At 39.2% G+C, this 288,358-nt stretch overlaps 9 protein-coding genes across 21 annotated transcripts in view; 5 read left to right on the forward strand and 4 right to left on the reverse strand.

The window, feature by feature from the left end:
• Positions 1 to 17,540: 17,540 nt before the first annotated feature.
• On the forward strand, positions 17,541 to 27,644 carry ORMDL3 (ORMDL sphingolipid biosynthesis regulator 3). Of its 3 annotated transcripts, none has more exons than XM_051994593.1 (4): positions 17,541 to 17,684; positions 24,212 to 24,409; positions 25,329 to 25,480; positions 25,903 to 27,644. In XM_051994593.1, exons 2-4 carry the CDS (start codon positions 24,236 to 24,238, stop codon positions 26,036 to 26,038), a joined length of 462 nt encoding a protein of 153 aa, XP_051850553.1. In that variant the 5' UTR covers positions 17,541 to 17,684; positions 24,212 to 24,235; the 3' UTR covers positions 26,039 to 27,644. The 3 variants fall into 3 exon arrangements, with proteins under 3 accessions (XP_051850553.1, XP_051850551.1, XP_051850552.1); XM_051994591.1 differs by having other exon boundaries at positions 17,564 to 17,679; XM_051994592.1 differs by lacking the exon at positions 17,541 to 17,684 and adding an exon at positions 18,878 to 19,066.
• Positions 27,645 to 29,959: 2,315 nt separating this feature from the next.
• GSDMB (gasdermin B) lies at positions 29,960 to 44,224 on the forward strand. Of its 2 annotated transcripts, XM_051994594.1 has the most exons (11): positions 29,962 to 30,717; positions 31,900 to 32,142; positions 34,990 to 35,167; positions 35,875 to 36,034; positions 36,208 to 36,307; positions 36,892 to 36,930; positions 39,876 to 39,899; positions 41,126 to 41,298; positions 41,403 to 41,535; positions 43,215 to 43,288; positions 43,696 to 44,224. In XM_051994594.1, exons 2-11 carry the CDS (start codon positions 31,914 to 31,916, stop codon positions 43,897 to 43,899), a joined length of 1,314 nt encoding a protein of 437 aa, XP_051850554.1. In that variant the 5' UTR covers positions 29,962 to 30,717; positions 31,900 to 31,913; the 3' UTR covers positions 43,900 to 44,224. The 2 variants fall into 2 exon arrangements, with proteins under 2 accessions (XP_051850555.1, XP_051850554.1); XM_051994595.1 differs by lacking the exon at positions 39,876 to 39,899 and having other exon boundaries at positions 29,960 to 30,717.
• A 33,524-nt stretch (positions 44,225 to 77,748) lies between these two features.
• Positions 77,749 to 97,662, reverse strand: ZPBP2 (zona pellucida binding protein 2). 4 transcript variants are annotated; one of them, XR_007952984.1, is made up of 10 exons: positions 97,296 to 97,662; positions 96,864 to 96,929; positions 95,503 to 95,628; positions 90,681 to 90,842; positions 88,199 to 88,417; positions 87,109 to 87,194; positions 83,542 to 83,719; positions 82,869 to 82,997; positions 81,575 to 81,695; positions 77,749 to 78,053 (listed from the first exon to the last, which is right to left on the reverse strand). XR_007952984.1 is itself a non-coding variant. In XM_051992147.1 (9 exons), exons 1-9 carry the CDS (start codon positions 97,540 to 97,542, stop codon positions 78,040 to 78,042), a joined length of 1,227 nt encoding a protein of 408 aa, XP_051848107.1. In that variant the 5' UTR covers positions 97,543 to 97,661; the 3' UTR covers positions 77,749 to 78,039. The 4 variants fall into 4 exon arrangements, 1 of the variants encoding a protein (XP_051848107.1); XR_007952985.1 differs by lacking the exon at positions 96,864 to 96,929; XR_007952986.1 differs by lacking the exon at positions 88,199 to 88,417.
• A 3,350-nt stretch (positions 97,663 to 101,012) lies between these two features.
• On the forward strand, positions 101,013 to 185,778 carry IKZF3 (IKAROS family zinc finger 3). Of its 3 annotated transcripts, XM_051994596.1 has the most exons (8): positions 101,013 to 102,755; positions 121,847 to 121,900; positions 127,595 to 127,711; positions 149,477 to 149,737; positions 150,668 to 150,835; positions 153,105 to 153,221; positions 166,825 to 166,941; positions 178,728 to 185,778. In XM_051994596.1, exons 1-8 carry the CDS (start codon positions 102,608 to 102,610, stop codon positions 179,429 to 179,431), a joined length of 1,686 nt encoding a protein of 561 aa, XP_051850556.1. In that variant the 5' UTR covers positions 101,013 to 102,607; the 3' UTR covers positions 179,432 to 185,778. The 3 variants fall into 3 exon arrangements, with proteins under 3 accessions (XP_051850556.1, XP_051850557.1, XP_051850558.1); XM_051994597.1 differs by lacking the exon at positions 121,847 to 121,900 and having other exon boundaries at positions 101,014 to 102,755; XM_051994598.1 differs by lacking the exons at positions 149,477 to 149,737; positions 150,668 to 150,835; positions 153,105 to 153,221 and having other exon boundaries at positions 101,046 to 102,755.
• A 6,462-nt stretch (positions 185,779 to 192,240) lies between these two features.
• On the reverse strand, positions 192,241 to 196,697 carry LOC127558828 (retinol dehydrogenase 8-like). Its single transcript, XM_051992166.1, has 6 exons — positions 196,601 to 196,697; positions 196,178 to 196,339; positions 194,382 to 194,561; positions 193,991 to 194,084; positions 193,280 to 193,463; positions 192,241 to 192,890 (listed from the first exon to the last, which is right to left on the reverse strand). Exons 1-6 carry the CDS (start codon positions 196,695 to 196,697, stop codon positions 192,651 to 192,653), a joined length of 957 nt encoding a protein of 318 aa, XP_051848126.1. The 3' UTR covers positions 192,241 to 192,650.
• An 807-nt stretch (positions 196,698 to 197,504) lies between these two features.
• On the reverse strand, positions 197,505 to 233,355 carry GRB7 (growth factor receptor bound protein 7). Of its 4 annotated transcripts, none has more exons than XM_051994600.1 (15): positions 233,032 to 233,355; positions 205,516 to 205,672; positions 205,203 to 205,353; positions 204,782 to 204,938; positions 203,234 to 203,355; positions 202,900 to 202,977; positions 202,434 to 202,571; positions 201,951 to 202,061; positions 201,506 to 201,601; positions 201,164 to 201,244; positions 200,576 to 200,692; positions 199,095 to 199,155; positions 198,870 to 198,957; positions 198,645 to 198,738; positions 197,505 to 198,254 (listed from the first exon to the last, which is right to left on the reverse strand). In XM_051994600.1, exons 2-15 carry the CDS (start codon positions 205,665 to 205,667, stop codon positions 198,108 to 198,110), a joined length of 1,593 nt encoding a protein of 530 aa, XP_051850560.1. In that variant the 5' UTR covers positions 205,668 to 205,672; positions 233,032 to 233,355; the 3' UTR covers positions 197,505 to 198,107. The 4 variants fall into 4 exon arrangements, with proteins under 4 accessions (XP_051850560.1, XP_051850559.1, XP_051850561.1 ...); XM_051994599.1 differs by lacking the exon at positions 233,032 to 233,355 and adding an exon at positions 229,709 to 229,810; XM_051994601.1 differs by lacking the exon at positions 233,032 to 233,355 and adding an exon at positions 228,886 to 229,029.
• Positions 233,356 to 235,736: 2,381 nt separating this feature from the next.
• On the forward strand, positions 235,737 to 239,786 carry MIEN1 (migration and invasion enhancer 1). The gene is made up of 4 exons (XM_051994604.1): positions 235,737 to 235,950; positions 237,575 to 237,672; positions 239,024 to 239,100; positions 239,177 to 239,786. Exons 1-4 carry the CDS (start codon positions 235,862 to 235,864, stop codon positions 239,258 to 239,260), a joined length of 348 nt encoding a protein of 115 aa, XP_051850564.1. The 5' UTR covers positions 235,737 to 235,861; the 3' UTR covers positions 239,261 to 239,786.
• Positions 239,787 to 240,588: 802 nt separating this feature from the next.
• Positions 240,589 to 275,503, reverse strand: ERBB2 (erb-b2 receptor tyrosine kinase 2). Its single transcript, XM_051994603.1, has 27 exons — positions 275,176 to 275,503; positions 269,031 to 269,182; positions 264,322 to 264,532; positions 262,948 to 263,082; positions 262,458 to 262,526; positions 262,173 to 262,288; positions 261,686 to 261,827; positions 261,348 to 261,473; positions 259,543 to 259,669; positions 259,228 to 259,301; positions 258,945 to 259,035; positions 258,453 to 258,652; positions 257,931 to 258,063; positions 257,749 to 257,839; positions 249,728 to 249,888; positions 249,365 to 249,412; positions 248,923 to 249,061; positions 248,716 to 248,838; positions 247,279 to 247,377; positions 246,708 to 246,893; positions 245,796 to 245,951; positions 245,576 to 245,651; positions 243,444 to 243,590; positions 242,718 to 242,815; positions 242,261 to 242,455; positions 241,889 to 242,135; positions 240,589 to 241,584 (listed from the first exon to the last, which is right to left on the reverse strand). Exons 1-27 carry the CDS (start codon positions 275,246 to 275,248, stop codon positions 241,232 to 241,234), a joined length of 3,768 nt encoding a protein of 1,255 aa, XP_051850563.1. The 5' UTR covers positions 275,249 to 275,503; the 3' UTR covers positions 240,589 to 241,231.
• Positions 275,504 to 287,418: 11,915 nt separating this feature from the next.
• PGAP3 (post-GPI attachment to proteins phospholipase 3) overlaps positions 287,419 to 288,358 on the forward strand; it is a 20,904-nt gene continuing 19,964 nt past the window's right edge. The window contains exon 1 of one of the 2 annotated variants that reach the window (XM_051994608.1): positions 287,419 to 288,358. This exon is cut by the window's right edge and continues 561 nt beyond it. The gene's annotated coding sequence lies outside the window, so the exon portion shown is untranslated. The other variant, XM_051994607.1, reaches the window with a different exon arrangement.

Genomic DNA, 288,358 nt, shown 5'->3' on the forward strand with positions numbered 1-288,358 from the left:
TCAACCAAATCTTCATTGTTTTTTGGTCTGTTTTTTATTTTAATTTTAATTTTTTTTCCCCAAGTCCTCATTGTTGCATGCCAGTCCCTGACTATCACACTCCCTCCACCACCTACACTATACCTTCTTCAAAGGAAGGCTCAGCAAAAGACTTAGACTCATACTACAAAAATAATTGAGGCCATCTGTTTCAAGCTTCCTCATCTCCCCACTTCTACACCTCAAATTCCCTGAAGATCAAACACTATCTTTTATTCTCTCCTCCTTTGTTCCACTTAGAGAGGAAGAAGTGGACTTTTTTTTTTTTTTTTTTTTGCCAGTGGCAACCCTCTGCTTTGTGTTCTTGATTCATTTTCTCCCACCCCAGTTTCTTCCCTTGTGACCCTCCTCTTGTGATCACCACACCCCTATTTTCCAAACCATTTGCTCCATCTCTCCTGCCTTTAAACATATTCAGTTCTACCTCATCCTTCACTTGATCCTACCATCTTTATAAACTTTATCTCTTCTCCCTTTCAGAGCCAAAATTCTAGAAAAAATTGTCCATAGTCATTTTCCCTTTCCACTCATTTTTTAATCTCTTTCAATCTTGCTTGAATCCCATCACTGGACTGAAACTACTCTCTCTAAGATCCCCAACCCTTGACTCTCTGCAACATTTGGCAATTTGACCATCATCTCCTCCTGGATACACTGCCATTTTTGAGTTTTTGATACAGAACATTTACTAGTTTTTCTCCCCATCTGAATGCTTCTTCTCAGTCTTCTTTGCTGGATCCATATCTCACTTCCTAAGATTGAATATTCCCAAGATTCTGTCCTGGGCCTTATCTTTTCTTTCTCTACTCCTTTCTCTACTTCCTACTGCTCTTACCAGTTCCCATGGATTTATCATTATGAAAATCATTTTATGAAGTACTTAGACAGTCTTCATCTCTCTCTTCAACTTCAAGCTCCTGTGAGAAACCTCTTTTTTGATGTCCCATAGACCTCTTAAACACAGTATGTCCTAACAGAACTTAGTATCTTTCTTCCTATGTCTATCCTTTCTAAATTCTCTACTTCCAAGGGCATTCCTATTCTTCTAATCATCCTAGGGTTGCAACCTTAAAGTTACTTTTGACTCTTATCATATTCAGTCAGTTTCTAAATTATATCAACTTTACCTCCACAAACTATGTCTAAAGGGCTATAAAACTGTGTACACCCTTTGAGCCAGCAGGGACATTACTGGGTCTGTATCCCAAAGAAATCATAAAGGAGTGAAAAAGGGCCCACATGTGCAAAAATGTTTGTGGTAACCCTTTTTGTGGTAACAAAGAATTGGAAAATGAGCAGATGCCCATCAATTGGGAACTGACTAAGTTGGTGTAGGGAAATAATAGAATATTAATTTTCTATAAAAAATGATGAACAAGATGATTTTAGAAAGGCCTGGAAAGATTTACATGAACTGATGCTGAGCGAAACAAGCAGAACCAGGAATACATTATACACAATAACAGCAAAAATGTGCTATGATAAACTATGAAAGATTTGGTTCTTCTCAGTGGTGCAGTGATCTAAAGCAGTCCCAGAAAATGGACAGAAAATGCCATCTGCATCCAGAAATAGAACTAAGGCGACTGAATGTAAATCAACACATGCTATATTCCTGTTTTTTTTTTAATCTCTCCCATAGTTTTTCCCTTTTGCTCTGATTTTTCTTTCCCAACATGATTCATAAAGCAATGTGTTAAAAATAAATGAATAAATAAATTTTACCTCTACATCATGTTTCAAAATCCATCCCCTTTTCTCTATTTACTATATCATCAGGTCCTCATCACTATTTACCTACACCAGTTTAATAGTCTCCTAATTGGTTTTCCTTTATAATCTCTTCTCCAATCTATGATACAACTTTTAAGTCAGCATTTATAAAACATAACTCTGACCATTTTCACTCCTGCAGAAATTTCAAATGATAATGATCTAAAAATATAAGCAGTTTTCAAAAATTAATAGAAATCTGGGTGACTATTTGAAAATATATTCCTGTATGGGATAGTTATGATCATAACCCAAATAAAAGTCAGAGATTCTCAGGGTAAAAAATAAAAAATAATTTATGATCTCACGAGAAAGCAACTTTTTTTTCTGTTATTGCATATTTAATATTTTGTCTTGTATTTTTTATGTAGTCATCTATTTCTTTTCTTTTTTTTTTACTTTTTTTTTTTTATTTTTGAATAACTTTTTACTGACAGAACCCATGCCAGGGTAATTTTTTACAATGTTATCCCTTGCACTCACTTCTGTTCCGATTTTTCCCCTCCCTTCCTCCATCCTGTCCCCCAGATGGCAAGCAGTCCTTTACATGTTAAATAGGTTACAGTATATCCTAGATACAATGTATGTGTGCAGAACTGAACAGTTTTCTTGTTGCACAGGGAGAATTGGATTCAGAAGGTATAAATAACCTGGGAAGAAAAAAAAAATGCAAGCAGTTTATATTCATTTCCCAGTGTTCTTTCTTTGGGTGTAGCTGCTTCTGTCCATCCTTGATCAATTGAAACCGAATTAGCTCTCGAGAAAGGGCAAGTCTTAACTGACAAGGTGTCTTCAGTAAAGGAATGCCAACCAAGTACAAACTGCAAAACACGATTATATAGATCCTAACTAGAAGCCCCCACCCCTCTGATCAGTAAATAATAAGCTCTTTATACATTAAGTACTTAAATGTTAATTAAGACATGTGGGGGGAGCAGCTAGGTGGCACAATGGATAGAGCACCAGCCCTGAATCAGGAGACCTGAATTCAAATGTGATCTCAGACACTTAACACTTCCTACCTGTGTGATCCTGGGGCAATTAACCCCAATTGCCTCAGAAAAAAAAAAAAAAAAAAAAAAAAAGTGAGGGGGGATAGACTAGAGGGAAATGTTTTTGTTTATCTAAGATAATCTAACACCTGCAGCTTTTAGCTATAGCTCAATTTGTTATTGCAAAGATTCAAGACACATTCTTATGAGAGGTCTTCAGTCAGTTTATCCCATTCTTTCCAAATTATCAGTAGTAAGACAAATGTACATTAAAATAACTCAGATTTCACCTCACATCTTGGAAATTGCCAATAACCAAGAAATGAGACTAGTCAATGTTAGAGGGTAGGAAGATGAACCTTACTGGTGGAGCTACAAATTGTTTCAATAGTTCTTGCTATCAACCTGGAATTATGTAAGAAAAATGACTTAAATTGTTCATATTTACCAAGCAGTCCATTGCTGAGTAGATAATGGAAATCAAAGGCAGAAGAAGAGTTCCACAATGCACTAATTAAATCTAAGCAGCACTCTATTGCCACAATAGAGGCCCCAAAACAAAATAGGTGCCTGATAATTGGAGGATGTTTGAAAAAAACAAACTATGGTATATGTATATAATATATTGTGCATGCAGTAAGAGGTGATGAAAATGAGAAGCTTAGTGAAATATGAACAATTTGAAAGATTTCATGCAGAGTGAAATTAGAAGAATCAAAAAACCTATGTAAATAATGACTTCACACTGTAAGGGAAAATGTCACTTCAAAGAAGCCAGACGCAGAGAAATTGAAAAACCAAAGATGGGTCTGGAAAACATATAACAAAACAACTTTTTCTATCTTCAATAGATAGAAGGCTAAATGCTGTATACAGATGCAGTTATTTTGTTCACTTTTTTCCCCATAATTTTTTTCATTGTTACAAGGAGAGGATTTGATTTGGATGGGATAGAAAAGGGACATTTCTACATCCCCTTCCCAAGATTTTATTTATTTTTTAAAATAAAAATTATTTTTTATTAAAGCTTTTCATTTGTGAAAACATATGCATAGATAATTCTGCAACATTAGCCCTTGCAAAACCTTGTGTTCCAGTTTTTCCCCCCTTTCTCCAGTCTCCCTCCTCTAGATGGCAAGTAGTCCAATATATATTAAAAACATGGTTGAAATATGTTAAATCCAATATATTCATACATACTTATACAATTATCTTGCTGTACAAGAAAATCAAATCAAACCAGAAAAGAAAATGATGAAGAAAATAAAATATAAGCAAACAACAGAAAGGGTGAAAATGTTATGTTGTGAACCATATTTAGTTTCCACAGTCCTCTCTCTGGGTATAAATGGCTCTTTTGATCACGAGACCACTGGAACTGGTCTGAATCATCTCATTGTTGAAGAGAGCCATGTCCAAAAGAATTGTTCATCATATAATCTTGTTGTTGCCATGTGCAATGTTTTCTTGGCTCTACTCACTTCACTTAGCATCACTTCTTGTAAGTCTCTCCAGGCCTCTCTGAAATCATGCTGCTGATCATTTCTTACAAAACAATAATATTCCATAACATACATATATCATAACCTATTCAGCCATACTCCAACTGATGGGCATCCACTCAGTTTCCAGTTTTTTGCTACTAAGAAAAAAGCTGCCACAAACATTTTGCACATGTGGATCCCTTTCCCTCCATTAAGATCTCTTTCAGATATCAAAGGATATGCACAGTTTGATAACTTTTTGAGCATAGTTCCAAATAATTCTCCAAAATGGTTGGATCCGTTCTCAGTTCCACCAACAATGTATCAGTGGCCCAGTTTTCCCACATCTCCTCCAACATTTGTCATTATCTTTTCCTGTCACCCAGGATTTTATTTAAAAACAAAAGATATCAATTAAATGAATTCTGTTTGAAAGAAGCTTCAATGGCTTTTCCCCGGAGAAACAAAGAACAAAAACAACAGATCAACTCCTGTGATTGGCATTTAAAAGCTTTCCCAATCTGACTCCAGCCTATCCCTCCAGGCTTATCTCTCCTTACTCTCCCTTGCACACTCCACATTCCAAACAAACAACTCTACCTGAGGTTTATTGCACAGAATGATACTTTTGCTTCTGGCTGTTCCTTGCTCAAGCTGTTGTTCCTTCAGGCTTCTGTAGCTCTTTCTTCTACCTTCTCGCTAGGTTCTTTCAAGGATTTAGTTAAGTACCACCGTCTAGAGGACTTTCTTGATTCACCCAATTGTGAATATCCTGAGAGGAGAAATGAAATGTCTTACCCAAGCACAGCAAGGAGGCCAGTGTCACTGTATCAGAATACATGTAACTCCTAAGATGACTGGAAAAATGGGGGGGGGGGGGGGAGTTATGAAAAGCTTGCCAGACAATCCAATCTATCCTCCACACAGCTGCCAAATTGATATTCCTAAAGCACAAGTCTGTCTAGCATAATCTGGCTCCTACTTATCTTGCAAGACTTATCTCACCTTACCTCCCCTCACATATTATATGCCCTACTCAATGTTCCTAGTATATGGCACTCTATTTCCTATCTCTGATTTTGCATGGGGTATTCTTAATGTTAGAAGCACAAACCTTCCTCACCTCTCCCTCTTAGAATTCTTAGCATCCTTTGAAATCTTTTTTTGATTTCCTTGTCCCCCTTGAGTTCTTCTTTATTGTTTATTAAATTTGTACTTTAGCTCTATTTCTAAGTGTACCTTTGTTTTTAGTATGCAGAACAGAGGCAGGGCAAGATTCATTTTTTTCCTTGTCCTACCTCACCTACCCAGTTGGTTGAGTCACCACTCTTTCCCCCATCAAGGTGGAACCTTTCTTTTCAGAAGATATGGCCTTGGGGAAAGGATTGAACCTGGGCTCTGAACTGCTACCTCACAAGCCAGTCCGAGGTAAGGGAACAAGATTCTAAGCATAGAAGAAAGGGAAAAAAAATTAAAGGAGGCAGAAGGAGTTTGGTAGTTAGCCCAGTCTTAGTAATCTGTCCTTCCCCAAGTCAGCTTTATGTGCCACTACAAATCAGAATGTTTTGATGTTCCTCTTGAAAAAGGGGAAACGGTATAATCCTTCCTTCCTATCTCTGTCCCCCCTTGTCTTTGAGATACCTGCTACTCTGAAGAAATTATTCTCTGCTAAGAACATTAATAAAACAGTTTTTAAAATACTTAAAATATAACAAAAAATTCAGAAGATGTAGAAACCTAAAGTACAATTTTATTACCTTACTAAATTTAATATATATATATTTAAAACCTCACAAAGCCCTGCATGTTAAAAGACTTCACAGTCTCCTTTTCTATTCCCCATTTTATATTGCAATGTCTGCATTTGCTGATGATTATTAAGTTCATAACTTTTTGAAAGTAGTTATCTCTTCTTTATATGACTTCTTTTGTCTATTAGTAGAATAGTGGCTCAAGGATGGGAGGGGCACTATGTATAATCCCTCAAAGAAATCCACTGGCTGATAAAACATTTTCATGAAGAACAAGAACACCTCCAAACCTACATGTTTCCCAAACATCAGCCCTTGGTTCTCTGTTTTTTTTTTTTTTTTTTTTTTTTTTTTATTCTCAATGTTTAGTCTCAATGTTGACTCGACAGACTCCTAAAACATCCATGATTATCCTTAGGTGCAACATCTCTATCCCTCTCCCCCATGGCTTTCTATCTATGTCACAAAGTCGGGATTTAAGTTGTAGATTAGAACTGGAAGAAACTGCCTCGTTTTGTTAATATAGAAATAGAAAGAGGTCAAACCAGTCAACTACTCAATTTACATTGATTAAACATCTATTATTGGTGCATGATTATTATTATTTTTTTTTTTTGCAGATGATTGTGTACTCAATGCAGCCGTGGCTGAGATGCAACGGAATGTGGATCAATTCTCTGCCACTTGTGCTAACTTTAGCCTGACAACACCAAGAAAACAGGTTTTTTCTACTAGACAGTGCCAATCCATCTATACCTGTAACCACTGGTGATAGCAAATGGAGAAAATTTGAAAACTGTGGATAAGTTTAGTTATACTGGCATTTACTTTCCAGATGATGAGGTTGTGCATACATTGCCAAAGCTTGTGCAGTGTTTGGGAGGCAGGAGAGAAGTAGTATTAGATTGTCTACCAGTCTGAAGATTTACAGGACTGTTGTGCTGACCTCAGTGTTGAATGGCTATGAAACCTGTACAGTCTACAGTGCCATGCCAGGAAATCGAACCTCTTCCATTTACATTGTCTTAAGAATCACCTGGCAAGATAAGGTACTGAAAGCTGAGCTGCCAAACATTCAAACCATGCCAAAAACCCTGCTGTAATTTATTCCTGTTTATTGCATTTTATTATTTCTTATGTGCTAGCCTTGTTGTTCAAATGCCAAATACACATTTGCCTAAACAGCTATTTTGCAGAAAATTCATAAAAAAGGCAAGGGCTCAGAAGGCCAGAAGAAGTGGTACAAGGATACCCTCAAGATCTCTTTGAACAACTCTGGAATTGATTGGGAGACATGGGAGACACTGGCATAGGACCATCCAGCATGATGTGTCCACAACAAAGAAAGAATATTATAAGGCAAACAGAATTGCAGTAATTCAAAAGAAATGTGATGTACAAATTTAGAGCCATCTTCATTCCAAATGTTCATATAGACTAGATGTGCTTGACCTGTAGTAGAGCCTTCTGAACTCATATTGGTCTGACCAGCCACAATTGAATACACTGGAGATTGACTCTGACATAATGATGTCATTTTGGTCCTTTTCAAGTACAAGGATCACTATTATTATGTGCCAAGCATTGTGCAAAGCTCAGACTCAGCTATGCCCAGATTAGTCTAAGGGTATATAGGGCTAAGCAAAAACAAAACAGACAAAAAAAACTCAATTTGAAATGACTACCTCTGACTCAAGATCCGGCATTTATAATTGGTCATCATGGCATACATATTTGACATGTCCCATAGGGAGATCATTACATGTTCTTCCAAACCAACTCTCTCTTATGATTTTGTTTTATTCTTTATTTCAATATTCTTCCAATTTCAACTTTTTAATCCTGAAATCTTGGATTCATTCAGTTAGCCCCTAAGCTCTACATTTTAGACCTTAATTCCCTCAATCTTAAATTATTTTAATAACTTCTTAATTCTTCTCTGTTTTTCTAGGTTCTTTATCTTATATACTCTGCCAGAATAATTTTGCTAAAACAGAGACAGTGTCCTGTAGAGAAAAAAACTTGTCAGATTTAGGAGCTGCACTTGAATTCTGATTCTACTACTTTTTACTTGTGTGATCTTAGGCAAGTCACTTAAAGCCTGCAGAGCTTCAGTTTCCTTACTTTCAAGTGACACTGTAGGGAACATTATGATCACTGTTTGGCCCTATTCAGTTCTCAGGAACTTAGACATATATATATTAATCAAGTGCTCAGCCATATTTTAAAAATCATTTAAAATTTATTTTTAACATTATTTTTTTTTAAAAATAGCCTTTTATTTTCAAAATATATGCAAAGATGGTTTTTAAGATTCACTATTGCAAAATCTTGTGATCTAAAATTTTTTCCTTCTCTTCCCTCTAGCCCTCCCCTAGACGGGAAATAATCCAATATATGTTTAAAAAAAAGTATCATGCTGCATGAGAAAAATCAGATCAAAAAGGAAAAAATGAGAAAGAAAAAAAGCAAGTAAATAACAACAAAAAAGATGAAAATACTATGTTGTGATCCACATTCAGTCCCCACAGTCCTCTTTCTGGATGTATAACACTCTCTCCATCACAAGTCTATTGGATTAGCCTGAAATCACCTCATTATTGAAGAGTCAAGCCCATCAGAATTAGTCATCACATAATCTTGTTGTGTACAATGATCTCCTGATTCTCATTTCACTTAGCATCAGTTCATTTAGGTCTCCCCAGGTCTCTCTAAAATCATCCTGCTGATTGGATGTTTCATCAGAACAATAATATTCCATAACATTCACATACCATAACTTATTCAGCTATTCTTCAACTGATGGGCATCCACTCAGTTTCCAGTTTCTGGCCACTATGAAAAGGGCTGCCACAAACATTTTTGCCCCTTTCCCTCCTTTAAGATCTCTTTGCAATATAAGCCCAGTAGTAACACTGCTGGATCAAAGGGTATGCACAGTTTCATAACTTTATCAATATAGTTCCAAACTGCTCTCATTATGGCTGGATCCATTCACAATTCTACCAACAATGTATTTATGTCCCAGTTTTCCCACATCCCCTCCCACATTTATCATCTTTTTCTGTCATCTTAGCCAATCTGAGGGGTGTGTAGTTAGCCAAACTCATAAAACAGCTACGTGGCTCAGTGGATGGAGTGCTGGGCCTGGAGCAAGAAAGATTTGAGTTCAAATCTAACCTCAATTTACTAGCTATGTGGGCATGTTACTTGATTTCTCTTTGTTTCAGTTTCCTCAACTATAAAATGGGGATAATACCACCTATCTCCCAAAGTTCTTGTGAGGACCAAGTGATACACTTGTAAAGTGCTTAGCACAGTGCCTGACACATAGTAGGTCCTTCGTAAATGCTTATTCCCTTTCCCTTTCTGCTTTGGAGTAGCTTCCACATTTCCTGTGCCAATCTCTGGCATTTAGAGAGGCTGACTCCCCCCCATGCTTTTATTGTTCCCCTTTGTGGGAGGGTCACTATTCTCATGAGTGTGTCCAGATTTATGGTAAGAGTTCCATTTGTCACAAGGATGAACAGGGGAATTCCTGATGTATTAGGCAGGGACCTTTTCCATGGAATTAAATGTATGCTCTTACCCCTTGCTGGGATGATACAGCAACTCCTGATTGATCCTCTAGTAACTAATTGGTTGCATCAAAGATGGATGATTGGCAACAGGGCTTTGGAAGGTATGGATTCTGGTGGAGGAACCTCTGGCACTCTTTAAGAAGGGATAGGGATTATAGCTATCATTTCATTAAAATAGAGAAGTCCCAGGAAAGGAAGCTTTCTCTACCAATGCAAGTTGGTACTTTTTTCCCCCTGTAATTTAGAGTCTCAGATCAGGAGTTAAGCTTTTCTGATATCATGAACTCCTTTGGCAGTATGATGATGTCTATGGATTTCACAGAATAATTTTCTTTTTATAATCTCTATCCAAAGCCAACTGTTATGGGAGTTCTTCAGAATTAATCAAGGCCCAGAATCATTCTCATTTGAGGCTCCCATGCAACTGTGGGTATCCACCACCTATGTCAATAGCCCACTATCCATCTTATTAGTTCTTCCAGCTCTTTCTTTTAGGTTGCTAGGTAGTGAAGTAGATAGAGCACCACTTCTGGAGTTAGGAAGATTTGAGTTCAAATTTGACCTCAGATACCTACTCACTGTGTGACTCCGGGCAAGTCACTTAACCTTATTTTCCTCAGTTTCCTCATCTGTAAAATGAACTGAAAGAAGAAAATGGAAAATCACTCCTGGATCTCTGCTAAGAAAACTTTAAATGGGGTCACAAAAAGTTGGACATGATTGAACAACAACAAAGTTATTCCCATTGCCTCACTGTCTCCTTAAAAAAGACATATTTGTGTAAAAGTTTTACTTAAAATAGTAGATATGAATCACACAACTACTTGTGCTCCTCAGCAGTGCTTGTCCCGAAAACTTTAGATAAGTGGGGCACGGTTGCTTATCCTCAAAACTTCATGATATGTGTGGAGGTAGGTGATTACTTTATTTATCCATTCACTCATTCAAGCAATATCTCTTTCCTATCTTTAATAATTCCTTATAGCCTAAAGATTAACATCCAGATTCCCCAGTTTTGCATTCAATGTTCTCAATATTCTGCCCATAACCTACCTTTCCAATTTCATCTCCCATTTCTCCTTTATATAAATTCTGTTCTAGCTAAACTGGTCTCCTCTGGTCTGATCACATCTGAAGCATTGTTTAAGGAGGACAGTGGTAAACTGGACCACATCCAGAAGATGTAGAAAGGTAATAACTTTATGTAAGTATTTCATAATACTTACATATAATACATAATACTTACATTTGAAGAAGGATTAGGCTTTAATCTCTTTGTCTCCAGAGGGAAAGAGCTTAGGGCAGAAGTTACAAAGAGGAAAATTTAGGCTTGATGTCAGGAAAAAATAATCTAATAACTAGAGCAGTTCCAAAGTAAAATATGCTGCCTCAGGGAGTGAGGTCTTTTCTCCCTTGATGGCATTCTTTATGCAAACATCAGGTGACCAATTAATGTATATTTATCATATCTTCTTAAGGGGAATTCCTTTCAGGTTAAAATATTCCTGAGGTCCTTAACAATTCTAGATTCCTGATTTCTTGTTTTTCCTTGAACATACCTTGTCTTTTCCCTAGTGTATCTCTCTTTTCATCTTGTTTTCCTTCCCCTTTCCTGTTTTGCCATCTCCCTAAATCCAGAATGACTTCCAGTGATGGCTGAGAGCCCATCCCTGGGGAGCCTTCCAATATTTTATATTCCATATGATAGCTGACCTGTAAGACCCAGGTGGCTCCCCTTCAGTCGCTGCAACACAATATTACTTGGCAGTTCCTCAGCCCTCTGAGACTGATTATGTTTATATGATTCCAGGTTCCTCCAGGCTCCTGCCTCCCAGGAGTCTCTGGGAACACTGCCCTGGCCCTATTTCCTTTGCTACCCCAAAATAGCCCACAACAGGGACAAATCCCATAGATTAGAAGGTGGAAGGGAGGGAAAAAAGGAGTAATAGCCTGCCCAACATGCTTGTCAAGTTAGGGCTTTTTTCATTCCCTGTGCCTCTTTCTACATCCCCAAAACCCCCACTCCTTCTCTGCTCTTCTGGCAGAGTTATTCAATACCCCTTTGTCTATTCATCTGTCTCTCCTTTTTGTTTGTCCAATCTATATGCTTGGAGCTTCCCCAACAGAAATATTATCTCCTTGCTATTATTACAATTGTTTCTGAGATGACCCTTATAAATTGGGGGGATGAAAGTATCCCCATGAAAGACCAGAGAACAGGGTTAGGCTTTCCCTCATTCTTTATTTCCCTGAGGAAAGGGATTTTATATTCCTCAGGTTTTCTAGTTCTTATTTGGGGAAATATTTGACTGCTTATGTATTTATTATTATTCTGTTAATAAATAGTGCTTTTTATACTGTTCTCTATGTCTTTGTTGTCTTTGGCCACCAGGCTCCAGAAAGCAGAGAATTCATCTTCCTTCCTTGGTCTTGGAGTTCCTCAGGGCAGAGAAGGTCTATGAAATGCACTTTGTATGGGGTCTGGCCCAGTTCATGGCCAGACAAAGTGTTTAATAAGAGTGTAATACTGAGGAGGAGGAGGAGGAGGAAAAGGAGGTGGAAGAGGAAGGGAAATATGATGTCTAAATAGTTACTGAACAGGGATTGGATCTGTGGGTTTTGGTTTTTACTAGAAATTCAAAAAAGAGGAGACTCCCTTTACCGATGAAAGTCAACAGTTCTCTACAATTTAAAATATTAGAGCATTAGGTTTGTGTCATGATCCCTTCTGATACCCTGATAAAATCTATGAACCTCTTATCAGAATGATGTTTTAATACAGAATGATAAAATACACAGGGCCACAAAGAAAACCACTTATACCAAAATATAATTATGAAGATATGTATTTTTTAAGTTACTGGACTCCAGATTAAGAATCCCTATTTTATGTTTGTGGCAGCCCTTTTAGTAGTGGCTAGAAACTGGAAATTGAATGGGTGCCCATCAATTGGAGAATGGCTGAATAAATTGTGGTATATGAATAGTTATGGAATATTATTCTTCCATAAGAAATGACCAGCAGGATGATTTCAGAAAGGCCTGGAGAGACTTACATGAATTGATGCTGAGTGAAATGAGCAGGACCAGGAGATCATTATATACTTCAACAACAATCCTATATGATGATCAATTCTGATGGACGTAGCTCTCTTCAACAATGAGATGAACCAAATCAGTTCCATTTGTTCAATAATGAAAAGAGCCAGCTACATCAGCGAAAGAACACTGAAAAATGAGTGTGAACCACTACATAGCATTTCCACTCTCTTTGTTTTTGTCCATTTGCATTTTTGATTTCCTTCTCAGGTTAATTTAACCTTATTTCTAAGTCCAATTTTTCTTGTGCAGCAAAATAACTGTATGGATATGTATACATATATTGTATTTAACATATACTTTAACATATTTAACATGTATTGGTCTACCTGCCATCTAGGGGAGGGGGTGGAGGGAAGGAGGAGAAAAGTTGGAACAGAAGGTTTTGCAAGGGTCAATGCTGAGAAATTACCCATGCATATATCTTGTAAATAAAAAGCTATAATAAAAAAATTGGGAAAAAAAAGAATCTCTGCTTTAGAGAGTTGCCCATAGAACTGAGAAGTTGCATGACTTGCCAGGGTCACACTCATCAGAATGTGCAAGAAGAAAGAAATAAACCAGGTCTGCCTGGTTCTGAGGTTGCTTTCTACCTCTAGTGAAGGCAGCTATAAAGTACAGAAAAAGACCTATCTAATGATTTTGAGAAATGTGCTGTCGTGGTAGGAAATATCAAGATGATCCTAGGATAAATTATGAGGAGCTGGCCAAGTAAGAGGCAGCAAGTATTACAATTTCTGCAGCTTTCATGTGACTGCATTCATGAAACCTTCCTCTATGTTATGGAGTCAAGGTATCCAATTTGGGTTCCTGTCACTCCAAAAAACCTTTTTCTGCTTGTGACTTCTTTTTACCTGAAATTTTTATGGACCCCAGTTTTATAAAATAGGTAATAGAAATCAAACATTTAAAAGTCATAAAAAAAAGTCATAATTTCATGACCTCTTATTCAGTTACAAGACCCTATATTGGGTCATGAACTGCAATATAAGAATCTGGGATCTGGAGGAGAAGATGGAAGATTAGACATAAGAGTAAACAATGAAAAGGAACTGGGATTGGTTAGTCTAGGAAAAGTGACTTGAGAAGTCCTTATAAGTAATGGAGAACTTGAAGGAAAGGAACCACTAGGCAATTACTTTCTATATTCTTCAAAAGCCTGAGCAGTAAAAAATTTTAAAAATCAAAACAAGACAGGTTAAAAGACTCGAAGAACTCTGACTATGGTCATTATGATATCTTGGAAGGTGCAGCCTAATTACATTTTCTAGACTCAATAGTGTTCCTAGAGACCACAGACAGCTCTCTGCCATGAAATAAGTATCATGTTTCTTGAGCCCAACCCTCGATCTGAAGGTTGGATCAGGGCATTCTTCTGTTACTGTTTAAGAAGATAGGCTTCAACATCAAATAACCAAATAAACATGTTTAGCCAAGATTGAAGGCCCATAGGCCTAAAGGAACCTTCCTGGGAAATTCCCTTGAAAGCTTCTGTGAAGCTCAAGGACACATGAGACTTAGAACTAAAGGGCTTGTATTTCGAGATGATAGAGCAGTCTCTTTTTTTGGCTACTGAGCAGGAAGAATCAGTGATTCTGGATCTTTAAAAGAGAAAGGCCATTTCTTAGCTGTTTTCTTCCAGAAGCAAATCATGGAAGAACTATTCTAACCTCTCCTGTGTGGAGGTGGGGAGAGAACACCTTTTCTCCCCAATCTTTAGCAAAGTGGCAGATGACTTCACAGGAGCCAGAGCTCAACTAGGTTAGAGTTAAGCTCTCTGGCTGTCTCTTCCATTTTCTATATTATTTTGGTTTTTGGTTTTTGTTTACTAGAATAGTGATTCTGAGATGGATGTGTATAGCTTGGAGGCAGCCTAAGTCAGGAGATTTTGGATCTCTGAGTAGTGACAGAGGGAGTTTCTGAATCAGAGAAAAGTAAGAAGAAGAAGATGAGATCTTAAAGCCCTGGTCTGGTTTGCTAGAAAATGTACTTTCAGGGAATTGTTTGAGCTATATAAAGCAGAAGTGAAATACAATAATGCCTATTTAGCAATTCCAAAAATCACTAAATGTTCAGATGTTTTAAGTTTCAATCTTCTAGTACAAGTCAGTCAATAAACATTTATTAACTGCCTACTAAGTGTCAGGTACTGCAATAAATCCTGACACATAGTAGGCACTTAATACAGTGTTGGGGATACAGAAAAAGGCAAAAGGAAAGATAGTTTCCCTGAGCTGCACACAATCACGGAGAACCAGACATGACGAAACAATTAAAGCCAATGATTTTTTCTCAGTTCTGAATCCTGCTTAACTTCTCTGCAGTTTTTCATATTCTTGACCATTCCCTCCTTTCAGACACTCTTTTCTTTAGGCTATTATGACATTATACTTTCCTCATTCTTTTCTTATCTGTGGGGCCTTTCCTTTCCAGTCTCCCTTTTTTGCTGGATTTGCATCTACATCTTATCCACTTTGTATAGGTTTAGTTGTATGCTGAATAAATATCTGATAACTAGTTCTCTGGGAAAAAAAAAAAAAGAGAGAGATACCAACACACTTTAGAGTTTAAACTGAATGATTAACATTTTATATATAACTTTTTAAATTGATAGAAATCAGCAAAACAACAAAGCCCTGATTTGTAACTGCTGACTTTCAAACAATTGAGCTCTTCCTTATAACTGGCTCCAGTATACACAACCAGATTTACCCTGGAGTTTTATTTTGTCCCAAGTCCACCTCCTCTCTCTCTTCTTGGATTCAGTTGTCTGAATTATAAAAACCAGTTTAGATAGTCAGATCTGTTTAATTCCACCCTTCACTTCCATTCCTCTGGAACCTTAAGAAACAGGAAACTATTTGGGGTTTGCTACAACCCAGAGTTACACCTGAAATGCTTTCAATGCTTTCAACTCCTCAACTCTGCCTAATAGAATTCCTAGTTTCCTTCGAAACAGCTCGGGACCACCTCCTATTGTTCAGTTGATTCAGTAATATCTGACCCCATTTCAGTTTTCTTGCCAAAGACACTGGAGTGATTTGCCATTTCCTTCTCCAGCTCATTTTGCAGAAGAGGAAACTGAGGCACCAGAATTAAGAGATTTACCCGACACAGCTAGTAAATATCTAAGGCTAGACTTGACCTGTCTCCTGGCACACTATCCATTATACCATCGAGGTGCCCCAATCACTTCCTATAGAAAGCATTTATTGATTCCTGAAAGTATTAATGTTCTCTCTTCATCAATAATGTCCTCTCTTCATCTTCCTAAAACTGTATTTTTAATGTAAATATTTTGTATGTATTTATCTATATTTTGGGTCCTGCCCCCTTTTCAGTTTTTCCAGTAAACTCCTTGAGGACAGGGATTTAAATTTTTTTTCTCTCTATAATTCCAATCCATAGCACCATCCCTGACATATCAAATTGTGATTTCATACATACATAAAATGTGACTTCATTGTGCGATCATGGGTCAACAGCTAGGTGTTGGAGTGTATAACGACCAGCCATGGCGCCAAGAGGACCTGAGGTCAAATATGGCCTCAGGCACTTATTGGTTGTGATCTTGGCCAAGTCACTTAATTCTTTAGAGATTATTGAATAAGGGGGTGACATGTGTTCTTTAGGAAGGTCACTGATTGCTGAGTGGAGAGAGAAATGAATTCCATCATTATATGTATGATTTTAGGTTATCTATGCCTGTCTATATGTATATGTGTATGTACATATACATATATATGTGTATATGCATTTTAAATTCACACTCACCCACCCACACATATATTCGTGTTTAATTGTGCTTTGGTTTGTAGGTGCTAAGCCTACAAAGAAACAAAGATGGTCAATTCTGAACACAATGTATTTTATCATTATATATGCATTCATGAAATAGAAAGTTACTGTTGCAAAAATATGCTTATTTTATTTGTAATTGTACCACAAGGTTAGTTGATGCTTTGGATCAGGGAGGGAGCCTGAAATCTGAAATCTTTGGCTCCCAGCCTGCTTCCTTTGTAATGAGGTGAATCCTTTGGATGCCTCATTATCTGGGCTGGCCCATTACCTATTAGAGTGTGCATTGCCGCCCCTGATTACGTGGGATGAAGGAGATTCAGCTCTTCCTCAGGTCTGGAGCTGTAGCAGATCTTGGGAATAAATAATCTAAACCTTTCCTCTCACACAGGAGGAAATGGGGGAAGTGACTTGTCCAGGGTCACATGGACATTCAAGATAACCTGGGGTCCTCAAACTACGCCCGGGGGCCAGATGCAGCAGCTGAGGACGTTTATCCCCCTCACCCAGGGCTATGAAGTTTCTTTATTTAAAGGCCCACAAAACAAAGTTTTTGTTTTTACTATAGTCCGGCCCTCCAACAGTCTGAGGGACAGTGAACTGGCCCCCTATTTAAAAATCCTATTCCACTTTAATCTCCTTAGTCTATTATTTTTGTGACCTTGGGCAATCAGTTCCCCTGTCTAGGTCTTGATTTTCATGGAGAGAATATTATCGGAGGATGAGTTGAAGTAATACCATGAAAACATTGGGGGAAAAAAACATTTTTCTTGGGATTATTTAGGTTTTACATCTCGAAAGAGAGTTTCAATGGTACCGTAAATGAACCTGCCGTTCCGGAGGCAGATCTTCAGGTGAGAGTGACTGGAGGAGGGGAGGAAGAGGGGAAGAAAGAGAATTACTATTGGGTCAAGGTGTGATTTCGTGGAAAGACTGCCTGATAGGATGAAGAACTACAATTCCCAGGAGGCCACGGGTCGGGCGCCTTCCGATGACGTCACAGGAGTCGCGGGCAGCTGACGCGCCAAACTCTGCCAGCGGGGTTGCCTGCTGTCGCTCTTATTGCTGTCGCCGCAGGTAGTTACTACTGTTCCAAGAAGACACGGCCCCCGGCCACTTCCAGTCCGCCGCCCTGGGCTCCTCGACCGTCTGGCCCTGAGTGGTAAGGTGAAGCTGGGTAGGGGTTGGAGGGGGCTGGAAGGCTAGGGGCAGTTGCTTGAGAAAGAGCTGGGGTGCCTGGGGTCCGGGTTGGGGGGAGCAGAACTTCAGCTCGAAGATGGGGCAGGATGTGTGTGCGCATGTTCAAGATGGGGAGGTCAGGCCAAAAGGGGTTCAGTGGAGGGGAGCCAAAGTGGCAATTTGGAGGAGGGGGTGTGCGCATGTGCAACAGGGGGGTCAAAAGGGGAGGGTCAGAGGAGGGGTACGCGCATGTGCAAAGAGGGTCAAGAGGGGGACTGTCAGGGAGGGGTCGGGGAGAGAAAGCGCTCCTGTGTAAAGGGAATAAAAGATGGGGAGGGGTGTGTGCGCATGTGTAAGAGGTCAGAAATGGAGCATATATGTGTAAAGCGAGGTCAGAAAAGAGGGGTGGGGGTGAGGGATGAGAAAGGGGCATGTGTTATGTGTAAGTGAGATCAGAGCAGGGGCGTGCGCTGTCCGAGAGAGTGTGGGGAGGGGGGCGTGGACATGGGGGGAGGTCGGAAGAATCGGCAAGAGAGTATGCGCATGTGTAAGAGGCAGGAGGGGGGCGTGTGTATGTGTAAAGCGACGTCAAAGTAGAGGGATGGGGGCTGAGGTGAGGGGGTGTTATGTGTCAGAGGAGGGGTATGTCCACGTGTTAAGGGGGGGCTTAGAAGAGAGGGTGTCGGGGAAGGCGCAGTGCGATTGTGTGTCTCGCGGGGTTGAGAGAGAGAGGATGGGGAAGGAGGTTGTGGACTAGTTTTGTGCAAGGGCCTGAGGAGGGGGGCGTTGTCAAGGTTGAAGGCCTTATAAATATGTGTATAAGGGGTTCGGGTGAAGACCAAGGGGAGAGGGCTTAACAAAGGCGTGCTTTTGAGGAGTCATTAGGATGGACTTGTGCTTGGGACAGGTGATTGGGGAGAATCGAAGAGAAAGCTTTTGGGGATGGAATGGTTTGCTCCTGTACACTTGTGATTGGAGAGAGGGAAGGAGGGATCAGCTGCGTGGGGCGGCGTGCCTGTGTATATAGGTGGGATGTCTGGGGGGGGTGCCTCGGGGCTCGGCCGCATGGTCGGGGGGGGAGATGCGCGCTGAAACCTGCGTGGGACTGAGAGGAGGTAGCATGGTGAGGGAGCGGGCTGTTTGGGATCAGGATGAGAGCGGCAGTTAGCGTGGACTGAGGGAGTGCTTGGAGTTTGGAAGGAAGCGGCGGAGTTGTATCTTTGTGGCGGGGAGGTCCTAGCTCAGAAGTCCCTAGTTTTAGTTGAAAACTCCTCCTTCTTGTCTCGCCCTCTCTCTGCCCAACTCCTCCCCCTACCTCTAGCTGTGTACTGAAGCAGCTGTTTCCTAGTCTGAGAGGAACGGCCTCTAAGGTGAGTTGAAGAGGGGACTCGAGAGACAGGGCAAAGGGTAAAACCGAGGGGAGGAGGGTTAGTTACTTGGAGAGGAGTCACATTTCCTCGCTTGGGTGGCAAGGAAAGGGTCTGAATTTTTCCCTCAAAGAGTAGTTTTAAAGGTTGCTTCCATCTCAGCTGCTCTAGGGGTATGTGGAGGCAGTGTGTGTAGAGGGAGAGGGCTGCAAAGGTTGGGGCATTCTTGTGTGATTCCTGACCATAGGCATCTCACTCTGGTGTCAGGTTGGTGTCCAGCAAGAAAAAGATTTGTGTTCTGGGAAGAGTGGTTTGGCAAGGGAATTGGTTAACAAAATCCTCCAGGCTGTAGTCTGGCACAGATCAGGTTATGAAATCAAAATGAAGGAGCCACGGACACTAGAACTTTTCAGCCCCAGCTGCGGGAACGGGGCAGGGGAATTCTCTGCAGACTCACTGCAGGATTTCTTTTCACACTAATTCTTATAAACCCTCCTGGCTGGTGGTCTCTAGGAGTAGTCGGACTATAGGAATGGGAAACATTATTAGACTTATTACATTTTTTTAACAGCAGGTCTGCATAAGGTCCTCTTCTTGTCTGTCTGTTCCTCTGTTCATTTTCTCCCCTGGGATTTCTGGTGGTTTCTGCTCTCCCATATCTGTTACCTACATTTGAGAATTTCATTGAATTATTCAACCTGGATTAAACTGGGAACTGTGTAACAGCTGTGATGAGAGGCATTACTACTATTTTTTTCTTCTTCTCCCCCTGCTATTAATCAGTCAACATGTGATTTCTGTATGCCAGGAACTATGCTGAGCACTGGAGATACACGGAAAAAGAAAAGACTGTCATTGTCCTGAACGAGTTTATATTTTAATGAGGAAAACAACATGTTCTATATAGGTATTTATGAGATACATACAAAGTAGAGGGAAGATCCCATAGAGGGGAAGTTGCTAGCCTCTGGGGGAACTGGGAAAGGCTTTCTGTGAAAGGGGTGTTTAGACCAAGTCTTGAAGGAAGCTCCACATATTGAGAGGCGGAGAGGAGAAGGAAGAGCATACCAGACATGGGAGAATAGCAGGTACAAAGGCATGGGAGATGATGGCTCTTGTTTGAGGAGCTAGAGTATGGCTGAGTATATAGAGTATATAGAAGAAGTAATGTACAAGGAGAATGGAAAAAAGGAAAAGACCCACAGTCTGAAGAGCTCTGTGCCAAACAGAAGTATTTGCATTTGATCTTAGGGGCAATAAGAGCCACTAGTGTGGTGGGAGTGTGGAAGGAAGAAAGAATCAGTTTTGTTCTTTAGGAAAATCATTTTGGCAGCTTTATGTGGAGGATTGATGTATTGGAGTCTCTTCTTGAGATGGAGTGTTTAGGATGCTAATGTAATAGTCAAAGTGGGAGGTGATGAGGGAACTGAGATGCAGCTCTGTGAATTGGTAGAAGGGGATATATGTGTAAGAGACATGGAGAGAGAAAGGAGAACCTTAGCAACTGATTCTATTTGTGGGTGAGAGTGTGTTGAAGAGGACACTGAGATTGTGAATTTGGGTTCCTGGATAGGTGGTGGTGCCATAGACAGAATAGGAGAGTTCAGAAGAGGTGTAGGCTTGAGGGGGCAAAGATAATGAATTATATTTTAGATATGGCAAGTTAAGCTTCAGGACCAGTCCTCAGATCTGCATAGAGGTGGTAATTGAACTCATGGGAGTTGATGAGATCCCCAAGTCATAGAGTACAGAGGGAAAAGAGAAGAGAGCTCAGGATTGAACCTCAAAGCATACCAGTTAGTGTGGTGACATAGATGAAGAACCAACAAGGAGAATGAGAAGTGGTCTGATAATCTAGAGATGAAAAAACTATCCAGAGGAGGTGGTTATCAATAATGTCAAATGCTTCAAGAAAAGTCAGAGAAAGGTTAAGTGGCCATTAGATTTGGCTAGTTGAGATCTTTGGTAACTTTGAAAAGAGCCTTTTCAGTTGAATGATGAGATGAAAGCCAGGTCACTGAGAATTTGTTTAGAAGAGAGTAAGAGAGGAGAGCCAGTGCACATACTGAATGTAGATGGCTTTTTCAAGGAGTTTAACTGAAAAGGAAAAGACTCTTAAAATCATAGCTGGCAGAAATTATTGGATCAAATAAGGGTCGAATTTTTTTTTAAGGACTCAAGAAACTTATATGTGTTTTGTAAGCAGCAGGGATGGAGTTAGTAGGGAGAGAAGGAAGATTGGAGAGAACAAGGAATGTCAAAAAGGGGGATAATTTCAGATGGTTATGTAAAAAACTTGGCTGGGGCCAAGTAAAGGAGGATGATGGTAGTCTTTATATGGGTCCTGAGGGCTTGGGCTCAGGAATGATTCTTGGACCCATCTTAAAGAATCCTGGGAGCTGCTGATATTCCTGTCATTTCCTATGGGGGTGTGAGTATTTTTGTGGACTTGTGGTATTATTGGAGTCCTAGAGTAGTCTGTGTCCTCTTTCTCATTGTCATTAGAACTTGATGGCTCCTTCCTTCCCAATAACTGAAGGAGGCTTCATTTTATTCTCCATAATATTTGGGGTCCCAGGATCACACAGCCCTAAGGACTAGATAGTAGATGGATCACAGTCAGAACTCTAAGGGTAACAGGAATTAGGGAGTCCCCAGGTATTGGTTCTTATGAATCAAACTGCCCAGAAGTACCTTGTCTGGGGAATAACACACGCCTTCACCTCGGTTCCATCCTCTTATTCCCAGGCCTGGGCCAGTAAACAACTGAGCTACCTAGAGTTTCCTAGCTTCTTGTGTTCTTGTTTGGCTTAATTATCAGGTTTAATAGGCTGTAGTGATTAATCCCACTGGAAACTTAACCTATCTAAGTTTCACTCTGGGGCAAGATTTCCTTGGACTTTGTAACCCTATGTGGATTTGTGTTTGTTACAGAGAATGAAGGTTTCTCTTGAGATCTTAAAGCCTTAAGCCTGGGAAAGTGAGTTATGTGTAGGGAGAAGGTTTGCCTTAGATGTCTTAGGAAATTTAGAGACTGGGACCAAGCTATCTGGCTCCTGATGTTGTGGGAACTCTAGGCAAAAGTGGCCTATTTCCTAGAACTGATCCGTTTATTTGGATGAGGAAATAGGACGAGTTCACTCTTAGACTTGTATGGTTGGGGTGATGTTTTTTGGTGGCACCTTCCTCATCTCCTTATGTCCTCAAGAGATATGAGACCATTGCTTTAGGGAAAAGCCTTGTGTGGTCTCTTCAGGCACCCCTAAGATCTTAAATGGGTCATGCTGTCAGGGCCTCTCTTCCTGAGCAATCGGTAAAAGCTCCTCTAGTTGGAGGGGAGATAGTATCTGCTTCCCTCCTTGACCAGAATGCTAGAGTCATCAGGGAAACAAGAATAGCTAAATTGGGGACAAGAGAGCTTCCCCTGGAGACTTTGTCAAACAGAAAACAGATGACAGGTTCTTTGAGGTGAATTAGGGTCTGTGAGAAAAGGGTCAGGGTAATGGAAGAAGTTCCCCAGTTGAGAACTGGCAAAGAGTAGGACCTGAAGGGAAGTATGTTGCAGAGTCCTGGCACAGGGTGGAGCGCTCCGAGTAAGACCAAAGGGAAGATTGAAGCCCATAGACCAGAGTTAGGAGGTGCTCATAGAGGGGCACAGGCTAGGAAAGTCACCTCAGTTACATATGTGTGCCTCACTGATCCCATGCCTAATACTTCTTTAAACATGTGTAAACAAAAACTTCTATTTTTTTTTTTTAAAGAGGGTCTTCCTTTTGTTCTTGGCTCTTAACCCCTTAACCTTGGCTTAAGGAAGTAAGCTGCCTGCCCACTTCTGAATGCATTGACTCTTGATTTTTTCCAATTCCTGTACCTGGGAATGAATGGCCTGGATAGTGGGAGAGCTTGTTGGGCTTTCACAAGTGGGCTTTCACTAATGGTGAAAAGATGCTACCTCCTTCTGACAGGGGTGGTAGCAGAAAAGGGGGGAAGTAGCACAGAGGTACGGCTTTGTGTTCTTGACTTGGGCTGGCTCTGGGTACAGAAAAAAATTTGGTGGATACTGGCCAGGAAGCTCCCTTTCTTTTGGGTTTGGGATCAGGAAGGTTGGCAGCAATAATGAGGGAATGGTGCCTGTCTGAGGCTTGGCCCCAGGGTCGGTGGCATCCAGAGAACTTCTTTAAAGGGAGACTGGCACATCTAGGTGGGCTGCCCAGTACCTCTCCCCATCTGGGAGCCCATGGGGTGGAGAGGCAGCTGCAGAAATTGTCTTTGCTTGCTGATCTCTTAATCCAATGCTGACCTTTTGTGGTAGGAGCAGCCTGCATTTATCAGTTTGGGGAATGGCTTGTGGAGAAGGGACACTGCTGCCGCTGCTGCTGCTGGCCCTTACATGGTCCCATCCTCTCCCTCTTCCTTCTGATCCTGTATCCCCTGAGGTGGGAGTTGGGACGGGGAAGAAAAGAAAGGAGGCTCAGGCTGTTGCTGAGATATTGGGGCAACCTTGAAATTGGGGTTCCTGTTGTGCTGCCATCAGAGGTGGGGATTAGAGGAAAAGGGAAGGTTATTTAAGAGTGTCCTTGGCCCTCTGCTAAGGGTAATTGCTTTTCCTTCTGTGGTTTTTGAAGGAAAGGATTATTTCCATTGTGATTTGGGGGGGAAGGGGCTACAACAACTACCGGGGATAGGTTTTCCTTTGTAGGTTCCTGCTGAATTCTATTCCAGATTCCTCTTCTGCCTGTGGGGAGAGATCAGAGGACCTGGGAATGACACTTCCAGCTGCTTCCGGCTCCCTTATTTCCCAGAGGACTTGTTCCAGTGGGGGTGGGGGGCAAGGCTGAGTGGAAGCAATGTTTATCTCTACCTTGCATGCAGTATGAAATATTGAGCCAAGTCCATATTGATTGTCTCTCCTGTTCCCTCTTCAGGCTTAGAAACTAACTGGATAAGAGAAGGGGGCCTTTAGATAGGGGCAGGGAAGAACCTTTTCTGCTACCTTTTTGGGGGGAGAATCTGGATCTATGGGGAATAGAAGGCAGAGTATTCCAGCCTCCTGCATCTCCTCCGGAGAAATTGAATCTTGTGCTGGGTGAGCCCAGAGCAAATGTTTGAGCCTGTGTCAACCTCCAAACCCCTGTGTACTGGTTTCAGAGCGGCGGCCCCAGGGGCAGCAAGATGAATGTGGGCACGGCGCACAGTGAGGTCAACCCCAATACAAGGGTGATGAACAGTCGAGGCATCTGGCTCTCGTACGTGCTGGCCATCGGGCTCCTCCACGTTGTGCTGCTCAGTATCCCTTTTGTCAGTGTCCCAGTCGTCTGGACCCTCACCAACCTCATCCACAACATGGTGAGGATCCTTCCTATGTCCTAGTTCTTAGTTCCTGACTATACTAGTTGTACTCCTAGCCTGGCTCAGGTGTGGTGATTGTTCCAGACATGCAGGTGTTCTGGTTGACTGTCATAGGGACAACCCGAGGTATTTTTTTATTTACTGCTAGACAAATGACGGAGTTCTGATTTGAGTCTTAGGGTAGTTGAAGTCATCTCATCTCCTTATTTTTACATATCCTCCCCCTGTACAGCTGTATAAATTCCCAGAAGAGATTTTTGATTAAAAACAAGTAAATAGGGATGATGACACAGGATAAGAAAGACACTGAAGGCTTAGCCCAGGATCAGGAAGAATGTCTGTAACCCAGGAATCCCAAACTCTTGGCCCTATGTTGATCCCTTTCCTCCCATTGCTTTTTATTCAATTGTTTTCTTGGACTGGAATCTGTGTTTGTTCTCCCTTATTGATTCCCTATTTTCTGACCATCCCCTACAGCCTAAATCAGTAAACCAGATTTAATTTGGTATTATCTTTAGGGAGCTTAGCTCTCTGCTCATTTTTAAAGAGACGAGGGACAGGAACCCAACTTTCCTTGATATCACCTGTGAGAAGATGCTCCTTAGCCATCATCAGGGAGTCCAGGGCCAGGCCATCTTCATTGGGCCTCCTGAGTTTCTGCTGCTCCCCTCTCCCCTGGTATTCTTTGACTTGGGCCTTGACTCCACTCCCCTGCCCCTTTATCTAGCCATGGAGTCATCTTCTGGGTTCTAATTTTTCCTCATTGCTCATCTGTCAGGGCATACAGTCTTTGCTGCTTGGTCATAGCCCTCATCTCTGCACTGGCAGAACTGAGCTCCTAATCCCATGGCCTTCTTCCAGATTGTGTGTGTCACTCTCTGCGGGATCTCTCTGATACAAGTCCCCTTCCTTCCAGGGCATGTACATCTTTCTACATACAGTCAAAGGAACACCCTTTGAGACTCCTGACCAGGGGAAGGCACGGCTGCTTACTCACTGGGAACAGATGGACTATGGGGTACAGTTCACAGCCTCCCGCAAGTTCCTGACCATCACACCGATTGTGCTGTGAGTTCCAGGGATGGGTGCTTCATGTTACCTTAGACATGGCCAGGGTTATTCTTCTGAATAGAAAAATGGAATAGAGGCACTCTAGGACCTGACATGGCATAGTGCCTTTTCCCTCCTGCTGCTTTAGCTCTGTAATAGGCCTTGGGAGAAAAATGGAGGGACTGGCAGAGGCTTTATGTCCCTGGAGGAGGGCTCTCTGTTTTCTGTGCCTTAACCATTGACTCTTATGAGATCAATTTATGAGCCAAGAGGAGGTGAGAGGGTAATATGTAGAAGGGACAGTGTACTTTAAGGGGCCCCCAATAAACACCAGGGAGCTGAAGGTGTTGTCCTTCCTCCTCAGTAACAATTCAGAAATCCAATCACCTTTTGTGCGGTCATGTCAAGAACTTATACCTCTCATTCTTTTTCCCAATTAGGTATTTCCTAACCAGCTTCTATACAAAGTACGACCAGCTCCACTTCATCCTCAACACAGTGTCTCTGATGAGTGTGCTGATTCCCAAGCTGCCTCAGCTCCATGGTGTCCGGATTTTTGGGATTAATAAGTACTGAGGGCCAAGCTCTCTCCTTGCCCTGCCCTAGGGGAATCTGAGAAGATGAAGGGGGCCTCCATGCAGGTGCCCAGAGACTGGTGTTGAGCCTGTGGGCCTAGTTAAAGCTCTCCCTTCCCCTTATTCCCCCACCCTGCCCCCTGTAGTCAAAACAGAGTAGCCTTTAGTGGGATTAGAGAGGGGGGGTTCTCCCCGTTCCCCCCCTCTCTCAGTGGCTTTGCCCCCTTTTTGATTTTTCCCATATGGATAAAGAATAAATGTGAGAGGGGTTGTGTGGTACTTCAGTGGGCCCACCTACTAGGGCTGAGGAGGGACAGAGGATGTTGGTAAACTCCATCATTCACTGTAACTCTGGCCAATGCACTTTAACCCCCTCCCTCCCCCCAAGCAGGGAGGGGCAGAGGGAATGGTACAGCCTCTAGATTATATTTCACTTTATCAATTCTCTTGGTTGACACTCAGAGAGAGTGAGAATGTGTGTGTGTGTGTGTGTGTGTATGTGTGTGTGAGTGTGAGAGAGAGAAAGAGAGAGAGAGAGAGACACTTATGAGTCAGTGCATGCGATTCTACCTTTCAGGACAGAATGTCTGTCTATCCACCAAGTCAAATCCATTAGGTACACAAAAGATCAAGGAAAAGTTATTTAGGCATTTGGGAATGGAAAAGGTACTGTGTGAGTGGGGAAGGAATCAGGGGTAGCTTAGTCTTCCAAAGGCTCTGGCTTATCCTAGCCCAGTGAGGTTGGGGGTTGTGTGTGTGTGGAGAGAGGTCAGGATGGTGATGCTGGAGGGGAGCTAAAAGAAGGTTACAGATGGAGGCTCCTTTTCTTGGTTCTTGAGCCAGTTTCTAGGGGAGAAGGCACAGAGAACTCAGATTGGTGTCTGGGGCTGTAATGTTGAGGCAAAGGGACAGGTGAGCCCTCAGCAGGAGCGGTGTGGTCTGATGAGGGACCCAGGGGGTGGGGGGTGGGTAGGAAGCCCACAGAAGCCACTCTGCACTGACTTGAAATACAGCAACTGCCTTTGGAATTGGGTGGGGAAAGAGAGGCCCCAGCGTGGCCTCTGATTCTAGTAGAAGTCCTCCCCTTTGTCAGCTTCCCTTCCTCCCCTCCCTGCTTGCATCGTTTGGCTGGACCCCAGGTCCTCATGGGCTCACAGAGTGCAGGCACGAGCGTGGTGCTTTGTTGGTGTGGGTTGATCAACCCCTTCTTTTTCCTGCTCTTGAGAGCATCATTTGGAGCTGGCACTCTTTGGGTGGGTATGGCCTGCCGCCCTAGAGCTTTTCTTCTTGGTAGCTAGGCCACTGAGAGGAGCCAAGAGGTGGGGCTCAGGAGGGGATGTGGGGAGAGTGAGCAAGCCGGGGTGTGCTTGTGCTCGAGATCCTGTGTGCTTGAGACACCTTCTGGTCCCTCCACAAAGTGTGAGGGAAGAGGGCTGGTCACTGCGCCTTGTCCTCTGCCTCTTGTGCCCCCTCCCTCACAACCCTCATCCTATGTATTATAGAGAACTTTCAGCTCAAATCCTTTCTAAGACAGTGTGAATAGGATTTTTACTCCCTCTTTGTACAGTATTCTGAAAGAAGCAAATAAAAGGCAGTGTGTTCCTGTCCTCCCCTTGTTTGGTCTCTGTTCTGTTAATGGGAGATTGGGCTTCAGGCTGGGGTTTGGGGGGAGCATGACCCCTAAATTGCAACCTCTCACCACCTAGAAGATGCTTAGCCTAGACCTCCACGGGGATTGCAGTTTCCTTCTTTAGCTGTCTCAGTCCTGGGCAGTGCCAGCACCAGCTGAGGTGGCCCTCCTCTCAAGGGCAAACCCAGGAGCTCGCTGAGGGCAGAGTTCTCAGACCAGGTGGTGTCTGTCTGTCCCTGCTGGCTCCACTCCACTGGAGAACGTACTCGGGAGACCATCTCTTGGGGGAGGGGGGAGGAGAGGTCAGTGAGCTGACATATGGAGATGCTGCCCTCTCCACAGTCCAGACTCCACTTTCACTGTGACAACTCTCAACAAGCTGCACGGTTTTGTTTTTGAGAATGAAAAGAGAAGTGTGACTCCCTCCTTCTGGAGGCTGGTATGGGTGGTCAATGGGAACGAGTGACCAGCAGTTCAGGTGGGTCTGTCTTTTGCCCGGTTGGCTTTTCTGGCCTCCTTTCAGGGTCATTGTCCTCTTAGCTCCCTTTGCCTGTGTCTATACCACAATGACCTGGAGGAGGGCCAGTGTGACCATAAAGAGGGTCTTCCCATAAACAGAGCTATGTGATCAGGTCTCTGCAAGACCGAACACCTGGAGCTGTCCATGCTCCGCTGCAGTGTCTGGCCCTGTCTGTGTGGCTGAGCTCTCCTTCTGGCCTATCCATGTCGCCCTACCCCAACCCCTCTCCTAGCCTCCATCCCCTCCCTCTCTTCCTGCTTTCTCTCTCCCCCCTCAGGGATTGCCTTCCTTCCTCTCTGATTTCCTCTTCCAAGCAGATCCTCCACCCTTGTGATTGCCACATTGCTACTCCCCTTTTACCTTGGTCTTCTGCTGACCTGTGTGTTTCATTTAATATTCCAGCCATCAGATTTCATTGCTTCAGCTACCTCATCTGACCCCCTTTCACTTCTACCTCAGTCCAAATGGACCAGAACTTCTTCCCCGGCTTCCTTAGACCAAGAAAAAGGCCAGTGATGACATTCAGATCCATATCCCCTTGGGTTGGGGGGGGGGAGGGAGGGTTTGAATAATTATTTGAACTTGACAATCATCAAGAAACAACCACTTCCTTATACAAAGACTAGAAAAAGGATTACACTTAGGACTGATAAATTATGGCTTGCCTTTAAAAAAAAGTTTGTATTTGTGTATATGTAAATGTACATATAAAGTTCAACATTTTAGTTTCATTACTGTCTTCTTTATCTTTTTTCCTGAACCTTCTGTTTTCTTTTGTGTACTTAAAAAATGTTTCAACGAGCTGCCTTTCTTCCTTATTTTTGTCATCACTGTGAATAGTTTCACTCTTCTCTCCTCCATTAAAAACAACAAACAGTCCTTGTATGACAAATAATCATAGTCAAGCAGAACAGGTTCACATATTGGCCATGTCCAAAAATGTATGTATCACTCTCCTCCATTCTCCTACCTCTCTGGTAGTTTACTACCAGTTATTGGATAGTGTACTCCATTCATAAGTCCTCTGGAGTCCCAGGTGGTAAATGCTTTTACAAGAATTCTTGTTTTACAGTTCTACTTTTCTTTACAACAACCTAGTTACTGATAGAAATTGTTCTGTTTCTGCTCACTTCACTCCACATTAGATAATAGATATCTCTCCAAGTTTCTCTGGATCCCTTTGCATGCAATAATCCCTAACATCATTTATTCATTCATTTCCCAATTAATGGACATCCATTTTGTACCAGATTCCACAAATGAATCATTTGTATTTGATGGCAACATTTGTTGCCATAAATATTGTGCCCTTTTATCTTCTTTTTTGGGTGTCTTTAGTGTATTAACCTCATGGTGTCCCTTTGAGTTTAAAGACTGAGATAAGCCTGGATCCCTGCCCAAGTTACTTCTGCTCATACCCAACAGCTATTTTAACTTTTAAAAAAGACCATAAACTGAATTAAAATCTATATACAAAATAAGGAATAGGGTCATTATGAAACCATTAACTTACTCATTTTAACAAAGGAACAGATTAATAATCAATAAACACTATGTTTACTTTTGTCCCCTTCCCTTCTTCCTGGAGCTCCCTTACCTAACACTTAATTTTATCTATTTTTGTTCTGGTTCAGTGTCACTTTCTCAAGTCCTTTCCATGTTTTGTACTTTGTATTTATCATTTTGTAGTAAAGTAATTATCTGTTATGTTCACATAATAGTATTGATTCAGCCATTTTCTTTTTTTATAGCATTTTATTTTTCTAAATACATGGAAAGATAATTTTGGACATTCATTTTTGTAAAACCTTGCATTGCAAAATTTTCTCCCTCTTTTTCTCCCTTTCCCTTCCCAAGACAGCAAAAATCTAATATAGGTTAAATGTGCAATTCTTCTAAACATATTTTTATACCCATACTATGAAAGAAAAATAAGATCAAAAGGGAAAAAAAAAAAAAACAGGAGAAAGGGGAAAAAAAAACCAAGCAAACAACAATAAAAAGGTGAAAATAGGATGCTCCAATCCTCATTCAGTCTCCATAGTCCTTTCTCTGGATGTGGATGGCACTTTCCATCACAAGTCTATTGGAATTGGCCTGAATCATTTCAATATTGAAAAGAGCAAAGTTGATTATTACATAATCGCAGTTGATTATTACATAATCTTGTTACTATGTACAATGTTCTCTTGGACCCTCTTTCTACCCCCACTCCCACCCCCCACCATCACAAATAAAACAGAAAAATTTCCAAATGTATTACAAATAAAGTAACAAAATAAATCAGTTTTACAAAAGTTCTTTTTTCATTTTCATGATATATTTAGACTTTGGAAGTTGATCCCAAGCCAAAAGTCTTCCTGCTCCACCCAGCTAATGGAGGTGGAGCTTTATTTTACCAATTGATAACCCAAGAGACTTCATTTGTCTTTCTGGTCCTCGTGGAGACAATACTGGCCAGGATCCATTCTGGGCTTTTCGGAGTAAACATATTTCTGAAGTACCACAATTGCTGAGTAGCAGTCCACTGGTAAGCTCTTGAGGGATGGTGGAATGCAGGGAGGGAATATTAGTGGGTTCAGGAATCTACCATCTGGGCCCCTCATTTGGAACTGTTAACATGCTTCCTGGTATCCTTGGGGTCATGGAATTAGGGAAACATCCCAGTGATGCTCAGAAATTTGACTGGAGCAGATACAAATGGGAAGGGAGATATTGGAAGTGACTTTGGGATAGCTCACGAGAATGAGCTAAGGATGCAAGGAGAAAAGTCCAATTTTGGATTGTTCAGATGCCCAGGAGAAGGGGGTGACTAATTAGGCAAACATTTTTACAATACCTTACATATTTTGTATAAATGATTTGCCCACATTTACAACTACTAAGCATCCAAGGGAAGTTTCAAACCTAGGGCTCACCTGACTCTCAAATCCAACCTTCTCCCCTCCACATCTCATTGAGCAGTAGGCATTGGAAGCCTGTTGCAGGTTTTGGAAGGTGGCCCAGAGGAAGCAGGATTCAGGGAATCAGGAGCCCTGTAGGGCAGCATAAGAATCAAGGGTAGACTAACTGAATAGAAGGAAAGAGTCCAAGAAAGGGAGAGAATGCCAAATGCCCTAAGGGGAAGATATCCTGGAGAGCCAGAAAGACAGGGATAGCTGAGAAGAGCTGTGTTTTGAATTTCTTTTTATTTTATAATTGAACAAGCGGACATTTTCTTAAACTCAGAGACTTTGTAAACTTTGACCTTTAGAAATAGGAGAAAAAAAATCTCCATTCCTAGCTTCCTGCTTTTTTTTTTCCTTGCCATCCTTTCACTTTCTTTTCAAAAACTACTTTTATTATCATCTCTGCGGTAATGGATGGCCAAACATTGGCCAAATATTCCACAGGGGCCTGTAATACAAATTGGGAAGGGGAGGGGAAATAAAGCATTTATATAGGGCCTATTGCCCCCCAAGTACAGTATAATCTCATTTGATCCTTGAGACAACCCTGTATTGTTATTATTCTCATTTTACAGTTGAGGAAACAGGCAAACAGGATTAAGTAACTTACCCAGAGTCACACAGCTAGTAAATGTCTGAGGCTGGATTTGAACTCAGGCCTTTCTGACAGCCGGCCTAGCACTCCTAGCTCTTGGGGACATTTTTCTCCGGCAGTGCTGTTGCCCTGAAGCTGGTGTCCTCCAACACTCTCTATTCCCCAACAGTTCCCTCGCAGACAATGCCTTCCATATTTAAGATGGTCACTGGAAAAGTGGTCAGTGAATTCACTGAGAATGGAGACCTAATTCCCATTAGGAACCTCATTGATGCTGACAAATTCCACTGTTGCTCTCTGGTGTGCAAAAAAAAGAGCTTTTTCCCTTTCTTTAAACCTCACTACTGGAAGACAGGGCTTACTGTGGATGATCTTCTGGAGGCCTCTGATGAGCTGGACTGTGTCTTCACAGGTCAGTATGATGGGATGGGATGTTGAGACCAATCATCTGAGCTGAGAGCTGTGTGCTTGGCAAGGGTCTAAGACAAAAGTGAGATAGTCCCTACTTCTCCTGGGGGATGCAATATGTAAACATAAAGACATATAAAATATCCACAAAGAAATTAGTTGGGGAGAAGGGACACTAGTAAGAGGATTAGAAAAGACCTATAGAAAGTAGGATTTGAGATGAATCTTAAAGAAAACCAGGGATTCTGAAAGACAAAGGGAAAGAGAAGGTGCACTACAGGGAGGGGAAACAGCCAGTGGAAAGGCATGGAGTTGAGACAAAAGAAGACAAATGGAGAAGAGCATTCATGGGCCAAGAATTATGGCATGTGTATATTTTGATTTGAGAAAAATCACTATATGAAAATCCAAGCTCTTCCCCAAATCTGAGTTGGAAATAATAATCATAGCCAACATTTCTATGGTACTTATGACATATTCTAATAAGCACTTCAATTATTCAATTCAATTCAATATTCAATTATAATTTGATTCTCACAACAACTCTGGGAAGTAGATGCAATTTAAAAAGATGATTTTAGAAAAGGATTTCGAATTCCACCTGAACCTAAAAATCAATACTTGAACAACCCTGACATGTGATTAGGTAGTCTCTACTTCAGTAGTTCTCAAACTTTTGTTTTCAGTATCTTTATCCTATTAAAAATTATTGAGGATCTCTCCAAAGCGTTTTTGTTTATCTGGGTTATATTTATAGAATTTACAATATTGGAAATAAAAACTATTTTTGAATTTGTAGACCCTCTAAAAGGGTTTCAGAGATCCCCAGCAGTCTCTAGACCATACTTTGAGAACCACTGCTCTACTTGGAGATCTCCAGAGGGGACAAACACATGACCTCTGCTGATGACCTGTTCCACATAAAAACATCTGTCATTGTTTGGAAACTTTCCCTCGTATTGAACCGAAATCTCCCTCTGCAACATGTACCTAATTTGTGGTTCTGCCTTTTGGGATCAAGCAGAGCAAGGCTACTTCCTCTTTCATAAGATTAGGCTTCAAATGCCCAAAGACTATCATAGTTTCCCTTTCAGTCAAGTCTTCTCTAGGCAAAACTTTCCCCAAGTTTCTTCAAACGATCCTCATATGGCATAACATTTCTAGTCCTTTCCCCTGATTGGTCACATTTCCTGGAGCACAATCCAATTTTATCAATATCTTTTCCAAAATGGGATGACCTGAACTGAATACAATCTGGTCTGACCAGGATAGGATACAGCTAAGCTATCATCTCATGCTTTGGACACTGTGCCTTTTTTAATGCAAGCTAAGATTGCATCTATTTTTGAGGGGCTGCTGTGTTATGCTGTTGACTCCTACTCGACTGAGTCAACAATCCACTAAAATCCCCAGATTGTTTTCATGGAAACTTGTCATGGCAATAACAGAACTGATTTTTCATATCTAAATGTGGAACATTACTTAACTGTAAATATTACTTATTTAATTTAATTTTTTTTAGATTCAGAGCAGTGTTCTGGCCTGCTGAGATCAAAACAGACTCTTTTGAGGAAAGGAGTGGGTGAAGATACCAATGTGAAAATTATTATATTCTTCGTTTGACAAAAAGAAATCATGTTAAAATAGCTCCTATAATATATTTTTAAATGCTTATTATATATATTTACCTCCCAACTAGTCTGGCCACAGTCATTTTAAAGCCATCCTTCACATGTTTGCTAAGAAAGCCTACAAGGCACATATCTAATCATGTTATTCCTTTGTCTGAAACCCTTTGGGTTGCCTATAGCCAACAAGAAAAATTCAAATGCCCAGCATTGAAGGCTATCCACAACTTGGCTCAAACCAACTTTATTTCGCCCTTTTTTCCCCTTCTCTCCCTCCCTTCCTTCCCTCTTTCTTTCCTTTTCTTCCTTCCTCTCTTCCCTTCTCTTTTTCCTTCCTTTCTTCTTTTCCCTTCCCCGCTCTCTCCCTCCCTTCTGAAAGTGGATAGCAATTTTTCATCATGAGTCCTTTGGAATTGTCTTGTATTATATTGAGAATAGCTAAGTCTTTCATAATTGATCATCATTACAACATTGCTATTACTAAGCACAATGATCACCCAGTTCTCACTTAATTTTGCATCACTTCCTATAGGTTTTGCCATATTTTTCTGAAACCAGCTCCTACGTCATTTCTTAAAGCACAATACAACTCCATCACAATCGTGTGCCCCAGCCTGTTTAGCCATTCCCCAATTGATAAGCAACCCCTTAATTTCCAATTCTTTGCCACCACAGAAGGAGCTGCTATAAATATTTTTGTGCGTGTAAGTCCGTTTTTTCCCTTTGATCTCTCTGGATACAACTCTAGGAGTCAGTATTGCTAGATCAAAGAGTATGCACAATCAAACCAACCTTTTCAGCTTCATTTAACACCATCCCCTAAACACAATCTATCTTTTATCCAAGCTGGACTTCTAGTTGTTCAATCAAACTCAAAAAAAGTATTCTTTTTCTCCAAGGCTGGAATTCACTCCATCATCTCTGTCATTCAAGTCCTACCTTCAGTGCTTGACTCAGGGACCATTTGGTTCCTTCTAGCCTATGAACTGACTGTGTGACTAGGAGTCACTAATTTCTCTCTCTCACCTCCACCCCTAACCTCCAGGATACCTGGAAAAAGTAAGAAGGGAACCTGGTAGTAAACTTCCTTGGGAAGGTAGGATTGTGGACATAACAGGACATTTCAATTGGTCTTCCAAGAAAAAGATAAGGATTATCTCTTGTTTTTTTCTGAAGTCTATTATCTCTGCCTTCTCTTTCCTTTTTTTTTTTTTTTTCATCAGAGGTGGCAGAAAAAAAGAATTCTAAAATTAAGGATAATGTGAAAATGAAGATGAGAACTGAAATGAATATACCCCATGTTACATCTGTAAATGGGGAAGTTGATTTCTCTACAAAGCTGGAGTTAAAGTTAAAGTTCTGGGAGATTTCCCATGAAGGAAAGGAATCTTTGTCCCAAAGGTAAGGCTGTAGCTTTGGGAAGGGAAAAGGGAGAGGCTGTTTTGGCTGGGAGGGGTGTTCAGAAGGCTCTGCAGATTGTATCCTGGCTGCCCATCCCCATTCTCTCCATAGATCTTTTTTTTTTCTTTTTCTTTTTTTTCCTCCATAAGATCTTTACTCAGCTTCCTCCATAGGAGAAGTGCTATAAAGAGAGCATAACTTGAAGAGACAATAAATTTTGCCGGGGATTACTACTAGCCATATCTCAGGGAGCCCAGATGGTTTGGGGGTATGAAACTTCCAGTTGGGAAAACAGTTGCAGAACCTGCAAAACCATTCCAAGTATTCAAACTGGAATTGCAAAAGGCTCTTGCTTCTTGGGAAGGGATCGGGAACCCCAGGCCACTTTTCTTCTGTCTGGCTCTCTCAGAGCGGGCCAGGCTGGTTCTAGATTTTAACCCAAATCTGGAGTTGCTCCAGAAATGACTTAGTTGCCATCAATCCTAGAAACCCTCAGATTGCCTTGCTCTCCTAACTAGACCTCTACCATCCTGGGCTCCTCTGCCTTCAGGATTAGCCTAAAGGAGACTCCCAACGGGGACCTTGATAATCCTCCTCAAAAGCTAAATTAGTCCTAGGATAAGTGGCTTCCCAGGAGGGATGACACAAGGAACGATCTGGAGGAGGAGCTTTCTGAGCTCACGCTGCCTAGTTGTCTCCTTCTCTAGGAAGCTGAAAAAAGAGTTGCCTTCCCTAGTCGAAGCATTGAAGAAAAGAGGCGAAAATCTGTATATGGTGATAGAAACGGTGGAGTTGGACGAGGAACAAAACATAGAGAGAAAATATTTCGTGGGCACTTCCTTCAAATCTCTAATAATGAAAATAGAGGTTAGAGTCCTGGAGGAGGGGGGATGGCGGTGAGGGAGGAGGGGAACTGGCTCAGATCTAGGGCCTCCAGGAAGCTGCAGCCCTCACCGTGCTGTCCTGCCTTCCGCCTGCTCTGTGCAAACATTACCCAGCCGGCCTTCTTGCCTCCCTTTTATTTCCACGTCTACTCCCAGGGCCTCTTGGATGTGAATATCAGCAGTGCCGTCACCATCCCTTCTAAGAGTGTCCTTGCCTGCAGAACTAACCTGCTGGTCTTCGAGGAGAAGCACTGCCGTAAGTCGAAGGCCCAGAGGCCAGAGCTGTTGAGCACAGGCAGGACGGTTGTACATGGGGGGGATCAGAGAAGAGGGGAGAAGGAGAAAGGCCTTTAGGTTGGGTGGGATTCTGAGATGGGCCCCACACATTCTAGTGGCCACTGTGGGACCTAGCCCAACCTTTTCAATAGAAAACTAGAAATGGGCCTTCTAGGGGAAGGAAGTTCTGAGGAAACAATCCCCTTCCAATTTCCCATTGAGAAGCAGCGATAAGAAAATGCACATAGGAAAATCTGAGTTCAAATCCTATCCTAGATCCTTAGCTGTGTGACCCTAGGCAAATCATTTAACTGTGGTGAGCCTTAGTTTCTTCATCAGCAAGATGAATCACAGGGTCATAATTTATATTTGATTGCACATTGTCTCCTCCATTCGATTGTGAGCTCCTTAAGGAAAGGGGCTTATTTTTTGCTTCTTTGTATCCCCAGCACTTCGCCCGATGTCTGGCACATAGGAGGTACTTAATAAGTGTTTATTGATTAATTGATCACAAAAATCAAGTGTGTCACAAATATGAACTTTTCTTGTTTTCTTCTTCTCTAGGAATTTCTCATTTTGATGATGAAAATTCCTTCTCTTCAGGTAAGTGCACATGTGGATACCTCTCTGTCCCCTTTCCTAGAAAGCCTAGTCCTGTCTGAGCCTCTGACTTTGTCGAGCATTTCCAGGTTGGAATAGCCTTTGAATGGAGGGGGAATGAGTTACCTTTTGGGAGTAAAGTTTAGTTCTCCCCACCATGGCTGTCTCTGTCCTTTCTGAGAACAGGAAGAAAGGCTCTGGGATAAGTGGGAAAAGCAAAAGACACAAGTTGGATTGTAGTGGAAAGGACAGCCAAGGAGTCAAAAGCCCTGAGTTTTAGTTCCTTTACACTCAATTTTTTCTCTACAGTGTGAATTAAGTATATGGCAATAAAAAAAGGATATAGCAAGGCTGAATTTTTCCCAGTCATTAAATTTAAAGGGTTGTTCTGATGTTAAAGAAAAGCTCTGGGTTTAGTTTCATACATGACTTTTAATCAGCTCCGAGAAGTTGGAAAAGTCGTTTCTTGCGTCTAGGTTTTTTGATCTCTGTCAATCTATGAGTTTATGACTCCAAGCTGGGGCAGAAGGAGCGAACCACTCAGGTACACACTGAAAGGCCCAACAGGAAGTCACAGAAGTGGTCAGAGTTCAGGTTCTGCTCAGTCCAAAATGAAAGCTTCTCACGACACAAGAGCCAGGAGGCTCCAGTTGCAACAGAATGCATTCTGACATTCAGTTCTGATATGGCCGTGGGCCAGGTTTTCCTTATCCGGGATGAACATTACCTCTTGTCAATGGCTCCACCAGTTGTGGGGCTGAGATAAGATGGCAAACGTGGCAGAATGAACACTAGGTTTTTTGTTTTGTTTGTTTGTTTTGTTTGTTTTTGCTGAGGCAGTTCGGATCAGGTGATTTGTCCAGGGTCACATAGCTAGGAAATGTAGCCCTAGGCTTTGGATTCAAAGCCCAGCTTCTCTACTTGTTGACTGTGTGAACCCTCTCTGGGCCATCGTTCTCCCTTCAAATTGGAGGATCTTTAAGTTCTCTCTCCAGCTCTATGTCTCATGATTCCATAAAGTACTATACAAATTTGTGGTTTTTCAAACATTTTACAATTATATCTGACTCTTTGTGACCCCATTTTTTATGTTTGTTTTGCAAAATGCTGAAGAGATTTGCCGTTTCCTTCTCTAACTTATTTTACAGGTGAGGAAACTGAGGCAAGCAAGCTTAAGTGATTTGCCCAGTATCACACAGCTAGTCCGTGTCTGAGAACAGATTTGAACTAAGGAAGGTGAATCTTCCCGATTCCAAACCCAGTGCTTGGGCCAACTGGACGCCTTGCTATGCAAACACAACATATTATTTATAGGCAATATTTCGCTAACCTTGTGAACTTTCCTTCAATAACCATCTGTGAAATGGGGATTGCTGAGAACATGGCTCTCCTCTGCATGGCAGGAGTGCGAAGGGCTCAGAGATGAAGCCAAAGGTAGAGTCTCCTGAAGAGGCAGAAAGAGAGCTTCATTTTGTAATTGCTTAAAGAGAAAGGCAACTGGCTGCTACAGCGAATAGAATTGTAGGTCTAGTCAGGAGGACCTGAGTTCAGATCTAGTCTCATATACTAGCTGTGGGATTTTGGCCAAGTCACTTAACTCTGATTGCCTCAGTTTCCTGATCTGTAAAATGAATCGGAGAAGGAAATGGCAAACCACTAGCTGTATGACCCTGGCCAAGTCACCTAACCCTGATTGCCTCCGTTTTTCATCAGAATAAAAGATTCCTGGGATCCTATAATTACCTCGAGAGCCCCTGGGGAAGGAGGAACATGGGGCCCCCTCCTTAGGACCCAGACCTAGACTACAGACCACAGAAGTTGTCATATGCAGTCTTGCGAGTAGTCTAATGAAGACATTGCCAAAAGGACAGTGACCCACAAAGAGCAAGTGTGCATTAATTAAGTGCCTCTGCATACTAGGCACTGTGCTAGGTGTCAGGTATACAAGTGAGTTTCAGCTGAAGGAGCTATGAGGGTTCACTTAATCCCTTCTGGTTCTGAATTTATGATCCAGTGATAAGCCAAGCAGGTGAGGGCCCCAAGAAGAAAGCTGCATGAGGGTCTTAGGAAAGGGGCAGGAAGGAGACAAGAAGCAGGGGATGGTATTAGCTGTTTTGTGTAAGAGGGATTAACTTAGTCTCTGTATCTCCAGCTGGACCCACAAGCAGGGGCGGCAGTTAGAAAGATGCCGAAATATATGGAAAAATAGGGAAAACTAAAATGAAACAAAACAACTTCCTAATAATTAGGTCCACCCTAGAGTGGAAGGAGCTGTCTCACAAAGCGGTGGGTTTCTTCTCATCAGAGATCTTTAAGCAGAGGCTGAACAAAGAGATCTGTTTTATTTCATATAATGAAAGGAATCCAACCTTTCAGGGATGGAAGATCCCTGAACAACTCTCAAAATCTCTGTGATTCCATCACTGAGGGAATGATGAAGCTTGGCTAATACAATACAACAACAAAAAATAGAATAAAGCTACTGTGTACAAAGGTTAAGATGACTAGATTTTAGGTAAGAATTAGTCCCAACTGCTGTTGTTTTTGTTTGTTCTTCCTTCTTGAGGAAGACCATGACATCAGTATCAGGAAGCATGCTATGGCATGCAGATCAACTGGATTTGAGGGAGGGAGGGCTGCAAGTCACCTGCCTCACCTTCCCCTCCAGAGCCATCTGGGTCCAGTGGCCAGATAGAGATCAGGACGACTGGAGATGACTTTGGAGGCAACACCTCAGTCATTTATTTAGTCATGTAGGCTAGGTAAGAAATGAGGCAAAGAATCTCCTCATTCACCTAACATCCCAAAATCTAAATAAATAAAAAACTGGAAGGGGAGGACCCTCAGAGTTGCTGGCCAAAGCATAAATGACTGCTATCAGTCCTAAATGTTACACATCTTATCCACTCTGGTCATTGTTCTTTTTTTTTTTTTTTTTTTAATTACAGAAAGTGATAGTGGCCAGAGATCAGGTAAGACCTAAGTCCACCAGCCACTGAAGGAAGATGGACTTCTAATCTCGAAGGATTATCAGTGATCCTGCAGTCTGGGGCTGGGGCAGAAAGTCTGAGATCAATAGTCCACCCATTCCCACTGGTGTGGTTCTTGGAGACGCCAGCTCCAAAGAGAATGAGATTGTCCCCTTTGTGTGCACCCCAAACCAAGAGGGTCAGAGCTTTCTCACTCCTCCCTACAATGCTTAGCCCAAGGGGCTGGGATGGGGGGCCAGTGGAATACAGGCCAGTGGAATGGAGTGTTGGATAAAAGGAAGGGAAACAGTCAGAGTACTAAGGCTACCCCAAAAGGGGGGAGGGAACCCTTTACACCTGGATTCCTAATGAAGGAAAATGAGTTGGGGGAGGCAGCGTGCTGGTGTGCTGGGGTTCTTACCCTTCATATTATAACCAATCTGGTGAAGCTTATGGACTCCTCAGAATATTTTAAAATTCGCTCAATAATATGAAGGAATAATTACCTGGAGCGTGGATAGAGCACTGGTCCTGGAAATCAGGAGGCCCTGAGTTCAAATGTGACCTCAACACTAGACACTAAGACATATGACTATGGGCAAGTCACTTATCCCAACTGCTTCATCAAAATAATAATAATATGCATTGAATTGCCAAAGGAACTAATTATATATCACAATTCAGTCTTTTTTTTTTTTTTTTTTTTTTTTTTTTTTTTTTTTTTTTGCTGAGGCAATTGGGGTTATGTGCCAGGGTCGCACAGCCAGGAAGTGTTAAGTATCTGAGGTCAAATTTGAACTCGGGTCCTCCTGACTTCAGGGCTGGTTCTCTATTTACTGCATCACCTAGCTGCCCTCAATTATTTTTTTAACCAAAAAAGTTCATGGACTCCAAGTTCATGGACTCTGGTAATTGTGTTCTAGTAAGGGCATTCAATTGGAATCAGGAAAATCTAGATTGGAATCTTGCCTCAGACACTTGGTGTGTGTCTCTGTGTAAGTTCTTTAAGGTCTCTGGACCTCAGTGTCCTCAGCTATAGAAAGAGGGGTTGGGCAAAGCCTCTCCTGCCCTTCTGGATCTGAATCTATGATCTCATGATAAATCAAGCAATCGAAGGGCTGCAGAGAAGATCCTCGGGCAGGGCCCCAGAACAAAGCTGCATGAGGGGCTTGGGAAAGGGCAGGGCAGGCTGGGCTACACAAGCTGTTCCTCGGCCTTTTTCTGTCCAGCAATGCCGACTGAGGAATGGCTCGAACCCCTGGAGAGCTTCAGTGATCTGCAGGAGAAGGTGATGAACTTGATCTGGGCCCTCCAAGACCTGACAGAAACACAGCGGAAGGCCGTGCTGGACTTGCTTACCAGGCTTCTGCAGGACGAGGCACTGGGGGAGATGGAGGGAAAGGTGAGAGGTCCCTCCTTACCCACCCCAGGCTGACTAGGATGAGGGGTGAGCAGAGGCCACAGGAGGATGCCCTCAGTTCCTCTCAACCTTCCCTTGGTCCCTAGGTGGCTATGGCCCTTTTCACGGAAGAGCTAAGTGACCCTGAGAACCCTCTCCTGAGCGTCCTGTTTGATGCCTCTGGGAGCTCCATGCAAAAGGAGGGTGAGGGCATCCTGGATTTCCTTGAGGCCCTGACAGGTGAGAAAAGGGCCAGGGTGGTATGCTGGGGGCAGGGGCCGGGTACTGTTTATGTGGGGGCAATTAAGTGGAACTTATTGTTCCTTCCACTGCATCTTTAAGTAAACTGTCATTTCACGGACAGAGGTGAAGGGTGCCCCTTCTGTTTTTCCCTTTGGCTGATCTCCTGGAGGCAGATGCCTCCCATTCCCCCAACAGAGGCACCTTGGTGGTACATTTGGTAGAACTTTGTATGAGGAGTCAGGAGAACTTGAGTTTGAATTCTGTCTCAGATGTTTACAGTTTGGGTGATCTTGGACAAGTCAGTGAATCTCTCTCAGACTCAGTTTCCTCATTTGTAAAATGGGGATAATAATAGCCTTTACCTTATAATATAATAGCCTCCACCTTACCCTATGGTGTTGTAAAGATAAAATTGCAAATCCCAAAATGTTATATGTTGTTTTTTCAGCCATATCCAAAGATCTGGGGTTTTCTTTTTTCTTTCTTTCTTTTGTTTTTATTAAAGCTTTTTATTTTCAAAACATGCATGAACAATTTTTCAACATTGACTCTTGCAAAACTTTGTGTTCCATACTTCCCTTCTTTTCTCCCTCCCTCCTAGATGTTAAGTAATCCAATATATGTTAAACATGTTAAAATATGTTAAATCCAATATATATAAACATATTTATACAATTATCATGCTACACAAGAAAAATCAGATCAAAAAGGAAAAAAATGAGAAAGAAAACAAAATGCAAGGGAACAACAACAGACAGAGTAAAAATGCTATGTTGTGGTCCACACTCAGTTCCCACAGTCCTTTCTCTGGATGTAGATGGCTCTCCTCATCATAAGACCTTTGGAACTGGTTTAAATCCTTTCATAATTAAAGAGAGCCATGACCATCAAAATTGATCATTGTATAATCTTCTTGTTGCTGTATACAATGATCTCCTGGTTCTGCTCCTTTCACTTAGCATCAGTTCATGTAAGTCTCTCCAGGCCTCTCTGAAATCATCCTGTTGGTCATTTCTTATAGAACAATAATATTCCATAACATTCATAGACCACAATTTACTCGGCCATTCTCCAAATGATGGGCATCCACTCAGTTTCCAGTTTCTGGCCACTACAAACTGTCACTGTCTGTCACAAACATTCTTGCACATACTCTGCCCTTTTCCTCTTTTAAGATCTCTTTGGATATAACACCAGTAGTAACACTGTTGGGTCAAAGGGTATGAACAATTTGATAACTCTTTGGGCATAGTTCCAAATTGCTCTCCAGAATCGTTGGATCTGTTCATAGTTCACCAATATATTTGTGTCCCAATCTGGGTTTTTCTTGGCAAAGATACTGGAGGGGTTTGCCTTTTCCTTTTCTAACTCATTTTATAGATGAGGAAACTGAGGCAAACATGGTCAAGTGACCTGTCCAAGATCACACAGCTAGTGTCTGAGGCCAGGTTTGAACTCACGAACATGAGTTTTCTTGTATTCCAAACACTGTGCTCTATCTGCTGAGCTACAGAGCTGCTCCTAACATGCTCTGTAAATGCTACCTATTGTTATTATCCCATTCAGTATTTCGTGCCCCTCAAAAGTTCCTTTATGTCTCCCAGCGTATGACTTAACCTGGGAAGCAAAACCCATCCCCTTTTCTTTTTTCATTCATCCCTGCTCTCTGTTCCCAGAACTAAAAGAGGACCAACAGAAGATACTGCCTAAGGTTGTGGAGGAAAGACTCTTGTCCGAGACAATTAAGTTGGTGAGAAAGTCCTGGCCTCCTTGGGAAAGAGCTCTAGGGCTGCGGTTGGGGAGGAAGGGTGTGGAAAAAGAATGTTTTTTCACATGAGAAAGGGGCACCCCAGCTAAGTCAGAGGGAGGGAGAAATCAGGACAAAGCCCCTCTTGGCTGCGTCTGTCACTGGAGTGGGTAGGTGTCATGTTTGAGGGATTCTTGTACAGGTACAGATTAGATTAGGAGCCTCAAAATGCAGAAAAAGGGTCAAGGAAGAGATAGAATTTGGTCTCGGTGTCTTTAAGTCTGGTGGACATATAGGATTTTCAAGTTGAAAATGACCTTAGAGTTGATCATCTTCGTCTGACTATTACCTATAGATAGATAATAATATAGATAGATAGGTAGATAATATAATAAATCTCTTTCTTCCAGGTGGAAGACCTCCTAAAGCAATCAGAAACATTCCCTCTGAAGACTGACTCAATCACTCACACGCTTGTGAGATTATGTGATCCGGAGTGCAAGCTAGAACAACCTGTTACCTGGGACTCAGAGACATGTCATTCACTCTGTGTCCTGTACACAGTTCTTTCTGTTCTGAAGCTCTTAGCTCAAGATTCAAGTTCTGTCCTCTAATTTTGTTTCCTGGGGCTCAGTAATTTAAATGTTGATCAAAACGGCTTCATAGATTTTATTCCAAAGAAGAAAAAGAATGATCAGAGACATGTTGTATAATATTCTTTGTGCAATAGACTATAAGCTCCCTGAGAATAAGAACTGTTTAATTTTTGCCTCAGAAAATCTCAGAATGGAAAAGGACTCTAGAATCTACCTAATCCAACCCATACCTTAAAGATATTAAATTGATCCTGTATCTTTTTTTTTAATTGATTCTATTTGCCATTCATTGATTTTGTCTTGTAGTTGCTAAAAAAAATAAACAAACAAAAAAAAACCTAAATCATGGTTCTTTGTCTGTCTCTGAATTTAGTTCAGAAATTCAGCTGACCTGCAATAAATCAAGTTCAGAAATCCAGTTCTCCTACTAATCACTGTTCTTGCCTCAAGGAAATCCTTGAGGGACAGGTAGATACAGAGAAGTCTGGTCCACTATCTCTGATCCTGCAAATGGACTCAAACAATCAACATTTCTTAGTCAAGAACTCTTAGTCAAGAGTTCAGCTACCATTCTGAGTTAGTTAGAAAAAACTTGTAAACTTCAGCTCCTGAAAAACTCCATGATATATATATATTTTTTTACCATGTTTAACATATATTGTATTACTTGCCATCTAGGGAAAGGGGTGGGAAGAAGGGAGTGAAAATTGGAACACAAGATTTTTCTTTTTTTTTTTTTTAAATAACTTTTTATTGACAGAACCCATGCCAGGGTAATTTTTTACAGTATTATCTCTTGCACTCACTTCTCTTCCGATTTTCCCCTTCCCTCCCTCCACCCCCTCCCCCAGATGGCAAGCAGTCCTTTACATGTTAAATAGGTTACAGCATATCCTAGATACAATATATGTGTGCAAAACCAAACAGTTTTCTTGTTGCACAGGGAGAATTGGATTCAGAAGGTATAAATAACCCGGGAAGAAAAACAAAAATGCAAACAGTTTATATTCATTTCCCAGTGTTCTTTCTTTGGGTGTAGCTGCTTCTGTCCATCCTTGATCAATTGAAACTGAGTTAGATCTTCTCTTTATCGAAGAGATCCACTTCCATCAGAATACATCCTCAAACAGTATCGTTGTTGAGGTATATAATGATCTCCTGGTTCTGCTCATTTCATTTAGCATCAGTTCATGTAAGTCTCTCCAAGCTTCTCTGTATTCATTCCTCTGGTCATTCCTTACAGAACAATAATATTCCATAACGTTCATATACCACAATTTATTCAACCATTCTCCAATTGATGGGCATCCATTCATTTTCCAGCTTCTAACCACTACAAACAGGGCTGCCACAAACATTTTGGCACATACAGGTCCCTTTCCCTTCTTTAGTATCTCTTTGGTGTATAAGCCCAGTAGAAACACTGCTGGATCAAAGGGTATGCACAGTTTGATGACTTTTTGAGCATAGTTCCAAATTGCTCTCCAGAATGGCTGGAGGAACACAAGATTTTTCAAGGGTCAATGCTGAAAAATTATCCTTGCATATGTTTTGAAAATAACTTCCATTAAAAAATTCTGTGATATGTCTCTGCTATCTGCCCACAAACTAATCTGGTACATTTTCAAGAGATATAATGTCCCTCCTATTATTAACTCCTTCCTAGGAGCCAGGGAATCTGCTATCCCTCTTCCACTGCTATCCCACTTCCCATTCCATCAATGGCCTCAAGATGTAGATGGGTCTTATAAATCTATCAAGCATTCCTTTAAGACAGAAATGGGTAGTTGTTTACCCCATATGAGAATTAGTTCTCTTTAAAAGGAGCTGTGTCTCTTTTTCTGGGTCATTGGCCTAATTGACTCCCTTTATTAACAATAAATTAGTAAAGTTTAGAATTCTGTGCCTCAGTTTACTTTTATTAAATTCTACTGAGACAACCAGAACAAGAATCCCATCTGTCCTATTCCCAATGACAGCTACTTTTTGCTTAAAGATATCCTGTGAAAGGACACCCCTCAGGCAGACATACAACAAGCATTTATTAAGTTCTTAATATGTGCTAGACACTGTACTAAGCTCTGCATACCCTTTGACCCAACAGTGTTACTACTGGTGTTATATCCAAAGAGATCTTAATTTGTATTAATTCAAATATAAACAAACTGGACAGTTTCTGCCCGCCACTATCTTCCATTCTGATGGGGGTGGACAGTACACAAAAGGGAGATGGAAAAGGTGGGGGTGAGGGATGCACACAGAGATGTGGTGTTGAAGTCCAGAAAATCAGAAACACAGCCAGGTGGAGAATGAAGGTAGATCGACCTAAAATGGAGGCAGAGGAAGATTTCACCCATGGGAGATTAGGGTCCGGCATGGCATGGGGGGATGTTGTAGAGAGAGCAGGCTACATGGGAACATGATTATTGATAGCTGAGAACAACCTGGGTGCTGATGGAAATTCCTGCGTGAGACTTTCTCCAAGTCTGCTATTTTAAAGTCTAGAAAGTCAGAAGCACAGACCGCTGGAGGAATAGTGATTACTGCACCAGTCAACCCTTTCATTCTGCTTTGGGCCAACTCCCATAGTTAAGAATTTTTTCACATATTCAACCTAAATTTATCTTGCTCACGTTACTCACTGCCCTTAGTTTTGTTGCCTGGAATCAATCATAATGGGCCTAATCCCTTTTCCACATAAATCAACAAGCATTTTCAAGCATTTACTCTGTGTCAGGAATTGAACTATGGATAGAATGTCCAAAATGAAACAGGACCTACCCAGTTGAGTAGAGAGAAAGAGAGCTTTGTTTTGGAGTGAAAACATATTTGTGTATTGCACAACAATGAGTTATTGGCTACCAGCGAAACATCGATGAGTCTGGGTCAGAGCCAAGGCCAAAATCTTGAAGACCTTACTTCTTTCTCTCCTTCCTCCTAATATGAAATACATATGCAAAATAAAAACAAAGTAATTTGGGGGGGGGGAGGAATTAGCAGCTGGAGGAAACAGGAAAGACCTCATGTAGATGGGGGCTGAGTTCAAATCTTGCCTCAAACACTAACTTTACTACCTTGAACAAGTCATTTAACTTAAGCCTCAGTTTCCTCATCTGTAAAATGGGAAGAATAATAGCACCTGTCTTTCAGAGTTGTGAGGTTCAAATGAAACTTTATGCATACCTTAAAGCATTATATAAACACTAGCTGTTATTATTATTGTTGTAGTTATTACTAAGGAGGTGACATTTAAGTTGAATTTTGAAGAAAGATAGGGATTCTAAAAGACCTAATGAGGCAGGGAAAAAAGATTTTAATCTAGGCATAGGAGTCATTGATTGATATTTGAAGACTATCATACCATCTCAAGTCTCCCCCTCCCCAGCTGAAACATACCCAAGTCCTTCGACATATTTTTATATGAAATTGAAGTGCTTCACCATCCTGGTTGTCTTCCAAATATTTTCTAGCTCATCCTAAACCATAGCTTCCAAAATATGCTGTTCCAGAAATTACATGATTATGATCATTGTTTGACTGACTGAAAGGGAGTCTGCCTCCTGTTTCTCCAGCCTTAGAATTGTTGGTAGGGTCATAGGATCCTAGAGTTATTGCTGAAATGGCTCTTGGAGAACATCACTTCATAATGATCCATAATGGTTTCTTAAAGCTGATCCTTCTCTATTACTATCCATACTATTCTTTTCTTTCTGGGATAAAAACTAGTTGACCCCAAGAACCACATGGGGATATCTTGGAAATCATTTGTCTTCTTTCAGATATTTTCTGTATGGCTATGTCTTAACTCCCTTGTGGTCTGGTCTAAAATTGCTGAAGAAATAAAAAGAGAAATTCCATTTAGCATAAGACAGTATAAAATACTTGAGATTCTGCTTGTCAATAGACACACACACACACACACACACACACACACTCACTGAGGAACTATATGAACACAATACAAAATACTTCACACAAAGATAGAGCTAAACAATTGGAGAAATATTAATTGTTCATGGATAGGTTGAGCCAATAGAATAAAAATGGCAATAGTACCTAAATTAATTTACTTATTTAGCACCATATCAACTAAATAACCGAAGAATTATTTTGTAGAGCTAGAAAAAAATCACAACAATACTAACCTGGAAAACCAAGAGGTCAAGACTATTAAGGGAATTAAAGAAAAAAGTGAGGGAAGGCAGCCTAGCAGATAATCATCAGAACAATCTGCTATTTGGTAAGAAATAGCATAGCTGATCAGTAGAATAGATGAGGTTGCTATGGTTGTCATTTTGTTATTTGTCCTTCATTTTTAGAGGACAAATGACATCACAGATGTTATCGTGAGTCGCACATGAATTGAATGTAAGTGAGCCAGAGCTGCACAAAGTCATCAATCTTACTCTCTCTGAATCACTAAAGTCCAGTGACAAGACAAAAGTTGAAATGACTGGTGATAGTCAGTGAAGATGTGGTGGATGACCTTGCATCTTAAATGTCTGACCAAGCTTCAGCTACATTCATGACTGCTGGAACAAATTGTTTTCATCCACTCATTCCACTGAGCAAAGTCTTCATATGCTTGGAGTATCCATCCCTTGATTTATTGATGGATTTAAATAAACAGTGACCTGGTTCTGAAAACTTCCAAAGTCACACTTCAACAAAAGCTGCTAGAAAAACTGAAAAATAATCCATCAGAAATTAGGCATAGATCAACATTTTAAATCACATACCAAAATGAGCTTAAAATGGGTATATATGAATTAGACATAAAAGGTGGTATACTAAGTAAATTACCAGATTAATGGATAAAAGAAGACTTCATGACCAAATAAGAGATAGAGAGCATCAAATGATCAGTCCCCATCACCAGTGAAACTGGTTCTTGGTTCCTTTTATTGGTTCTACTTTTATTCAGTAATACTTGTAAAGCAATGTGTTCCGAAGTCAGTGAGTATTATCCACTGAGATGGAGAGGGAGTTTCTTCCTTTCCCTCCTTTCTGAGCAATAATGGTGACTTACAGCAGAAACATGATATTGGTAGACATCTATTCTTTCAGCGAAGGGAGGACCTTATCTCTTATTTTATTGAGAAAATTGAAACCATTTGATGTGAGCTCCTTCTTTCTTTCTCTTCTCTCAACCTACCTTGACATCATCCCCTACTCTTTTTTGCTTTCCTCCAGGCTCCTTACCAAGGTCACTGCTCTATACGTGTGCTTAATCCTATTCCCTTCTGTATTGTCCATCAGACTGCAATCTCAATCATTGCACCTCTCTTTCAAGTCTCCAACCTATTATTGATTGGTTCCTTACTGCAGTCCTACATGCATTTCCTTTCCTGGACTCTGCCATTTCTCAGATCCTAGCCTTCCCTGAACTTTGGTTCATGAGTATATCTTCAAATTAACATGTTCAATATAAGACTCATTATCTCTTCCTCAAAATCTTTTCCAATCCCAAACTTTACCATTTCTGTTGAAACACCACTTTTAAAAAGTAGCTTCAAATTTAATAAATGTGGGAGCCCATAGAATTGGACACAATTGGGTGATTCAAAAACTATGTACATATATATGTATACATATATACATATATATATATATAAATACACACATAGTCATATACATACACATGTGAATATGTAGGTGCTTGTTTTTTTTCTCATTAGAATGCAAGTTTCTTGCAAATAGAAATTGTTCCATTCTTGGCATTTGTATTTCCAGAGCCTGACATAGTGCTTAAGAGTATGTGCTTAATAAATAAAAGTATATGCTTAATAAATGATTGTGGATTGATACATTTGTATCGAGAGGGGAAATTCAGGGATATTGTTCCTGAATCAATCTCCTAAGTAATAATGGTGGGTGAAGAGGGGAAGAGAGAGAGATGAAAAATTCTTTAAGGATCTATGATCCTGGAGTCTCTTCTTCCAGATCGAGAAAGGAAATTTTGGGGCAGCATCTTCAGCTTTAGGAGACGCCCTACGATAATCCCAAATTTAAGAATTGAATTCAATTCTGGGTACCATTCTCCAATAGGGAAAATGTTATCCCCACTATGTGCTCCTTGAAGAAATAAGAGATAGCTCTGAAACTAAAGGAAGTTATCCTTTGGGGGAGGGTAAAATAAGAGATCTGGACCTTGCCAATTCTTGTTGCCATGACTGTGAGTTTCTCAATCAGTGAAGGTCAGAGGTGAATGGGGAAACTATTGATCAGCAGCCCTTAAAATATGCCTCTCAGTTCGTCAGTGACTGTTTGAGTTCTATTTGAGGCCTGACCCCTTGGGAATATAACCCATGATCTCCAACCTTCCTCCTCCTAGGATTCTGGGTGCATTTGAACTGGGCCCAAAATTCTGTGAGGGTCTATTTCTTTCTCTGTCACTTTACTCCTGAAAATCTCCAAAATAAAGTTTAGGGATAACTCTAAGTTTCTCCAAATGAAAGTAATCAGATTTCCAATACCTAAACAGGCCTTTAATTTATATTATGGGTATTGGGGATGGAATAGAAAATGCAAAAATACATAAATGATTCACAGGAGACCATAGACATCCAAATATGGAGACATAAAGTACACAAATGTGGTGAGACTTTGGGTTTATTTTCCAGATCCAAAAGCATTTAGATTATTAACATATGGAGTCCTCAGGACAAGGCTGAATATCTCCCCCTTGGGATTCTAGAGTTTTTGCCCCCTATTTTTATTTGCTCAAGCTCCCATTCTTGTGTGTTTTCCTTACTATCAATCTTTAGTTACATTTAATGATTAATTGATCTGTGATTACAGCCTTAGTATCTTTTATTTTTTTGAGCAGTTTTTATAAGTATTTTGTTTATTTTAAGTAAACTAGTACAGATATCTATGCAAACCCCATGTCCTAGGCAAAAGAAAAAAAATAGAAATATAACAGTGATCTGCTATATACAATTCTGTATCCTTTGTTTTTTAAATTTTTAAAATTTTTTATACAATTATGAATAAAATTAATTTTAAAAGTCAGTTAATCCTCCTTGAGATGGTAAGCAAATAGGTTATACATGTGTCATCATTCACTCTTTATTTATTGCTAGTGGAAAGTTAGAGTTTTTTCTGGGCTCTATCAGTGTTTTGTCTCTTCAGTCAAGGATCTCTGGAATTACTCATGACTATTACCCAATCTGCCATCTCTACTTCCAATTTGATATTACCCTTCTGATCCAGGTCATCCAATGTGTTTTTAAAGAGTAGTTTAAAAAAAGTAGCTTCAAATTAAAGTAAACATCATTTCCCCACAGCTCAGTCATCCCAATCATTCACTGAAAACAGCTGTCCAAGAGTTAAGCAACAATCTAATGCAACTTCAGGAAAATTATGAAAATCATTTAGAATATTCATTCTGGAAAGAGGGAAGAAGGGGAAAGGGAATAAGCATTAAATATGCACCCATTGTGTGCCAGGCACTAAGATAAGTGCTTTTCACAAATATCTCATCAATCCTGATTTTTTTTTTTTTTGATAGGCAATTGAGTTTAAGTGACTTGCCCAATTAGTAAGTATTAAGTGTCTGAGGTCCAATTTGAACTTTTTAGGGCAAGTATTCTATCCACTGCACCCTTAACTGTCCCTACCTAAATATTCTTATCTTCATTTTATAGGTGATGAAAATGAGATTAAATGACCTGCCCAGAGATTGTTGTTCCAATCCTTCTAGTCATGTCTGCCTCTTTGTAACCCCTTTTGAGATTTTCTTGGCAAATTTCGGAATAGTTTCCCATTTCCTTCTCCAGCTCATTTTACAGATGAGGAAACTGAGACAGACAGGATTAAGTGACTTGTTCAGAACACAGCTAGTGACTGCCTGAGCCAGATTTGAATTCAGATCTTCTATCCACTAGTCACTAGTTGCGGCTCTGGAGACTTTATCATTATCAAGACTATGAGGTATAATTGTAGCAAAGGTGGCATGTCTACACATCCTTGTATTTAAAAAAAAAAAAAAAGATGGTAGGGAAGCAGGCAGGAAATTGTGGTCTGACCACAAGAGATCAGAACAATTTTAAATGATAGTGTACAATGAGCACCAAAATTCAAAATAACCACACTGTGAAAAGAAGTCTCAGACAGGGGGCCACTTTCAATTCAGTGTCAAATAACAGATTACAAAAGAATTATTGTATGTTTATTTTTTAAAAAGAGAATTAAGGGGAAAGAAAAAAGATCTAAACTGTTGAATGACCCCCCCCCCCAATCTATTCCTGATAAACTTGAATCACATTTTCTTCCTTCATGTCCAGCTCTTTTGGAAAATGACTGTGTTTGTTTGACCTCCAAAAAGAAACCTGTGTTCTTTGGAACATTCTGTTTTTGATAGAATGATTCTTTGAGTTTCTTGAGTCATTCTTGTAATTTTTAGTTTGAAGTAAACTTCACTGCCAGCTGGCCCAATGATTTTGGGTCTAATTCCTTCTCTGTTTTTATCTCTCCTTACTCCCAAATTCTCAGCGGCTGATAGATTACAGCGGATAGATTGCTGGGTCTTTGAGTTTAGAAAGATTTGAGTTCAAATCTTACCTAAGAAACTTATTACTTGTGTGACCCCAAGCAAGTCACAACTTCTGACTGCCCCAATTCCCCCAAATGTAAAAATAGGGATAACGATAGCATGCACTTCACAAAGTTGTGAGGATCGAATGAGAGAATATTTTTTAAAGTGCTCAGCACAATGCCTGGCACTTAATGGCTGCTTAATAAATGCTTTTTTTCTTCCCTTCCCCTCTTAGCTGAAGACATGCTTGCTAGTCAGAGATGGTAATAGATGCTTCTCAACAGAAGTAGGTTGCAGGATCACGTCTCAGTGTGATACTAGCTTCAGGAAGTTGAAATCTCCCTTTCTAGGACTCAAAAAGCTATCTCCTTTCCCCACAGCACAATGCAGCAGCCACAGGGACTTCCATATGGTTATCAATTTAAGCAGTTAAAGTCAGTTAATTTTTACAAAAGGATATTTACTGAGAAGATATAATAAGAACAGAAGCATCTAACACTCTCTCATTTTCCCTCACTTGGGGATCCGTTACAGTATTATTGTTCATTTTTTGTTCTGGAAGAAGACTGATGATATCGTGGGTGACGTCTTAATTATCCATGAATTAAGTTTAGTGAGGCAATGCTGCACAAGATTGTCAGCCTCACTGTCTCTTCCAGAGTCATTAAAGTCCAGTGGCAAGACAAAAGTCAGAATAACTGCCAATGGCCTGGGATGTGGTCAATAACTGTGGCGTCTCTGATTCTGATCTAAGCAGTTTATCCACGTTTACGACTGTTGGAACAAATTGTTCTCATCTATCTATTCCACCAGGTATAGTCTTCTCATTAAATTCCTTAATGGCCTTTTAAGCAGTAAGTAACTGTCCAAGTATGTTACAGAAATATTTTCCCTCGGTGACAACGTGTGCACAGGTTTGAAGCATTACTAGTTTGTTTCTGTAATAATTTGAAGCCATTATGATCATGTGTACAACTTTGTATTCCTGCAGTGATTACATCAAATTCTGATCATTTCTGACCAAGTACGATGTGTTCTTGTAATTATTCAACCTGTCATGAACTGTTTGCAAAATGTTATAAGGGTTCAATACTAATGTACGAATCAGTTCCCACTGGATGTTTAAGTCTTTTGAAGGTGCCTCAAATTCTGATGCTGCAAGTAAAGTCAACCAAAGAGACTGTTGTTCACTATTTGGTGACCAGAATCAGTTGCTGAATTCCTACACACACACACACACACACACACACACACACACATATATATATATAACAAATGAGTGTATGTGATATAAATATATCACATACACTCATTTGTTCTGTACAGAATAATAGCCTCAAGGAGCAAAGTAATAGCCTCATTCCCTCTGTAATCCTGTAATTGTATTTCATCAGTTGTATAATCACATTATCGAGATGTTAGTAATATTTGTGTTCTTTTAGTGTAAATTTCAAGCTGTTTAAAATCCATGGTTACTAGCCATATACATTACCAATCATCTTGAAATTGTCCTGGACCATCAAAAACAAACCTTTTATAAGTCAGTCAGTCCACAAACATTTAATTAAGTGCCAGTTACATACTGGCATTTTGCTAAATACTGGGAATACAAAGAAAGGCAAAAGATTGGCTTTAGTCTTGAGTTGCTCATAATCTAATGAATTTTGCCTTTTAATGCAAAGCTGTTTTCTGATTTAAACTTATCCTTTGCTTATGTTTTTCTTCTATCTGACACATTTTCTCCTCTCTCCAAGTTTCCCTCAAGCTTTAATTTGTTTTTTAGTAGTATTTTATTTTTAATAGTATTTATTTAAATACTACTATTTAGTAGTATAATATTAATTATAATCATGCTATTTAGTAGTATTTATTTGCATGTATTATAAATACATGCAAAGATGATTTTCAAAATTCACTTTTGCAATACCTTTTGTTCCAAATTTTTGTCCCTCTCTCCCCTCTCCCCTTTTCCCAAGACAGCAAGCAATCTGATATAGGTTAAACATGTGCAGTTCTTGTAAACTTATTTCCATATTTATCATGCTGCACAAGAAAAATCAAATCAAATGGGAAAAAAACCACAAGAAAGAAAAACAAAAGCCTAGCAAATAAACAACAACAAAAATAAAAGGTGAAAACTATGCTTTGATCTACTTTCAGTCTGCGGAGTTCTCTCTTTGCATGTGAATGACATTTTCCATTGCAAATCTACTGGAATAGTCTTGAATCACCTCATTGTTGACAAAAGCCAAGTCCATCACAGTTGATCATAACACAACATTGTTATTACTGTGTACAATATTCTCTTGGTTCTGCTCATTTCCTCAGTATCAGTTCATAGTTTCCTTCCCTCTGTTAATTATTTTCTTTTTATCCTCTAAATAGCTTATTTGTGTATAGTTGTTTGCATATTGCAGCCCCCATGAGATTGTAAGTTCTTTGAAGGCAGGGGCTATCTTTTGCTTCTTTTTGTATTCCCTGACATTTAGCACATTGCCTGACACATAGTAGGCACTTAATCAGTTTAATTAATCAGAAGTCCCTGAAAGGATGATTGGTCGTTGCATAAATCAAGGAGTTCTTAAGGCATTCAGAATTGTTTTTCTTTACAATGTTGCTATCTTTATATAAATTGTTTTAGTTCTGCTCTCTTTTCTTTGCTTCAGCTCATACTCCCCAAGATTCTCTGAAATGGTTTCTTTTGTCATTACTTACAATATAATATGGCAGTTAGGTAGCATTGTGAACGAAGCCTGGGGACTGGAGTCAGAAGGATCTGAATTCAAATACAGCTTCAGACATTTTCTAGCTGTGTGATACTGGGAAAGTCCCTTAACACTATTTACCTTAGTTTCCTCATGTGTAAAATGAGCTGGAGAAGGAGGAAATGGAAACCACTCCAACATCTCTGCAAGAAAATCCCAAATGAAGAGTCAGACAGGACTGAACAACCACCACCACCACTACAAACACAACAGTATAATAACATTTCACTATCTTCATATACCACAATTTCTCAAGCCATTTCCTAACAGTCTAAGAGGCAAATTCCTTTCCAGATCCAAGTTCTTTTCTTTTTCCTCTTTTCTATCCTCCTCCTGAATAGGGAAGTTGTTTTCTGATTATTGCCTCCCAAATATTATCTTCTTTCTCAAACTGCAATCTCATCCCTTTCTCTACTCATTATCAAAAGAAATAATATATGGAAAGCACTTTGTAAATAGTAAAATCCTACCCAAATATTAGCTATTACCTATGTGTAATAGGTGTAGCCAGGTGTAACTAGGGAGAAGAAATATTTGGAAATGAATATGATATGGAAACAAAAGGGATCAAAAATAATAAAAATCCTCCTTTTAATACTTCATCAAGGTGGAGAAAATCATAAATTCTTAGATCTAGAGTTGGGGATGGGGAAGAAGAGGCTCAGAGGCCATCTGGAGGATTTTATTATTTTTGATGCCTTTTGTTTCCATATCATATTATCTTAAATGATAAATGTAAATCTTTGCAGGTTTTTTCCCCCCTGAGGCAGTTGGAGTTAAGTGACTTGCCCAAGGTCACACAGCTAGGAAATGTTAAGTGTCTGAGACTAGATTTGAACTCAGATCCTCCTGACTTCAGGGCTGGTGCTCTATCCACTGCACATCTAGCTGCCCCCAGGCTTTTCTGAAATATCTGATATGTTATCAAATAAACTGGTTGGCAAGAGTTTCTGTGAAAATGTAAGTTCTAACTGAAGATTTTATTCCTGTACAAAGGTTAGTTTGCCTGTAAACATTGCTTAAAATGAAGCAATGTGTAATTGAACTGGAAATACATTTATCATTTAATATAACACTTATCATTATCCTGTAGAAAAGCAAATATTCTGAATCATAACTAGCTATTCATTTAATTAATTAATTAGCCAACAGGGGAGTATAATATATAAATAATTTGGGAACAAGATGGCACAACCCTCAAACCACCTGCCAAATGGCTCTGTCAGATGATATTTAGCTTACCGGAGCTGGCTGTCCCAAAGATTGTAGTATCCCTATTTCTCATTAGAGGGACCCTAATCTATAAATTTTTAGATTACTGCCTCCTCTCCTCCCACCCTCTTCAAGGGCACACAATATATGGCAACTAGGAATTGGAACAGGATTCAATATAGATCCAGGAGTAAAGCATAGATTAATGCTTCCAAATTTCTGAAAATCTTTTGTTTCTGATCTTGAGCCTTCATCTTACATTTGGGGAATTTTATGTCCACAGCCTACCAACTTCAATCATAGACTCAATTTACTTAAAGTTATTGTCCTCTTTTGTTATTATAAATCTAACAAATGTCAACAAACATCGCCATTTTTATATGCAATTTTTCCCCCTGAGGCAATTGGAGTTAAGTGACTTGCCCAAGGTCACACAGCTAGAAAGTGTTAAGTGTACAGGACTGGAACTGGTTTCAAAACCCCAAATGGACATAACTCCCAGAAATTGTATGCTCAAATGTTCAGAGTCCTGGACATTTCTCCTCACCTTTCAAACCCACAAGGTGGAAGCCTCCTAATTCCTGCACCTGAAAAAAAAAGAACAAACACCGCAACCCATTTTCATAGCTCTGCATGTCACTCTTGGAGGAAGAGGGCCCAAAGTCTTTGTACTTTAAGTGTTTTCTCTCCAGATGCCATAGAAAATCCACCAAGAAAGAAAAAAAGGCTAAAGTCAACTAAGGTCTTTTGAAGGTGTCTCAAATTCTGATGCTGCTAACAAAGCCAACCAAAGAGTCTATTGCTCTCTATTTGGTTACTAGGCCAGAACCAGTTGCTGAATTTCTGTGTATATATCACAATTTCTCTAAGGCACTTCTATTACAAATCAACACAGCTCTTTTGGAAGCAGTTTCCCCAGACTCTTCAATGTAGCATCAGAAGTGGTCTGTGCATATATCAATTAATTCTTTTACAAAAAACAACAGAAAAAGAGAGTTCCACATGAAGTAGCAAATCCCTACCACACAATTTGCCCTTTTTAATAGAATTATGTAGCAGATTCAGTACAGCAGTTGTACTTTCTTGTTGGCCTATGTCCATCTCTGAATTTCCTTCTGTTTCTTTTGTGCTTAAAAAGGTTTCATTATCTTTTCTTTTCTCTTTTTTTGTAGCATTTCTCTTACTAATGCCCTCTCCCACTCACAGTTTCCCCTTGGGGGGAAAAAAGTAAAAAGTTCATTGTAACTTAAGTATAATCAAGCAAAACAAATCCACACATTGGCTAAAAAGGTATGTCTCATTCTGCACCTCTAATCCATCACCCTTCTGTCAAGAAGAGGGAAGCATGATTCATTATTTATCTTCTGAAGTCATGACTGGTCAATGAATTTGTCAGTCCTGAAGTCTTCCAGAGTTTTTTGCCTTAACTATACTCTAATCATTGTATTAATTATTCTAGTTCTGCTCACTTTACTCTTATATAAAGTCATATAATTTTATAAGTCTTTTATGAATCCATTCTTTTTGTAATTTCTCATGGAATGATCATAATATTCATATACCATTACTGTACAACTGATGCGGGAAAGCTTCCTTTCTAGATTCCCACCCTCTCATAGTTAATAATGTAAATTGCCCTTTAACTCACAAATCCTGGTCCCTTTGAATTCCAATAGAAGATCCGACCTGTTCCCAGCCCCACCCGGATATGAGCCAACTTTGGGGCTACACGGAAAAGCCCCTCGAGCTAAGTCTCCTATTATAAAAAGGCCACTCTGGGAACCCCTCTTTGCAGAGTTTCCAAACATGGCTACCATGTGAGGACCCTCTGTCCACTGGACCCTCTGTCCAGTGCCCTCTTTATCTCTACCTTCTCCTATACTTTAACTTTGCTTACCCAATAATAAACCTCTTTTATCAATCTAGCTCTCTGGGCCAATAAATGCTTTTATTGGGAACTCGCGCCGCTACTAGACCCCCTTGCGCCGAATCTGTACCCCAAACCTGCCACTAGACCTTAACCCTAATTTCATTTAGGTACCCCAAAGCTAGACCTCAACACAACCATGTACAATTGATAGACATCAACTTTGTTTCCACATCTTTGCCACTGCAAAAAATGTTACTATAAATATTTTCTTATATATATGTACTTTTTTTCTTCCTTTAATCTCCTTGGTGTATAAGTGTTGGAATATTTACAAATTTTTAAGTCATTAGAGTTGGTAGAGACAATAATTACCTAATTTAGCATGGTTCAGTATCCTTGATCTAATCTTACAAGGAGATGTTTTGGGCCAGAACCTGAAACAAGGTACTAAGTAAAACTAATTGATACAATGATTGTGTTCACATCTTTTCTCATTGGAGTTCACACATTTGGGAGATTTCAGGGTTTAGTATGAGATATCCGAATTCACACCTCCCTTGAAGCTCTTAGGGCCAGCGAACACTATGAGAGAAAACCCCTAATCCCACTCTCTAATATATAAGAAGAAAGCAGAGGCCCAGTTAGGGGAGTTCAGCTGAATTAGATTGAGGAGGAGCACGCTGGGACAGATGCAGAGCACTCTGGGAGATTGAGAGCCAGAAGCCCTCTCTCAGAGACAAGAGAGATCTATTCCATTTTCCACTTGGCTGGCTGGAGGCTGAAGGACAAACCTTTGGATTTGGAGGCATTCGGAGGGAGCTCTTAGAACTAAGCAGAGAGATAGGCCTCAACTAACTGGGCTATTTTGGAAGGAGAAAATAAACGTTTGCATTTTTACCAGCTGGCTGCATTTTGGGTGATTATTACTCTTAACTGAAACTAAGGCTGTCTCCAGAAAACCTCCCCGAGAAACTAACCTTCTCCCAGAAAGAACCATTATTATATTTTAAAGAAGAAAAACACCACATATAAGACTAGTAATGGCAAAACAGGGTAAAAAATTGTGCTCAGTTGGTTCCAAACTGCTTTCTAGCATCACTGTATCAACCATAGTTCCAACATTTTTAATGTGCTTCCCATTACATTTAAAATTTGGTCAGCTATGTCAATAGATGGATTTGAAGTAGCACTACAGAATTTTAATTTGCATTATCTCTCATCATTAATTATTGGGAATAGTTGTTGATAGTTTGCTTTTTTTTTTCTTTTGAGAATTGCTTATTTATGTCTTTGGACCATTTATCTATTGGGTGAGACTTTATTATCATATATTTTTCTTAGTTCCATATACATTTTACATTTCAGATCTTTATCAAAGATATTTCCTTTATCAGAGATGTTTTCCTTCAGTTAACTGTTTCATTTCTAATTTTAAGTGAATTTTGTTTGTGCAAAACCTTTTCAATTTTATGTATTTCAAACTGTCCATTTTATCTCCAGTAATCATCTCTTATTCTATCCCTTGCTTGGTTATACATTCTTCCCTTTTCCATAGTGATGAAAGTTATCAACTTCCATGTTTGTTTTATTTGTGTATGATATGATGCTTTATGTCTAGGTCACATTTAATTTTGGAGTTTATTGTGATATGTTGTGTAAAAAACTGGTCTAATCCCAATTTCTGCCAGATTACTTTCCAGTGTTTCTAGTAGTACTTGTTGAATAGTAAGTATCTCAAGAGTTGGATCCTTGGATTTATTAAACCTATGCTACTATGTTAGCTTCTGGATTTTGTATATCTATCTAATTTATATCACAGATTGACTTTTGGAACCAGTTTTTTAAAAACCAGCACCAAATGGTTCTAATGATTACCATTTAATAATATAGTTTTATATATTTTCTTTCTTTCTTTTAATAATATAGTTAATAATATATAATAATATATTATTGTTAGCACTTCCTCCTTCCTGCTTTTAAAATTGTTTCTTCTGAGATTCTTGACCTTTCCCTCTACCTCCATATTAACTTTGTTACAGTTTTTTTCTGTCTCTATAAAGAAATTGTTATTTTCATGGGTATGGTACTGACTCTAAAAATTAATCTAGCAATATTGTCAAATTTTTATATTAACATGGCTCAACTATGAACAATATCTCCTGTACTTCAGTAAAAATTTACACTCATATAATTTCTGTGTATTTTGGTAATTAGGCTCCCAAGTAATTTATATATTCTGTAGTTCTTTTAATTGAAATTTCTTTTTTTTTTATCTTTTCCTATTGTGATGTATTGATAAGATATAGAAGGGCTGATGATTTTTGTGGGCCTATTTTTTATTCAATAACTTTATTGAAGTCATTTCAGTTCATAGTTGTTTAATTAATTTGTTTCAGTTAATTGTAAGTGAAGCTCTAGAGTTCCCTAAGTAAGCCATCACATTATCTGCAAAAAGTGAGAATTTTGTTTCTTCTTTGCCTAGGTTTATTCCCTCACTTTCTTTTTATTTGTCTTACTGCTCTAGTTAGTACAGTTAAAACTATATCAAATAACAATGGTTACAATGGACATCTTTGTTTTACTTTTGATCTTCCTAGAAAGGTCTCTGGCATTTATCTATTACAGCTAATATTGGCTCTTGGTTTTAGATAGATATTATATACTACATGAAGGAAGATTCCATGCATTTCTATGATTTTAAGGTATTCTTAGAACAATGATGTATTTTGTTAAAAGACTATGTATCTATTTTATATCTATTCACATAATCATGTGATTTTTGTTTTTAATTATTTTGTTTCTGTTTTTGTTATTAATACATTCTATTACATTTATAGTTTTAATATTGAAGTAACCTTGTTTATCACATAATCTTATTGTTATTGTGTACAGTGTTCTCCTGATTCTGCTCTCTCTCAGTAGTACTTGTTGAATTCACCCAGATTCAATTCCTGTAAGTACTTCTAGGCTTTTCTGAAATCAGCCTGCTCATCATTCATATACTATAACTTATTCAGCCATTCCCCAAGTGATGGGCATCTATTCAATTTCCAATTCCTTACCATAACAAAAAGAACTACAAACATTTTTGCCCATGTGGGTCCTTTTCCTTCTTTTATGAGCTTTTTGGGATACAGACCTAGTAGTGTTATGATTTTCAAGGAGTCTAATGCTTCTGAAATTATTTCTCCTTGATTTGCTTTCTAGGTCAGCTGTTTATGATAACAGGCTTCTTACATTTTCTTCTTTTTTTTATCTTTTTATTTTGTTCTAATATTTCTTGTTAGAAATTTTATTCTAAGTTTTTTTCCAGAAAGTTTGGGTCTTTGTTCCAGAGCCAGGCTATGCTCCCTCCTATGTTATTGGATGAGGATTTTTAGGTCCTTTTTGATCCTGTCCCTGATTTCCATAGTTCTTGATGTTACCTTCCATTGCTTTTCACTTATCTATATTCAACATTTAAAGATCCAAAGGGACCACCCTACAGCCTTCTCAGTTAGAGTGCTGTAGGCTTCCAATACTCCCAGCGTGTCCCCAGTTATAGTATTGTTGGTTTCTATCCTGCCCCACTTCTCTCCATCTATCCCAATTGCCTACCCTCCAGCCAGAACTTCCCAAGACCGGTAAGCATGGAGCAGGCCAGAATTTGACTTCTGGGACTACTGAGAGTACAGGGAAGTGTCCCTGAGAACAATTTCCCATATCAAATCATACTTTATCCTCTCCTTTTGCTTTTAGAAAACCTGAACCTGGTCTGGATATAAACTTGATATCTTTAGATATCTTTCAAGTATTTCTATTTTTGTATGCTATGAGTATTTCCTTTAATAAATGACTCCAAGTGAATAACAATGAAAAAAGGGTGCTAGCTGGTTTCAGATTTATTTCCTAAGCTCAGGCTAGTTTCCTTGGTGGGAACCTTTTCTCTGTGTCCCAGGCTTCTGATTATCTCTTTTGTGTCTCAAGCTGGATTAATGAATTTACTGTTGCTTCTATTTGAATTTTTTTTATCATTGTTCAATTTGATGCTCATTTTAGATTTTTGTTGGAATATATGTGGGAAAACTAATCTTTATTACATTTCACGTTGTACCCTTACCTGGAATACTACAATTAACTTTTTAAAAATCACCACGTTTTAAGACATAATAAAATGTAAAGATACCTATAAACATAACTGTGGCATACTAAAACTTAAAGAAGTTGGTTTTCCCAATAGACTCCTCTCCTTTTAGCAAGTAAATTTAGGGATGGGGAGAATATGAGATGGGAGAAAATTAAGGAAGGGGGCTTGGAATTTACTAAAACAGACTCAGCAAGCAATCAGAGAAAGCAGAGAAAATAGAGGGGAGGTGCCAAAGTTTGGGAACAGCCTATTGGTTGGCTTTAATTCTGCTGGGGATTCTACAGCAGCTGCAATTTCCATTTAGTCTCATTCTATTCTAATCTCAGGTTGCCAGTTTGTCTCATATCCCAAATGCCTTGGCTCCATCTCTTCTTCAGATCTCTGTTAAGACCACCATTGCTTTCTAGGATCTACCCTATTTATTCTTTATAGAACCCCATTCAGTCTGCAGCTGGCTCCGGATCCAAGGCAATAACCACACTTAAGAAGGATCTTTAGGCTGAGATCTCACAGACTCAAAAAGCTTTCCACTTCTAGGTGCATGGAAGGAATGGGGTAGAAAGGTAGATCAGAAATCTCTTCAAGGGGAAAAGAGAAGAGGAAGTTTGAGAATACCTCTCCCACAAATTCATTGATCCATTTTCCCCAGTCAGCTTCCCAGAATCAGTAGAAACACTTGTTTCATTAAGGTTTTGAGTGAGATAGACTTGTTTGCCCATCATTTTAGAAGAGGACTAATGACATCACTAAGTGATGCTTGACTTACCCATGCACTGGATTTAACTGATGCAGAGTTGTTCAGAGTAAGGTTATCAGTACCACTTTCTCTTCCAGAGTTATCCAAACCCCATCTTGACAAAAGTCAAGATGACTCATGATAGAATGGAATGCAATGAAAGACCTTGGCAGCTTGGCTGTTTGAACAAATTGTTTTCATTTGTTCATTGTACCAAAGGAAGTCTCCATATGCTTGGAGTAAATGAGTTTGAGACCTGTCAGTTACCCCCAAACTAGTTTAGCCCATCTGCTGAGATGATTTACCTGGTAGGGTATGGCTAGTAGGCATGCTACAGTCACAAAGGAGAGTTGGAATGAGATGTAATAAGGAAGAACTGGATGGGGTCAACTAGAATTATACCTAAAAATAATCCATCCTTATAATTTGATTTTTGGAGGCCAGATCTAAGAAACCATTAGACTGGAGACTTTTCTCTCTTCCTGGGGTAGTGTTGATTTATCAAAGATATGCTCCCTCAGATATAGGGTATACAACCCCAGTAATTGGGGGTGTGATGATAAAATTGTTGATCCATTACAATGATCAATAGATTGGGTTGCCTAATGATGGTACAGAAGATGAAAATTCCAGTTGGGGGATTTCTCCATAGTTTAGTGAGTATCAAAAACAGTACATAGAGACCCATAAGGAAGTATATGCTCTATAAGAGCTTTGAGGTTAGCTACCATGATGGATTTAACTTGTATTCAACCCCATATCCCGAATAATTACATATGCCTGTATATATTATATAATATGTAATTACATATATATACTATAATAAGGGCAAACCTCTTGCTCTGAGAGAGAGGGCCGAAACAATCAGTTCCCAAATCAGAGGTAAATCGAAAATTAAGTGGAATCATGTTATACTGATCATTCAAAGGCAGACACTTTGCTATCTGTCAGTGATCATTGTCCTTAGCTAAAGGGGGAGCTTAAAGTCCCAGACCATCTGCAATATAGCATCATGGTTCCTAAATCTAATCTCCAATTTCTACTATTGTTATAAAGGCAAAAAGCTGATTAAGTTCAGCAAAAGGCTGAATATATCCTACAAAATTTATAAATTGTGGGAAACTTCAAATATTCTTTCAGTGACCCCAAAGTTAAAAGCCTTTAATTATCTATTTCTGACCTCTCTAGGCCCTAAACCTCTCAGCTAGACCACGAATAAGTACAAATAAAAATCCTGTCTATCTCTAAAAATTCCATCACATATAAGTCAGACTGCTTGCAGACTGTTCTTACAAGGACTTCCATTCCTCAGGATGCCATTCCATTAATTAATAGAAGCTGAGTTCCAGTTGCATATTTCCTTCCCGTAAAGGGCACAGCCAATAGTGGCAAATCAGCATTTCTCAAGAGTTATCTTTGTATGCTATGCTTTCCCTATATTATCTCCAAATTATTCTATCTATAGTTTGTTTGTATGTACTTTGCTTTGTCTCCCTCATAAGACAGCACTTTCTTTTGTCTTTCTTTTTATCCCCAGTATTTAACTAATACTTAATAGGTGCTTAATAAATGCTTTTTTTTTCTGAGGCAATTGGGGTTAAGTAACTTGCCCAGGGTCACAAATCTAGGAAGTGTTAAAGTGTCTGAGATCATATTTGGACTCAGATCCTCCTGACTTCAGGGCAGGTCCTCTATCCACTGCACCACCTAGCTATCTCTTAATAAATGCTTTTTGACTGACTGGCTAACCAAACTTTGGGGTTGGGGCTGGAGGTCTTCAGTAAAATTCCAACATACTCATAAAGTGCACTAATAGCTGAAGGGTCTTAATGAACAAGGACGACTTCCCTTTAATGGTAGCAATCACCTGTGTTTCACCCATCCTGTTAGGAAGACCATCTCATATCGCCCAGCTCATGATGAACAACTCTGGAGGATGGGTGATGGCATAGACCTGCATCATCCATTTAGTAGCAACTATAGTTAATAATAGTGAGCAACTATTTTTTAAGAAGTGGTATAATAATGGGGCAACTAAGTGGCGCAGTGGATACAGCACCAGCCCTGAAGTCAGGAGGACGTGAGTTCAAATATGGCCTCAGACACAACACTTCCTGGCTGTGTAACCCTGGGCAAGTCACTTAACCCCAATTGTCTCAAGGGGGGAAAAATGGTGTGATGGTGGGAAAACTGGGACACAGATATATTATTAATGGGATTGTGAACTGATTCAGTCATTCTGGAGAGCAATTTGGAGCTATGCTCAAAAAATTATCAAACTGTGCATACCCTTTGATCCAGCAGTGTTTCTACTGGGCTTATACCCCAAAGAAATCTTAAAGGAGAAAAAGAGACCCACATGTGTAAAAATGTTTGTGGCGGCCCCCTTTGTAGTGACAAGAAACTGGAAACTGAGTGGATGTCCATCGTTTGGAGATTGGCTGAGTAAATTATGGTATATGAATGTTATGGAATATTATTGTTCTATGAGAAACGATCAGCAGGATGATGTCAGAAAGGCCTGGAGAGACTTACACAAACTGATGCAAAGTGAAGTGAGCAGAACCAGGAGATCATTGTACATGGCAACAAGATTAATGGTGATTAATTCTGATGGACATGGTTCTTTCCAACAATGAGATGATTCAGATCAATTCCAATAACTTTGTGATGAAGAGAGTCATCTACACTCAGAGAGAGGACTATGGGAACTGAGTGTGGATCATCACAACATAGCATTTTCATTCTTTCTGTTGCTTGATTGCATTTTGTTTTCTTTCTCAGTTTTTTTTCCCTTCTTGATCCGATTTTTCTTGTGCAGCAAGATAACTGCATAAATATGTATATAGAGATTGGATTTAACATATATTTTAACATATTTAACATGTATTAGATTGCCTATCATCTAGGGGAGGAGGTGGGGGGAAGGAGGGGAAAATTTGGAACAAAAGGTTTTGCAAGGGTCAATGGTGAAAAATTACCCATGCATATGTTTTAGAAATAAAAAGCTTTAATTAAAAAACAAAAACAAAAACAAACAAACAAACAAACAAAAAAGAAGTGGTGTGATGAAGGAAAGAGAAGGTTTAGGCAACTTCATAGGGTTCCTTTTAGTCCTACCCATAATTTCCAGCATAATCTCACATATACCCATGTAGATACTGACTTCCAAGAATTTATTATATTTATGCCTTATAACACACTACTAATACACAAACAGATCTTCCACTCACCTTCATCTGATTAAAGATATGCTCTCCTTTCAGTCCTTATCTCAAGACCCCCAGTGGAAGGTGTTCTATTCCTATGGATTTATTGAAGGTCCCTTAGCATAATAATTCCTAGCTGCTAATGTCTATCAGACACTTATACATTTAGTTCCCTGTTTTCCCCAAGCTTTATAAGCTATAGTAACTGAGATATGTGACCTGTCTCTTTGTTAGAACAGTTTGAACCTTTTGGGGAATGGGGAGCCTCAGCCCTCAAACCCAAATTAGTGGTACTGGGGAATCTCAATAGCCTCCCAAAGCTGTAAAGAGACTTAGATGGCTCAGAAATGACAAGATGGTGTAGGGAGGAACGAGGCATTTTGCGGATTTTTTCTGGGATATCCTTAATTTGGATAAGGTGGATGAATCCCTAGTGTTTCATTGGGGATGTCCCAATACAGTTTTACTAACTCCCTCATACCGTCAATCATTTTGTTGACCCTATGTTTCAAAAAACAAATTGAAGGTCTGAAATCGAAAGAGTACCATTCTTCAGCCAAACAAGTATGGATATTGGCACAATACCTCCTCCCAGGAATAATTTGAAGGGACAGGTCTATTTGCTTGGTCTGTCAAGACTTCCCTAATCTTCTGGTCCATAGATTTGTCTGGCAGGGATGGCTCAAGTCTGATGTCACTGCCGTTAAAGCAGGCTGGTCATAAGAAGTAGAAGGTCATAGAAGGGCCATAATTTTAGTCTATCAATGAATTTTACTAAAATCTTCCAAGCAACAATTTCCCATTGGCTGGGACTTTTATACTTTAGAATGGAAAGCAAATCGAAAACAAAAATTAAAGCCCTAGTACCGTGGGCCCACAAAATTCTGAGTATTATCTCTCTGGTAAAGGGAAACTAGGCCCCAACACATGCCACTCTTATTTATTTTCTGAAATTCATGGGAAGAAGAGATGTCTTAAAGACTTTGTAGCAAGATTTAAATTCAAAGGCGCTTAGCTGGTTTTTAAAGAAAGAGAAGGGAAACTATTCAAAATCTTCAGCCTCGGTTTAGTTCCTTGTTTCTTGCAACTATTTGGGTCTAAAGGAACACAGAATCATGTATTGGACATAGAAAAGTCTTTCAATATCACCAAATCCAATCTCATCTCATTTCAATGGAGGAAATTGAGATCCAAAAAAAGTGGAGTGACTCATCCAAGATCATACAGGTAGCAATGGGTCTGATCTGGGTCCCAAGGTTTCAAAAACGTTGCCATTTTGTCAGCTAAGGGTTTCAGTGGAGTGGATATTAGAGATTTGGAGATCCAGAATCTCCAAAACTGAACCAGAATCCAATGGCTGCAGTCTGATCTTAGCAGAGATTCTCATTATGTGACCTATAGTTACAAGGAATCAGAGGATCTCAGAGCTAGAATATCACTGAGTCCAATTCCCTTATTTTACAGATGAGGAAACTGAGACCTAGGAGGCAGAACCTTAATAATTTTAGCACCCAGGATGCACTCTCCTTAGGCAGGCAACATAAGTAATATTCACAAATAAACTTTTTAATGGAAATTTAGTTGAGGAGAGGGGGAGGGACCTAAGCACACTGCAAGCTTGCTATTGGGGAAACTATGAGGTAAACAGCAGGCATGGTGAGGCTGGGCAGGAAAAGCACCTATTAGATAATTACTTTAATTATACTTGTTAATAAGTGAAATTTAATTATCTCTAAGCTACTAAAGGAATGTAAATATTTTTACTATCATCCACATTTTGGTGCAAAAGGTCCAAAGCTCCAATTGCTCATTCTAGTTATATCACTTTAAAGCAGAAGTTCTTAACTTGGCATTCATGAATTTGTTTTAAAAGGTATTTTGATTATAATTTCAATATCCTTTGTAATCCTATGTGTTTTATTTTATATATTTAAAATATACTTCTGAAAAGGAGTCCACAGACTTCACCAGACTGCCCAAGGCATCCATGACCCACAAAAAGATTAAGAACTCCTGTTTAGGAGAAAGGAAGTGTTATATTTGTATATTTAGCCATTTAGTAATTTAGTGGCAGAGATAGGATTAGAATTTACCTTTCCTGATTCTTAGATCATTTTTCTTTCTACTATATAATGTTGATTCTCCAGTAATTATAATAATGATATCATCATCATCTCATTAATACTGCTGGACTTGAACATTTGTCATCATTAGCATCAGGAGATCCAAATATGTGTCCTGTACTTTGTGAAATCTCCTATATCCTACAGTTGCTGGCTAAGGTTATCAGATATATATTTTTTTAATTTATAGATTTTATTATATTATATATTTTTAAATTTATATATTCATTTTAAAATTTTTTAACATTTCCTAATTTATATTTTAAATGATGTTTTATAATATTTAAGTATATATTAATATATAAATATATTTTGTTAAAACATTTTTGGGAGGAAATTCACTACTTACAATTTTTTTAACCACACTATCCTGAGCAAATATAAAAACTAAAAATATAAAATAAAATAAAATAAAAGCACCACTTGGGAATGTGTCTTTCTTTAATCTAGCTAAGGAAGGACCCTTTGGGTATGGACCACTTGTGGTACCCATGCCAAAGAAAGGGGGAAGAAAGAGTTTATGAAGAATGCCTGAGAAACAGGTATAGAGAGAAATACACTTCCAGAGTGGTTGGAGTTAACTGTCAAAGAGGATTGTGGGAGTCATCTGCTGAGAATACTGTTTGGTTTTCTGAGAGGACTGCTGTTCTCTTAACCATCTCAAATCCTACAATTCTGATGAGATAAGACTATTTGTGTAGTGCCTGCTACATACCAGGCATTGCCCTTCACGCTTTACAAACACCATTTCATTTGATCCTGACAACTCTAGGAGATAGGTGCTATTTTCCCCAATGTACAGAATTTACAGATATTAAGTGACTTATCTAAAATTACAAAGCCAGTAAGTGTCTGAGGTTAAATTTGAATTTGGGTCTTCAAGACTCTCGGCCCAGCACTTTAACCAATTGTCTCATATAGATGCCTCTTTCATTTCTTGATATGCTCCTTCAGCGCATATAGAACTCTCCCATCTCCCCTCCATGTAACAAAGAAAAAGGGAAAAATTTATTGACAAAATGACCATATCTGACACTGTATACAGTGTCCCACTCCTGTACTTTTTCACCTTCCTACCCTGAGTGTTTAATCACTTGTTCTCCAGGAGAAGATTGCTCATTGATGAATCTGGTTGCTCTTCAGCGATGCTTTCAGCTACATTATTTTGGTCATTATACGGATTGTTTTCTTGGTTTTGCTTTCTTTTCTCTGCATCAGTTCACACAGCTCTCCACACATTTCACTGAAATGTGACTTCATGGCAATGATGTTATTACATTTATACACAATTTGTTTAGCCTTTTTCCAATTGAGATGTACCCACTTTCTCTTCTTTTTTCTGCCACAAAATGTGTTTCCTGTTTCTTCTTGTTTTTTTACACTCTGACTCTTTGTATCTCTTTGTTTCTGTCTCTCCCCCTCCTTCCCTCTCTATGACTGTCTCTGCCTCTGTCTCTCTCTTTCTGTCTCTCCCCCGTTTCTCTCTGTCTCTCTGCGTCTGTCTCTGTCTCTCTATGACTGTCTTTTGTAACTTTCTGACACTTTCTCTGTCTCTCTGTCTCTTTCTTTCTCTGCCTGCCTGTCTGTCTGTCTGTCTCTCTCATTTAAACTACCAAACCTAAGAATACTTATTTCTGGATTCTGATTTAAGCCATAACTCAGATGTGGGTGTTGTTATGATGCAAAACCAAAGATTATTCAAAGTGAGCTCATCTGTTTGTCTAAAACCCACCTCAGGTTGAATCCCTTTTTCTGTAAATACCATCTTCAACTCTGACCTTCTTATCTATACTTTGGCAGCAGATGTCTGCAGCCTCAGGGGCCTTTGGTCTGAACTTCATTGCTGTGCAATGCATTTTTGAAGTGATGGCTTCTTGCCAGCTACAGTATTCCAGCTCTGGAGTACAAAGATTCTTTCTTTGTTTTCCTGCACTTTAAATTCTGGGTAATGGGTGACTGATGAAATAATATCCTTAAGAAAGTGAAAAAACCAGACTGACCACTGAAGTCTGTATAAACTTGTTGGGGAAATGCATCAGTTATGGCTTTTTCCTTCTTAATTTTGTTTTGAGGATTAGAATTTATTCTAGGATTATGGTGTTTTTGTTCTATTAATCAACAAGCATTTATTGAATGCTTACTTTGTGCCAGGCATGGTGCTAAGCACTAGGAATACAAAGAAAAACAAAAAATAAACAAAAAAAAAATCACTGCTGTCAAAGAATTCACAGGTGAATGGGGAAGACAACATGCAAATAAATAAGCTATATGTATGTATACACGCACACACCATACATAGAATAATTTGGAATCAACCGAAGGAGGGTGATAGAATTAAGGAGAACCAGGAAAGATTTCTTTTTCTTTTTTTGCTGAGGCAATTGGGTCACATAGCCAGGAAGTATTAAGTATCTGAGACCAGAATTGAATTCAGGTCCTCCTGACTTTAGGGCTGGTACTCTATCCACTGTGCTACCTAGCCGCCCCCAGGAAAGACTTCTTGTAAAAGGTGGGATGTTTAACTGGGACTTCAAGGAAGCCAAGAGATGGAGATCAGAAGGGAGAGCATCTCAGGCATGAGGAACTGCCAGGGAAATGCTTGAAGTTGGGAGATGTTTAAGAATACATGAAAGTATAAGGAGACTTCAGAAACAGCCAGTTTATGAAAGGATTTTAAAAAACCAAAGGTTTTGTATTTGATCTGGACATAATAGGAAGTCACATGAGTTTATTGAGGAGATGGGGATGACATGGTCAGACCTGCTTTATTATTGGGCAAAACATAATTATAATTATGAGTCTATGGATTCAAGTGCCTGACTTTTAAAGTAGAAAGAGTATAATGGAGATGAAGGTAGGAAAGCATGGAAGAAGAAATCTGCTGTATTGGCTGATGTGGACTGCATAGGCTGGGGAAAAGGAAGTTCAGAAAACAGAGTTGGCAAATAAAGCAGCAAATATAGGAAAATAAACAGAAATTGATGCTGTGGATCAGAAAATAGGGGAAACTTTGTAATGAGGACCAAAATCAGGACTAGAATCTGTTAACATAATGCAAATAGGTGACACAGGAAACAGATAAAGTGCTAGGCTTGGAGTCAGGAAGGCTGAGTTCAATCTTCCTAAGTTCAGATCCAGCTAAGATATTTCCTAGCTGTGTGACTCTGGGCAAGTCATCTGCCCCTGTTTGCCTCAGTTTCATCTGTAAAATAAAATGGAAAAGGAAATGGCAAATCACTTCAGTATCTTTGCCAGGAAAATCCCCAAATAAAAACAAACAAAAATATCACAGGATTTCAAGCTTGAATGAATTGTAAAAGTCTGATCTCTATGCACATCAGAGAAGAAAATCAATATCCAAAGGTCACCTAAGCATTCTGCCTCCCTCAGCTGGTGATTTTTGGTATACCTCTTTAATAGGCTCACATCCCAGAGCTGTTAGGATGACAACCTCTCTGCTCTACCATTGCTTGGACCAGCCCCAGGATGGCTTCTGGGATACTCTGATTCTCTAACTCTCCTTGTTTAGGTATAGACTTACTCTTTGTTCCTTTTACTTCACCAAAGCCAGGGGAGAGGTTACTTCATTTTTAGCTCACTATTTTGTTTTGTTTTTTAAATTGTTTTTATTCTTAACAAATATAAAATAAAATGAGCATTTCTACATGCAAAGTAAAACAAAAAAGAGGATCGTACCTGAAACTGGGAATTTTTTATAGTTTGTTTTTCCTTTTAAGTATGTATACTACATTCAATATGTAAATCTCAAAGGTGCCTTAGTTATCTTTCTTTTTATACTGACCTTTTTTTCTTGTTCTCTCCTTTGCCTTAAAAAATACTTTAATGGAGCAGTTAGATGACACAGTGGATAGAGTCCTGGCCTTGAATTCAGGAGGACTTGAGTTCAAATTCAGATACTTAATACTTACTAGCTGTGTGACCTTTAATCCCAATTTGCCTCACCTCTTCACCCAATACTCCAATGACCCTCTTTTCTTTTTATTTTTTCTCAGGCAATGGAGTTAAGTGACTTACCCAGGGTCACACTGCTAGGAAGTGTGTTTGAGATCAAATTTGAACTCTGGTCCTCCTGACTTCAGGGCTGATGCTCTATTCACGGCATCACCTAGTTGCCCCTCTTTCTTTTTTTAATGGCAATCCTATCACTTCTCTCTATTTCCTGATACTTCTTCTTCCATTGAAAAAAAAGGAAAACAAAACCTTTACAACAAAAGTAAATGATTAAGCAAAACAAATTCTCACACTGGTCATATCTAAAATTATTCCTCTTCACCTTGATTATATTCTGAAATTCTGAAATTATTCCCAATGTTAGCCAAAACAACAGATTTCTTCTTACATAATTTTCTACTTTTGTCTCCAATGTACTTTTGTTACTTTATAAATCAAGCAGAATTTAACCAATGTTAACAACAGAATGATAACCAATGTGTTTTTTTTCCTAATAATAGAATATGGGCACTCTAGTTATGAAATTCTGAAAATATATTCTTCACCTTGAATCTTATCACCTCTCCATGAGGAGGGAAAAATATGCTTTATCCTCATTTGGAATCAGTTGCTCATTTCATTGTACAAAGTTCTTCAGTCTTTCAAAGTTTTTTTCTTTATGATATTGTTATTGCCTAAATTGTTCAAAGAACTCTGTTCACTTTATGCTGTGTCAGTTCATAGAAGTCTTCCCAGGTTTTTTTTAAGGCTCTTTTTCATCATTTCTTATGTAACAAGTAATGCCCCATTCATATACTGTATTTGTTTATCGCATGTTGTTCAGCTATTTTCCAAATGGTACTTTGTTTCCAGTTTTTATCTCATTATGTTTCCCTTGACTTACATGCTAGTATTTCAAAGTAACTTTCCAATTCTGGTCTTTTCATCAAGAATGTTTGAAAGTACATTGTATTCTCTTGTAGAATTATACTCAGTTTTGCAAGACAAGTTATTCTTGGTTGCAAGCCTTTTTATCTTTTGCCCTCTGGGATAACATTCAAAACAGTCCTCTCATTTACTGTGATCATGGATTTTGGATCCTGCATCGTGAAGTATTTCTGGATGCACTTTTGACCCCGAAGTTGAATTTTGACTATGGCATTCCTGGAATATTAATTTTGTGTTTTCTTTCAGGAGTTGACTAGTGGATCTTTTCTTTTCTTTTTTTCAAATTATAACTTTTTATTGACAGAACCTATGCCTGGGTAATTTTTTACAACATTATCCCTTGTACTCACTTCTATTCCGACTTTTCCCCTCCTCCCTCCATCCCCTCCCCCAGATGGCAAGCAGTCCTTTTTATACATGTTAAGTATGTCACAGTATATAGTGGATCTTTTCTATTTTTATTTTATCCTCTAGTTCTAATAGTTCTAGGCAGTTCATGATTTCCTGAAATATGGTATCTATGCTTTTTTAAAAATCACAGTTTTCAGATAATCCAGTGATTCTAAGATCATCTTTCCTTGACCTGTTTTCCTATTTAATATTTTTGATAGGAGATAATCTTATATTTTCTTCTATTTTTTCAGCTTTTTAAGTTTTGTTCTACTATTTCTTGTTGTCACCTGGAGCCACTTAATTCTCTCTGGTTCAGCTGAATTTTTAAGGAATCTGTTACTTGGATAAGGTTCTTTTTTAAAAAAAAATTAAAAATTTTAAAATACTTTTCTGTTTTACTAGATATATGAAAAGATTTAACATTCACCCTTGCAAAACCTTGTATTCCAAGTTTTTCTCCCTCCCTGCCCTCTACCTCCTCCCATAGATGGCAAGCAATCCAACATGAGTTAAACATGTGCAATTCTTCTAAATATGTTTCCATATTCTTCATGCTGTACAAGAATAATTAGATCAAAAGGTGAAATTTTAAAAATATGAGAAAAAACCAAGCAAACAACAACAAGCAAAAAATAAGATGACAAATACTATGCTTCAATCCATATTCAGTCTCCATAGTTCTCTCTCTGGATTCAGATAACTCTTTTTTATCACAAGTCTATTGAAATTGCTTTGTATCATGGGATAAGGTTTTTTACTTCCTATATACTAACATGTTTATTGTTCTTTCAACTATTTCCTCTATAATTCTCATTTTCTCTTCCATTCTTTCCTTTAGTGTTCTAACTTAATTTATATAGTTTTAAAAATTACTTAATTTCTTCCAGGAATTCTGATAGAGCTTATGACACAGTTATGTTCTATTTAGGTTGTTTGTAGATTCTGTGGAGGTTTTCAGGAATCCTGTGTTGGCAATTCTGTATCTATAATATTTATTGTTGAAAGTTTTTTGTTTTTGTTTTTGTTTTTTGCTTTTTTTACAGCATTACTTCCTAATTTGGGGCTTTGTGTCAGGGTCAGGCTGAGTCTTCTGGAAGAAATGATAGGATCTTTTTTGATCCTGTGTAATGTCTGGCTAGTTTTCTGGAGGTCCTCCAAATGGGCCTTGGTTTCAGCAGTATAATCACCACGTGAATAGTCAGAAATAAAGTCCAAAGTCTTTATTATCTCCTTCACAGTCTGTCTCTTTCGCCTGGGGCCGGGCTAACTTTCTGGAGGACCTTCAGACTGTGGAGGAATGCAGAAGGCAGGAGAGCCACCAGGATGGTGGGAGATGGAATGTTTCTCTTCCAGTCCTTGTTAGTCCTTATGTACTCTATTACAATTATATCATTACAGCACACTATGCATGTGTGAACTTAGAGAACCATTATATCACTCTGCTAAAGTACTAAGCATATATGTAAACTAGATAACCATTGTCTCATCAGTTCCTCTGAGTTAACACTTTGTTTCAAGTATACTTGAAACTCTGCAGTTTTGGCTTTCTACAATCCTGTCTATTAAATGGGGTTTGGTTACTGTTTTTTTCCTAATAGATTCTTTGAAAATTAAATTTACAGCTAAATACTCCCATTGCCTTTGTCTTGCTTCTGGTCAGAGCTCTCTACCTAGCTTCAGGCTCCTGGTCCACCCCTGGTCTGTACACTAGAAGACAGCTATGATCTGGGCTTTTAGGCTGGGCTTTTGTGACTGGACCATTCTGCAGTACTTTCAGTGTTTCTGATGTCTTTTTTTGGGTGGAATTAGATAGGAACATTAAATACTGCAGCTTTAAAAAAATTTTTTTAATGATTATTCAGTCTTATATGATTTTTCATTCTTGCTGAAGGCATCATATCAAAACCATGGGAGAGATTAAAAAAACAGAAAAAAGAAGTTTACGTAGCATGTATTGATTTACAGTCTCCTTAGTTCTTTTTCTGGATGCAGATAGCCTTTTCTGTCCAAAATCTATTGGGATTGTTTTGAATCACTAAACTACTGAGAAGAACCAAGTCTTTCATAGTTGATCATCACTTTCCTTCTTCCCTCCCCCCTTTTTTCTATCTTTTTTCCTCTCTCCCTTCCTCCTTCCCTTCCTTCCTCCCTTCTTTTTCTCTTTCTTTCTTTCCTTCTTTTTTCTTTCTTTCTTTCTCTTTCCTTCTTTCTTTTTCAATTTTTTTCTAGTAAACCTCTTTATATCGAATAGTTGATCTATCAGCAGATAGAAAAGAGACAGCTAAAATTCAATGTATTTATTCAACAAGCATTTACTAACCACCTACTAAATGTAAAATACTATGCTAGGATCTAGAAAAACCATCATGATAGTACAGAATTCTTACACCTTGCTCCTAAAATGCTATTATGAAATGTGAAAAAATTATGAAAAACTGAAAATTCCTTAATTTTCCATAAACTTAATGTGAATCAAAACAAGAATCATACTAGCCCATCTTAAAATTTCTTTATTAGTACACCTCATTTTTTATTCAATGTACAAGATGTCCAGTCAGCAGATTAATGCTGCCTCTGGGGTTATTTTTATCAATGTTAATAGGTAATAGAAAGGCAACTAAGGCTCCTAGTCTGCAGTCTGTTCATTTTGTGCATATTGTGCAATATACAAACTAAGTATTTGATAATTTCTTCTCTGGATATTCTGAAAGAATAATTGGAGGCTATAGGTTTATTTTGCATGTCAAGCAATAACATTTAACCAAAAGATTGAGCATGATCTTATAATTTACACAAAGTACAAACCCACATTAGCTAACATCAAACCCTTTAGAATGAACACACAACAGTAGTATATACTAAGAAGGTTCCTTAAGGTAGTTAAAACTGTCCCAATCTAAGAGACAATACCATGGTCAGATAGTGATACCTCTGCAGGCAGATTATGTTTATACAGAGTACTTTAATATTTCAATGACCTAGGATCATGTTATAAGAGAATGAGGGGGTGGATCAAAGGAGTTCCCAGATCAATTTAATTACCTTAAGGGAAAGTTAGTTTTAGATGCTGATGTGGGAATCCCTTTCATTATCATGAATTTCAGCCCCTCAATGACAGAGCAGTTTTGAAGGTAATAGTGCCTTCAATATTTTTTTTTTTTGGTTGAGAAATTTTTTTTTAATTGGTTGAGAAATCTGTTACCACATAATCAATTTCTCTGAACATAGCTAGGCTGGGCCTTGGATAATAGATCATTGTCTAGCTTATGTTTAAGTCCTTTCTAGCCTGGACTTCAAGAGACACAGAGCCACTGACATGAAGCACTGAAAAACATTTTTTGTGGAGGTGTAGACACAGTAAATAGATTTAAAATATATTCAATTCAGACCAGCTATGTAGTGCAATATATAGAGCTCCAATCCTGGAGTCAGGAGGATCCAAGTTCAAATGTGATTTCAGACATTAGCTGTGTGACCCCAGGCAAATATATATTACACACACAATTCAAAAGAGCATTTGGTAAGCACTTATGTGTTCAACATTGCTGAGTACTCTAATTATTGTATGTTTTCTTTTTCTTCAATAAATAAAATGTTTCCACTTATTCATTGTTCAATCATTTTTCAGTCATGTTCCATTCCTCATGACTCCATTTGGGGTTTTCTTGGCAAAGATACTGGACTGGTTTGCTATTTCCTTTTCATTTGATAGATGAGGAAGCTGAAGCTAACAAGGTTAAGTGACTTGTCCAGAGTCACACAACTAGCAGGTATCTAAGGCTAGGTTTGAACTCGGGAAGATGAGTCAGGTCTAGTGCTCTATCCACTAAGTCAATTATTAAATCCTCAAAATTGCTTGCTCTTCTGTGCCAAATAGACTCATAAGACCTTCCCCTTGCTTTGAAGAAAGCTTGGGAGGATGGCACGGGGAAACCATAGCATAGTACCACAGGGACAATGCACAGATACAGAAATTGTCAACAAATCAAAACAAATGAGGAGCAACGTGTTCAGTAATTTATTATTAACAATTCAGTGGTTTCAGAAAATAATATTGGAGCAGCAAAAAATAAAATAAAATCCATTTAACTACAACTCCTCTGATGGGCAGAAACTGAGGGACCTGGAACTTCGGAGAACCCCAGAGCTCATGTGACCTGCCCAGTCCCTTGAGGGAGCCAGGCCACAGGCTTTCCCTGGACAAGATGGCTGAATTGTCTCTGTCATAGCTCCGGTTTTCTTTAACATCACATGATATGACTTCTCTGATTTTTCAGGGTCTTATTTCACAAAGCTGCAGCTGTGCCAATTGAGACAAAGGTAAAAAAAAATATTACTTCACACTGTTCCTCGGGTATACCGTTTCCATAAAACAAAAGCCTAACATCTGCTTGTTTGTTTTTTAAAATGCTAACCACTTCTAACAGTTTGATTGCTTATTTTTTGTAGGGGGTAAAAGAAGGTGGGTATTTGCATTGATATTTCACTAATATTCCCCAAAAGTTATGTCTGATGAGAAAAATTTACCCCTGGTAAATACTTTCAAATATCAACATGTTTGATAATTGTCTGCTATAGTATTGTAACATGGTGCTATGTACCATTGAGGAATACAAAAGGAATACCATCACCAGTCCTCAAGGCGCTGTCACACAGCTCAACATCAGAAATTATGTTTTTATCAGTCAAAATGACATAAAAAAGAAGCACTAACATCTACTTTGTCCCTCTAACCTAAGGACCAAGGGACTTTTCCAGATGAAGTACAGCTGAAATCTTCCCGTTTCCTCCTGCATTTGACTGTGAGCTCCTTGAAAACAGGGACTATTTTACTATTCTGATTTTTATATTTTTATGTACTACTTAGGTAGTACAGTGGATAGAACACCAGATCAGGAGCTAAGAAGACTCATCTTCCTGAGTTCAAATCTAGCCTGAGTTACTTTTTAGCTGTGTGACAAGTCACTTAACACTGCCTCAATTTTCTCATCTGTAAAATGATCTGGAGAAGAAAATGACAAATCACTCAAATATCTTTGCCAAGGAAACCCCAAATGGGATCACAAAAAGTTGGATACAACTAAATACAATTTTATTTTCCTATATATGTCTCCAGCACAGTGTTTTGCACATAGTAAAGGTTTAACCCATGTTTTATTCATTCACTCATTCCTCAAGGACTGACAATCTTAGGATTCAAGACATACAGAAATGAAACAGAATTTTAAGAATTGGAAAACTGTTAAGATCATCTCATTTTTATAGGAGGAACTTGAATCAGAAATAAAATCTTAAAAATGTATAAAACTAAACATCAAAGTGGTAAAGAAAATGATAAAAAGGTTATAAGAGGGAGAAATTTGTGGGATGATTGGTGGATGGATGGATGAATAGACAGATAAGACATGAAGATAGAAAGGAGAAGCCATTCCAAGAAGAGGGAATGGATCAGGAGAAGTGTGCACATAAAAATAAGAATGGACTATTTGGGAAGTAGTGAAGAGACTTCTCTGATTCAAATGAATGGCTTTAGTAAAATCTAGAAATCTAGAAGCTTCAATCTGCATGTGACATCAGATGTCAACTCTGCCCAGTGTAAAAGTAGAAGTAGACAATGAAATTAGAAAGGAAATTTAGGTCTAGATTGTAGAGGTCTTGAGTGCCTAACTATTTTGAACTTGATTCAATAGATAGCAAAGTTGTTCTCTCTCTCTTTTTCTGTCTTTCTCTTTTTCTCTTTGTTTCTTGCTTGTCTTTCCTCTTCTGCTCCCATGCTTCTGTTTGCTCCCTGTTTTTCTCCTTTAACACTTATAATTGGCATAATACTAAAGTAGAGAGCATTTTTTTTATAATGTGTATTAAAATTTATCTCTCAATTTTGCATGTTGTGGGTTTGTTATTGGTTAATTTTTTTTTAAAGAAGAGAAGCATTTATTTCTCATTTTAAAATAAGATAAATTTTTTTGTGTGTGTAGGGCTCTTAATTTGAAGAAAGGGGTGGTCCTTTGGGGGGAAAAATATTCTGCACCACTATGTAAAGAGGAATGGGAATAGGGACTGGATCTATAATTTTATTGTAAAGGGAACTAACAAGACAGGAAACTTTCTACCAAGATAGGCTAGCATCTTATCTTTGCAATTAATAGTCTTAAAAAGATACACTCAGTATATTGATAATTAAGGGACTTTCCAAGCTGTGTCATAAATGGGCCTAGAACTCAGGTCTTCTGGGTATCAAAGCTAGTTTTCTATTTCTATCACCATTATGATATAAAGATTTCAATTATAATAAACTAATTATATAATTATAATAATAATATTATAATTATAATAAAGTAAACATCTCTGCTTTATAGGGCTGATAAGGGGATTATAGCATAACAGGGGGCCATAAAGCATATACCAATGACTAGAATGCTAACATATTTAAAAGGCATTTGGCAGGGTCAAATCCATATAATTACATCAGAACAGATGTTATATTCATAGTTCTTGAAACTGTAGAACTGCTTTTAGAATTCCTTTATTTTTTTCTATGACCACCTATCATACTAATGGCCTAAAAGTCTCATTTACATAAACATTTAAGCAATGGATTTTATATATGATAGTAACTCATAGAGATGCTTATATATAGATAAAATCAACATATACTGATCGGATTAACTCTGTGTGTTACGTACAGAATTCTGTTATAAATTGTACAATTTAATATTGTTAAAGAGAAAAAGTCATGAACATTAAATGGCAAAAATACCCATACTAAGTAGCTATTAATTTAATAATTAGTTATGTCCTTTAAAATTTAACTAACTGAAATCTAGCTTTTGCATAATATAATACAAGTACACAAATAAGAACTATATATTGTTTCATTCTGGGAAGGGTGATACAAGCTTTCCATTTGCAAAAAAGTATAATTTTAAAACATCCTTTCCTTCACACTTTGACAAGATCTTTTATTTTTACCTACAGTTAAGGACAAAACCATGAAACACGAGATTTTTACTTTAGATTCAAGTAGACACAGTCTGTGACCTACTTAACAAAGATTATTTTACAGGGTAATATTACAGTAAATCTAGGTGAAAAGTGAGCCAGTTCTTATCACTGTCATATGAGTTAAAGATGCTGTAAATTTCCCATATATAACTTTGAAAAGATAATGTAGTCAGTTATTACATCGCAGAAATAAACCAACAACAAAACAAAACAAAACAAAAAACAAAGCTAACAAGCTTTGAAAAAAGTGAAGGTAATAGTGACCATTTTCAAAACATGAATAATTTGCAAAGTCCCTTACTAAAACCACATTCTTTTACTTATTTAAAAAGATGACTAAAGTTTTAAAAGAAATGCTAAAAAGGTTCATGGAGTTAAGATGTCAATATTAATATATATGGGAATTTAAATAATTTAAGCCCTACCTATTAATGCTACTCTTCCTACATGCTATGGGTTCAATTATCACCATTATGTCAATAACTTTCAAATCTGTATCTTATTGCTTCAACTACTTTGTAGGCGCCATTCCATATATCTGTCTACTGGATATCTCCATCTGTTGTCTTATGTTACACACATCCCATCAGACTGTGAGTTTGAGTTTTTAGGTCACTGGTTCACTATCTTTCTAGTCATCCATATTTGAAACTGTGGAGTTCATTTTTTACTTATTGGCTTAAAGCCAATCAGTTGCTCTGCCCTATTAACTGGCATTTATTTCTTTTGCATTTATTTCTTCTTTTCGTTTGTTCTGGACACCAGCTTAGATCCCACCCTTAAAGCCCCTTGAACTGATCAAATAGAATAGGCTCCTACCTGGTTTTTCTGCTTCTAGTCTTCCCCACTCCAAGCTGTCCTTCGCCTCATTATCAGAATAATCTTTATAGACCACTTATATCTCAGTACTTTTCCACTCAAAACTTCAGTTTTACATCATCTACCAAATAAAGTATAAATTCTTTATCCTGGCATTCAAGATTCTTGATAATCTATCTCTAATCCTCTAGATGTATATGTATACATGTGTATATATGTGTGTGTGTGTGTGTGTGTGTGTGTGTGTGTGTAGGGGTGATTCTAAATAAATTGGCCCATTGTTCACATTCTTTCTTATATCCAAATCAATCATTATGATTAGACAGGACTTTCTCCTCCCCATATCCACTGCTGAACACTTTCCCTTTTTTTCTAAAGGTTCAGATCAGACACTACCTCCTCCATGAAATCTTTCCTGATCTCAGCTGGAAGAGAGATTTCCTCAAATCCCTGCCAGTATTTTCCTGAACATTCTGCTAAATATTATTCTTATTTGTGAATTCACTTCATATACTATCGGCTACTAGAAGAAAAGGAGTGGATTTTATTTATCCTTGAATCATAGGCACAAATGTATTGCACAAAGAGAGGGACTTAGTAATAATAGCTGAATTGTATTTAACATTAAGAAAACTACTATTAAAAACAAGCAGCAATTAATATGCAAATAAGAAGAGGAAGGGACAAGATATCTTTTGGAAGACACATCAAAAAGTCATCACACATTTATAATTTTCAAAAAACAAAGCATCCCTCCTCCAGATTTTCTATTAAAAATTTTTTAGAATGTCAGTACATCGATAAAAAAAAGTCAATTTCAGAATAGCTGATTTTGTAACAATTGAATATATCAAAAAAAATTGAAACAAAAATAAAAAGAATAAAATAAGTTTTTGTTCATGTTATAGAAGTATTTTCAGCCTACCAACATAATTTCAAACATATGTTATCATATTGCTTCTACAGTAATTTTACCTTAGTATTATCAGTTTTCTTGAACTTTATACAGCCCCTTTAATTTTTATTTTAAAGCAAAGCACAGAGCAGTAGCTGGACTCTATTACTTGCACAAACCAAAAATCTCCTAAATCTGGTTTTCTTTATAGTCTTATGATATTCAGATTATCTAGTCCCTGAAAAATGCATATTTGCCATCCTTTAGAACATTCAGAATTAGTCTCTTCTGAAGATTCAAGGGTATAGTAGCTATGGTGAAATCTGATGTGAACAGATGACCTTGCTCCCTCTCCAAATCTTCTCTTCCCCTCCACAAACCAAGTAATAATGTTTTCACCTCTTGTCTTCAATTTTCCAGTTTTTGGTTTGGGTTTATGGCAAGTTTTAGCTCCATAGATGTGGACAGTTAAGCAGGCTTGACAAGTTACATCAGTGTTAGGACTATATGTTCTTGGATCACAAACCACTACAGAAAAAACAAATATACAGAGTAGATTTACACACTTATGGTAAATATAACCTATTTAGTTCAAGCAACTTTTAGACTGAGGATCATTTGGTCAATCAGCTGATTGATTTCTGATAGTGCTTCAAATTCTATAGTGAGATGACTAGATAAAAGGGACAGATATTCTAATTTTAACTTGATTATTTTTACTAGTTTTTATTTTAGCTGCTTTTACAATGTATTTTTGTAGTGCTCTATTTATATTATACACTGAACTTCTCAATTTGCTCTTGATAGAACTATTCAAGTCCACTTCACTGAATAGTCACCTATATTATGACTAATCCAAATGGAGTCTCATTAGTGAACACTAACAGTAAGATCATTATTTGGAACTCTAAGCATGAACTTTTACTTCCTTTAGCTACATGTAAGATAATCATGGGATAAACATGGTAGAAAGATGTGCAATTCAATATTCAACACAGTTAAGTTCGTTATTTATCTATTATTCTGATAATGACATTATTTTAAAAGGTAGGTATTCTGATTTTATAATTACCACAGCAGCTAGCACAGTCACTATGTAGAATATCATTTTTCCCAAAGCCTGGTTGACAGCTGTCAATGCGTATTACTTTAAAGCTGTGTTCGACATAATGGATATTTGGTATATAGTTAAATTCATGTTTCAAAATATTTGTCTGTTTGAGAAAGAACTCTTCTATGCGATTTCTTGCCTAAGATTTGGAAAATATCAGAAAGAAGAACAATCAATTATTAAAAGCTTGTATTAGTGCTTCCCTTTTAGTAAGCAGAGCAAAAAATAATACAGAACCAGTATATGATATTTTGTACAATAAAGGAGTTCCTGAAGAGTTCAGTGGAAATTAATTTTTATATATCATTTCAAATTCAAGAAGGAAGACCTTTGTAATAATAATTTCACATCTACATATTTTATGGTCACAAAGCATGTTATTTTTAAATTTCACTTAAAGGAAACTTATTTTGTAAATGTCTTTGATATGATTTGAACATGATTATTCTGTAATATATCTCCTCAATAAATTCAAAATAATTTACCTAAAGTACAGGTCTGTGTCACTCTCTTACTCAAAAATCTTCACTGGCTTCCTACTGCTTTGAGGATAAAAGGAAAACGCCTTAGACTGGACCTCAAACCTCCCCTCTGCCAGCCTTTCTTCTGCCTACCAATTTGTTTTATCTCATCTGCCTTTCCTTTCTTTTAGACAAATTGGACTAAGAACTATTTTTCTAATTCAAAATTCTTCCACAAGCTATTCTCCCTGCCTACAATGTACTTTCTCCTCATGCCCATAAGCTAGAATCCTTAATTTCTTTTAAATCTTAGTCTATCTGATCCCTTGGTGACTAGTATATCCCTCAATTTTCCTTATATCATACTTATTTGTGTATTATGTTGTAACCTGCTGATAGAATGTATGCTACTAGAGGGCAGTGTACTCCATTTTTGTCTTTTCATTTCTAGAACTTGTATATAGTAGGCATTTAGAACATATTTGCTGGTTTAAATTGGAATTACATGTTAGTGAAGAGTCATGGTAACATGGATGATTCAAAACCTTAAATAACTGATCTCAAGGAGATTACAAAATAGTAATATGGATAAAATAATTACTTGGGTTTCAATGTAATTTTCTCTTGGTCGTTTTTCCCTTCAAATCTTTAGCCTGGTTTGATATATGGGTTTTTGTTTGAGGGACAAAACAATTTGAACAAGGAGATTATTTAATAATTAAACTTCTTCCAATCTGATTGATAAAATCACAAGATAGAAGGGGCAGTAATATAGTCAATCAAGTATAAGGGCATGTTTCTTTCAGATTTTGAGTAGCCTGATTATAAACAACATGAAACTCTGGTTTATTTTTACCCCCACAAAATATATGCCCCTTTCAGTCATTGGTTGATCCTTATTATATGAAAGAACTAGGAAATTGGGAAGTCAATTGGCAAAGGCAATAGACATATCCCTAGATTGATGGTGATCACAATAGTAGTAGTAGTAAGCCTTTCTGAGATTGTAGGAAAAAACACATTTCTTGAGAAGTCCTTCACTTTTCCCCTTTTGCCTCTTGGAAAATGCAGAAAGGGAACAAAATCATTTCTCTCTCTCTGACCTTCACCTGAAATGTCATTTTGTAACAGAAGTCAATAGTCCTACATTAATACCAAAATCAGTTTGTATTTTTTTGCGTTTCCACTAAAGATATTGATGTGTTTTCATGACATAATGATTCTTAAGAATCATCAGAAAAAAAAAAAAAAGAATCATCTGAACTCAAAGATTGGCAGGTCACTGTAGTGTAAGACTAGCAACAGGTCATGTCTTAGGACTATTCTAGTTAACATTAGAAAGGCTACTAACAAAGCATTGATCACCAACAGATTTTTTTTTAAAATCACAGCAACACATGAAATTGTCTAATAAGACATGGAGAAACTCCAATCTCCTTGGTAAAGGGAATGCTCTCATTGATAAAAATCATGGAACTTTTGTAGCAATCAAAATTTAGATCTTTTTTCTGCCCCTATTCTCATTGGATCATAGAATCATAGATTCAGAGCTTGAAAGTTAATCAGTTGATAAATATATTTTAAGCACCTACTATGTGCCAGGAACTGTGCTAAGAGTTAACTTCAGGGGCAGCTAGGTGGTGCACTGGATAGAGCAACAGCCTTGAAGTCAGGAGGACCTGAGTTCAAATGTGACCTCAGACACTTAACACTTCCTCTCTGTGTAATCTTGGGCAAGTCACTTAACCCCAGTTGCCTCAACAAAAAAGAGTTAGCCCCAGAAGGGAGATAGTTAATGTCTGTGTTGCATATTATTATAAATCAGTTCCTTCTTCTTGACATCCTTTCCTCCCTTGATTTTTGTGATATCATTTTCATCTTTGTCCTCCCATTCTAGTTCCTCATGATCATTCTTAATTTTGAGTATTCTTTTTTTTTCCCTGAGGCAACTGGGGTTAAGTGACTTGCCCAGGGTCACACAGTTAGGAAGTGTTAAGTGTCTGAGGTCACATTTGAACTCAGGTCCTCCTGACTTCAGGGCTGGTGCTCAATTTTGAATATTTTTTAAGGTTTTATCCTAGACCTTCTTGTCTTCTCTATTTTTTCTATACTCTTTCCTGTCTTATGTTCCTCTTACCTACTTACATGTCAATTATTACCTCTTGAAAATGAAATAATTCCCAAATTTATATCTCTATTCTTAAACTCTCTCTGGAGCTCGAGTTGTCTGATTTACGATCTTGACTCCACTGATATAATGACCTCCTAGTGAGGTCATCTCACCTGCAATCTATCCCTACGTTATCCATCTTCCACTCAAACTGCCAGACTAATCTTCCTAATGTACTACTGTGATCATATCATTCCCCTGCTAAAGAAGGAAGCAATATGGTGTTGGGAAGAAGAATGTTGGATTTGTAATTAGGAAGACTTAAGTGTGACACTTATTAGGTATGTAAACAAGGGCAAGTAAGATGTAATCTCTGACCCTCAGTTTCCTCATATTTAAATATACTCCATGTTTAGAACAGATCCCTAACCTCTGAGAATAAAATCATGCTTGTTCTAGTTGTAACTCAACACTATCTGAAGAATAAAGACTCAAAATCCTGTTCTGTTATCATGGAAAAAAAAATTAACAGTATCATGTATAATGAGAAGGAACTATGATACATTCCAGGTGTTTAATTTTTAGGAAATGTGAAAAAGAGACATAGCATGTTAGTGGTGACCCATTTTTATAGTGGAATAAGAGTTACAAAGCACTTTATACCATCTTTTTTATCAAATGAGATAATGCATAGTGAAATAATTATGTAAAATGCTCTGTACCTCACAAATATCTCACCTCCCAAGACTACTTTAGAAATTCAAGTATAAAATATGATACTTGTCATTTAAGCTTTTTTTCTTTAATCTGCTTCAAATCTATTTGACCTTAAGACTTTGTTATGAAAATAGCAGAGGCTGTTATGCAAACAGAAAGTTTTTAAATGGACTTAGCTGGTTTTAATATGCAATTGAATCATATTTTTCACGTATTTTCCACCTTGTACTGAATTCCCACCTGGTGAACGTTACTGTTAGTGATTTCCTCACAGTCAACAGAAAGTTTACTGCAAGCTGCTTTCCGCTCTGGTGAGAAAGGTCTTACTAGAGAGAAAGGATAACAAAGTCAATAAGGACTGTGGCATCAGACATTCCAAAAATGTTCAAGGAACCACAATCCTAAAAATGAAGTGAGGTACTTCTGGGTAATCATTGGTAACTATGCTTTTACTCCACCTATAGGCTAATGAGAGAAATGACAAGGAACAGACTTTTCAGGTCAATTCTTTAGGAGGATTTTGTTGGAAGGCACTTTAAAGTATCATGTATTTCAGCCTTCTCATCTTACATATAAAGAAAATGAAGCTTAGGACGTAAGTCACCAGGGTTACATGGGTAGTAAGTACCAATGCTGAAATTCATGTATTCATATATATAAAGGGACTAACTAGTCCCTTTGACACCAAATTAAAGCTTTTATGTTTCCCTTAAAATAACATTATCCTACAGTACAGTAATTCAGTAAATCAACAGCACTGCTAAAGGTTATATATATTCTGTATGATCAGGTTGGCTTACAAAGAGTAACAAAAATCAAAATTTAAGTGAATCCAAAATTAGTGAAATAATACAGTGAGGAAAATGACAGTAATTTAAGAATTAAAAACTTTAACCTGTACAAAGCTAGTCAACATTTGTTACCCATACCCTGTAGCTTTAATATTAAATATGGTATTTAGAAGATATAACTTAGCCAGAAGTATTCTATTACATAGAGGCAGCTAGGTGGCTCAGTGGATAGACTTGTCTTGCTGAGTTCAAATTTGGCTTCAGACACTTCCTAGCTGTGATATCTTGGACAAATAAGTTGACCCTATTTGCCTCAATTCTTGATCTGTTAAGTGAGTTGGAAAAGGAAACAGCAAATCACTTCAGCATCTTTGCCAAGAAAATCCTGGTCTCAAAGAGTTGGACATGAATGAACCAATTCAACAAATTCTATTACAAAGCAATTAAGGCTAATTATGCCACTATTTAATGGTTTGTTATAGATCAGATTTATGCTACCAATTAAATTAAATTAAAAATTTAATACTTTAAAATTCTACCTTGAAAGGCTATAAATAGTTCCTCCTTGAGACCATGTTTTGGAATTTCGAGAAAATGGCATTTATATGATGGTTCTTCAATGTAGCATGTCAAATCAATGATGATTTCATCTAATATCCTTATCAGTAATTTGAAGAACTGAGAATTTTTTTTTCCATTACAAGAATCTGTGGTAAATCGTACTGTCATTTGATATGCAAAATCGGGTTCCTGGTATCCTAAAGCAGATGGATACATGAATAATGTATGTTCAGTATGATTTTCTTTGCAACACATATCAGAGTTGCAAATAAACAACATTTACCAACTCAGAAAAAATGCTTTGCCACCTTGTCCTTCACTTGATATCCATAAATAGTCATAATAATAAAAATCACTATTCTTATTATTGTGCCATAAAGAATGATGACTTATGAGGAATACAGAGGAAAATGAGAAGATTTATAGGAATTGATGCGGAACAAAGAAAGCAGAACAAGAGGAACAAAATACACAATGACTATAAGAATGGAAGTGAAAACAACACTAAATGATAATTGGAACTTAGAAAGAACCAGTTTTTGCCCCAGATAATATAATTTCCCCCCCCAGATAATATATCTGCCTGCTCTCGGTAAAAAGGCTGGGGCCATAATAGTAGATAATGACATAAAGAGGTCGTTTTGGAGGTCAGTTTTATGTAATTTTTTTGTTACAAAAGAGAGGCTCTTAGAGGGATATTATATTCTTTTCACCTGGCTAAAGTAATTACTTACTTAGCACATATCGACAAGTAACTTCTGTAAGCTGGTAATTGGTAAATTTTAAGAAAAGTAAACCTTTTCTCACTTCCCTTAGCTATTTTCTATACTTATAGGCCTGTTCTGAAATAGGATTGGAATAGTGAAAAAACAAAACTATTCTCTCCTATTTGCTGCTGTCATTATTTCCTTGAAATAGAGCTGTGGAAATGAACAATGATAATTGGGGAGGGGGGGATTTTGAATGAGTAGACTAGTGTTACAGCTATCAGTTCAAAATTGTAAAACATGATGGTTATTTTCTGCCTGTAGATATTAAAAGGATCTGAATGTGGTAACTGGAAGAATCCCTGATTTTCTGGAATTCTTTTTATGGCACAGCTCCCATAGAGCTAAATGTGTGCTCTGGCTCCCGAGAGACATGTATTCTGTTTCCTTGTTAAAAGACATATGCCTTACTGAGATGATACAGCAACTTCTGATTGACTGAATACATGAAGCATTTATTAAACACTTATTTATGCAAAACATGGTACTCAATGCTGGGAATACACTTAGAAAACCCACATAGTATCTGAGCTCAAAGATCTCACATTCTAACGAATGTGACAATGTAATGTAGGAGACAACACATTTGAAAAGTTTCAGCTACAAATCAGAGGGAAAAGTTTCATGTTCTTTAGGTCATAGTGGCAAAGCAGATAGTTATACTTCTTTGTTAAGGCCATTTCTAATGATAAAATCATCTCAGGTTTTGATGCTTAACTATTTGGCAGTGCCACAGACTTTGATGCAAGAATCTTCCTTTCTGACACTGGTCCTCAATGCCTAAATTTTCATTGAAAATGGCTGGCTATTCTGGGAAACAGGGCAAGATAATAGATTTTTGTCCAGGAACTACCTCCCTTGCTAGTTAGTCTTTTAGAAGGCTTCCTTCTTTAGCACAATTTTGGACCCTTTTATTAGTATATACTTTCTTCCTCTTGGAATTCTAGGAATTCTAGGAATGATTTATCTATCTTCCCCATAAAAGCAATGATGGCTGTTTGCCTGTATGAGCTCTGAGTTCTTAGAAATTTTCTTATACTTTAAGGCTTATTTTCCCCTTAGTCTAGACAAGGGACAAAGAAATTTGGGAAATGGACTTTTCCATTCTTGGCAATGACTTTCTGGCTCCAGTGTTCTAAAGTCAGGAGTTTCTAGAGTTAATATTTTAATATTTAAGCAATTTTTGTAGACAGATTTTCTGTTTTTGCACCAACTTATTTTGCCTAATGGCCAATATGAGGGGAAGGTTTCAGCAATGAAAAAAAGTATTTAATAAAAAGTTAAGATTTTGACCAGGTAAACATGCCTAAATGTTCTGTAGAATTTTGTTTGTCAGTTGTCTTAGTAATATTTCATTCTTCTTAACCCCATTTGGGATATTCTTAGCAAAAATACCAGAGTGATTTGCCTTTTCCTTCTCTAGCTCATTTTATAGATGAAGAAACTGAGGCAAACAGAGTTAAGTGACTTGCTCAGAGTCACACAGTTAGTAAGTGTCTGAGGGCAGATTTGAACTAAGGAAGAGTTCTAATTCCAGACCTGCATTCTATCCATTGGGACATCTAGCAAACCATTCTGTAGATTAGTCATGTTCTACATTATAATCATAGTTTAATGGGCTACACTAACTGTTGAAATCACACAACTAAGCTTTGTATTATATGTACTGATTGAAATGCTTTTATTTACTTACCAAATACCATAAATGTATATATGTTATATATCTCTTGTTCTTTTTGTGTTTCTTCACTGATGATTTTATAACTAAGAGTACATATGTAAGATCCAGACAAAGATGCTTGAAAACTTGTAATCATTAGCTTTCCTTCTGAAGTTAGGTTTATATGACTGTTCTCTAAATAGAAAGAGCAAGTTTGAGAGTTAAGCATATAACTGATTCAAAATCTAATGATACATGTAAATACAGTATCAAATTAATCAGTTTTATTAAATGAAATCTAGTACAATCTTAATGTTTTCTGTATTACTGTATTTCTGAAATTTTGCTATATTTACAGAAAAACAGGTAACTAGGAACATTTTTGTATCATAACAGTTTTATGTTTTATATTTTATAGTTCTTTAATCCTGAATCTTTTCCCCCAAAAAAACTAATTCTCCTTACTTAATTTATCTAAGCCAGTAATTCAGATGGAGTCACTAGGTTGATATAGTTCTAAGGCTGGAGTGAGGAAGATTCATCTCCCTGAGTTCAAATCTGGCTTCAGATACTTTCTACCTATATGTCTCTGGGTAAGTCATATCACCTTGTTAGACTCAGTTTTCTCAACTGTAAAATGATCTGGAGAAGGAAATGACAAACCACTCCAATGTCTTTGCCAAGAAAACCCAAAATGGAGTTATTAAGACTTAGACATGACTGGAAACGACCAAAACACTTCCCCTCCTTAAATTAATTTGGATGGGAATTTCACTTTTCTGGAGCACCATAAATCTGAGTTATCTGTCTCTTCTAACTTCTCTTGTGACGTTAGTAATATCACAAATTCTTCCTGTCAAACTTAAAACTATTCTTTCTTCCTCATGCTTATAGTCAATTAGCTTCCAAGTCCTGTCCTTTTGATCTCTACAATTTCCATGACTTTTAACTCCAAAGACTTAGACTTTCATTACCTCTCATTTGGACTATTATTATAATAGCTTTCTAATTTGTCTCCCTGTCCTCAGTCTGTATTTTGTCCAATCTGTATTTCTTTTCCATATCACTCTCCTGCTAAAAAACAAACAAACAAATCAAAAAAACCCTTTTGTTTTTATCCCAATTACTAAATGATATACCTATTCTTTTATCTGGAATTCAGGACCACAATCCCAACCACCATTATAGGTTTATATAGCTAATATTGACTATTTCTACTTAAAAATTATACAAGAAAAGTCACAACCCTTTTTTTACCCTTTTATTCAAACTGTGGAATAAGGCATAATAGAATTTTATTATTCTGTATGACATAAATATGAATAATTTGGGGAAACATGGCAAGACTTGTATCAACTGATACAAAGAAAGCAGAAGCTGATAATTTAAAGGAAAATCAAAGTGATGTCAAAATAAATGCTTTCTTGGTCCCAAGGAATAGATAATGAAACATCTTTCTCTCAGAGATAGGTGACTCACCTTTCAGATTGGCTAGAATGACAGGAAAGATAATGTGGAATGTTGGAGGGAATGTGGGAAAACAGAGACACTGATACATTGTTGGTGGAATTGTGAACACATCCAGCCATTCTGGAGAGCAATTTGGAACTATGCTCAAAAAGTTATCACACTGTGCATACCTTTTGATCCAGCAATGTTTCTACTGGGCTTATATCCCAAAGAAATATGAAAGAAGGGAAAGGAACCTGTATGTGCCAAAATGTTTGTGGCAGTCCTGTTTGTAGTGGCTAGAAACTGGAAATTGAATGGATGCCCATCGATTGGAGAATGGTAAATTGTGGTATATGAATGTTATGGAATATTATTGTTCTGTAAGAAATGACCAGCAGGATGAATACAGAGAGGCTTGGAGAGACTTAAATGAACTCATGCTAAGTGAAATGAGCAGAACTAGGAGATCATTATATACTTCAACAACGCTATTGTATGAGGATGTATTCTGATGGAAGTGGATTTCTTTGACAAAGAGACCTAACTGCCTTTCAATTGATAAATGATGGACAGAAGCAGCTACATCCAAAGAAAGAACACTGGGAAATGAATGTGAACTATTTGCATTTTTGTTTTTTTTCCCGGGTTATTTTTACCTTCTGAATCCAATTCTCCCTGTGCAACAAGAGAACTGTTTGGTTCTGCCAACATATATTGTATCTAGGATATACTGCAACATATTTAACATATATAAGACTGCTTGCCATCTAGGAGAGGGGGTGGAGGGAGGGAGGGGAAAAATCGGAACAAAAAAGAGTACAAGGGATAATGTAAAAAAAATTACCCTGACATGGATTCTGTCAATAAAAAAGTTATTATAAAAAAAAAAGAAAGAAATGACCAGCAGGATGAATACAGAGAGAACATGAGAGACTTACATGAACTGATGCTAAGTGAAATGAGCAGAACCAGGAGATCATTATATACCTCAACAACGTACTGTTTGAGGATGTATTCTGATGGAAGTAGATCTCTTCCATAAAGAGAGCTAATTCAGTTTCAATTGATCAAGGACGGACAGAAGCAGCTACACCCAAAGAAAGAACACTGGGAAATGAATATAAACTGCTTGCATTTTTGTTTTTCTTCTCGGGTTATTAATACTTTCGGAATCCAATTCTCCCTGTGCAACAAGAGAACTGTTTGGTTCTGCACACATATGTTGTATCTAGGATATACTGTAACCTATTTAACATGTAAAGGACTGCTTGCCATCTGGGGGAAGGGGTGGAGGGAGGGAGGGGAAAAATCGGAACAGAAGTGAGTGCAAGGGATAATGTTGTAAAAAATTACCCTGGCATGGGTTCTGTCAATAAAAAGTTATTTTAAAAAAAGAAAGATAGGTGACTATAGGAATGGACTGTGAGTACTGTAGTTAGGTGATATAATGGATAGTGCTGCACCCATGTTCAAATCTGGCTTCAAACATTTATTAGCTGTGCTTCTAGGCAAGTCACTTAAACTTTGTCTGCCTCAGTTTTCTCAGCTATAAAATGGAAATAGCACCTACCTCTTAACAGCTGTTGTGAGGATAAAATGAGATTGTGTTGGTAAAATGCTTTGCATATTTGAAAGAGCTAAATAAATGCTAGCTATCATTATTGTTACTAGATGTTATGTCAGTCAATTTGAATTAACACTTTGTTAAAGGGAGGGTTCTGGGCTTTGGTGACTTTAGTGAAAAAACAAAAAGCATCAAACTCACCACCACCAAAAAGCAAATTCAACGTTCTTGATCTTATCCTATTCTTTCCTGCACCTGGGCCTTTGTATACACTCTTCACACCTGAAATTGTCTTTCCCTCTTCTCTCTTGAAATCCCTTCTAGAGAAAACCTGCTCAGATGCCACCTCCTCTGATTTATTTTTCCTAAAATAATTTCTCCTTTTCACATCTCTTACAATCAACCTCTCTTGTCATATCATACGTTATTGTTGTTTTATCATGTGTTACTTATTTTACTTTCTTCCATTAGATTACAAACTCTTTAAAAAGAGACTGTATCTTGTTTCATTTTTGTTACAACCAGTGCCTAGTGCTCTATCCACTGCGTCACCCAGCTCTGCTCAAGTCACTCTGGACAAGTCCTTTAATAATTCTAGATTTAATTTTCTTCACTGATAATGTAAAGGGATAATCAGATCATAAACTTAGGGCTAGAAGGGACCTTAAAGGCTATCAAGTGCAAACCTTTAATCTTACAAACTAGGAAAATGAGGCACAGAGAGATTAAGTACCCAGAGTCACACAGCTAGTAAATTTATGAGGCAGGATTCAAAAGTTCAGGCCTTCGTGATTCTGAAGTTGGCTTTCTTTATACACTATCCCATGTTGTCTCTCACTTGCTACATAATATAAAACTAGAGAAAAATATATGTAGTTTAATTAGAATGCCTATATTTACTATTCTTTACAAAGGATCCATCCAACAGAGTTTCACATAATGACAGTTAACAGGAAATGATTTTGATAGGTCAAATAATCTGCTAACAGTTAATAATCACTATTTGTTATAAAGATTCAGGTCAAACACATAGCAAGTAGGAAATGGGCACTCTGAAATAAAGTGAAAAACATTCCTTTTATTAACTGTAAGCATGGAACACTTTTTATAAGGTATTTTATGGAGAATGGCTGGGTTGTTCTGGGATATAGAGAATAGACCTTTTTAAAAAAAAAAAACAATCAAGGAATGTATATTTGTGCAAAAAGAATAGCCAATTTGCAAAAGAAAAATGATAGGGATTTCCATGAATAAAGAAACCTAGACCATTCAAAACTTCTCTTTCTTAAACATTTTGTTCTCTTCCTTCATCAAACTTGGACCAAAGCTTTTAACACCTGCACACAGAAGTGGTTTGAAGATAAATTTCAGGTTTTATAAGATTTAAACTTTGAGAGTAGAATTATATAAACACCTAATATTACTAACATCAACTAATCCCTATAGTTTTCAAAAGTAGATTATCAATGTTACTATTATCCCAGGGTTTACAGAAAGCAGCAACCCAAACATAAGATAACTTCCCCAAAGACAGAAGATCATAAAATTATAAATACAGATTTGGAAGGAACCTAAATGGTGACTTGATCTGTCCTCTTCATCTTATAGATGAGGAACTTGACCTTATCCTACATTCCCATGAGTAGTAAGGGCAGGAAGAGCAAGTGAAATTTTATAATCCTATTACCAATGCTGTAAAAAAAAATGCTAACATTATTAAAATGAAGGCAAATTGTTTTTAATTCATCTCTGTTTCCCTTGTGCCTGATAAAATGACTAGGTTATAGTAGACATTTAATAAATGGACTGGCTTGAATTAGATGTACTCAAGTAATTTACCTTTTAAAGGCTTTCCATTTGGTCCCATCCAAAAAGATATGGGGTCTATTATTTCTGTTTGAGAAAGCTCTTTATCCATGCAGGCAAGAAATGGACTATTATGGTGCATTTTTACATAGATTTTCACTAATGTAGAAGAAAAAAGTAAGTGACACTCAGCATTATAGTAAAATGACATAAAACTACTTAACTTTCTCTATCTTTAAATTACTATGGTAAATTATTACTCTTCAGTATTAAAAAAATCAGATATTTCCAAAGAAAAATAAATTCCTTTCAATATCTAAGCCAATCCAGGTAAGTCTTCTTGAATCCAGTTTCTCCCCTCCTTAAGTCCATTCCCCAGGAATCTGCTAAATTGATATTCCTAAACTGGTAAGACCCTATTACAGTAACTCCCCAAGCCTTTTTAGTTTCCCTTTCTACAAATCTTTCCTCTTCTACAATTCAACCAAACTAGCTCATTTACTGTTCCCTTTTAGAAAACATTTCATCTCCAAACTCGAACATTTTTGCAAATACTGCATCCTTCCCCCATCCCCAAACAGAACACATTTTCTTTACCGCCTCTTCAGGTCCCTCAAACCTCAGCTCTAGTGCTACTGGAAGACAGATTTCCCTTCCCCTAACCTTGGTACCACTTCACCCTCATCACCTTGTTTTTTATATATATTTTGAATTTACTCAGCTGTGGATATTTTTTTTCCACATCCCCACAATAAATTCCTTGAGAACAGGGATGATGACAGTCATGTATCCCCAGTCTGGCACATCCCTTCTGCCTTCCATCTTTTCATGGTTCTAGACATTGCTCACATTATTCTTCCCTTCCTTTCCGCGACACTGGACTTTGAACTTATAAAAAAATTAATCAGAAAAGACATGTAAAGCATCTTTCCTTGTACAGATTCAGAAACCCTTCAAAGCCCTAAAGTATCACAAACTGGAGGGGCAGATGGAGTTGGGAAGGTTTGGGAAGAGAGTTAACTAATTGTGAAACTGAACAAAATTTTCATGGTTATGAAACATGAAACATGGTCATGACAATTCTGTGTTCAAGTATATAACAGCTGCACATTGTTTGGAGAAATAAATAGAAATGTAAGAAACTTGGAATAATAGCCACTGTCTACTATGATCTACTTTGTTTCCGAATTAGCAAGAGGACCACATTACCATTCTGTGACACTTTGGACTGTCACACAGTAAAGTTACTCTCAAGTTCAGAATCTGTTTTTCCTTCATCAAGGAATAAAGACAATTTCTCCCCTTTCAGGGCAATACGGTTAGAACAAAGATTATCAAAATAGCTAGATTTTGTGGGATTTAGCACCCTGGAGTGGAAAGATCTCACATATTACCTGGGTGTTCTACGTTGCCATAAATGTAGTTTTTTTTTTCTGGGACAGAAAACAGCTCTCCTACTCCTGAGGAAAGACGCCAACAAGATCTCTTTAGTGAGATTTTAGGATCCGGGGGAGCTAAGAAAGCCAACAAGCTGAAGAAAGGGAATACAGTACTATTTTAATCCCCGGTAGTGTATGAATAAGGTCTTTAGTATCAGAGGAATCTAATCATGGATCTGCCACTAATCAGCTGGCTCAAAATCACTCCCCCTATCTCTCGCGCCTCGTTCTGTCTCATCAAATGGAGGACAGGAGACTTGATCCTTTAAGAAAACTCCATCCTGGAACAGTGCAAAAGAAACTCCGGGGTGGAGGAGGTCTGGGATCCCAGGGAGTGTAAGAAGTGTGGTCTCCTCCTTTGAGGGATGGGATGCTGTCCGGGCCTACCTTCAGAAAGGTAAAGAAACACTGCAGAGAGCAGGGCCCAGACTCGCTTCATGGCTAGAGACTTTCCTCCAAGGGAAGGTGGGGGTGGGAAGGAGGCATTGGGAGGAGGTGATGGCCTTCTCACTTTGATTTCAGCCCGCCCTCCCCCCGCCGCCACCCCGCCAACTACGTGTTCTCTGGAAACCGCTCCGGGCCTTCCGCCCGCGCTCGGGTCGTCCTGCCTCGAGCAAGCTGCAGCATCTCGCATTGGGGTCGGCCGCGCGCCCCGGGCTGCACTTGATGCTTGGGGCGGCTCTCCGAGCTGGGCCGCACGCTAGGCGTGCATCTAGTGCTAAGGCCTGTATCTCGCGCTCGAGGCTGGATCGCCTGCTGGACGCTGGGCCACGAGTTAGGAGATGTAGCGCACGCAGGACGCTTGGCCGCGCGCTCGTGGATTGCGTCAAGCTTAGGCAGCTCTATCTCGCGTTCTGGGCTGAACCACGCGCTGGATACTGGGCGCGCGCTAGAGGTTGCCTCACCTACAAGGGGCTGCAGCGCTCGCTGGAACCCGAGTCGCGCGCCCGGAGTCTCCTTAGTGGGGACTGGACCGCGCACTGGACGCGGGTCCCCGCGCATGCGAAGGGCGACCTCTCTCGCCCCCACGGGAAAGTTCATTAAATTGTAGGCAGAAGGAAAGGAGAATGCAGAAAGAAAAGAGGAGAGGAAAAGGAGTGCGGGCTCTTCTAGCGGCGGGGTGGAGGGAAGAAGGAAGCGGTAGAATCTGAGGAGGGATCGATGACACTGCTCCCGCCCCCTCCGCCCCCACTGTCTAGGATCGCCTGGCTATGAGGGCAAGTTTCTCCTAGAACTGCTCGAAGAGCCAGCCTCGCGTGGGAAAGCCCTCCCCATTTCTTCCCACGAAATTTCGTCTGAAAGCAAACACCCATGATTCTTCCACTCCCACCCCAAGCCTATCCAGACCTGCTGCCGGGCGAGCGCAAAGCAAGACCTGGAACTGGGGGTGTGTGTATGAAAGAGACCCCCGCCTCCCTCCTTTCGGTACCCTCTGGGCGCTGGATGCTGGAGAGCATGTATACAGCACACACACACACACACACACACGCGCGCGCGCGCGCGCGCGTTTTACAGGGGAGACACTGTCATCAGTTGTCATGGCAATCAAGAGTTTGGCTACCCCTTCCTTCCCCCTCCTCTCCTTCTTGCCCTGTGATGGCTGGACTAACCAAACACTGTGAACTCCCCCATAGGAAATTACTGGAGAGCACGGAAACAGCCCCAAATAACTGCAAGCCCCAAACACCAAGGCTAAACCTCAGAGACTCTTTAAAAGACCTCTGGGGTATGGTGGAGTAGGGATGGGAATAGGGATGGAGATGGGGGGAGAGAAGAGAATGAGAGAGTGGCCTCTTCCGTTTTTGTAGTCTATCCTTCACCATAGTGGGACAGCCCCCGCTTGTTTCTGATTTTCGGCATGTTTGTGGGTGGGAGAGAACCCAAGGTTCAGACAGGGTGCAGAATGATTATTTAGGGTGAGATTGAGGGTTTTCAGTTTTAGTTCCTTTGAGCAGAACCAGTCCTAGTACTATGTCAGATAGTCCAAGAGGAGCCTTTGTCAGTGATTTTCAATTTTAGTCAGTGGTAATTTTGCCTATATGGCGTTAGTGTGAAAAGTGATTCGGTGAGTCAGACCCATCCTTTGTCGGTTATCCCATGTCTCAAGATTCTAGTCTCAGTCTCAACTGTCCCCTTGTTCTAGAGGAGATGGAAGTAAATTTAGCCTGAATTTATATTCTGTTGCTCAGAAACGTATTATTCCAGTTTTACTCATTATTACCATAATCCCCAGTCTTTCAGTATCTCCCAAATGATTATAAACATTTTAATTACATAAGTTTTGTTAGGTGTGAAATAGAAAAAGAATCAAATCCTGGGAAAGGGATGAGCCAAGTAATAACTGGCCATTGAAACTGGTTATTTTTGTTCCACCCATTTTCCAATTTAATTAACATTACACAGTAGGAGTTTAAAATATCTAATATTTAACCCAGACTTTAAGATATAGTCTTGAATTGTGTGATTAAAACATATGCATAAAATATATTTGCAGGGAAGATATAGAGATATTTTTACATAATCATTCATCCTCACAACATCCCTGCAAAGTTTTACAGTTCCTCTTATGCTACTTCTGATGTACTATTTTTGCCTTTAGAAACTAACAAATAACAAATTTCCCCTTTCTGTACTAAAATTAGAGTGTTTTACAGCAATTCTGTGAAATTGGCATTATCCTTTGAAACTCCAGTCAAAACAAGATGTTAAGATGCTACTATTTTGTCATGACCTTAAAAGAAAATGCTAGTTTATCCATTCAGTCAACATTATTAAATGCCTACTGGGTAGAAGACATATTTAGGGGCAAAGGAAAATAAACACAGTAACCAAAACACATTCTTTAGCACAAATGTGAATATGTTCTGACATATTCTGCAAATGTAGTAACCTCATTAATATTAGCTTTCAACCTCAAATATAGGACACCTTACATGTGCAAAAAAGCAAAGCATATGCCTAATAAAGACTGCAATAATTCTTTTAGAATCATTTTTGTAATATTCTGATGACTTCTATAGGACAGACTAAATTGCTTTTCACTTTGTGTGGTTTTGGTGTTAACTTATCTGAATACATAATGTTTTCCCCCAAAAGAATATTAAGCTCCTTAACAGGGCTTTTTTTTTTTTTGGTCTTTGTATATTTTGCACAGTCTTTGGCACATAGTTCAATAAAGAGGTCCCAAAAGAGGGGTATAATGAATTATTCAACTTCATAAATGGAGAGGGTACCATGACAGAGCCTTTGTTAGCCACTTTAGAGCCTTTCAGAAAATTCTAATAAGAATAATGGGCACATAGAATTTGGACCTGGAAAGAAATTTAGAGATTACCTAGACCAATGTAATTTTCCAAAACAAAAAGAAGGGCCAGGCAACTTAAGTGACTTGTCCTACTTGTTAAAAATTCAGATCAGTTTCTCTGACTACAAGTTCTTTCCTATTCCTTATTCCCTGAGATGTATTTTTCTTTGTACATTTTATGATGCTAAACACAAAATTCTTACTACATGGATGCAGTATATGCTTAGAGCATAGGGCTTGAAATTAGGAAGATCTAATTTTTTTATTATAGCTTTTTATTTACACGCTATATGCATGGGTAATTTTTCAGCATTGACAATTGCAAAACCTTTTGTTCCAATTTTTCCCCTCCTTCTCTCCACCCCTCCCCAGGTAGACCAATACATGTTAAATGTGTAAAGTATATGTTAAATACAATATATGTATACATGTCCATACAGTTATTTAGCTGCACAAGAAGAATCGGACTTTGAAATAATGTACAATTAACCTATGAAGGAAATAAAAAATGTAGGCGGACAAAAATAGAGGGATTGGAAATGCTATGTAGTGATTCATACTCATGTCCCAGAGTTCTTTCGCTGGGTGGAGCTTTTTCTATTCATTACTGAACCAATGGAACTACTTTGGTTCATTTCATTGTTGAAGAGAGAGTCAAGTTCATCAGAATTGATCATCATATAGTATTGTTGTTGAAGTACATAATGGGAAAATCTAGTTTTCAATTCCATCTCAAATATTTGCTGTGTGACTATGGACAAGTGACATCACTTCTCTGGGCCTTAGTCACCTGATTTATAAAATAGGGATAACACAGCTAGAAAGTGTCTGAGGGCAGATTTGAACTTCTGAAAATGAATCTTTCAGAAGTCAGACTTGAAACTATACAGGGCATCACCTAGCTGTCCCCAAAATACTGCATAAATGCATGCTATTATTAGGTAGGTTTTTTCCCCCTTCACATGTTAATGTATATTGGGGTCTGCGTGCTATGTGGTCTATGTGCTACATAGACATACAAGCACTGTCTACTGCTTACTGTTTCTAGGGCTTAAAATTAGTGATTAAGCAGGTGCAAATGTTTTAGTCCATTTCACAAGAGAAAGCTCTTATGAGCTTTAAATAGGGGTTCTTAACCAGGTCTTGGTCCATTGATATATTTCAAGGGGTTCATAAATTTAGAAACATTACATCTTTATTTTAATACAACTTGTAATCTTGTGTATTTTATCTTGTAAATTTAAAAATATCATTTTGAAAAGGATTCGAGAGATTTTCCCAGATTGTCAAAGGTGTCTGTGATATACACAAAAAAGTTTAAGAACTCCTGTTCAAAAATATCTTTTGAAAACAAATCATTTTTATTTGGAACTTAATAAAAATGGGTTTTTCCATATGCAGAGTAAAGAAAAGATTGCACCCATAACTATGACTCTCTCACATAATTTGCTTTTCTAAAACATCTTGTTATTGGAGACTTGTCATTTTGGTAGTCTTGACTATACAATATTCAGCAGATCCAAGTGTAGTGCCTGAGAGCTTGCCTGAACATAGCCCCAAGACAGTGGCAAATCAGGCAAAGGGAGATTTCCAACCTTCTTCAATTTTCCCCCCAAAACATTGCTTTGCTTACATACAGGTAAATTTTCTTTTTTTTAAAAGGCAGTTTTTAACATGTGAAGACTGTAGTGTTTAAGATAAAGGAATAAAATATCTGAAAGGAAAAGGTTAATTACTTAGTATTAGTATTTTGAACCAAGTGAGTTCTAATGACTTCCCAGTCTACTTTTAAGTCCAAGACATACTCAACTCAAATTTAACATTAATCATTAGCATATTATGGGTTAAGTGTTGAGGAATAAAGATGGTAACTAGACACTATCTGGATGGGAATGGGGAGAAAGTAGGTGGAGATAATTATGCAAATAATTATAATACAAATAAATTGGAATATAAATTTTAGGAATCCCGAATGAGTTGTGTATTAGAAATTTGTGGGAGACTTAAGTACATTTAAGCACATAAAGCTAAATGCTTTGAATGGAGAATTACAAGAAAACCAAACCAAAAACACTCCTTAAAACAATATACTTTCATACCTGTTCTAACCTAACAGTTTTTAAAGTAACTATTTCAATTCAGTCACTATTGCATAGTTTCCTTTACGAAGTAACAACAAACCATCCACTCTTCTACCACCCCTTCTTTTTCCAAACAGCGACTCACATTTTGGTTCACAGGTTTGACATTTAAAGAGGGAAAATTAAAAGGATTCTCAGGCATCCCTTTGTAATAAGTCTTTTAAAAGGCCACCACCAGCCAGCGCCGCTCTAACCTCATACACAGAAGTTGTACCTAGTTCCTGTCACTTTAAAGCTCCGCTGACGCCACTCGAATGTATCCAGAGGGGAAGTCCCTGCTCAGGGAATCTCCCGCCTGCTGCAGTGCAGAATCCCAGCGACTCTGGAGAAGCACGTGGAGCAGCAGCAGCAGCCCTAGCAGAGGTAGCACCGCCAGCAGCAGCAGAAGCAGGAGGATGGAAGGTGAGAGGCGAACCTCATTCTTTTGAGGAGTCTTTGAAAAACTCCCTCAGTTAAGGGTGTCCCTTCTCTCGGTTTTACTTCTATTTATTTTGCATCAAGTAAATATGAACTATCTCAGAGAGCAAAATGTGGAAGGCTATCACCCCTCTGGTGCAAAGACCTTTTGTCTTCTTTAAGTTGATTTTACATGGAGGTTGTTAGAAATTTCCTAAATTGTTGTCAAAAAAATTCCTAAATTGGGGTTGCCCCAATTGTGACAAAACTAGGAAATAAAAGACTCTCTTTTGAACATCAAGTGGTTATTGGATTTGGGATAATTTTGAAGCATTAGTTGTGTGATATCTCATGGGATAGATAAAGAGTATGGACTCTTTTGGGGTTTGTTTAAATAGCAATTTAGCTTAGAAAAAAAAGTATATACGTTATTTTTGATGGCATGTATAGGTCACTTAGTTCCAACTTCTCTTTATCTTCCTACCAAAATTGTCCAAAGCATCTTGCAATAAGTTAGGCTCATCTTATGGGAAATTTTCATTTTATACTTCGTTAGAAAACTATCTTTCTGGTGAAAATTTTGCAATGTGAGTTTCTTTGAAATTATGAAGATCTGAACTCTGATAATCATAAAATCCCACTCAAATTGCCTTTTTCAGCTTTGAGAAAATGAGCAATCTAAGTTTCAGAAAATTTGAAAATGGCCTAAATAGCTCAATTGAAACTATTCCTTTAAGGGGATGCATTTTTAAAGAATCTAGGTTTTTTTCTTAGACAAAAAAATCTTTCATTTATAAGATGGCAAGTAGAAACCTCAAGTTGTTGAAATACTGTTAAGTGTTTTGAATATTGTGAATTTATTTTCCTTTCTCAGGTGAAAGATTTCTATTAATGTTAATGAAAACTTTTTTTGGTGTTTAGGAATGAGAATATCAAATGTGGATCTATATAGTATTAGAAGCAATTAGAAGTTCAGCCATATGAAAAGTTACTGTAATGTAACTTGCATTGTCACAGCATAGTTGGGTGTGCGATCAATTATCATAGTCTTAGGTTATTTGCATTGTTTTCTTTTCCTAAGTTTTTAAAAAATAATTTTTGGGGCTGTTCTGATCCATGAAAATATTTATGTCCAATTAAATATATCTTCCCAGGTCAACTAACACCAAATGATGAAAGGTGAGCCAATATATTGGTTTGTTGAATGGAAGATTCAAAATGTCTGATCATCAGAGCACTTGACATGTCTTTTCATGTGAAATAACCTGCTTCTGCAGAATTCAAGATTAAAATGATCAAGGTGTAGGATTAAAATAACTATGAAAATCTGAATATATTTTTATGTATTTTTTTAAATATGAAAACTGCGATAGTTAGAAATAAAGTAATAAATATAGACTTTCAGAAAAAAGATTTTCTAAAAAGTCTAAAATATTTCAAATCAGGTTAGGTACTTTTCAAATGGAAGGATTTTATCACTTTAAGAATTTGTTCCTATGAAGTTTTCAGTCAAAGTTATAACTGGATTTTTCCCCGCAGCATCACTTGTAGTAACCTGTAGGGTCCATGGGACTGAGGTGGTTGACTCCCTACATTTTGATAACAGTAGATTTTTATTGTATATTAAGAGAAGAAACAGATTTGTCTGAATAAAGGAATTTAGGATATCCTAAAAAGGATTTTTAGAGAAGACTAAGTAAGGAAGAAATAAAAGAGCAAAGTATGAAAAGTTATATGAAGATTAATATTGTACCCATTTTATTAAGTAGAAAGATGAAGTAGAAAATAAAGGATCTTGTTATCAGTTTTGAATTTAGAGATTTTAGGTTGGGTACAATATTTATTGTTCAGAAACTACTTTGTAACAAATGAATACCAAAAACTTAAACCAAAAACACCACAAGAAAAGATGATGGGGTATGTTTGACTTGGTCAAGTGCAAGCTTGTTGAGGGCAGGGCACTGTGGAGTAAATGCCACCTGGTTCACTGTGGGCACTCACCACTGATTGATGTGGCTCTCTTTTTCTGTGTTTTTTTGACAGGTAAAATGATGTCCTTATGTATGTTGACATTTTTAATCCCACTTTCATGTATTGGGATTTGACTACTTTCTGATAAGAGACAGTTAAAAGAATGCCATTGAGCTTTGTTTTTCCCGTCCATACTTTGGGGTGATGGCAAATTTAACATCTTGTGGCTGAAGAGTGCACATAAGATGCTTGAAATGTAGAAAAATGTTTAATTATTTGTTTTCCTTCTGTACTGGGGAAATCAGATGAACAGGGATTTTTGAAGGCAGCTACTTAGGAGGTACTCTGGATAGTACTCTGAACTTAAAGTCAGAAAGACCTGGATAAATCATTTAACTACTCTGTAATCTTCATTTTCTTCTTCTGCAAACTGGGTGAAGGTGGAAAGAGGTGTTAGATTTGATGACTTTGAAAGTCTTTTCCAATTTTAAATCTATGATCCTATGATAAGTGGAAATCTTGATACACTAATACGGGAATATTAATGCATATTATAAATCAAACCTGAAGCCTTTATTTATCCTTGCTGGAAATTTGTGGTCCTAAATACTTTCCACTAACGGCATTTTATATTTTACTGAATTAGGAGTGCTTTTTAGCATTTTATACAATTTTTGGATATTTTTATAATATCAATTATTTAAAATTGAAAAATAATTCAATCTAAACAAAACATTCCATATAAATACTTCTAGTGTATAATTAAAAGTCACCCATTTAATGCTTACTTCTTTCTTAGATTTCTCTCTCCAAAACATGAGACTTATCTATTTTAGAGTACATTCAACATAATTTAATCATTTATTGACAAAGAATTATCATAAAGAATATCAGTTCTGTTAGCTTGTGCTAGCATTTTGGTAATATAGTAAAGAGTGTTTATCCATTTAGAGGTTTGTTAAGTCATAAAAGGATGCTTACTCTTTCACTAAATGGACCCAATTTGTGCTATATTAGTACTAGTTCATTTGTGTGTCTTTCTTCTCCCTCTGCTTTCACATCAGTTGTCACACTTTGTTGGTGTTGATGTACTCTCTGACTTCTAATATACTGCTTCCCCCCTCTCCCTTTTTGCCTGAGGGAGGACTTATGGGCTCTCTCAAGAAATGGGCTTGGAGTATGGAAGATTTCAAATCAAATTCAAGCATTTACTGGTTGTGTAACTCTGGGAAGTCACTTAAACTCTGCTTCAATTTCCTTATTTATTAAATGGGGTTATTATGAGGATCCAATGAGATAATAATTATAAAGCATTTAGCACAGTGCCTGACATAAAGTAAATGCTATATAAATGCTAGCTATTAATATTGTTATTATAAAGTCCTTTCAGCATAATCTATAACTGCTATCTTCATAAACACTAAGAAACCTTTTAAATATCTAGATTCCCCTCTGTTATAAATAATTGTAGTTGATAGATTAACTTCCATTATTTGTGCATGTATATATATATATAGGGAGAGAAAAAGAAGGGAGGAGAGAGAGATAAAGAAGAGAAAGAGAAGGAAGGAGAATTTGAGAAATTTATTGAGATTTTCTTTTCCCTCATACCACATAGAGATTGAATGGAGGCTAAAATGAAGTAAGATATAAAGTAGGTTTTAAAAACTTTAAAACAAATCACAGATAATTCCAGGGGAGTTCTAATGAGACCTTAATTTATTTCAGAGGATAATGCTTTTAAGTAGAGATTTTCATTACATAAACATAAGAACTATCGTTTCTTAGGATATAATCATTCAAATGAATATTTAAATGATTTGGGAGCAATGAATGGCATGAAACAAGTATCACCATTAACAGTAAACATTTTTCCCATTATTTGACTAGAATATTATACAATGACAAGCACTCATTTTCTTCACATCACAACGATTTAGGAACACATTACTCCTGAAAAAGTATGGATCAAATATTGATCAGATGTTGACCTGCCCATAAATTTGGTTTGGATGGTTTCTTACATATATGCTTTTTCTGTTAATATTTGAATGAAGTTTGTTCCATTATAATCTTTCTATTGAAAATACAATTGTGTACATCATCACTTATTTAGAAGCAAGAGGTCACTGTCAGATCTTAAGTTAAGAACATATTCTTTTCAGTGTCTCATCTGTTAAATTGTTACTCAGTTTAATAATATTTACTAGCATATAGTAATGCTAATTACAGGTACTCTGATAAGCACTTTACAAATTTTATCTCATTTGAGTCTCACAATAAACTTGGAAGATAGACGGTATTATTATTCCCATTTCATAGAGGCTGAGAAAGGTTAAATGACTTGCCCAAGATCACAGCAGTGTTGGAGGCCAATTTAAACTCACATCTGCCTAGCTCCAGGCCCAGTGCTCTATCCATTAATATCCATTAGCTGCCAGTGTTTAAAGAGTTAGCAAACTCTTTTGTACATAGTTTTGGGGGTATTGTGAATAGATCCATAAGTGTCCTTTCAATAATCAAAGAAAGATCAAATTATTTTTAAGTGATCTTAATTTTTATTATATTTTAATTATTGGTAATTTACATATGACATGCAATGGTAAGTTTTTGTTATTATTTGATTTGCCAATACATCTCATTTTCTAATAATATTAGATAAGAGAGTTTACTATATTAAAAATGTTAAATTGATGTCTTATTTCTCTAATTATTAGAGAAAACAAAGTGGTTAACTTTATGTAAGGAATTATTTCATTGTATATGAATCTTACTGCTATTTAAGATGTGAGAAGTGACTAGTTAACTTTTATGGCACAATTCGGTTTATCTATTATAATTACTTGACAATTAGCACATCTTCTGACTTGTTACCAATTGGGAATTGTTATTAAACAACCAAATAAGTATTTGATAATGGTTACTCTTTAGGATTACCAACAACATGTGTTTTATGTAGGCTTTAAAATTCCACTAAATACTTTATATGTATGCTTTTATTTGAAACTGACAACAACTCTGTAAAGTGCTATAGTAGACTTCTTTATTATATTTCAGGCAATCTATGTAAATGGACAAATAAACGCATTTTATAAGGTCTCAGCTGAAAAAAATTTGAGCCAGAAGACACATGTTAATTTTGTTGATTTGTTAAAAAAAAAAAAAAAAAACTTTAGTCAAGGTTTTGGTAAGGGAAGAGAACAAAATGTTAGCTAAAAGGGAATTTTGAATGTTCTAGATTTATTTTATTCATGGAATCCTCTACCACATTGTAAATTGGCTGTTTTTTTTTTTTTTTACCAAAATATATATTATTTGACTATTTGGTCTAAAAAAAAAAAAGAAATCTATTCTCTCTTATTCCAGAACAACTTAGACATCCTCCATAGAAAATCTTATGAAAACAATGTTCTATTCTTACATTTGATAAAAAAAGGATTGCTTTTCACTTTATTTCAGAATCTGTTCATTTCCTGCTTGCTATATGTTGACCTGATTCTTTGTAACAAATAGTGATTATTAACTATTATCAGAATGTTTGACCTATGAGAACAGTTTCCTGTAACTGTCATTATGTGAGCTACTGTTGGATGGATCATTTGTTGAAAATAGTAAATATGCAGTCATTCTTATCTAAATATCTATATATAGATGTACATAAATATTCTCTAACATATATATTTTATTTGTTTTATATTCTGTAGCTCGTGAGAGGCAACAAGGGATAGTGTATAAAGAGAACTGATTTGGAAAACCTGGGTTAGAATTCTGCCTCACAAATTTACTAGCTGTGTGACTCAAGGCAAATCATTCGAACTTTTTTGCCTCAGTTTCCTGTTTTGTAAAACTTAGAGATTTGCACTTGATAGCTTTTAAGGTCCCTTCTAATCTTAAATATCTCATGATCCCTTTACATTATCTAGCTGAAATTAAGTCTAGCATGATTAAGGTTGTTGTCCAGAGTGACAAGGGCAGACTTAGGTAGCACAGTGGGTAGAGTGCTGGGCCTGGAGTCAGGAAGATGTATCTTTCTGAGTTCAAATCTGGTATCAGACACTTCCTAGTTGTGTGACCATGAGCAAGCCATTTAAGCTGCTCACCTCCATTTCCTCATCTGTAAAATGGAGGAAAGAAGGAAATAGCAAGCCCGTCCAGTATCTTTGTCAAGAAAATCCCAAGTGGGGTCACAAAAAATGGACACAATGGGAAAATGAGTGAACAACAATAACCAGATGACAACTTCTTTTCTAACTCTAAATTCAGTACTTCCTTGTATGTCATCTTAGAGGTCATTGAATTCAGTGAGACTCATTAAGATTACTTGACTTGTCTAAAGTCACTATGATTAAAGTTAAAGACGGAGTAGAATCCCACCCTCCTAATAACCAAGCTAAGATTCTTATTCCTCATGGTGCTCTCAAATAGTATTTTGGTTAAACAAATCTTATATTCCATGACTCATTTCAGAAAACAACTCTCTTACCTTGAAGATAGATTTATAGACTCACTTAGTAGAATAAAAGAAAAACTAATCTCCAAATTATGTGGAACTCAGGCCATCAAACTGCTGGAATTGTAATATTGCAAGACAATTTCACTTTCAAATGAAGATGGAGATTGATTTGAAGGAACTTCTCATGCTGTCATAATACATGTTAATAATTATAACTGAAATTTCAGTGTTGATTCTCACACCAAATATAGCTTCAAATAAAAATCTACCCTGTTTCAAAACCACAGACCAAATTCCAAATTCCATCCATTTTTCTCCTATTTGCATGCTATTGATTAGAATACCTAAAGGAGATTGTTTGTTTTTATAGTCTTAACTTTTTTTAGTGTAATCAACCCATCATTTGGGCAAAAATTGCTATTTGTCATTCTAGTTCATGTTTATACACTCATTCATGTTTAGCAGACAACAGAATTCCAAAGACCCTAGTTCAAATTCCATGTCATGTACTTACTAGCTATGTGACCCTGAATCGGGTACTTAATTTCTGTCAGTCTCATTTTCCTCATTTGGAAAATAGGGATAGCAATAACCTCTATAAGGATTAAACAAGCACTTTGCAGATCTTAATGGGTTCTCTCTCTCTCTTTTTCTTTCTTTGGCTCTTTCTCTGTGTCTCTCTGTCTCTCTCTATCTCTTTCTCTCTCTCTGTCTCTTTATGTATATATATATATTAGCTAAAACTAGCTAAACTAGCTAATATATATTAGCTAAAACTAGATTTAAAAAAGCTAAAACAATTGAAATGTGAACACAAATTGTCATTGATGATTACAGTGTTCTTTTATTTTATTCAACAAATGAGCAATTATTACAATGTGATAGGAATTATAACAGGTGCTGTGTGAAATATAAAGTTATTTTTAAAAACTCTAAATTATAAAGGCCTTAAGCACAGTTGTAGTTTTAGTAAATAGTATTTTATTTTTCCAATTACATTCATTTTTTATAAGATTTTGAGTTTTAAATTTTTTTCTTCCTCCCTCCCCAGATGACAAGCAATCTGATATAGATTATGCATGTACACTTCTGTAAACCTATTTCCATATTAGTTATGTTGAGGACAATATATGAGCCAGATAGCTCCTTTTCCCTTGAGGGGGGTACAGTAGAAATTGAGGACTGGATGTGGGAGTTTGAATTGATCTGGTCTCAAAGCCTGACAGCAATATTAATAGTTCCTCACAATTACATGGTGATTTACAAAAGGATTTTCCTCCCCATAGTCCCATGAGATAAGTCATATAAGCATTATTATCATTGGCTCATCGTTCTAGCTTTGAAGGGACCTCAGAGGACAATTTCTTTGTCATACAGATGAGAAGATTGGAGCTCGAACGTGTTAAGCCATTTGCCCACAGTCACATGATTAGTAAGTATCACAGGCAAAATTTAAACTCTGGTCCTGGCTTCAAGACAATGCCCTTTTCAAGTGGTACCTTATTTTATAGCTGAGAAGCCTGAGGTCCTGAGGTGTTAAGCGACTTACTCATCACACAGCTAGTAAGTGGCTGAAGTCGGATTTGAATCTAAATTTTCTAACTCTGTTCTCTGTCTGTTCTGCCACCCTAATGTCTTAGTGTCCATTTCCCATTGTTTGTAAAGATGATAATATTTTGCAAAATTTTCAGGAGAAAAATAATTGCTAACCACAATCATGTGAATGGTTGTTCCAAATTCACGAATAAGAAGAAAATTGAAGACCAAAATAACTCCAAGGTTTTGATAAAGATGACCCAAAAAAGGGCCATGGTTAATTTTGTTGGGGTCAGGCACATTAATAGACTGTTGGTAGAGCTATGAATTGTCCAACAATCTGTGCTAAGAAAGTGCCTGAAATATTCAAAACCTTTGACCCAGAGATTCTACTGCTGGTCATATACCCCACAGGTGTTAAAAATAGAAAGAAAGATTCCATTTGCATTAAAACATCTCTAACAGCATCATAAGTTGTAGTACATAAATGTAACATAATCTGTTGTGCTGAAGAAACAGTGAATATGAAGACTACAGAGAAGCAATGGTAAGACTCATATGAACTGATACAAAGTGAAGTAGAATCTGCAGATTATATAGGCAATAGCTATAGCAATGTTAATTGAAAAACAAAAAGCCTGAAGCTGAAAGCTCTGTAATTATAATGACCAAGTTTCACCATAAAGAAAAGATATGAAAATATATCTCCTTCCATTCCTTGCAGAAGTAGGGAATTAAGGATGTGGAACTTTGCATATGCAACATAATCAGGTTGATGTGTGCTTAGTCATGCAGAACTGATTATTTTTTCTTCTTTGTTTAAAGGGAATTGCGTTAGGGGAGCAATATATCTGTGAATAAAAACTTTATGAAAACAAAGTATATCAATAAAAATTAAAATTGCTTCAAGTATTTTAAACACTTTATAAGTCTTAAAGTTCTTTATAAATGTGTTATTAATTCATTTTAGATCCAGAAGTATTAATGTCATAGCCTACACACTTAGAAACTCAAATAATCAGAATTATTCTTCAACATTTCACACAAATAGACAAATGATGAGTACAAAAGTTAATATGAGGAATTATCTCAACTACCTAATTTTTGGGGTACCTTACGTCTGTTGAGTGATCTTTTAGCACCTTTACATCAATAGTTTTTTGGTTATTCTGTCATTTCACTTATGTCCAACTCTTTCATAAGCCCATTGGGATTTTCCTGGCAGAGATACTCGATCAATTTGCCATTTCCTTCTGTACCTCACTTTACAGATGAGGAAACTGGGACAAACAGGGTTAAGTGTCACACAGTTAATAAGTTTCTGAGTTTGCATTTGAACTCAGGTCTTCCTTATTTCAAGCCTAGCACTCTATATACTGCACCTCTGATAGTACTGACCAATAATAACTGATGTCCATAAAGATGACCCTAAGGCATTTAGGAGTCATCATTCTATTTAGTGACCTTCTTATGTCTAGATTTAACATCCTAGTAGAGAGACATGGCTCAAATTCCAGCTCTCACAGCTATGTGACGGTGGTTAAGCCTCTTAACTTTTCATTTTGTTCTTTTATCTGAAAAATGGATTACTAATATTATCCCTACCTACCTCACAGAATTCCTGGGAAGAGGTACCTGGGAAGAAGCACTTTGTAGACCTTAAAGCTTTAATGTAAGTTCTTGCTGTCTTTTGAAATGCTGCTGTGATTCTGCCTTCCCCTGCTCAAAAACCTTCAGTGGTTCCTCAGTCATTTGGTTTAGCTGTCAAGGCTTTCTACAAATGGACTGCAAAATACCATTAGAGCTTCATCTTTCTATACCTTCCTACATTGGGTTTTTTTTTTTAAACTTTCAAATTCTATACCTCTTCAGCTTCTTAAGATCATTTGCATTCCTGGGTATTCCTCAATTCTATGCCATTTCCTTTATGTGGAAGGTCCAGATCTTTCTTCCACATTTGTCAGTCAATTGATATTTGTCAGTATCTACCCCTCAAAGTTCAACCCAAATACTACTTTATCTGCAGTGTTTTTTTGATTTCTACTCTTCAAACTGGAAATTATTCCTTCTTTCCTCTCCTACTTGTAAATAGTATTTAGTACCTTTCATAGAAAATTACAACATAATATTTGCTGTAGTAGAGATCTATGTGTACCTGATTTTCCTTACTGAATTGTAAGTCTCTTAAGGATAGGGAACATATTTTGTATAATTTTACATTCCACATGGCACCCACCTCAATTTCTATATTTAATATGTTCACAGTAACTATTCAATAAGATAACTTTGGAATTATCACAAAAAGACTGGTTGTGTTCATTTTGTATGTGTTAAGTATACTTTATTATAATGATAGGGACAGGAATGGGACCTGTAATTTCATTAGTATGAAAAGCTCCAAGGTGAGAAAATGCCTTTTCCTGGCACAGATTGGGGCACCTCCTCTGCACTTAGTCTTAAGAGAGTTGCATAGAACACTGGAGATGTTAAGTGACTTTTTCTTGGTAATAAACCCAGCATGTGTTAGAGGTATAGCTTTGAGGATGCTTTATTTTAATAAAATTATTTTAAAATTGTGAGCTAATGTTCTTTCACTTAACTAAAATAATAGATCAACACATAATTATCTTACTGTTAAGTCATACTTCAGAAGCAGAAATATATTCTAACCTAAGAGATGCTATAACTACAGACCACTTGGAAAATCATCCTTGTGGTCCTTGGAACACATTTGGTAGTCGGAAAAAATCTAATTGTTTTCTGGAAAAATGATGACACCTATGTCCAATCAGCTCCAATCAACTCAACATGACTACTGACTAATATGGAAATATGTTTTGCATGACTGCATACTCATAACCTATATAAAATTACTTAACTTCTCAGTGAGGGGAGAGGGTAGGAAAGGGTAAAATTGAAAACAAAAAAAAATATAAAAATTGTTTTTACATGCAATTGGAAAAAATAATATAAAAACCTTTAAGTCCAAGTTTGTTTAAAAAAAAAAGTAAAACTTGAGACAGCTTGAAAAGTCAACTTGAATTTAAGTTTTGTTTGGTAAGAATTAGAAAACATTGAGAGTAATTTCCTTATTTAGTTGGAATAAAGTATTTAGGAAAACCTCAATGTAATAATGCCTATTCAATTTTTAACTGGTACAGATATGACTTTTCCCTTCCTTCTGTATGGCACAGTGGCTTGTACAGACCCTCAACAAATATGTTGAATTTCCTCTAGTTGCCTACATTCATGCAGCAGAGAAGAGATAAAGCACCTTTGAAATACAAAACCTTTTTCAAAAGTGAGATAATTGTAGTAATCCTGACATTGATGATGTTCTACAATTTTCTAAATATTTGGAATTATGTTACATATATATACATATACATATATTTTTCAGTGGAATTTTAAAAAGATTACTGCTGATATTCCTGTAAAAAGATACTTTTGTTTACCCTGATTTAACAAAGAAAGAAAACTGGAAAACTTGTTAAAAGAAAGTTATAAAAATATATAAAAATTTATTCTTGGAATCTTAGCATTTCTACCACTGAAATTATTTTAACTCAGACATTTTGAAATAAAGTTATAATGTGTGAAATGCTTATTTTTTTCCTACTTACCACCTAGCATAGTTCAAGTATGTATTGACTATCATTGAGACTCCTTAACTTTTTTATTTAGGGAATAAATATAAATAGATAATTGATAAAAACTGGACTTATCATTTCATTAATATAGGGAACTCCTGGCATTTTCTCTGAAACTTAGGGAGTTGCCTAGAAAAATGAGAGATTAAATAATTTGTCCATTGCAACACTGCTAATATGTGTCTTACATAGGATTTGAATACAGGTCTTCCTTGTTCTGAAGCCAGCTTTCTATTCAATAAATTTCAGTGCTTCTCCAATATATGTGGTACACACACAAAAATGTTATATAGGCAAAATATACCTTATATGCAAATGTCATGCATGTAAATATACACATACATGTATTTATATGTTCCACATAATAAATGTTCTATATTATGTATAGATAGGATATATACATTTTTAATAACTTAAAACTACACTAAGACTTTTTTAATACTGTGACTATGTGCGTGTGCACATTTGTGTACACATATGCCAATTACCTTAAAGCTGAAGAGCTTGTAAGTGCGAACATCTGTATGCACATGTATACATATGTATACATATATATGTGAAGATAGTACTTTTAGTTTCCTACAGATTTAAGGTAGGAAAAATTAGTATAGAGTAGGTATTCATGAAAGTTGTCAAGCCTCTCTAGAATTGGACTTTTTCCATTTAATAAACTGACAACAGCTCATTGTCTCCCACAATCCCTAGTTTTCTCTAGAGCAGGGGTTCTTGGCCTGGGGTCCACAGGTTTCCAATGGCTCTATAAATAGATTTCAAGGAGTCTGTCAACTTTGACAGGAAACAAAACTATATTTCTATTTTCACTTACTTTTGGTTCCCTTTTTAATTTTATGTATTTTCTTTTATGCTTTAAAAAGCTTCTTCTGAAATAGGATCAATAGGCTTTACTAGACTCCCAGAGGGCTCTATTACACAAGAACTATTGTTGCAAAGACTACCTGCAGAGAATAATAGTAGAAATTGTTGCTGAAAGAGGACCAAAATTATTTGTGCTATGTAAATAGAGTGGAAAGAATTCTGTCTTTGGAGTCAGAAACCTGGATTTGAATCCAGGTTCTGACATTTGTTTGCTATCTATGTGACTTTAAGTCTATCATTCCTCTGGTGTTCTGTTTGCTCATAAAATGAGGGAATTGGACTAGATGATCTCTAGGGTGCTAGCTCTAAGTTTATGATCCTAGAATTCTGTTAATGATCTTGAAGAAGTAGGTCAGTTATATCTTGACTAAAGTTTGCTTAGTCCTCAAATGAAAATTAATTATATAAAATTTTGGGGGAAATTTAATGACATTTAATGGTACTTGCTATCATAATGATCATACTAATTTTAGAGAGAACTTATTTATTTATTTATTTATTATTTGTAAGGCAGTCAGGGTTAACTGACTTGTCCAGGGTCACACAGACAATACATGTCAAATATCTAAGGCTGGATTTGAACTCAGGTACTCCAGGGATATCATTCTATCTAGTGTGCCATTCAGCTGCCCCTCAAGAGAACTTTAAATACCATTTAAATTTCGAGAAAATTATGTCATAGTGGCTGGGAAAACATCCATTGAAGCACAAGAAAACTTTTTTATTTCCAATTTGTGACAGTAAAAATTGTGACCTTGGATAAATTCCTTAATTCAATAAATACTTATTAAGCACCTACTTTGTGCAGAACAAGTTTCTTGATGTTGAGGAAGATACAAAGTTTAGATAAATGAGGTTCCTGCCTTAGTGGAATTTACAGTCTAGTAGCAAGATAAGATACAGATATAGATGACTATGTTGTGCAACATTATATAATATATAATACCAATATTATAAAATTGCAAAGCAAAGTATTCTATGAGATTACAAATTTGGGATTAGAGAAGATTTATTGAGTTGGACTTCAAAGGAAGGGAAAGAATTCAATTACCAATTGTAGGAGTCAGAGCAGAAAATAAATAATAAGGATGGAAAGGTGATAGGATTCTGTCAGTTTGGAAGTCAAAGTATTTTAACTTAATAAACAGAGGGATCCACTGAAGATTCAAGCATACTTAATAATTGAATGTTTCAGTGAGTTAGTGGATTTCATTGCTGTGAGTATTATCTCCAACAGTGAAGATTGCAAACCTTTGACACTTTTTTTTGGTCTTATCTATATTCTCTTCTAAATCTTGCATAAGGCTAGCTTTTAAAAAATTGTCAAATATAGCAATTGGATTGTTTATCTATTAACCTCTCCTTGTTAGATGACCTCTTTGCCTCGGAAAATAAGGTGAAAAGATCATAAGATCTTGGATAATATCCTTTCTGCCATTTCTTGTTGGCATGAAACAGTGACCTAACTATAAGAAAGATGATTTTGGCAGGGAAATGTAGGATAGATCAACGAGGAAGATTAAGGAAGATAGAAAAAACCTATTAAAAGGTTATTTATATGATCACTAAATCAAACTGAATCATCTACTCCAAAAATCAACTACTCTATTCTTATATTACACAGGATCACAAAAGACAGATGAGGTAACGAATAAATTCATATGAGAAATAAGTTGCAGAGCTGAGATTTGAACTCCCATCCTCTCCCTTTCAATCTAGCATTCTTCCTTTTGTACTCTGCTGCCTCAAGATAGATGGGAGAGATATGGCAGAAGTTAAATTGATAGTCTTTGGCTGCTGACTGGATATGAGAGATGGGGGAAGAATCAAGGATAACCCCATGATCTTTTGACCATGGGAGATTGGGCTGAACAATATTGTGTCAGACAGAAATAGTCAGAAAGAGGAACAAGTTTTATGGAGAAGATAATAATCTTAGTTTCATGCACATGAGTTTTAAGTATCAGTGGGACATTCAATTGGAGCTACACTGAGGAGGGACCAATGCCTCAAAAAAGAATCTAGGAGGATTAGGAGAGAATGAGATCTTCGTTAAAAAAAAAATAAAGGTCAAAGGTATAACCATCAGGAAAGATTAAAAAAAAAAAACTAGATGCTGATGGTAAGGAAATTCAAGCTTTAGAGCAGCTTTCTTAATCTTCACTCGCAATCCCTTTTTGCCTGAGAAATTTTCACATGACCCCAGGTATGTAGGTATGTAAAATCAAACATTTGTTGTTGATAAACTATAATTTAACAATCCCCATATTCAGTTATACAACCCTATGTGGGGTCATAAACTACAGTTTAAGCTTTGTTTTAGAGGTTAAATGATCTATTGTAAGTGTGGAGAAAAAGGGTGCAAATGAGAGTTTGAAGAGCAAAAAAAGGGTCTGTAATAGATTCCATGGTGATTGAGTATAGGGAGTCAATTGTTGTAGAAGAGAAATATTATACAGCAGTCAAAAGGCCCCAAAATAAAATTATTTATTCTAAATGTGTATTGGGTGAAATCAGCTTCTTTTGGACATTTGGTTCAGAATAATTGTATGGTGGAGATTATTGAGGTCTGGAATAGTTTGAGGTCAGGAATGCAAGGAATTCTAGGGGAATAATTAGTGGTAGTTCATGGAGTCACTCCCCTGTAGATGGAGCTCCTGTGTACAGAAAAAAAAAAAAAAAAAAAAGGAAAGTTACAGTGGGGACTACTAGATATTACAATGGATAGAGTTTCAGGCCTGGAATTAGGAAGACCTCCCTTCAAATTTGGCCTCAAACTGTGTGACCTTGGGCAAGTCACTTAACTGTGTTTTTCTCAGTTTCCTCATCTGTAAAATGAGCTGAGAAAGAAAATAGCAAACCATTCTGTTATCTTTGCCAAGAAAACTCCCTAAAGGAGTTAGACAAAACTGAAAAATGACTGAACTGAACAGTCAGGCCATTGGATCAAGTAAGAAGGGATGAATCAAAGGATAATCCAAAGGACCTGGTATAGTTACAGATGAAGGTGAAAAGTAGATTTAGAAGAAGAGAGAAGGAAAGGTGAAAGGAATAGGAAGTTGTGGTTAGGGAATTTAAATCTTCAAAGTTTGGGATCTTGGAAGGATTGTAGTTTTGACAGGTGACTTTGAAGGAATGTTATAAACCTAGATATTAAAGTCATATTCTGTACCTGAGTTTTATGTAAAGAGAAAATAGTATATTTCCTATCTCCCATAAGGAAGTTCTTTTTGCGAGTATTTTCAGAATAATTGCAATCATTCATCTTAAATGAATGATTGAATTATTTGGAGGAAAAGTACTCATGAATTAAAATTGAAAGTAATCAATTCTTATTTTTCAAGCATTTCAAGCAGACATATGTATATATATATATATTCTGCAAACTGTATTTCAGTATTATTGGCTTCTTTATAATCCTATGTGTTGCCTTTTTTACATTTAAAACATTATTCAGAGGAATTTCTTGACTTCATCAGACTTTGCACAAATTTTATGAAAAAAATAGGTTTAAAAAGGGGTAAGAACCCTTTAGACTAAAGGAACACTTTGTCAACATTGCTTGTAGGCTACATATATTGCTTCATTTCATATAGCTTTACCCACTAGAGCATTAAAAGTTTGATGCATATGTGAAAGCAATAAAGACAATTGCTCTTTGAAGAAGGGAGAAATTTATGACCAAAGAAGACAGTTGCTTATATATTCTCAGCAATAGTGGTTAACAGTCCATGGCCACTGCAGCATTTGTTGTCCATGATGCTATGCAACTATTAGGAAAGCATTTTTTCTCTAAGTCCTTTGCCTTGGTTTCTGATCTCTTTTTTCTTTTCTTTTTAACCACACACATTTGGGATAAAAGAAAGAACTAAGAACCAAAAGAGCATGATAATTTGATCATTTTGATTTTAAAAAGATGAAAAAAATATCAACAGATAGACCTTACTGGCAGCTGGCAGCCAGCAACCCTGTTGGCAGCTGGCAAATCCAGAATAGGATTCTATTCTAGGATTTGATATTTTGTTCTCTATTAGTGCCCACATGTCCTACTGGGAAAGCAGAAGACTGAGTAGCTCAAGATCTATTCTGTGAAGTTGAGAGCAGAATTTTTTAAACACTACTCTGTGTTAAAGAATGACTTGAGAATTCAGAAATAATGCTGTCATTCATCTGAATTGTGACTAAGCTTACAAATTTTAGGAAGTTAAATCAATGGAAATGACTACCATTTTGAAAGCAAGGTAATTTAAGGAAGGAAGCACTAAAGAACAAACATTTACACAAGAACTTTGAAGACATCACAATGAACAATATACATCTGCCATCAAAAAATTTTAGATTTAATTATAAGCTAAACTCTTTCATTTTGAAGTTAGGATCGTTGAAGAAAAAACTCTGGCATCTCTCCAAAAATTCTAGTTGGAAAAATACAAACTATAACTTCTTTGTTGATTTAAAGTAGAATCTAAAAGGACTAAAACAAGCATAGGACTTGTATTGCTCAATGATTAGTTGTTACAATTTCCAGAATTTACATTGATCTTTACTTTGATGGGTACAAATACTGGTATAACACAGTTTGAAATTCATAATCGAGCTTTAGGTTAGTAGGCAGTTATAAGAAGTTGCAAGATAGACAATTTTAAGTTTAGAATGGTGTTATGGTGTTAATAGTTTCTGAAAAGGTACATATAAAGGAGTGAAATCCTAATTAAAAACCTACAATAATTTAACTCCTAGAAAATTAGCATCAGAATGATATTTCTTTAATAAGTCACCATAACTTTCTAATGTATATATACAACATAGCAAAAGCTATGCATTTGGAATTGTGTACTCAGTTATTCATATTTCATCAGAATTTTTAGCATTATTTGGGAAATTTTCTCACATCATGCTCTTCATCTACTGCAAAATCATGACAATTTATTTAAATAAAATAACTTTGTAAGGTGCTTTGGACCTCTCCATATAGTATAGTATCTTAAACATTCTTGGCCCTGAATAAAATTCTTTGAATGACTAAATGATGAAAAATATTGATAATTCTATAAACTTATTCTAAGATTACATTGAGAGAGTTTGGAAAGTAATATTAGAAGTTAGCCATTATTCAAATGTTTGCTGGTGAGCAGCATTTTTAAAATGTTGATGGAAATGCAAGTTTAAAGAAAAATTTGTTTTCTTTTTTCCCTTTGGCTCTAGTCCAGAGCTCTTGTGTCAAAAGAGAAATTTTGGACGCATTAATATTGGTCTCATCTTGTATGCCTTTGGAAATTTAGGGCTGGTGAAAATAGCATGATTAATATTCTTATAAGATTAATGAAATCGAGTTTTTCCATTTGTTGTTAGATAACTTGAGATTTCATTAGAAAAAAAGATTGCTGCCAAAAACCAGGAAATATTCCTGCTCTCTTTTTCTAGGAGAAAAATTCATGCTTTTCTTCCAGAAGACATTTTGATGCTAGGTAGATCACCTGGGCATGAAAAGAACCAGCTCAGTAGATAACATCAAATGGATATGCTTTAGGAGTTGCTTTGGGGTACATTTTAGAAGTACTAAAATGGTTAAATAAAAACTGAAATAGTTTCTGTGTTTAGCAATCTTAAGATAGTAATTCCTCCCTACATAAACTACTAAGTCAATTCCCTACTCTTGAATGTGAAGATCACCTTTAAATTCAGAGGGAGAAGGAAGGCAAGAACTAGAATATAATATTTTAATTTTATTTTCTTTAAATAAATGACTTAAGCTGAAAGATTACATATTTCATATTACCTAAAAAGACCACTTCTAGTTGGATTTATATCCTTTTATTAAATTGTATATGCTAGTGATCAGAAGCTCCTGTTTCTTTCGAAAAATCCTACTTGTTTGTTTCTGTGTTGATTATTGTGCACAGAGATTACTTGATACCTGAGGAAAAGAAATGTGTTTAATTTGTTTAAATGTCAGTGTTAGTGGAACAGTGATTCACGGGGTGTTTTGCCGTTAGATAGAAAGACCACTAAATTGGACTCCATATTGTTCTTCAGTTACCAAAAATTACTTCCCATAAAGGTCACTTGGATGTTCTTTTGAGCATTTTTTTTTTTTTTGGTTAGGAATTACTTTGGTATAAGGCTAAAGTTTTATAATTGACTTTTATCTTTCATAAATTAATTTCCCCTGCCTCTGTGTTCTGTAACCAACTTCTGAAAGCTAATGTTGAAGTAACTTAAAAATTGAGGCTCAGATTTAAACCCATAGGACAGTCCTGAAAATTCCGTTCTTCTAGAAAGTTGTTTCTGCATTATAATTGACATCACTAGCCTCCTCTGTGTGATTTTTGGAAGAAGCTTCATTTTTCAGAGAATTTGGCATTAGGATGTTCCTTTTTTTCTGAGGTAGCCATTCCCCCTGCTATAGGCTAAAGTCCTTTTAGGGAATAGTAGAGAGGAGGAGTTCTTTTGAATAGAATTTACATACCTGTTGTGCAGATGGAAAAAGAGCTTTCCAAAATAGTACTTTATCCAACTTGTTCTTTCTAGATTTAGCATTACCAAAATACTTCTTGAAAACAGTTTAGGTCTATGTTTCTAATTATATGCAATCTCTGCTGTCTTTTTAGATACCCAGTCAACTGTGGAGCTGAGAAATTCACAGGAGCAGCCTGTGTTCACAGGTATCATCAGGTTTTCCGTCTTTAAAAATATTGTCCTTAAGCCATGAAAGGACGGAAAAATGTTCTCTTTCAGACTTTGGTATCTTGTCCATCTAATGAAAGTGCTGGGAGCTCATCAGTTGACAATTTGGTCATGTCTTTATGATACCAAGATAACTATTGAATTAATCCCCAAATAAGTTGCATGAGTTTTTTTTTTTTATCATCATGGCAGCTGATCCTGTTCTCTCTCACCATTTCTGATCCATACTGAAATTTTCATTTTTTTAAATTGATTGTTCTGCTTCCACTGGATCTTTCTTATCCATTCAGGAATTCCCTGTTATTTGGAATGTGCTTAGAAGAATGAAAAGTCAATATTAACTTGGTTGTTTAATAGAGTACAAAACCAAAAACCCCTCTAAACACCCTTAAATATCTTATATCTTAATGAAGTTAATAAAATACATGGTAAAATATTGAAATATTATAATACATTGGAAATTTATTTACAAAAAGTCAATAGGTATCATTGCTTTCTGAAGACTGAATATGTTCATTATGCTGTACATTAATCCAGGTGAGGTGAAATTTTTCAGCATATTGTCAAATTAACCATTATTCATTCTCTTAATACCAAAGAAACACTTGGTAGATTACTAAAATAGCACATATTTCTTGCATTATAACAAACTATAAGTCTGAAAAAATTTTAATAGTTAGCAGTTGAAGGAATAAGTGATTGCATGAATGTTTTCCCTGGCAATATGAAATCTCCATTATAGTTAAAATCTGTTTGTGTTATATAACATAAAGATATTCCTTTTATCAGTTTTCCCTCTATCACCCCAATCTCTTTAATTCTTTCATTATTTTTTCTTTTGAGACTTTGCTAATAGCTATTTTCATGTAATTGTCTTCTCACTTTGTCTTGGTTTTCCCTAACTCAATAGTTTTTTATAGTCAGTTTCTTTTTCTGTTGTTTGCTTATTTTCCAACCTATTTCTTACCTTTGAACTTCATGTTAAAATTCTGCTCACCTAGAGGGTCTATAAATTTTGGGTACTTCCAAGGTAGTGTGGTCACCAAGAAAGAGGTGGAGTCACTGCTCTCCTGGTCTATACTTTGCTCTTTTCTCAGGAAGGGCCTCCCCTGTTCCCCTGCACTAGCAAATTCTAGCATACTTCTTGTGATTTACCATAAGAACTTCTCTCTGTCCTGGAACTGCAACTCAGAACCACATATGGGCCATAGAGTTGCCAAAGAATGTCCAGTCCTGTGCCCAATTTCAGTTCTGGGTCTTCTGTAATTCTTTCTGATCAGTTGTCCAGCTCCCTTACTGTTTTTGGACTAAAAGGTTACAAGGTTGCTACAGTGGGTATCACAGCTACCTCTTTGGCCTATAGCTACTGTTTTTGCAACCAATTGCACTCCAGACCTGCCTCCCCATCACCACCAGTGTCAATGACTTCTCTTGCCAACCATTTAAGTTGTCTTGGGATGGAAATTGTCTCACTTAACCTTTTGTTGACTATGTTACTCCAGAATTCAATGAGACTTTATTTTAAAGTTGTTTAGAGGGGACTATTGGAAAGGTTTGGCCAGATTGCTGCTCTACTCTGTCATCTTGGCTGCACGTACCATAAAGGTATTCCTAAAACACAGTAATCATGTCACTTATCCTTTCTACTTATAATCTTCAAAAGATCCCTCTCCTAGATAATAACCAAAATCCTTGGTCTGTCTTTTAAATCCATACACAATCAATATTCCACAAATCTTTCCAGTCTTATTTCATATTGCTGCCCTTGCCATGTTTGCTTCTGTATTCAGACTGCCCTCTCTCTCTCTCTCTTTTTTTTTTTTAACCATGCACAGAATTCCATCTCTTATTTCTATACCATACCTGAAATGCCCTTCTTTCCTGCCTCATAGCATGGCTCAGGTGTCACCTTCTACATGAGACCTTGACTCACTTCTCCCCTAATCCCAGTTAGTAGTGCTTTTACTCTCTTGAAATTACTTTGTATGTACTTGGTATTTGCTTACTTGTGTACATGTTATATCTTCCATAATAGAACATAAACCCCTTGGGCTCCTCGGCCAGTACCTTGAACATAATAAATACTTGATAAATGTTTATTGAATTAAATACTATAATTTGTGTGTCTTCATAACCTATAAACCAGTTACATTCTACATAAAATAGTACTGATAGTCTATAATATTGGATTTGTATTGTCATATATTCCTATGCATTTTAAATATATATTGTATATTTAATCATTTCAGGAATCAAAAGAAGGGCCGATGACTGGTTAGAACAGTTGTTTTTAAACTTCTATAATATGTCTTATTGTACAGAAAAATGATATACAGAATTTGGAACTGAGAATTTTTACAAATCAAGGATTTCATTCAATACTTAGCACATATTGACTTGCTTTACGAATATGTTTTAGTAGATAATGTTTTTTCCATGACCTCATTCATTGTTGTATGTATTCTAGTAAATATGCAGACCCATTTGTTGATTTTTCTCTTTCTTGGATTTCTCTCTTTGCTGTCTTTTATTTCCTATGCCTTTAGTTCTAATTTAACTTTTTAATTTGTAAAAGCTACAAAATTCTACAAGTTTTAGACAATAGAACTTGAGAAGCTAAAAGAAATCATAGATTTTAATCCTGCTTTAGGATATAATGTCCAATCTAGTGTTTTGAATTTAGGGAGGTGCTCGATATGCCTTTATTAACTATTAGAAGCTTTGCACATTTTCATTTTTTATGTTCTGCTTGATTATTCAATTATGCTTAAATATAAATGTAATTCTGTTTCCTTTATAATGACAGTAGATGAACATTATGCTATGTAAACCTGTGTAAAATCCTCTTTAAACCTTAAATGCTATTTAAATGTTAGCTATTGTTATTAAATAACAGCTTAAGGTTTTACAGAGGGCTTGGCAAACATTTTCTCATTTGTTCTTCATAACAAGTCTCAGGTTGTACTACAAGTGTTATTAATTTTACAAATGAGAAAACAAACCTAGAGAAGGAAAATTATTTGATCAGTGTCACTTGATTGGTCATGATAGAGACATAATTTAAACTCAGGTATTTCTCGACTTTGAAGTCTAGAATACTTACCAATTCATTGTGCCTCTTATAAGGATTATTATCACTAATTGATCAAAAAAGCATAATTTTCTTTTACATGTGTTTTTTAAATTAAATTTTATTTTCAAAAAGGATCTATCTATTGTCCCTTCCACTTCCCTAGCCCTTCCCAGTTGAGAAAGCAAACAGAAAACCCTATTATATTTTTAAAATTCAGTTTTGTTTTATGTTCTAAATTCTCTTTGTCTTTTCTCTCCCTCAAAACCCCTGTCATAAACAAGTTTAGTAAAGCAAAATAAAATCCTACATTGGCCACACTTCCCCAAAATGTCACAAACTATACTTTAAGTCCATCACTTCTCTATCAGAAGATGGACAGCACATTTCATCATGAATCCTCTAGAATTGTGGTTGGACATTGTGTTGATCAGAGTTTCCAAGTCTTTCAAAGATATTTGGCTTTATGCTATTGTTATTATTATATAGTTTCTCCTGATTCTTCTCGATTCATTTTGTATCAGTTTACAAAAAACTTACCAAGTTTCTCTGAAAACATGCCTTTCAAAATCTCTTGAGGCACAATAGAATGTCATCACATTCATATATTATAACTTGTTCAACTATTCCCCAACTTGACTATTCCATCAGTTTACAATTCTTGATAGCACAAAAAGTAATTATAAGTATTTTTATCTGTGTGGCTCCTTTACCTCTTTGTTCTTTGCAGTATAGACAGTATTGCTAGATCAAAGGTTCTTATTTGCTTTTGGGAGACACAGTCTAAATTGCCTCCTAGAATGATTGGATCAATTTACAATCTTACCAACATTGTATTAATGTACTTGTTTTCCCTTGTCTCCTTTAGCAGTTGTCATTTTCCATTTTTTCTCAACTTAATCTTTTGGGTGTGATGCAGAATTCAGAGTTGTTTTAATTTGCATTTTTCTACTTATTTTTTTGTATTCACTATTGATAACTTAGATTTCTTCCTCTGTAAACTGTCTTTGACCACGTATGAATTGGGGAATGGCTCTTATTCCTATAAATTTGAATCAGTTTCTTATATAACTCAGAAATAAAGTGTTTATTAGAGAAACTTGCTGCAAAGATCTCCCTTCTGCCCCCTCCTTCATTTATCTGCTTCTTTTACAACTTTAGCTGCATCCGTTTTCTTTGTCCAAACATTTTTAATTTTATGCAGAGTTTTAAACTTTGAATCCTTTTGTCCTGTGAATCTTTTTTGTTTCTTGTTTAGTCATAAATATTTTCCAGCCCTTTCTTCATAATTATTTGTGATTTTTAAAGGTTTGTAACAGTATTTTTAAAAAATAAGTTTTTGTTTATGTTTTGTTCTTTTCATGTCATCACAATTTTCCTCAGTTTCTGTCCTCTACTTCTTCCCATATAGCTATCTGTTGTGTAACAGATAAAAAGAAGAGGAATAAAATCAGACAACTGTCAATACATTGAAAAAGTTTGGAAAAAATGTGCAATGTATATTTGTGCACCTTCTGTCTCTACAAAGGAATGGGGTGGGGGATATATTTTCATATCTCTTCTTTGTGTCATGCTTATTCTTTATAATTTTGTAACATTAACTCTGATTTTTTATGTGATTCTTTCTATTTGCGTTATTGTATTCATGGTGTGTGTTGTTTTCTTGGCTCTGCTTACTTTAAATTTTTCATCAGTTTAAGGAGATCTTTACATACTTCTCTTTTTTCATCACATCGGTCATTTCCTAAAGCACAGTAATATTTCAATACACAATTTGCTTAGTCTTTCCTCAATTAATGGGCATTTACTTTGTTTCCAATTCTTGCTAGCACAGAAAGTACTGCTATGAATACTCTGGCTTCTTTGAAGGACTTCTTATCAATAAGCTCCTTGGGAATTATGGCTAACATTGTAATTGCTGCAAAGGATATGGATATTTTACTCACTTTCTTTGCATTATTGCTTTCCAAAATGATTGTATTGATTCACAGCTCCACCCACAGTGCACTAGTGTATCTATCTTTTCTTCAATATTGACTATTCCCTTTTTTTGTCTTCTAGACAACTTCTTGATACAGTCTTGAAAAGGATTTAATTACATCTTGGATCAGTTCTTGATACAGTCTTGAAAAGGATTTAATTACATCTTGGATCAGTTACATTTTCTAGAGGAATACACTTTCATGTTCTTAATAATCCATGGGGAAATAGAACTTGATATGTAGAAATCTTATCTCCATATATCTCTTGATAAATGTTTTTCTATGTTTAAGCTCAATATTTAGTTCTGTATATCATCAATTAACATTTATTGAACACAAACAGGAGCATCATGCTACTAAATGTTCTGGGAGTAGGGTATACCAACTAAATAAGAAACTCACATTTTAGTTCTGGCCAGGGAAATAAAATACCTGCTAAGACTTAGCTGACTATATATTAGGTCATTGCTTAGCTTCTGGAGTTTTCATGAAGCTCTTGTCACACCTACTACCAAGGGTTTGTATGAAGTAGATGTTAATAAATGTCTTATAGCATGTTTAAAAATGGAATTGCGGGTAAATAATTAAGATGATTATTATTTATACTTTCTTTAATTTAGAAGGCCAGGTGATTTTGAATGACTACAATTCATCCAAACCTCAGGAGGTAGAAAATATGGACAGTGGAGAAGATAATAAAGATCAGGTCCCACCCAATGAAGATGAGGATATAGGAGGTAAGTTGGAATTTACTTGTCAGAAACTAATAGTTAAAGATCTGATTAATGTTCAACTTTTAAGAAAAAGAAGAAATTATCTGAGGATAATGGAGAACAAATGATTTTAGGAAGCATAAAACAGTTTTGTCCAATTACTGTCCTTTCTTAAAATTCATCCCAAATTTCATGATATTTTTCAGAACATAGGATGCCCAATCAGTCTTTTAAATAAATACACAGCTTACACTGAATTTGCACTTATATTTTATATTAATGTTTATGTTGGCATAGAGATATAACGTAAATAACCTATATTGCTTTTTGTGAGTGAGCCCTAGGATAGTTATATATAATGTGTGTTTAAGTGTGTGGTTTATTGCAAACATACTTTCCTAGGAGCTCTCTCTTTCATTAAAGTCTCTATAATAAATATTTAAGCAGGTCATGAAAACTCTGTGTGTCTAGAACCTCTGAGATTGAAATCACAGTGTCAACTAACATTCCAGCTATACCGAGCTGTATATTAGTTTTTTGTGCCAGTTCAAAACCACAGAGTACTGCTTGGCACAGGATGTGGTCATTTGTGCTGAGGAAAGCATATGGTGCTCTACTAGCTCCATAAGACTTCTTGAAGGTGACTTATCCCTGGCATTTCATTTTCATCAAGGCAAAGAGTAACTCTAGGCTGGCATACAGTTTTTAAAGGTAAGGACTTACACATATCATTTTAAAAATCATGTCTGAATATGGTTATCAATGAGTATAAAGGATTTAGAATTGTTTGTTAAAATTCTCTTAAATTTGAAACATGATATATGATTATTCTGTTTAGGAAAAATTAAAACTGACAGGCCCTTCACCCCACCCCTCCCAAACCCCTATCCTAAGAATAGAAACCAGACCATTCTTATTTATTTATCACATTTTATTTATTTATTCATGTCAATTTTTGAAGAATATTATGAAAGCTAAATATTTGAAAATTCCCTGCTCTCAGCAAATGCAATCTAGATAGCAATATGCTATCTTCTTTCAACTCATATTCAACAAATCATTGTCGTTGACTCAATCCTAAAGGAATTGGCCCAAATAGCAAAAGGGAGGCTCAATCTCTAGAGCTCTTGCATTTTAGGACATAATTGATGATTATAAATAATAACAAGAGCTAATATTTATTATACAATATATATTTCAGCACTGAGAACTTTACACATAATAGATTTTTAATAAATAATTGTTGACTAGTTCTTTATACATATTATTTCATTTGTTCTTCACAATACCGCTGTGAGGTGGATGGTACTATTATTCCTCCCTAAAAGCATTAAATTTTAAAGCATTAAATTCAGACTATTCACTGGAAGGTCAGATAATTTAAGCTGAAGATTAAGTACTTTGGCCACATAATGAGAATACAGGATTCATTGGAAAAGATCCTGATGCTGGGAAAGATTAAAGGCAAAAGGAAAAGGAGATGGCAGAAGATGAGATGGGTAGATAGGATCATGGAACAAAAACTTGAACTTGGATTGACTCTGAAATAGTGGAGGAGAGAAAGGTATTGTTGCTATAGTCTGTGGGATCACAAAGAGTGGAACAACACTGAACAACTGAACAGCAACAATATTTTATGAATGAAGAAATTGACTCTGAGAGCAATTAAATGACTTGGTGAAAGACTATACACACTTTCTAAGGCAGGATTCAAACCCAGGTTTGAGGATCTTAGAATCATATATTTAGAGCTAGAAGGAATATTAGAGTCTGCTAAAAACCATACCCTTTATTTTAGAGATGAGGCAATAGAGACCCAGAAATTAAGTGACTTACCCAGATAGCCAGTAAATGTTTGAGACGGTAAACTCTCCTGTCTCTTAGTCCAGTGTTCTACATAAGTCAATAGATTTTTATGAAGTATTTACTATGTCCCAAACACTATGCTAAGTGCTGGGGATACAAATATAAACAAACAAACAAAAAGCCCTTGCCCTCACAGAGCCTCCATTCTAATGGAGCTGAAAAGTAGCAGTAGTTGTGGAAGAGTGCAAGAAGATAGCGCGGTATAGAGGTGGAGGACAAGCCCAGAGAGTCAGAAGCAGAGCTAGGCGAGGAATGAAGCATGGAGGGCCCAAGTCCTGCCATACAAGGAAGGACTCAACATGGGGAGAAGGGGCCACAAGGTGGAGGGATACTCCAGGATGAGAAGATCACAGGTACTGAGTACTTGGGTGAGAAAATAGTTAAGTCCTGAGCATCAGAAACAGAACTTATATTTATATTGTACCTTAAAGTTTAAAAAGCAGCTGAATGGGGCAATTCTATCAAAGTGTATTTTGTTAATCCTTTTCCTCCCTCTCTGAACTACTTTGTATTTGTTCTATATTTGTCTACAGTGTTGTTGCCTTTTCTTGAGAGTAAATGGTTTTGTTTTTTCCTTTGAATCAATAGTATCTGATAGTGTCTGTTCCATAGGGGCAGGAGCTAGGTATTGAACCCATGGCTTTATTTCTTATGGGGAACTCCTCCCCAGAGGAAACTCCCTGTGCCAAGGCAGATACTTATGCTTTCTGCAATGTATAGATGTAGAGCATTGCTTGTGGTACTCGGTTTTCATGCCTTGCCTGAGCTTACATAGCCAGCATATGTTAGAAGCCAGAAGACCTGCTGTCCATCCACTATGTCTTTGTGGCCTCTCTGCCATATAATATGCAATCAATAAACATTTGTTAATTGATTGATTAATAGATAATGAAACTAAAGCTTTAAGAGATCAAGTGATTTGTCCAAGGTCATATGGTATTTAGTGGCAGAGTTGAAACTCAAATTCAAGTTTTCTAATTCCAGGTCCAATGCATGTTCCGCATCATTGCAATACTTTTCCTGTGTAGTCCCACTCCCAACCCCCTCAACTACAATTCTATAGAAGTAAGGGACATCTGGGGATGGAAATTACTTTTCCCAGGTGCCATATGGCTAGGACTGCTATGCAGTTATCCTGGGCAACCAGGCATGAGGCCAGTAATCCTAAATAATCTAGGAGGGAGATTTTTCTTCCTTCCTTATACCATACTATTACATTCCCCTAAAAAAAAGAATTGAGTAGACTAATTCTATTTTCTTAGAATTCTCTGTGTCATAGTTTACCTATATAGCAGTCACACCTATGTTAATAATGGCCCTCTGTCTGGGTCATAGACTTGATATGGTCTGTTCTTTAATGTGGGATAATAGTGATCATTGGGTATACATCATAGGCATTTGACAATGCAAATAATGTTTGTCTAATGGAGCCTGAACATTATTGCTGGGGACATATCTCAATCCTGTCACAGATACAAATCCCCATTGATATTCAGAAGTGGACACATTGTGTAATATGGTACATCTAATTCTGCAGTCAGGAGAGCTGTACCCATGGTGACTAAAATGTATCTTTTAGCAAATCCTGGTCCAGCCTTAGAGGACATTAAGGAAAATTTAATCTAAATTGTAATAAAAATGACTACATATATTGTCAAGTGCTTAGGAATCCCACTGTATTGTAATTATAGTCGTTACATTTTTAGAAGGTCAGCTAGAGGACTTTTGAAGTTCTTAATGACAAAGAAATACTTTTATCCTGGAGGGTTTTTAATCATGAGTAAGTGCTAACTGTGTCTTATTTTAGGTTCTAAGAGAAATAAAATGTGTGGGTTTTTTTTTTAAATGAAATAGATCTCTCTGTGTAGGTTTCTAGCAATTAGAAGTTTACTTTGTAGAAAACTGTGGGCAACCAGTGGAGGCACTTACTTTTTTTCCTCTGTGGTTTAGAAGAAAGCAGGGTGATTTTCATAAAAATAACTATGGGCTAAGACCTTGACCATAGCCTTCACCTCCTTAGTATCATTAGCATTGTGGGGAGATGGTGGTGGTGGTGGTAGAAGCAGAATTTAAAAGCCAACATGATTTGGCATAAATTTCCTTATTCATCAATCAATGGATAACTTGATCATTTTTTTTGTAGAACAGCCCTAGGTATCCCAATATGTTTGCATTAATTTGATGGATCTATAGAAATGAAAACAATGGGTAATGGGCCAGTCTGGTGGGCAGTAGAAAGCCAATTAATTCCCTTGAATTTCTTCTGCATTTCTCTTACTATGAAGCAATGTAGAATAGTTTTGGAACAAGAACTAGAGGGTTCAAATCTTTGCTTCATTCTCCTTTTCCTAATGTCTCTGTTTCTGTTGAGGGTACCGCCGTCTCACCCACATTCCTCCCAGCCTCTTCAGCTTTCCCTTCTCCCTCACTCCTTACATCCAATTGCCAAATTTTGTTGATTAGATCTCTACAATATGTCTCAATATTCAATCCCATCTCTCTGTTAACACAGCCACCATCCTAATTCAGGCCTTCCCTTGGATTATGGCAGTAGTCTCCTAAATGCCCCCCCCCCCAAAAAAAACAAAGTTCTTACACCTTTTGTTGTGTTTTGGACACACTCTAGTGAAGCCTTTGGATGACTCTCAGAATAATGCTTTTAAGGGTATAAAATGATGAGCGTTACAAAAGAAAAAAAATTTTATTGAAAAAAATAATAAAACATTTTCCTATCCAATTTAACAGACCCATGAAAAGCTATCCACAGACCCTAGACAGAGTCTAGACCATAGACAATATATATTTGTATATATTTTCTATGCTCATGTTGTTTCCACCCAATGCAATGTAAAATCCTTGCAGTCCGGAACTGTTTTATTTTTGTCTTTTTACTTCCAACAAGAAGTAGGTACTTAAATGCTGAATGTAATCCTGGCTCTGCCACTTCTGAACTATGTAATTTTAGGCAAGTCAATTTCCTCATTTGGAAAGCAAAAGGGTTGGACTGGGTGAACAACAAAATGTTGAACTTGTGGCTGCAAAACTGAACCAGACTAAAATGTAATTGGGAAATTGGGTTTAACAAAATAAGTAGATAGATAAATTAAATATAAATAGATATACAAATATCTATATATTATATATGTAAATATAAAATATAGATAAATAAAAATAAAATAAAATAATAGATAAAATACATAGATAATGTTAATCTATGGTTTTCTAAGTGAATCTATGGCATTCAGGGATTCATTTCTATTAGAATTTGATACCATTGATCTATAAGTTCCCTATAAATTAATCTTCTTACTTTCAGTTGTTGAATGAAAAAGGTTATTTTTATTTTAGACCTTTTTTTGGTTGATAGATATTAAATCTCAAAAAAAGTAGAAAATACTTAGAAAATCATTCATATCATAAGCATCACTTAGTTAACTCTCAAAATCTTTTTAGGCCACTCCCACCCACTTCCAGAGAAAAAATAGAAAGGAACAAACATTTACACAATTTTTTAGGATGACAAAGCATTAAACTTATCAATGGTAATTCCCCTAAATATTTTCATCATTTTATATTTTTAAATTTGAATTGTTTTGTTTCATCTTAAGTTCCAAACTCTCTTGCTCCCTTCCTTCCCATTCATACTAGAGAAGACCACCATTTGATACATATTATGTATGTGTATGTATAATATGTGTGTCTGTATATGTGTGTGTGTGTGTGTGCCTGTGTAAAACTAGACTATACATATGTCTATTTATCAGTTCTTTCTCTGGAGGTGGATAATATCTTCCTTCACAGGTGCTTTGTGGTTGATCTGAGTGTTTATAATAGTTAGTTGCTCACTATTGTTCTTCAAACAGTATTGCTGTTATTGTATACAATGTTTTTTTGGTTCTATAACTATATTTTCGATTGTGATTGGCAAGAAGTCTGCAAACAAAAATTCTAGATCCAGCAACAACACTTCAGTGGCTAGCTAGCTCGAGATCCATTTCAAGACTACTTCATTCCTCAATGATCTCCTTTCTCTTTTAAACTCCTTTAGAACTTATAGTTTGTACCAAATAATTTAATTATATGCATAACTTATCTTCCCAATGAGCTAAAAGTTTCTTGATGGGAAACCACCTTGTTTTATACTTCTGTTTCTTCTGAAGAACCTAGAACAGTAAGGAATCATTCTAGAAGCATTTATTAAGATTTTGTTATATGCTGGCACCTATATTGAGTACTGGAGATACAAAGAAAGGCAAAAATTTTGATCATATAATAGATATTCAAAAATTTAACAAATATCTGTTAATCAACTAATTATTTAGTCAAAATAGCTAGTTGTATTGCTTTGACTTCTAAAACAATTTTTTTAGCTTTGTGAAGTAGTGGCTAGGCCTACAAGAGAGTGATATATGCCAGATTGGGGAAAGGAATGAAGATACTTGCTTTATTTTCTTTGCTCAACCTTTCTCATTTGCTCAAATTGTACCATTGTTCTCTGTCTCTGCACAGTAGCATTTTCTATCTGTATCATTGGAGCAGTTTGAGATTTACCAAGGAAAAAGGATGTAAAAGATCACTGAGTCTCTTACTTTTTTCTTTTATCATGTGTTGAGTGGAGTACATAGACATATAAATGTGGAGAACATAGAGAAATTGGGACCTGCCCCATTTTCCTGAAAACTTAGGAGACATTATCATAATAGAAATAAGAATTGAAGCAGTGTTACAGCATCATAATATTGTATGAGAACAGGATTCCCCAATTACTCCTGATTTTAGGACTGATTTTAGTGTAATGTAGAATAATGAGAACCTCGGGGGTGTTTCCAGTTAGTTTAGTCAATAAGATAATAAGAAGAAAAGAATAGCCACGCTTGGTACAATTCTGAAAAGGGAGGGGAAATAAAAGGATAGAGAGTGAGGCTGAGATGTACCTCTTTCTCTCCCTGGTCCCAGACTCCCTCTCTCTTGGCTTTCATTGTTCTGAAAGCCAGTCCTCATTGCTGCTCCTACTCACCTCCCTCCCCCTTTCCCAGTTTTAAGTAATAAGTGGGGATGCTCTTATGTTCTTTTATTCTCTGAGCCACCCCACCTGTATCTTATGTTTTCCTCCTAGTTATCCATATGGCCCACTCTGAGCTACTATAGCTACCAAAAATAGCAGATAGCCATTAATACCCTAGAAACCAAATAATGCTATTACTCTTTTTGCCTTGAAGTCTGTCTATATCTCCTGGAGCTCCAAGTATTGATTGTCTAGTATTCTTGATATTAGTTACAAAACAGTAGGATACATCATGTTGCAGTTAACCAGAAAGAAAGAGCTATAAACATATTTGTTAATGAAATTGCTCAAAAAAAAATCCCCAAACTATGGTACTATTTTTGACAGATTCTGGCTTGATTCCAAGAAGATCCAACCTGATAATGCTTTCTGAAATTCATAGGAAGTAGCTCATAAAAAAAGACTTAGAAATCTCTTTTCCTTCTAATTCCCACATGTAGCAGAGGTTCTTAACTTCTCTAAGAACCTAAACTTAGAAATGCTTTAAGAGACCTATTTTCCTTCTCTTGAAAGACACAGCTCAAAGAAAGGAATGACTTTCCTTGTGATCATCTTGATTCCAGTTGAGGTACACAGTGTTCTCAGTGTGATAAGTGCTAAAAATGTTCATGCTTTTGAAGGAAAAAAAAATAGCAAGCCACAATTGTGGCTCATGGATGCTAATTGCCACCACATTTAGATGTGTGAAGGGGTCTCTGGCTGGAGTGAGATTGGAGAGGCAGACTCACTCTCGCCTAGGCGCTCACTGAGGTTCCAGTGGTACTGCTCAGCACACGCAAGTATGTGCTTCAAAAGGAAGTGCCGTTTTTTATCAGAATATTACATCTCCCAAGCCCAGATCAAGATCTGCTGCTCATGGGATGCAGGGCTTATCTCACAAAATCAGCAGTACTCTGCTGCAGAAGTTCACTCACAGGGGATTTCTGTAAGTGTTAAAACTGGGCAAGGGAGGCAATATTATTTCAATTGTGTCAAATAGGTAAGTTTTCAAAGTGATAAAAAGTAAAGATTCTCCTCCTTGAATCTTGTTGACAGAAAGCTTATCTGGTTTATTTTAATTTGTGCCTCATGGGTGCCAGTCAGCCAGAAGGAACCAGAAATGAGGTGTTTAACTCCAGGTTATTAGAGGTAGCAGGCTACTATAGTGGGCCACGAAGGACAGTTTAAATCACCAGACATTCTTGAATCCCAAGGCTGTGTGTGTGTGTGTGTGTGTGTGTGTGTGTGAGAGAGAGAGAGAGAGAGAGAGAGAGAGAGAGAGAGAGAGAGAGAGAGAAAGAGAGAGAGAGAGAGAGAGAGAGAGAGAAGAGAGAGAGAGAAAGAGAGAGAGAGAGAGAGAGAGAGAGAGAGAGAGAGAGAGAGAGAGAGAGAGAGAGAGAGAGAGAGAGAGAGAAATTTTGCCTTTCTTTTGGAGGAATAGTTTCCATTGCCTTTCATTCAAAGGAAAATGCTGGAATGACAAGGGAAATGAAGGAAGAGGTTTGAATAAGTGTGAATTCCATAATGCTTATTGCTGTAACCTATTACCCATAAATCTCCCTACCCACTTCTGAAAGACTAGGTGCTTGACTACAATATTTGTTAATGGTTTGAAGATGTCAGAAGCATCTTTTGTTTCCTAAACATTGTAAACTCCTTGATTTAAGGAACCACATTTTTCCCTATTATTTTCCCCACTCACTAGTACCAAACACTGTGTGTGTAGAAACTGTGTATGTAGACACTCAATAAATATTTGTTAATTCAATTTAATAAACATTTTAAAAATTTCTATTGTACTCAAGGCATTGTGAAGTGAGAAAAGGCTAGTTGTGGATTGTGCTGGATTCTGGTCATTCTAAGGTCTGAATTTAAGGTCTAGGTCAATGGCTCCCAGCCTGTGAAGCTTTGCAGTTTTAAGGGGCCCATGAATACATACTCATTTTATTATTTATTTTTCTCCAGTTTATTATATAACCTGACTCAGCATAATAAATAAGCAAACGTACCTGCTTCAGTGACTAAAAATCCCTGATACATATTTTATCTACTATTTTTCAAATGTATATAGATGCTATTATGATAAAACTAAACTTCTTTACAAAGTGTTACTGAATTCATTGTAACCTATGGTATCAATCAACAGTAAGATACAGTACATAATAGCAAAACTCTTAAAAGTATGTGGGGGTGGGAGGATGTCTGTAAAATTATTTGATGCTTTCATGCTTGACCACAAAGGGAACCAATAGAATAGGGCAGAGGCAACTTACAACTAGTTAAAAGCAAGACAAAACGTGATATATAATTGCTTCAGTACTGTTAGTTTTGCTGCTTCCTAGTAATATAGAATACAAATGGTTAGCAAATGTCATAGTTTTAGGGTCTGTGACATTTTCTTGTATAAATAAGTTTGCCTCAGTATTATTTGTATTTACAAACTGTCCACTAAATGAGGAAGATTAGAGGGTGAGCAGTCATCATCTCTGCTTTTACCTGGAACTAGAAGAATCCTCTTCCTTTATCTTTTCTGCCACCAAACACTGCTGCTCAATTCAAAAGGAAATGTGAAGATGGAGGCAGAAGTTAGGAAATACGTATATACACATATATATGTGTGTGTATATTTAAATATATGTATTTATATTTGTATATGTATACATAGTTTACGTGTTTTGTTTGGAGTCTAGAATATAGAATTTTATAGTTGTTAATTGTAGAATCTAACCTGAGATTTGAAAAATTACATTTGGTAGCAACTAGCAACATGGTACTTTAAATGTTTCAACTTTAAAGTGTCTTGCCACATATGAATGAAGATGTCAGAACTAGCCTTGAATGATGACAGTGGTAATCCGGCCCTTGGTGTATAACCTTCAAACACCAATAAATGAGATTATCGGGATTTAACATGTGACCTTTCTCAGTCTGACTGGTAGGTCCAGATGTTTTCCGATTCAGCTGCCTTGCTGAAATCTGCTCTAAATGGCTACAGTTGGACTTGGATTTGGGGCTGTAGGAACAACAATCTTGAAACCAGATTCAGCAGTGAACAGTGCTATCTAAATAGTGACAGATGGGAACCTGTGATTTAATAATTAAAAATAATTTGTGACCTTACTCTTAATAGATTTGTTAATTATGTCAACCAAATAAGTAAAAATTGAACGGTAATAGGTATTTCACGATATTAGTTAGTCTGGTGGCATTAAGGACATTGACGAGATTTGTTAGAGCCAGTCTTTTCTGCACCTGCGTCTACAGAAGCAGAAATCCCAGTCATGCCTTTGTTCCCTATCTAGGAAGTCCATGGCAACTCTAGAGGAGCCTGGAAACCTCTTTATTAACCTCCTGTCAATCCTTCCAGGCTTATGCCCACACTTCACATGCACTGGCCCCTTTGGCACAGAAAATGGGACATTTCTCTCTGGATCTTTATTCCCTCATCTGCATTGGTTGGGACTCAGGACTATTCTCAACACTTATGCAGAGTGTTTACAACATCAACATTTATTCTTACTTCGTCCAATTCCTTGGTTCTGGCTCTTGAACTGTGTAAGCTTTGAATTTTAGGGGGAAGACAGCTTTCCACTGATTATTCTTTCCTGGATAAGGGAGAAAGAGTGGGAAGGCGAGGAGGATGGCATCTCCTATTCATATGTAAGCATTCAGAAGATTAGCCTTTGTCGATTTATTCCTCTCCTCCAGCCCAATAATGAATTGGAAATTTCATCTCATTATTATTATCATTCTACAATGTAGCTAAGAGGCTTGAGTAGATGAGATTTTATACAGAATAGAAGAGCATAATTCCTGTCTCTGGTAATAGTGATCTAGTCTATAAATTTACCTCCCCAAAATGGAAAAAGGATAAAGTGGTTTTGATTGGATAAATCTGATTATTGTGGATTTTAGCAAACTGTTAGAGAAGTGGCAATATAATATTGTTCATAGTGGAAAAGAGCTTCTAGGTCATCTTTCTTCTAGCTCAACTCTCTATCAAAGGTAGTAGTAGATAGATGTATGTTTGTTTTCTTGCCAAACCTGTAAAATAGTTCTATTAATTTTAGTGGAAAGTGCAATAAAATTTCTTTAGTGGAAAGAGCATATCATCATCATCTTTGTTAGGTAAGACATTTATCTGACAACTAAGAAAAAAGCTGTAATTTAGTTAGAGAACAATTTTAAAAGATTTTAAATATTGAAAAAGTTATGTGCTATTTTAATAACAAAATATATTCTCTTTTATGACCTTTAAAGGGTCATATCACTAACTCTTCAGGTGGGTTATTTAAATGCTATCTGATACTGCTTTTTAATAGTGGATAAAGATTTTGGAGAGCATTCTGCCTTCAATACATAATAGTGTTGAAACCAGCCAGGATGTATAGCATAATTCATTAGGGTAGGCACTCAGGGAATTTGATTTTTAATTTTTTAAAAAGACAAATATTTATTTTCATGTGAATTTTTTTATCAAGCAAAAGAAATTAAATTTATCTCAATTTTAATTTTCTTCAAATAACTAAATTTTAAAACATGAACTTTGCAGAAGGCTCTTATCTACCTATCAGATCTCTCTTCTTCACCAATCAACCTTTTCAATGTTATCTTCTTGCCTGAGCATTTTTTCAACTGGACTTTACTACCCTAGTCCTGCATTTTGCCATAAAGAGCCAACAGGGGGGTGCAAGGATTGATGGACAAAGACATATCTTTAAATTTGACATTTTTGCTTTTCTGGCCTGTACCAACCAGAGCCCAAGACCCACATGCTATAGAAATCATCAGAGAAGACATAGTGAAAAAACCGGATTCAGTTGTTTTTTCCCTGCCTCTGTCACAAAATGCTGGAGTACCTAGGCAGGATAGGGGCATCCACAGGATGAAAAAGGGACAAGCAAAGAGCCAGCCTAACTCTAGCAAGACCTAGGCTCCTGTAAGCAGGAGCCCCTCAGAGCAGGCAAGGCAAAATTTGAAAATTGGTCATAGAAGAGCTCTAAGTGCTAGAAAATCAATCCAAGAGAATATTTCCTTCTAGAGCCTTCTAAGAGTATGATGTGGGAAGAGAATTGGAAATAGAAGAAGAATTCAAGGAGCACTTTTCAATTGTCACCAGAAAAGCCATTCCCAGCAGGTACCAGATCCTGGAAGCCACAGCCCCACCACGGGAGAAGGTCACAAGCACATTAGATACTTGGCAAGCTTTTGCATCACTCCCACATGTATGATGAGATATCAAACTTTATCATATTATTAAAGAACTTTTCAGAACTCTATTTTTAGGGGGGGAAACCCTCAAATTGTTCTTCCCAGGCAAAGTGAGGAGGGAAACTCAGTATTTTATTCTTTTCCTTATTACTAATAAAGTGTTATCATCCTTCAGTGCACCATTGTGATGCATGGTTGTTGGGGCATTATTCCAAGGCAGTATTAGAAAGTAGTTGTCTTTCTTTTTGTAGTCATCAGATTTGCTTGAAGGAGAGGGAAGGGGAAGGGAGGGAAGGAGGGAGAGAGACAGGCAGACATCCAGGTAGAGAATGAGAGGAAGGGAGAGAGTGAGTGTGTGTTTGGGGAGTTTGTTCCAGTGTATTAGCCAGATTCTACCCTGGTTCTACCTCACTAGCCAATAATGTTTTCACAATTGCAAATAGAGCCAGGATTCATCTTTGCTTGCAGCCTTAAAGTGTGTTACTGGGCAGCTGTTTAGCAGTTGTTAACACTTCACCCTCAGGGATTCCTATATTTCAGTGACAAGACAGGCTATTTCCTGTACTTGGTGCATTCCTACCATGATTCCCAACGCTATGGATCCATTATAAGACAATACTAAAGCTATTGATTTAATTAAAATAGGTCTGCATTCTTATGTTATTTTTGTACGTGCCTTTGAATATTATTAATTCTGTCAAAATGCACAGAAATTTCCCAAATTCTCACTCCCCCTTCTCTAGAGTTCTCTGCTCTTTCACAAATGCTTTCCAGGTCCTATTGCTTCTGGTTAATATACCCTAGCTTAGAAATGCAGTTGATTTGTGCTTCACTTATAATGTTCTTAAATGCTCAAAATTCAAGCTTTTTCCAAAACTGGATTTAGTGTGACATAGTTTTGACACTTCAAACCCTTTCTTGGTGATTGAGAGTGGGAAGGACCATTGCTTTTTCTTATTTTTACTTGCTCACAAACATAGAACTAGCCTGGAAAGTTCCCAAAATGTCAGCTATGAGACATTAACTGTGGACTCCCTTCTGATTTTGATGCTCTTTATAATTGTAGAAATTCAAAATGTCATAAAGGAAAAATCCAGGTCTCTGATTAGACAATAGAGGGGAATGAGACTAGAGAGGTAAGTTCCTTGCCCAGGGTCACACAGTGAGTTAACACCTAAGAACCTAAGGAACTTAGGTCAGCTTTTTGTGTGTGTGTGAGGCAGTTAGAGTTAAGTGACTTGTTCAGGGTCACACAGCTAAGAATTATTTAGTGTCTAAGGGTGGATTTGAAGTCAGGTCTTCCTGACTCCAGGACTGGTGCTCTGTCCAATGTGAAGCCATTTCTCTGTCCCCAGGTCACCTGTCTATTAGGCCATACTATATGCTTGTAGTGCCCTGACTTTTGAGTCACCAACTCATTTAAAGTCACCAGCCCTATTCAGGCACTGCTACCTATTTACTCATGTGTATTTAAATAGTTTTTTTTCATTATATTAACTGGGCCTTTCCATTCAATCCAGCACACACGAATTAAATATGTACTGTGTACAAGTTACTCTTTTAGGATGTGAGGCTACAAGGATATAAAGTGAATCAATCAGTCAGTATTTATTAAACACCTACTGTGTTCCAGGCACTGTACTAAGCACAAAAGCAAAAATTAACAACAAAAAAGCCCAAATAACAAAATGGAGGAGAGAGCATGCAAACAAATATCTATAACAAGTTGTATAAATATACATATATATGCTTTTATATAGTTAAATAGGTAATAAAATTGGGCATTATCTCAGAGAGTAGACATTAAGACTAAGAAGGACTGGGATAAGTAAGTAAAGTAAGCAATACTTGCCTTTTTATTGGGAGAATGCCACATGTATACAAACAGGTAAATAAAAACATGCAAAGTAATTGCAAGAAATGGAAGGGGATCTGAAATAGTTTCATTTATATAGAAAGTACACCCAAACTGTATTTTGAATTCCAAGAAGTGGAGGTAGCAAGGAAATGAATTCCAGATATGACATACCACCTAGACAGAGATTTACAGAGAATCAGTAAATGGCGTATTAGAGTGTGGGGAATGGGCCATCAAGCCAGTTTGACTAGAAGGAAGAGGATATGGGAGTAGTTTGAAATAAAGACTAGAAAGGGAAGCAGGTGCCATATTGTAGAAGGTTTTAAATGCCAGGAAGAACTTATATTTTATCCTAGGGGCAAGAAAGAGCCATTGAAAAAAATTTTTGAGAAGGGGAGTAATGTGGTTAAATCTGTATTTTAAGAATATTTCCAAAGTAATAACTTTGGAAACTGTATGAAAGTTGGTTTGGAGAAGGAAGAAACTGGAAACAGAGAGATCAGTGTGGAGGCTGTTGTAATAGTTTAGGCAAGAGGTAAAGAGATTCTGGAGTGAGGGAAAGGATGTGAGTGAAGTGAAGAGGAGAGATTGTGAGGTGTGATGGTGGTTATGTTAAAAGGTTAGCTTCTTAATGGGTAAATCAAGGAGAACAATGGCAGATTCATTATTAATTAAATAGCTCCCATCTCTGTCCCATCTTTGCTGAAGTTCAATGACACATAAAATTCCATTTCTTTATCATCAGATCTACAAATATCACAAAATTAGGAGAGACAGATAACATATTAGATCAAAAATGACACAGAAGAGCATTAGTCCAAATCAAAGGTGAAATTCAATAAGTTTATATAGTTTTATACATGAGTTCAAAAATTCAGCATCAAAAGTACAGGATGGGGGAAATATGATTAGAAAGGTTGTCTGAAAAAGAGCTGAGGGTTTCAGGGTATTACAAGTCTAATATGAGTCAGCAGTATTATGTGGCTGCTAAAATAACTAATTCAGTCTTGAGCTGTTTGAAGAGAGAGGCACAGCTTTCAGGAATGAGGTGAGGGTTCTTCTGAGCTCTGCCCTACCTAGGCCTTTTCTGTAATTTTGGGTTTGGGGCACCACAGTTTATGAAAGACATTGATAAAAATGGAAGGAGAGAGGGAGAAAGGGAGAGGAGAGGAGAGGAAAGGGAGAGAGACAGAGAGAGAGGGAAGGGGAAAAAGGAGGGATGATGAGAGAGAGAGAGAGAGAGAGAGAGAGAGAGAGAGAGAGAGAGAACTGATAGAACATTTATCTATCAAGAGAGCACACAAGATAATTAAAGGCTGAAAATTCATATGATATTAATATTGGCTTAAGGCATTAAGGACTTTCAGCTTGGAGAAGATTTCTGAATGGGGGTAGGAGGAAGCAGAAGGGCATGAAAACTGTCTTAAAGTAATAGAAGGACTGATATCTGGAAGAGGGATTATTAGACTTGCTTTTTTCCCCCAAGGGAGAATGAGTAGAAATTGTAAAGAGGCAAATTTATTCTTGATGTAAAGAAAAACTTCTTACCAATTAGAGCTACCCTCCTTAGGAGGTTTTCATGAAGATACATGATGACCAAAATTACTGGATATGTTATGGGTGGGATTTCTTTCAGGTATGCACTGGACAAGATGGCTGTTGAATTTCCATCTAGCTCTAAAATCCTGGGATTCTGTGAATTTTCCCATGCCCTGAGTATGGAAATCATTTTCTATTCCATCAAAATACCTTTCCTTTCCCATACATAGGGTTAGAAAATTGAACTCAGTTTTAAGATAAAGTATTTATAGTAAGTCAATCAGGTAATATGTGTGGTCAATTTATTTTCTAAATTCCAAACTTTCCTAAAATATTCTTTTCATTGCATTCTGGTGTACTTTCCCCCCTTCTCTTTGACTTCTGTAAAAATAAAAAAACTAGCTAATATACAATAGCAACATAATACAATATATTCTATAGAGAAACTTGTAAAAAATTTTCCTTCTATTTTTATAAATCAAATTTCTACCAGATGCATTCTAATCCATCAGGCTAAGAAATCTTCAAATGTGTTTTTATTCATTATTTTGGAATAGTAGTTTGTTATTTCTGAGACATAATACTATATAGCTTAAGCTTAAAATAATATTCAATATTAGAATAATAATATCAGGACAAAAATAGTTTCCAAAAAAAACTTATTTTGGACAAACATGAAAGCAGTTGATTAAAACTTCCTTATTTTTTCTTGTAAGATAAAATTCCTTTTTTAAGCTAGAACCAATAAGGGGAGTTTCAGTAAGATCAAAGTGATGTCACTGGTAAATTTCAGATTAGTTCCAGTGCATATGGAACTGTTCCCACCTTTCAGAAAACTTGATTCTTAATTTTTCAGGAATTGCAATGATATATGGTATTCCAGCTACTTAATTTAGAAGATTTAAGAGCAAATTTAAATGTCTCATGAGCATGTGCTTTAATAAGAACTTTCACAAGTTTATTCAAAACCACAATTTGCTACAAACCTGCCATCTCCTGTCTCACTACCATTGAGATGTTAATATTTTTCTCCCAGTAGTCTTAATAACATTTTCCGCATGCTTATCCCAGATTTTAAATAGATATTCCCCCTTTTTTAAAAAACCATTGAAAAGTCATTTTAAATTAGGGGGAGAAGAAAAGAAAAAAAAGATGTTTATATACAAGCATCAAAATCATGCTGGGGAATAGACCCCATAAATCACCAACCAAAAATGGCTTGTGGCACTGACGCTTAAATTTTCACGTTCATTCTGGCACCCAGAAAATATAACTATTTGAGAAGCAGTAACAGGAGCTTCTGTTGACGCTGAAGTTCACAGGTCTTTGCTGGTCTCAGGCAAAAATCACACTTTGAAGATATGGAGAAGCGACCCTGTATCCAGCACTTGTCATTACAAATCTGGAGGTTAACATGATTTTCTTGACCAGGCTAGTGCAGAGGGGTCTCAATTGTTAAGAATCATGCTTTGTTCTCTGCCAGCAAACTTGACTGGAGACTAAGGCCCCACAATACATGTATCTCCCTTTTCTGCTCTTTAGTGCTTCAAGCTTCTAAATCCTATTAACAGCTGTCAAAACCTGGTAAACTATTTAGATGCTTTCACAATTTGTTTAATTGGATAGTTAGGAAATGGCATGCTAGAAAAGCTTTTTTTTTTCCCTTTCCCTTTTTTTTATTTTTTTTTTAGCCTGGCTGAACATCTGTAGCATTAGGGCCTCATTATCTCTGAATTGGCATAGCAAATCAGTGGCATCATTAAAATGCCACATTAAGATGATTAAGTTTCTTTGTTATCCAGTTGACTTTTGCATGTGCTGAGGATTTCATGGTTATGACCCCCGATCCTTGTAAAACACTTGAACAGCATCACCCTTTTGTGCCTCCGATGTTTAACAGCCTCTGTCTTGTGCTTTCCGGCTTCTTCACAATATCTATTAGCAAACTTGAGGCCATAATTCCAAACTTTATGTATGTCTCTCAGGGCTCAATTTCAGCTCTCTCTAGTTCAGCACGAAAGTTCAGGATCTCCCCTTTCCACGCAGAAATGTCTATGAATGCTCTCTCGTGGACACCCCGGTCGTCTTTGCTGTTTTGCCATCCTTGATGGGTTCATCTTTCCACCGGTGCATTTTATGGTGCCTGTAAGAACAAACCGAGGCACAGTTGGCTGAGACTGATATTGCCCCTGCAGGATTTAGATGTTGGATCCCTTCCAGAACCCATTGTTTTTGCAGTGTCTCAGGTGAAACCAAAAATGTCTACTCTGGAGTGTAAGCTTTTCATGTGATAACCATCACCCCAGGAAATGAAACCATGTGCATCAGCCCCAATGAGCCAAGCCAGTCCTTTGTTCTTTTCTGCCTACAAAATCCTGATTGGGGCGGGGAGAGAAGAAGGGGGACAGGGTGCATGTTAGTGTATGTAATCTTCCTAAATTGTCCACAACATAGGAAAAAACGGGAGCACATGAACCAAGTGGCTCTTTGTGAGAGAATTTAGTTTAATCTAGTTTCCTGTGGGTTAGCTTCAATTTGCACATCTTTTTTCCTTCTGGGAATTTAGAGCAATTGCCTTCACCAGCAGTTTGTGGTTTGTCCCACATGTGTGTATATGTGTGTTGTCATATTTTTCTCCCTAAGCTAAAATGGAACTATTTTTAAGAAGCACATTAAGTATTTATATAATAATACAGGTATCCCTTACTTTTAGAAAAACGGTACAAGAAAATATGCGTTCACAATACAGATAAACTATGGGGCGTTCTTCACTTTACAAAAATTCAGTGTGTTCAAACAGCAAATTTCCCTAATATATTAAGTGTTAGATAACAGGCTAGTAGTTTGTTTTAACCTCAGCAGGTAAAATTTAAAGTAGAATAAGGGATCATAAAAACTAGATATAAAATAACTAAAACTAAAACTAAAAATAACATAAATCTAAAATTATGATGAATTTTAGTGGGGAAAATAGAATTTGATTTACCAGGAACATCTCTATGCACAAAAAGAGGCATACTCTCAGTAATAAAAGCAAGATTTCCTTTTCTAGGAGCATCAGGTCCATAACAACTAATTCTAATTCATGAGATAACATTTGCAAAGAACTTAATACAGGACCTGGCATACAGTGGGTGTTTAATAAGTGTTTATTCCCTTACCCTATTTAATTCCCCCCTTTTTAAAAAAAATTATGAAGGACTAGTCTTCCTTGAAGAGGCCATAAGAATTTTCCCCCTTTTCACCATTTTTTCTTTCTCTACTCTTAAGCAATTTAATCAAACTTTTTTATGGTAAAAAGTTGGAAGCATTATCTTCCTAAAGACTAAACAGCCGTGTCTCTGGGTTTGGGTATATCCTACTTGGAGTCAAGATACTAAATTAAATAAATAATCTCTTGGGATTTTTTCCAGATCTTGGATTCTAATCCATGATATTTTTAAATTATGAATGCTACTGCCACTAAAAAAAAACAAACAAACAAACAAAACAAAAAAAAATCCTGTGCTTTAATACTGGCCTCATGATTCCTTTTAGCCTGCTAAAAGAATCTGGTTCTTATTGACCATTTGGGTACATCTTAACTCAGAGTTAGTCCTGGGATTAAACCAACAATAATCACGGGCCATGTTCTTTTGGTCCAGAAAGGCCATCTTATCTCTCTAAGCAGACTTTCTCTTTCTGTGACTTTGAGACCGAGCATTTGAGGGAAAGACATCATATTCCTTTGACCCTAAGAGGTGAAATATCCTAAATAACCATTAATTGATCTTGTGTCAAGCCAATATGACCAAATTACATTGAATTGTTGGGCCAGTCTCTTGAAATCCATATTTCTTTGGGAATTAGCACCAAAGACATTGCTTTCTTCCTTCTCTTGTACACCCTATGCATGCTACATGACCTGACTAGCCATTTTATTACTTCTCTACATTCATTGGCCATAAAACCGGCCAATTATCTTTGCAGCCATTTTTCTAACCAAAATGAAAAGGCGCTTTCATCTGCTGGCCCTTGCTATGTGCTGTTTTTGGTTTTCAGAGCTCAGGTTTTCCGTTGAGGTTCTTTTTAACGCCTACATGCAAACTGAAAAGCACTCAAGCTTTGGTGGGATGTCACCCACAGCTGGAGGGACAGTGGAAGGGGGTGGAGGGCACAGCCTTCAGGTGCATCCTTTAAAAAAAAAACATACCAGATTGAAGAAAACAAAGATTGGGTTAGACAAACAGCCCCAACTATGAACAGGTAAAGACTTTCCTCTGTCCCTCCCAAAATTGGAAAATGAACATGCCCACACAGAAGATGGCCTGTAACGTAGGTGCGTACAATTGAGCAAGCACAAAGGGACATTGGGAATACTCTGAGGAGGAAAAAGTTGTGAGCCGTGACCTGTGGTGAGAAGCGGTAGAATGGAGTTACTGAGAGATGTCTTCCCTGTTCATGGCTATGTCTCTGTCTTGCTCTATTAAGCAAATAAAGCTAATATAGATGAAAGTTAAGACCTTGATAGAAGTGAAAATTGAAACTTGGTTAGAACATAGCACAGCTGCCGTTTATACTTCCTCCTGTGGGGTGGCAGAAATGGCACGTACTGATGTGTTTTGGAAGTTATATAATTTTTAAAAGTCTTTCATCAAAGAGAGTTTGGGGGTTTAACTTGGGGAAGAAGAGTAAATAGTTGCTTAACAGGGAAAGATAAAGTTGATTGAAAAATAAAAACTGGTTTTAGAGTCAGGAAAACCTGGACTTGAATTGTACTATAGACACATACAGAGTGGGTGACTTTAGCAAGTGACTTTACCCATCACAATTGCCCCAGGTAACTCTTCATAAGTGGCATAACAGGTTCCAATCTGTACAGGCAAAGGGGTTTCCTCCCTGGTAGTTCCCTACATCAATTAAGTCATAGACCTAGTTTAAAAAAGAAATCCACAAACAAGGAACCATTTGAACCTTATAAGCCTAGAGAACAGATCAATATACATTCTCAAACTCTCAGTGCAGCTTTAAACAATTCAAAGATTTTGGGGATACATTAAGTGGAGATAGGAAGATCTCTGCCATCAGTAAGGCATTAGTATGCTTTAGGCATGTCCTCTCTTTTGTAAAATGAAAATTTTGAACTAAATAATCTCTTAAGATTCTTTCCAGTGCTAACATTCTATAATTCCTTTGGTCAAAGAGCAACTTGGTATTTCTAAGAGCCAAAGTTTTAAGAGGCTCTTGCAAATAACAATGAGCATTAAATATCTGAAAAATGTTTCACAGTTGTTCAATCTTTAATTGCCATCCCTGTGAGGTCAGCTGGTACATAATTCTTTTAACTTTGTTAGTACCATTGAACACATTTGCCTTCCTGCTTTTTCCAGTCTTTAACTTGAGTGGTTGATTTCTGATAGAGTTGTTTTAGCAACTCTCAATGTATGGGACAGCTTATTACTTACTCCCTTGGGCCTTTTCCCTTAGTCTTGTAGTTCTGGGTCCCTGGATTTACAACCACTCCATCCCATTCCCACCATGGTCCAGGCGTTAGTATCTCTCTCTTATACAGAGTTGAGGAACTCCTCTGCCTAACTCCCCCCCTACTCAACTTTTCAAATTAAAATGATTCCTTGGAAATTTACATGGTAAAAGTAAAGTTCCTTCTGGCCTTCTCAACTATTTTTCACTAGTACTGATGGCTTCCTCTGCTTTTAATGTAGTGTCTTTATCAGAGAGACAGATAGATAAGACATGTTCTTGACAATTAATGGAAGGAAGAAGAGACAAAAGCATGTGTTGGAAGCAGGAAGGCCATGCTAATTGTTCATCTTTCAGTCTAGAGGAGTCTTAAATTTAATGTAACTGGGATTTGATAGATTCAAAAAGTATATCCCTATATCTGAGGGCATATCTTCTAGTCCTTTCTCTATAATCTCCTAAAAGGCATCAGTTTTCAGAACCGAATCAATTTAAATCTTGTATATTATACTTAATAATTTGAGAATACTTCATGTGTTAGTGATGGTTAGAAATCCATTCCTTTTCAATTCCAAAGCACTGAAATCACTCTCATCCATTCTTTGCATTCTCTTTTTGGCTGTAACTCTAAACCCAAAGGATAAGTGATCTTCTTAATGATGTCTTCTTGTTTTTGTGGTGATAAGTTAGCCTTGATATTATATTAGCCTCATTTGGTATTATGTTGTTAGCTGTAGGTCTCTTCTCTTTGAGCTGCTTTGCTAGCTCCAGACATAATCATTTTTCATTTCTTGCATTTTCTTCCCTGCAGATGATTCAATGAAAGTGAAAGATGAATACAGTGAAAGGGATGAAAATGCTTTAAAGACAGACCCCATGGAAAATGCAGAAGATCCTGAAATACCTTACAGCTATCCAAGAGAATATAATGAATATGAAAGCATTAAGTTGGAAAGACACGCTGTCTCTTATGACAGCAGCAGGCCAACTAGTGGGAAAATGAACTGTGATGTGTGTGGATTAGCCTGCATTAGCTTCAATGTATTGATGGTTCATAAGCGAAGCCACACTGGTAAATATTCTTCCTTCCTCTGAGAACTGTCCTGCTACAGCCATGGACAGCAATGCAATGAGTAATAGCATTAGGATTCTTGGCATCTTCCTTTACTTTTGCTGGATGGTTCTGGTCTTGTCACCCACTCTGGGCATCATTTTTCCCAGTAATTTCTTCCTGCTTCACCAAAGCCATTTCAAAAAACCTAGCAAACATTTTTACAGGTTTTCTGAATGAAAAAGGCTATAGAAGATCAGAAGTCCATGTCCATTTATTTTTTAGTTAAGAAATGGGAATTAAGTTCTGTGACTCATCCTTTATGTGTATTTTGACTTTAATAACAATCTAATACTTTGTGTTAGTCCTGTTTTGAAAAAGGTACTTTTAAAAGGCAAATTTAAAAACAATATGTTTTTAGAAAATTAAGAGGTGGCCTACAGAAATACATAAAAAAGTATCTCTCCCATTAAATGTGATTCTCTTTCCTGAACTTATAATATAAGCGCTTAAAAAAATCTTTTTCTTGTATTTGGCCCATTATTATGACTAGATTCCATGGGTCTTACTTGGACTGTGCTTACATTTTATTGTAGTGGACTTCTAAATAGAAGAGAGGAAATTATAAAATCTTATATCTATAAGGCACTTCCAGAAACCATCAAATTCATTCTGCTGAATCAAAGAAAGATAATACTTAAACTGCCCTCAGTGGGATGGGTGCTTTATCTTATTCTAAAATATTTCCAGGAAAGGTAATTCCATAGCCTATGAGCTAAGACTTTCTTTCCCCTGCTATGAAATCTCTCCCAGCTGATCCTCAGTGTGGACAGAATCCCCCCTCTGAAAAGAAACTTCCATGGGGACATCTTGCCATAGGGAGTGTGTGTATACATGTGCTTCTACACTTGCCTGGTGACCAGGAAGTTTCCATTTTTGTCCTTTTTAAAGGTGAACGCCCATTCCAGTGTAATCAGTGTGGGGCATCTTTTACTCAGAAAGGTAACCTCCTCCGCCACATTAAACTTCACACAGGGGAAAAACCTTTTAAGTGTCATCTCTGCAACTACGCATGCCAGAGAAGAGATGCTCTCACAGGTCACCTTAGGACACATTCTGGTAAGTGAGAGAAATGAGCATCCCTTGTCTTGTGAAGAACTGACTCTAGGCATAGTTACTCTATAGAAAATTAAAGGGTTAAGCATTTAGGTTTAATCTGTCATTCATGTTCTGAAGGGTTAACAACAGCAGAGACCTCAAGGGCTAATTACACTTTCATTAAGACATTAATTGCCTTCCGTCTGGCTCATTGGGAATGATCATCTCTCTACCATCTTTGCTCCCCTAGAGAACAGCAGAGTTAGACAGCAAGAGCTTGCCCTTTAAAAGAGGCTTTTAAACATTTTACAGAAATTCCAGAACCTAGCAAGTATTTTCTTGTAAAGAAATTTTCTGGAAAGATTAGCTTCCTGAAAAAGATCTTTCACTCAAGAGACTCTTTCTGTAAGCAGGCACTACTCCCAGTGTTCATTCATGCTGTATTATTAAAGTTCAGTCTCTTCAGTAACAAAGCATTGCCTTGGGATTACTTTTTGGCCCTCTTGGGATAAATTCTCAAAAGTTAAAGTTCTCTTTTAACCATCAGGTTTCCTAATTCTCTAGAACACTAGTAGTACAAATGTGCACGGAAACATTTCCCAGTTGGTCATTTTGCACTTAATTTGGATCAGACAAGGTTCCTAAATATCAAGTCTCATTACATGTTCAAGACTTTATATCCAGGAAAATAAGCCTGAGTTTATTAACTATAATAAGGGTCAGAGGGACTGGTCAATGGGAGCCCAACTCTCAGAACAAAAATTTGGAACTTGATGTTCTTGATAATTATTTCAGAAATTGATTCCATTGAGAAACAACAGATCTTTAAGCTTATCAAGATTTGCTTCTTTTGTTTTGATTAAAAACCCATTAGTTATCAAGCACATGACTCCAACTAAGAATAATATTTTAGGGAACAAAAAGTGTTCACCCCAAAGACTAGGATGCTCCTGACAGGTTTTAAGTGACTGAATAAGAATTCTATTAAAATAAGTTAAGACTGAAAGGTTAATTGAAAAATTGGAATTACCTTCCATTGTCTTTTGTGGTAAGAGCCAAGAGTAGTGGAAATGTTTAATATTGATCTTAGGGACTGTCAGTGACTTTAATAGAGAGGCTTTAAAATCTTAGCTACCAACATACTTAAAAGTTTCATTGAATTAAAATTAAATTAGTTGAAATCATTTCCTTTTGGGATTTTTTTTTCCTTTTTAACCACAATAAAACAATTAAAATGGAAAACCCATATTTTAAAGAAAATATTTGATTTTAAAAAAAAAATTTCAGCCAAGGAAAAAAAGTAAAATAAAAACCACAGCTGCTAATACATAATATCATGCCCATGATACACTTTTCATTAGTATTATAAAGATTTGCCATGATTTACACTCCAAGTGATGCAGAAAATTAAAGCTGTTTCTTGCATAATTCAAGGAAAACAACTTGGAGATTCAGGATGGAAGGGGCACATATCCCTTGAATTATATGTGGATAACTTTTTGAGGAAGTTTTTTTTTAATTTATTTAACTAACATTTATTAAGTGTCTCTTGATCCTTATCAGAATAATTCAGGTGAAAGCTTCCCCTTCCCATTCCTATGATTCAAACAGTTGGACTAGTTTGTCTGCTTATCTCAAAGACTTGGGCTATGGGGTTTTAATATTTAGCTTGGGATTGGGATTGCTAGAAAAATTAGCCCAATTGGCATTTCTCTGACCCAATCTTTACTCTTGCTATAACAAAATCATGAACTTTCCCAATCAACCACAGTATAAAGAGGAACATTTCCATTTTGCAAGAACAGCTAATCATGTTAATGCCCTGAGCAACCCGTCAAGCTTGAATTGGTAGAATTCTCCTAGGAAATATCATTCCTTACCTCAAGTCGGAGTGCCCCTACTACCATTACCACCAAAGGAGGCTTTTTCTTCTGATCTTAACCCTATACCCCACTGACCAACTGAAGGAATAGACACACTCCCATAAATGTCTTATGGGGAAAGAAGACTTGGCCTGAAGACAATGACCACTCTCTAGTTACCATCAGTACATCCAAATTCCTCTCTCCTACCTTGGGCACTGCCTCTCTCTGCTACTTAGTTGTAGAATATTAGTCATCTTGTTCCACAAAAATTAAGCGCAGTAATAATTTATAATGTCTAAATGTAAAGACTTGCCCCCTCCCTCTCTTCTCATGGTCAGTGAACCTAGAAACCAAAGCTACTAACCAGGTGGTGGCTGTCCTGGAGCCCCTGGTGATTACTGAGTACACCTCTGCTCTTCTCCTAGTTGAGAAGCCCTACAAGTGTGAGTTTTGCGGAAGGAGTTACAAGCAGAGAAGCTCCCTTGAGGAGCATAAGGAACGCTGTCGCACTTTCCTGCAGAACACCGGCATGAGTGACACTGGTGAGTTGATGAAAACTTGCAGGGATTTTTCTTTCCTTCACTAGGTTGAGTGAAATCAAAATCTTGCTCCAAATCATTAATAATTAGTAAAATGAAAATTAAAGCAATTCTGAAATTCCACCTCCCCCCTTTCAGAATGACAAAGATAATAAAAAAGAAAATGACAAATGTTGGAGGGGCTGTGGGAAGACAGATTGTTGGTGAAGATGTGGATGTTTACACAATTCTGGAAGTCAATTTGGAACTATAGCCCCCAAATTATTAAATAGTGTATGCCCTTTGACCCAGCCATCAACTTCTAAGCCTGTGCCTAAAAAGTGATCAAAAAAAGAAGAAAAGGTCTTTTATGTACAAAAATATTTATAGGTACAGGCTTTGAAACAACAACATCCACCTTGGTATACATCATAACACTCCATACAAGCATGAATTGTTGTAATAAGTGCTGAATTATTTTTCTAAGCAAGTTGTTCTTTTCCAGTAGTGAAAGATGAATTGTTTTCTGTGGGTCACTATCAGATGTTAGGGAGTTTAAAAGTTCCTAAAAACAGCAAGATTTCTAAAGTATTGAGACTAGATTAATGTGAGTCCAGGAAAAAATGAAGTGGAAATCAAGAGTTGCTTAGTTGTACTGGCTGTGGTGTGGAAATCTTTGTATAGATAAAGTCTTTTTTTTATAAATAATGTTAGGAGCTGGCCAACTGAATTTAGTCGGTCTGCAACTGCTTCTGCTTTTTATCCTGATGGCATCTTTAGTTTTATCAGGGAGTTGGATTTCCTCCTTATTTCTAAAGAGAAATGTTTACTCCAGTTTCTTTAAACACACACATACACATACTCACATGCATGCACACATACATGAAAAGAAGAAAAATTAAAACCAAGCATTCAACCTTCATGTCTTAGAACACAAAACTAAGTAGGCTGGACCAAAGACAGAATATCAACCAGAATCTGCATGCAAACCCAGGCCCTTCTTCATTAAGAAAAAACTTCCAAGCTTTGAAAACTCTATTCTGGAGAGAATCACAGGAAAGATTACAGGAATAATGTGACAATAATATTACTAACAACATAATAATGTTATACTTAATAATATAAAAATAAATAATATAAAGGGCAGTGAGGTGCACAGTGGATCAAGTGTAGGACCTGAAGTCAGAAAGACCTGAGTTCAGAACTGCCCTGACATTTACTAGTTGTGTGACTGTGTGGAAGTGACTTAACCCTGTTGCCTCAGTTTCCTCATCTGTGAAAATGAGCTGGAGATGGAAATGGGAAACCATTCAGTATCTTTACCAAGAAAACCCAAATGGGGTCATGAAAAATCAGACATGATTGAGATGACTGAACAACAAATAATAATTACAGAAAAATAATTATAAAATAATCATAGGAAAAAAGCTTAAAGATCTCACCCAACTCCATGATTTTACAGATAAAATAACTTACCCAAAGTTGCATACCTTATTAGTAGCAAAGAAAAGACTTAGAGCTTAGATCTTCTGATCAAAATAAAAGGATCATCATCACACAGGCTTAGAATGTGGTGACTAAAAAGGTGATAATCTAAACCTGTCACCACATTCACCATCATTTTGGTGACCATTGCCATCTTATATATTTCATTTCCCATACCTTTACTAGGAATTTCAAACTAGTGGAATTACCAAAAGAAATTATTTAGTTCTCTTCAGTGATATAAAATGATTCAGGAAATGCTGAAATGTCAAAGTTGAGTTCATTTACATTTCATAGGGTGTTTTTATGGGTGTGTACAACCCATACTTTTTCAAGAATCAGCAAAAAAAAAAAAGAAAACTTAACTAAATAATTTTTTTTCTTTTTGGAGAACAGAACATACTGTAATGGTGGTTTCATATTATAATATACACATTCATGAAACAGGAAATGACATGGAGTAGTGAACAAAAGAATAATAGACTTGCTGTCAAAGATCCTTAGTTCAGGTCCCACTTCTTTTGATTACCTTATTACCTGTATAACTTTGGGCAAGTCATTTAGCCTTTCTAAATCTAAGTTTACTCATTCATAAGATGAAACAGGTTAAAGAAATAGGATTTTAGATCCAGACCCAGAGGGACCATAGAAATTATTTAGTCCAATACCACCACCACCCATTTTATAGAAGAGATTTCTGAAATCCAGCAAGGTTCAACATTAAATTCTAAGGTCTTCTAATTAAAATGTTCACCAGATAAAAAGAGACTACATGTCAATCAATATGACCTAGTTCCACTGCATTTTGTAAAATCTAATTGTTTTCCATGACTTTTAATCTAGAATGAATAGAGAGCTTACTCAACACTAAGCCATTTCCTTCATTGTTAGCATCATATTTCATTCCTTTTAAATATAGCATCTCAAACTAGACTTCATGGAAGATGTAAGGTAGGCCTTGGAAGAATAGAAGGATTTCCACAGGTAGAGACTACAGGATTTCGGGCATGGAAAAAAACTTGTATGAATGCATGAGAAGAGTGGAGGATGAATTCATGGGGATAGCTAATAATTCAGTTTGGTTGGAACATAGTTTTGTGAAAGAGAGAGAGATAAGACAGGAAAGATAACCTAGAGTGGAATTATTAATGGATTTAAATGTCAGCCTTTCACATTTTATCCTAAAGGCGGTAGGGAACTGCTAAAGGTCTTTGAGCAAGGGAATGAAATGATCCATCTGTGCATTAGGAAGATTATTTTGTCAGTGATGTGAATGATAGACTGGAGATGGGAGAGAATGCAGGCAGGCAAACCAGTGAGGAGGCTGTTAATAATAGACCAGGGCAGAGGTAATGGAGTCCTAAAATAGGGCAGTGGAAGCAGAAAGGAGGGAATGGATGAGAGGAGGATAGATGTGGAAGCAGAATGGACAGGGATAACTAGAAATTATTCTAATGTTCTAATGTTAAGTCTGAGTGATTGATGTGGGTGGCCTTGGTGGAGCTATCAATAGAAATGAAAATATTGAAAGGAGGGGCAGCATTACAGATGATTTCTGTTTGGGACATGTTGTCTCAAGACATCCCTGTGGAGATATTACTCAGGAAAGTAGAGATCTTACTTAGGAAAGTGAAAATGTAGGGCCTCAGCTCACAGATTAGAGTCATGAGATTGATATTTTGTGAAATAGTGAGAGTTTTAATATGGCAAAAGATCCAGCCTTATGAGTTTCTTCTATCTGTAGTTATGCTAGTAGATATCACACATAGAGTCACCAATATATGCTCAGTCTGTCATCTTAGTAAAAGCTATGTAAAAGAATGCAAGATTGCAAAAGGCAAAATTTGTAGATGTTCTCATTTGATTGTGTCTTTCTCCTAGCATGGGACTAATAAGTGGCATAAATTCAGGGTCATATTAATTATCACATAAATTATAAATACTTAGAGTTGCACTCAATATTTGCATATTTGTGTATGGTGATGAATATTTTATCAGCAAACATTTATTAAGTGCTTGCTATGCATTCAGCACTAAAAGATATACAAAGGTAAATAAGTTGTGAGGAATCTTGTCCTCAAGAAGCTTATGACATATACACAAATAAGTATGCACAAAGTAGTGCTTTACAGCTCAAAAAATTTTAATATATGCATACATATACACATATATTTATCATGTATACATATATGTATGTGTCTATATAGATATATATATATTGAAAAAAACTTTTTAGACACCCTATATATACATATTTACATATATACACATATATGCGTGGATAGATAGTATCTTAAAAGACTTTTAGGATACTTTGTACATATATTCATACACACATATGCATTATTCACATATATGTATCCTAAAAGACTTGTAGGATCTTCTGTATATAAGTGCTTACATTTATGCGTACATATATATGTACATATATACATATGTGTTTATAGAGATAGATAATATCCTTTAAAAATTAAGTATATTCTGTGTATATATAAATATATACGCATATGTATATGTTATGTATATATGTGTGTTCCTAAAAGACTTTGTATATGTACACATATATATATGTAGATGAACACACATCCTAAAAGACCTTTCGAATGCCCTGTATATAAATACACACATATATACACAAATATAGGCTGTATGTCAATAGATAATATCCTTTTAAAAAAGGACTTTTAGGATCCTTTGCATATACATATATACATGTATATTATATTATATACACATTCCTAAAATACTGACATCTTGTATATACATACATACATATACATATAAACTCATGGTCTTACTTTGTTTTTATGATGTTTCTATAATATAATGACTCAGTTTACAAATGAAGCACCTTCAGAGCTCAGAGATATTAGGTGACCGGCCCAGTGGAGTACAACTAGTGAGTACTCGAAGCAGGATCCACACTGAATTCCCTTCTCACTCCAAAATCCATGCTCTTTCCACTCCATTAGATTGCCTCTCTGAAGAGATAAAATTCTGTGAGATTAGTGGAGGGTGAGATCCACTTGACTAGATCAGCAAGTGATCTACAGATGAGCATTTGAGCTGAGCTTTAAAGATTTGGAATATTGGGATGCTCTAAGTCACTGAAAAATATTTCAAAGTATCTAAGATTTATGGCCATGGGCAACCTCTCCACCAGCACAGATCCCACACCTCTGTGTTTTGGTAGATAAGTTGTTCAGCCATGATTTGGCTAGTGGCCAATCTTCCATTGATGAAACTTTATAGACTTAGCTAGGGCAAGTCTTTTAATGATAAATAATGTAGTCTGTTGCTTAGTCTACATAGACTTTTTTCACTTTGTGAGACCTCTAAGAATTTGTAATCCATTGGCAGAGTTTTCATGAACCCCTGGGTTCAGCTTCATGATATAGCAGGATAACTTTTGACTTTAATTAGATTGAAGTATAATAACTATTACGTACTTTATTCTTTTTATTTCCAAGATGCTTCTTTTTATATCTAGAACAAGCATTCTTAACCAGGAGTCTATGAACTTGCTTTTAAAATCTTTTCATTACTTTCAATAGAATTAGTTTCCTTTGTAGCCCTATGCATTTTATTGCATATTTATTTTATGTGTTTAAAAATAATCTGAAAATGTGTCCATAGGTTTCATTACATTGCCAAAAGGATCCAACACACAAACACACACACACACACACACACACACACACACACACACACACACACACACACACACAATTAAGGACAAAGAGGAGTTCATCAGAACCTTTAGTCTTCATGCTCTTTGCTGCTTTTTTTTTAATAACTTTTTATTGATAGAACCCATGCCAGGGTAATTTTTTACAGCATTATCCCTTGCATTCACTTCTGTTCTGATTTTTCCCCTCCCTCCCTCCACCCTCTCCCCTAGATGGCAAGCAATTCTTTACATGTTAAATAGGTTACAGTATATCCTGGATACAATATACATGTGCAGAATCGAAGTTTTCTTGTTGCACGGGGAGAATTGGATTCAGAAGGTATAAATAACCCGAGAAGAAAAACAAAAATGCAATCAGTTTATATTCATTTCCCAGTGTCATGCTCTTTGCTTCTAACAAGGACTTATTTATATTGCCTGGAGGTTTTGGACCAAATACATTATGTCTGGACCAAGATGAGAAGAGGTCTTAAAAAATGTAAATATTAAGAAATCCATCTTTAAAATAGATGAAAACTGATAATACTTCATGATTATCATTCATCCTATTGCTCAAAAAGGCAAGTTTTTCGTGTAGTCTTTTGTTAAAACCTGCCTCAAATTGTTGATAGCAATCTCATTAGACAATTCTCATTGCACAATAACCCACTCTCCTCCCTGCCCTCCCCGCTTTCTGCTCTCCATCAACTAGTGACCACACACCCTCAGAAAAAGACAGGAAGTCTCCTTTGCCTTCAGGGTCTAATGAAAAACTGAAAAGAAAAGGAAAACTATAATGAAACTGTCCATTTCCTTGGGTCAGAAACTTCATCATAGAAACAACTAGCCAAAGAGCAGATAAAAAAAAGTTAATCTTTCGAAGGGGAAGAAAGGCAATGCTCTATGACTGTGGCTTTGTATTATTCTTACTGTTGTCTTTTCAGCATTTCTTGTTTATGCAATCATAGAACTTTGCTTTCATGTCTTTCAAAGTTCCTTGCTAATGGTCATTATTTCTATGTTATGCTAGGCAGAGGTTCAGAGGTTAAAATGAGGCAAGTATACTGAATTTCCAAGCTTACTCATAAACTGTGTGCAAATAGTTTATGCTTTTGTTAACCTCTCAAATCCCCCCCACCCAACTTCTTGCAACATTAACTCTCCAAATACCACCCAGGAACGGATTTCCTATTTCATCATTTAAACCCATTATCTAGTTCCCTTACTAACTTGCCAAACTGGTTGTCCGCCACTTGCATTGCTGAGACATGATGACAAGTCTAGACTGTATAGACAGTTTAGTCCTAAGGTTAGTGTAAAGCAGGATTAGGATCTAATAATATTTATGTTCCCCACCCACCCCCATCAAGTACCTAGATGATTCCTCCTATGTGTTCCAAGGTGATTTTTCTAGTTCAATAGCATTTTCTTTTCATATCAAAGTGTAACCATTGGGAGTGGGGAAAAGTGTAGAATTCAGTAGTTGTAAAACACCTACAGGGCAACAGACTATTGTGGGTTAAAAATAAAAATGAGATTGAATACTAGGTTTGTAGACAGAGTTTTAACCTTTGGTCAGTCTGTTGATAATACACAGCAAGAGTGAATGAGAGACTAAAGGAGAACCTGATTCCCACAATGTGCTGTTATATTCTGTAAGAAATTTGGAGATGAAATTGATTTGCTTTCTCTGTGTTTAAAGACCTCCAAGGCAGAGGAAGAAAGTTTATCACCTTCCAACTCAACTATATGGGATAAACTCTAAAGGTTTTTCCTAATATCAAGCCTAAATATGACTTTGCAACTCTGGACCCATTGCTCTTTTTCTTTTTTTCTTTTTGGAGTCAATCAGGCTTAAGTGACTTGACTTGGGTCATACAACTAGTAAATGTCTGAGGCTGAATTTGAACTCAGGTCCTCCTGACTCCAGGTTCTCATTGCTTTCAATACAAAAAGAACAAGTAGAATCCCCCTTCTATGACAGTCTTTCATAGCCATGAACAGAACCATCACATCCTCCCAGTCTCCCCTCTCCCCATTCCCTCACCTTCCCTCAGTCCTCTCTCCTGCAGTCTGTTTCTTCACCCTGCTCTCAACTGACACTGACTCAGGTCCTTTCATTATTCTGGATAGTCTTCAGATTATCAACATCCTCCTTAAATGGTGGTGCCCTGAACTGAACAGGAAATAATTCAGAGGACAGAAAAGGTCTCTCACCTTTTTATTCCTCGAGGCTCTGACTCTCCTAATGGAGCCACAAGACCAGTTAGCATTTTTGCTTGCATATCACCCTGTTGACTCTCACTAAGCTTGCTACTTACTACAGCGCATAGATCTTTCTCAGATGAAGCACTGTATGACCATGTCTCCCCTCCTGTGTGCTTGTGAATTTGATTCTTTCGCAGCCAAATGTAAGACTTTATGTACATCCTTTGTGAATTTTTTCCTATTAGATTAAAGCTAACATTCTATTCTTGTCTTTGGGAATTATTCTTCTTTTGGCCCCTGACTCTTGTTATCCAATATGTTAGTTATACTTACCAACTTAAGAGTTATCTATCAGCTACTGATTAAACAGCAACATTGACCTATTGGGTCTAATTGAGAATGACTTTTGTTAAATTGGGACAATGATCATGCAAGGAGGCAGGCATCCTAAAGTAGTCTTGATCATAGGACTAAATAGACATATCTTTATAACTCACTCCTATATGTAAATGTATGAATGACTGGAGGAAAAATTAGCAAAATAGCAATAACAGAGATTAAAGACAGAACTTCATACTGATTGCTTCCCATTTTACTATAATTATCTGATGGAAAAATAATCAATGCTTTTATATAGATGACTCTTATAGATAGCTATTGCTGAACCAGAATTCAAATACTCCTAGGCAAATGAACTTCATTGACTTCTCTTACCCAGTCTAATTTAGTTGAGTTTGAATTTGAGGACTTATTTCAAACTCCCTGAGTCTATATTCAGAATTATTCCATATTTCAAAATATCTGTGATTTTTGGTGGGGGTTGTGTGTTCTCTCCATTGACACTGATCTCATCTCTCCATATCTTGGTAGATATTCTTCTTGGACTGCTAAATTGCCACCAAAAAAAAAAATTCAGCCATTCCTTTGGCTAGTAGGCAGTTGTCTAAACAGTGAAGCTTTCTGCTTTTAGTTAAATCCTTTAACTACCCACAAGCAGTCCAATGCTAAAGCTATAGAAAGTTTTCCCTTTTGTCCAAAAGTAGTATGTGTGAGATTTTACCCTTTACCTGAAAATGTATTTGACCCATTTATCCAATGGCAGTATCCTAATAGTACAAAAAGAATCACATTAGGTTAACAAGTATTTATTAAGTGCATACTGTCTACCAGGCACTATGTGCTAGGGGTCCAAAGAAAAACAAACAAACAAAAAAACACTAGGAACTTATGCTCTAATGAGGGAGATAGCATGCAACTAAATATGAAGAAGGAAGCTATAGAAAAAATAAACTGGATATCCTCTCAGAAGGGTATTGGGAAAGGCTTCCTGTAAAATATGGGATTTTAACTTTGATTTGAAGGAACCAGAAGGAAGAACTGAGAATGAAGAGCACTCCAAGCATGGAGCACATTCAGTGAAAATGTCCAGACCTGGGAGGCAGGATGGCCAGGATGCTTAGGGATGTGGATTGAGTAATTTATCAGGAGATTAGGTAACATTTGTTTAGAGCCCAAAGTTGTTTTGCTTAGGCTAGTTTGTTAAAGCCTAGTCAATTTGGTCATTCTTCTTTTTCCCCAGCCCCGTTTTTCCCATTTTCACAAGCTATATTCATAGCCAGATACCATAGAATATATAGCTTAACATGCTTTTTACTAAACAGGTACCTCCTTGAGTCATAGTAAAGAATTGTCTGACATCAGCAAAATAGTCACACTGACTAGTCTTTATAGTCTGATAAAGAAATGACTGATCTGTAAAGCCCCATTACACCTGCAAAATCGCAAAGGAAAAAATGCTTAGTTTCATATTTTACATTCTTTCTTGTGAATTTTAACTGCATCAACTTAATCACGTTTGACTAGCTAGAAAAACAGTTCTAAAAGAGTCTGTGGATAGATTTTAGAAAGTTGATGAACTTAGACTGGGAAAACTGCATGTTTGTTTTCACTAATCTTTGGTTTCCTTTGTAATCCTATGTACTTTTGTAATCATATATAATGTTTTCAGGAGAAGTCCATTAGACTTTTCCAGATGCCCAGAGGCATTCGGGACACAAAAAAAGGTTCAGAACCCTTGCTCTAGAATCTTCCCCACATGTTCATAGAATTTCAGAGTTGCAAGCTCCTTCTCAGGCCATTTGATTCAAGAAGCTTCCCCAATATCTCTGACAAGTGATCTCCTAAAGTCTACTTGAAGACTTCCACCAATATGGAACTCATCTCTCAAGTCCATCTAACATTGGGAAATTTTTCCTTATAGAGAACTGAAATCTGCCTTTTAATACAGTTCCCACCTAATATTTGTAGGCTGAACAAAACAAATCTAATTCCTATTCTGTGTGACAGTTCATCAAATGATTGAAGGTTTTTGTATTGTCTCTCCAGAAAATCTCTTCTTTAGGCTAAACATTCCTAGTCCTTTTAACCCATCTTCATCCTATATATTGCACAGTATTTATCAGGTGTCCTCAGTATCCTGGTCACCATCTTCCAAACATGCCCTACCATGTTTATAGGCCCCCTAAAATCATCGAGATTTTAAAACATCAAGAACTGAACACAGTATGCCAGATGTTGTCTGACTAAGACACAGACAAATGAAGCTATAACCTCTTTTGTTTTGGAGAATGCTTCTATTAGGGAAGCTTAAGATCAAATTAGTAAAAAGAAAAGAAATTGGTTTATTTCACTTCTACAACATTTTTGATTCATTCAGCTGTTGCCTAGCTTCATCTCTGTTCCCATCCACCCCTATCTTACAATCCACAATCTCAAATATAAAGCTTTATATTTGCCTCTGCAAAAATCTCTGATTTCTTGATCCAGTCCATCATTCTAAATATTTTTAGATTCCAATTCTGTTCATCAGAGTTTTATCTGTCCCTCCAAATGTGTCATTTACTTACATGAACTGATGCTGAGTGAAATGAGCAGAACCAGGAGATCATTATATACCTCAACACGATACTGTTTGAGGATGTATTCTGATGGAAGTGGACCTCTTTGATAAAGAGAGCCTTAATTGATCAAAGATGGACAGAAGCAGCTACACCCAGAGAAAGAACACTGGAAATGAATATAAACTGCTTGCATTTATGTTTTTCTTCCCGGGTTATTTATACCTTCTGAATTCAATTCTCCCTGTGCAACAAGAAAACTGTTTGGTTCTGCACACATATATTGTATCTAGGATATACTGCAACCCATTCAACATGTAAAGGACTCTTGCCATCTGGGGGAAGGGGTGGAGGGAGGGAGGGGAAAAAATCGGAACAGAAGTGAATGCAAGGGATAATGCTGTAAAAAATTACCCTGGCATGCGTTCTAGCAATAAAAAATTATTTAAAAAATTAAAAAAAAAAACAAATGTGTCATTTATAAAAATTTGATGTTAGATAAAAAGATGATGTTATCTAAGCATTGCATATGATATGGCAAAGGACAGAGCACTGTGATCTTCCAATAGAGACATCCCTCCAGGTTGACAATAGTCACCACTTTGGGAAGTTCATTCATTCAGCCAGCACTGATCTCAGTATATATATATATTTCTTCCTTGTCCATGATGATATGAGATTTTTTTGGTCAAATGCCTTGCTTAAATTCAGATCATAATATATTTGTGACATTCCCCTAGTATAGTGATTTTTAACCATTTTGTTTAAAATTATTGAGAACCTCCTCATCAAGAATTTTTGTTTATGTAAGTTATATTGATTGACATTTTCTTATTATAAATTAAAATGTCTTAATATGAAAATAACCACTTGAAAAGGTCTCAGTATAGGAGAGTTCCTGCTCCATACTTTGAGAACTACCATTAATACAGTAACTCTGATCCAAAAAGGAAATGGAATTAGGCTGATAGGATTTGTTTTCTATGAATCTGTGCTGGCTTATGGTGATCATCGCTTTTCACTTATGGGAGAGGTGGTAGGGTTGTTTTTTTTTTCCTGGACACCAGATGCATGTCTGTTTCAGGTAGTAAAATGCTTAACTCTTAGACCACCCCACCCCTTACCCCCTGAGAATGTAGGGTTGGAGTATCTTCTTGTATAATAAACCCATCATACCATTAAGCCCTCAGTCCAGCAGCCTTAGCAAACTCCAAATCGCATAGCAACATAATGTAGAAAAAATAATAATTTTCTCATGTGATGCAAACTTTGTACTATAACTGATTTTGGGGGGGGGGCGACTGCTAATAGATATAAAGGATGCTAGAGCTAAAAGGATCTTTAAACTTATGTATTCCAACCCCCTCATTTTATAGGTAAGAATCCATGGTGGCTAAATGGCTTGTGCAAGTTCGGGTCATTAATAAATGTTAGAACCAAGGTTTGAACCCAGGTCTTCTGACATCTAACCCAGTGCTTCAAATACACCCTTTTGATGGCAGTTTAAGGATTACCTCTCAATTTTTTCTTCCTTTAACTGATTGAAAATTATTTTCTTGAAATTCCTAAAATGTACCAAATCTGCTTGGGACAGCACACAAATATTTGAATAGAAAACCATGTTTTTGAAGCAGCTTGTGTTACTGCTTCACTTCAGGACATAAACCTGAAGAGTTGGTGTGAAAGTGAACTGTTATTTTTGGAAATTGATTTCCAATCAAAAGATTCAGTTGCTGAACTAAGTATTATAATTCTGTAGATGAGATCTGAAAGGTTCATGATTTCATATAGTTAGAGTCGACGGGATCCAAGCAAGCCTTTCATTTTACAGCTAAGTGGTGCAGTGGATAAGACTGCTGGATTTGGAATTTGGAATAGCTGAATTCTATGGGGCAGATAAATGGTGAAGTGGATAGAATGTCAATCTTGGAGTCGGGAAAACTCATCATCACTCAATTCTGTTTGCCTCAATTTCCTCATCTATAAAAGGAGGTAGAGAAGGAAATGGCAAACCACTTTGATATCCTTACCAAGAAAATTCCAAAGACCAATTAAATAAAACAGTACCTGACTTCAGATCCTGCCTCAGGTCTTTATTAGCCTTGTGACTCTGGGAAAGTTCCCCAGCCTCAGGTTCATCATCTACAAAACTGGAACTAACAATAGCAATTGTCCTTTACCCCCAGTTCTTTTGAGGAGAAAATGAGCTAACATGTGTTAAGCATTTTGCAAACCTCAAAGAGCAATATAAAAACTAAACTGAAATCAAGAAGCTAAGTGATTTTTCTCAGGGACACACAGCTGGTAAGTATTTGAGGCAAGATTTGAACTCCAGTCTTACTGTGTCCAAGCCCCGAACTCTGTCCATTATAGCACATAACTACCTCATTCAAAGGTTCATACACTGATTATCAACCAAAATCTGCTGTTAGAAAACAGTGGCAAAGTGTTTGTTAGCTGTGCCCAGGGCATTTTAACCATAACTGACATTTATTGCCCTGCAAAGAGAAAGGAACAGAGAGAAGCATGTTCAATACATGCAAATACATGCATACAAACACACACATACAAGTACAAATAATTAAACAGATTTCTTGCTACTTTATAGTTTTAATCCTATTTTTAAACAGTGTAATAAATAGAACCCTTTATCCAGGGAACCACATTTTTTAACCCTCTGACAAGCTGTTAGATATTCCAGTCTGCAGGTGTCTCACACACACAGCATTATTCAGAATCAGAAAGAAAGCAGAGCAGTGAGTTAGAGGAGCTCCCTCTCCCTCTCCTTTTTCTCTGTCTCTGTCTCTCTGTCTGTCTCTCTGTGTGTCTCTCTCTCTGCCTGTGTCTCTCTGCCTCTGCCTTTATCTCTCTTTCTCTGTCTCTCTATCTCTGTGTCTCTGTCTCTTCCTCTGCCTTTCTCTTTCTCTTTGCCTGCCTGTCTGACTGTGTCTCTGCCTCTCTCCCTGTCTCTTGTTTGTTTTTCTCTCTCTCTCTGCTTCTGTCTCTGTGTCTCTTTCTCTTTGAATCTGTGCGTCTCTGTCTCTCTGACTCTCTATCTCTTTTTCTGTGTGTGTGTGTGTCTCCCCCTTTCTCAACCACCCACATCCAGGGCTATTCATTTTATACTTCCTCATGCTAATGAAGGTCTTGGTTGGGGATGGGTCATTCTTTCCTACCTCACCCTAGACAATTAGGTTTGTATATGGCTCTATGCTAGGCTTCCCTGACCACAGCAGGAACCCTCTGCAAGAGTCCAAACAATATTAGACAGGAAGCCACAACAACCAAGTGTGCATCAGACTTGTAAACGTTTCCCTCTTACCTATTTGTTTTTTTTTCCCTTCTTTCTTACATTTTCCCAAACCAGCCAGCGTGGAGGCGAGACATCTCAAAGCAGAGATGGGAACCGAAAGAGCTCTTGTGCTGGACAGATTAGCAACCAACGTGGCCAAAAGAAAAAGCTCGATGCCCCAGAAATTTATTGGTAAGAATACAAGCCCTTTGCCTGCTGCTGTTAACAGATCCATCTGAAGGAAATAACACAGAGTAAATGTTACACAAGGGCCATCTTGACCCAGTCTAGTTTAAAATAAGTAATTCGTGTATATTATCTTCTTATTTCATTCTAATTTATTTTTTATTCTAAAAAGTCATTTTGATGCATGGAGCAAATAAGATGAATTTTAACTAAAGAAATATAAATAAAGATTATGCCAGTATTTGGAATTCCTATTTAATAAATAGAATTTGCTTTTTTATTATATATATATATATGTATATGTATATGTATTTAGTTTCTTCCTTGTGTGACATGTATTGAACAGAAAATTTTTTTCACCTTCTCTTATTTTTGTGCCAAGACAGCCTTTTCAAGACAGTGAGCCTTTTCATATGTTTTTCTACTTGAAGCTGTTTGATGCCCTAATCAATTTAATACTTTGAAAAATATTGGCCAGGCATTGAATTTGAAGAGAGAGCATCTAAGAAGCAAACATCTTAAATAACAAGATTTGATGGAAATGTTTTGTTTGCTGGAGTTAATCTTTATGTCATGGATTTTCACCTTGTTAGGTGAAAATGTGCAAAATGAGATGACTAAAAAAAATGAGATGATTTCTTAAAATGTTTCAACTGTTGAAGACCATCAGCATTTTGATAAATTTTCCCAGATGTTTGCATGCATGTGACCATGATAATTAAGGGAGATTTATTTTTGTGAAGTGGACAGCTGAAATGAATGCATTAGGTTTACTTATAAATTGGTTTCAAGGCATTGATGTTGAACAAAAATAGTTATCCAAATCAAAATAGAGCTGCTTTGCCACACAGAATTTTAGCAGCCCTGTCAGTCCTTTTATCACATCTGTTTATCTCTAATCTCAGCTCTATTTCTCTCCCTACCACCATCCCCTAATATCTTTTACAAAGATCAATTGCCTACCCTACTCTTGAACTGGGTGAAATTCAGCTTTAGTCTGAAGGTTTTTTTCCTGCATATATATGTTGTGATAAATTGATAAATTAAGAAAATCCATGTTTCAAGGTTACCTAAATTTGGGCCTTTCTTTGGTTTTATTTCTTGTCAAATGATTTTCATAATATTGGACAGATAAAAAACAAATTGTGTTGGACTAATAAACAATATATTTTAACTTAGACTGATTAAGACCCTTCCTGATCTTTGGGGAAGGTGGTCAAACAATGAGACCTGGATGGTTTAGGCACAGAATCATGATTCTGACAAATTTTAGGAATGCATTCCCTTTGGAGGTGATATATATCTTTGTAGACTTGGAGTTTCTAAAGCACACAAGGAAAACTTTGAATAGTTTGAAACATTAGGATCAAAAAGTCATAGTTTTAGAGCTGGCAGGAACTTGGGAGACCCTGTAGTCTAATGTCCCCATTTTACAGAAGAGGAACCTTCAATCCAGAGTTTGTTTTGTATTTGCCCAATGCAGGAGAGGCAAGACTCCAAACAAGATCTTGCAATTCTAAAGACAACATTCTATCTCTTCTTTATTCCAGATCCTAATAGCTAAGTGGCACAGTGTATATAGATTGCTGGGCCTGGTGTCAGAAAGAAGACCTAAATTCAAATCCAATCCCAGATGCTTATTAATTAGCATTATGACCCTGGGCAAGTCACTTGGGCTGCCTCAGTTTCCTCAGCTATAAAATGGGAACAGTTAACCACACCAAACTCCCAGGGTTATTGTGAGGATCAAATGATAACATTTGTAAAAGTATACAGTTCCTAGACTATAGTAGGTGCTTGATAAATACTTCTTCTCTTCCCTTTCATTCTTCCCTACTCATTCATTCATATGTTTCTTTTAAGACTGGAAAGACCTCGACTATAAACTCTTTGGTTAATATTTGAATTTGGAGAAAAGGTTAATTTAATCAAAAGGACTGAAGGTGATAGAATAAAGAGGGGTAGAAGAAAATTGATGTCTTTAAAATGCTTAATGTTAAGCCAGTAATGGGTAAAATGCATTTTTACTTGAAGAAACTGAAATAAGAAACCAATTATTATTATATAATTAACATTATATATTTATTATTAATATATTTATATAATACAATCATGTGTGTTTACTATAGTAAATTACATTATTTAATTTTAATATAATAATATATGATTACTATAATTAATATTGATTAATTATGGCCACTATCTTAAGCCTATTTAGAGGCTTACATATTTTAGATATAATACAATATAGTTTGGATCTCGACTGCTTCTTGCTATTTGTGGCCATAGGATTTCAATATTTTATCCCCAATCTAGTGTCAAGTACTTTGGAGCAGAAGTGTGAAACGAACACTCCTCAGTGCTTCCTGAATTAGATTAAATGTAACTGGAAAATATTTAACAAAATAAATAAAAATACAATGAAACATAGGTAGCATTTTCAAACCAATATGCTCCCACAGGAATTAGTGGCACCCATCTTTGAGTTTGACTCCACCTCTATAGACTTCATAGATGGTGATTTCCCCATATCATCTGAGTCATCAGGCAGCAGCCCCAGTTATATCTGACAGGTAATTTGAACTGAGGTGACTACTTCAGGACTTCTTGTCCCTATGTTATAACTGGGAATTGCTCAACAGAAAGCATGAATGGGAGATATAACAAGAGAGACTCTGAACCAGCCATGGCGGCAGTCATTTTGTGTTTACATTGTCCATATTTGGTACTTAAACTTTATTTTTTTAAAAGTTATAAAGCTATGATAGGAGGATTAAAAATAATGATGACATACAACTCTATTTATGCAAGTTTCTTTATGGGAAGTACCAGCATGCATTATGGGAAAACTATTTCTGACACTTATTAGATGATTGACTTTGGGCAAGTAAATAACTTTCCTGAGCCTTGATTTTTTCATCTGTAAAATCAAGAATGATATGAATAATTTACTTCATAGAGTAGTTGTGAAGAAAGTGAGCCATAACACTCTTAATTATTCTCATTAATAATATTAATTATCATTACTTTAGAGATTCCTGGTTTAATTAGAATAGACACTCCTTCCACCAACATACTTAACATATCCTTTATATCTGAGGAGACTATCTTTATGATGGCTTGAAAATTCCTTACCAACCTAGTCAATCTTGTGTTGTTATTAAGCAAAAATTATTAAACAATATAAATCATATGTCACCAAGCTATGCATGTATTGCCTGATTAAATTGGTACCATTTTGGCTGCAACCATAGTACCTCTCTCTCAATACTCTGTAACTAGAAGCAGAGAATGTGCAGGAAAAAAATTAGGACAAGACAAATGTTGATATGTTTTACTTGCGAATTAAGCACTAAGCCAACCTTCCAACATTTACTTACACCCTTCATTCTTAGCTTAATTACTTCTTCCTCAGCCAGTTCACATTTTTAGTGCTTTCTGTGTGCCAGATATTGTGCCAAATATACAAAGAAAGACAAAAGGCTGTCCTTGCCATCATAAAACATACAATCTAATGGAGGAGACAACGTGTAAGCAACTATGTACAAACAAGCTTTGGACAGGATAAATTGAAGATAATTTACAGAGGGATTAAACTGATTGAGAAAGACAGGAGATAGAATTTTAGCTGGAACTTGAAAGAAACCAGAGAATCAGGGGGTACAGGAAGGGAGGGGAAGAAATTTCCAAATGGGGATGCAGCAAGTAAAATATAGTTGGAATATAGAATGTCTTGTTCAAGAAACAGCAAGGAGGTTATCGTCATTAGATCTGAGAGTAAGTGAGGGTGGGAGGTATAATAAGACTGGAAAAAATGGGGGAGGGGGGAGGATAGCAGGAAGAATTCTTTTTCTGACTGTTTAAGGAACTAGAATATGGTTTTCTGAAGACATAAGCTCCCTGGGATATGGGTAAGGTGTGAAAAAAAGAATGAGTCATTCCCATTAATACCTGAAGCCATTTACAGACCAATCTTGGCTTTTCTAACCTCTTGAACTATAAAGGCAAAGGTCAAAATGTGCCATCGGGGCAGCCTTTTGTACAGACACACTGGTTAGCACATCCAAATTGGGCACTATTTTCCATATGCTGCAAATGAAAAGCCTTGATTAAAGCTTAGAGAAGCCTAGACACACAGAAATTGCTTTTGTTGGAGAATAAGACTATAAACACAAACTGCCAATGAGAGAAGAAAAATAAAATCCATCTTATTGATTTTCCAGGAAATTCTGTCAAATAGGAAATAATATCATATATATGCTCATCAGTTAATATCCTTATATCATTGAAATAAACTTTTCTTAGCTATTCTTATGAAAGACTAGGATGTTACTTTTGATAGCACAAATCTTTATTTTTTGTTTCTCAGTATCTTGGTTTACTGCCAAAACTTTATTTGACTCAATTCCTAACAAAAACATCATTGAAGCACTTGCTCAAAATCAAGTCACCGATTCCCCATTTGGGGGGAAAAGGGGAAAAAAATTACAGTTATTTCTCTGGATTTTCTTTCTTCCTCAAAAAAACCCTGCAGTTTAGAATAACACTCCAGTTTTCCCTGCTTTTGAATTTGATTTATTCCTCATATTAAAAGATTTTTTTCTTCATGTTGATAACACACATACATATACAAAAATCTCTCACCCATTGTAAGAGTGTTAGTGAAATTCTGACACTTCAGAATAATGCACCTACCAGCTCTCTCTGTGAAGTTAATAAGAAACTGCTTTCTTTGCCTAAAAAAACTGTAGGAAGCAGTTTCACTACCTGTTTCTAAGGGTGAAAACTGCCTATCTCTCTCCCTTCTCAGAGGCCTAAAGGACCCTGACCTCTAAGCTTCACTAATTTGAGTTGAGTTTTGTGCACGTGGCCAATTTGGGGTCAAATTAAAAACTTGACAGTGAAAAATGGGGGAGAAAAAGCTTCTTGGGTGGGAAGTGTGTGTGTGTGTGTGTGTGTGTGTGTGTGTGTGTGCACCTGTGTGTGCAGTAGCATCTAGCTCTAAAGTTTGAGCCAGTCAATAATAGCTGATTGATTTATTATTTATTAAATACTTATTAACTATCAAATATGTTCCAGGCACTGTGCTAAGCATTAAGAATATAAAAAGGGGGTAAAAGACAGTCCTTGCACTTGAGGAGATCACAGTCCATTAGAAAGAGAAACTATAATGACCAGAACTATTTCTCTCTGCTGTCTCCTGGCCAATGCCAGGAACAAATGGCACCTACTTTACAGAGGCCAAATTCTTTTGCCACCAAAAAAACCCCAATGTGACCCTTAAGCAGTTTCTCTTGTTGCAGTCCCCTATCCTCCTCCTTACAATTCTGTTCTCTTCTCTCTTTTCTTCCCGTGATCAATCAGAGACAGGGGATTTTTACTCACACTTAGCCTGAAACCACATCCATTTTGAGGAGATACTTTTTCTTTTTTCCTACTTTTTTTTTGCCCAACAAACAAAAAGTTTGCTCAAGGTCTGATAGGAGATAAAGAAACTGAGAGGTATAATTTGATATCCTGACTACTCATGGAGACCTATCTGGTAATAGCAAAATCAGCAAATCAGAAATTATTTTTTTAATGTCCAGCAGTATGCCCTGCATTGTGCTAACTACAGTGAGAGAGATGGAAGTAGAGGCAAAAAAAAAAAAAAATTAGTCCCTGCCCTCAAGAAGTTTACAGACAAAGGAGGAAACAACATGCAAATAACTATGTATAAACAAGATATATACAAGGTAAATTGGAGATAGTCAGCAGAGGAAAGGGGGACAGAAAAGCTTGTTCTTTTTTGTTTGTTTGTTTGTTTCTGGAGGTGAGATAAGGGAGAGAATTCCAGGTATGAGAGATAACTAATGAAAAAGCAAAATCAAGTATTTGTTAAACACTTATTATGTGCCAGACACTGTACTAAGTTCTAGAGATGCAAAGGAGGCCAAAATAGTCCCTGTTCTAAGCTTACATTCTAATAAAAATATCTATTGGGATTTATGAGGAAGTAGCAACTTTCCTTCCAAACAGTAAAGATTGTCTGAAAATAGTCTATTGTTTTATCTATCCGGGTGACAAAATTGCAAGAATAAGTGTTCAGGGGAATTTGCATAATACCTGGCTCTAGAGATATTCAAGAAAAGAATAGATTAGCACTCATGAGCTTTTTTTTTATTATTTCTATGTCTTTGTCTTCTTTGTGCATTTTGTGCCACTTAGATGGCACTTACATCCTTTCTCCCCTATTAATTTATAAGTTCCTTAGAGATAGAAACCAATTTAATTAATTTTTATATCCCCCATGGCAATGAGCATAATGCCTGATACATAGCAGGTGCTCAGTATATATTATATGAATGTATTGGCCTAAAATGGAATGTGGACCAGGTGCTACCAACATACCCCTTACCCTAATTCTTCTGAGAAGTTCTGCCAGCTGTCCTTGCCACAAGTGACTATATTTGATGCCTGCTCCTTTGCTAGAATCAAAGACTAGCATGGGTCTATATCTTTCCCTTTTCCCCTCCCCCACCAAGAATTGTAAATCATTTTGTGTCCTGTTGATATTTTTATCTTCCCAAACAAGTAGCTGTAGACACTGTTCGGTGAATGAATTGGATCATGAATTTGACTGAGCAGCACCACTTCCCTATCATCGGCCCCAAACATCAATCAATCAAAAAAATGCTTATTAAGGGTCTATTTTGTGCAAAGTGCTAATGAAGTGTGAAAATGATACAAAAATGTATGAAAACCAAAAAAAAAAAAAAAGAGAGAAGGGATCAAACTATGGCATCCTTTTAACCATTTTTATGTTATGAATCTCTTTGGCAGTCTGGTGAAACTTATAGGCTCCTTCTCAGAATCATTTTTTAAAATAATTGAAGGAAATGCTAAATTTAATTTGGAGGTTAGTGAAAATAAAGATGAAATTTCCCCCCATCCAAGTTCACAGGATCCCCTGAAATCTATCCAGAGACACTTCTTCTGGATGGTTTAATCACCTTGCTGAAATTTAGGGGTCAAAACCAAGTGGTAAAAATCAGGCTAAAGTTACCTTCTCTCATTCTATTAACTAAAGATTCTTAAAAAATTGATCAAATCTTCCTCATCTTTTCAGTAGGTTTCCTTATTGTCATCATGATTACAGACTGATTTTTTGAGTTCCTCCCCAACACTTTTATACAATGATACCTAAGATTTGTTCATATCTTGTGAAGATGTTAACAGGCTCATGCCCACACTACCCAACAGTTTTAGAACAGGAAATGAAGAATATTGTATCTGGGGGCAAATGACGCAGATTGGGGTTTGGCTTAGGGACTACGGATTGACACCCTTGAAAACAGATGTTCTTAACCTGAGGTACATGATCTTGGTGGTTGTTACTGTTATGAACATTTTGGTAATGATATTTCAGTATAATTCATTTCCCTTGCAATCCTATGTATTTTATTTTATTCATTTAAAAATATTAACTTAAGAAAGGGTTTCTTAAGTTGTATCAGGCTGTCAAAAAGGTCCAAGAGGCTAACAACTATTAGATGCAGGATTAGTAAAGTTCTTTTGGTCCCCACTTTCCTTCTGGAGAAAATTCAGAGACTTTGGAACATCTTTCTTCCAGGACTTCTTCACTCAGAATTCTCATCCTGGTTCTGCCTTTTCCCTGCTATACATTCTTCAGTAAGTCAGCCCTTCTTTATAGCCTCAGTTCCTTGCTCCATAAAATGAGAGATATTCACTATCATTCCTGCCTTCTTTAAGTCTACAATCCTGTTATCTCATTTAGTCCTCAGCCCCGATCTTAATGTGTGATTGGGGTAATTCTCTCTGGGTCTAAGTTTTCCTAAACTGTAAAATGAGGGTATTGTATTTGATCAAAGCTTCTTAATCTGGAGTGAGTAAACTTTAAAAAAAAATTTTTTTTTTTGATAGCGGTATTACAATATAATTGGTTTCTATGGCAATCCTATGTATTTTACTTTATTCATTTAAAAAAATTATTCTGAAAAAGGACCACAGACTTCACCAGACTTCCCAAATGACACAAAAATCGTTAAGAATCCCAACTTTTTTTTCCTGTTGCAATTGGGGTTAAATGACTTGCCCAGGGTCACACAGCTAGGATATGTTAAGTGTCTGAGATCAAATTTGAACTCAGGTCCTCCTGACTTCGGGGCTGGTGCTCAATCCACTGCACCATCTAGCTGCCCCAAGAACCCCAACTTTTAAAGAATGACAGGAAAGTGAGAAGATGGCCAATGACAATTCATCAAATGAGTTGGACTAGATAATTTCTCCCTTTTTCTGAGGTTTCTTCCAATCCCAAATCCTGTGAATTCCCACAAATTGTGTCACAGCTTTGTTGTCATGTAAAAATGACTAATATTCTAAATATGGGACTTTGTAGAGAGAACAGGTAGCCTGACCAAGCCCGTTCTTTAGATGTTGTATTTTCATTGGCTAAGAACTTCTGCTTCAGCCTGGAGCTGTTATTATGAATCATTCAAGAGATGTGAGGTGATTCTGACTTGAAGCCGGACTATAGGTCCAATGTGGGTTTGGAAGCAGTTATATTTTTGTGGTTTGACTAACCCTTTTTTTTAAATGAGTGTGTCACTAGAGAAACGTGAGCTCTTGGCTTTTCGATTACTGTAGCTCACCCTGGTGAGTTTCATACACATTGAGTCATCATCTCTACAGGTGACTGATAGACATCTGTGCTGTTTAAGTTACCGTAACTCAGAGATGAGGGAATTTGATCAGTATAAGTTGCTTGCACGTGAAGGTGTGAGGTTCTTCTATCTTCTTAACAATGAACAATGGTTGTTTCTTTAACCACAGAATTCAGTTACTTATTTCCACTCATCCAAAAGTTTTCGTTTTCTTTTTTTCCTCTTAGTGTTTTGCCTCTCACAACTTTGAGCACTCAGCTGTTTTCTAGCAATGTACTACTGCAGGTGCTAAACTTAGGCCTCGCTAAGTGAAATAAGCTAATGAGAGAGAAGATTAAGACCTAGAATTAGTGAAATGTTTTCATGCTGGGGAAACGGTCCTGGACCTCCTCCCTTCCATGAAGATTCTGAGAGGACCTTGTGAAGAGGCTAAATTAATTAGAGCAGGTGGGGTGAAGCTCTAAAAGTTATATTAAGCTTCATCATTTAGGTACCATTTTCAAGGGGTTGTTTGGGAAGTCTAAAGCTTTATTTTTTTCAGACTGAAATCTCAACACAGCAGCGTTCAGAAATATATTCTTCTTAGAAGTGGAACATTAGAGCCCATGGTGAAACTGCCTATGGTCTATTTTCCATTAAGGTTGATTATTGAGCAAAGAAGGAGACGTCTGATTTGCTGCTTATTTTATTCTCTCCTCAGTTTTGGTCTTGGAACAATCGCCTTGGCTTATAGGTGTTAGGGACCATGGAAGTGGATGTGTCCATTTTGCTGGTCTGTCTGTCAAATCCATTCTGCTTACTGTTACTTCCTAAAATACCATTTTTCAACACATGCTCCCCTTGTTCATATATAGGGGATCTCTTTTGGATCTAAGCCACACTCGGCCTGGCATCCATGGTCCTCCATTAACCAGTTCTACTGTACCCATCCAATCTTAGTTCTCACTTCTGCCTAACATTGCCATTAATTTTTTTTCCATATACATCTTATTTCTTTTTCCCTATGAGTTTTCACTTGATCTAGTCCCTGATTCTATCTCTCTGGTACTTTAAATTCCATTCATAGCCCATCTCACCTTAGTTCTTCCAAGAAGACTTCCCTGATTAAACCCAAAATTACTTTTTGTTTCCAAGCTTTTCAGTCTGTGTTATACAACCACTTACTCACATTTTGTCTTGTCATTTTTCCTACAATTATTTCACTTAATTTTTCATTCTTTTTTCAATTATATTGTAGGCTCCTAAGGTTCAGAGACCATACATATCATTTCTTTTTATACCTCCAAAAGTACTTTTAAAAAAACCCAGTAAGCATTCAACAAACGATGGCTGAAGTTGTTAGTGAAACTTAAAAGATGTCATGGTTCTGTATTTCTTAAAATTAAGGAATGCTTTATAGAAGTTGCAGTGACATGATTTGACATCATAATTCTATGTAAAAGGGGCAACTAAGTATTGCAATGGATAGAGCACTGGCCAATGTTAGGAGTCAGGAGGACCTGAGTTCAAATCCAGCCTTAGATACTTGATACTTCCTAGCTGTGTGACCCTGAGCAAGATACTTAACCCTGATTCTCTGACCAAAATAATAAGTAATAGTAGTATTATATGTAAAAAATAAAAAGATATAAAAGATGAATGAGATGTGATATTTTAGAGCTTATAAAATTATGGAATGAGAAAAATAATGTCAAAGGTTTTGGGGCCATCTCTGTCAAAATTTCTTAACAAGTCTCTTCATAATCTCTACTCATCCATAAGTTCATTTGCCACCACTGCTAACTATCCCAGTCTTCCCTGTGGCCTGGAAGCTTCTGCTTTCTGACATACAACACCTACACATCCAGAGGAGACTAGGGCAAGCTTTCAGAATTGCTCATCAGTCCGAGATGAGAAATAGGAAGGGGAAACTGTAAGAAGAGTGTTTCAGTTAATGGCAAGACAAGTCCTAATAAACACTCATGTATTGATCATGGACCCATTATTTAGTTGCATAATGAGAAAACATTTTCTGAAAGAACTTTTGACTCTAGCTGCCCATTATAAAAGCTTATTCTCCCTTTCCCAAAGGGGACTCAGTCAGATGATTGAGTATAATTGAGCAGTGCAAAATTGATGGTTTTTAAAAATTAGAAAATAACTTTGATATAGTTTTGGTTAATAAGCATTTATTTTTCTCTCTCTCCTATTTCACCTCCCATATTAAAACCTTAAAACAAATTCCTGTCCAAAAATGTATTTCTAATTCTGCCTCTTGAATCCATCCCCTCTCTGTCAGGAGGTAGATAACAAAGATCATAATCAGTCCCTTGGAATCATGACTGGTCATTGCAGTGTTCAGAGTCCTAAGATATTTGTCTTTACAATATTTTATGTATATATGTTTTTGTATAAGTATATATGTGGGGGGTAATGTGTGTCTTTGTGTTTATATGTATGTGTGTGTTTATTTTTTTTCTCTTGTCTTCTTGGATTTTTGTGAAATCAATCCTTGCCATCACTTTTTACAACACAATAATGATATTCCCTTATTTTCTTATGCCATAATTTGTTCAGCCATTCAAAAATTGATGTGTATTTCCTTAGTTTCCCATTCTTTGACACTACAAAAAGAGTTACTATAAATATTTCTGTACAAATGGGTCCTTTCCCTTTCTTTGATCTCCTTGTGAGAGATACTTTCACCGATTGAACCTTATTATCCACTGCAACACTTCTGTCCTGAGCTGACTAAAATTGTTAGCAGAAAATGAGAGGCGAAGGGTTGCCAGTATCTGAAGAGGAGGATGGACATGATAGGAGTACAAAACCACCCTTTGTCATTCAATGCAGCTTACCAATCATTTCAGCCCAATCTTAATGTGTCTACATCTCTCCCGTCACTGGGGTTCCCAAAATTTTGTCCAGGAGGTGACAATAAAACTGTTGCTCACCCTAATATTAGTGGCTGGTAGCTGGTGGCCTCTGACATGGATCAAACCTAAAAGTCCATAAATGGTCACTACTATTTGCATTCCATGTTCTATAATGGACCACACAATCTCCCACCATCTGAAAACTCTTTGAATAATTCTGAGATCTCTATGACTGTATAGCTCCAGTTATAACCCATTCTTTTCTATCTTGTAGGTGAGAAGCATCATTGCTTTGAAGTCAATTATAATTCCAGCTATATGTATGAGAAGGAAAGTGAGATGATGCAGACTCGGATGATGGATCAGGCCATTAATAATGCCATCACCTACCTCGGAGCTGAGGCCCTGCGTCCCTTAGTGCAGACCCCTCCTGCCCCAACCTCAGAGATGGTCCCAGTTATTAGCAGCATGTACCCCATTGCACTTACACGCACAGAGATGGCTAATGGTGGCCCACAGGACCTAGAGAAGAAAAACATTCACCTATCAGACAAATGTCTGCCTTCTGAAAGAGGCCTCTCTCCCAACAACAGTGGCCATGACTCCACAGATACAGATAGCAACCATGAAGAACGCCAGAATCACGCCTATCTGCAGAACCACATGATTCCTCCCCGAGCCAGGAATGGGATGCCACCCCTGAAGGAGCTGTCCCACTCCTATGAACTTCTCAAACCCCCACCCATCTGCCCTCGAGATACCATCAAAGTGATTAACAAAGATGGAGAGGTGATGGGTGTGTTCAGGTGTGACCACTGCCGAGTCCTCTTCCTGGATTATGTGATGTTCACCATTCACATGGGCTGTCATGGTTTTCGTGACCCTTTTGAGTGTAATATGTGTGGGTACCGGAGCCATGACAGGTATGAATTCTCCTCTCACATTGCTAGAGGAGAACACAGAATCATGTTAAAGTAAATAGCTCAGTTCCCTCTCAGAGATTTATATATTGAGCATCACTTTAAAAAAACAACAGCAGCAAACAATTAGCATCTTCATTTTGCCAAAGCTATACGACCTCAAGTGATTTTCCATATCAGTTATGATGTAAAAAGTGTAATGTCTTCATTAACCGCCTAAGAGATCTACTCTTCAGTAATTTCTCTAGATCCATGGTATTTGTATTGAGAAATGGGTTTTTATAGCATTTTTTTCCTCAGGGATTTTATATTATAGGACTGACAAGGGAACCTTTCATCCTTGTCTTCTACAATAACACAACTCAACTTTTTGTTCAAAAGTTTGTCAAACAATCCTCTGGCTGTGCTCTATGAAAGCTTAGAGGTGGCTTCTATTCAGTATCACAAACAGGGAAAATTGACCTTGACCAGAAAACTGACTCAGAATTCTGTATGCACTTAAACCTTGGACTATATAGATTTTCAGCAGGGTGTGAGAGAAGATATTACCAATTACCATGTAAAGAACAGGGGGAGAATAGCAATGTGATAGTTTATGTGATTCAAGGGACCTTATTCAGCATTTGAAGACCTCAAACTCAACATCAAATCTGCTTTAGACTAGCAGTGCCCTCTAAAACAGTTATGTATTCATCCTGCTTCTCATTACTATCTCCCCCAATTCTCTAAGAACTGTTTTTGGTTAAGCAAAATACTGTGAAAGGAATTATATATAAGAAGAGTCATCTTTTATAAACAAAGACATATGGTCATTAAAACATAACAAATTGTCCATAATGGAACTCAGCACCAACTTCCTTTCCCCAGAGATGAGAAGAGGAGTATCTTAAGAGGGAAGAGAAATGGTTCAGCAGTTTAAACAGTAGAAACAACTGCCAACAAGATCAATCAGCAAGCATTCATTAAGTGCCTACTGTATGCCAGGTACCATGTTCTTCTGACTTTTTACAATTTATTGTAACAAAGTCAAGGTAGATCTGCCAACCAACCTGAGCCCAGAGATTTTTATAAGATTAAAAAAAAACTGTTTAGTTGCATATTACCTCCCCTACCTCTAAGGAAGGTTAAATATTTGCTGGAAAGTCATAGGGATAGTGTTTTTCAGGCCAGACATTGCTCATCAGAGAACTAACCCTTCTCATCATCTCCAGTCATCCTGCTCTATATCTGGCCACTGGACCCAGGAGGAGGTAAAAGTGAAGCTGGTGACTTTGCACAACTCTCCCTCGCTTAAATCCAAATCACTTGCATGTCCTGGCATCACCTCCCTGATGTCATGGTCCTCTTCCAGAATGAAGGACAAACAACTCTTCTGATGCTATGGGAGCCTTAAGTAAGATGACGGGTTTACAGTTTGATAGATTTGATGCACCAAATTCAACAAATATTAAGCATCTGCTTTGTGAAAGCACCAGGCAAAGACTTTGGATATACAAAAATAAAAATGACAGAATCCTCTCTCCTAAGACACTCATATTTATCTGCTCTCTATTAAAGGAACTATATCAATCACAATTCTGGTGGAGAGGGTTGATAACCCTTAATATAAAAGAAAGATATGAAACAGAGAAAAGAGTTCTGGACTAAGAAGATCTTGGATCTAGTTCCAGCTCTGCCACTCCCTGTATGACTTTTGGCAAGTCATTGTATTTCTCAAGAGCCTTCATTTCCTCATCTGCAAAACAGGGTGTTTGACTAGATAATCGCTAAAATTCCTTCTTGCTCTGACAGTCTGATGTTGGGATGACTACAGAGCCTTTTGAAGCTTTCTAATCTATTAGGACTAAGTGGTATCATTAATGTTTATGTGTATGCATATGAATGTTGCACATTTTTTTGATATTGCACATTGATTTGATGTGCAAATATATTTCAGTTTTTCCTTAAACATCAGGTCCTGAGGGACATGAAGGGGGACTTAATGGGAAAAAATATCTTGATTCTCTCCCAAAATATACACAAAAAGTAATACAATTAGCTTCAAAGAAATTTTTATTTCAAATTCTGCTTGGTGGAATAATTCTATGCTACCCATTTACAAGTGAGATTAAGTTTCATTGAGAATTTCTACTAAATCTCAAATTCCTGGCAGATTAGAGATTTATGTGATTTCATTGGTAGAAGGAACTTTTGGTGAGAAAAACTTCTACTGAGACAGAATTACAGTTGTTCTAAAATTTATAGTTTTAGGGATTTGCCGGGAATATTGAAAGTTGTTCAGAATCCCAAAGGCAGATGGGTGTCAGAGGCAGTATTTTAACCTGTATCTTTCTGAGAACAGGGACAGCTACCTTCCCTCCGCAGTAGCTGTAACTCTAACAGGGTGTGGGCTCAGAAGGGATAGCTTGTTGCATTGGATAACTATAATATTAAAACGTATCCAATTTTCATATGCCAACTGTTGAAAGACGTTTGATTTAAGTTTAAACTCAGCTTAGATACTATTAAAAATTAAACATTCTCCCCTTGATTGTACAAATCACAAATCATCCTTTGCAACTTTGCCTTTTCTCACTCATGAGAAGTTACTTGGGATGTTACATAGGGGCAATAGAGATAGCTTGCTGTAATAGAAAGAATTCTGGACTTGGAAGCTGGGAGATCTGGTTTCTAGTCCTGGACAAGTCTTCAGGCTAATTTATCTATAAAATAAAGGCTTGGACAAAATATTCTCTAAGATGTCTAGCTACTTCTATGTCATTTTCAATCCCTGTATGGTATTTGATTCTGTACTAAGTGAGATTCCCCAGTTAAAAAAATAAACAAAAACTCTTATCATTAAGATTTAACAAATTTGTTTAAATATTTAGGAGGGAAGAGAACGTGTTTGGAGATAAATGTTAGGTCATAGTAACAGAAAATTATCACAAGATTTTGTTCCACCAAAGATAGGGATATTTTATAACCTTCATTTATTCATTCACTTTGTTCTGATACCTGATCAATTCCCCAAATGATGCCCATTTTACCAGAAATACATTTTTCTAGGGAAAGAGGACACAGAGCCTACTTCTTAATACTAGACTTCCAAGGATGGGACAAAATTTATCCAATTTATGTAATATTTTGCCTGTGAAAAATTATTTATTTTCAGTTTCATAGTCTAATCCTGACAGAGTTATCTATTGGAACTCATAGAACAAACTATTCTTTCTGAACACACCCTTGTAAGCTTGTTGAGAAGAGTAGAAAGGATGGTTTGGTTTAGAGGTATAATCTAGTAGCTTTCTTGGGACAGGGGAACTTTTGCAAATAGATAATTCTGTTAACAGTTACTTTTTAATGTCAGGACCTGGAAAGATGGAAAGCAGACCTTCAGCTCTCAACTTCCATTTTCCTGTCAAGTCTCCTCTTGCTAGGCAAGAATTCCACGTCCCACCTAGGAAGCCATAGTAAGATAAATTCTGAAAAAGTCACTTGAAGCTGATGAGACAAATGTAGCATGGGTGTGGGAAGGGAAGAGAATAACTGTTATGCAAAGAGCCACTGAATATCAATTGTTTTTTTTAAATAGATACAACATATTTAGTTTTGAGTAGAACAGTTCTCTTTCCCCTTCCCCAACATAAAAAGCCCTCCTCACACTCTTATAGTCACACTCCAAAAAAAAGCAATATCTTACCAGTCTCAATTCTTGCCTGCCTAGCTCCTAACTTTACTGATACATTTCCTTGCTATTCGGTGTAGTAGTAAGGCACTTGCCATGTTGACTTGAAGATGACTGCTAATTGAACTATTTTTATAAAATTTCTAGTTATAAAAATTTACTTTCATTTCTATCACTACCAATAAGAAAAAAAATCTCATTTTCCCTAGCTTTTCCCCTTGCTTACTGGCTAAATAAAGGGATTTAAATATTAAAGAAGAAAGTACATTACTGAAAGATTCTAGAGCAGCTTGAAAGAATGGTATAAAAATGTAATGTGACCTCTTGAAGGAGGGGGATGCCGGGTGAGGAAGTGGGGCCTCCAGGCTATTCAGATAGGTGAAAGAATTTAGACCTTTTGGGAATTCAAAAGAGTAAATGAAAATGGAGTGAAAATCAGAATGATGTGATTTTTAAGAGGCTAGGGCAATTCATCCTAGAGTTAGAGAAGACAGGCTTCTCAGGACAGAGGAAGAGTTGATGTGAACAGAAATCAGGTTCAACTCCAATTCGAATTTGATTTTAATTTAATTTGATTTTAATCTATTCTCAGCTATAAAGGAACCCTGCTTTTGTAAGGACCAAAAGAAATAAAACTGATATAGATAGATGAAAGGAAAAAAAAACCTGTGGTCCTAACCTAAGGAGGAGAAAGAAGAGTCTTAATGAACTTGGAGGGGATGTGAGTAACAAGATACCTGTCACTTACCTAAGCTGTATGTAATTTGGACCGCAAAACTTCCTCACCATTGGAAAGTTGTTTTCTTTGCACTAGAAATTGGTTAACTGCCTGTTCCAACCCATACCATTACAGTGGGGTGAGGGTATGTTGCTGAAGAAACCAAATGGGTCAAGCTATGAGTCAGTCCCAAAGGCATCTATGAGGGAAGAAAATCTCCCATTATTCTCTTAGATTTCAATAGTCAGAAATTATTCATTTACAGCAGAAGCAATGAAGCCATCTATTTACTAGTTCCCGTACCTCAGGAGAGAATCCGAGCTCCAAGTAGAATACAATGGATAACCAAATTACATCATCCAGTATTCTTACCTAGAAGTCTTAAGCCCCAAGTTCATCATCCAACAAAATGAAATTAATTATATTTTAAAGGTTTTTTTCCCCTTTTAAAATAACTTGGTCTTGTGATATATTGGGGCTTTGTGATTCTTTGTGAGTTGAAAGGAGAATGCTAATTGTAGAAAAATTAGTGATAGAAGTATATGCATATGCCTACCTCAGAGGATATTATATAGAATTCCATGTTTAGAATTAGTTCTGGTTTTGGATAAAGATTTACTTGAGATGATTGTATCTTTTAGCGATTTACTATACCAGTGTCCCAAAGACTTCAGAGGTTATAATTTTGAGCCCAACACAGAGTCCTGAACTTGAACTAATTAGAGGAGGTAGCTTTTCAATACTAAATATTGACATTGATATTTATTCCTTGATTTTATTTTCTTTATGTTGTTTTAAGGTATATATGAAGAACATTTGTCAGAGTTTTGTGCCTTCTTAAGAAGGGAAATCATATGAATTTATTAGCATTAAGTATTCAGATTCTTGATGTATTCAGGGAAACAATGTGCAGTTCTTATAAGCCTATAGCTGGTAGTCTCCAACAATTTATGGTTTTTTCCTCAGTTTGTGCCCTGATCCTTTTTCCCCTACCATTCTTACTCTATGCCTGGAGAGACTCTAACTAATCCTCTTCACATCTAGTTCCATTCTCCTCTAACCCACACCCCTCCTCCCCATCTGCAGCGGCAGTGAGCAACCATTTTCTCCGTTTTTCCTAGGTGGGTAACATAGAGCTTGAGTCTCCCACAAACACAGCAGAAGCCTTTTAGCTAAATCAGCCAGCCTTGTTCCCATCTCATCTCTGTAAGGATTGTCCTAGGTCTTGAACTTCATAGGATAATAGACAGAGGACATCCCTCCCCCACTTTTTTTTTTTGGAAGACCTATCCTTGCCCTGGCTACGTGTATGGAAACTAAATCATCGTGGGTTATAAGTGGTTAGTGGGTCATTTAAAGAGCAGACACCCCTTCAGCTAGACAAGTGGCTTTGAATGTTTTAAGTTCTCAGGCTCTGAGCGGGTGTGAGGGATCATTTTAGCAACTGGAAAAACCAAGGCTTTATTTTTAACTTTTGGTTTCCAAAGCCACAGGTGTGGTCTGTGGATGGCCTTGATCGCCTGAGTGACTAGGGTAACACTGAGAAAGAAACTGAGGTCTCAGACTCAGGTTGCCTTCCCACACATCACTGAGTTAATGGCCTCTAAGCAGGAGCAAAGTTGAGGTAGAGAACTATATCTCACTAGGTTGTTTTTTGCACTTTTGTGACTTAGAGACCCTTGTTAATCATTTCTCTTATTGATACCATGGACAATCTTCTTCATGTGTGGCTACCCAAAATAACCCCGTTGCCAAGCAAGCATTAGTATCATGCTTACCCCATTTTCAGTGATCCTGTGCATTGTGTGATGCTGATAGCCTGGCAATTTGAAATATTCATTTGCCACAAGATGGCCAGATTCTCTAAAGACCAAAGCTTCTGTAATGTAGCAATGCCTAACCATTGTTCATATTTCAATATGTCCTTGTGTTAAAAAAACAAGGTTGTTTAAGTGTTTAAAGTTTCTATATGATTTTTTTAAACAGGGAAAAAATAAAAAATGGTGTGTTTGAAACTAGACATGTTTGACATATTTAGTTTGTAAGGGGATTTGGGTCAAGAGTTTTCCTGTTCTCTTTGGATCATGGGTTTTATTCCCCTTTAAAAATGAAATATTTCAAGGTCTATATGAAAACATCTGAATTCTCTTCTGGGATCCTATTAAGAAGCATGCTATGTCACAGGAAACGATTTTCCTTTTCCAGTCCATCCAAAGTGCCAAGACATTGGGCCTCCTCCCAGTCACACCTGCCAAGTGATGACATCCACACCCATCTTTAACTCTATTTGTTCCAGTTCTCTTGGTCTCTTATCAGAAAGAGAACCTTCCTTCCCCAAAAAGGACTTAGAGAATGCAGAAAGCAACAGTTTTTTTTGTTTGTTTGTTTGTTTGTTTTTACTATGGTGGGGAAACCAGTAATAACCTAGAATCCTGGATACCTTGATCCATAACCTAACATTGGAAAGCTAGATCCCACCAGCTTTGGAGTGAGTATATGATTGGGAGAAGATCCCACCTGGAAGAGAAAGGAAAAGTTACATTCTTCTCACTTAGCTCAGACCCTTTGCCCCAACTTCCATCCTTTCTTTTTTAGCATTTAAGTATTCAAACACAAGTTGAACTTTAAAGCTTAGTCACAGTTCAAGTCTATGCAGTATTTAGAAAACTGAAATATCAAGTCCTTGGTATGTTTTAGATCAGGCCAACCATGTGAGATGGGGAGTTCTTAGGGAAATGATTAGACAACCTGCTGGTTTCTAGGTTCTTGAGTCTCCTAGAAAATCCTGATTGTAGTTAAAGAGGGAGCTTTAAAAGCAAAACTAATACTAGTTCCAAGCTTGGCCAACCCAAACCTGAGAAGCAAGACTGGATAATAGACTATATTTTTGACATAAAATATACACCCAACAATATGGGGAGAATTAAGAATATAAGTCATTCCCCAATTGACAAATAATCAAAGCATATGAAAAGGCAATTTTCAAGTGATGAAATTAAAGCTCTGCTGTCTTGTGAGTAATACTTTAAATCATCATTGATTAGAGAAATGCAAATTAAAATAATTCTGAGGTATTACCTTACACCTATCAAATTGGCTAACATGACAGAAAAGGAAAATGACAAATGTCAAAGAATATGTGGGGAAAATTGGAACACTAATGTACTGTTAGTGGAGTTGTGAACTGATCCAACCATTCTGGAGAACAATTAGGAACTATGCTCAAAAGGCAAATGTCATCAATTCTGTTACTAGATATGTATCCCAAAGAAATCATAAAAAAAAAAAAGGAAAAAGAGCTACATGTACAAAAATTATGGTGGCAAAGAATTGGAAATTGAGAGAATGCCCATCATTTGAGGAATGGCTGAATAAGTTGTGATATATGAGTATAATAGAATTACTATTGTTCTATAAGAAATTGTAAACAGGGACATTTCAGAAAAACCTAGAAAGAGTTGTATGAACTAATGCTGAGTAAAATGAACAGAACCAGGAAGACATTATACACAGTAATAGAACATTGTTGATGGTCAACTGAGACCTAATGAAAGACCTTATCTTAAAAAGGCCAAGGTCTCCTATTGCATCCAAGACCACCTCCAGTCCTCCTGATCTATATCTGGTCTCTGGATCCGATGGTTTTGGAAGGGAAAGTGAGGCAGGTGATCTTACATAGCCCTCTCTTACTTAAATCCAAGTCATTTGCATGTCATGACATCACCTCCCATGTCATATGAGGTCCTCTTTGAGAATGAAGGACAAGTAACAACAGTTCTTCTCAGCAATACAAAGATCCAAGAAAATTCCAATAGACTCATGATGGGAAATACAATCCACATCCAGAGAAAGGAACTATGGAATTTGAATGAAGATTGAAGAATATGATTTTTACTTTCTTTGTTTTGGGGTTTTTTTTTTTTGGTGACTTTTCCCTTTTGTTCTGTTTCTGCTATCACATGACTAAAGTGGAAATATATTTTCATGATTGCACATATATAACCTATATCAGATTCCTTATTGTCTTGGGGAAGGGGAAGGGAAGAGGGGGAAAGAAAAAATTTGAAACTCAAAATCTTTTTAAAAATGAATTTTTGAAAACTACCTTCACATGTAATTGGAAAAATAAAATACTATTTAAAAAAACAAATAAATATGGAGATCAGTTATGAAATCTCCAACTCAGACAGTTTCTTCAGTAGGCATCCAGTCTTGGAAAACATCTACCTCCCTCAACCTCATTGTAGTTTGATAAAGCAAAATAATAGCTCACACTTGTGTAGGATGTTTGAGGTATATAGCACACAAATGTCCCTATTATCCAGATAATGAAATTAAAATGAGAAGTTGTTGAGAGGATTTGTCTAAGATAACACCGATAATAAATGGCAGAAGCTCAACTCAAGCCAATAACTTGACTTCAAGACTGCTCTTTTCATAGATGGATCTGTGATCTCATTTATGTGGGTGTTCCCTTCACCACCCATGTTTTCTCATCTTGTTTGACTCCTCTTTCTCCATCTCTTCCCACAAGTTCAAGATATGGAATCCATCCATTGTGTTGAGGATCTGCCTTTTCTTTAGCATAAGAACAGCAAAGGAAACATATTTAAAAGCAGACGGGCTCCTGGAAGCCCAATATTATTCTGAACTTCCTTCCCTTCTTCATTCCCATTCCTCACTCACTGAGAGGGAATGACTTGGGGGATGGGAGATGGGAGGACAGGGAGTCTCATTCACCAATAGGCTTTTTCCTTTTTAAAAAAAGAAACAATATTTAAAGAAAGACTCTCTAAACAAAAATATGAAACAACTGTCTTATTGTGAGCCCCTCTAGAAAGAGAGACCAAGTAATGTGATCTTTCCCCCAGAAGAACCAATCCTATTCAAAAGAAGAAAAAATCTCAGAGATTTATAGTGTCTCATTTTCCAGATGACGAAACTGAGACCAGAGACTTTGGAATGACTGCCATACAGATAGATTAAACATGAAAGTTGTCTCATTTGGACTCAGCTCTACACTTTACTGTAAGATAGCTTGAAACAGCTCCTTCTAAATCAATCCATCAATAAACATTCATTAAGTGCCTCCTCTGTGCTAGGAGTTGGAAATATAAAGCCAAAATTGAAAGAGATAAAGAAAACTTGACTTCATTTGTTCTTGGAGACCTTATTTAGTGCCTGTTCAACTGAGCTATTCCTTTTTCTTCTTCCATTGAGTTCATGGGTGAAGTTGGCAATGGGGGCACCCACTTGTGCCCTTCATCACTATCATTCTCCCCAGCAGTCACTAAAAACATTCTTCACATGTGACCCCACAATAATCATAAGATTGTGGAATCTGAATCTAAAAGGGACCCCAGAATCCATGTAGTCTACTCCACTCACTGTACAGATGAGGAAACCTTTATCTTCTCCCAAATACCCACTGAGCTGTAAGCTCCAAGGTGAGAGGAAGAGGAAAGATATCTTCCCAACTCTTTTTCATTTTTCTCCCCCAGGTTTCCAGGGCCTGAAGAAAGTCCCAGAGGTGACAAATCTTCAGGAAAGGAAGGTATAAAAAGGTTTCAGAAGGGAGTCAATAGAGAAGTAAAACTGAACAAGTCAGTGGCCATCCCCCTCCCCCTCCCCAAATCACAAGTCCTGGCTACTGACACATTCCCAGCTCAGACAGTAGTTTGCATAAAAGCCCTCAAATTTGCACCTGGGGAAGGGAGATCACTAGGGTGAGACTCCCTAGATGGGAATAGAGGCTAGGGGTTGAGGAAGGAGGTCAAAGAAAGTCTCTAGGGAATCTGAGATGTTGAAATTATTTGAAAATTTAATTTTAGCTTATTAAACAGTTCTTCCTTCTCATCACATCTTCTCCTGTGATGACCGGAGGAAAGAGCATTAGAGCAGGAGGGATGAGATGAGAGCGTGTGACATATGGCACTTTCCCTGCCCCCTTTCACAAAGTATGGGGAACAGGAAGAATTGAAGAGACCCATTTCCCATCATCTATACCCCACCTCTTCCCTTTGCCCCCTTGGGCCCAGCAGAGCAGTTTAGTCAAATAAACCACAGTTTTGAGGGTGGCTGGTGGATGGGAACTGGAGGGGCTGACACTACCAAGATATGTCTTCCCTCAGAGTTGTTTCTTCCACTATTTCAGTCCCTTCTTCTTCCAACTCCCCTTCGTTTCCACACCTTCACCTGGGTTTAGGGTGGGAAAATACCATCTCCCACCCCCACTGGAATTATGTTCTCTGGCTCTGGTTTCATGTAAAACCTCTGCCTTCATCATCTCTCCTCTCTCCCTGCCCCAAGGACTTTAGGGAGAGAATCAGTGGCTCCTGGGGCTGAGATATGGAGACACTGACCTAAGAGTTAGCGTGATTCAATTCCCATCTTTGCTATTAATTCTCTGTGTCCTTCAGTGAGCCATCATATAGATTTTTAGAGTTGGAAGGGACCTTAAAGGTCAGTTACCTTGTCACTTTACACATGAGAAGACTAAGGTTCAGAAAAATAAGATTTGCTCATGGTAACACAGCTGGCATGTTTCAAAAGTGGGATTCTGCATTAAAATGAGGGCAATGACCTAAAAACACTGAAAGGAATATATCATCAGAAGATAGACCTCTGTTTTAATACCCAGCTCTGTTACTTCCAGAGTAACCTTAAAGGAAGTCACTTAAACTACTGTCTTCCTTTCTCATCTGTAAAATTAAGGGAGTTGGAGCAGATAATCTCTGAGATGCTATCTCCTTCTCCCCCCAGCCCACATTCACATAACGGTGCATCATCTCCCTTCCTTTCCCCAGATCTCTCTCTTCCCTTCCATTCAAAGTCAACTGTTTGTTCAAGACCTTCCTCAAGTTCCCCAAAGACAATCCATCTAAGTTGCTGCGAAATTAGGATAAAAGCATTGAGTACTTTCTGGTTGAGCACGAGGTGAGACCTATGGGTAAGAAGAAGGGGGTTGAGGGCAGGAGAGGGCATCAGGTACTTTCTCAAAAGTTCTAGCATAGAACTTGCAAAGGGAAGCAGGTGGTGAAAAAACATTGTCTCCTGAGCACTGTAGACCTGGAAATGCTAGGTTTCTGAATAACGCCACTGAGTGAGGGAATTACTCCCAACTCCCACACTCCCCTGCCTCATACCCTCTGCCTCAGTTTTTCCAGTTGAAGCCACTAGGGCCCAACGTAGTGTTGATGTGTAGGGGGGACGACCTGGATTCTCAGGCTCTGGGGGAGTGAGCAGGTTCCAGGGGAAGGAGGTCGCAGCCGCATCCGGAGGTGCCAAAGGGAGGGGGGGCAGTGTAAGATGGAAGACGGGGGTGGGGGGGATGGTGATAAAAGGAGAGGGGCAGCAGCACTTCTGAGAAACAGCCCCGGCGTCTCAGCAGCCCACAGCCCCCCCTCCTCTCCCCTGTGGCTTCACAGCTAGCTCCCTACAGCCGCCCACAGATCTGTGGGGCCTCTCCGGGGGCTGGGAGGTCCTGATGGGAGGCGAAGGGTGCTGAGGGACTGGAAAAGAGGGACCGAAGCGTTTATTACAAAATTTACTACCGAATAGAATAGACAGGAAAGGCATCTGGGGGTGAGTGATGCTGAGTGGGTTCCCTGACATTTTTGAGGTATCTCTCGAACGTCCAGTCCACTATCCTGGCCCCTGAGGATAAGGGGAAGGGTAGGGCTGGGGAAAGAGAGGGCAGATTCAATAAAACCAAGACACCCTTGGCTGTTCCCACCTGTCCCCTTCTCCCTCACCGCGCCCTGCTCAGTATAGAAACACTCCTATTTCACCCCGGGCCAGAATCCAGAAGTGAAACTGCCCCTCCTGTCACGGCTTGGCGACCCCACGGCTCCACCCTTCCGGGAACCAGCTGCCCGTGGATCTCCAAGTCTCTAATAGAAATTAGCCTTGTTGGAGAAAACCGGGGGAGGGGAAAGCTTAACAGAGGAACAGAAATGAAAGGGAGGGGGAAATGAGGGAAAGGGGAGGAAGGTTATAGGAATGTCTTTATACTCCATCTCCCGCCTCTGAGTATCCGCTAGGAACCGCGTGGGACCAAGGCTGTCAGAGCCGGGCGCGGTCTCCTGAAGTTCCCACAGATGGTCACTGGGTGTCACTACAGCCGCACGGCTGAGCTCGGTTCCGGGGGTCCTGGCGCAGAGAAATCCTAGACCTCTTTCTCGCTGTACCTGTTGGAACTCCCATCCCACGCGCGCCCCACCCACACCTACCCGCAGTCCCGTTCTGCGTGCAGCACACTCATGCCGGGCCAGCAGCTCCGAGCTCCAAACACACGTGCCAAGCCCCAAATACGTATCCCAAGCCAGGCAGGTGCTGCTGAGCGCTTTATTTGTTCCGATTCTTCCAAGCATATCGCTTTCCATCAGTCGCGGGTTGGGCATCCCTTACTAGCTAGCTCTCTCCCTCACCCCCCCACCCCGCCACCCAAGGCTCGCAATCCCCGCTGCCCGTCTCAGAGGGCTCTTCCTTCTATCCCAGGAGCATCGGGATGTCGGGGACTTGTGTGTGACTCCGTTTGACCAGGGACATGTTCCTTCCCATACCTCTAAACCTCGGTTTTCCCCTTTGGAAAACGAGAAGGGGGCGAGGGTTTGTACTAGACCGTATTAAGTATGGATTACTGGTATCTCAGCTGCTGAATAGAAGGAAGAGAGAAGCCCGTACAGCTCCGAGTCCTATACTCTTCTATAAACCCAGACCCGGAGCCCCCCAGCCGCTCCCCGAGCCCAGGTCTCAGGACACTCCACTGAGGGAAGGGAGGAGGGGTGGGGTGGCTACGCTGGATTTCCGCGCAGGGCAACGACTGAGGGAAAGCGAGCGAAGCCTCTTCAAGCTTGCCCCCAGTCCGGGGAGGTACGGAGGGGACTTGGTTCAGCGGAGGCCGAGCAAGCGTAGAGCCTGGCGGAACTTGCGCGCCTTCCAGCGGCAGAGGCGCACGGCCTGAAGGCTGGCCCGGAGCAACGACCCGTGGCGGAACACCAGGCTGTAGAAGGCTGAGCCGGCCAGTTGCCCCGACGGGTCGGCGCTCTTCAAGGCCAGCATGGGCGTGTAGGCCGGGTTGGTTTGGTGGCGGAAGGGGGGGCGGCGGGCACAGATGACCTTCAAGGTGTGCTGCAAGACAAAGCTGGGCACTCAGACTTCGGGGTCCAGTGCCACCCAGACTCTCAACCCACCCACCCCTCACACTACTGCAGCGCAAACGTCGGGCCTCGGGGGCTGGGCATAAATAGGCATAGGGATTACCAGACTCCGGGAAACGGGGATGTTTCTTGGATTTAGGGGCGAAGGGATTTGGTGTTTTCCCAGAGATTAGAAAGGTAGGGAAGGGGAACTTAATGAACTTTTTAGTGGGGCTTCGTGAAGGAATGATGAATGCCAAAGAGAGATGGCTTATTAGAGCCTTCCAACATCTAGGGGAAGTCAGCTTTGTTGGGAAGTGGGGCTGGGAATGGGGATCTGAGGGCCACAGAAGACAGATGTCCTTCCAGGAGGATGCCCACCTCGGCCACATCCTCCGGGCTCTGGCTCAGGCTGGCAAAGAGAGCCCGGGAGTTGGGCAAGTAGATGCTCGTGAAGATGTCTGCAGTCTCAGAATCAGTGCCAACATAGTCCACCTGCTCTACCCCGGAGTACAGCTTTCCCTCGAACTCTGAGGTCACAGGGCCTGGCTCTACCAGTGTAACCCTACAAGGAATCCCCTTGCCCTGACCCTCTGGGACTCGATCCTCAGGGTCACCCTCATGCTAGGTTTGTGACAGAAGGGACCTTAAGGTCCATCTAGTCCAGGGGTTCTTAATCTCATTTTTGTGTCCTGGATCCTTCTGGCAATCTGGTGGAGCCTATATTCCCTTCTCAGCAAAATGTTCTTAAATACATAAAATAAATATTCACAATTACAAAGGAAACCAATTGTACTGAAATAAAGAGGTGGAGGGAAGGTATTTCAGGGACTCCCTGAAATCTATCTACAACCACCTTCTCATTTAGCAAGGAGAAAGCAGGCCCAGAATTTCAGTGGCTTTCTCACATTAAGAGAACCATAATTCTTTACCCAGACCCTGACTTTGCCCGTATAGAATATGCCACCTGCCACCCTCCAGTATTTCCTTTAACCTTTGAGGCTGGGCCAGCCCTGAGTGCAAAGAGCTGAGATTTCCAAATATTCTCAACCCCTCTCTAGTTGCCACACTTCCCCAGCTTGTTCCACTCACGAAATGTTGAACCGAAGAGCCTGTACCAGGAGACTCTCACAGAAACCCTCCACTGCAAATTTGGAGGCTGCATAGATGTCATTGAACATTATGCCTGATAGGATAGTTGGAAAAAGAAAGAGTGTTCACAATTTCCCCTGAAGTGCCCAAGAGATACTTAGATCTCTCCACTTCTTAAGAGTCTTTTCCTATAGAATCTGACATTCTGACCCTCCAAATAGCCATGTTGTCCAGTAAGGAGCCCCAGAGATTGATAAGAAGAGAGAAACGTGGGTCATATTCCCTTACAGTCACCACAACCTCCAATCCCCAGTGACCCCAACAGCTACTCTACCACCTCCTCTCAGGTCCCTCCCTCATCCCTTATTATCTCTTCATCCCCATCTCATACCCTGCAAACCCATGATGCTGCTGATGACCACGATGTGCCCCCGGCGTTGGCGCTTCATGGCAGGCATCAGTGCCCGGACCAGTTGCACCAACCCAAAGAAATTGGTATCCATGACTCGGTGCATGTCATCCAGAGACAGTGATTCTAGGGGTCCAATGAGCCCTATGCCTGCATTGCTGACTGAGAAGTGGGGCAAGAGACAGAATCAAGCAATTGGAAATTCCTTTTCCAATTCCCTCTCCAACACAGGTTATCTATTCCTGGGACCAGCTAAGCATAAGTCTTTACCCATGCAGGATCCCTTCTCTCAGAAAGTTAACATCTGCTGCCATTTCAAGCATTTCCCTGCTTCTGGGCAGTGATAATTTCTCCTCTTTCCCAACCCAGATTCTGGGGCACAAGGGAATGTTATTAGATATGTTACCTTGAAATTTAATTCCTCTGAATTTTCAATTTATCTGTAAAAATGGGCATAATATGCTACCTGCCTCACAAAGTTTTTTGGCTCAATTCACATAAGGTGCATGTGTCGGTTACTCTTCCCTAGGAAAGGAGATGATTCCCTTTTCCACTATCTGGTTTCCCTGAAAGGCCTCCATCATCTATTTTATTGCTCCAGTCTCCTGATTAATTCTCCTTGAAAGCCAGGAACAACTTCTGAACATTGCATTGCATATTCTTTCAATATCAAGAGGAGCAGATCTATTCCCCCCCAGATTTCTGAAGTTAATGAGCATTCCTAGCCTCTAACTTGAGTTTTTCTCCCCTCCACAATTAACAGCTGACTCCAAGTATTTTACTAAGGTTGTTACCAAAATAATATATTTGAAGTTTTTTAAAAAAAAAAAGCCCTCAAAACTACTACTATAAGAGACAGCTAATAAGGTGGTACAATAATATTCTAAGAGGAGGCATGTAGAGTGGTATGAACAACAGATTTGAAAGGCATCTGGATAGATACAGGTTTGAGGGGCAGCTAGGTGGTGCAGTGGATGGCGTGGTGGATCTGAGTTCTAATGTGACTTCAGACATTTACTAGCTGTGTGTCCCTGAACAAATCACTTAGCCCTATTTGCCTTGATTTCCTCATCTGTAAAATGAACTGGAGAAGGAAATGGAAGACCACTCCAGTATCTTTGCCAAGAAAGTCACAACTGAACAGTAGCAGACATTGATTCTAGGATTGGTTCTGCTGCTAATTTGCTGTGTACAAGATAATAGAACTGGAAATTCCTTTTTTTAGTTTAATTCTTTATTTAATCAAGGGGGAAACAGACTCATGGTCAGCAAAGTAATAAAAATCTTAGGCAACTCAAGTCTCGTTGTTGAGCCAAAATTTTCTTCTCTAAAATGGGATATGAGAGACGTTGAAGTAGAGCCTCAAGAGCCTTGACTTTACAACCTGGCTTTGAATGCTAGCTCTGCTATTTATTAGCTACAAGTCACAACCTTTCCAAGTTGTACTTTCCTCCCAGTTATGATCCAAAGAACTGGTGATGAAACAGGTTTCCCCTCCCCCGCCACCCTAGCGAAGTGAGACTCAGGGTACAGAATGGAACATACATCTTTGGACATGGCCAATGTGGGAATTTGTTTTTACAAAGATGTGGCTTTTCTTTCTTTTTTCTTCCCTTAAATGTAGTAGAGGTAGGAGAGAGAAAAACATGTTAATTTAAAAAAATTAATTCTATGCAGATCTCTTAAAAAAAAAAAACCCTCCCTCTTAACCCTTTCTTTTCTAGCTGTCTCTTCTCTCTGCCTAGAAAGATAACCTTCCCAGGATCTTAACTAGTCACCAAGGATATCCACATATTGTCCTGGAAGCTTATTCAGGCAGCGGGTGATGGAGCCCTCGTCACAGACGTCCAGTTGCCCAATCTCTAGGGTTTGTCCCAGAGCTGATCCAGCTGCTTCTTCTAGGGGTCCACGGCAATTCAGGTCCCTCATGGTGGCCAGTACTGGATAGGATTAGTGAGTGGATAATTCAAAACAAAGATTATGCCCCAAGAAAAGCTTTATTGAGTGGGATGAGAAGTGGGGAGAGTAAGGAGAAAGGAGCCACAAGAAAGGGCTCGAGTACCCAGCCACTAGGGCCCTGGCATTCCTGGGGCATACATATCGGGCTGTATTTTGAGGTATAAGGGACATTAAGGAGCAGTTAGATGGTTGCTCAGTCTCCCCCCACAACAGTCTCTGAATGGAGTTTGAGTGTCGTTTACCTTTGAAGCGGCCCTGGGAATCAGTGGCCAATCTCACAGCCAGTGCCAACCCGATGCCTGAGGAACAGCCAGTGATGAGGACTGTTCTGGGAGCCATGGGGGCACAGCAGGAACCAGGATTGGTCTTGGCAGTTGCCCCTTGTTCTACCCTCTGTCTCCCTGCTGGGCTTTTCTCTAGCCTGATAAAGGGAGGTTTTAATCTGTCCCTCCCACCACAGGGCACTAAGTTTCCAAGGGTTAAATCCCTCTACAGATTCCAAATCTGAAAAGCAGATTACAACTCGCCTCTTGGTGCCTGCCTGGACCCTGGCACCAAGCTCCCCACATGGAGGGGATTAGTCAGACTGCTGAATAGGCGTAGGACAGAACAGTGGGGGCTCGAGTCACGCGCTGCCCTGAGGATGCCAGATGTAACCAGGTGGGTACCAGGGCCAAACAAGAGCAGAGAAACCGCCTTTGGGTCATTTCAGGACATCTCCACCCCTAGCTGGTTCTCAGGTCAGGGGCAGGGAATCTGTCCAAGAGAGACAGTGATGGTCTAGTAGAGAAGATACTGATCTAGGGGTTAAGAGACCCAGTTTCCAGTCTCAACTAGCTATGTGACCCTTGAATGGAAGCAAATTACTCCCCTTCTCTGTACCTCTGTTTCCCCTGTAAAATGAGAGGATTAGACAGTCTCAAAATTCCTTTTCTAGCTCTGATGTTCTCAGATTCATGTGGCCATCTTCCCAGTGTCCTTGGCAGTCTGGGAGACCTTGAAATCAGACTCTCAAATCTTAGTTTCCTCTTATGACAGATGCCAGATCCTACTTCATCCTCTCCCTGCCCCCTCCGCTTTCTCTTCTCCAGCTCCAAAAACCCAATTCCCCTCAACCCTTCCCATAAGAAAAAACCCAACCAGAGATCCAAAAATAATTTTTATTGTAACTGGTATAAAACAAGGCAGATTAACTGGCCACTAAATTTGTACAAGGGTGGGGATACCCCTATCCCCTGCCTCCCAGTTCTCTCATAATGCCCTGTCCCAGGCTCCACAGCTTTAGAGACTAAGAGAACCAGGAGCTCAGTGCTGGGGAGAAGGGGAAGAAGCCATTCCTAAGGTCTTGGGCTGAGAGTGTGGCAGAAGGGAAGGGGGAAATTCCTATGCCTGGATGGAAAGGAGAGAGGGAAGAAGAGAATCAGAAAACTGAAAGAGAGTAGAAAAGGCAAGGAAAAAGAGACTAGAAAAAAAAAAAGAAAGAAGGAAAAAGAAGGAAGACACAGCAGGAGAGAAGAGGAATGGGCTCCTTATTCCTGTATATGTTCCCATCAAGATCCAAAGTGCATTGATTCACAAACCCTGTTCTTTGAGGAGTCTGCCAGAAGTGGGGGCATGTCTTCCAGGGCTGCTGAGGTACAGGGTTGGTGGGAGGAAGAGAAGGATCCCCCGTAGTTTTGGCCAGGGGCAGGGGATGAGAGAGACAAGATCCCTCTCTCTGTGGGAGGGAAGACTCGTCAGAATCACCACTCAGAGGGCTACCCGGGTGCAACAGTGACGGAGTGGGCAAGGCAAGATGCCCCGGTTGAGCTGATGAAACTCCACCAGCTGCAGGAGGTCAGTAAACCGTGTCTGCCCTTCATCCATGCTGAAGTAGAGGCGGCCCTCCTCCTCGCTCTGGGTGGGGAGGATGGAAACCAGAGGTCAGAGAGAGAGAGGTGAGCTTGGAATCTCCCAGGTGTCCCTTGCCATTTAACCCCATAAAAGAGAGCCAGGCTATTAGGGACCCAACAAGGGTTCCACCCAACATTCACTGCTTCCTCAAGTAACCTCTATCAACTCTCCCCTAACCACCTAACCTCCTCCTGCCCCTCAAGGACTTCGCAGCATCTTCCGGTTATAGAGGGAAGGGGGGACGTGGAAGTCTGTGTTCCTGGAATTTATTGGGGGATTATACTAGGCAGTTAGGAAAGGGGAAGAGGATCTGCTAGGAGGAAGACCTGGGGAACATGTAAGGATGGAACCCATGGGAGCCTCTAAGGGTGTGCGAGGGAGGGTGTCACTCACCGGAAGGATGAGATAGTGTTTCACCTTCTGCAAGTGACACAAGGAAAGGACAAAGCCTTGGGGGTTGCGCTGACTCTCCCGTACTAGAAACACACTGCCAAGGCACGGAATGGGACACGTGAGCCATAGTTTCGTTAAGTATTCTTCTCATATAATTTCACACCCATCCACAAGCCCAGAGTTCTGACCTTCCTGCCACTATTCCCCCTACACCCTTAATCTTACCCATCAACCAGGCCCTGCTGTCCAATAAGCCTCTGGGTGTCCTCCCGAGAGATGCGCCCATGGAACCAGGGCTGGGAACGATGAATGGCTGAGAAGGGGCAGAAGAGGAGGAATCTAATACCTGATTTCAGGAAAGCCTTCCTCCCGCCCAGTCACAGCGGCAATTTGAACATCTCATCTTCACCAGAGCAATGTGCCCCTTGTCACCCATGCCAAGGCCCTCACCTGAGCTGAGGGTGCTTCCTGGGCAGGGAGTAGGCAGGCTGTATCTGTGATTTGTCTTCTTCTAGAAGGAGGTGGGAAGGAAGAAAAGAAGGAATCAGTTGGTGGCTCTGAGTTTCTCTCCAAGACCCCAGAGTCCTGTCTCCTAGATACAACAACAGGGGGCTAGTGCTTCCTGGCATGCCATCAGAACTGAGGGTCCTTTCACCTAGAAGGTCCTGCTGACATGGCAACTAACTTGAGGAGCTGGGCAAGAGGAATCAGGTGGGGGAAAGAAATATCTATCTGGAAATTCAGTTCCTTACATGAAAATGGTAGCAAAGCACACAACTTGACCCTAAAGCTTAGGTGGATGAAGCAATATGACATAAAGGAAATACATATATATATATACACACACACAGACAGACAGACAGAAAGAAAGAAAGAGACAGACAGGCAGAGACACAGAGACATTGGATGCAGGAATTCCTAAACTTTTTGTGTCAAGGACCCTCCTTTGGCTGTCTGGCCAAACTTATAGGTCCCTTCTCAAAATTAAATTCATAAAGTAAAATATATAGGCCTATAATGGAAGTCAATTATATTTAAATACAATCAATCAATAAATATTTAATATGTTCCTACTATGAGTTAGGTACTATGCTAAGTAGTACATTGAAGATACAAATAAAAAACAAAGATAATCCCTACCCTTAAGGAATTTATAATCTAATGGAAGAAGAAAACATTTATCAAAACTGAAAAAAAAGAACAAAAAAAAAAAAAGAAAGAAAGAAAGAAAAACATGCTCAGAGATCATAGGTTAATAATTCCTGGGAAAATACATATTTATATATTTATTTCTATATAAATATACAGAGAAAAGGAGGGAGGTGGACAAGAAAGGAGAGGGGAGAGGCTGAGAAGAAGGAGGAAAGAAGAGAGTACATAGAGGAAGCAAAAAAGAGAGGAGAAATGAAAAAGAAGAAGGAGAAGGGGTAAAAATGGAAAGAAGAGACTAGGGAAAGAGGGAGGAGTAAAGAGGGACAGGGACAAAGAGAGGAGGGCGAGCAGAAAGAAAGCATTAAGCCCTGCACCATGTGTCCGTACTATGATAAATGCTGCAGCTACAAATATAAACAAGTAGGACAGTTCCTACCTTCAAGGAGTTTATATTCTAATGGAGGAAAACAATACATAAAAGGAAAGAGGGGATTATGAGTAAGGAATGTCACCAACCCTGATTCTAATATTTACTCGTTAAATAAGCCTGAGCAGGTCACTCAAGCTCTCTAAGCCTCAGGCCAAGTGTTGAAATGGCTGTCGTGTATTATATATCTGGGCGAAGAGAATGCCAACCAGACAAAAACCACTGGTCCTTGACTTATGGTTATCAGGAGCCTTTGGTCCCAAAGCTGGTACCCTTAGAGAACAACCGCCCCACTACAATTCCTAGGCCTTCTGTCCCTGTGCCTCCCCCTCTCCCCACCTTCTTTTCTCACCCTCCAGGCTTGGGCTTCTTCCAGTGCTGCACTCAGAGCTTCTCTGGGATTCTCAATGACTCGTCCAGCATGACCAGAGAAGTCCATAGCCACCAGAGTATTGTCTGAAACACTCCTCTGAGGAGAGAGAGGGAGACAGAGAGAGGAAGGGGGGAAGAGAGGAAGAGAGGCAGAGAGACAGAGAGAGACAGAGACAGAGAAGAGACAGAGACAGAGAGAGAAGGGAGGAAGGGAGAAAGAGAAAAAAAAAGAGAAAGAGAGCAGAGAGAGAGAGAGGAAAAAGGAAGAGGGATTGAGGGAAGGAGAGAGAGAGAGAGAGAGAGAGGGGAAAGAGGGAGAGAAAGTGTGTGTGAGAGAGGGACAGAGAGAGGGAGGGAAAGAGGGGGAGAGAGAAAGAGATGGGGGAGGGGGAAGAGAAACAGAAAGGGGGGAGAGAGAGAGAGAGAGAAAGAGAGAGAAAGAGAGAGAGAGAGAGAGAGATGGGTAAATACATGACATCAGACTCCTCAGATGGGTGGGGCCATGCCAGGGATCCAACCACCCTTGCTGGCGGTCTGAGCGGAGAAACCAGCATTAGGAAGCACTCACCAGGGGTGTAGGACCAAACCAGGATGGGCGGATTCGTCGGGATTGCATCTGCTGGTAATTCTTATAAAGCTGCATTCCATACTGAGGAGATAATAGGAGAGGGGTCTCACTGGAAGTTCCTTTAGGGAAGGGACTGTGTCCTGCCTATCTGACTGAGAGCATGGACTAGGTCTTCCCCATCAGACTGGGAGCTCCCTGAGGACAGGCACGGGGTCTCCCCCATCAGACTGGGGAGTCCCTGGGAGTCTTTTCTTCTCCCTCTTCTGTCCAGGTTGGAAGCTAAGGTTTGGGACCCTGGCTAGCATTTAGGTCAATGCCTTCCCCGCTAGTGATTTCAGGTACCTTAAAGAGGCGGAAGGCAGCTACCCAGCAGCTGCGGCTCTGTTCATCTTCGCTGCAGAAGACGCGAAGTCCCTTTGGGCTGCGTAGTTTATTAGGCTGAGGAGGAAAGAACTCTTTAGGGGCCAGAGTCCTGTTTTTCCCTCCTACTAACCTTGGGATCTTCCCATCATGCAACAAGGAGACCTGTGTGAACCCCCCCCTCCCATTTTCTCCTCTCTGTAGCTGAGCAAGAATCTGGAATTCTGGAGGTTAAGGGGGAAAAAAGGAATGAATGAGACCAGAGAATTGTAGGGGGAATGAAGTTCTGTAGTTAGAGCTCACTGGGAATTCTGGGGAACTAGGAAGCCAAGAAGATAATAAATCAAAAGAACTAGTAATCAGGATTGTAATCACTAAAAGAACAGTCAGGTGTTAGAGTCTGTGGTGTTAGGGTCAAGTCTCTCACCTTGACACAAAAGCCAAAATCAGTGGGCAACCCGTAGAGCTTTCTGCCCTGCGTCACTAGGTACACATTGGACTCATTTACATCAGCCACATACTGTAGATGCCGGGGGTCCTAGATAGAGGAAGACAGGTAGCTTAGGCGGGCATGGTGATGAAAAAGAGATCTGAACTGGAAAAAAAGATCACACCAGGCTGTCTGGGGTGTGTGTGGGGAACTGGGGGGAAAGAAGGGAGGGTCTCAAGGGCAAGTGCTAGGGAGGGCCCAGGGGTCTTTGAGGGGGAGGAGTCCCAAATCCAAAGCTTGTTTTGCCTTCTAGGCGTGGTTACAGAAGGGCCCCTTCTGCCTCAATTTCTCTGTTGAGATTATAAGGTCCAATTTCTGGGGATCCCAAAGAGGTAGAGGAACCATTCCTTTGGTATTCCTGAGAGATGGTCAGCTTGGGGGTCTTTCCTGTAGGGGTGGGTGTCTGCAGAGGTTCCCAACCTTGGAGGTGCCCTTGGTGGAATAGTAGAGGCCGGAGCGTCGAAGGAAGCAATAGAAACGTTTCCAGAGCTTGCGTCCTGATCCCCGAAGCTGGAGGAAACCCTGGATTTCAGGGCAGCTACCTGCATTGAGGAAGTTCTGGGGAAAAGAAGGTTAATTTGAGATGGGGGTCACAGGAACAGAGATATAAAGGTGGAAGAGATCTTAGAAGGATACTAAGTCCAGGCCCCTCTCTCTTTTTTACAGATAAGGAAACTGAGGGTTAAGTGACTTATCCAGGGTCACACAAAAAATGAAGGTCTGAAACAGGATTTGAAGTCAGAGCTGCCTGAATCCAAGTCCATTGAGTAGCCTAGCTATATGCCAGTTGACATGAAGGAATTTTTTTAAAAGGGGACTAAGAGGACCTTTGTGGGGAAGGATTAAAATGAGAAGACCTGGAGGCCGGAGGAAGAAGCCCCCTCACCTGGATGAGCTCCTCATGGGTCATGCGAGTGTTGGTATCTAGACAACTAGAGACCATTACCTCTGGGAACAGGGAGTGCTGAGAGGAAGCAAAAGAGAAGGTCAGAAGGGGACAAAGAGCCAGCTCTTCTCATCTACCCCACCAGCTCCTCTTTCCACCCTGGGCCCAGCAAAGCTGCTCAAACAAACTATAGCTCTAGAGGTGGCTGATGGGCGAGGACCCCCGGACTCCCAATCTTCATCATCCACCACATCTCCTCTTCCTTTCCCACTCCAGCTCTAAGCATGCGCACACACACACACACGTACATGCTCACATATACATGCTTACTCACTGGGGAGCTCTTGAAAAGTTCATATTTGGCAAAGTTTTTTCGAAAGACAAAACGACTGTCTCCCCCAACAGACCAGGAAGCTTGCACCTCTACCACCGACTCATGGTCCTCTAGCCCCCGCTCTAGAAACACAGAAGTCATAACTGAAAATCTCCAAGCACAGTTTGAGTGCACACATAGATATGTACATGTACATGGGTACAGAGGCAGCTGGATGTGCAGTGACAGTCAGGCCTGAAGTCAGGAAGACTCAACTTCATGGGTTCAAATTTGAACTCAGACACTTCCCAGCCATGTGACCCCATCTGCCTCAGTTTCCTCATTGGTAAAATGTGCTAGAGAAGGAAATGAGCAGCCGCTCCAGTATCTCTGCCAAGAAAACCCCAAATGGAGTCACAAAGAGTTAAATATGATTTAAGTGATTGAAACACTGTATACATACATGACCATATGTGTACTTCTAAATGTGTGCAGATATCTTTATATTGTGTATCCATGCAGACACAATCACATGTATACATAACATGTGTATGTAAATGTACAGTTCCCCTCCCCCTCGGCCTTTGCATGCATATGTGTGCAAGTTATATACACATATACATAGATGGTTACACACATGCATACAAATGCACACATGTGTACGGGTGCACATATACATGCATATGCATTCATACTGGCACTTCTACACATAGATGCTCGCATGTGTGCAAATACATGTATGTATGCAAATACATACATGTGCACATGTACATATATCTGTATGTGTGACTATACATACACATATATACACACATAACATCTTCATCTGGTCTTTACAACAACTCTATGAGAGAGGGGGAGCTACAGATATTACTATCCCCATTTTACAGATAAAGAAACTGAGGAATTGTAGTGATTAAGTGGCTGGTCCAGAATCCACAGCCAGCCAGGTGTCCGAGGTGGGATCATATGTTCATAAATGTAGAGCTGGAAGAGACTTTGGAGGCCATAAAATTCAAATTCCCTAACAGAGGAAGCAAGAGACTTATCCAAGGTCAAACAACCAATGGGTGTCTAAGGGAGGATTTGAACTTTTTCCTAACTCCAAGTCCAAGTCTCTTGGGATGGGGTGAGAAATACTTTTTAGTAGGATCACAGATCCCTAAATCTGGAGTTGGAAGGGAACTCAGAGACCATCTAGTTGACCTTTCATTTTATAGTGGGGGAAACCCATTGTGCCCTATAAGATCTATGTGTAAAAATGTATTTATAACAGTTCTTTTTTTAAAAAAAATTTTATTAAAAAATTAATATTTGGTGGGATTTGAACACAGGTCCTCTAACTTCAGACACAACACAGTTCCCACCTTCATCCCTATCCCTGTGTGCCACACATAGGTTAACGCTGATGCAAAAGAGGTATTTGCCGAATGTCTATATCTTTTGCTCATGGGACAAACACTAACAAAATGGGATAAAGATGCCCAATACTCAGAGGACGTAAGGCAACATTCCTGTGGTGCTTCCCCGAGCCCACCCATTCCCACCCACCAGGGCCCCTTCCCTCACCCAGCGCCAGATGGGGATGGCACTCAACCAGCCCCCAGCTCTCGTCACTCAGGGCGTGTGTCCGCTGCACCAACATTTCACACACGTGTCGGGCTGTAGCATCTGCCGTCACCTCCACAGAACGGCTTGCCCCATCTTCGCTGTACACCTTCACCACCTGCCCCACCACCCACAACGAGAATCCAAGAGTGCTCAGCCGTCCAGCACCAGCCCACTTCAATGCCCCTCGTCTGAGATGCTACGATTATGGCAGCAGGCATTCTGTTCCCAAACAGGAAAGCTCTAACTCTCCTTCCCCACTAATAAGGTATCAGTGGTTGTTGTCTTAGGGAAAGAGACTCCACCCACTTAACATTCAGACAAAAATACCCTCCACCCTCCTTTTCCAAGCACCCCCATTTCTTGCCCCACAGTAACTCACATGGGGGCCACTGCTATCTCTTGAGAGGAACCCCCGCCCTGAGGAGGGAACCCCCAGAATGGGTGACTGAGAAGGTGGGCTGCAGAGCTCGGGAAAAGGGTTAGGGATTGCAGGCAGAGACGTGGCTCGGAGTTCTTCTTCTCTAAGTTTCCTACAGAAAGAAAAAAAATCAAGCTAAAGCTGGGTAGATAACATGCCTGTCTTCTCTCCCCTTACCTTGACTTTGTTCTCCCCTTCCCCACTCCCTTCTGCCCAGGTAATCCTGCTCCCCACATCGATGCAGATATACACATATATGTGTAATCCTTCTCACCTGCTGGCCTGGATGGAAAGGGGCTGGGATCGTTTTAGTTCCCCGGGAAGATGAGCATCAGACTCTGGAGGAGTTCCAGGAGGGGTCCCAGGCTCAGGGCTTGGGTCATCTGAGGAGTTGGTGAGGTCGGGCAAGGATACATCCAGATCCATGACATCTGAAATTAGGAAAGAAAGGAGAAAAGAAGAAGTTAAAGTGATAGAGTGGAAGGAAGAGACAGAATATGGCCTCATTTCTGCCTTTGACACTTAGAACTAGTGTGACTTTGGCAACATCCCTTAATCCCTCAGTTTCCCCAAAAGTAAAATGAAAAGGTTGGACTAGATAAGTTCCTTTCCACCTCCATGTCTATGATTCTATGAACCAGTCCTTGTTCCATTTTAAAATATAACAAATCATTTGAAATAATGCAGCCATTCTAGAGATCAATTTGGAAGTGTGCCCCCAAAGCTATAGAACTATGGCCCCTTTGGCCCATCAATAGCACTACTAGGTCTGATTCCCAAAGAGATCAAAGGAAGAAAAAAAGACCTATCTGTAAAGGGAAAAAAAGTATTTATAGCAGTTCTTTTTTTAAAAAAAAATTTATTTTAAAAAAGAAGAAAAAAGAAAAATAGAAAAGGAATACAAAACAAAAGAGAAAATTGTCTTGTGCATAGCAGAATAATCAGGGAGATTCAAAATATATAACAACCAGTTTTAGAAATATACATATATGTATATATATAGTGTATATATATTAAAAATATATAATTACCAGTTCAAGGGTAGGAGTATTAGTAGAAGAAAGTATATTCATGAATGTCCATCTTTTCTTTACTTTCTTGTAAATTGTTCTTTTATTTTCTGCTGCTCTAACAACTCTTTTTGTGGTAACAAAGAATTGGAAATTAAGGGGCTGTCCATCAATTGAAGCATGGCTGAAAAATTGAGATTTATGACTGTAACAATGTACTAATGTGCTATAAGAAATGATGAGCTGGATGGTTTCAGAGAAACCTGGGAAAGGAAACCTGAACCCATGCAAAGTGGAGTGAGCACATTCAGGAGAAAACTGAACAGTAATAACAACATTGTAACAATGATAAATTGTAAAAGATTTAGTTTACTCTCAGCACTGCAACCCTCCAAGACAATTCCAAAGGACCCATGATGGGAAAATGTCATTTGCCTCCAGAGAGAGAATTGATGAACTCTGAGTGCATACTGAAATATATTTCTTAAATTTTATTTTCATTGTTTTGTTCATGTTTTCATTTGCAACATGGCTAATATGGACATATATATGTCATGACCTCATATCAATCTATATCAAAGTGCTTTTCTTCTTAAGAATGGGAGAAGGGCATGAAGGAAGAAGAGAACTCAAAAGTTTTTTAAATGATTGTTAAGCCTGTTTAAAATTTTTATCTTTTCTAGAGAGGAGGGAAGAAAGGGAAGGGGGGGGGGGATTTGGAACTCAACAATTTTTTTTAAATGAATGGTAAATATTGTCTTTACATGTAATTGGAAAAGTAAAATACTATTAAAATAATTTTAATACTCATGTATACATGTGTTTTGTATATACATATACAGGTATGTATATATACATACACAATACATATATCTTAGTACTTAGAAAATAAAATCTAATCATTCCATTTTTACCCTCCATTTTTATCATAGCCTTTCTGCACATAGAAGTGCAATCATTACTTTCCCAAAGTTTGTTAATTTATTAAATTACAAAAAAAAAACACCCAAAATTAAAAAAAAAAAAGATTGTTAAACTTTTTTATAAGTAATTGGGAAAAGTAGAATAAAATAAAAATAATTTTAAAAAACCAACTCATGGTGAGATATGTCAATTTAAGGCTTACAAAGCAATTTTTTTCACAATAACCCTATGAGTTAAGTGGCATTAAATATTTTTCCACAGAAAATTAGGGCTCTGAGAAGTTAACTAAGTGACTTGACTTTAATTACAAGTCTACTAGATGAAATTTGAACCTAGGTGTACTGGAGCTAGCTAGAAATGGCTCTGGAAAGCTAATTATTAAAATTTCAGTGACTATTATGCCTCAGAAATTGCCTTACACACACAAAATGAAAGCATTGTACCAGATGGTGTGTGTTTCTAGGTCTATGGTCAATTATCTAGAGGCAGCTAGTAGCCCTAGGGTTGGAGTCAGGAAATGATGAGTTCAAATCCAACTTCAAATATTTTGTGGATAACTTATTTAACTTCTATCTCCCTCAGTTTCTGCAACTATGCAAGAAAGAAAATAATAGCATCTGCCTTCCGGGATTGTGGTGAGGATTAAAAAAGAAAATGTTTATAAAATATTCCTTTCCATAGCATCATAGAGCCCAGCACACAGTAAATGCTTAATAAATGTTTATTTCTCTCCTTATCCCCTAATGTCTCCAGATCCAACACTATCCACTATAGCACACTGCCTTCTTATTCTAACAGCAAAATGTTCAAATGGAAATAAAGGTAGAGGAAATTAGAGTAGTAAAAAAAACAAAAACAAAAATAAAACTGAGTGTAAAATGTTTCTGGGAGAGAATTTGGGGGAGGACAAAATGGGTAGAAATGGAGTGTTGGGGAGCAGTATGAGCAGAGCAATTGAAAGAGAGCACATAGAGAGAGGGGATCTTGGAAAAAGAAAAGGGAAAGGAATTTTCAGCAAGACAATTGAATAAAAATCTCTATTGAGTGCAGCTTTCCTGATGCTGAAGTGTTTGTTATAAACAATAGGAACAGCTAGGTGGCACCATGGTGCACGGACCACCAGACCTGGAGTCAGGAAGACAATTTTCTGAGTACCAGTTGTGTGACCGTTGGCAAGTCACTTTTTGCCTCAGTTTCCTCATTTGTAAAATGAGTTGGAGAAGGAAATGGCAAGCCATTCTACTCTCTTTATCAAGAAAATCCCAAATGAGGTCAAGAAGATTTGGACGTGACTGAAACAACTCAAAAACAGACAACTAGGTAGAGAAAAGGAAGCAGCTTTGGTTAGGAAGTCGACACTAAGGGGGAAAAACAATAAAAGGTCTGATGAAATGAAGATGCAAAGGAGAACTCAACATGATGAAGAAATATTAGGGGGACCCAACATAAGGAGATTAAGAGAAACTGTCGATTGGGGGTGGGGGGTGAAGAATGCTTACATCAAATATCTCTGATAAAAATATATAATATCTAAACTATATAATAGAGACATAGTCAAAGGCTATAAAAAGTTCTTTAAAAACAAACAAACCCAGCAAACTATCAACTACCACATAAAAGAAATCTCCAAATCACTAGTGATAAGAAAAGGAAAAGAAAGAGAAAAGAAAACAACTCAGCATTTATCCAAGCTCATCAGGCTGGCAAAGACGATAAATGAGAGCAACTGTCAGTATTATAGGGGTTATGAGGAAAGAGGCACACTAAGAAATGGCCCAAGCATTCTGGAAAACAACTTGGAATTATGCAAGTCACAAAAACCTTAAAAAAAAAAAAAACCAAAACTTCTTATTTGATTTTTTTTTCAATGAATAAACATGATTTAAAAAATTATCTAACATTTACATGGTACTTTTAAGGTTTATGATATGCTTTACAAATGTTATTTTATTTATAACCACCCTAGGAGATAGGTGCCATTATGATCCCCATTTGACCCATGACCGAAACTGAGGCAGACAGCAGTTAAGTGCCTTGGCCAACACTACACAGTTAAATATCTGAGACCACATTTGAATTTTAAGTCTTCCTGACTCCAGGCACAGATCTCTGCCTGCCTTTATCTAGCTGTATTTATTTTCTCTCTCTCACTTTTTGCCTCAGTTTCCTCATCTGTAAAATGAGCTAGAGAAGGAAATGGCGAACCATTCTGGTTTCTTTGCCAAGAAACCTCAAATAGGGTTACAAAGAGCTGGACAGGGCTGAAACTCAGCAACGATAGACAACTGGATGGAGAAAAGGACGTAAATTTCACTAGAAGTCCAGACCAAAAATTGAAGCCCGTCCTCCAATTGAAAAAAGAAAAAAAAAAAAAAAAACCCTTGTAACAAATATGCATAGTCAAGCAAAACAAATTCTTGACTGGCCAGTCCAAAAATGTAATTTACATTTCCTTTGGCACAGAGGTCAATGATGGGAGGAAAAAAAGATCCCTTGTATGACAAAATATTCATAGCAATTCTCTTTGTAATAGGAAAACACTAGAAACAAGGTAGATTCTTATAGACCAAAGGATGACAGAAAAAAAATAGTATTATGTGAATGTAATGGAATCTTTTTGTACCAGCAAGGAACAAGTATTTGAGAAATGTGGAAGATGAATCAATTAACAAATATTTATTAAGTAACCAAAGACTATGCTAAGGGTTAGAAAACAAAGAAAAAACAAAAACAATCCCTGCCCCTCAAGAACCTTACATTCTAATGGCAAGAGATAACATTTAAAAAATGTATAAACAAGTGAGTATCTGAGAAAGAATAAATACCTAAGATATGTCAGAATAGATGGAAGTTAACCTTAGTTGGAGAAGGTAGGAACAGTTTTGAAAGACTGGAAAAGATCTAATAAAGATGGTGGTATTTGAGCAAAATGAAGGAAGCCAGAGATTCTATGTCAGGTGAAGGGGGATGCATGGGAGGGAGCTGGTAATGATGATGGGAGACAGTGTCATGTGTAAGAAATAGCAAGTAAGCGAGCATGATAGGACCATGGAGAGGAGAGGAGAAAGAGAGGGAAGAAATATGGAATAAGATTGTAAAAGGAAAGAAACAGGTTATAAAGAGTTATAGCAAATTATTTTTTTAATTCACAAAAGTTTAATAGGATACACAGATAAGCAAGACAACTTTGAAACTGTGTTGAATTTATTATAAATTTACAAAAAACCAAGCTGCATATAATAAATTTGTGGCTTCACTTATAGTTGTCCATTTTTGTTCCTTATGTGTGGAAATGTTTATATTTTTTAATGTTTGTCAAATTCAAATGAACAAAAAATAAAAATATTAAATAAAAATTCTTAGTGCTTAACCAAAGAAAACAGCATATAATTAGTAGCAACTCAATACCACATTCATATACCAATGGTTGGTATGTAACTACTTTTTAAAAAATGATTCAATATGAATGACATATACACATGATCTCAGATTAGACTTACTAAATTACTGACAGTACTCAATAGTAGACTTTTATATTTATATTTATCATATGAATGCAAGACATTATGTTAGAGGAAAATGTTGATGGAGATGAAAACAAACACAAAAAATGAAAAAAAATCCAAATAGGATTTTATGTACTTTTTTTTTTTTTTTTTTTTTGCTGAGGCAATTGGGATTAAGTGATTTGTGCAGGGTTACAAGCTAGGAAGTGTTACGTGTCTGACAGCAGATTTGAACCCAGGTCCTCCTGACTTAAGGGCTGGTGCACCACTTAGCTGCCCCTAAATAGGATTTTAAAGATAACAGACTACAAACCTTCAGTGAACCAAACACACAAAAAGATATTTCCATAAATATGTATGAAACTTATAAAATCAAAAGTAAAATATAAGAAAAACAGGAAAATATAAACTATATTTTAAATAATTTTAAATGTTAAACAGAGGAATTTATGTTTGATCCTAGATTTGGGGAAAATATTAGATTTTATTGGGGGGGAGGGTGACAAGGTTAGATTTTCATTTTAGCAAAACTCACTTTGCCATTTTTGTGGCTTGGAGTGGGAAGAGTTTTAAGGCAGGGAGACCAATTAGAAGGAAGTTAGGAAGCAGCTAGGTGATAAAGCGGATAGAACACCAGTCCTGGAACCCGGAAAACCTGAATTCAAATCCAGCCTCAGACATTTACTAGCTATGTGGCGCTGGGGCATTTAACCCCAATTGCCTCCAAAAAAAAATTATAGTAGCCCAAATGGTAAGTAGAAGAGCCTGAATTAGTGTGATGCTTGTATGAGTGAAGAGAAGGGGAAAGATGTCAGAGATGCTATGGAGAACAATAAAAGATATGTCTACTCATTGGACAAGTGGGAGGAGCGAGAATTAAGAATTGGAGATGAAACCTAGCAGCCAATGTCAGTGCCTGGAAAGATGATGGCTCCCTTGATGTCAACAAAGAAGTTAGGAAAAGGGGTATAAAGGAAAAGATAATTAGTTCTATTTTGGATGTGTTGAGTTTACAATGTCTAAGGATATCCCATAGAAAATGTCCAGTAAATAGATGGTGATGGAAATAGGGCTATAGATTTGATAATTATCAGCATGATCAACATAATTGGATTTATAGGCTGAGGTCGTCAAGTCAGAGAATATGGAGAAAAGAAAGAAGAAAGCCCAAGACAAAACTTGGGAAAGAGAGAGACCATCTGTCAGGAGGCATGCCATGGATGCAAATAGGACAAAGGAGAATGAGAGAGAGGCATCATCAGGTAGGTAGGGCACAGCAGGTAAGGTCCATGAAGACCCAGACAGGAGAAAGTCTTATGGAGGAGAAAGTGATTAACTGTGTATGGTACTGCTGGGAGATCTAAGAAGGATGATGATGGAGAAAGGGCCATTAGATTGGGCAATTAAGATTTTGCTGGGAATTCTAGAGAACATAATTTCAATTGAACAATGTTGCCAGGAAATAGATTGCAGAGACTTTTTATTTGCTTTAATATTTTTATTTTTCCTAATTATATGCAAAAACAATTTTAACTTTTTAAAAAAATTTTTTGCTGAGGCAACAATTGGAATTAAGTGATTTGCCCGGGGTCATATAGCTAGGAAGTGTTAAATGTCTGAGGCCAGATTTGAACTCAGGTCCTCCTGACTTCAGGGCTGATACAATCATTTTAAACATATTTCCACATCAGTCATATTGTGAAAGAAAAATTAGAACAAAAGGGAAAAGCCACAAGAAAGAAAAAACAAACAAAAAAGATGAAAATAGTATATTGCACTCTGCATTCACTCTCCATAGTTCTTTCTTTGGATGTGGATGGCATTTTCTATCCCAAGTCTTTTGGAATTGTCTTGGATTATTGTATTGCTGAGAAGAGCTAAGTCTATCATAGTTGATCATCACATAGTCTTTAGCTGATACAGTACAATATTCTCCTGGTCCTGCTCATTTCACTCACATCAGTTCATGTGACTCTTTTCCAGCTTTTCAGCCTGCTCATCATTTCTTATAGCACAATAATATTCCATTATATTCATATACCATAACTTATTCAGCCATTCTCTAATTGATGAGCATCTTCTCAATTTCTAATTCCTTGCCACTACAAAAAAAAGTTGCTGCAAACATTTAATTAAAAAAAATTTTTTTAAACCTGGAGAGACACATGAGAGAAGAGTTACAGGACTATAGCTAATGGAGATGGTAAGATCTAGTGAGCATGTTTCAAGGATGGGGACACAAATGTGTTCATAGACAGCAAGAAAGGAACTAACTTGATTGGCAGAAAGGCAGGCTATTTCTTTATCGATGATTATTATGGAGGCAGAGATGAAATTAGAGGGATATGAAATGAAAAGGAACAGAGAAGAGGGAGCTCTAGGCAAATTGTCTAATTGTTTTCATTGACATAAGCAAATTCCTCAGATGAGAGGGTGAGAGTTTAAAAAAAAAAAGCTCAAGAAGAGAAAGGAAGCAGGGAAAGAATGAGCATTTATGAAGAGCTTGCTATGTCGCCAGGAACTGTTCACATTTATAAACACTAGATCACTAGATTCTCACAATATCCTGAGATAGGTGCTATTATTGTCCACATCTTATAGTTGAAGAAACTGAGGCAGACATAGGTAAAGTGACTTTCTCAGGGTAGTAAATGTTCTAAGGTTGAATTTTAACTCAGGTCTTCCTGACTCCAGGCCCAACATTCCATCCACTGATCCTTCTAGATGGGTTTTGGAACAATTGCTATTGTGAATGTGATAGAGAATTGATTGTGAAAGGATAAAAAGATTGCCTTGCTGCAGTGAGGACCCACTGAAATTATATAACACAAATGTGTAATGGATCCAGTCAGCATGCTCTGACGCAGGAACAAATACTTCACCTCTGAAAGTCTCTGAGAGGATGCACGCTTGACTTTTTCCAGCTCCATTTTTCATGAGTAGAATAAAAGAAGTAGATGGGAATAATTCTTGGCTAGGATTTGGTAAGGAATAATCTTCAATAGATAAAGGGCTTAGGGGTTTGAGAATAAAGAATGGTATAAAGTAAAACTGATTCAGCAAATGGGAAAATTATGAAGAGACAAAAGTAGTCAGAACAGCAATCAGGATGAATGATCTAATAACGTGTTGAGGAATGGAGGGAGGTCACAATGAGACTAAAGACTGAGTTAGGAGTAGTAAAATATATCGAGAAGGGATAAATAAAAATATATGAGTAATTTAAAATATATAAGGTTATTAACAGATAAGGGAATTTCAGAGTTCTAGAAATGGAAACACTTGTGAACCAGGTCAAGATTGAGGATATGGACATTTCTATATATAGTTGAGGTAGAAAAGAGGAGTAGCTCATAGAGATTTAGTAGATTAACAAACTAGAAATTTGGGGGGTATTTGAGAGAATATCAACATGCATATTGAAATCCAAGTATAAAAGAAGAGCAGCTAGTGGGTAGTGTGATTGTCTTGGAATCAGGATAATCTGAATTCAAATCCAATTTCAGATGCTTACCAGCTGTGTGACTCTGAACAAGTCACTCAACTCTACCTCAGACTTCTCATCTGTAAAATGAGTTGAAGAAAATGAAGAATGAAAAATCACTCCAACATCTCTGCCAAGAAAATCCCAAAATAAGATCACAGAAAATTGGACACAACTGAAACTCAACAGTAATAACAAAATTATGGCAGCAGGAATTAGAGTGGTAAGAGGGAATATAAGTCAGACACTGAACTCACTGAGAGAAGAAGGGAAATGACTTGGGGATGGGTAGGTTAACAACCACCAGGATTTGAGTTCTATATAAATTTGGATATTGTGAAGTTTTAGAGTGGTAAAGAGAGAGTCTGGAAATATCAGTCTCCTGAATTTCCATGTCCTAGTCTATCTTTCCATCTCAATTATATATAGGGGTGGTCAAACACTTGAATGAAGAACAAGGAATATTCTTCCTCTCCTATGAGGTCCTGTAAGTCAGAGGATATGAGAAATTACATAAGGTGGACTAGAAAGGGTAGCCAAAAATGCTGCATCATCTGAATTGAGTCAGGTGTCAATGAGTCCTAAAAGATGGAAGGAGGAGTTGGTTTAAAAAAAAAAAAAAAAAAAAAAAAGGAAGGAAGGAAGTTTGTTAATCTGTTGTGAGAGCTCGAGGAGGCACAATGGAGAAAGCAGGCAGATTTGGAATAATTGGGGAGGTGCATATTACAGGAGGAGGAAGGATAGATAGATGTAAATTTGAAATGGAACAGAGTGAGTCAAAGACAAAAAATAAAATACATGGAAGAACACGTAATAAAACATCAAAAAAAGCTAGCAATTGAAAAACAAAACTGAGAAAGAAATAATCTAAGAATCATTGACTCAGAAAAATATAAAACCCAAAAAAATAAAAATAAAAAAGAGAGAGAGACACCTGATTAGCTCATTTCAGGAGGCAATAAAAGAAAATTGCTTGTAAGTACTAGAACTAGAGGACAAAGTATGGATCAATAGAATCCACAGGTCAAATGGCTGAACAAACTGTGTTATATAAATGTTCTGAAATATTATTGTTCTGTAAGAAACAGTGAAAGGAATGATTTCAGAGAATCCTGGGTAGTATGAACTGATATTGAGTGAAGTGAGCAGAACCAAGAGATCAGTTTATAAGAAGGCAATAACACTGTAAAGAAAAACGACTTTGAAAAACTTAAGGATGCCAATCAAAGCAACGATTAACCATGTCTCTTAGAGAAACCTGTATGAAGCACATTACACATCTCCTAGGAGGTCATGGACTTTAGGTGCAGAAAGCGACATGAATTTTTGACCTGGACATTGTGTAGATTCATATCATTTGACTATTACCAAAATCTACAAGTCAAGACAAAAAAGGAATTACAATTCAAGAACTGTGGTCATCAGGGCAGCTAGGTGGTGCAGAGGATAGAGCATCAGCCCTGAAATCAGGAGGCCCTGAATTCAAATCTAGTCTCAGACACTTAACACTTCTTAGCAGTGTGACCGTGGGCAAGTCACTTAACCTCAATAGGAAGGAAGAAGGGAAGGAAGGAAATTAATCCTATGGAAAAAAGAATTGATGATTTTCAAGCATTTATGTCGAGAAGACCAAGGCTGGAGAGAGGTTTTAAAATATAAACAAAAGAAACTTAAGAAAGGTAAATAAGTTCAAACAGCTAACAGTGTTTAGATCCTGAAAATTAGAGCAAAAATTGTTGTTCCTTCAGGAGCCCCATTTTGTCTAAGACTCATTGAAGGAATAAAGAAAGTCAAGTTCTGAGCTTGTTTGGACAAAGGTATCCTAGAGAAAAAAGAAGGATGGGAATTTGGCATTTATTTTCATTGGAGATGATAGGTAAAGTCATTAAAACACAAAGGGTAGAGAGAGGAAATTCATGAATTTCACCATTATTTTTAAAAAAAGGTTTGAAAAAATTATTATCAGTAAAGTTTTAACACTTTGAAAGTAGAATACTTTTTTAAAAAGTTACCTATAAAACAGAGAAAGATGGCAGAACATAATAGAAAAACCCAACAATCTATTCTCTTAAAGAAACATACTCAAAGCCAAAAGTTAATATGAGACCTTAAGAATAGCACATCTTATCCATAAGCTAGAATACCCATGCCATGGATACCACATCCATAGAAGGTCCTTTTGTCAGTTCTAGATTATCATATCTCCTCCAGGATCCAAAGCAGCAGCCTTTTAGTATATCACTTTGGCTTATCACCATGGTTTTTTTTTTTATTTTTCCTCCATCACAGAGGAGCTTAGTCTCTCACTTACACACCCCCTACCCTCAATCTCTTTACAGAATTCTCAGACAGTAAGAAGCCATTCTGTGGCAGGGGACAATGGAGATGACTGAGTAATGACAAGGCAGGACATGGGTGTACTAGACTAGCAAATCTTTTCCTCCTATTTGCCTCAGGGATTTGAGCTACACTTCTTAGCCATTTGAAGTACCAATTTCCTTCTTTGAATGAATTTGAATCCCCAGCACCTAAGGCTTACTATAAGGGTTTAAAAAATGTCTGTTGATTAACTAGGGGGTTGTTTAGCTCCTGAAAGGTGAGACTTGGGCAACAGCATACCAGGTAGGTGAGTAATAACTGATATTGAAGAATTGGGACTATTGGATGCTCTCTTGCTGGGCACAACAGTCAAAGATTGAGAAAAATCTAGCAGCCTTTTGGAAATAAGGACAAAGAAATCTCAGGCATAGAGTTCTTAATCTTTTTTTATGTGTGTCATCGACTTTTTTTGGCAATCTGGTGAAACCTATGGATTTTTCAGAATAAAGTGTTTAAATAATTGAAGGCAATGCTAACTTTCAGTAAAAGGTTGGTAGGTAAAAGTAAAAATGTAGTTCTCTTCCAAATGAAGTTTTCAGATTCTGTGAAATCCATTGGATACGATTAAAAACCCATGCTATCGGGGGCCTGGAGCTTCCAGCCTACCAACTAGCTACTAGGATGGTGCCCTTCTCTGTGGGATCACAGGGAAGCAGGAGGGTGGATCAGACTGGGAGGCAGAGTAACCAATCAACATCCAACCTAAGTATAGCCAAATCCGATCCAAATTGAGAACTGCTGTTAAGAAGTTAGGGGATTCCTCCAAATTCCAAAGACTTTAGTCCCTGTGCTTCAAGTCAAGTTAACAAGCTCTATTAAGAGTCTGCTGTGTGCTGAACACTTCTCTTTGCTTTCCCATGCTTATATTGCTGCCCCATGAGAGATCTTAGACCCATCCTAAAAGTAGTTCATGACCTTCAGGAACAGGTGTAAGAATGTTCCCTGGGAACCCCAAAGAAGTAGGAAGGTAATCAGGAAGAGGTTTGAAGAGGTTTGGAGTGAAACTCGTGACTATTTCTTTTTAATTTTTACCTTACCGTTTAATAAATATGTGGTCACTGGAAAGTTTCTTTCCTGTGAGTCATGAATGTAAAGAGTTGAAACAGAGCTAGGCACTTTCCCAGACAAGAGGGGGATGGGAACACTAAAGCCAGAAACTGTCTTATTCCTTGGAACAGAAGGTTTTTCAAGGGACAGTGTTGAAAAATTACATATATATGTTTTACATACACACATACAATATGATTTGTAAATAAAAAGCTTTAATATTTTTTAAAAGAGTGCCATCTTATATACATATAGAACCCAGATCAAGTTCTTTGATTAAAAAAAAAAGCATTTATTAAGCACTTACTACATACTAGACACTCTGATAATAAAAATACAAAAAAGCAAGCTAATTTCTGCTCTTAAGGAGCTTATATTCTAATAAGTAAAAGCACATATACAGGAGAGTGGTGGTAAAGAAATTCAGAGGGATAGTAAATGGCGTCATATGGCAATTAACTGCTATGTTCATTTTAGGAATGGTAGTGTTGATTTGAATTACTGTTCTCCCAGCAAGAGGTGAAAAGGAGTGAGAACTAGGAGATGCAGGCAGTGGCAAGTCAGGAAAATGGCCCAGAACTAGTAACATAGTAGGCTTGGGTGGGGCTACATATAGTCTCCACTGCCTCAAACTAGGGTGCGTATGTCTCTCTCTTTCTAGTCTCCTTTTAAGAATTATCTTTAAGAATTATTAGACTTAAATGAATTAATGCTGGGTGAAGTGAGCAGGACCAAAACACTATTCATAGAACAATATTATATGATGATCAGCTATGATATGCTTGCCTAGCTCTTCTCAGCAATACAATGATCCAAGAAATTTCAAAAATGTAGAAAATGTTATCCACATCCAGAAAAAAGAATTTATGGGAGTCTGAATACAGATCAAAGCATACTATTTTAACCTTTTTTTCATGTGTTTTTTTCCTTTTGCTCTGTTTCTTCTTTCATAACATGATAAACATGGAAATACATTTTACATGATCATACATGTATAACCTATGCCAGATTGCTTGCCATCTTGGGGAAGGGAAAAGGGAGGAAGGGAGAAAAATTTGGAACTCAAAATCTTTCAAAATGCATACTGAAAATTGTCTTTACATGTTATTTAAAAATGATAAAAAAAAACTATTAATTTTAAAAATTCTTTCATCATGTAAGTTCTTTGAGGACAGATACTGTCTTTCTTGATTGAATTTATATTCCCAGTATGAGGTGACTGGCATGTAGGGATGTAATAAAAGTTCGGTCCATGTATACACATATATACGTACACCATCTCATTTGACAGGAACCGTATAAGATAAGTACAATTGTGTAGGGAACTGCCAAGGAGAACTATCCAATGCAAATATCCATCTGTTCAGGACCACAGAGAGTTAAAGTGAATTACCCAAAGTCCCACAGCCAGCATGTGTCAGAGGCAGTGCATGAGTTCAGGTCTTCTTGACCCCAAGGGCTCTTTATTTACTAGTAAGACCACCTGTCTCTTCGACATTCATAATTTACTCTATGAAAACAGCTATAATTATTACTAGTAGCAAATGGTACAGATGAGTAAAATCAGGCTCAAAAATGTTAAATAATTTACCCATGATTACACATATAATAAGAGTTAAAGGTGGAAACTTGGTAGATGTTTGCTCATGCAGAAAGAAAGGAACTTTTGATACATGGAAGATGGGACCACTGGATGGGTGGCTAGGGCAATGTCATGCCACCTGGTGGGCAAAACTATCAATTACATCCCTTTATAGGTAAAGGGTAAAATGACACATCTTTTCTGAAGGCTTAGAGAAGGGAAGGAAAGAGCCTGAAGTGAGCTTGCTATAGTTATTGCAACTGTTATCTGAACTGTTACCTGGGATACCCACAGCGCTGGGCTAGAGCTGGGATCTTTCATTAATTGTTAAATTTTCAGTGTAAGCATTTTTTATACCTTATAAAACAGTAAAGTACAAATAAAAGATTGGTATAATAGGGTTTTTTTAATTGTCTAGATTTAAAAAAGTGATGAAGAAAGTGTTAATAATGCTGATGAAACTGAAAAGGATGTAGTACTTTTTTTCATATAATTGATTGTTAAACATCTACCAGTACCCTGAACCCCATACCCACAAACTATATTAAGTTTATGCTACTATTATAGTACAATTTAGGTTGGCTCAGGAGGAATTAAAAAAAAACAACTTATGTTCTCAGGCAAGAGTAGATATATAAGGAAAGAAAATACATTTTTTCTTGAAAGCACTATAGATAAATAAAATGAAATTAATATCAAATATGTATGCATCAAATGGTACAGTAGCTCAGTACTTTAAAGAAGAGGAGCCATGTGGTGGATATAAAGCACTGGGCCTGGAATCGGGAACACCTCGATCAAATTTGGCCTCAGACAAGAGTAGGCAAGTCACTTAACCCTGTTTGCCTCAGTTCCTCATCTGTAAAATGAGCTGGAGAACAAAATCGCAAACCACTCCAATATCTTCACCAAGAAAATCTCAAATGGGATCACAAAGCATTGAATACAAATAAAAATGACAGACCGATAACACTTTAAAGAAAAGTTAACTAAATTTTAAACCTTTAATAGGAAGATATTATGGGTGATTTCAATGAGTCTGTTTTAAATCAAGACAAAATGTAACAGGAAGATAAGAAAAAATTAAGGATTTGAAGAACATATTTTTAAAATAAAATCTAGTCATTAAATGCCTTTGAAGATTATTGAATGGCTCTTTTAAGAAATACACCAATTTTTGTGCACATTTACAGAAACTGATCACAGGCTACAATAAAAAAGAATTCTTCAATAAATGTATAAAAGAAGAAATATTCAATGCATTCTTTACAGATCATAATATAATAACAACTAATTAAAAAGGGAAATATAAACAAAGGAAATAAGCCTAAAGAGAAATTTAAAATAATATTATCTTAAATAATTATAGACCAAAGAATAATCATAGAAACAATAATTATATTGGAGAAAATTATTACAATTGAACAATACCTTAAAATTTGTGGGATAAAGTTTAAGCAATTCTCAGAGGAAAATGTCTGTTTCTGGATATTTATATGAACAAAAGATAGAAAGACAAGACAATGAATTATCAAGGCGATGTTATATACAATTAGGCAGAATAACAAAAATAATTCATTTAGAATAATAAAAGATCAGGAATATCAAGGGACATAAATAAGTAGAAAATAAATAGGAAGGAGGAGGATCTGGCACTCCCAAATTTCAAAATATACTACAAAGCAGTAATTATCAACAGCATCTGGCCCTGCATAAGAAATTAAAAGGTAGACGAGTAAAACAGACTAAATAAGAGAAGAATTAAAAGAAACAAAAGCACACAGAAGTCAATTGTTCCATAAACCCTAAAGCACAAATTATGAGAAGATATTCTTTCACTGACAAAAATTATTAGAGAAAATGGATAAATGGTCTAAATATATTTTTAAAATCACCTCATTAAAAAGGAGAATGTGACATTTTATCATTTACAATTATAAATAGGAAAAGAATCTCTACCCAAATAAATGATAGAAAGATCAAGAAAGACAAAACAGAAAATCTCAATTATATAAAATGAGAAAGTATTTACACAAATAAAATCAATGCAGCTAGAATCATAAGAAAATATATAGACTAGAAACAACCTTGTATTGAATACTTATTTTTTAAAAGTCTGACAATCAATATTTGTAGAAAACTGATACAAATTTGTGATATTAAGAACCATTCTCCAATAGACACGTTGTCAAAGGACATAGAAACATATTATTAGAATGATGACATTTTAATAGACATCTAAAAAAATTCTAAATAATTTAAATCATTATGAATCAGAAAATACATAATTAAATTTCTGAGGTAGCAGAGATACTAAAAGACACATTAATTCAGTATTGGTAGAGTTTGTAAATTAATTCAATCATATGGGAAAATGATTTAGAATTACACAAGCAATGTTACTAAATTGTTTATATCCTTTGATCCAGAGATTCTACTGCTGGGACTATATCCCAAAGAGGTTATTGACAACAAGAAAAGATACATTTGTATTTTTAAAAATATTCATGGAAGCATTATTTGTGTCTATGAAAACCTACAGACAATAAATGTGCAACAAATGAACAGCTGAGACAAATGTGGCATGGGAATGTAATGAGATACTATTGGGCCATAAGGAATGATGATCAATCAATCAATAAACATTTATCAAGCGCCTACTATGTGCCAGACCTGGAGTGAGGAGGATCTGAGTTCAAATTTGATTTTAGGTATGGATTAGCTGTGTGACTCTGAGCAAGTCATTTAACTCTGCTCCAGTTTATTGAATTGTAAAATGAGCTGAAGAAGGAAATGGCAAACCACTATAGTATCTTTGACAAGAAAACTCCAAAATAGGATCAGAGTCAGACAGGATTGAAATGTTCAACAACAATGACACCATGTGACAGGTACTGTGCTAAATGCTGAGGATACAAAAAGAGGCAAAAGGTAGTCCCAGCCCTCATGGAGCTTATTATCTCATAGGGAGACACCATACAAATAAATATGTACAAATAAGCAAGATATAAGATAAAGAGAGAATGACTAACAGAGGGAAGGCACTATAAGAAAATGAAAAATAGGATTTAATGAATATAAAGAATTCAAAGAAGAATGGTGTAAAGAGATGCAGGATAAAGTTAAAAAGACCAAAAGAACCACAGAGAAAATGACCACAACAAAGTACATCAAGTTAACATGTAGATTTAATGAAGTGTTCATGCAGTTCCAGACATCTAAGGGCATCATGGACATTCTAGGTGACTGCAAAATAATTTATCCATCTGAGAAGGAAGGATATTGACCATCAGAAGTAAAATAACTAGTTACCCCATGCCCTCAGGCATTGGATAGGCACATAGTGAACTAGTCAGAGGCAATGTAGTATTGTGGAGCTAACTTCAAAACCACAAAAACCTGGGCTCCAAGTCTATCCCTAAGACACATTAGCTAGAGACCCTGGACAGATCTCAGTGATCTAAGCAGCTCTCTTAAGATTATAAATTTCTTTTTTTTTTTCTCAACAGTATTTTATTTTTCCAATTACATGTGAAAGTAGTTTATAACAATCATTTTTCTCCCTTCATCTTTTACCTCTCCACCTCCCCAAAATCAGCAAGCAATCAGATATAGATTAGTCATATGCAAACTTTTAAAACATTTCCACATATTAGTAACATTGCTTGTATAATTCTAAATAATCTAAATTTCATTTGAATTTATCAACATTACATAAAAACTACATTGAGTTTCAAAAGAAGATATAGATCTGGATTGGTAAAGGGAATTTCCTCATCTAGGAGTTTCCTTTAATTAATTAAATCACAGGTTTGGTCCTTATCTCTACAAAAACTCAAGAGAACTCTATTCATTGTTGCTAGACCAAAGCTGTAAAATTAAATGACATATATGTCCTGGGTGCTAATGATGATAGACTAATTCCTTTGGGGGGAGGGGTTGTCTTACTGAAACAAAATATAGCAATAAATTTAATATGTTTAAAAGAAAAGAGTAGAAAACAGAAGAGCAGCATAAACAAAGATAGGTTGATGTCAAGTTTTTTAATAGAAGAAAGTAGTTTCTTCACAATTACAGATACAGAAGCAAGTTGAACTTAAATGCTTGGGGAAACTCTTGAATCTATTATGGTTTGTGAGTTCTTGGAAAAGGAAGCAATGATTACTAGTAATAATGTTAATAGCTAACATTTATTATAATGCTTACTATGTGGAGGCACTGTGCTATAAGCACTTTACGATTATTATCTCATTTGATCCTCAAAACAACCCTGGGAAGGTAGGTACTGTTATTATTAAGAGCCAGCATGAGTTCATCAAAGCAGGCCACACCCAACTAACTTCACGCAAGGCAGTTCATTTACATTTTTTGACTAGGTTACCAAGTAGGTAGATTGGTTGAATGCCTTAGACCATTAATGCAATTAGATAAAGTTTTTCACACTATCCTAGCCAACAAAATTAAAAGAAAACTAGATAAAAAGAAGAGATTCTCTTTTTTGCTAGTATTTTTATCTCCAGAGCTTAACGCTGCACCTGGTATCTCACAAGAGCTTGATAAATGCTTATTGACTTAGATAATAGAACAGTTTAGTGGATTTGGAATTGGGATAAATGACCAGATGGGAACAGAATAAACATTTATTAAGCCCTGTTATGTGTCAGGCCCTTTACTTTGGCCAAAGTAGTAGATAGAGAGCTGGGCCTAAAGTCAGGAAAACTCATTTTCCTAAGTTCAAATCCAACTTCAGATACCTACTAGTTGTGTGACCCTGTGCAAGTCACTTAACCATGTTTACCTCAGTTTTCTCATCTGTAAAATAAGTTGGAGAAGGAAATGGCAAACTACTCCAGTATCTTTGCCAAGAAAATTCCAAATGGGATCACAAAGAGTCAGATACAAGTGAAATAACTGAACAACAATAAAATTACAAATATTATTTCATTTGATCCTCACAACAATCTAAGAGGCAGATTTTACCATTTTACAGTGGGGAAAAGTCCAGGGTCAAATGGCTTGTCCAAGGTCACAGAGAGTGTCTGAGTGTGTATTTGACCTCAGGTCTTCCTGACTCTAGCAACAGAGCTCTTTCTACTTCCATATCTAGATGCCTCAAAGGATGGCTAGAAGTCCACCTACAGAGAGATAGAATGCCCCAGTCATCTTGTCTTTGGGTCTAGGCTGTTTAACATTTTTAATTCCTGAGCTGAATGAAGGCACAGATGGTACAATTATTAAACTTATAGATAAAGCTGGAATGGATAGTGTGATGGATAATAGAGAGTCAAAACCCAGAAAGATCTTTCATATTGGCAAGGTACAATGGGGAGGCCATATCTGATAAAAATAAAATCAAACAGGAATAAATGTAAAATCCTATATTTGAGGGTTGTTTTGTTTTAAAACAAATACCCAAGTGTAGTAGGCATTGAACTCTATGGAGTAGGTTTGAGTCTATAGGAGCTGTCCCATGGAAGGTATATTTGTGTTTCTACTTTCAGGGATAAATGTGGCTTGCTGTGAACTGATGCAGTAAACCCTGAGTGATTCCTGAATTGCCTGTCCCACAGAAGTTGATGAGAGGAGGCTAAAACAGGACATTAGGAACTAAAGCTGGTAGAATGGCCAATGGTCTACTCAGTACTCCTCAAAAAGGGGATGACTCTATCCTTTGGATCTTTCTTCCTTCAATTTTCCGGGTAACATCATATAACTGGGACCTCCTATGAAGGATGGTTTGGGTAGGGAAAGCATAGTAACTATTCCCATATGATAACTAAAAACTAGGCCTTTCTTCTTGCTTTGTGATTCCTTCCCCTAACATAGTAATCCTCAAATGGACATGTCCAGCCTTAGAGATAACTCTGTGAGTTCTCAAGATTGGGTAGAGTTTTCCTCAAATCATTCTTACTACACTATAGAACATGATAAACACATTCACTACATTGCTTCTTAAAGAAGATGACTACCAAAAGGAGGATGTGTCTAAGTTCTGGTCTTGTTTGTCAGAGAACATGGACCTGAAGGGAATTGTTCCACCAGTGCAGAACCAGCATAAAATACATATTTAACAGTACTACAAACTGCATCATGTCTTAATGTTTTAAGTATCAACCTCTCAGAAAAGTAGACAATAATTTTGCTACAGTGCTACTTGTTTCAGGTTTTTTTCCCTGTCAATTCCTACTTTCAGACATTTTGTTTATTAAGCATTGCTCTTGTGTAGAGAAAATAAATAGCTGTCCTATACAAGTTTTACATTGTACATCAAGTACCTTTCCAGTACTCCCTTTGGGAGAGGAACCAAAACCTAAGCTTCAAGTTATTTTTCCTAAAGGGTACAAAGAATCAAAGAGTGATTTTAAAAGAGCCCAACCCCTTTTTGGGAAGTCAGGCTCATCTATATTTGAACTTTCTCCACATGTATAAAGCAAAGTAGAGACCTTACCAGAGAAGAAAGGGTACAGCACACTAAACCCAGTAGCAAATCTTACTGTTACATAAATATAGGATTGGAAAGATAAACCTAGAGCATTTACACAGACAAAATCTTGGGGTTTTCATGAAAAGCAAATTCAATGAATGAACAGTATGGAACCTCTTTAGACATCAGTCTCCTCATTTAAATAATCTAAATTTCACTTGAAATTTATCAACATTACATAAAAAACTGGTCTACATGTATTTTTTTCCTAGACTGTGTTCCATTTTTTCCAATACTATTCCAATAAAGAAACCTTTCAGTCACCCAGGTTTGCAACTTGGAATCATTCTTGACTTTTCCTTCTTTCTAGCATACAATCAATCACCAAGTTTTGTCAGTCTTATCTCTACAACATCTTCTGTATGTGTCCCTTTCCCTCTACTCACAGAGCTATGACCCCAACTCAGGACTGAATCAATTCTCACCTATCAGTGCATTAACGTACTTATTGGTCTCAGCTTCCACTCCCCTTCCCTCTCTAATTCTTCTATAAGAACTACCAAAATAATCTTTTGTGCTTTTGTTCTTCCTAAAACACAAAAATTTCCCTGTTCAAGAATAATCAGTGGCTCCCTCTTAACCTTCAGCATAAAATACAAACTCTTCAGTTAGGCATTTAAGGACCTTTCTGATCTAACTCTAGCCTACCTTTCCGGATTTACTGAACATAAATACCCTTCAAAATTCTATGACCTAGCCAAACTGGCCCACTTACTTTTCTTCAGACTCAAGAATTTATCTCCCATCTCTGTTACTTTGTACAGGTCGTACCTGGTGCAAATGTATAAAATGCCAGGAATTTAGTCTCTTCTTGGCCTCTCAGAAAATCTCTAGCTTCTCTCCAGGTGCAGCTCACGTGTCATCTGCTACAGGCAACCTTTCCCGATTTCCCTAATTGTTAATACCTCTCCCTCCTCCTCAAATGATTATATTTTATTTATTTATCTGTTGGCTTCTTTTATTCCTATCGAATGATTGTAAACTAGGGAGCAAAAGCTGTTTTTTTTTTGTTTTTTTTTTTTTTTTTTTTTTTTTTTTTTTTTTTTTTTTTTTTTTTTACTTTGTCTTTGTACATTCTGGTACCCACGAAACACATAGTAGGTATTTAATAAATGCTTGTTGTAGATTAGGTTAGATCTGTTCCAACTCTCCATCCATGGTCCTAAGACATGATGGTTAATACAATCGATGTAATGTTAAAGTATGTTACTAGAAATAAAATGTGCAGAACAAGGAAGCTAATATAGCTCCAGGATAATCAGCCCAGGTTAGAAAGATAGTGACAAGTTAGAATGTATTCATGGAATAATGATAAGGGGTTTGGAGGCAAACCTTGGATCAGAAGGATTAGTTGAAGGAATTAGAGTTTAAGACTAGATTTGTCATTTCAGTGGTATGTGTGGGAAACTCCCTAGTGAGGAAAATGAGAAAAACCCCTTACCAATACAGATCAGCACCTTTTCTGCCAGGACAGACTCCTGGAGAATTTCTGGGAACACTAAGTGATGAACTGACTTGCCCATGAGCACACAGACTGAATGTGTCAGAGGCAAGGTTAAAGGCCCAGTTTTCCAGATTTGAGGCAAAATATCTAATTATACTGACTCCGAAGGAGATATTTAACTTGGAATACAGGATACTTAGAAGAATAAAATGTCCTCAAATAATAGCTGTGTGACCCTTCACAAATCACTTAATCTCTCTGTGCCTCAAATTCTTCATCTGTAAAATGGGGAAAATAATAGCACCTACCTTTCAGCATTGTTATGAGGATAAAATAAGATAACAATTTAAAATTTTTTTTCAAATATGCTATTATTGTTATTATTCTGAAAGACAGTTTTCTTGTCTGATGAAATTGGATTTGTTTTGTTTTCCCCGAGAGGGTAATACTGAGGGACCATGGATAGATGTTGTCAAGAGACAGATTTTAACTAGACATAAGAAAAAAAGCTGGGTAGCTAGATGATACAAGGACTTGAGTGCTAGGCCTGGAATCAGAAAGAACCAAGTTGGATTGTGACTCTGGAGGCAAGCTGTTTAATCCTGTTTGTCTCAGTTTCCTCCTCTGGAAAATGAGCTGGAGAAGGAAATGGCAAACCAATATCTGTGTGACCCTGAGCAAGTCACTTCACCCTTTATGCCTCAGTTTCCTCCTCTGTAAAATGAGCTGGAGAAGAAGATGGCCAACCTTTCCAGTGTGTTTGCTAGGAAAACCCTAAATGGGGTCACGGAGAGTTGGACACGACTGAGCAACAACAAGGAAGAGGTTATTTAAAATTAGATCTGTCCAAAGGTAAAATGTGCTACCTCCCTTCCAGTAACAAGGCCTGGCACACAACAGCACTTAAGAATTTTGGCATTCATTCACTCATTCATTCATCGGCATAAGTCTTTAAATGTCGGCTAGATAATCTTTTGCCTGGGATGTGGCATCCATCCTACGCAGGTATGGGCAAGTTTCAGAGGTCCTTCTAGTCTCAGGATTCTGTAATTCAGGGGTCCCTTCTCTCAGCCTCAAGCACCCCCCAGTCAGTCACCCCCTTAAGATACCTGGGCTAGGATGGAAGCTTCTCCCTTCTCTGTCTCTCTTTCTTCACCATCACTACCCCACCCACCCTTAGTGCCATTCCTAGGAGGGAGGTACCCCTAAGACTGACAAAAAAAAGCAAACAGGGCAGGGTTTCCTCCGCAGGCCTGAGGGCCCTTCCAGCCCTGCTCTACTCTGGTTTTTGGCAGGCCACCTTTCCAGGTACCAGGCAGGGGCCTAGATGCCAGAGGCGTGTTGTGGCAACACCTGCCAGTGACGTGCATGGAAGGAGCTCATGACTTAATTGGGGGGAGGGGGAATGTATAGCAGGAGACCAGACAGGTAAGTTCAGCCCATAGAGAAGGGAGAAAAGGGGGACATTGGGATAAAACATTCATCTGAGAGATAAGGAGGTAACACAATGAAATCAAGGCAAGAGACCCCCAACTGAAACAGACAGCCACTATAAGCCCAAGGAGGTATTTCCCTGAAGCCCTATGGAACTTGTGACCGAGGGGGTGGGAGGGAACAGGGTAGGGGCTGGCAGGAACCCACTCCATCTGTCCTTTTCCCTTGAGGAGGAACCCCTGGGACACTCTATCCTACAGCCTGCTGTAGTACAGGGCCCGTCTTACCTGGCTGTGAAGCTCTCTTCCCCTTAACCCCAACACAATGAGGATGGCCAAAGCCCATCTTACCTGGTCTATTGAACCAGTTGCCGCTGACTGGCTGCCTCTGTCTCTCTCTCTCTTAGCTCTGACAAGGTGAACACCTACCCATACTGCCATCTGTCAGCAACCAACACCAACACCAGATTATCAGCCCCTGCCACCCCCACTGTACCCATCTTGCTTGCCTGGCATCGTCAACATGAGCAGCAAAGACTGAATTCTGCCCAAGAGGCACCTCTGAGACTGGCACAGCCGGTCCAGTCCTGTCGGATACCACCTGTAGGTAGCAGGGACTGAGACGACAACAACTTATTTTGATTTCCTAGATGCCCTCCCCCTTTGGCTCCCCAGGGATTGGGGTGGGGTGGTGGACACTGAGCAGTGGAGAAGAAGAAAGGGGCAAGGCAGGGACCAGAAAAAACAAGCATAGCTAGTCCTGAGGGGGGTGGGTCCAACAGAGGGGATTTGGGGAACGGAGAGGGAAGAGGAGGGAGACAGAAGGGGCAGGTGAGTCAGGGAGGGGCTGGGGAGGTAGAGGTGCCTCGGGCTCTCCACTCAACCTTGACTCATCCTCACAACTTCCTGGCTTTGGAGAAACACAAACAACCTCCTCCTGGCACCCCAGTCCAACTCATACAAAACAAGGGGGGAGGGGCAGATAAAGGTCAAGGGAAACTGTATATTAAGTGGAAGAGGTGGCGGTGAGCCGTTCCCATCCATAGCCAGTAGCCCCTCTTCTGGTCCCCATCTTGTGCCTTTTCCAGACACCCACTCTCCCAGCCACCTAGGGGGCCATCCCTGATAGGGAACCCCAAATGCTCTCTTCCCTGTCTCCTGCCTAGAGACCCACCTGGAACACACCCAGCTCCAGAAGGGGATCCCAGTGCCTCCATATGCTGTCCTCTCAGCTCTCTGCACTGTGTACAGAAAGGCTCTGATGCCCTACTCTGCCTCTGCCTTGGCCCAGCCCTGTCAGGCCCAGCCTTCCCTCCCCTCCTCACTCCACCCCGCTCCTAGGGAACCTGATTCCCTCACACCCCACAGGTCTCCTGGCCTCCTAGTCTGCCATCACCCTCCCAAGACACCCCTCCCCCCTACACTCAGCTCGACCTGAGATAACCCTTTCCCAACTCTGTCCCTAGGGCCTACTGAGGCAGGGAAACAGGGATTTTCAACTCACTTATCCCTACCACCAAAGGGGTCTTACCCTGAGGTCCAAGGATTTCAGGGGATCTGTAGACTTGGATGGGAAAACAATGGTATCTTTATTTTCACAAAAGTGAAATTTAGCACTTCCCTCAATTTTTTAAAAACCTTTTTCTGAGGTCATTGACTTTACCAGCCTGTGAAAAGGGTCCATGACACACAAAAAAAGGCTCAGAACTCCTAAGATTAGAGAGCTACAAAGAGAGAAAAGATCCAGAAATAGCATAAAAAGCTAAAAGACATAGGAAAAGGGTCGTTGCTAAGACAAAACAACATAAATGATATGCAGACATCCTACAAACTCAATGAAGAGAGCTTTGTTGATGAGGGGAGTAGAGTTGACAATCAGCCAGTATCCCTAGGAAGTCCTTCCTCAGCTCCAACCCAGGCAAAGGAGGCAGTATTATCTCATTGTGTGTTTGGTGGGCAGCCCCTCCAATATACCCACCTGTTCCCCTTTTTCCCAGTCCCTGAACACAGGTAGCATCAAATGACATCCCCCTGTGGAGGGGAGTTGGCAAAAAGGGGGAGATAATTCTACCAAAATAGGGGGGAGGGGGGAGGGGGGACAAAGGCTAACCAAAGACCCAAAAAACAGGGTAGGGTGGGGACCTCTCTTTAAGAGAAATGATTGAGCCTACCTTATAGTATTTTACTTTGCAGCCCAAGGGCTGAGGACCAGACACAGGGGTGAAAAGGAGGGGTAAGGAGAGAAAGGCAAGAGATGATGTGGGTTCAGTTGTCTCTCCGCCTCCCTGCTCTCTTTAAGCCCCTACTTTCTGAAACAAGGAAGTCAGGATCATGATAGTGAAGGGAAAAACCGGAAAGTAGTCTAGGTGAATAGTGCAGGAGAAGAGATCCACGGGGACAAAGTCAATCTGTCTGCCCACACCTACCAAACAGGTTTGGAAACTACAAATGGAGGCTGGCTTCTGAAGTATAGGGGGAAAGGTTAAGAAGCAGGGGGGATTTGCCCAGAGGCATCCCCGCACTTCCGTACTCCCAAGGGGCCCCAATTCCACCAAGCTCTCTGCACCTCCAAAGTATTCCCCTCCCACCCCAAGTTCCCCGGAAGTTCTCTTCCCCACCCCCTTTCTCTCCCTAGCCTCCTTGTTTACTTCCTGAAACTTGTCCCACCTGGCTAGCAAAAGCTGGCAGAGAAGCTCTTTGATTTCCGGAGCCACAATATTAAATATTGTAAATCCCACTCTAACCATCATGGTCTTGAAAAATATCAGTGAGGAAATGGGGGTTTGGAGACCTCCAATAGTTTGCAACACAAGGAAAACACTGGAAGAAATTACATGAAGACTGAAGAGGTAGATTTGGACAATGGAAAAGGATCCAAAGATTATTTGGTAAAAAAGAAAAAATTGTTCCCTACTATGCTTGCATACCCAATTGTAGGGAATGAACCTTCTCTGGGAGAATTCCAAAATCTCCCTTTAAATGAGATTTGGAAAGAAATGGGGAAATCTTTGATATGTAACTATGGAAGACCTATGGAGAACCCAGAGTGACATCTACCCTGATCTTTGCATCAGGTGGAAAGATATGAGGAAACTATTCACAAGAAAAAATTCACAACAAAGGTGTGTCTGCCTCTGGAAGGGGGAGGATTCTTTTAAAGTTTAATTTGGAAAATATGCAAAAGTGGTCAGAATCTGATCAGGGTTAATCATTATAGGTTATTTGCCCAGAGAGGGAGGGGATAGCTCCCATATCCCCTAAACTGATTTTCTGGGGAGGTTAGGAGGCAGTTGGTGAGGAACCAGAGTCCAAAAGTAATAGATTTCTTATCCTCAGTCTTGAGAGAAGCTGCACCTGAGAAGGGGAAGTAAAATTCCCTGTGAGGAAAAGTTATAGCAAGAATAGGCCCCAACTATCCCACATCCTTTTCTGGGTACAGAGAGCTCATCACACAGTGAGAAAGGCAGCATTAGAGCCCAGACATTCAGCCCCATAATTTCTTGTTGGGGCATCATTGTTAAGTTCCCCATGTTCTCCACCCCTATTCTCTGCCACAACAAGAGAGATGTTGAGATTTAAGCTATTTTTCTGGAGAGCTGGAAGGTGGAGAATAATGTGCCCATCTACCTCAGTCCACTGAGCAAGGAAAATCGAGTTGGGGAGAGAAACAATTCCTCTCTCCAAAAAACTAATCCTAATTCAGCTTGCCCTAATCCTTGTAATGATCCCCCAAATGGAGTTTTCAGGATCCTCTTCTAGACAGACCTTGAGGAATCCCAACCAGGGCTCCAAACTGGAGCAAGCTCAACAGTAGGTTAGCAGAGATGAACAGGAATGGGGGCTTGCTGTGACACTGAACCTCCAAGTAACCCCTCCCCTTATTCCAATCTCCCTTTTAGGAAGGGAAGGGGAAGGGCTGTCCAAGGCAAGCAGAAATCATCCAAATTAGAAAAGATTTCCTATTGTCGCCATCCTCCAACAGACAAAATGCTAGCAAATATTCTCCTCGTAGAGAGAAATCTTTAGAGATGGAGAAGTCACACTGGATCCTTAAGGGGGATATGGAGAAAGGGAAGGAGCAGGTGTGAGAAGCCACCGACAGGACAGGAACAAAGGAAGGAGCTGGGCAGTAGGGCGCTCCCAGGTCCCAGGTATGTCAGAGGAGGAGACGGGAAGTTTAGCCCTTACCGGGACCCTGGCTATTGGTACACACCTGGCTTGGCCCATCCATCTGGGGAGGGACGTAGCTTGCCCTTAATCACCTGTGTCTCCCCTCCACCCACCTTCACTCCAGTACTCTTTGCAGGTTCCTCAGACCTCTCACCTTCACAGGTTTCTCCATCCCTATCTGCCATCATGGGGACGGGGATGGAGTTACGATACTGCCCACTAGACATCAAATCCAGGCGCAAGGGACCCTGGCACAGGCAGATACAAAGATTCTAGGGATAAGGGTGAGTGGACATTGTTATCTTGGATAGATATTTATCCTCCTACCTGGAAAGCCCCAGTATGAGAGGCCCAAATGCCTGGGGTCCAATATCTGGCTCTTTCTGGTGACAGCTGAGGGTCCAGGACACTGGGGGCAGATTCCCGAGTTTCTCTTTTCAGAAAATGTGCTGGTAGGGGAAGGGGGAGTGGAAGGATGGTAGAACCGGGAGGAAAGGCTGGAAAGGCGGTAAAGTGACTGGGACTGGAAAGGTGGAGGCGGGGCCAGGAAGAAGGAGGGAGGAGAAAAAAAGAATACTCCTCTGGCCACTAGGGTGGGGAGTGTTTATGTTATTCTAATCCAGGCCTTTGGGACCTAGGTGTAGAAGGAGGTGGGGGAGGGAAGAGGGGAGGGCCCAGGTGTCCGGAACAGCCAGCAGCTCCTACTCACACTGAGAGACACCTAGGGTTTCGGCTTCTGGAAGAGGCCGGAGGGAAGGAGCAAGCAGTTCCTCCCCCTCCCCCTAAGAAGCCAACCAGTCAACAAGAGGCCTGGTCCGGGGCCCGGGTCCCACCCTCCACCATCCCCACCCCTGGGGCAGAGGGCAGATTCCAAAAGTGGTTTCACTTCTAGGAGGTGACTGACCCCCTTGGCCTGTTCAGCCCTTGATCCCCATTTTGACTTTCCAGAGCCTCTTAGGACACCTTAGCCTTTCCTGGTACAGTGGACAAGTGCCGGGGCTGGAGTCAGAAAACACTAAATTCAATCTAGCCCCAAATAGTTATGTGATCTCGGACAGATCATTTTACCCCTGTCTGCCTGTAGCTTCTTGAGCTTTAAAAGGAGGATAATAACAGCAGAGAAGAGTTGTGAAGATCAAATAAAATAACTTTTGTAAAGTGCTTAGCACAATGCCTGGCCCAAAGGTGCTTCATCAATGCACTTTTCCTTCCTTATTGTCCCAGGGGTAGTTCTTGGAGCCCCCAGATTCTACTCCCAGCTGTGACTGGAAATCACAGGGTCCCGGTTCCTAAGCTCTCTGCTTACTCTTGGTGATCTCAAAGGCCCCTCCGTCTCTGACATTCTATGAAAAGGGGAGCTAGCCCTCAACAGTCTCCGTGGGGAGGATCTTTAAGTGAGTTAGGTATGCTACAAGAAGTCATCTCTAGAGTATGACAATTGGAGTCATTACCAGTGTGGGAAGGGAGGATAGTAATGATAATTGTAGGGCCAGGTGAGGTGAGCTTCCCAGGATCTTGAAGATGCATCTCATGCTGGTTCTGCCAGTTACCTGTTTACGAGAATGAGATCCTCTGGAGGCAAAGTGTTGAAAATGGAAAAAGTTGGTGTATTTGGAATCAGAGGTTTCTGGGTTAAAATCTTGGCTCTGTGACATTGGCCAAGTCATTTCAACAGGACTTCAGTTTCTTTGTAAAATTGGGGAACAGAATTAAGTAGCTTCTTTCCAAATTTAAAGATCCATGATCCAACACATGTACATCCAATTAGTCCTCAAACTTCCTCCAGCTTAACAAGTGAGCACCTGCTATGTGCTCACTACAAAATAAAAACACTCTCCTGACTAAGGCACTCAGGCTATCTGACAGTTCTGATGTCCCACTCACCTTTTCCTAGCAGGGCTCATCTGGATTTTCCTTGTAACCTGTTTTCCCCTCATTACAAGTACTGAGAGGAGAACAGCCCCCCACTGTGACTCGTGAAAGAAGTCTAGCCACATCCCCCTTCTCCTCACGATAACAGCCCTGTGACTCCCATCCCTTCCGAAGGCCACTGATGTCTGGGATGAACAGTGCCTAATGTCAACAATAATTATTACATATCGTCAGCATCGCTGCTGACATTTCCAAGTTTTCAAAGTACTTTCTATTATCTAATTGGATCTTCAAAACAAAGACTGTGATGTAGGCACTTGTCGGCTTCATTATCCCTATTTTGCAGATAAGAAAATGTGTTTTCTTTTTTTCTTTTTTTTTTTTTTTAACGTGTTTTCAATTAAGTGCCTTCTCTCCTGCCAGCTCTCTGAGCTGGGGCGGTAGCTGCCCCGAAATCTAGGGCTAGCAGGGGGCTCGGAGGCGACCTCGTCCAACCCCTTCAGTTGACAGAAAAACCCTCTAAGGTTCCAATAAGAAAGAACTGGAAACTTCCTGTGACTGGGGGCTCTAGAATGGGCCAGACACGCAGCCCGCCCACTCCTAAGGCCAGAAAGCCTCGGGTCGGAGGAGAGCCGTCTCCCGACTTTGCAGGAATGGAACCTGAGTCCCGGCGCCAGCAACACGCTTCCCGAGGACGCCTTTCGGTCCCGCAAGAAGCTCGCGCTTGGTGCAGAGCTCGCTCCTGCCCGCCGAGGGGAGACCAGACCCAGCCGCTCTCGGAGAGCAGTCAGTAAGGGCGGACCTGAGAGAGCTCCGACAACCACCTGACAAGAACCTGAAGGAGAAGACACTCGTGTACGAGGAAGGAGCTCACAAAGCGCGGACGGGAATTGGACAAACGAGAATCTAGTCCTCGTTTGTAGTTATAGAACAAGCACGGGGAGGGGGGCTCCTGGTGGGCGCCGAGGAGTCCCAGGACTGCGGCCTGGGAAAGGAAAGATGAAGACTCACAACAGAGGGCGCTGCCTCCCCGCCAGCCATTCAGAGGCTGGCCCTGCCCTCGTCAAGCCCCGCCCCACGCGACCCGCCTCCGGACGGCCCCGCCCCCGAGGTGGCCCCGCCTCCGGACTGGCCGCGCGTGACGTGAACCGGCACTACGTCACACCCGGAAGCGGCGGCGGCTCTGTGGGCTCCTGCTTCAGTCGGTCAGCCTACCTGTCTGGCTGGGCTCGGGCCGGCGGGGGAGTGCAGCAGAGCGGAGCGGAGCCAGGGTCGGAGCGGAGCCATGAGCGGGGAGCCCGGGGACGAGCTCGTAGTGCCCACTCCCGGGGAGCCCCTGCCGGGCAGCGGGGTCCGCATCGTGGTGGAGTACTGGTGAGGGGGGCGCCGGAGGGGATCTTCTGCCCTTGCTGTCCTCCTAACCTCCTTCCTCTCCCCTTCCCTATCCCTCCTCCCTCTCCCCTCCCCTATCCCTCCTCTTCCCTTCCCTATCCCTCCTCCCTCTTCTCTCCTATCCCTCCTCTCCCCTCCCCTATCCCTCCTCTCCCCTCCCCTATCCCTCCTCTCCCCTCCCCTATCCCTCCTCCCTCTTCTCTCTCCTATCCCTCCTCTCCTCTCCCCTCCCCTATTCCTCCTCCCTTTTCCCTCCCCTATCCCTCCTCTCCCCTTCCCTATCCCTCCTCCCTCTTCTCTCCTATCCCTCCTCTTCTCTCCCCTCTCCTATCCCTCTTCTCCCCCTCCCCTATCCCTCCTCCCTCTTCTCTCTCCTATCCCTCCTCTCCCCTCCCCTATTCCTCCTCCCTTTTCCCTCTCCTATTCCTCCTCTCCCCTTCCCTATCCCTCCTCCCTCTTCCCTCTCCTATCCCTCCTCTCCTCTCCCCTCCCCTATCCCTCCTCCCTCTTCCCTCCCCTATCCCTCCTCTCATCTCCCCTCCCCTATCCCTCCTCTCCCCTTCCCTATCCCTCCTCCCTCTTCTCTCCTATCCCTCCTCTCCCCTCCCCTATTCCTCCTCCCTTTTCCCTCTCCTATTCCTCCTCTCCCCTCCCCTATCCCTCCTCCCTCTTCCCTATCCTATCCCTCTTCTCCCCCTCCCCTATCCCTCCTCTCCTCTCCCCTCCCCTATTCCTCCTCCCTTTTCCCTCTCCTATCCCTCCCCCTTCCCTATCCCCTCCTTCCTCCTCTCCTCTCTCCTTCCTCCCCCCTCCCAAATCTCCTGCTCAATCTTCTCTCCTTCTGCCTTCCTTTTTTCTTCTCCTCTATCCCCTCCTTCCTCCTCTCCTCCCCTCCCCATGTCTCTAATCTCCCCTCTCCTCCTTTTTCTTCCCTCTCTCCCCCTCAACCCTCCACCCTACTCTCCCTCCCTTCCCTTATTCCTCTCTCTCTCCTCCCTTATTCTTCCTCCCTTTCCCCTCCCCTATTCTTCCTTCTTCCTCTCTCTCTCTCTTCCCCAGCCCTCCATCCTCCTTTCCCCTACTCCTCCTTCTTCCTCCCCTTCTCTATTCCTTCTCCCCCTCCCTCTTCCTCTCTTCTCTTTCCCTCCCTTCCCTTCATTTCTTTCTTTTATCTCCCTCACCCCTCCCCTCTCCTTTTCTACCACCATCCTTCCCCTCTTATCTCCTTCTCCTCTCTCCATTCATCCCTCTTCTGCTTTTACCTCATCTTTTTCCCCTCTTCTTTTATCCCTCCCCTCTTCTCTCCATCCCCTTCTTTTCTTCCCCTTATTCATTCTTCATCTCTGGTCCTATCATCCCTCTTTCCTTTTTTCATTCCTCCTATTCTCTTTACTTTTCTTCCTTTATCCTTCCACTCTCCTTCCTTCATTTCCCTCTCATGTCCTCTGTCTATCCTTCTCCCTTTTCTCCACTTATCTATCCCCTCCTTTCCCCTCATCTTTTCCCGCTTCCTCTTATCTCCTTTCTCTTCAAATCTTTTATCTTCCTTCTTCTTCTCTTCCCTTCTTTCCTAAAAAACAAAACTCCCAAACTCTTGCTCCTGCAGTGAACCTTGTGGATTTGAGTCCACCTATCTGGAGCTGGCTAGTGCTGTGAAGGAAGAATACCCTGGCATTGAGATTGAGTCACGCCTTGGGGGCACTGGTGAGGAGCATCCCGGGGTAGGGGAGATATGGAAGGAAATCCTTGGAACTGGGGATGGGAGGCACTGGGCAAGGGCAGGTCTTGGGAGATTTTACATTAGGAAAAGGGGAGGGGGTCCTCAATCCCTGTCCATCCAACCAGCATTCACACAGCCCCTGCTATATGTAAGGCACAAGAAAGGCAAAGACAAAATCCAGACCCCTGCTCTCAAGGACCCAAATCCTCAGTTTTGTCTGTGAGTCACTTCCTCTCAGAAAATCCTGTGCTGTTTAGCAGGTAGGCATTGTGAGTTACTATGGTAGAAAAGTCAATGGCCAGCCTGGGAAACCTAATTTAGCAAGATTGGACCTGAAGTGACTGGGATAATATCCATTCAAATCCATCAAGACCTAATGTGCTTTCACAGGCTTTATTTCCTTTGATTCCCCAAGTAGCTCCATCGAGAGCAGGATTTTGTGTCCTCTTGTACAGATGTGGACAATAAAGATTCAAAAATGAGTGATTAAAGAAAATTACGCAGAATAATGAAAAGGTCATCAGCATCCATTAGACCTTGGTTCATTTCTGACCACCCCTACTTTGTGACGTTGGGCAAATCGTTTAACTTCTTTGAAGCTGTTTGACCCTCTGTAAAAATGAATTATTGAGTTCGAAGGGCCCTTCTAGCTTCTATAGTAAAGGATCTTTCCCAGGCATCCATCTGATTCAATTCATTAAATACTTATTGAGTCCTTCTTGTGTGCCACAGGCTGTGCTTAGTGCTGGAGAGACAAAGGGGCAAAAGGCAGGGCCTGCCCTCAAGGAGCTTACAATCCAGCGGGAGAGACCACATGCAAACACATATACAGACAAGCTACTTACAGGATAAATAGGAAGTAATTGACAGAAGGAAGGTTCTGGAATTAAGAGGGACTGGGGAAGGCTTCCTATAGAAATTGGGATCTTAGTTGTGATTTAACGGAAGCCAAGGTCAGTCGTTGGGATGGAGGAGGGAGAGCATTCCAGGCCGAGCAAGGGTCAGAGAAGGCCCAGCACCAAGAGATGGAGGATCTTGTTCCTCGAATAGCCAGAAGGCCGGTGTGTCTGAGAAGTGGCAAGCGCAGGCCTTCTGGCCCCTAGTACAGGACACAAGGAGGAGACCTGGGTCTCCAGGTGCTGCCCATGCAAACTACCAGTCCCTTCGGCCCAAGTCCTTTCCTGGACTGAGGTGACTTTAGTAAGTAGCTGGCTCTGAGGAAGCAGAAGCCCAGGGAGTGTATGGGATGGGATTGTATGATCCACATTGGGGGGGAGGAGAGGGTGTTCTCCTGATCTCTGACCCCTCAAGCTCTTCCCCCTTTCTTCCCATCAGGAGCCTTCGAGATTGAGATCAATGGGCAGTTGGTCTTTTCCAAGCTGGAGAATGGGGGGTTTCCCTACGAAAAGGATGTGAGTAGTAGCAGGGAGGGGATGATGGGGGGGCTCGTTCCGTGCCCTCTCACCAATTTCCCTTCTCTTCCCTCAGCTCATCGAGGCTATCCGAAGAGCCAGTAGCGGAGAGCCTCTGCAAAAAATCACCAATAGCCGCCCACCTTGTGTCATCCTGTGAGCCGGCAAGGCCAGGGCTCCTTCCCCACGCCCTCTGTCCTGGGTGCCCCTCGCCCAGCAGCATCCTCTCCATCTTCATCAAGTCCTCCCTCCGTGGAGATCAAGACGAGAACCTATCTCATTGACCAAGCTTTGGTCCCCTCCAGTCCTCCCGGTCTTGTTCCCCTCTCCCCGCCCGCCTGTGCTGAGAGATGCCGGCCAACTTCTTGATGAAGCCAGGGGCAAGAGCCTTGGAGACTCCAGGTACCAGCCTGGCTGTTTCCCCCCCCTCCCCCTTCCCAAGAGGATTCAGAAGAGAGGGGAGAGCCCCTCCCTCTCCATCCCCAGTGTTTCATAGGAACGTCATACATACACATGCGTGCCCGCACGCACACACACACAGTGCCTCAAAGATGCCTGTACCCTCCCTTACCTGGCAGTGCCAACGAGGTGCCACCCAACTTCTAATTTATTTCCCACATACAAACATCCCCTTACTCTAGGGGAAACACTAATTGTTGGCAATAAAGTGACACTGCTACTCTTTCCCCTCTGTGTATATCCAGCTTGAGGTGGGAGGCGATGGCTGGGTTCCCTCTGGGAGGTGTCTTCTCAGCTTAGAAAGCATTCAACCGGAAGGAGCAGCAAGCAAAAAGGAGGGAGGGAGGGAAACAATGCACAGAAATCTGGGTTTAAGCAACTGTCCTTCCCTGTCCCAGTCCTCCCGGGCCCACCCTAAACACACGGGTAAACCCCTCTTTCTACCAGGGGATTGGAATGCTTATCAAGAAACAGATTTGGTGGAGCTCAGTGGGTTTCCGTTCCATTGTATCTGATGGCTCCTTCCCCAAGCTCACAAAGTTCTCCTTTGCTTGGAGACCCCCAGGGAAGGGGGTCTTCTTCCCATTCTGAATACGTATGTGTTTATTGGTCCTGGCCTGTGATTTCATCAGCATAGGGAACTCCCGAGCAGAAGTTCCTCAGAAAGTTGCCTGGAACATTTCAGAATTTAGGGTTTCCAGCCCAAAGTTACACAGCTAATATGTATCAGAGGGAGACCTTGAATGTCAGATCTTCCTGTCTCTAAGGCCCAGTATTCACTAAGCTACTCTGCTACCCCTCACACCTGGACTAAATCTAGCTCACTCGGACCTTGCACTCCCCTGGATTTGTCTTGGAGAAGGGGTTTCAGACCCCATCGCTCACCCCACCCCCATCACCCAGTTCTTGTCAGGGCCCTGCCGCCCAGCTCTAGCTCCCTTGGACAGGGCTGATGATGCGTGTAAGCTACGAAGGACAAGGTGGGTGAAAAGTACAGAGGGATCCCCAAACACAGGCCAGGAGCCCAGCTGTTTTCCAAAATATATTTGCAGGGAAGATGGTGCACTAATACACCCTCTTCTCATCATTAAAAAAAGAAATTAAAAAATAAATTCCAAGGAAACAATGTACAAGGGATTTGGGGATCTGGAGGTCCTTCCCCTACTCCCAACGCCCTCTTTGCCTCCATCATCCATTTAGGGCAGAAACAAGTCAGTTGGGTGCTCAGTCTCTGGAGATGGAAGTGCGTTATCTCTGAGCGTGTGTCTTTTTTCCGTCTCCCCTTGGACATCTCTGATGTCCCTTGCTGTGGGAACCATAGCTGGGGCACCCAGGAGCAGAAGGAGCAGGAGATGGCCTGGGGCACGTGTCCACCAAAGGAAATTGACCATGTACACCTGAATTGCAGTCATGTTCCAAACCAAAATTCCAGTATAGGTATTTGGAGCTCGGAAACCAATAAATAGACTCCCAGCAGGGGCCGGGGACCTCAGAGCTGCCAGAAGGGGCAATGTGATAGTAGTGACCCAGAATCCTCTGTCTTGTTGGACAATCCCCTTCTCGCTCTGGCCAGATAGGGAGACTGGGGCATAGTCTTTCCCTCCTCCACCCCCCAACATGGTAAGTGCATTGCAGAGTTTCAAAGGTTCTCAGCATCTGGGTCTTCCAGAGATCACACAGGCATATCCAAACCCAAGTACTCGGGGTTCTCGGCCGTAGGGGTCCCTGCAAAGCCATTAGGGGCAGCTCCTCGATCAGGGGGATCCTGGTCCCAGTAGTAGAGGTTGTCAAAGGCTGGGCTGGAGAAAGTTGGAGAAAGATGAAGGGGACCCCCACCATGGGGGGCCAAGTACTCAGGGTTCTCCACAGCTGCGCCAAAGGTAAATGTGTCTTTGACCACTCCATTCTTCCCTGGAGGAGGCAACTTGGGACGTTCCAAGGTGGAGATGGATGGGTGAGGGGGAGTCAGGGTCCCCTCCCGGGGAGAAGGGGGTGGTAGATGTACCTCTGGCTGGTTCACGTATTCTGTTGAAGAAAAAAAAATCTTGAATGTCAGAGAAATTGAGCTATATATCCCTACCAAAAAGAGAGCTTTCCTCTCTAGGGGAGTACTTAGGCCTTGGCTTAGGAAAGGTCCCTCCTCCCTCCAGAACTAGCTCAAACCCTTGGAAGAAAAAGGTTCATGGGACAGCTTGATGGAGCTATGGCTAGAGCACTGGCACTGAAGTCAGGAGGACCTAAGTTCAAATCTGTCCTCAGACATATAACACTAGCTGTGTGACCTTGGGCAAGTCACTTAACCTTAGCTCCCAGATCGGGGTAACCATACCAGGCAGGGGGCCACAGACAGGTGGGACAATATAGCCATCCATCTCAGGGGGCAGTGGTCCTGTCGGATCCTCACTGTAGCGCTGCAGGGGGCTGAGGTCTCGAGGGGGGAGTCCCTTTAGTCCCTTAGGGCTCCCTCCAGGGTCCCCATCAAACACATCAGAACCAGTCCCTTCCCAAGGTTCTGCTGAAGATTGTGGAGGGTCCTCTTCAGCGCCTTCCAGTCCTCCTGGAAGCTCCCCGCCACTCTGGGGGCAAGAATAGGAGGTCATTATGAGGGTGTGAATGAAGGGGAGTCATTTTGGGCTGGAGACACAAGATGGGAACAGGCTGGGGGTTCCCTTCCCAATGGACATTGCCTCTACCCCCTTACCCTCGTAGAAGAACTTCTGTGCCTTCGATGGGCAGTGCCTCCAGGACCTGGAGCCAGAGGAGGGTCAGGGCAGAAGAAGCCTTGCTGGGGCACCAGGTATTCTTCGGCATCCACTAAATCACTCATGTCATCTTCCTCCAACAGTGAGCGGTAGAAAGTGCTGTCCAGCGGGCTGGCTGGGCCAGAATCCTCATTCTAATGGGGGAATAGGACAATCACGCTCACTTGGGTGGGTACAAAAATTGGAGGCAAGGGAGATAACACCATAGAGTTTTAAGAAAGAAATGTTTTGCTGTAGGGATGGGTTTGGGAAGGACAAAGCGGGGGAGGCTGTGATAAGTTTGAGGGAAAATCCCGGAAGAGCAGGGGAGACTCAGGACTTCTGCTGTTCAGTTTTGCCCCTTTCCTGTGTGGACAGGGTAGAATGCAGCTTGGGGGCAGTTTGGAGTCCTAGTACCTGAATAACCACAAAGCGCTGAGGGTCTCGGGCCATTCGTGAAAATTCAGTAACCAGCTCACGGAACCGAGGCCGACACTCAGAGTCAATCATCCAACCTGGCATAGGGGAACAAAAGAGCCTCCTCAACAGCCAGAAAAACCCGTTGGTTTGTCAAGGACAGGAAGTCCATCCGCAGTGCTTGAGCCACCCTTTGGGCCAGGCCTTCTCTGACATGAATTCAAATCTCTGTGTTTTGAGTTCAAACCCTGGCTCTGTTACTATTTCTCTGACTGTGTTTTATCTTTGTTATCCATAAATTTCAGAGGTTCAATTGGATGACCTATAAAGGTCCCTTCCAGCTCAAAACAATGTTTTTAGGATTTAATAAACTACATATTTTACTTCTCATTTGATCTGCAAAAAACCTGGAGGGATACTATTATAGAATCCTTTTTCCAATGAGAAAATTGAAGAAATAAACCAACAGAAGCTCCTTTTATTCAGGATTTCATAAAAAGCACCTTCTGAAATCCTAGTTCAAAACCTGGTTCCCATGATCATCAGCCATGTGACCCCTGTAAGTTAGCTTTTCTGAGACTCAGTTACCTCATCTGTAAACTGGGTTTAATAACAACACCTACACTCTGTAGCTCACAGGAATATCTGGAAGAAAATACTTCATCGACTGTCAGACTCTATAAACGTGAGTAACGCAATGTTGAGAATTATGGTCTTGTCCCTTACATTTAACCATGATCATGTAGACATCGATGGTGCAGACGGGGGGCTGAGGCAGCCGGTCCCCCTTCTCCAGCAGGTCCGGAATCTCTCGGGCCGGAATCCCCTCATACGGCTTAGCCCCAAAGGTCATCAGTTCCCACACTGTCACCCCTGAGAGGAGAGAGAGAGAAGTCCTCAGAATAGCAGCAACGGCTACAGGCCTTGAGGTCCTTGAGCTTGGTTGGGGGTGGGTGTGGGGAGACAGGACTTGACCATGGCTGGCAGTCTGCTCTGGTGTCTCTCTCCCAAGCCCATTTTATCATCATGGACCCAAGAGACGTGGAGCCTCGGCCATTCCCCTTCCTATTTCCCCCATTTCTAAGGATCGGGTTTCCCTTGGTTGTGGGGAGGATGGTCTCCCTCATCCAGCTTTCTGGGTTCTTATCCCAGCTCCCCGTCGCTCAGCATTGGGTCCCAGAGGCAGTCAGCAGGCCTCCAAGCCAGGAAAACCTGGATTCTTTCCTAAGACTATAAAGCAGTGGTCCTCAAAGTGTAGTCCAAAGAATTGTTGGGGTCTCTGAAACCCTTTCAGAGGGTCTACAGATTCAAAATTATTTTTTATTTCTAATATAGTAAATATAACCCATGTGAACAAAAACTCTGAACAGATCCTCATTAGTTTTTTTAACAACATGAAGATGCTGAGAACAAAGGTTTGAGAACCACTGCTATAAAGCTTCAGAGAAGGTATCAGCCCCCTTCAAGAGGGGAAGTATTCTACATGGGGAGTTCCTTTCCCTAATTTTTACTAATCATTTACTAATGCAATCATGGGCGTCATGGCCATCCTACACTCCCATTTCTTCTTATCACCCACTCTATATCCTCTTCCTTCCCACGTCCCTATAATTTTGCAAGAAATCACAGCATTTAACAAATCACACATTTGGTAAACATTTGTTAACTTCACTTCCTTACCTCCCAGCTAGGTGGCGCAATGAACAGAGCTTTGGGCCTAGAGTTGGGAAGTCCTGAGTTCAATATGTCCTCAGCTATATTTGTGTTCTCAGTGAGTCACTTTACCTCTATCTGCCTCAGTTTTCTCAACTCAAAAATGGGTATAATTCTAGCACTCACCTCCTAGGACTGTTTTGAGGATGCTAATTAATCCTTGTTCCCTCCCTTCCATTCACTTTTCAGCTTCCAGCCATCGGGCTTCTAGCTCTGCCCTCTGCAGAAGCTGCTTTCTCCAAGGCTCCCAATTCTAAAGCAGCCCATGGTTTTTCTCCTTGCTGACCACCTTCCTCTGGGAGACTCCTCACTCAGCTTTGGCGCTGTCACTTTCTCTTGATTCCCCTCCTCTCCCTCTGACTAATTTTCCTCAGTCTCCTTTCTGGGTTCATCACCCAACTGTGAATGTTCCCCACGGCCCCATGCTGGGCCATCTCATCTTCTCCTCGATGATCTCATCCAGCTCCCCTGGGTTCAATTATTTTCTCTAAATAGATGATTCCCAAAGCTAAATATCCAGACTTAGCCTTTCTCCTGAATTTGTCTCCTATTACTAAGCACACGCCTCTGATTGACTGTCCAGCCAATTATTAATTATTATTTGTTAATTATTAATCATTACGGCCAAAACTGGTCCCATCTCTCCCCATCCACACTCTGAAGCCCTCCCCGCCTCCAAAAATTCCCCGGTTGTGTTGAAGGCCCCACTCTCCTTCCGACTGACCAGGCTCACCACCTCCCCTCTCCCTCTCCTTCATCCCTCCTCAGTTCTGCCCCTAGACTGAATGTGAGATCTGGGCTTAGGAAGAGCCAAATTCAAATCCAGAATCAGACATTAACTGTCAACCTGAGCCAACCATTTAATGCGTCCGAGTCCTGGATTCCCTGTGGATAAAAGGATGAAGCTTGGCCCTCAGTGGCCCCCACCTCCGTCTCCTTCTCCCCCTCCCTTGCCTGCACTATTATAGAATTTTCTGGTTGGTCTCTGCGTTATTCTCTTCCCATTCCCATTCTCTTTCCCATTTACAATGGTTTCCCCAAAGTACAAGCCACAAACTGCTCTTTAAGCGACTTGCCAAAATCACACAAAACCTCCTTAGGACAAAGTGAAGCCCTCCTTAATAAGGGCACTCTGCTGCTCTCACCGTAGCTCCACACGTCGCTCTGATGGGTGAATCTTCGGCAGAGAATGGACTCCAGGGCCATCCACTTGATGGGGACCTGCGTGGGGAGATAGCGGAGTCACACAGACCACCCCCGAGGTGGGGCGGGGACCCCGCTTCGTTGTTGCTTCCAGGAAGGCAGACATACACTGCCCACGAGGCGCTCCCTCCCCCTCCCTGCCAGCTCTCTGAAGCCCCTCACCTTGCCCCCATCTGCGTGGTACTCCGTCTCGTCGATGTCCAAGAGCCTTGCCAGTCCGAAGTCAGTGATCTTGACGTGGTTGGGACTCTTGACCAGCACATTTCTGGCAGCCAGGTCTCTGTGTACTAGCCGAACCTCCTCCAGGTAATTCATCCCCTAGATCAGAGGCAGAGGACAGGATCCAATGGTTGTGTAGGGCTTCGCATACCAGTCCCACTTTCTCTAGAATTTAGGGGTCCTCAAACTACGCCTGCGGGCCAGATGCGGCAGCTGAGGACGATTATCCCCCTCACCCAGGGCTATGAAGCTTATTTAAAGGCCCACAAAACAAAGATTTTATTTTTACTATAGTCTGGCCCTCCAACAGTCTGAGGGACAGTGAACTGGCCCCCTGTTTAAAAAGTTTGAGGACCCCTGGAATCATTCATTTTACAGATGGAGAGTCTAGATAATTTTCCTTCCTGCTCAGTTCTGGAGGCACAGAACTGACCCTGCAGCAGTTTACAAATCCATAGCCTTCTCCAGAAACGAGGCAGGGTGGGGGTCGGGAGGTGGCAACAAAGGAATGGAGGACATGTTGGGGCTCATTCATGGAGGTCTTGGGGGGGTGGGGAAGACATGAAGTACACATGTTGAGGTTCACTTGTGGAAGTCTTGGGGGGTGGGGAAGACTTGGAGGACACATGTTGGGGCTCATTCATGGAGGTCTTGGGAGGTGGGGAAGACTTGGAGGACACATGTTGGGGTTCATCCATGAAGGTCTTGGGAGGTGGGGAAGACTTGGAGGACACATGTTGGGGTTCACTCATGAAGGCCCTGGGGAGTGAGGAAGGCACATTTTGGGGCTCATTCTTGGAGATCTTGGGGAAACTGTGGAAGAACAGCCATGAGAGAAGCATCCCTGTGCCGTACCTTGGCAATCTGCACACACCAGTTGAGGAGGTCCTGGGAGCAGAGCCGCCCTCGATTTTCTCGAACGTGGTCCAGGAGGCAGCCATAGGGCATCAGCTGGGTCACCAGCTGCACTGTGGATGTCAGGCAGATGCCCAGAAGGCGAGACACATAGGGAGAGCCGACACCTGCCATCACGTACGCTTCCTGGAGGCCCAAGGGAGACTTAGAAGGGCATAGGGATCCCCATCCCCACTATACAATGACCTGGTGTGAGCATGCTGAGGATCAGAATTGGAGAAGGCTGCTCTAACCTCACTACAGAGAAGGAGAAAGGCTAAACAACAGCTCATACGGCTGGAATCAGAGGATTCGGACTCTCTCAGAGAGTTATAGAGGGGGAAATGGAGGCACGGAGAAACTCAGTCACTTGCCAAAGTCAGGCTAGCTCTGTTTAGCAATGACAAGATTCCAGTGAGATCTTCTGAACCAAAATTCAGTCTTCTTTGGGTCCTGACTCTTCCCCAAAGGGCCCCGTGGTATCCCACATCCTTGCGGTGCAGGTGAGAGGGTGAAGGGACAAGAACCTTACATCCAAGATCTCCTTGTTGGCTTTGGGGGATGTGTTTTCCCTCAACACCTTGATAGCCACTGGGATTTTCACACTTTCACCATCAGGGATCCAAATACCCTGAGCAAGAGAGAAAACGTGGGAGTTAGAAAGGGAAGACCAATCCCAACCCAGTTCTGCCTTTCCAAAACCCCTCGGGCTTCTTCTCAGATCTCTCCTTTTACCCCTGGGGCTTCGATTTATAGCTTCTTACCCTAATCCATTAGCAATAGGCCAATGAATTAAACAAGCATTTTTGAAGCTCCCATTATGCAAATATTCAAAACTGTAGAGATACAAATCCCTGCTCATTAGAGAGTCACATTCCATCAGAGAAACCCAGACACACATAAGTAGATACAGCATATGTGCAAAGTGAAGTACAAGAAGTTGGCGACTAGAAGCTCAGAAGGGGAATTTGTAAAGAGATGGAAGCTAAGGATTCTAAAAACCAATGTCATAAAGGGAATGCACTCCAGGAATGGGCAACAGCCTTTGCAAAGGTATGGAGACTGGAAATGAAATATTAGGTGAGAGAGATTGAAAACAGGACAGTTTGGCTGGACTGCAGAGTTCTTCAAGGGGATTACTTTTTTATATAATAAATTTGGAAGGGGGGGGAGCACTATAGGGGCTGAATGGGGATCACAACACAGTATTTTCGCCCTTTTTGTTTTTATTTGCTTGCTTTTTGTTTCCTTTTTAAATTTTTTTGCTTTTTGAGCTGATTTTTTTTGTGCAACATAATAATTGTGGAAATATGTGTAGAAGAATTGCACACATTTAACATATATTGAATTACTTAGGAGGGAGTGGGGGAAGAGGGAGAAAAATTTAGATTTTGTAAGGGTGGGTGTTGAAAACTATGCATATTTTTTGAAAATAAAAAGCTAAATAAAATAAAATGTTTAAAAAAAATCTGGAACAATAGACTGGAATGAGATGGTGAAGAGGTTTAAATGCCAAATAAAGGGGTTTATATTTTATCCTAGAGACAACGAATGAGGGAGTCACTGGAGGGGTTTTTTTCCCCCTGAGGCAATTGGGGTTAAGTGACTTGCCCAGGGTCACATAGCTGGAAGTATTGAGTGTCTGAGACCAGATTTGAACTTCAGGGCTGGTGCTCTATCCACTGCACCACCTAGCTGCCCCAGGACATAATCTCTTTAGGGAAAGTCAGTTTGATAGCTGTGTGAAGATGAGCTGGAGAAAGGAGAAACATGAGGGAGGAACCTATGCAATAGTCCAGAGGGGCAATGAGGAGGGTGCTGATTTGTATGGTGGGGAGAAGGGACAGATGTGAGAATTCAGGGAGATGGGATTTCGGCCCACTCTCACCCTTTTGCTTTATCCCTCACCCTAAGCTTTGCCCTCCACCCTTTCCAGGCCCTGCCCCCCTGGGCCAGCCCCCTTGCTGACCTTGTAGACCGTGCCGAAGGCCCCAGAACCAAGAACCTTCACTTTCCTCAGCTCTGTCTCTTTTAGAATTCGCATCTGGGCTTGGTTGGGCAACGCTCCGCTGGGCGTCAGGGGCTCCACCAGCTAGGGAAGGGAGGGAGGTTGTCAGAGGTCGGCTGGCTGTCCCCCCTCCGAGGCCCGCCGGACCCTCGGACCGTCCCTTCTCACCTCGGTCTCCTGGAGCAACCTCCTCATGGTGTGCTTCCGTTCCTTCTGTTTCCGACGCTTAATCAAGATGCCGATGATCAAGCCTATGATGAGCGCTAGAAGCACCCCAACCACCCCAGCAATGATGGAGGTCACGGGGCTGGAGGGAGACAGGAGAGGAAGCGGGGAGAGGTGAGATACCCTACCATAACAGCAGCAGCTTCTCGGTGTGTGAGGGAGGAGAGGCTCCTGGGCAGGCCCAGTTGGATGATGGGGTGACGGCCAAAAGCTGAAGGTTGGAGGTGGCCATTTGGGCTTGGGTAGAAAGGTGGACACTAAAAGGTCCTCCGGGGTGAGAGCCGGAGGCTTGGCTGGGACAAGGCTGTTGTGTTTGGTTAGCCATCCCGGGCCCCAATACCCTTTCTGTGGACAAAACAAGGGAGCTCCTGGGGATCAAACACACCTGGGTTTCTGCTCAGCAGGACAGCCTTTTTCATCCAATACAGTACAGCTGCAGGAAAACATGTGTTAGCCTGGAGAAAGGCTCCCCATCCCAAACACTACCATCTGTCCCCCCTTTCCTGAGCCACAGTAGAGAGGTTGGGAATTGGGGTAAAAGTACCTAATCCACATTTTCCCTCCCCAGTGTTTAAAAAGAAGTCTCAGAGGGATCAGGTCAGAGAGCACTGTCCTTTCACAATCAATTTCAGAGAATACCCCACTTCCAATTCCCCTCTGATTCCCTCATGCAAAAATAAGAGTCTAACAGAGAGGGAAGCATGGATTGCTCCATCCCCAACACTGTAGTAAGTGTCCCCCAACTCACGAGTGGGTACAGTTGGTGGGGCAGGTCTGGCAAATGCCCTCATCATCTGGATACTTCCAGATGGGTATGAAGGAGAGGTCGGGCTTCACCCCACTGGGGCATCGGGCCACGCAGGAAGGGGGGTCCTTGAAGTGGACACAGGCTACACATTTGTCAGCCTCCTAAGAGTATAGAGAAGAAGTGGTTGAGGGAGAAGAAGTGGTGTGAGAGGATTGTACAGGGACACACAGTCAGGGAAGAAAGCCAGGCTACTTTTCCATTTAGAAAACTGAAACCTCGATTTAGGGCAATTCCAAGACACTTGTGTTGGAAAGAGCCATCTGCATTCAGAGAGAGAACTATGGAGACTGAATGGGGATCCAAGCACAGTATTTTCACTTTTTGTTGTTTATTTGAGTTTTTTTCCCCTCGTATTTTTTTCCTTCTTTCACCTTTTGATCTGGTTTTTCTTGTGCAGCATGACTGATATGGAAATATGCTTAGAAGGAATGCACATATTTAGCTATTGCACTTTTAACCTATATCAGATTGCTTGTTGTCTGTGGGAGGGGATAGTAGGGAGTTTTGTAAAAGGAAATGTTGAAAACTATCTTTGCATGTATTTGGAATAGAAGAAAGCAAGAAAGAAAGAAAGAAAGCAAGAAAGAAAGAAAGAAAGCAAGAAAGCAAGAAAGAAAGCAAGAAAGCAAGAAAGCAAGAAAGCAAGAAAGCAAGAAAGCAAGAAAGCAAGAAAGCAAGAAAGCAAGAAAGCAAGAAAGAAAGAAAGAAAGAAAGAAAGAAAGAAAGAAAGAAAGAAAGAAAGAAAGAAAGAAAGAAAGAAAGAAAGAAAGAAAATAAGAAAATTGAAACTCACTTCGGACTTTTAGAGCCTCCCTTCAACCTAGCATTTCCCCAGACCCAAAACAAGCATCAGACTATCTTGTTAATTGTGACCCAGTGAGTTTTATCAGTATCAATCCTCTTTCTACTGATAGGAAGGTTAAGAAAACCAAGGCCAGCTTCCAGGCCAGCCAGGAACCCCTCCTCTCATGATCCCACACCACAAAACTAACTCTCCTCATTCTCGAACTCTTCATCCACAGTCCCTGAGGAAAAGATCCCCTTCTTGTCAAGGTCAACTAAGCCTGCTCCTCTGACCTTGATTCTGTCACCTCCCATGTCCTCTCACTACAGACCTCTTTGATGACTTCTTTTCTCTTTTTCAGACTTTCTTTATCTACCGGCTCCTGCCCCATTGCCTACAAACAGGTCCAGGTCTTTAAAAAAAAACCTTTAACTGAATTCTTTCACTCCCTCAAGCTATTGTCCTTTTAAAGCTGTTTTCAGCTCTCTAGCCAAGATTTTAACAAAGTACTTCTCACCTCCCACATACTTCTCTACCTTTGCTTTCTGGCTCCATCACTCTGCAGAGGCTGCTCTCTCCAAGGTCACCTGTAATCTCCTACCTGCTCCCTTCCAAGTTTGGTTTTCCCATCTTGACCTCACAGCAGCTTTGCCCACTGTTGATCCTCCTCCCCTCCTGGATATTCTGTCCATCTGTGCCTTCTAAGGCACTGGCTGCTCACCCCTAATTCTCTTCCTGGCTTTCTGTCAGATCCTTCTCAAGTTTCCTTTTCGGGGTCACCAAACCACAGCTCACTCTTCCCCAGCATCAGCTCCATCCTGAGCCTTCCTCTCTGGGTAGTTATCTATCTCTTTCTCTGTGTATGTCTCTCTCTCTCTGCGTATCTTTTTCTGTCTCTGTTTCTCTAATTGTCTCTCTCCATTCTCTTAGGGCAGGGGTCCTCAAACTTTTTAAATAGGAGGCCAGTTCATTGTCCCGCAGATTGTTGGAAGGCCGGACTATAGTAAAAACAAAAACTCTGTTTTGTGGGCCTTTAAATAAAGAAACTTCATAGCTTGGGTGAGGGGGATAAACGTCTTCAGCTACTGCATCTGGTCCGTAGTTTAAAGACCCCTGTTTTAGGGTCTTATCTCATCTAGTTTCTTTCTTTCTGAATTCATTCTTATTGCCAACTATTACCAGACTCCTCCAGTTGGATGCCCTGTAATCATCTCATACTTGTTATGCACCAAATGGACCTCAATATTTTTTCTCATTAACCTTCCTTGTTCTAAGCTTTCTGCTTTTGGGTCACCACCATTTCTCCAGTCATATTGATTCACCACCTCAGAGTCAGTCAGTTGATTCTATCTCCATAATATCTCTTGAATCCCTCTTCCTTTTTCTACTTACCAGACACTATTAATTATAGTCTTTGTGACCTCTTACAATACAATTTATTGCAATAGTCCCCTAATTGGTCTCCCTGCTTCCAATCTTTCAGCTCTCTACTCCGTCCTTCATTTCTGTTCAGTCATTTCATTTGTGTGACCCCATTTGTCAAAGATACTGGAGCAGTTTGCCATTTCCTTCTCCAGCTCATTTTACAAATAAAGAAACTAAGGCAAATATGGTTAAGTGACTAGCCCAGGGATACACAGCATCTGAAGCTGGATTTGAACGCAAGACCTGGTTGCACTACTCATTTCTCCACATAGTTGCCCCTAGTCTGTCCTTCATACAACTGCCAAAATAATCTTCCTTTAAATACAAGTATGTACCCTGCTTAAAAAAAAAAAAAATCAATAGCTTCCTTGAACTTCCAGTTATGTTCAGGAAAACTCTTTAATATGGCTACCACCTGCCTCTCTGAATCCATTAGTTTTGAGAACAGAGAGGTTTTTTTTTTGCCTATCTTTGTATCTTTAGTGCCTAACACATAATCAGCACTCATTAAATGCTTATTGACTAACTAATCTCATAAGACCATCTTTCACACATAAACAGGGTTCTAGCCAGAACTGTTGGACAGAGAGAACCGGCTGATTTCTGATCTTGAGACTCTGTCTTCCATTTCCAAGCCTTTTAAAACATAGGCTGTCCTCTGTGTCTCTGAAATGCATTTATGTCCTCCCCTCCCCTCTGCTTCTCAGAATCTTCTTTCCCTAAAGGGAAAGAATTGAGGGATCATCTCTTACATGACGATTTCCTTAATCCCCCATCTACTGGTGGTCACTTCCTCCCTAAATTACTCTGTATTTATGGATATGAATATGTGCTCTTTCCTTCCAGTAGGAGGTAAGCTCCTCCAAAGGCAAGAACAATTCTTTTTTTTTTTTTTTTTTTGATCTATCTAAAGATTCTAGTACTGTGCCTGGTTCATAGTAGGTGACGTTGAATTGAGAAAAACTGAATCAAATATCTTAATAGAAAGTCTTTGAAAGCTAGGGTTTCTGCGTCAAGACTTCAGGATTTAGATATATTCATAGGTTGGCACAAGAAATTAAATGGGAATTTTGAAGTTTTGTATAAGGCACAGAGGACATGCAAAGGCCAGAAAACAATAGAGAAAAAGATTTAGAAACTGAGAAATACATAAAATATATGGATAGTATTATATAATTCTTTTATCTTTTAATATTATAATACTTCAGACTTGTCTGGTAGGAAGAGAGGGCCAAACAATTTTACGCAGATTTTCTAGGGGAAACCGTGTCCCTAGCCCCAAGTGGTGTGGAAAGGATCATTATTCATCTGGAAGCAACCTGGAGTCTCTGCAAACTTGGATTAAAATGGTCCTCAGATGACAAGCCATCCAACCCAGACCTAGGTTAAAGGCTTTCCAGAACTTTACTGGCATGACCTTTAATAACCTAGGACTAGCTCCCTGCCATGGTGGCACCAGAGTATAAGTGTTAATAGTTTGAATTTATATAAGTGCTTTAGGGATGATAAAGGTTGTCCCTCCAACTCCTTTTTTTTTTTTTTTTTTAAGGGGAGAGATATACAGGTGTATAATGTGGCATATATCATTAATGGAGTGTTGGGGTTTTGAGGGGAGAATGTACTGAGCAGTTTTATTGAATTTTTTTTGTTTCCTTTTTTTTTTTTTTTTTTTTTTTAATCCTTTGTTAAAAGGCAATGCTCTTGGTGGGGGAGAGGGGGGAAGGGGAGAGAAACAAAGGAGAATGGGAGAAGAAAGGAATTTAGGTAATGAGAGTGAAAGAGATCACCAAAATTTTATGTGATCATGTGATCAGAAAAGAAAATCAATCTTGCAAAATTACAAAGCTTGGCTCCAAGCAAAGTTTGTGAGAAGATACCTTTCTTCTCTTTTGCAGAAGCTGGGAGGGTAGAGAAAGCAATCCATGAGTGTGGAACATTACATATCTTATCAGATTTTCATATATATATATATGGAGCAGCTAGGTGGCGCAGTGGATAGAGTGCCAGGCCTGAAGTCAGAAGGACCTGAGTTCAAATTCAGCCTCAGACCCTTAACCCTTGCTAGCTGTGTGATCCAGGGCAAGTCATTTAACCCCAATTGCCTCAGCAAAAAAGAAAGAAAGAAAGAAAGAAAGAAAAAGAAAGAAAGAAAGAAAGAAAGAAAGAAAGAAAGAAAGAAAGAAAGAAAGAAAGAAAGAAAGAAAGAAAGAAAGAAAGAAAGAAAGAAAGAAAGAAAGAAAGAAAGAAAGAAAGAAAGAAAGAAAAAGAAAGAAAGAAAGAAAGAAAGAAAGAAAGAAAGAAAGAAAGAAAGAAAGAAAGAAAGAAAAAGAAAAATATATAGAGAGAATCTTTGTCTTCAAAGATTCAAGACAATTCCAAAGAACCTATGATTAAAAATGCTATCCACGTTCTGAGAGGGAACTAAGGAACTCTGAATACAGATTAAAGCATATTTTTTTCACGTTCTTTATTTTTCTTGTTGGGGTGTGTGTGTGTGTGTGTGTGTGTGTGTGTGTGTGTGTGTGTGTTTTCCTTTGCAACATCTGTGTTGTATATATATATCTGCTGTGTGTATATATATGTATATATATCAGTTTTACTCATTTTTCTTATATATATATTTCTTTATATTATATTTCTTATATTTTTTATATTCATATTTCTTATATGTCATATATATTTTATATTCCTTATATTCTTATATATTTTCTTATACTTATATATCTTATATATATATTCTTACATAATTTATATTATATTTCTTATATTCTTATATTATATTCTTTTATTTTAAAATCTTTATTATAATTATTAGAAGGGAGAATGTTAGGGAAAATTAAGCTTGTAAAATGGGATATTACTAGTATTTTATTTTTTTAACAAGAAATATCATTTCCCCATTTTTTAGGTAAGGAAACAGTCTCAGAAAGGAAAATTTATTTGCCCAAGATCATATATACAGTAAGTGACAGAGTCAGGATTTAAACCCAATTTTCTTTTAACTTTAAATACAGATTTCTTTCTATTACACTGTGTTGTCTAGAACCAATGGATTGGTACACTTGGTTTCTCTCATGCATTTATCATCTTCTAATAAATTATATTAATCTATGTTTGTTATCTAGTCATAGATTTAGAACAAGAAGGAACCATAGAGGTCATTTAATGTAACTATTTTATTCTATACATGGGGAAATTGATACTCAGAGAGATTAGGTGAGGTCATACAGAGGCTGGATTTGAACCCAGTTCCTCCAAATCTATTAAACTGTAATATCTCCATAAGATTGAACGTGATTCCAATAGACTTGTGATGGAAAGAGCCATCTGTATCTTAAAAACGATAGAGACTGAATGTGGATTAAAACATAGTATTTTCACCTTTTTTTATTTGCTTGGGTTTTTTTCTCGTGTATTTTTTTATTTCAGTTTTTGAGTCTTGTGCAGCATGATGAATATGGAAATATATTTAGAAGAACTGCATATGTTTAACCTATATTGAATTGCTTGCTGTCTGTGGGAAGGTGTGAGAGATGGAGGGAGAAAAACTTAGAACACAAGGTTTTGCAAAGGTGAATGTTGAAAGCTATCTTTGCATGTATTGGGGGAAATAAAAAGCTATAAGAAAAAAGATTTAATGCAGTGCTTCTATACACGGCAGTATATAAAGCAGCAATAGTACACTACTTTCCTAGTAGTACCAGATTCTACCACATAGTTAATAAATGACACTGAATAAAGTGACAAGGTGACGTGACAGCTTTTAACCTCATTGAAGAATCTTCTAATAATTAGAGCTATTCAAAAACTGTGCCAGCTTGATGTCAGAAAAGCCTGGAGAGACTGACATAGGTGAAGTAAGCAGAACCAAGAGAACATTGTACATAGTAACATCAAGATTATGGAATGACAAACTCTGATAAAGTAGCTCTTTTCAACAATGAGGTGATTCAGGACAATTCCAATAGACTGTGATGGAGAGGGCCATCTGCACCCAGAGAGGGGCTGTAAGGGCTGAGTATGGATCATATCATAGTAATTTCAACTTTGTTATTGTTGAGTTTTGCTTGATTTTTTTTTTTCTCATTTTTTCTCCTTTTGAGATTTCTCTTGTATGACATGATAAATGTAAAAATATACTTAGAAGAATTGCACATGTTTAACCAATATTGGATTACTTGTTCTCTAGGGGAGGAGGAAGGTGGAGAAGAAGGGGAAAATTTTTGGATTGAAAGGTTTTGCAGAGTGAATGCTGAAAACCGTCTTTGCATGTATTTTGTTTTGTTTTTTCCTCAGTTACTTTTTTATTTACAAAACATATCCATGGATAATTTTTCAACATTGATCCTTGCAAAACCTTCTGTTCCAAATTTTCCCTTCCTTCGCCCCATTCCTCCCCCTAGATGGCAGGTAGTCCAATACATGTAAATATGTTAAAATATATGTTAAATCTTGGGGCTGATAAGTGGCACAGTGGATAGATACCAGCCCTGAAGTTAGGAGGACCTGAGTTCAAATTTGATCTCAGATACTTAACACTTCCTAGCTGTGTGACCTTGGGCAAGTCACTTAACCTCAAATGCCTCAGCAAAAAGCAAAAAAATAAAAATAAATATATGTTAAATCCAGTATATGTATACATATTTATAGTTATCTTGCTGCACAAGAAAATTTGTATCAAGAAGGAAAAAAAAAAACCTGAGAAAGAAAATAAAATTTTGCATGTATTTTTAAAAGTAAAAAGTTATTATTATAGAAAACAAAAGAAATAAATTCACCCTCAATAAAATAAAATATTTTTTTAAAAAACTGAGCCAGCTATCTTGAGAGGGAGTAAGCCCCCAGTTCCTGGAGTTATTCAAGCAGAGGGTGGACAACCATTTGTCAGAAGTAGCATAGCATGGATTTAAGCATTAAGTCAGTGTTAGATACCATAGTGTTGGGGGAAAGTAGAGAATTGGAAGTGGAAGGAGCTGAGTTCAAGCCAAGATTTTAACACTATACCAGCTGTGTGACCTTGAATAAATCATTTAATTTTTAGGAGCCTTGGTTTCTTGAACTGTAAGATGCTTTGAAAAAAATAATAGTATAACCTATATCAAATTGTCTTGAGGAAAGAGGGAGGGAAGGAGAAAAACTTTGGAACTCAAAATCTTTCAAAAATGAATGTTGAAAATTGTCTTTCCATATAATTGGGAAAAATAAAATACTATTAAATGGAGAGAAAAAAAGAAAATATTAATACTAGCTAGCATTTATATAGCACTTTGAGGTTTGCAGAACAATTAAGTGGTGCACTGCATGGAGCACTAGGACTTAAGACAGGAAGTTCAAGTCCTGCTTCAGACACTTATTAGTAAGTTGTATGACCCTAGGCGAACCATCTATCCCTGATCTTCATCTGTAATGAAAAAGGAAATAGCCAACCACTAGCTGCGTGACCCTTGTTAAGTCACTTAACCCTGCTTGCCTCAGTTTCCACATCTGTAAAATGAGCTGGACAAGGAAATGGCAAATCCTCCAGTTTCTGCCAGGAAAACCCCCAAAGTAGTCATCAAGAGTCAGACATAATGGAAGAAGAACAACAAACCTGGTTATAGGGACACAGTGTCCCGAGTCCATCCTGGCACATTATCAGAACCACATGCTCAAACCCTGAGAGTCTCTGCCTCTACCTGGAAGTCTCCTGGGTTCTTTATTACTCTGAACTCTCTGACACGGGAATAGTGCCCCCGCCCTGTCAGCCTCTTACCGATCCAAAGCAGGTTTCTGTGCCATTCTGGGGCTGGCACTCCTCATGGCACGGGAAACAGCGCCTCTCCTTTACATACTCCCGGGGGTACCTGCGGAGGGGGTGAGAAGGTGAGCGAGGAAGAGCCGTGGAGGACCCAGAGCCTCCCTCCTCCTTTCCGGTTCCCCCGCAGGCTTCCTTACCCCTGCATGACCCGGCACTCCTCCACACACTCCTGCCCTCGGAGAAATTGGCTGCAGTTGAGACACTGGGTGGGCCCAGGGCCCCAGCAATGCCCCTGGGCACACAAGGAGTAGCACGCGAGTCCCTCGCTTTCTATGAGAAGAATGAAGGCAGCTCAAACCCAGGGAGGACTCAAGCACCTTAAGGAACTCCCCCTAGTTCTGTAAACTTCTTGGGAACGATCACTTGGGAATCAGGAAAGTCCAAGGGTTAAATGGGGGAAAAGGGAGAATTGCCAGTGTCACAAGGCGTTTGGCCAAGACTGGCACCGGTACTGAGGGGGCAGTGCCAGACTAGTGGTTAGCAAAAGCAGGTGCGCATACCAGGCACGGGCAGCAGCCAGCTCAGGGGGCATCTGGGTTAGTCCCCCGAGAGCCTGGCACCGGATGTCGGTGAGTATCAGAAGGGCCAGCCAGATGTGGGTGCCTTGGAAAGGATGGGGAAAGGAGTGAAGGCTTCGAGGGAGGGGGTGCCCGCCTTACCACACTCATGGGCAGGTCGGTTGGCACTGTAGAGCAGGGCCTGGCGGGGGTTGCGGAAGAGCTGGTTCCAAGGTACCGTGTGGACAAAGCATAGGTGGGCATTGTGATGGATGAGTGCCAGCCCACTACCCAGCTCTCTCAGTGACCGCAGCCCCAGCCAGCCAATACCCAGATGCTCCAGCGTCAGGGAGTAGACACCACTGCAAGGAGAAGGGTGAGTGCTCAGCCAAGGGGCACCCCTAACACTGTTCCATCTGGGGGGCCCTCTTTAGTCCTCATTACGTCCTGGAAAAGTGCCTCCATTAACCTACCTCTCTGCTACTTTTGGGCCCTCCTAGATACTCCTGCCTAAAACCCCTCCCCCTAAAAAGTATATCTTGTTAGTATTTGGGCTATAGGCTCCCCAAACCTCCCCACACCCCTTCTTATTTATCCCCTCCTGGGCAGCTCCCCCCTCCCCTGTGATCCTGGGACACACAGCCCAACACTCACTTGTGCAACACCCTTCCCCTGATCACCCTGAGGTTCTGAAAGATGCTGAGATCACGGAGGCTGTCCGGCCAGGCTGAGATGTACAGATAGCCTGCAGGCGGTAGGGTGATTGGTGTGAGACAATGACCAGGCAATGCAGTGAGTGCCTACCAACAGGGCCTGCCCGCAGGCCACACCTCCCCTCCCGGCCCTCCCACCGCCCCAGGGAGAGAAGCAAGATCTGGGTAGAAGCCCCAGTACCCAAAGGCAGAGGGGAAGGGCCGGTGGGGGAACCAAGGGATACCTGTAATCTCCTCCAGGTTCTCAAAGACCTTGAGGTCTTCGGGCATTAATGGAGAAGTATTGGTAGCCAAGTCCCTGCAGAGGGAAAGGGAGGAGTCCATGAGGATCTTTCATACAAGGAATTGACAGATAAAAGAAGTGTTCCTCAAGCTAGCCAACTTTCCTTTCTGGTTATTTAACACCTTATCTCCCAGCTCCAAATTCCCAGTCCTCCCCCCATCCCATTATTGCCCATGCACCCCCAGAACTGTCTGCTCCCTTTCCTCAGCAACATGCCCAACACGAGCTGCCCAGTCTGCGTCTCCCCTGTACCTACCCGGAGAAGGTCTCGGGGAAGAAGGCCAGACTTCCAAAGATCTTCTTGCAGCCCGCAAAGTCCTGGATGTTGGTGCTGTTGACCGCTCTCACTGATCTCAAGTGGCCCATGCCCAGGCCATAACACACTGCAGGGAATGGGATGGAGGGTCAAGGGAAGGTTGCTTAGTCATGGCACCCAGCTCCCCCAGTTCTATCACCCCAGGGCTGAACATGAGTCAAAACAATCACTCATATTGTTGGAACAAGGTGAGGTTTGGACTTGATTTGGTCCAACTCCCCTATTTCACAGAGGTGAAAACTGAGGACTGAATTCACACAGCCAGTAAATAATAAAGTTTGGCTTTGAACCTAGGTCAAAATCTAGAGGTGTAGAGTTCCTGTACTTCAAGATTCCATCCTATCACCCACAAAATAGTAAGGGGGGCTGCAAGGAGAAAGGGGAAGACAAGCCTTGGATGTGAGGAGGTATAAGATTCCATCCTATTACCCACAAAATAATAAAGGGGGCTGCCAGGAGGAAAGGGAAGACAAACCTTGGATGTGAGAAGGTATTGGAGAGAGGAGACAAGTAAGAAAAATGGCTGAGTTAGGTTAGAGTAGTTAAGAGTTTACCTGGATCATTTATTTATTTATTTATTGCTGGCGCAATTAGGCAAATGACTTGCCCAGGGTCACACAGCTGGAAGTGTAAAGTGTCTGAGGTCAAATTTGAACTCAGGTCCTCCTGATTTCAGGGCTGGTACACCAACTACCTGCCCCTTGAATTATTTATATATACATGTATGTATCCATATGTACATTTACATATGTGTTACATAATATCATTGTATATGTATATACATTTATGCACATAAACAGCTCTGATGTAGTGAATGGAGGGCCACCTTTGAAGTTAGAAAAACCCAAGTTAAAGTTCTGTTTCTGACACATTGTAGTTATGTGAAGTCACTTAATCTCTTAATGCCTCTGGAACTAAAACTGAATTGCAGAGCAAATTAGTGAATTTCCTCATTGAGAATCCCTGTACCAATGAAAGCATAGATCATCTTTAAAATAACATAATTATTTGCATTCTCCTCCATTAGTCTGTGAGGTCCTTGAGAGCAGAAACCATGCTTTTGCCTATTTTTTTTTGTATCACAAGGGCTTTGCCCAGCACCTGACACATGGAAAGTACTTTATAAATGCTTGTTGACTTGAGTGTTTGACAGTGTTCACAGAGTTATGTATTAGAATAACAGTTGTACTGTATTAAAAAAAAAAAACTATCTCTAATTTGAACTATTTATAAATGTTCTTTCAGAAAATGAGTGCTACAGAAGTTACATAAATATTATGTCTGAAATTTTGCATTCATTTCTCAAATTTCAAAAATTAAAATTTTTTTGGGAAAGAATTAATATGGAAAACTTTCATTTGAGTCTAGGTATTCTGAGTATTATATGAACTATAGGGAGGTGTACAACTGACTATATAGTCCTCACATTTATGAACCTTTAGTCCAAAGTAGGCCTCTTTAAAATGTGATAAAAATATACTCTATCTTGAGTCAGTTTTGATAGCTACATTTCTTTGACTGTGAACTGGAGAAGACATGTAATTGAAAGAAAAGAGAATAAAGAAATCTTTGGAGATATTTCTTTTAAAAATGGATTGTGATCATTTATAGATTGGTGAAGGAGGGGTGACTGGGGAGGGGGGACTTGGGATTGGGGTGAGGGACAGGGGACCAGCAGAGCTGGAACTCTACAGGGTGTTTAGGGTCTGGAAAAGACAATTCCGGTCCGGAGGGATCAGGACTACCTTTGGGGCAGGCTTTGCTGCACTTCTCACACCGATGGGTTCCGTCCTCGGCAGTCACCTCTTGACTGTGTAGGGGACACACGAGGGTACAGGATGTGGAGCCCACATCTGTAGCTAGGTAATTATCTGGAAAGAATCAAGGGCACAGGCTAGGGAGTTTTCAGCCCCTCCACTGCTCATCCCTCCCAGAGGCAATACAGCCTGGGGGATTGCCCCCTTTACCCTCGATAGGAGAGGGATCTCAGGGGTCTGAGCCCCACTTCCAGTCACTGTGTAGGGTGACTCACCCTTAAGGGGTCCCTTAGACTAATCCCCTCCTCCCACTCCCGGGAACTCACAGGGACATGATTTCACGCAACTGGACCCAAAGGTGTAGCGCCCATCGGGATTAGGCATTGACTCAAAGGTGTCTGAATTGTAGATCACCAGCGGTGGGCAGTGCTGCTCACAGATGCCACTGTGGTTGAAGTGGAGGCAGGCCTGACAGGGTTAGGGGCCAGGGGATAGGCACAAGAAGGCAGAACATGTTGAATATCTGGGTGAAGTCCAGAGCCCACCTCCCCCGGGTGCCCACCTTCCCCGGGTACCCACCCTCACACCAGCATCTTGGGGAAGGGAAGTGGGCTGAACTATCTAGGAGGTGCCCACCTCCCCCAGTCACTTTTCAGAGCAGGCCCTGGGCCAGGTCAAGGAGCTGAGACTGAGTTCCACAAATGCCTGGGTCTCAGGGAGAAGTGAGCAAAAAGTCAAGCAAGCAAAGAGGCAGGCAAGAGAGCAGATGGAAGATGCAAGGGGTCATTGGTAGAATCCCAGAAGGGCACCTACCAGGCAGTCAGAATGCTTGGGGCCAGTGCAACCAGCAGCACACTGCTCGTGGCAGCAGTCTGTGGGAAGGGGCCCCTTGCAGCGAGCACAGCCACTGGCACAGATTGTGCGGGTCACTGTTGGTGAGGGAGGAAGGACAGGGGGTGAGTTTCTTCCCACTGAATCACCCATATTAGGGATCAGTCCCCCATGCCTTGCTGAGTTGACATTCCAGCCCCCAGGGCACAGCTCCCTCCCCCCAAAAAACCCAGGGCTCTCTTCCCTGGTGGGCTCCCTGACACTTACAGTTCTGACAGTTGTCTCGTCCTTCTCCCCAACACTGTCCGGATTTACACGATGAAGAGCAAGGGTTGCCTGGGAGGAGATAGAGCGAGCACAGAGCCATCCAAGTCAGACCAGAAAAGTGAAATGGAGAGACAAAGGAAAATAGACATAGAGAAGAAACCATAGGAAGCAGAAAATGTCATGAAGCCAAATTTTATGGGCATTAGAAGGAGAGGAGTCAGGAGGTCAGGGGACATAGGGTCTGGGTATTTCAAGCTATTATTCCAAGGCAGTGCTGGTCAGTATTAGAATAGGTGCCATTGTTTCCATCCCTAACTACATGACTGTGGTCCCATTTCCCCACTGACCACCTACATCATGAGGGTGTTGGGGGGAACCTCCTTTGAGATTTGTGAACCTCCTTGAACTTTACAGTCAGGTCTAGCATTATTAACATGGATGGTGAAGGAATGAGTCAGGAAGATGATGGAGGGAAGGGAAAGAAGCTCACAAATTCGGCTGTGGTTTGTGTCGATGGAGGTGGTACCCAAGCGGTTATTCTTATGGAAGATGTCAGCCCACAGAACCGTGTCTTGGTGACATAGTTGAGGATTCTTCTGGATCAGAACCCCGCCTTTCAGAATCTCTGAAGATAGGAGAGGAGAAGAAGAATGACATGGCCATCATTGGTGGAAGAGCAAGACCTTTCCTCCTTTCCCTCTTTAAAAAATCCTGATTCAGGTCAATTCCAATAGACTTGTGATGAAGAGAGCCATCTGCATCCAGGAAGTAGACTGTGGGCACTGAGTATGGATCACAACATAATATTTTCACCTTTTGTTGCTGTTTTTTTTCCTTTAATTTTTTTTTCTTTTTGATCTGATTTTTCTTATGCAGCATGACAAAAGTGAAAATATGGTAGAAGAACTGTATGTTTAACATATATTGGATTATTTGCTGTCCAGGGGAGGGGATGGGAGAAGGGAGGGAGAATATTTTGGAACACAAAGTTTTGCAAGGATGAGTGTTAAAAATTATCTTTGCATGTATTTTGAAAATAAAAGGCTATTGTTAAAAAAAATTCTTAAGTAAAAAATAAATATTTTCAGCCTCAAAAAAAAAAAAAAAAAAGAGAAAGAAAGAAAAATAAACAACAACAACAAAAAAATAACTTCAGGTAAAAGTCAGGAGACCTGGAATCTAATCCAAGTTCTGTTACCAAGTTGCTGTGTAATCTTAGGGTAAGTCCTCTTTTAGATAAGACCTCTGTTAAAAAACACACAGTTGAACCAGATGGGGTCCCTTCCAAATTACCTTTATCTATTCAGGATTCATCTTTTTTTTCCACTTGAAAAAATATTTTATTCCCTCCCTCAAATATGTTAAAACAAATTTTAAACTTTTTTTTTTTTAAATTTGACTCAGTATTCATCTTGTATGACCTTAGCATTTTAGTATTGTTTTTCCCTTTAGAATGAGAGCTCCTTCGGCCCCGGTCTGTTTTTGCCTTTTGCTTCAGTCCTTAGCACAATCCCTGGTGTATCTTAAGCACTTAATATATGCTTGTTGACTGATTGACTGACTGACTGACAGTTCAAATTCTCTCTGTAAAAGCAAGTTATTCCATGTATCTTTTCCTACCACTCACAATAGGATCCTAGATTAAGGGCTGGGAAGGATCTCAGAGGGTATCTAGTCTAACTCCCTCATTTAAGAAAAGGATTGAGACCCAGAGATCAGGTGAGATGTCCAAAGCTAGTAAGTATCCAAAGTGAGACCTGACCATATTGATTGCACTCAGAACTGTCACCTCCATTTTTGACTTTCTCCCACAGGACTCCTCCCCACCCAAGGCTCCATGCACCATGCCTTTCATTTGGGGTACCTGTGAGGCTTCGAAGTTGCAGTTCTCGAAGGCCAGGGGGGCCCTCCGCTGTGGGAGGAGTGGTCCCAAGGGGAATCCCATTGTCCAGAACGACTAGGGCATATTTGTCCTCAAAGAGCTGCGTTCCTCGAATGATTCGTAGCCTCTGCAGTGGAAAACTCCTCACCAGGCTGTGAGCAATCAGCACATATCCCTGCACTTCCTGGATGTCCTAGGGACAGAAGAATGGGGGAGTTAGGATGGAAAATGGAAATGCCCAAGTACCTAACAAGACTGGGAACCCCAAGAATGCTTCCTGCCAGAAGCAGTCTTCTTCAGCTGCACTGGGTTCATTCGCGCTCAGTGACCAAGTCCAGTTTCCTAGTGTTAACTACAACTAGGGGACTGGAGAGGGTCTAGACTGGTAATTTCATTGATATATGGAATTTCTTGGTGAGGAAATATCCTCCACCATTTTGTGGCACCTTTGCCACAAACTTGTCATCTTAAGAGTTGCCCTGAGCATTAAGATATTAAGTGACTTGTCCTAGAGTGTGTGTCAAAGATGGAAATAAAATTCAGGTCTTTCCAACTGTCAGCTCTCTAACCATTAGGCAACACCTGCTTTGATCAACAATTTCAACAAAAATAACATCTTAGTTATTTGAGACATTGTGGCATTTAAACAAAGCTATGGACCCTACTCATTTGGACATGCTTCTTCTTGTAGTTATTGTTATTATCAATAATAGTTTTCAAATTGTATCAAGTTTAACATTTATTGGATTATTTGCTGTCTGGGAAGAGGGGGAGAGGGAGGGAGAAAAATTTGGAATACAAGTTTTGCAAGGGTGAATGTTGAAAACTATCTTTGCATGTATTTTGAAAAATAAAAAGCCATTATTATTATTTTTTAAATAATAGTCTCCAATCTAGAATACTGATACAGGGGATTTCCAGTGTATAAACTCCTTAAAACTTATGATGATGCACAATTTGGTGATAACCATGTTTCCCATGGCCACAGAAAGTTCTCAGAATGACTATGTATGAGTAGCAGTTCCTGAGTCCAAGTTTTCCTGAGCCCAAACTCAGCTCTCTAACCACCATTCCTGCTGCCTCCTAATCTTGTTATTATTATTGCTGTTAATAATAGTCAGCTAGACATGTTTAACCTATATTGGATTACTTGCTGTCTAAGGGAGGGAGATGGGAGGAAGAGAGGGAGAAAAATATGGTACACAAAGTTTTGCAAGGTTGAATGTTGAAAACTTTGCATGTATTTTGAAAATAAAAAGCTGTTATTTAAAAATTAAAAAAGAAAATTGTCAGCTAGGTAGTGCAATACATGAAACACTGGGTTTAAATCAGAGTTCAAATCTATCCTCAGATACTTAACTTGCTAACTATGTGACCCTAGTCAAGTCACTCAATCCTGTTTGCCTCAGTTCCTCATCTGTAAAACAAGGCTACTAGACTCTATGACCGCTAAGGTTCTTCCAGGTCTAAATTTAGGGTTCTACTGCAAATCCACATTTATATAACACTACTTCCTTTTCTCATTCTGCCTCTCACTTGCATATTATAATTTCCTCAGGGGCAGAGTATGAGGACTGAATGTGGATCATAATATAGTATTTCACCTTTTTTGTTGTTGTTTACTTCATTTTTTTTTCTCTCATTCCCCCCCCCCCCTTTTGATCTGATTTTTCTTGTGCAGCCTGATAAATATGGAAATATGTTTAGAAGAATTGTACATATTTAACCTATATTGGATTAAACCTATATTGGATTACCTGCTGTCTGGGGGAGGAAGGAATTAGGGGAAGAGGGAGAAAAACATGGAGCACAAGGTTTTACAAGGGTGAATGCTGAAAACTATTTTTGAATGTGTTTTGAAAAATAAAAATTATTTTAAAAAGAAGAAAAAAATAACTCTCTTGACTCTTAGGCTACTCCAGGCAGAGATAAGAAGAAAGAAGCAGGGGTGTATATTTTGGGGAGATCAAGCTAGGAAACATGAGCAAAGAAGAGAGGTAGGGAAGCAAATTGTGAGCATGGTGAAGAGGGGAGTCTCCAGCCACAGGAAGAAATATCTCAAGACAGATGCATTATGGGAAGAAAAATGATTGATTCTGTAGTGGGAGGAATTCCTTCCTTCATTCCTTTGTTTGTTCATTCCTTCATTCACAATAATAGCTGACCTTTATATAACACTTGATGTTAAGAAATGTTTTAGATAAGTTATCTTATTTGAACCTCATAATAACCCTGTGAAGTATGTAGGTATGCAAATAATATGATCCCCATTTTATGAAAGAGAAAACTGAGGCTTCAGGTGAAGTGATTATAAGTAATTCAGATTTGAATATAAATCTTCTGCCTCTGAATCTGCCTTTCTTCATTCATTCATTCAACAATTATATATTAAGTACAGCATGTTGCCATAAAAAAAACTGTGCTGTTTAGAGTAGGGGGTTTGAGTTCAGATCCTGGAACACCTAATCTCATTTTGCTCACCTGTAAATTGAGGAAACTGGACTAGATGACTTCTAATCCTATTCTAATCCAAAACCAGGAGAGATAAAATTTAAATTAGGGATTCCTAACCTGAAGTCTAGGAACACTATGCTGGTGATTTGTTTTTTTTCTTTCCTTTTTTCTGATCAAATTAATCAAAGGCTTATCTATGTTGTTGGTTTTTTTCATAAAACCAACTCTTAGTTTTATTTATTAATTTGATACTTTTCTTAGTTTCAATTTTATTAATCTCTCCTTTGAATTTCAAATTTTCTAATCTGGTATTTAACTGACGACTTTCAATTTGTTCTTTTTCTAGCCTTTTTAGTTGCATCTGTGAACAAGTAAAAAATATTTGCTAATTGTATTTCAATATAATTGGTTTCCTTTGTAATCCTATGCATTTTTGAGTTTTATACATTTAAAAATATTATAGATGCAGCTAGATGGTGCAGTGGATAGACTGGCCCTGGATTCAGGAGGCCCTGAGTTCAAAGACAAGCTCAGACACTGACTAGCTGTATGTCACTTAATCCTAATTATCTTGGCCCCCCAAAAAATTATTCTGAGGTCTGTATAGGCTTCATGAAATTGCCCAAAGGGTCTAGGCCACAACAAAATGTTAAGAATGCCCAGTTTAGATGTTCTTGGAGTTTAGAAACTAGTGGTTATACATATATATACGTTGGAGGTCCTACTTTCCCTTCAAAAGGGAATCCAATCCAAATCTTGGAGGCTATTCTTGTGCAATGCCATTTATCAGGGAGGTCTCCCCAGTTTTATTTGCTATGCAGACTCTGAGATCTGGATACCTGAAATATAAACAGCTAGGAAGAAAGGTCCCAGACTCTGTGTCCCCCATCCCAGGCTTCAAGTGCCTCAACAGAAAGCTAGATTGCAGCTTGTGGGGACTCCCAAATCATCCGGGCTGCCTGAGAGGAGCTGTGGTGCACTGGTTCCCTCTCTATGATGAGGGAGCAGGGCGGCTTGTCAGGTTGTCCCTTTGGAACAACAGTGGGAATTTTTCTTGTTGGTCACTTTCTTTGGGTCCAGTTCCTCAATCGGGATTTGGTGGAAGGCCCTGATCTTTCCAGGAAGCTGGGGTTTAGCCCTCCTATCGATAATGGCTTCCACGCCTGAGCTGGCTCCCCTACTTCCCTGGCAGAGTCAGCCAGGAGCCTTGATAAGAGGTTACAGGACTGTAACCTTTGGAGCAGAACCTTTCAGGAAGTTCAATGTAAATCGGACTTGCAATTGTAACTTAAGAGTCTCCAAACTGGTTAGAGAGGCTTTGCCTTTCAAAGGCTGATACCCTTGGCTGCCAGATCCATGAATAAAGAGAGAATGTTTCTTAAAATGGGCTGCTCTCTGGATGGAGCCTCCAGGACAGAATTAGGGAAAGATGGGGAAACCATCTAAAGAGTGTTCAGAAGGAGTCAGAGCCAATCGTGTTGGAACAGGAAGAAGCCTGAAGGCCCAAATTTGAAAACAGACTGGAATAATAACAACTAAAAAAACTAGTATTGATATAGCACTTTAGAATAGGTCTAGCACTTTACAAATATCTCCTTTGATTCTTACATTTAACTGGGTGAGGTTGGTGCTACTATTATCCCATTTTGCAGATGGGAAAACTCCTAATTCCAAATGTAGGTCTCTCTATCTACTGGGCCACCAACAGGTAGGATAGAGATGGGGACCTTGATTTATAGCTGTTTTACACTTGCTGCTTAGTAGCTAATCTTGCTCTCCTTGGTGCCCTGTGAGTACTAATTTGATGGATTAATAGAAATCACTGCTTTATGCCATTTCCCTCTCCTGCCTATAGATTATTTACTCTTGAACCAGCTACTCTCATCAAAGCGGAATATTGGAATGGTATGATGCATGGGAAGATGCTTTGGTGGAAACTGGGGCCAGCTGGGAGAGAAAAGAGGAGAGTATTAGGGGACCTCAAAGTCTGTGTCCCAAAGGGAAGCCCATGCATTATAAGTGCCTTAGAGAACTAGGATGGAAAATGCCATTTGAGATCAATTTGGGACAATAAGGGCAGAGCAAGTGACATGGAGGAATGGGAAGGAAGATCTTAGAAAGGAGAAAGAGAGACAGAGACAGAGAGAGAAAGAGAGAGAATGTCCCAGATTGAGGAGAGGCAAGGCGAGGGAAGGTGCCATCTCCTCTGGGGGCAGAGGATAATCTCTAGGTCTCACCTGGAGGAAGGAGAGGTTGGCATCAGCAGGCAGGTAAGTGAGCTCCAGGTTGCCCTGTACAACCTGGCATCCTTGGTACAGGTGGCTCAGTGTGTCAAGGTGATTCTCGATACTGGCAGGATACTGCAGCTTCATGTCTGTGCCTGTGCACACTAGCAAGAAAAGAGAAAATATGCCATGGTCAGTGCTAGCACTGTCCACTTGAAGCTCATTGACCCACAATTCTCATAGCAGTCACAGGGACCCAGAAGTCCTTTTTCCCCAGCTAGGGAGAAATATACAGGAGAGTCCAAACTTAGCTCCTGGGCCAATGAAGGAATAGTAGCCTACCCTAATATCAATGGACCCATAGTTTCACTCAAAGAGCTAACCACTAAACAAAACTATGAGCTAAAGGGAGAAGGATTTGGGGTGAATCATTTGCCAACTGTACCCATGCAAAAATAGGGGATCCCCAGAGTTGCCTTGTGCCTGTCTCATAATGTTTGCTATAAATGGGGTAGGAGTGTGAACTGACCTTGTCCTCTCCTCCTCTTATAGGGGAGCCAATAGAGAAAACCCCCCTTTATCCCAGAGGCTGTGCCCTAAGACTGGCATATTGCCAATAGGGTAAAAATCCCCCAAGAGGGAAGATGAATCATTAGCACCCCCTCTCCCAAACAAACCCAGGGCATTTTCCCCACCCCATTCCAATACCACCCACATGCCAACCTCCTGGCAAATGATATCCTCCCACCCCTAATACCACCCAGAAAATGACAGTGAAGGTCAGAGTTGGGAGTGGGGGTGGGTAAGTCCAGGGCCCCTGGTCACTCCAGGATGAGCTGGAAAGAAGGAGCTTCTAACCACTCTACTCGGGGCAACCAGAGCAATCAGAATCACAGCAGAACTCAGTCAAGATATGTCTATGTGCCTAAACCTTGTACCAACTGGCACCCACGCCTCCACAAGGGGTGAGAGCCTGGGAGAACTTGGCAAAGGTCTGCCACAGGGACAGCTCATCGTCCCCACCACCACCAAACACAGTCACTACCCACCAGCTGAGGGACACCATGGCAGACATCTCAATCAACTTTCTGCCTGGGCCCCAGGCTGCCTGAGACAAGAGGTGCCTACTGGGCAGCCAAATCAGGGCAAGAAGTCCCCCTAACTCTCCTTGAAAGACAAGCTGTGCTGGGGGAGAATGGAGCTAGTCATATTATCAGCTGGTTCCATGCCTGCTGGCAGGGAGGGGGTTAATATGCCCTGCTGAACTTGTTTTTCTGCTCAGGTGAGAAGATGAGTCACCTGATGCATCTCGACCTGGGAGGGTGTGCCTAGAGGGGTAGTAGGCAGAGGGAGGGCCACTATAGACACACACAATCCTGCATTTTACTTGGCTGCCTGGGATTCCTGCATAACACTTCCATTTCCAATTTTCTCCTCCTTCTCTACACATATCCCAGACTCCTCCTCTCTCAACAGATTTTATCGTTTTCCTCAAAGGCTGAGAAAGAATGCAATCTTAGGCTCTACTTTTCTGCTCACCTGAGAGTTGGAAGGGAGTAAAGGAGGCTAGAAGACCAGATGTCTGGATGTAAAGAGAGCAGAAACTGAGAAATTAATTCTTTCCCTTTGAGCTTCTACCTCCCTCCTCCAAATCCTGACATCCTCTATCTCTAGACACCCACTGAATCTTAGGAAACAGGGACCCCAAGAGAGTCTAGCCTCCCAGACTGAGGGATAGCTTCTCATCTCGGTCCATCTCCCCTACTGAACTCATCCTTGTTCCCACCCACCCTCCCAGCCCATCCCCCATCTAGCTCCCAAGAGAAATTGGAGCCAGGGGGCAGACAGGGCCCAAAATAAAGACCCTGCTGCCGGGACCAGCTCCCCCCTGCCACTTCAGCTGCTCAGCCCCAGCCCAGCTGTCTCCCTAGGCCCCAGCCCAAGGCCCAGGGAAAGGAGCCCCCTGACCCCACCCCCCACCAGCTCCCTTGATCTGAGGCACACACTCAAAGTAGGATGGTGGGGCCACACAGGCAGGAGAATGGCATGGGGAAAGACCCAGTGGCTCATACACACTCTTAGTGTCACAAATACACTTTCAGAATCTTTAGTCAGGATAAAAGGAGCTGAAGGGGGGGAGTGGACCTAGCCCTGTGTCCCAGCACTTTTGTTTGCCTATTTTGTGACCCTTTAGCTGCTTATTATGAGATTTGGAGTGTTTGCACATTGCCATGGCAGAGGAGGAAGAGGAGGAGAAAGAATCACTCACTCCAACAACCCAGCTCCTAGTTTCAGCACCAAAGGCCAGCAGACATCACAACATGTTGACACCCAGACCACAGGCAACAGATATGAGGTTGGGGGATGGGGATGTCACTCCTTTTTCCCATCTTTGCTCAGGCTCCCTCCTTTCTCCACCCCCTGCAGACACAGAATTTCCCTTTCCACTAATATTTGCCCTTTATTCTGAAACACTTTCTGTCGCTGAGCCCCACATTCTGTTGCTTCCTTAGATAATTCTTTCTGGGTGAAGTTGAGATCAGACTAATTCCTTTCAAAGAAAAGAAAGTGCAGTTTTAGTGTATGTATGTTTTTGGAAGCCATGATGTGGTAGATATGGAGCTGGCTTTGAAGTCAGGAAGACTGGGGTTCAAATTTCACCATTGACACACACTGGCCTTGTGGTCCTGACCAAGTCATTTCCTAGCTTCTTCCGAAGTCAGAGGACACATAGTCTAGCTTCCCAACTTCCTTAATATTCTTTACTTCAGACTACATCACAACCTCATCCTTTGGGAAGAGACCTCAGGGACCACCTAGTCTAACTCCTTTATTTTAGAGATAAAAAAATAAAAGTCTTAGATGAGTTGTGTCTTTTTTTAAGGTAACACAGGAAGTACTTATTAGAGATGGGTTTTGAACCCACATCCTCTGGCTCCATATTAAGTATTCTTTCCACTGTCCTGAGCTCCTTGCCTCCTTTTGTTTTAGTAGGTCGTACCAACATGACAGGCTTCTCCCAAGGTTCTCATTCCTGACCTATCCCTTCCTCAATCACATGGTCCCTTATGGTAACACTTAGCAACTATCAGGGTTTATTCCTCCTAGAAGGAATCAAGCCCAGATGGATCTTCCCATTACTTTCTATTTCACCAAAAATCCTTTGAGCTGTCCAATTTCTAATTCCAAACACTTGCTTTTAGGAGGGAGTTTGGGGTGAGTTTCCCATACTACCTCTATGATAAAAAGAACTTTCTATGTGCCCACAAAAACATGAGTCCCTTGATGATGCTGGCTCTGCTGCCCCCCCCCCCTTGCTTTTCTCTCCCCTGTCTTCCGCCCCAGTTGTTTCACTCCCACCCACACCCCAAAGACTTCCTGCCATCCTCAACAGCTCTGACTCTACCTCACCCCCAATTCAAGCAAACTGTCTGGGCAGGGAACAGAATTTCCCGTAGGAGAATCATCATTCCAAATCTTTTCCTATTAAGAGAACTTTCAGGCTCACCCAGTGAATGCTGCTCCAATACTGGGGATAAAAATGGATATATCATGAACCCTATTTTTATACATGAGAAAATTTCAACTCCCATTGAGTAAGGAACTTATCCAGAGTCACACAGCTAATAAGCTCCATGGATAGTATTTGAACCTGGGCTCTTTGGCTTACATTCAACATTTTATATTACACCAGAGGGCAAGGGTTGTTTACCTGGGATCCATGGACCATAGATTTAAGGAGGGGTGGTCCATAAACTTGAAAGGAAAAAAATACACAATTTTCATTAACTTCTAACTGAAATATAACTTGTCTTTAAATGATTTTAAAACACTATTCTGAGAAGAGGTGCATAGATTTCATTATAGGATTCATAATGCAAAAGAGATAAAGAACTCCTAAGACTAGGGGAAAACAATTACTTCCCTTTTTTTGGTTCTTGGATGACTAGAGAACTGGGTCAGAATTCTTTTTCTACAAAAAGAGAAATGGCACTCTTGAGAAATATTGTCATTAGGGAGAGAGTGAATTTGGGAATGTGACTGACTCACAGTCTGACTAGTTAGTCATGGTAAAAACAATCAATGATAAAATTATTTCATTAAAATTTTAAAATAAAATTAATGCATTTTATTTTGGTCTTTGAAATGCAATGGATTTATCTTCCCCATTATGTCTCATACCAAAATGAGTTTATTTCCCATGAGCACAATCACTAAGGTGGGGGAAAGGAGTGGTGGATAAAAAAGGAGCCATCCTATAATGTTAATAATAATAATACACATTAGCTGTAGGTAATCCTCAAATTGAGGATTTACATGGCTTTCCAAGTCAATAATTCCTCAATCTATGAAATAGGATCTTGGCAAAAATTTGACCTGCCTTTTCCCTGACTCTGAAGTCCCTCTCTGAATGCCCCTTCTCCCTTCAGTAGTTTCTTTAGGTAGAATCACCTTTGACATATCCCTACAGAATACCACCCCTGATGAAATGGGATAGAGTGCAACTTGTATGATGAACTGGCCCTTTTACAATCTCTCCCTCTTTCCTCAATACCGCTCGCTCCCAACACATCCATCTTTTCTCTCCTTTGAAGAGACTTATCAAGAATTTTAAAAAATGTGAATATAGAACAATAGTGAGGAAACTGAAGCACAAAGATGAAGAAACTGAGGCAAGGAGGGGAACACCAGCTTTCAGAAGCTCCCATCAGGTTTCCCTTTCCAGTCACCCAGTTGTTTTTTCTACAGCTGAACAGAAACATAGTTTCAAGATTTCAGAGATACAGTAAAAGTCTTGCCTTAGCTAGAGTATCAAGGTTTGAAGGGTCGGTTGAAAATCAAAGAAGTGAGGGAAGCTAAACACGTAGAGTGGAGCTGGGTATCATGTCCTGGATCCAAACAGAGGATGAGATACATTTTTATTCAGGGCTTTTCTGAAAACTTGACCCAGACATCTCAAGGATTCTGGGAGAGGGAAAAGCAAAGCTCCCCAGGAGCTCAAGTCATGGAGTCAATGTTGTTTGGGAACAACACAAAGGGACACTTACAGACAGACAAAACAGACCTACTGACATTGGGACACACATAGACCCCGCCCCCAGAAGCAGAGAGACTCAACAGACAGCCGACATCTGCCAAGATCCTCAGTCCCGGGGTATGCTGCCCTGCACAGCCTTTAGCTTTATCCCACCTCATCCCTTCCACCCCCCATCTCCAATGAAGGAAAGAGCCGGACCAAAACAATATCCCTTACCCTTTTAGCTCCCAGAGGACTCTTTTGTTTGGCCCCCCAAGTCCCAGCCCTAGGAACTCTCCCCCTCCCCACTTCAAGACCACCCAGAGTCCCACTCTATGTCTCATCCCCTCCACCTGACAAGTTAAGTCCAACAAAATTAAGCTTCTCTTCCCTTTCCAGACTGGCCCAGAAGAAACTTATTCAAAACAACTGTCTCCCCTTCCCGCCCCCTCTTTTCTTCCCTCTCTTGGCCTCCCTCCCCACACTGGTGAGTGTGGTAACATCCAAGCAAGCCTAGAGCCTTCTCTTCTCGCTCCTGGTCCAACTGGTTACCTCTCTGCCCCCTCCCACCTCCACCCCCCCATCCCCAGCCTGAGGCAGGCACTGGAGCAGGAATAACCTAAGTTGGAGAGGGTGGGGGGCAGGAGAGGGGGGAGAGCTGAGGCACAAATAGGGACCCCCAGAGGAAGCCAGCCCAGCCCAGTTCAGTCTGGAGCTTAGAGGCAGTGGATTTTAAGAGCCAAACACACACACACACACACACACACACACACACACACACACACACACTCCACTTAGGAGGACTTTTTTTCCCCCTAGTCACTTTTATAAAACTTTTTGACAATTTTCCTGTTTGACAAGAGCTGGCTGGGACCCAAGTCCTACTGGGGCTCCTTCAATGTAACTTTAGCCCCTGCCGTACCTACCTCCCCGATCCAGCTTCATCTCATAGACTTCATCTCCTGGGCCCTCCTAGGGGGACCCCCTTCCCCGGGGGCTTGGCCATATTTCTCCTCTATGGACTCCCATGCTCTCTAAGCCTTCGCTCTCCTGACCCCTGTCAGATGTCCCCCCGGTTTTTCCTCCCGCTGAGAATTCTTTGCAGAGGATTGTAGACAGTTGTTTCCCAATCGCACTCACCTTGGGTTCCCCAGACTGCTGGGGGCAGGAGGACCAGAAGGAGCCCCCAACAGCAGCAGCCGGGCAGGTCCATGGTCCTCACTTCGGCCCGGGGCCCATGGCTCCCAGGCTCAGGGGGAGGTCCAGCGGAACCCGGGAACTGGGAGATAAGGGAATCCCGGGACCCAGCACAGTCCGGCCAGGGATTTTCTGGAGCCACTCACTAGTTGAGTGGAGGTATTTTCCTTCTTTGCTGTCTTCTCTCGCTTAGCCAGGATTGCAGAGGAATCTCAGCTCTACAACTTCATTCCTTTACTTCCTCAAGGCAGTCAGTGCTTGCCCTCCTCCTCCTCCTCCTCCTCCTCCTTCTCCTCCTCCTCCTCCTCCTCCTCTTCTTTTCGGGAGCGCGCTGCTCGCTCTCGCTCCCGCCCTCCCCCTCCTCCCAACTACATTCCAACAAGTCTCTGGGAGTGGCAGTGGCGGCTCCCAGCTTTACTTTCTATCTCCCTGGGTAGGCCTGGGGGTGCCTTGATCTCCCCTAAACCTGGAGGCTTTTTTAGAAACCTACTGTGTTTGGAAGGAGGGTTTGGGAACAGACTCAGGATAACCTGCTTCTTCCTTCCCAGGCTTTCCCAATCCACTGTTAATCAGCCAGTCTACTCTTGAGGAAACCTTAATCAAGGTTGCCTTTCCCTATCCTCCCCTCATCCAGGCTCCCCTTCCTTTTATTAACAAGCTCCATTCCATCTCACCATCCTCATACTCACCTCAACTTCTTCTATAACAAGAGCTCTTAACCATTTTTTGTATCGGGGACCCCTTTGATAGCCTGATGAAACTGAGGGACTCCTTAGAATTTTTTTTTAAGTAATTGAAGGAAATACGAAATTTCAATTAGATTAGAAGTTATCCATATCCGTCATATAAAGGACTGCTTGCCATCTAGGGGAGGGGGTGGAGGGAGGGAGGGAAAAAAAAATCGGAACAGAAATGAGTGTCAATATAAAGTAATTATTAAATAAAAATTTAAAAAAAAATTAGAAGTTATCAAAAATTTCTTTTCCCTATTCAAGTTCACAAACCCTTTGAAATGTTTACAGGACTCTTGGCCTGTGGACCCTAAGATCTGTTCCTTTGTGGAAGGATAGGAAAGAGAATATACTCAGTTTAAGATATTTAAGCATTAGTTCTGTCAGAAAATGCAGCAGTTCAAGCTCAGAAATGTGACTATTACAAGGTGAACAAAGGACAGATTGGGGAATGTCGGTTAAGCAGCTGCCTAAATTTGTTGCAATGCCAGGACCACCTCACAAGGGTCTCTGTCCATCTCTCCGGACCCCAGATTTGTCTTGTGAAGCCTCTCTCCATTAAGATTTCTTTTGTGGGTTTCTTTTTTGAAGATCCTGCAGAGTATGTGTGTTCGTCTATTGGCTTTATGTAGAATTCCTCTGTCCAAAGCATCCAAGGCTTAGGGACTCCTTTGGGCAACCAGCTAGGGAGTCTCTGTACAGAACTTTTGGAAGAATCTCTCTGATGGCCTATATCTGTGGGTCCAGAATCTCTTTTATGGGGCTTCTGTTTCAGGCCCTCTTTATCCTATAGCGTCTCTCTGGGTCCTGAGAGGTCTGTCCATAGCTCCTTTTTCTAACCTAGATCTTCCTGGTAAGGGAGAAGCAAGGCTGTTCCAGCCCACAGTAGAGGAAACACCGGGTACACAAAACAAAGGTGAACGCAAGGTGGTTGTTATTGTCAGTGAGATCTTGTTGGCTCACACTAGAGGGAAAGTGAGGGTGTGGGGAGTTAAATGATACTATCTTAATGAAGGTACTTAGGAGGGAGAAAATGGAGAGTAAGAGTTTGTCCTCCTTTCCCCTTATTTCCCTGGTCCCTGTTCTCTTCTCAACCTCCTTCCTCTCCCAAGTTCTCCTACTATCTAAGTGTGAGCTGGGGCCAGGCCAGACTAGGAAAACCTCCTAAGTGGAGTGGACTTTAAGCTTTGATTCAGCTATTGATTCAATAAGAAATCGAGGATCCCATGAATGCCCTCTCTGACCAGAAGCCATAGGTTACCTATGAAACCAGAGGGTGAGGACACCAGAGTCCACAACAAATGGGGCCACTGCGGACATCAAGGTCACTCCTTTTGCCTAGGTCGTCTCCTTCCTGACCAGAGCCACCCTCCTAGAGAGATCTTCTCTGAAAAACAATGAGGTGTCAGTGGCTGGCTGAGGAGGAAGGAGGGAGGCAAGGAGCGGGGAGTGGTTAGACAGACAAGAGGGTTGGGGGGAGGAGGAGCTGGTGTCAGAACTCAAGTCCTGGGGAGGAGGCTCATGGAGGGGCTGGACTCCAGCGACAGAGAATGGGCTCATTCAGAGCGAGGAAGGAAGGGGGGAAAATTCTTGTCTGCTGTTTGAAAAGAGTAGAGAAGAGGGGGCAGGGGGTGGACATAGCAGATTCAAATCTCCTTTCCTTGTGCTTCTAACTCGCCTCCCCACCCTTCCCTTCTCCCCATAAGGCCTGTAGAGGAGGCTGAGAGAGATTGAGTATGTCTGAGGGGAACCTCGGAGAGAGGAGGCTGAAATAGGGGTGACTCTATATGCTATACATGTATCAGGAGGGAACTAGAGGAGAGTAGGGACATTAGGGGAACAGCAGCAACACAGGGACAGAATAGGGGAGAAAATGAGGTTCAGGGTAAGGGGTAAATGCAGAGGGAACAAAACAAAGGGATACAGAAGAAGAAATGAGGAAGAAAGAAAAAACAGCAAGTGAGGGACTGAGAAGTTGGTGGGAGATTGGAGGACAAAGACAGGAGCATAGTTATAGATATGGGTGAGAGCTAGAAGGCAGCATCTTTGCTTTACTATTCCTAATCTTAGCCTGTTTCCCCAAGTCCCAAGGGGATGGCTAGGAGAGTCTTGGTGGCTGAAGGGAGGAGAGAATAGGGCACCACCTTTCTGGGGGTGACCTCTAAGGGTCGCCTAGCTAGAGTCTGGGAATTAATGGCATGTGAAATATCATCAATCATTAACTAGCCATCTAGGCCCTGGGGACACATGGAGCATTGTGTGGTTTGAGTGTGTGTGTGTGTGTGTGTGTGTGTGTGTGTGCCCAGAGCATGTGTGTAGTGTGTGTAAAGAAGTACTTTCCAAGCACTCTCCTCCCCTTCTACCCCACCCACCTCAACAGCCACCCTGGGGTCAGAGAATTGAAAACAAACATTGGGGAGGAGAGAAAGAGTCCGAGGTTCAGGTCATATCCCCGGGCTTACTTGTCCCTGCCCTGAATCTTAAGTCCAAAAGGGAGTAGGTAAACACACTTGAGTGTGCATTTACATATTAATGTGTGCATGTACATGTATGCTACATGATTTTGTGTTAATTAACCAGCCGCATTCACCATACTCCATTTAATTCAGAATGCTAGAGTAGGAGCCCAAGAACCGAGGTTCTAATTCTGGACCTTCTGCTTTCAGCTTGTGTAACTTTGGGCAAGTTGAATAACATTTTGCATCTATCAAATAGTAGCTAGAATTTCTAGAGCACTGATTTGCAAAGTGTTTTTATATTTACTCTCTCATTTGAAGAGATAAATTAAGGAGTTGCATTAGAATCTTAATGATCTCTAAGATCTTTTCTAGCTCTAAATCTATGATTCTATCGATTATTTTTTTAAAAAATTGATTTATTATTTTAACATTCTTTTAAAATTTCGAGTTCTGAATTCTTTTCCTCTCTCCCACTCCTCACCTATCCATTGAGAAAGCAAGCAATATATCAATTATATATATATGTGAAATCTTGCCAAAAAAAATTTCATATTAGCCATATTGCAAAAAAATTCAAGAAAAATTTAAAAAGTGAGAAAATTATACTTCACTTTGCACTTTATCAATTCTCTCTCTGGAGGTAGACAGAATTTTTATTTATTTATTTTTTTTTATCATAAGTCCTTTGGAATTGTTTTTGGATCATTGTATTAATCAGAGTAATAAAGTCTTTCATAGTATTATTGTTACTATGTACAATATTCTCTGATTCATATTTCACCTATCAATTAATTATTGATATTCATTCAAGATGCATCTTGGTAGGCCCTGGGGAAACAAAGGTAGCTGTAATGCCCGGGACAACCAGGATAAAAATTTTATTGTCTCTGTTCCCCAAATCTTCCACAAGATATGAAGATCTCTTGTTCACCAACCCCTTTGTGACCTCACATCGATATAATAAAGGAGGATCACATACGTAACTTCCACTTCATTCATTTAATTAATATTTATCAAACTCTTTTTATGTGCCAGGCAATCAACAGATCAACAAACATTTACTAAATTATTATGCTCAAGGTATTTTGTTAAGAAGTGGGAAGATAAATATAAACAAGGCCATCACTGTGCTTAACTAGTTAAGTGTGAACTGGGGGAAAACAACATGTTCAGAAAATTCAATGTAAAATAACTAAATAAATACAAATTACCTTCTTGAAAAAGACGGCATTAGCTAAGGGACCATCAGGATAAGTTTCCTGATGTAATAGATAAATATAACAAGTTCAGTTGAACATTGAGATAAGCTAGAGATTCAGAGAGAGGAGGTATGTTTCAGGTATGGGGGACACAGTCTATGCAAAGGTATGGGCATAAGAAATGTAATGTTTTGTAGTGGGGAAAGTCAAATAGTCCAGTTTGACTAGAATGGAATGGGAACCTCATGAAGAAACTCCAAGAAAAAAAGTAATATATAAATAGGCCTGGAAAAGTATGTGTGGGGAGGACAGATTGGAAAGGACTTTAAATGCTAAACAGAGGGATTTGTATTTGTTTGGTACATAAATGCTTAATAAATACCTGTTGATTGATTCCAGAGGCAATAGGGAGCCATTAGAGCTTTTTGAATGGGGAAATAGCATGATAAAACCTTTGCTTTAAGAACACGTTATGTAGCAGTTATGTAGAAGACCAATTAGGAGGAAGTAAGAGTAAGGTCAGAGGTAATGGGAATATCATGGGTGCATGAGTAGAAAGAAGGAACATGGGTTAGAGAGATGATTAGAATCAATACAACTTGGCAACTTACTAGATTTGGAGAATGAGGGAGAGTAAAGGATGGAGGATGAATATGTGATTGTGAACATGGGTGACCAGAAAAATCCTTCAATAGAAATAGATACAATTGGAAAATGGGAGCGTTTGAGGGGAAAAATGAGTTCTGTTTTAAATATGTTGAATGGGACAGCTATAGAATATTTAATTGGATGATGATTGATGGCATTGTTCAGTCATTTCACAGTCGTGTCCAACTCTCTATGACTCCATTTTAGAGTTTTCTTAATAAAAATACTGGAGTAGTTTTCCATTTTCTTTTCTAGTTCATTTTAAAGATGAGGAACTAAGACAGAGTGTGACTTAACCAGATTTGATTTCATGAAGATGAGTCTTCTGGATTCCAAGCCCAATGGTCTATCTGTTGTGCTACCTCGTTGCCTAGGTATAAGCACTTAAATTATACTAAGACTGGTCATTAAAAAGGAGCTCTAAAAGCTGAAGAAATTGGGAAACTAAGAACAAAGAAACACAGAGAAAGGCTACACAAAGATTTGAACTCAGTTCCCAGGAAGGGTCACCTGTATGCCTGCTTAGGATGACTGGAACTACATGACCCTTCAAAGGATCCAAGTATATCCAAAAATCAACACCAGATGAAGAGACCCAATTCCCAGACCCTAATGACTTAATGGAACTAACAGGAGATACAAGCAGAGGAGCAACAGGGAATAGTCATGATCTGTAGGAGCAAACCTGAACTTTTACTAGAACTGTGAGTTATGTGGACTGTGCAGGTTTAGGAAGAGTCAGTAAGAGGCCCTTTTTTATTTGTTCATTATAAGCTCAACAAACTTGAACATTTCAACACACAAGATACAGAAAAGACTATTTAGAAAACTGCAAATTTTCTATTATGTACAGCTTAGTTTAGGAATATCAACACAACCTAGTGTCTGTGTGGCCTTCTGAATTTACTTCTGCTCTTATAAATGTATTTTTAAAAATGTTCCATGCATGCACTTTTCTTTTCTTTTGTATCACTAATACTACCCCCAGTGCTTGCTATAATACTCCCCCTCCTCAAAAAAAAAAAGTCATCTTTTGCAACAACAACAAAAATAGTCATGCAAAACACACCTATACATCATTGGCTGTGTCTGAAAATATAATGCGTTATTGTGTGCCTGTATTCTATCTCCACCAAGAGGTGAGAAGAAATATGATTTATTAGTAGAAGTAGTATTTATTAGTAGTAGTAGTAGTAGTAGTATTTTGTATTTATAACTGGTCATTGTGTTTTTGTTTTTCCAAGTTGGTGAACCTTACAATAAAGTAGTCATAATATATAGTTTTCCTGTTTCTACTTCACTTCACTTCATGTCAATTTATGTAAGTTTTCGCAGGTTTCTCTGAATTTGTCCTTTCACCATTTTCTTTTTTATATCATAATATGAATTACATTACATCTTTTTATATCTCAATATAAATTATATTAATAAACAACAATTTGTACATTCATTCCTCAATTGATAGGCATCCTCTGTTAGTTTCCACTTCTTTGCTACAACAAAAAGTGCTACTTTAATAATTTTTATACATAGGGTCTCTTTCCTTAGAGTAGGCTCTTCTTTGACAATAAGCAATGTCCTCTTGTATGAAGGCCTCACTTAAAGTAACACTGTAAGTTTACAATCTTGTATACATCCTTTGGAGGACTGTATAAATCTGGAGAAGTGGGTTCACTCTAAGAATGGAAAGCTTGAACTTCTTGGGGGCTGCAACTTTTCTTCCCTTGCAGGGGAAAGGGACATTTCGAGAAGTACTAACTATAAGCCCAAAGCAGTACTTTAGAAGTCTTTGTGCAAGTAAGGCTTACCATAGAAAAAGGCTATTTTTAATTCATGGGTTTAGTCGAAGATGAAAAAATAAGAGTTTCTACTTTCAAGAGCTTATAGTTAATGCGGGGTGAGGGAGACAAGGAGGGAAGCAGGGATATATACAAATAAGAATGTTATGAGGTAGTATGTACTAAAGACAAAGTAGAGAACTAGAAAAAAAAATGTTTAAGAAGGGATAAATATTATGGAAGAGGTAACACTGAGCTAGGGCTTAAAGAAAGGGAAGGATTGGGGCAGCTAGATGGTGCAGTAGAGTGTTGGCCCTGAAGTCAGGAGAACCTGAGTTCAAATTTGACCTCAGAGGTTTATTGTTTCCTGGCTGTGTGACCCTGGGCAAGTCACTTAACCCCACTTGCCTCAACAAAAAAAATAAAAATAAAAATAAAAAAAGGAGAAAGATTTAAGCTGAATTCTTCATCCCTGGTATCTATTACTGTGCTTTGACACAAACAGTAATCAGCTAACGTTTGTGGAATGAGGAAGGAATGGTTGGAGATGTGGAGGAAGTAGTTTAGAGGTAATGATCTATATGAATGTATGGATGTGAAAGACAGCAAGATGATCAGGGAAACGGGTAATAAGTACTGTGATGTTTTCAAAGTTTGAAAGATATAACTTCGGGTTAATTAGACATTTTATTAATAATACCAGTGGTTTTTTTTAAATAGCTTTTATATTTTCAAAATATATACAAAGACAGTTTTCAACATTCATCCTTACAAAATCTTGTGTTCCAAATTTTTTCCCCTCCTTTCCTTCCATCCCCTCCCATGGCCAGCAAGTAATCCAATATATGTGTAAAATATGCAATTCTTCAACTCATATTTCCATATTTATCATGTTGCACAAGAAAAATAAGATCAAAAAGAAAAAAAATGAGAAAGAAAAAAAAAGCAAGCAAACAACAACAAAAAAGGTAAGCATATTATGTTGTGATCCATATTAGTCCTTTAGGGATGCAGATGATTTTCTCTATCACAAGTCTATCGGAATTGCCCTGAGTCACCTCATTGTTGAAAAGAGTCACGTCCATCAGAGTTGATCATTACATAATCTTGTTGTTGCTGTGTACAATGTTCTCTTAGATCTACTTCACTTAACATCAGTTCATTTAAATCACTCCAGGCCTCTGAAATCATCCTGCTAGTCATTTTTTTTTTGTACATATGATATCTTGTATCATCTACAAGAATTTCTTGTAGAACAATAATCTTCCATTATATAAAAAAATATTTTTAAAAAATCTTCCATTATATTCATATACCATAACTTATTCAGCCATTTCCCAACTGACGGGCATCCACTCAGTTTCCAGTTCCTTGCCACTACAAAAAAAGGGCTGCCACAAACATTTTTGCATACATGGGTCCTTTTCCCTTTTTAATGATCTCTTTGGGATACAAACTCAGTAGAGACACTGCTGGATCAAAGGGTTTGCATAGTTATAACCCTTTAATACCAGCATTTTTAATAAATAGGTCGGTGGCATTCTTGAATGCCAAAGGCAATGATGGCAGTGGCTCATATGTCCTTTGGAAGAGAAGTATTTCTTCTGGCAATCATCTCTGATTGATTAACAGTTAATGAGACATGGACTTTACAAACAAGTGAACTCATTCCAAAGAGGGGCTAACAGTGGCATGATGTCATTCTTGGCCAGAGAAACTTTGCCTAAGACTCAGACTATCTCAGCTGTGGGCAAAGAATCTATAATCCCCACCCGAGCCTGATTTAGAGGGGTAGAGTAACAATATTCAGAGTGAGGACAATATTAATCCTAATTTTCATCAGCCCTGTTCTAAAGAGATTGGACAAAGAAATAGGAAAAAATAGGGAGATCCTAATTTTAATGACTATTATTTTGAGAGAGAAATAATCATTTTTCTCAGTATGGTAGGTTAAAATAAAATCTGGCAGAAAGGATATGTAGTCAGATAAGATTAGAAAAGTAGATTGGATCTAGCCTCCTGGGAGCCTGGAATGCTACTCTAAAGAGCTTGTATGCTAGTCTAAAAGCAACTTTTGAACACCAAGTGATTCGATGAGAACTGAACATTATATGGAAGATTATCTTAGCAGGAGAGATTGAAAAAGAGTGGAGATGGAAAGAGGAAGACCCTTTAGGAAGCTATTCTGACAGAAAATTCAGACATGAGAGTCTGAAATTGATTGTATGAGTAGAAAACAAAGAATAGATAAGAAGGAGGAAGATGGGATTTATGGTATTGGACAGCTGATTAGATGTGGAGGCTGAGAGAGGGAAGACTCTTAGGTGATGTGGAGGTTTTGAACTAGCGAAACTGGAGTTGTACTGTAAAACCCAAATAAGGAAGATGAATATGTCCCTTGTTCTACCATTGTCTATTAGATAGTAAATTCTTCAAAGCCAGGGCTGTGTATCTTTGTATCCTCAGAGCTGAGCATGTGTCTGAAACATAACAGGTACTAGACTTAAAAAATCCCCAAAACATTGCATTGACTTGAATTGGGAAGAATACATCTTTGAAGGGGAAGATGAATTCTTTGTCAGATAAGTTGACTTTGAGGTACCAGTGGGACATCAAGATGGAGAAAAATAACAAGATAGTTGGAAATAGGGAACTAAAATTCAGAATTGATAAATTTGGGACTCTTTTGCCTAGAACTGACAACTAAAGTCAAGGGAGTAGGTAAACTAATCAAGGGAGAAGATATGGAGTGAAAATGACTCAGAATGGAGCTAAGGAGGACAGTTAGAAGGAAAATGGAAGAGGGCTTTGGAAAGAGCTTTACAATAATACAATAATACATTAATAGGAAGAGAAACCAGTGAAGTAGAAAGAGAAGAAATAGATCAGTGAAAGGAAAACTGGGCAGCTAGGTGGTACAGTGGATAGAGTATAGGTCCTGGAGTCAGGAAAACATCTTCCCAAGTTCAACTCTAATGGCAGACACTTAACTAGCTGTATGACCCTAGACAAATCATTTAATCCTGCTCCATCAGCAAAATGAGCTGGAGAAGGAAATGGCAAACCATTCCAGTATCTTTGCCACAAAAACCCCAAATGGGGTCATAAAGAGTCATACATGATTAAAACAGCTGAACAACAAAAGATAAACTATGAAGACTGTATCTAGAATGACAAAATGGTCAATCGTTTTAAACCCTGATGAAGCCTGAATATGGGCCAAGGAAGTTAGCCATGAAAAAGTTACTGATATCTTCAAAGCAATTTGAGAAAGCATATTCAGTTGCGTTCTAGTGACAGAATCCAGGCTGCTGAGGAACTTGATGAGTGGGTAGTAGTGGGGAGCTAGCATCTGTACCCCCACCAGATGATAAGCTTCTAAACAATTCTATCTAGAAGTTTAGCAGTGAAGGAAAAGAGAGATACAGGAGTAGGGCTTGATTAAATAGCAGTCTTGGGAAGTTTGGGAGGTAGTGGGGGCTGTTTTTTTATTTTAGGATTGTGGAGATCTAAATATGTCTGTAGAGTGAAAGGCAGGAATCAGCAAAACAGGAGAGGATACCTCTCACTGGGAAGTGACATGACATGGTCAGAGCCATACTTTAGGAACATCACTCGGGCAGTTGTGTATGGAATAAATTGCAGGAGAGAGGAGATTGGAAATAGGAAGAGCAATTGAAGAGCCTCTTCCAGTGGTTTAGGGAAGAGGTGCTGAAGGTCTGAGCTAAGGTAGCCTTCTGGAGCACAGTCCCAGGGCAGAGTGACCACCTATAGGCCTGGGCCTGTCCCCGCTTGTGTGAAGGCCCCCATATAAGCACATCTGGAAGGCATACCAACAAGCTAGCCCCCTCCCAGACACATACATGAACCAACCCATACATTCCATAGCACAAACCAGAAATGCTTGTAATTGAAGGGAAGAACTGTCTTTGGATTCTCTGTATCCCGCTACTTAGTACATGGCCTAGCACAAATAGATGCTTAATAAATGTTTGAGGGATGGAGAGAAAGAGAGAAAGAGAAAGGGAATAAAGGGAGGGCAGACTAAAAAGATGAGTAATTGGAAGGAGCTCTCAATCAAAATAAGGAAGTTTGGAAGATGGGATGATTTGAGAAGAAAAATAATGAGTTTTATTTTGGATATGTTGAGTCTGATGTATCTAGGTAGATATGTCCAGTAAGCAGGGTGGTGATGAGAGTAGAATTCATTCATTCAAATATATTTATTAAGCTTCTACTATGTTCCAAGCAAAGAATAAAACAGTACCAAGTCAACAGGAGCTTATATTCTAATGGGGAGAGAGAGAAACTAGGGTTGGATAGATAGTAAATCTGGGAAACATTAGAGATAACTGAATCTATTAGATCAGAAAGCGACACAGACAGAAAGGGAAAGATAGGAGAAAGAAGAGGGACCAGGTCAGAGCTTTGGGGTAGCTCTACAGTCAGTAGATAGGATGTGCATTATCATTCAACAATGTAGAATGGGAAGTACCCAGACCCTCCTCCTAAGCCCCTTACCTCAAACTCTTTGCCTTCTCCTGCTCTCTTCTGGTCTCCAAGGAAGCCAAGGCAGGAGACAGCTTAGTTAACCATGTCAGATGCTGAGGAAGTGCCAAAAGAATAATGACACACCTTCCCAATGTTCTCTGCCCCATGTTAAGAAAAAGTTGGGTTTAACTGCACTTTACTGACATTAAACATAAGAGTCCCATAATCAGAATGTCAGAGCTGAAAGTGACCTCAGACCATAGAATACAAACCGTGAGAGCTAGCTAGACTTACCCCCTTATTTTAGAAATGGGGACACTGGGCCTAGACTGGTAAAGTAACTTGTTCAAACACATGAAATGAGTCACTTCCAGATCCAGGATTTTAATGTAGGTTTCCGGACTCCCAGGCTAACCTGTCACAGCATGGAGAAGAGGGGACTGACCAGAAATGTTAATTTCAACAGTTGTTAGTACTCAAAGGCTACATAAGGCTGAGTTTGAAACTAGTCACCTTTTCCCATAAGTTTTTTTTTTTTTTCCCGGTAAACAAAAATGGACTTTAAGGGGGAGGAAGAGAGAGGTAAGAGATTAGAATCACTTAATAAACAAGCATTTGTTAAGTGCTTAATCTGTACAGAGCCCTCCTGGCTGTATATGTATGTTTGTGTGGGGGAGGACTATGAGTAAGAAAGGATGCCAGCTGTGGTGGAAGGAACACTGAACTGAATCCAGAGATTTGGATTCTTGTTTCAGTTCTGACAATTTTGCTGTGACAAGTCACTTTCTCCTTTGTGCCTCAATTTTCTCTTTTGTAAGATAAAAGAGGCTTGAACTAGACTTTTTATTTTTTTATTTATTTTTATTTTTAAAGCTTTTTGGTTTCAAAATATATGCAGTTTTTAACATTCACCCTTGCAAAACCTTGTGTTCCAATTTTGCCCCCTTCTCTTCTCCCCACTCTTTCTCCTAGACAGCAAATAATTCAATATATGTTAAACATGTGCAATTCTTCTATACATATATCCACAATTTTCATGCTGCACAAGAAAAATCAGATGAAAAAGGGAAAAGGGAAAGAAAACAATATGCAATCAAACAACAACAAAATAAATTGAAAATATTATATTGCAATCTACATTGGCTCTCATCGGCCTGAATCACCTCATGACTTAAAAGAGCCCCGTCCCTCAGAATTGATCATCTCATAATCTTGTTGTTGCCATGTACAACCGTTCTCTTAGATCTGCTCATTTCCCTCAGCACCAGTTCCTGTAAGTCTCTCCAGGTTTCTCTGAAATCATTTTGCTTATCGTTTCTTACAGATCAATAATATTCCATAACATCATCCCCCAACTGACAGGCATGCGCTCTCTTGCCACGACAGGAAGCTTTGCTACATTTTTTGACATTTCCTTTTTTTATGATCTAGAAGTTTTGGGGAAGGATGTCCACTTGCCTCTAGGCTGTCAGCATCCTCGGTTCAATATGAATGGCAAAAAAAAAAAAAAAAACGCTGGAATTTCCCGTGCTTTAGAAAAACTTTCCTTCACTCCGAATTCAGTGGGAGGGAAGGCAAGTTCCGGGTTTTATCACGCATATGTACATAAGGAACGAAGAGATTAAGATAAATTTCTCGGGGATGCACGCGAGTTTGGCCAAATAGCTCCGGGGCCACCAAAGCAAGCTCCTCCCACCCCAAACCGGGAATCCTAGGACTACATGGTCTCCAAGTCCCTTCCAGCTGCTACATCCTGGGGGTTACAGCCCAGACTCCTCATTTCCTGTTCCCCACCCTTCCACTTTCACTCCCCAAGCTTT

Source organism: Antechinus flavipes, chromosome 4, assembly GCF_016432865.1.
Source record: "Antechinus flavipes isolate AdamAnt ecotype Samford, QLD, Australia chromosome 4, AdamAnt_v2, whole genome shotgun sequence".
NCBI classification, from domain to species: domain Eukaryota; kingdom Metazoa; phylum Chordata; class Mammalia; order Dasyuromorphia; family Dasyuridae; genus Antechinus; species Antechinus flavipes.

Excerpts from the sequence above, each read along its gene's own strand:
- ERBB2 (XM_051994603.1), bottom strand. The coding sequence starts at position 275,248 with ATGGACCTGCCCGGCTGCTGCTGTTGGGGGCTCCTTCTGGTCCTCCTG. Across the intron at positions 249,413-249,727 it reads CCCACCAACTGTACCCACTC|CTGTACTGTATTGGATGAAA; the intron begins GTGAGTTGGGGG and ends GTTTTCCTGCAG. Across the intron at positions 242,136-242,260 it reads ACAGAAGTTCTTCTACGAGG|AGTGGCGGGGAGCTTCCAGG; the intron begins GTAAGGGGGTAG and ends TCTTGCCCCCAG.
- GRB7 (XM_051994599.1), bottom strand. The coding sequence starts at position 229,751 with ATGGAGGCACTGGGATCCCCTTCTGGAGCTGGGTGTGTTCCAG. Across the intron at positions 205,354-205,515 it reads CTTTCCATCCAGGCCAGCAG|GAAACTTAGAGAAGAAGAAC; the intron begins GTGAGAAGGATT and ends TTCTTTCTGTAG. Across the intron at positions 198,255-198,644 it reads AACACTATCTCATCCTTCCG|AGCGAGGAGGAGGGCCGCCT; the intron begins GTGAGTGACACC and ends CTCCCCACCCAG.
- LOC127558828 (XM_051992166.1), bottom strand. The coding sequence starts at position 196,697 with ATGGCTCCCAGAACAGTCCTCATCACTGGCTGTTCCTCAGGCATCGGG. Across the intron at positions 196,340-196,600 it reads TTCCCAGGGCCGCTTCAAAG|TACTGGCCACCATGAGGGAC; the intron begins GTAAACGACACT and ends AATCCTATCCAG. Across the intron at positions 194,562-196,177 it reads ACAATATGTGGATATCCTTG|TCAGCAATGCAGGCATAGGG; the intron begins GTGACTAGTTAA and ends CCCACTTCTCAG.
- IKZF3 (XM_051994596.1), top strand. The coding sequence starts at position 102,608 with ATGTATCCAGAGGGGAAGTCCCTGCTCAGGGAATCTCCCGCCTGCTGC. Across the intron at positions 150,836-153,104 it reads TCACCTTAGGACACATTCTG|TTGAGAAGCCCTACAAGTGT; the intron begins GTAAGTGAGAGA and ends CTCTTCTCCTAG. Across the intron at positions 153,222-166,824 it reads CACCGGCATGAGTGACACTG|CCAGCGTGGAGGCGAGACAT; the intron begins GTGAGTTGATGA and ends TTCCCAAACCAG.
- ZPBP2 (XM_051992147.1), bottom strand. The coding sequence starts at position 97,542 with ATGCGAGATGCTGCAGCTTGCTCGAGGCAGGACGACCCGAGCGCGGGC. Across the intron at positions 96,930-97,295 it reads GTTTCTTTACCTTTCTGAAG|GAGTAGGAGAGCTGTTTTCT; the intron begins GTAGGCCCGGAC and ends GTCTTTCCTCAG. Across the intron at positions 88,418-90,680 it reads ATATACATTTATGGTATTTG|GATACCAGGAACCCGATTTT; the intron begins GTAAGTAAATAA and ends CATCTGCTTTAG.
- GSDMB (XM_051994594.1), top strand. The coding sequence starts at position 31,914 with ATGCCTTCCATATTTAAGATGGTCACTGGAAAAGTGGTCAGTGAATTC. Across the intron at positions 36,308-36,891 it reads CTTCGAGGAGAAGCACTGCC|GAATTTCTCATTTTGATGAT; the intron begins GTAAGTCGAAGG and ends CTTCTTCTCTAG. Across the intron at positions 41,536-43,214 it reads TTTCCTTGAGGCCCTGACAG|AACTAAAAGAGGACCAACAG; the intron begins GTGAGAAAAGGG and ends CTCTGTTCCCAG.
- ORMDL3 (XM_051994593.1), top strand. The coding sequence starts at position 24,236 with ATGAATGTGGGCACGGCGCACAGTGAGGTCAACCCCAATACAAGGGTG. Across the intron at positions 24,410-25,328 it reads CCAACCTCATCCACAACATG|GGCATGTACATCTTTCTACA; the intron begins GTGAGGATCCTT and ends CCTTCCTTCCAG. Across the intron at positions 25,481-25,902 it reads ACCATCACACCGATTGTGCT|GTATTTCCTAACCAGCTTCT; the intron begins GTGAGTTCCAGG and ends TTTCCCAATTAG.
- MIEN1 (XM_051994604.1), top strand. The coding sequence starts at position 235,862 with ATGAGCGGGGAGCCCGGGGACGAGCTCGTAGTGCCCACTCCCGGGGAG. Across the intron at positions 235,951-237,574 it reads CGCATCGTGGTGGAGTACTG|TGAACCTTGTGGATTTGAGT; the intron begins GTGAGGGGGGCG and ends TTGCTCCTGCAG. Across the intron at positions 239,101-239,176 it reads GGTTTCCCTACGAAAAGGAT|CTCATCGAGGCTATCCGAAG; the intron begins GTGAGTAGTAGC and ends CTCTTCCCTCAG.